At 41.3% G+C, this 288,358-nt stretch overlaps 3 protein-coding genes and 1 pseudogene across 30 annotated transcripts in view; 1 reads left to right on the top strand and 3 right to left on the bottom strand.

The window, feature by feature from the left end:
• The window catches only part of POLA1 (DNA polymerase alpha 1, catalytic subunit), a 286,388-nt gene extending 247,046 nt beyond the window's left edge, over positions 1-39,342 (bottom strand). For 6 of the 18 annotated variants that reach the window (XM_070606245.1, XM_070606260.1, XM_070606254.1 and 3 more), the window contains exons 1-17: positions 39,052-39,251; positions 33,704-33,828; positions 31,156-31,252; positions 30,141-30,221; positions 22,215-22,333; positions 21,678-21,740; positions 20,770-20,862; positions 20,252-20,339; positions 19,748-19,949; positions 19,481-19,659; positions 13,310-13,422; positions 12,445-12,561; positions 10,878-10,952; positions 9,856-9,994; positions 8,485-8,639; positions 4,634-4,718; positions 1,325-1,386 (exon numbers count right to left, since the gene is read on the bottom strand). In XM_070606245.1, coding sequence (XP_070462346.1) covers positions 1,325-1,386; positions 4,634-4,718; positions 8,485-8,639; positions 9,856-9,994; positions 10,878-10,952; positions 12,445-12,561; positions 13,310-13,422; positions 19,481-19,659; positions 19,748-19,949; positions 20,252-20,339; positions 20,770-20,862; positions 21,678-21,740; positions 22,215-22,333; positions 30,141-30,221; positions 31,156-31,252; positions 33,704-33,828; positions 39,052-39,094 — 1,836 coding nt within the window. In that variant the 5' untranslated portion in view covers positions 39,095-39,251. Of the gene's footprint in view, positions 1-1,324; positions 1,387-4,633; positions 4,719-8,484; positions 8,640-9,855; positions 9,995-10,877; positions 10,953-12,444; positions 12,562-13,309; positions 13,423-19,480; positions 19,660-19,747; positions 19,950-20,251; positions 20,340-20,769; positions 20,863-21,677; positions 21,741-22,214; positions 22,334-30,140; positions 30,222-31,155; positions 31,253-33,703; positions 33,829-39,051 lie in introns of all 18 variants that reach the window. The other 12 variants (XM_070606246.1, XM_070606257.1, XM_070606264.1 and 9 more) reach the window with 6 other exon arrangements.
• A 17,370-nt stretch (positions 39,343-56,712) lies between these two features.
• PCYT1B (phosphate cytidylyltransferase 1B, choline) lies at positions 56,713-209,105 on the top strand. Of its 10 annotated transcripts, none has more exons than XM_070604966.1 (8): positions 56,713-57,130; positions 107,328-107,427; positions 118,170-118,286; positions 135,568-135,719; positions 138,255-138,333; positions 147,724-147,866; positions 150,540-150,728; positions 208,222-209,105. In XM_070604966.1, the coding sequence occupies exons 1-8, from the start codon at positions 57,059-57,061 to the stop codon at positions 208,267-208,269; spliced, it is 900 nt and encodes a 299-aa protein (XP_070461067.1). In that variant the 5' UTR covers positions 56,713-57,058; the 3' UTR covers positions 208,270-209,105. The 10 variants fall into 10 exon arrangements, with proteins under 10 accessions (XP_070461067.1, XP_070461065.1, XP_070461062.1 ...); XM_070604961.1 differs by lacking the exon at positions 208,222-209,105 and adding an exon at positions 153,263-153,734 and having other exon boundaries at positions 56,770-57,130; XM_070604957.1 differs by lacking the exon at positions 208,222-209,105 and adding an exon at positions 177,175-181,136 and having other exon boundaries at positions 56,772-57,130.
• Positions 126,858-127,028, bottom strand: LOC139081251 (U2 spliceosomal RNA; annotated as a pseudogene).
• Positions 188,025-259,370, bottom strand: PDK3 (pyruvate dehydrogenase kinase 3). Of its 2 annotated transcripts, none has more exons than XM_070604955.1 (12): positions 258,512-259,364; positions 237,281-237,422; positions 233,585-233,656; positions 229,877-230,061; positions 228,071-228,160; positions 216,682-216,759; positions 209,204-209,280; positions 207,829-207,930; positions 207,310-207,420; positions 204,400-204,513; positions 202,934-203,073; positions 188,025-198,728 (listed from the first exon to the last, which is right to left on the bottom strand). In XM_070604955.1, the coding sequence occupies exons 1-12, from the start codon at positions 258,615-258,617 to the stop codon at positions 198,698-198,700; spliced, it is 1,248 nt and encodes a 415-aa protein (XP_070461056.1). In that variant the 5' UTR covers positions 258,618-259,364; the 3' UTR covers positions 188,025-198,697. The 2 variants fall into 2 exon arrangements, with proteins under 2 accessions (XP_070461056.1, XP_070461057.1); XM_070604956.1 differs by having other exon boundaries at positions 197,569-198,728; positions 202,942-203,073; positions 258,512-259,370.
• Between the last annotated feature and the right edge of the window lie 28,988 nt (positions 259,371-288,358).

The following is a 288,358-nucleotide window of genomic DNA, read 5'->3' as shown; positions in this document are numbered from 1 at the left end:
ATAATTGTACAAAGTCTTTGAGGAGCTCATTCTAGTAATAAGCATGTGAATGAAGCAAAATTTTAAGCACTGAGCACTATCAAGTGCAGAAACGTCCCTTCATAGGGACACGCTTGTAAATCTGGACACATTTTCTAGCAAATGAATCAGAGTACCTATCAAAAACATTACTTACTTTCCTATATAATCCCTGGTAGACTTCATTATTTATGTATCTACCACATAAAGAAATCACAAGGATTTCTAATAAGATATAAACTAATCTCAAATCGTGGTGGAAGAACCTATAAATAAGAAACTAGACTAATAACAAACATATATTAAAGAATTACAAGTGTCTTAAGTATAAATAAAACCTATCTTCACACAAAAGGTTTCCACTTGGATTACTGAATATAAATCAGGTATTCAAAAGATCCACTCTTATTAAGAATCTCTTAAAATGGCAGTTGATGACTATATATTTTCTACAACTAGCTCATTTACAAAATATCACTTTGACTCTAATGGAATTTTCCTAGGTCGTTTTACCTGGATAGGTAATTCAGTGTACTTCACGAATAATAGCCTGGTCCAACAGTACCCCAAGCCTAGTGGGACTTCTTGAGCCAATTTAAAATAACTGAAACTTGACAAGGTTGCTAACTTTTGTCAAATGAGGACATTAAAAAAAAAAAAACCCTAGAAATTTACCAATACAAGCATTTCATAAAAGAAACAACATACTCCCCCAAAAAGAAATTCTTTATGTTGAATATATTTACCTTTGTGAAAAACTCACTACATTACACTACTTTTTCCCTCCATTTTATTAAGGATCCATGAAAACTTCTTCACGGAGTATACTGGGAGTTTAGAAATCACTAATCAATTCCGGCCATCCCACATCAACCTTCCCAATGCATGTCCCCTTTAACATCCACAGTATTCCCAACTTCACCTGGCTGCCTTCAAGCTAGAGGATGGAGCTGAAGGGGTTCTACTCAACATTTTCCCAAAACTATAATCATGAGATCATGCATTCTGGAAAAGCTTTCAATTAAGCTCTCTGAAGGAGGGTTTGAGCCTATTCATCTACTAATATGGTGTAGAATCCCATTATTTTCAGATGGTAAAACATTTGGACATGGTTAAATAATGTTTCTAGTTTTATATTCCTAATACATTTTAATGGGTTAATGCCATTGCTCAATCTAGCAAGAATAAAGACCTAATAAATCAACATAAAAATAGTCTATTTCTACTAATCCACATCATCCTCCCTTTCTCTTTCTAAACAAATAGGTGCTTCATATTTAAAATGAATAAATAATGAATTCTTTACCTTTTCCTTAATGTCTTCTAAGAAAGAATGTGGAAAAATACAGTCCTTTGGTTTAGACACAACTGTAAGAAGGAAAAAAATTAAGATTCCAACACCTATCTTAGTCCAATTTCGAGTATGTATTCACTGCATGTTTCCGAATGGAAACTGTCCTAAATACAAATAAATTCTCCCAATCTCTAAAGAGTTAAAAGGATCAAGTATTTCCATTGGTCATGTTGTTGGGCCTCAAAATTAGCCAAAACAAACAATCTTAAAATCCATATGGAACCACAAAAGACCCCAAGTAGCCAAAGCAACCTTGAGAGGGAAGAACAAAGCAGGAGGCATCACACTCCCTGATTTCAAACTATATTACAAAGCTACAGTAATCAAAACAATATGGTACTAGCATAAAAATGGACATACAGATCAGAATAGAAAGCCCAGAAATAAACTCATGCATATACGAGCAACTAATTTATGACAAAAGAGCCAAGAATATACAATGGAGAAAGGACAGTCTCTTCAATAAATGGTGCTGGGAAAACTGGACAGCCACATGCAAAAGAATGAAACTGGACCACTATCTTACAACATACACAAAAATTAATTCAAAATGGATTAAAGACTTGAACATACGACCTGAAACCATAGAACTCCTAGAAGAAAACATAGGCAATAAGCTACTTGACCTCAGTCTTGGCGATGAATTTTTTGGATTTGACACCAAAAGCAAAAATAAACAAGTGGGACTACATCAAATTAAAAAGCTTCTGCACAGCAAAGGAAACCACCAACAAAGTTGAAAGGCAACCTCCCCAACAGGAGAAAGTATCTGCAAATCATATATCTGATTTGGGGTTAATATCCAAAACATATAAAGAACTCATATAACTCGATAGGAAAAAAACAAACAATCCAATTAAAAAATGGGCAGAAGATCTGAATAGGCATTTTTCCAAAGACACACATATTGCCAACACATATATGAAAAGATGCTTAACATCACTAATTATCAGGGAAATGCAAATCAAAACCATAATGAGGGGCCAGCCTGGTGGTGCACGTTTCGCTTCGGTGCCCCGGGTTCACCGGTTGGGATGCCGGGTGCGGACATGGCACCACCTGGCAAGCCATGCTGTGGTAGGCGTCCCACATATAAAGTAGAGGAAGATGGGCACGGATGTTAGCTCAGGGCCAGTCTTCCTCAGCAAAAAGAGGAGGATTGGCAGCAGATGTTAGCTCCGGGTTAATCTTCCTCAAAAAAAAAAAACAACAAAAACACCATAATGAGATATTACCTCACACCTGTTAGAATGGCTATTATCAAAAAGACAAGTAATAACAAGTGTTGGTGAGGATGTGGATAAAAAGAAACCCTTGTGCACTGTTGGTAGGAATGTAAACTGGTGCAGCCACTATGGAAAACAGTATGCAAGTTCCTCAAAAAATTAAAAACAGAACTACCATATGATCCAGCAATTCCACTTCCGTGTATTTACCTGAAGAAAATGAAAACACTAACTCAAAAAGATGTCTACACCCCCATGTTCACTGCAGCATTATTTATAACACCCAAGACATGGAAGCAACCTAAGTGACCACCGATGGATGTATGGATAAAGAAAATGTGGTATATTATTATACAATGGAATATTAGTCATAAAAAAGGAAATCTTGCCATTTGCAACACCATGAATAGACCATGAGGGCATTACGTCAAGTGAAATAAGTCAGAGAAAGACAAGTATCATATGACCTCACTTATATATGGAATCTAAAAAAAACAAAAACAAAAAAAATGAGTTCATAGATATAGAGAACAGACTGTGGTTGCCAGAGGCTAGAGGTGGGAGGGGATAAAGGGAATGGGTGAAGGGGATCAAAAGGTATAAACTTCCAGTTATAAAATAAACAAGTCATGGGGATGCAATGTATAGTATGGTGACTATAGTTAATTCTATATTGCATATTTGAAAGTTAAGAAAGTAAATCTTAAAAATTCTCACAAGAAAAGAATTTTTTAAACTGGCGACAGACGTTAACTAGACTTAAGGTGGTGATCATTTCACAATATATACAAATATTGAATTATTACGTTGCAGGCCTGAAATTAATATAATCTTATATGTCAATTATATCTGAATAAAAGTTTAAAAGATTTAAGTAAAAAAAAAAAAAAAACGAGAATAGCCAAGCACAGAACCCTAAGTCCCTATAATTGTCAAAACAGCTTTGATGAAATGTTTGCTATCCATCTAAGTCAGAATGGAAGATGCTTAAAAGTCTTCCCAAAGGAAATCCCCCCACTACCAAAGCCTCAACTGGCACACAACGGAGGAATTCAGTCTAACCTTCTCAAAGTTAGAAAAGGAACGATGACCAAAGCTTCACCTACTATACTACAAGTTCCTTGCCATCCACAACAGCTGTTCACACAGTGACATACACAAAGGAGGTAAATAAATGCATGTTGAAATGAGCTAGTGATTGCACTCTTCCACATATTTTCCAGGCTATTCTCACCATCATCTTCTTCCGTGTATTCCATCCACTTAAAGGGTAAAACTTCACAATAATAATACATCATACTCCCTTCTCTGCTTGTTTCCTTAGCTTCACTTTCCTAATACCCAAGAAACCAGACAGGAGATGCTGTCCCAGTTAATAATCTCTGGTTCTGGGATCTGGAAAAGATCCCAAGAAGCATAACAGATCAATAGTGTTATGCCCTCTTTTAACAAAAAAAAACAAAACGGTTACTTAACTGGCCAAGCACTCAACACGGACTATATCAGAATCCTCTTTAGAGACTGACTCATGGTATACAGAATTCTGTGGGAGAGTTTCACCCACTGAATTTTACGCATAGCACAACCCAACTCCAATCTGCTATTACTGTAACTCCTCCCAAATAAGTAAACCATTCATTTATGCCTTGGCATCTTGCCTCATCACAGAGGTAACTTTGGACAGGCTTCTACGATGGTCTTTAGAATGACATCATGAAAAGAAAATAGTCATAGCAAAATTTTGACCCAGGAAACAACTACTCCACCCTAATAGAGCAACCACTGGAACACAAAAAAGATACCAAACTGCCTCACGACTTCTGCTCCTAGAACAAAATAAACCAGCTGAATAGGAGCAACCAATCCAATAAAACTTAGCGTCCACAGCTGACAAAAAAAAACCTTTTTCAACAATATGCACTAACTACTCTTGAAAACACGCACACACAAAAACAAGTTACTGACCTAACAGCTGGAGAAAAAAATAAGAAAAATTAAAATCAAGCCATTAGTAAATGAGCCAAAAAATACATACCACAGAAGTGAGACTGAAAGGGAGGCTGTGGGGGTGCTTTATCTAACGCAAAGCTGTGATGGACCAAAGCTGCCATAGCAATAATCTGCAAAGAAAGGAGAGGAAAAAAATCACTTATCAGACACCTACTGTGTATTCTTCAATCTCACCAAAACCACCAAGAATATTAAAAGATACAGATTTTAGTCCATATAAATATTTTAACTTTTTATTATTAAAGTATTCAAAGAAAAAACAGAATAAAATCAACTCTCATATACCCATCATTCAGCTTCAATTATCAACTCATCAATAGCCTGTCCACTTCCTGCTTCTCCCCAGATTATTTTGAAGCAAAACCCAGAACCATCACCCTATCCAGAAACATTTCAGCAAATATCTCTATAAGAGTTTCTCAACCTCGGCACTATGGACATTTGAGGCCAAAGAATTCTTTGTTGTGGGGGCCGTCTTGTGCATTGTGGGATGTTCAGCAGTGTCCCTGGCTGCCAACACTATCACCCCCGAATCCTCGTCCCCAAGGTGTGACAAGAAAAATGGTCTCCAGACATGGCCAAATGCCCCCCAATCTCACCCTGTTGAGAACCACTATTTTAAAAGATAAGTTTTTAAAATGTAATACAATCATCTCAGCTAATACAATCAATAGTTAATTCCTTAAAATCATTACATATCCAGGCAGGATTCAGATTTACATGTTTACCCAACAATCTCAATTTTATTTACCAAATAAACTTCATACTTTGCAATTGGTTGATATGTCAAAGTATAGGTACAACCCCTCCCCATCTATTATTTCCCTGCAATTTAGTTGTTGAAGAAACAGTCATTTATCCTATAGAGGGCCCCATGGTATGGATTCCATAGCTTGCATCCCAATATCATTTAACACGTTCCTGTTTCTGTACTGCCTGTCAATTCACATTTAGATCTAAAGGCTTGATCAGGGGCCGGGTCCATAGCCGAGTGGTTGAGGTCACGCACTCTGCTTCGGCGGCCCAGGGTTTCACCAGTTCGAATCCTGGGCACGGACATGGCACCACTCATCAAGCCATGCTGAGGCGGCATCCCACATGCCACAACTAGAAGGACCCACAACTAAAAATACACAACTACGTACTGGGGGACTTTGGGAGAAAAAGGAAAAAATAAAATTAAAAAAATACATAAAATTAAATAAAGTTTAAAAAATAAAGGCTTGATCAAAATCAGGTTCAATTTTGGGGCAAGAATACTTTAGAGGTGCTACTGATTACTTCTACCAGAAGGCACAGACACACCATGTCTGGTTATCTGTATTGTAGTGATGTTAGCAGCCATCGGTGATCACTGCCTAGATCCATTATTTCATGAGGAGTTGCAAAGTGGTAATATTCAGTTTTTCCTTCAGCATTTATTGGCTGGAAACCTATGAAGAGAAACTTCCCCTCATCAATTATTTGGTTACCTGAGGTACAATACGTGTCCAAAAAAGTCAAGATAAATGCTTGACCCAATCCCCTTATTTACCAGTTTTCAAAACAATGTTTTGGTTCCCTAGCCTCCTTCACAGGTGACCAAAGCAGTGTTGTTAGTGTTTGCAGTATCATTATGAACTCATGGGTTTCAACCTGGAGTAGTTATTCTTATCCACACTCAAACTGTCCCATCTTTGGCCAGAAGGAAACTCTTCAGTTGACTCCTGAGTCCTTCCAACATATCTTCAGCAGACTTTAATACTGTCCTCACTTTCTGGTATAACAAGATGTTCCAGGCTTATCTCGGACATTTCCTGCCCTGAATCAGCCGTTTCTACAGGGAGCCCTATTTCCCTTATTGGGAAATGGTATTTAGAAACCTCACTCAGTGCCAGGGGATGGATACTTTTAAAAAAAATTTTAACTAAGTAAGCCTCTCCCAAACACTTAACTAGTATCAACTACGGCCATCTACTGCATTAACTATTATTAAAAGATCAAATCACATACTAAAAAAAAAAAAATCACAGTAAAGATACTGCCAAAAGGCTTCTGTTAAAAACAATCCCCACCAATGTCAAAAGGACTTAGAATCAAACATAAAGAAGCTCCCACTGATCAAAGAGAAAAATTTAAGCATCAAAATAACAATAATAATGAATGCAATAGATTGAAATATACTGTATATAAAATCCAGGAGTTTCATAATGATATTCTATAAAAGAGAAAGTAAAAATAAGTAACAAAAACAAAAAATCATTGGTCAATGCTGCATGTAATGTAGATTCCCAACTTCCTACTCAGAAAACTGGCAATTAAGGAGAAAGAAGTATACATTTATCTTGTCTTTTCTGTACAAACTACAGCAGGATAACCTAATGGTTCTGGTTAATGAGCAAAAGTTAATTTAATAGAAAAATTTAACTAATAAACATTCTAATATTTAAGATATTTAACTAATAAACATGGAAAGGATGACAGAATTAGAAAACCACCATTTTACAACTCCTAATGAAATAACTAATTTAGGCAAAAATCACTAACAAATGAAGCCATTAGATCAAGCTGGGAACAATTTTGCCCCCCAACCCCAGGGCACATTTGGCACCCCAGGAGGCATTTTTGGTTGTCACAACTATGGAAGAGGGATGCTACTGGCATCTAGCAGGTCGAGGCCAGGGATACTGCTAAACGTCCCACAACACACAGGACATGCCCCATAACAATGAATTATTCAGCCTAAAATATCACTAGTGTCAAGGTTTAAAAATCCTCCCATTAGATGAAAACATGAACCCACTAATCAATCACAGCACCACTAACAGTGATTCAAACAGACCTTATGTGCCTGCTGATATAATACAATACGAAGTACACTGCACCACCTATAAAGTATTTTGGTCAAAAAAGTCAAATCTGATCTAATCAATTCTTTAGCACTAACTAGAGGAGTTGACACACCAGATAGTAAATATTTTAGGCTTTCAGGTTACATGGTCTCTGCCATAACTCTGCTGCTGTAGTACTCAAGCAGCTGCACATACTATGGAAATGAAGACAGGCTGTTTTCCAATGAAACTTTATTTACAAAAACAAGTCATGGGCTGGACTTGCCCACAGGCCATAGTTTGCCAACCCCCGATATAGAGGAAGAAGTCCAACGACACAACAAAGCAAACAAATACAGGAAATGGGAATTCTACGGGACAACCCACAGTGATTCCTCAATAAGTCAATGTCACTGAAACAAGTGGAGGGGGTGGGAGAGAGCTCCTCCCATTTAAAAGAGAGTCAAGAGACATAAAAATTAAACACCATCTATGAATCTTGTATGACTCCTGATTCAAATAAACTGATTGTTAAAAGACATTTTTGAGAAACAGAGTCATGTGAATATGGACTAGGTATTTTAGATGATATCAAGGAATCACTTTTAATGTTATCAGTGTGATAATAGTACTGTGTAAGAAAGTGTGAACGTTTTGAGAGATGCATACCAAAGTATACAGGGGTAAAATGACACAAAGTCTGAGATTAGCTTTAAAATACTTCAAGAGAAAAAAAGGAGGGGATAAACGACTGTGACAAAATCTTGCTAACTGCTGAATATGAGTGATCGGTATATGGGAGTTCATTATATTATTCTATGTCCATTTAAAGTTCTCCAAAATAAGAAATTTAAAAAACAAGAAATAAAAATAAATCCAGTAATTTAAGTCTTTAAAGAAAAACTGCAACACCAGACAAATTCAATTCATTCTCCAAAATGGAGTGTGGTAGTGAGTTAGTACTCTTTCCCGCCAAAAAGAGTAACTTTCCTTTGCAGAAAAGCTATACAAGTTCAGGTAAGTATTGCATCTAAGGCACAGATACAAAACCTGTCCATTTCTTCACCTCATTTTGATGTGTCTTTGCACTCTGCATTGTCTTCATGCTGAAAGACATGACCACAAGTGGAGGAGGACTGACATCCTTAATTACGTTCACCAGGTCTGGTTTCGAGACCATTGCCTCAACTTTACACCAACTGATGGGCTGATTTAAGAGCTCTGAAATAGAACAGATATAACAGATCACTAGCTATTTACTGAAAAAGAAAAACTACTATAATTAAGAAATCTGTGGGGGCTGGCCCCATGGCCGAGTGGTTAAGTTCACACGCTCCGCTGCAGGCGGCCCAGTGTTTCGTCGGTTCAAATCCTGGGCGCGGACATGGCACTGCTCATCAAACCACGCTGAGGCAGTGTCCCACATGCCACAACTAGAAGGACCCACAACGAAGAATATACAACTATGTACTGGGGGGCTTTGGGGAGAAAAAGGAAAAAATAAAATCTTAAAAAAAAAAAAGAAATCTGTGATTAACTGAGATGGTCTCCAATCCCACCTAATAAGAATACAGTATTATAACATCTAAGTAAAAATAAGCCACATTATTGGACTGTACGCAAATTCTCATGTGTTAGATCTCTATGGCATATTTACTACTTGTTAGAAGTTTGTACCCTTAAGCCATAGAGATCTAACACACAGTATGATGAATATAGTCAATAATATTGCACTATAATGATGTAATGTGATAAATACTGCTTCAATGGCAATCATAACACAATGTATTGAAGTAACACACTGCACACCTTAAATTTACAAATGGTAACATGTAAAATTTATCAAATTAAAAAAATTGAAATAAAAAATCCTCATGTGTGTGTATACATATGTTCATGTTCCTAGGAAAAAGGTCCACAGCTTTCATCTGATTTTCCAGAAACTCCAGGACCCAAAATAGGTTTTTAAAAAACAAAACACTGCCTTAGAGGAATCACAAAACATTTTAAAGAGATTCATGAAGATAAAACAGAGTATCAGAGATGCAAATACTGAAAAAACATCAGGTAAGAGACCGAACAAGCACTATCCACACAGGGCAGTGATGCTTCCTCTCCTTCAGAGGTCAGCAGTTCATCATGCAGAACAGCTGGGCCACATCAGCCAGGTCGCAAGTCCACACCGACAACAGCACAAGGAGGGATGCGCCCAAACAGCTGCCGGGGCTAACGAGGGCCTCCCGCCCACTAAACTGCCAAGCATAACAGCGATCAAGTGATTCCAAACATATTCCCTATACTCATTCAAGGAAAAGCCTGAAGAAACAAACAATAATAAAGGAAGTAGACATACAAATAAATAGACCAATTCCTTAACTCCTAAAAACCATATCTATCAGCAATTTACTTAGCATTCTGAAAGTAAATTTTTCCTTACGTGGATTTTTTACTTCGAGCCAACAAGGTCCTTTGATCTTTCTGTTCATCAAGAACAGTTCCAAGCTGGATGTGTTGGTCCCAAATACATGAGAAAAAGTTTCTCCTTTCAAATCCTGAGGAAGCTGTGGCAATTCAGCCTGAAAAAGGCAAAGAAGAAAAAAGAATCTTTTTTGTTTAAAACTATTACTTCACATTTTCCGAAGTCTATATTTGAAATAAACAAAAGCCTCTCCATGAGCCACCAGAAGAAACCCCTTTCATATATATAAAATGTAATTTGCCACAAATGAAATCCAAAACAATTCACAGTAGGAAACAAAAACAATTCACAATGACAAAATAATGCATCTTGATGACATCCATCAGAAGAAAAATAGGCCAAGAAGCTCCCCCAAAAGAGGATTTCTGTCCAGAGCTGTACACGCCTTACTGATAAATAGCCAGTAACTAAGTACCACTCCATTAGAAGAACGAAAGCAAAAGAGTAGGACTCATGCAAAATGCTTCCATGGTACTTTTCATCACCACTGTCAGAAACACTTAAAAGTTTCCCTTTTCCAACATCATGAGATCAAAACACTAGAACAGAGGTAAAGAGGTTAAGTTCCAGTTAATTAACATTCCACAGCAATGACCCTGCTTGTCACAGGAGCAAAAGCAGCACTGCAGTGACATTATCGACGCTCCTCTCTCACCTTCCCACTGCTCAGAAGGGACACTTCAACAGACTAATGATGTTCAACTCCGTCATGTGGCATTCACTCCACTTGACAAACAGTTGTGCAGTCTCAACTTATGTATTTAAAGATGCACACTTGAAAGCAGAGAAAGGCAGTATAACCTGTAGACTATGTATTTAAATTAATTTTATCCATTTTAACTATCCATTACTGTAAGTCCACCTCAATGAACTGTGGGCTTAAGGAGCCCTGCCAATACTCCTAATTGAAAGCCAGTTGAAAATTGCAAAACAGGAAAATGTCACTCTCAACCAAAACCCAGCAATTTTGTTTGACTTACCGAGTATCTAACTTCCAAGTACTCAGATTTTTCTGGAACATCAGGTATCTCAAAAGCATAGTTCTTTTCCACTATCTGGGTAAGTAGACATTTAAAAATCATTAAGACAAAAGCTCTTCACAAATTAAATTGACAAGTATTGCATACACAATGCATGTCCCTGCTTTTAATCATTAGGAATCTAGCATCCTCACGGAACACAAAGGTAAATAAAGCCAAAAAGCCACTCATTCCCCCTTTTCAACTGAGAGTGAAACACCCAGTGACAAAATGCTAAAGACTTCTCTTAGACACTAGAGAACTCAGAAATATTTGCATTCAAGAGGAGTAATAAAAGATTAAAAAGTTTTACAATGTTAATGCATTACATCATTTGCTACTCTTTGATATTAAGCAACTCCATCTTGCTAGAAAAATTAATAATGAGCATTATAATTATAGTTCATATTTACTGAGTGTTTGCTATGTACCAAGGATTGCTTTTTTTTTTTATTTGAGGAAGATTAGCCCTGAGCTAACATCTGCTGCCAAGCTTTCCCAATTTTGCTGAGGAAGCCCTGAGCTAACATCCGTGCCCATCTTACTCTACTTTATATGTGGGACGCCTACCACAGCATGGCGTGCCAAGTGGTGCCATGTCCACACCCGGGATCTGAACTGGTGAACCCCGGGCCGCCGAAGCACTTAACCGCTGCGCCACCGGGCTGGCCCCTCAAGGATTGTTCTAATCACCCAATAAGAATTAACTGACTTAAGCCTTTCAACAACTCTTCAAATAGGGCCCCATTTCTCGGGTGAAGAAACAGCCCCAGAGAAGTCACTCAGCACTTGTACAAGGAAGGTCACACACTACAAAGTGGAAGGGCTAGGACTTAAAGCACAGGGGATCTGGTCCCAGCACCTATACTCTTCACCATCACACTACATTGCTTCTAGAATCTTAGAGACTTGATCCATCAGCCATAATGCAAAGCTCCAACAGTTAAGATGGTTAGCTTTATCGTCAGTAACTTAATCCTCCCTTTATGGCAATTACTGTGAATAGCCAGTATATTCATGAGCTGCAGCCCCCACAATGATGGCCAAAGATGTCAATATCTCACTAAAATCAAGATGACTGATCAATATGTACCACATGAATAGAAGATTTTTATTCTATCAGAAATAGCAGCATAGTCCCTAATTTTAAAAGATAAAACCTTACTTAACCTCTTACCAGTACAACTTGGCAATGACTAACATAAACAAGATAGAACAGTTTCTTCTCTGTTTCGGAATAAAAGCATAAAATATGCTGCAAGTACTGGAAGCAATTACTTTGCTTTGAGTTATCTTTCAATTCAAATTAACGAATATTATTTTATAAGGAGTTTAAACAGAAAAAATGTTTTTACAAATCTAACATACTGGTTTTATATTGATATCTATGAAATTTCCATTCAATGGATTATAGCCACACAGAAGGCATTTTGCACAAAGAAGATATGCAATAACTATTCGCTAGATCAGGAAATGAACAAAACAAATAATAAAATACAGCTGAAAAAAATTATCATCAAATACAAACCTTGGACTTGAACTTCATAATTTTATATTTTGTTGCTATTTTCTCATCGAATTCATCATAAACATCCTTCATTGTAACTGGAGTTCCTGTTTCTTTCCCTGTATTTAGATCAATTTTCTGCTCTCCCATGGAGAGGGGAAGGGAGGGGAAAAAAAGTATCGGTACATAAGATCTTTTCAACCACCAGAAACCCATGTCTAAATCAATTTTCATCTTCGCCCATTTAAACATTTAATAGAACAGTCTTACAGGTGAGTTCAAAGATAGAAACAGACCCAAAAAATGTACTAAATCCGATACCCAATCCCTCCCAATGGCATTTAAAAAGCAAATCAGAGATAAAGATGATTGCTTCTACAAAATGAGAGAAGTGCTATAAATCCTGACTAAACAGCTTCACATTTCAACTGAGATGGGACAGGGCTGGAGTTGGAAGGGGAGTGTGGATGTTAACTCCCAATAAAAATGGAGGAGCAAATGGAAGTGACCTTGTTAAATGGCTGTGGAAGAAATGGTACTGCTGCCTACACAGCAAAAGTGCGAAAACTGGGCCAAATGCCATGTTACGCTTTACAGCCATGTACTCCCAACCCTGATTATCATGGAAATGAGAGGTGGGGGAAAAGATAGTATCATATACTAAAACTCAGACACTTTTACACCCTTTCTAACAAGTTGAAAAACTGAGTTTCACTTCATTTCTCTACTTTTCCCAATCTCTACTGGAGCTGCTGACAATCAGTGGTCACTAGGCAGGCAGCAAGAAGCACCAAGGTTGTGGATCATTCATAGTCCTGTTGAAGAATCAGGTTGGTGGCAGAACACAGAATGCACCTGGAATTAGAAGCTAATCACTAATATTTACCGTTTCGCAGGGAAGGAAGTAGAGCGTTCGCTCTATGTTTTTCACCATGACACAACAGCTCACATAGGTTTCGGCCAATTCTATCCAAACTTTGCCAAACAGAAATACCACACCTAAAAGAATAAAGGAAAACCATGAGAAAAGAAACATTTCAATTACATTACATTAAAGGGGCAATATAAAGGCCCACTGAATGTGCCCACACATTTATGCCTTCATGAAGTCATTTTTTATAGCAAATTTACATATGCTTCCCACTTCCCAAGACCGCTCCTTTACTCAGTATTTAGGCCATACAACAATACCACACTGGTAAAACCTGTGACCGCTAAGAGGACAGGGCACAGAATGATTCTCTAACTTGGTGTAAACATTTTCCCTAGAATTAGGGGGACATCCCAGGTAAACAGAGACAAACCTCGGTTATTAGGGAGACATCCCAGGCCTGAGTAGACACACTTGGAGAACTACTGAGACACCCCAGGTCAGTGTGGAAACCCCTGGGGAATTAGGGAGATATTCCATGTCAATACAGCCACACCTCAAAAATTAGGGAGACATCCTAGGTCAGTGTAGGAAAAACACACACACAGGCATTTTCCCTAGAACCAAGATTATCCAGATTAAGAGGAACAAAAAAGCTAAATTCTTCTCAACAAATCTCATATTTAAACCTCTTATGAAAACTCTGAGAATATAATACTAAACTTCTTTTTAGCACTTGTGCTTACTGATAAAAATTAACATCCACGTATAAGGATAACTATGTATGGTACATCAGTATTTCTCTATATGTAAAATGGCGTTTGGGAGGGGCCAGCTCCGCAGCATAGTGGTTAAGTTCAGTGTGCTCTGCTTCAGCAGCCCAGGTTCGTGGGTTCAGATCCCTGGCACAGACCTACACCACTCATCAGCCATGCTATGGCAGCAACCCACATACACAACAGAGGAAGATTGGCAACAGATGTTAGCTCAGGGCAAATCTTCCTCAACAACAACAAAATGGTGTTTGGGAAAAACATAATTCATCTCATACATCTACTTCCACACAATAATAAATATCTCATAACAGGGTTCAACTATTATCTCCTATTTTATACCCTTTCTACCTCACAGACTACTTAAGACATCTGGCTAGTTAGTCTTTACAATGTTCCTTTCTTTTCTATTTTGGTTTAACAAATGGTCTAGTAACCAAATCAACAGACACACCCCTTTTGAAATCCCTATGTAACATATACCACAAAGTAAAAACAAGCCTTTCTAGACATCAAGTCATTGTTCATGAAAACCGAACATCAAGAAAAGCCTCCAGAGATTTGATAGTCAACCTAAGACATGGTCACTATGCAAAATCCTGGTCTCCATGAAAAATGAGACAGCAGTAACCAACATAGCCACTCAACACAGCCGCTTGTCTGAAACACTAAGAAAATTCTGGCACATGCAAAGGTTATGGATCATAAGGCCAATTACTCCAGTTTCACAAGATAGCTCATCAGTGCTTCCTTTTGTCACTCATTCTAGTAGAAATAAGACCATTTAAGAATTTTCATTTCTGCAGATGATTAAAATTCTTAACAACTCTAAAAGAGTGTGATTTTCAGCTGGGGGGGAAAAGGGGGAGATAGGGAAGAGGGAAGGGAGGACTGTGGGAATGATTAAAAAAGACAAAATCACAGTAGCTCAGAAAATTAAAAGTCATCCTCACAACAGTTAAGAGACGAAAAAACAAAATTCCATGCAAAGAAAAATAAAGACCCTAATATTGGATTCAAAGATTCAAATAGCTCATTTTACAGTCAAACTAATATCACACTTCATGCAACACATTTGACACTGTTTATGCCTCATTTGCCACAAAAAGATCATGGTAAACAAAGATTACATTCCCCCCAAAGTTACGAGCTGAAACCAGGTGCAGTCAGGATTTATTCAACCTTGAAAAAGTCATAATGAAGACAGGATATCTTCCCATATGCAAAGAGTAAGATTCTTTTCATAATTATGGAGCATTCAGCAACAACTGACTGACTTAGAATCTGTAAGAAAGTGAGAAACAATAACAGGGTCTTTGCGAGTACTTCGTTTTTATTAGCAGCATTGATTTCACCAAGGCTCAGTGATCATTACCTGCTATCACGATGAAACTGTTCAACCCTCTGAGATTAAAGGAGGTTTTTTTAAGGCATCTCATTTAACCCATTGGCATCAAACACAGAGGACACAACTTGAAAAGCACCATGGAACAGGAGTGTGGACAAGGGTGAGAAGCCCAGAACTCTGCCACTGAAGAGCTGATCACTTTATCTTCTGGAGCCTCAGCTTCCTCCTCTGCAAGTAACTAGATCAGATGATCTCTGAGGCCTTCTCCAGCACTAGCAATTTCCTGTCACTTTACCATTTGGAAGACAGACCAATAACAGACTAGGACCTCTTTCAATTGCAAAATATTTCCCAGTAGTGGTTGAAAAGGCCTATCCATAACTATGGTTAGTACCAGGAATGCAACAACAATACATACCATATATTGGTTGCTTTCAAATATAGCTGTGCTTCAATGCCTCAATCTTAACCTCCCACATCTATTACTATAGACCAGCACTAGCCAATAAAAATTTCTGTGATGATGGAATTGTTCCTTGTCTGTGCCATCCATGGATATGACAGCTACTAGCCACATATGGCTATTGAGCACCTGAAATGTGGCTAGTGGCTGAGAAGCTAAATTTTAAATTTTATTTCATTTTAATTAATTCAAATTTAAAGCGATACATATGGCCAGTAGCTACCATAATGGACAATGCAGCTCCAGACCCTTGCACCACAAAATGATACTGTTTTTTAATAAGAGTATCAACCAGTAAACAAAACTTGCAAATAATCAACTTATTTTCACACAGGAAAGAAACAGGGTTGTTGTTTCTTAAGGTTCTAATCCTCGGCAACTGACACTGGCAATCTGATGCTTTATATGTGGATTTACGGAGGGCACCGTCCACTTTGTGTTATCCATTCTTACCCCACACTACTACAAGGTCTCAAGAGGCAAACTCAGTAATAGCAGCGAGTACAATTCTGGTTCTCTGAAACCTTTCCTGCGCATCTACACGACTGTCACTGTGTAGTTTATTTCAAAGAACACCTACTATGCGCTGGCATCATGCTGCACACTGGAAATAAAAAAAAGGTCGCAGCCCTCCAGGAGTTCAAAGGCTTTGGGGGAAAGACAACACAGAATCAGATCTTTTCAAAATAATATGAGAAATGCTACGCTTGGAAAGGGTATGATGGGATCACAGAAAGGGCTCTTAGGCCAGTTTGGAGGATTAGGAAACTTCCAGATGACACCTCGGCTGAGCCAGGTGAGGGCAGTCCGGTCAGACAAACACAATGAATAAAGGAATGTGGTATAAGGAGTAGCAGGTACACAGCTGGAACTATTTCTAGGGCACAAAATCCTACACAGCAGGCAACAGAAGCCTTGCCAAGGAACTTAGGCTTTCTAGTGTAGGCAGTAGCTACTGGGGATTTTCTTTAATGAGGAAGAGAGGTGGTCGGAGTTACCCTTCTGAGCAATTGCTCTGGCTGCAATGTGGGATAATGACAACTGAGGGACCAATTAGGAGGCTTGTTTCAGTAGGCAAGAAGGGCTCAGGCGTTGCAGTTGTGAGGAGAAAGAGAAGATAGTTTGTCTACTTTATACTTTAGGAGGATAAAACTAATAAGACTTGGTGAGGGAAGTGAGGAAAATGGGGACTCAAGGCTGACCCCCAGGTTTCTGGTTTTGATGGAACCATTAACCAAGACAGGGAATCAAATGCAGCATTGAGTGGATATAGCAAAGCACAGGGAGTAGCAATGGGATGGGCAGGCCCACCATGTCACACATCTCCAGCAAGCACCAGTCACACTGCTGTGCTTCAGGGAGATCACATGAAGCATGCATGAAAATGGTGTCCCCAATGGGGCAGCCCTGGGTTTTAAAAATGGACGAGGAGGGCCAGCCCCGGTGGCCTAGTGGTTAAGTGTGGTGGGCTCCGCTTCACCAGTCCAGGTATGGTTCCCGGGCAGGGACCTACACCACTTGTCTGTCAGTGGCCATGCTATGGCAGTGGCTCACATACAAAAAGAGGAAGACTGGCAAGAGACATTAGCTCAGGGTGACTTTTCTTCAACAAATTTTTAAAAATACAAATAAAAATGGATGGGAAGGGGCTGGCCCAGTGGTACAGTGGTTAAGTGTGCTCATTCCGCTTCTCGGCAGCCCAGGGTTTGCCGGTTCGGATCCCAGGTGCGGACATGGCACTGCTTGGCACGCCATGCTGTGGTAGGCGTCCCACATATAAAGTAGAGGAAGATGGGCACGGATGTTAGCTCAGGGCCAGTCTTCCTGAGCAAAGAGAGGAGGATTGACAGTAGTTAGCTCAGGGCTGATCTTCCACAAAAAAAAAAAAAACGGATGGGAATAATTTGCTCAGCCTCATGTAATCATACTTGCCAGCCTACCTTCCAACAGCAAGTAACAAAGTACTAGTCAAAGAGGTGAGAGGCTCTAACCAAATCGTCTTGCCCTAGCTAAAGTAGATAAGATACCATTTCTAAGATTGCTTACGTCTTTACCTAAGAAACTAAGACATGGCAGTTCATTACTCAAGTGGCTCTACAAAAGTTTCAATGTATTTGATAAGCAGAAGCGTATTAATGCTTCTGTCTCCCCTTGGAGAGAGCATTAACAGTTTTGTAGTTAAAGCCAATGCTTGATTATCTTTAAGGTAAACAAGGAAAATCTGGCCCTTAAGTTTGACAGTTAATACTTAGACTCTTGTTACTCATTCACTTGCATTACTGACATCTAGATCCTCCCTTTATTTTCACCAGATGCAGCCTCCAGGAAACCCCTTTGAAAAATACAGTTTGCATCTAACCTCACATCCAGAAACAGATCTGAATAAAGGCAACTCTGTTTAAGGTGTATACTGTATTTTTTATTAATCCAACGCCCCTTGTCATGGTCAGCCCCACAGTGAAGAAGGGCTCCAAGGAGCACAAAAGGACACTGGAGAGCCTCCTGGCTTTTTGTGAGTCAGGATCACACCATCAGCCCATTTAGAGGTGGACCAGGGAATCATCCTTGATTCCTCCTTTCTGTCAACCTCCACATCAATCCATCAAAAAGTTCACATCAAAATACATGTTAAACATATTCAAGTCTCTCCTTCTGCATAGGCACTACTAGTCCAAGTAACTAGCACACCTGCCCTGGACTGACTGACCTCCAGGGCTTCCCCACTTCAGCCCCCACCACACACCTGCGTGTGCTATTCTCCACACAAACCAGAAGGTTCCTGTTAAAATGTAAACGCAACCATGGGACCACTCCACCCCCCTACTCTACCCCCGCACCCAGCACTGAAAATCCTCCACCGCCTCCCCACCGCTCTTAGAATAAGATCTAAACTGCTTAATATGGCTTTCAAGGTCCTTCATTATTATCTGGCCTTTGCCTTTATCGCCAACTTCACTTTCAACCAATCTTGTCACTTGATTACTATGCTACAACCACGCAGGCCTCCTTTCTCTCTCCAAGCCTCGTGCTTACTGGCTCTTCAGGTTGCAATGGTCTTATCCTCAGCTCTGTACATTCCTCGAATCGCAGCCCAGTGGTGGTCTCCTCAGACAGACCTCCCCCAGCCATCTCCTAACTAATTGCCTTTACATCACTTATCAACTTACCTTATTTACTGCCTATTTCTCCCACCCCACTAGAATGTAAGCTCCATTAGGACAGGGAATTTGTCCAGCTTGATCACCCCATTTCAATGTCTGGCACACAACAGGTATTCAATTTGCTGAATAAAGAACACATTAATGACTGATTCTATTTAAAGTAAACTGCATTCCAATAACCTCAGATACATCGATGGTGAACTACAAGCACACATTCCAAAACCACACATAACTCGTTTTTGCAATAAGCACCTTTATGGATTATTCACACCACAGCTGCTCTCCATCCGAGCGGCTCATGCACTTTACAATGAATGAGTGTTGCTCTCTTACTATGCATGTATGTGAGGGCAGAGGCTGTGCCAATTACAATCTCTAAAGCATTTAAGGGAAAGGCGCTATTCCGTATTAAAGACATACAGTTACCATACGTATGATTACCTGGTTGGTTGTACTGATCTTCGTAAGCATCCAGCCAATAAAACTGAAACACTTGTTCCTCATCTGCCCCTTTTACCAGTGGGAGGTGATTGGAATCCACTTGAACTTCCTGGGCTGAGAAACTGCTGTCATCTTCCTGATCAATGTCCCAACAAGAGACATCTGGGAGAAAACTTTCTCTGCAGAAACCACATTTTCAAAAACCTTTCAAAATCCAACAGAATAATTGTAGTGCTACTTGCCAGAAAAGTCATAAAATGCTCTTACAAGTAGGATGTGGTCCCTTTCCCAGGATCTGCCTCATGTTTCACCCCCTCCGCTGGCTCCCTCTCTTGGTCCCAAGTCTTGGCAGCCACAGTCTCCATGTCCACCTCCACAGCATCCATGGGCTCATCAAAGTCGCCATCTTCAAAATCCATTGCCCCTGACTCCTCCTTCTCATCTGTACACAATGCCAGCACAGGCTCTCCTGTAGGCGTCATCACACATTCCCATCATACACATCATACGTCGCTCCCATGGGGCACAAAGGCTTCCCAACACAGCAATAGCAGCCTGCCCTTTTTCCCACAATATATTTGCATTTCTCTTCAATCTCCAAATTGGATATGTTTAACTTTTCCTGCTATGAATTCAAATCTCTCACACTTAAACTTGCTATCACAATACCTTCAAAATCTCCTCCACTTCCTCCTTCACAGGGCCTCCAGTTTTTGACAGCACTTTGCAACTGCTCAACACCCTAGCACTTCTGCCCGACACCAGACTCACCGGCAAATTCAGCACGTTTAAGAGGAACGGGAGTTAATGAAGGCTCCTTCCTTGAGACAGCGGAAGCAGTTTTTCCTGAAGGAACTGCCTGTAAACGTTTTTAAACGTTTAGTCAGCTGGACCTGCATACTAAAAATATGCAACTGTCCTACCCTGACCAGAGATAATGATGGTTCCCATTTATAAAACATTTTTATGTATTATTAATGTAATAGCTCCAATTATTTTACTGTTACCGAGGTTTACAAAAAGATACTTGTTTCCAGGAGGAAAATTATTGCATTTAGCACAGTTGTAATAACTATAATAAACACATACTAGTTACTACAAAATTTACTATGAAAAAAGCAGGCATGTGCTATTTTTGAAATACATGAAACTATGTAATGAAATGGGAGTCCTAATTTAAAACAAAAATTAATACAAATTCAAAGGCATTTCCCTCACATAGAAAAGCAACAAAATAAGTTTTAAGCAATAATATAAATCAAAACTGAAGGTGCTTCCACACACTCTACCTTGGGGGTGTGCACAGAGAAAGGATTCAGTGAAGCTCCAGTGGATCTTTTCTTCTTCAGTATCATCACAGGTGGTGGAGTTATCTGAGGTGGCTAAAAGGAGGGGGAAGACAGACATTCACTGCCATGCTTGATTTACCATAAGACAGAAAAGGACATTTCTTCCCCCATTGAAGCCCAATGAGCAAAGCATTTTTTTCCTTCCCTGCTCCCCCCACAGCTCTGTGTTCAGGCACTGCAGTTACTATAGCAACAATACCACAGACTCACTAGAAAACCAGAATAGATATTGAATCCACCCCTCACCAATTTTCTTCTTTTTAAAACTTAACATACTTTCCCCTTACCCTTCCAGAATATTACATTAAAAACTGTCAAGCTAGAACTACATGGTGTTGGTGTTAGTCATTTTAATCAAGGGTCACTTAGAAAGAAGCACGCCTCTAAATGAGGGTTTAGTCTTTATTTGAAATAGCTAAATTGCAAATCCCTGGTGCAGCTGAGCCTGTCTGAGTTCTAGAAGGGACAGTTCACTGACGCTGCCTTCACCCCCCGCTTAGAATTCAAGATGAAGAACTCACGCCTGATTGTACAGACTGACAGGCTTCATTCTATTTTAGGAACATACACTGCAGCAACTGAGCACACACAGTGTGCATTCTTACTACCTCAAACACACCCCCACACAGCCCCATCTACATAATCGCATAGCTTGTATCAGCTGGGAACTACAACCTAAAATGGTGAGAAGAAACCAATTTGAAGGTTTTTTTTTTCTTTTTTGGTGGGGGTGGTGTCGTTGAATTTTTTGTTTTTAATTCTAGCAATAGTCTGTTTTGTATAATTCCTGAACTGTTTCTTCACCCTAAGTCCCTCACATATTTGGCAACTCCTAGAGAGTCACTTACCTCGCTGTTCAGATCTTGCAGAATGTCACCTAGCAGATCATCCTTGGACAAGTCTACAGCTTTCTGGAAATTATAAAGGAAGGTAGAATGAGAAAGCCCTGCACTTCACGTTTCCACCCAGCTCACGTGTCTGTGAAAGACAGAACCCAACCAGTCAGGCCTTCCTCTTCATTCCTCACTCTGAGAGCTCATCAACTATCCACAGATCTTAACCACCACCTGTGGACACATAACTCCTAAACCGAGAGCTCCTGTCCTCTATCTTCATCCTCATTCCATGATCCTCCTGCTAATCACAGAAATAAACACACTGTTAGTTCAGCTTTTCGGTTCAATCTTCTTTTCTATCTCCAAGATCCAACCACTGAGGTGTCTAAATTCACCTAGAAATCTACATCCAATTTAGTGATTGAAATTAGGAAAATATTACTCAAATATCTGAGCTCAAATGTATTGAGCACCTATTATCTGTATAATCAAATACTAAATTTGCTTCACAAAGGAAAAGGCAAAATATAAGAAAACCATGAAACTCACATCTGCGGTTTTCCTCCCAGCACTAGCCATGAACATGGACTTGATACTGTTTGGTCTTGTCACCACAGCCTTCTTTACATTCCTCTTGTCTTTGTTGCGTGCTTTATCATCTTTTCCTGCTGGAATATACATTATTTAGAAACATGCACTGGCAAAAATCAAAATGGAAAACTAAAAGCCTAGTCACCTGCTCTCTGTATACGAGAATTTGAGAAGAAAACTGTTAAGAATTCAAAATACAAAAATATGAGATTTTATGCATGGTACACAGGGAAGAATCTTTAAAACAAACAATTCAGAAAAACTTGAGCTAAATGTTATTACAAAAACTGATGAAATGCCAGTTAAATATCAGGATGAGTTATTAAGCGTGACTATTTAATTGTTATTGTTAGTGTGAATCAAAAGCTTTTTAAAAGATGGGGACGGGGTTTGTTCTTCCCACAGAAATAGAAAGATCAGCTCATCTGGAACCAGGGGATTAGCCGAGAAGCCTTCGTGAGACCACCTTTTTAGTGCTATACTCGAGCTGACAGGAAAACTGAACTATAAACAAATAGGGTTACCAGTTATACTATTGCAGTGTCCTAATTTCCATTTTATGAAGAACAGCAACTAGACACACGCAACACATCATAACAACACTAAACAGCAGAGACATCTGTTCATTAAAGAACAACTTGTACCATAGGTTTTCTCTTCTGGCCATGTGTAAATCACCTACGAACTCTTCTAAGACCGTCATTTTTACTCTCACTTTCAGATTTCATCCCGGAATGAGGTAAAGGAATCTCTACCTCAAAAAGACCTAGAATGAGGGTCCAGGCCAGCCCAGTGGCCTACTGGTTAAGTTCAGCAAGCTCTGCTTCGGTGGCCCGGGGTTCAGTTCTGGGGCACAGACCTACACCACTTGGTGGCAGCCATGCTGTGATGGCAACCCACATACAAAATAGAGGAAGACTGGCACATATGTTAGCTCAGTGCAAATCTTCTTCAGCAAAAAAAAAAAAAAAAAAAAGACCTAGAATGAATAGTTAACATAGTGCCTACAGCTTTCATATGCTACAGTACTAGCATATGAATACACAGGCCAGATGAAATAGAAAATACAGTCCAGAAAAAGACCCAATTACTTATGGAAATTTAGCATATAATAAAGGTGGTATCTCATATCACTGAGGAAAAAATGGACTTTCTAGTAAGTAGTGTTGCCTACTCATTTGTAAAGAGGTCAACCAGTATAAATAGATCATAGATCAAAACAAAAAAATGAAACTTTGTAAGTATTTTAATTAAAAAGGCAAACTCCTTTGTAACCTGGGTGTGGGGGAAAGTCTAACTATGATTCAAGATCCATTGGAAGGAAAAAAAGATTAATGAATTCAAGGGGCTGGCCTGGTGGCACAGCGGTTAGGTGCACACGTTTTGCTTCTCGGAGGCCCAGGGTTTGCCGGTTTGGATCCCAGGTGCGGACATGGCACAGCTGGGCAAACGCCATGCTGTGGTAGGCATCCCACGTATAAAGTAGAGGAAGATGGCCATGGATGTCAACTCAGGGCCAGTCTTCCTCAGCAAAAAGAGGAGGATTGGCAGTAGTTAGCTCAGGGCTAATCTTCCTCAAAAAAAATAAATAAATAAAAATAAATTCAATCACACCAGAAACAAGTTTAAAGACAAAACAGAAGAAGATTTTTGCATTATGCTTTGCAGATAAAGGAAAAATTTTCCTGATATTAAAAAAAGCCCCAAAACCCAAAAGGAATGTGGGCAATAAACACAAACATACAGTTCACATAAAAATATATATAAACAGGGGCCGGCCCAGTGGTGCAGTGGTTAAGTTCGCACGTTCCACTTCCCAGCGGCCTGGGGTTCGCCAGTTCGGATCCCGGGTGCGGACATGGCACCACTTGGCACGCCATGCTGTGGTAGACGTCCCACATATAAAGTAGAGGAAGAGGGGCACGATGTTAGCTCAGGGCCAGGCTTCCTCAGCAAAAAGAGGAGGACTGGCAGTAGTTAGCTCAGGGCTAATCTTCCTCAAAAAAAAAAAATTAAAAAAGAGGGGTTTTCCAAATAAAGAATATTTGCAATATTGAAAAATGTATATATATATATATATAAACAGCTACTAAGTTTTATGAAAAGATGCCCAAATTCATGTGTAAAAGAAATGCAAATGAAAACCACACTGAGATGTCATTTCTCACATATCAGAGTGGCAAAAATTCAAAAGCTGGACAACATACTCTGTTGGTGAGGTCATGGGGTCTAAACAGACACTCATACACTGTTCATGGGAGCGTAAAATGGGACAACTCCTACGGCACTACCATAAAACTTCATGTGCATTTACTCTGAGCCAGCAATCCCACTTCTCGGGATCTTTCCCAAGGAAAACACCATATGCACAGAGTTATTCACTGCAGTATTATCTGTAACAGCTAATTATTGAAAATCTAATATCCATTCAAGGAAATGATTTGAATAAACCATGGTACATTCATACAATCAAATACTATGAAGCTACAGAGAAATAAGAAAGAAAGATCTCTATGTGCTGACAGGAAGTGATTTTCAGGATATCTTGTTAAGTGAAAAAACACAAAGTGCAAAAGTATAGAAAGTATCTTTTCTGTAAGAAAGAAAAGGAAATAAAACTACATATACATAATTCCATTCCTGGGTATATGCCCAAAAGAATTGAAAACAAGTGTTCCAACAAAAACTTGTACATGAATATTCATAGCAGCACTAGTCACCAATAACCAACAGGTGGAAACAACTCAAATGTCCATCAACTAATAAATGGATAAACGAAATGTGGTATATCCATGCAAAATAGTATTCAGCCCTAAAAATGAAGTACTGACTCATGCTACAATATGAATGAACCTTGAAAACATTATGCTAAGTGAAAGAAGCCAGACACAAATGATCACATATTACATGATTCCATTTATATGAAATACTCAAAATAGGCAAATCCAGAGACAGAAAGCTGATTGGTACCTGCCACAGGCTGAGGGAAGAGAGACTGAGGAATGACTGCTTAAGGAGTATGGGTTTCCATTTGGAGTGATAAAATGTTCTGGAACTAGATAATGATCATGGTTGCAAACACTGTTAATGTATTCAATGTCGCTAATGGTAAATTTTATGTTATGTGTATCTTACCAGAGTTTTTTTTAAAGTTATTTTTCATGTGCCTAAGACAGTGCAAAGGTTTGTAGAACATCTGTGGAAAATGTAAGACAGGAGAACTTAACTTTTTATTGCGATCACTTGGAGCAGATTGAAAACTGAATATAAGTAATGGTCAAAATGTTTAGTATATAAAATTCAAGTCGTACTAAAAAGTATCAAAAGAGAAGGTCAACAGAGGTTTGAATAGCAAGGAAGGCTTCGTGAAGGGGCTTTAATCTCACCATTGTAGGTTAGTAGGATTTAGATGGAAGGACAAAGAGAAACACAGAGAAAGAATAGGTGTCAACATTTGAGGCAGAATTCTCCCACAATTTTAGTGCTTCTGTTTTGATTTGTTTTATTCATTTGCCCACAGATTTCTGTTCATTGGGACTTAGTTGATATTTTTCAGTCTCTGTTTGAAAGCAACAGGCCAGAGATTGGATCTACACCATAAAGAGTTGACCTTTTACTTCTGGGCAAAACTCTTCAACTCCTTCTAAGTCTTTAAAGTGGATTGTAGAATTCTATTTCCCTTCCTAAGATCTTGGGGCCTTTTTGGGCTGCTCGTGAGGGATACTAGAACAGTGGAGTCTTGTGGGTAAATGGTGGCAAAGTGTAGAATAAAGATTTCTAAGATTAGCTCTCCTTCAGAATGTCAAATCATCCTCTTCACTGACGTATGACTAGGAAGAGATGATATGACGATTATGGAAACACAGAGATGGCTCACTTATTCAACAAATAGTTCATAATTTCTTTGTGCCTGCTACTGTGATCGGCACTGAGATGACCAGGACATGAGTCCTTTCCTCAAGAACCTCCCTATAGTTCAACCTCCTAATTTACAGCTGACAAAACTCGTGTCCAGATAGGTGATGGGACTCATTCAAGATACAGACAATTAACAACACAGCCAGGACTCTAATGCAGGCCTCCTCAGTTCAGGGAGATGAAAAAGCACATGGGCTTATTTCATTCTCTTCTTTACGGACTAAGAAAAACTAGGAAAACAAAATTAGCCACTCTGCTACCAAATGGTAGGTACCAGTGTGTAGAGTTCCTACATTACATAGGTTGGTAGAAACCAGGAAGATAGTTTACATATTCTAATTTCACTAGTGAATGAATAAATAAATAACATCCCACATGAAAAGAAAATAGACACAACCTTATTTTTTGTAAAAGGAAACACAGGGAGGATAATTAGAAACTAATAAAAATTATACCTATGGAGATGGGTAGAAATGAAGTAGGAAGCATAGGGATGAGAGTAAGATCCCATCTTACTCTCATGATAACTCCTGATATCGTTTTGATTTTGAATCATAAAAATGTTTTACAATATTCAAAAACTAAAATTAAAACAAAAGAATTTTGTGTGTATGAGGAAGATTGGCCCTGAGCTAACATTTGTGCCAATCTTCCTCTATTTTTGTATGTGGAACGCCGCCACAGCATGACTTGATGAGTGGTGTGTTGGTCCCGTGCCTGGGATCGAACCTGCAAACCCCAGGCTGCCGAAGTGCAACATGCGAATTTAACCACTAGGCCACTGGGCCAGCCTCTCAAAAAGATTTTTTAAAAACCTAAATTTGAATACAAACAAAAACCTGAACAAAAATAGAAAAAAAAGAACCTGTGTAGTAAACTGGTAAGATAGCACACAGAAAAAAATTACTTCACACACCTTCTGAACACAATACTCTCACTATACACCCTTAGCAGCAAATATGCCAAGAACAAATAAAACTGTAAACAAATTGTAAACTTTACTTAGAAAGGTTGTTGGTAGATGTATTGGTTTAGTAATTCTAAAATCTCAAACTATTTTGTAGTATATTTTAGAAGACAAGGGTTTTCACTGGCAATGAAGGTAGATAAAAATACAGAATTGAGGAAGATGAAGAAGAATCCTGTGGTGCTGGATTTGAATCACATGTATCAGTATGCATTCATGACATACATACATATATATATATATATATATATATATATAAAATCTCCTAGTTCACTTTAAGGGCCCAGAAACCATTACACCCCAGGAGCAATGAGTACATCCATCCCCCAGAACTGAATACCATTTTCCACTAAAAGGAACCATGATTCTTGGGAGAAATGGTTGATTCCAGGTCTGGGACAGGAATAATACAAGGAGAACCTGGAACATCTTGTTGGCCCACAAAGCAAGGAAATGCTCAAAGACTCATGGGATCATGTCAAAAGCACACAGGAGCCAGCTCAAAGGGGCTACTGCTGCCAAATCAGGGATAATCTGAACATCAAAAAGAAAAATCCTGATAAAGGATACTGAACTGTAACAGTAATTTTATTTATATCCATGAGTTTGAAGGGATAATTTTAAAAAGGAGAGAAAGTATCGTTGATAAATGCTGAAAGCATTAGGTGAAAGTTGGTAGGGAAAAGGGATATACACAGGGTCTCAAATTATCACCCCATATTTACATTAATTACAAAGGTGGAAAGGTAGCTTTACAAGGAAGAGATCTCACAAACATCATCTTAAGCAAAAGATCAAACTTAGTATCACCAATGACGGGACAGACTGACATTATGTGCCCCTAATATGATCAATGGAAAGGACACAACTTCATCTATACTGTATTTTTGCCAAAATATTTAACCTGACTCTAAGCATGAAGAAGCAATCAAGCAAATCATAGACTGCGGGACATTCAACAAAATAACCAGCCCAGTGCCTTAAAAAATGTCAATGTAATTAAAAACAAAAAGGCCAGAGGAGGCAGAGGAGGGATGGTGCTGTACTACACCAAATAAGACTACAGAGACATAAAAAGTAAAGTGGACTTTGAATTTTAAAAAATAGCTATAAAAGACATTATTGGGCTAACTGGGGAAATCTTAATATGGACACTATATTAGATAATATCATGAGAATGGTGTTGTGGCTAAGTAGACAAGTGTCCTTCTTCTCAGGAGGTCAGTACTGAAGCATGTAGAGGTGAACTAACACGGTGTCTACAACTTATTTCAGTAAGTTCACCAAAAATAAAGTCTTGGTCTGTGGTTGGGTTAAGGGAAGAGGGAGGAAAAAAAACAAATGTTGCAAAATGTTAACAAACTACAAATTAGGGTCCAGACTTTCTGAAAAAGGGTAAGACAGCACAGATTTTAGCTTTGTGGCTACATATGTCTCTCTTGAGTGCCTACATATTCCTCTTTGCATTTTCTTTTTTTTTAAAAAAAAATGCAAAAACCGTTCCTAGCTTGAGGGGTACATAGTAACAGGCCTGATTTCTTTCTAGGATAATGAAAATGTGAAACTGATTGTTGTGATGGCTGCACAATTCCTTAACTATACTAAACACCACTGAAATGTACACTCTAAATAGGTGAATTGTATGGGATGTGAATTATGTCTCAATAAAGCTGTTTAAAGATAAATGGGCTGCCGGGCCGGCTCCCTGGCTGAGTGGTTAAGTTCGCGTGCTCTGCTTTGGCGGCCCAGGGTTTCGCCAGTTCGGATCCTGGGCATGGAAATGGCACCGCTCATCAAGCCATGCTGAGGCAGCATTCCACATGCCACAACTAGAAGGACCCACAACTAAAATTACACAACTATGTACCCAAGGTGCTGTGGGAGGAAAAATTTTTTAAAAATTTGTAAATAAATAAATAAATGGGCTGCATTATTCATAATAGCCAAGATGTGGAAGCAACTCTAGTGCCCATCAACTGATGAACAGATAAAGAAGATGTGGTGTATACAATGGAATACCACTCAGCCATAAAAAAGACAAAATCCTGCCATTTGCGACAACACGGATGGACCTTGAGGGCATTATGCTAAGCAAAATAAGCCAGACAGAGAAAGACAAACACTATATGATTTCACTCATATGTGGAAGATAAACAAACACATGGATAAGAAGAACAGATCAGTGGTTACCAGAGGGGAAGGGGATGGGGGGAAGGAGAAAGGGGTAAGGAGCACGTATGTATGGTGACAGATAAAAACTAGAGTATTTGTAGTGAACACAATGCAGTCTGTACAGAAAGTGTTATAAAATAATGCATACCTGAAATTTACACAATGTTATAAGCCAATATGACCTCAATAAAATGGTTTAAATAGATAAATGAAAGGGCTATAAGTGGGCCAGTTTGCTGACCTGTGATCTGCCACTTGGTGGTAATAACAAACTAAACCAAAAAAACAAATACTAAAGAGAATTTTCCCTTCTCATTTTCCAAGAACTAAATCAGTCTTGTTTACTCAAAAAGACTTTTTGCCAATGATTGTGTAGCTAAGAAAATCTGACACACTCATTCATATCATTTTAAATTTCAATTAAACAGAGTTCTAAACCTTGTTATTGTACTGTACTATCATTAAAGAGCAAAAATTCTATGCACATTATTTCAGTAGGAACTAGAAGATATCACATTGTTGCAGTCCTCAAAATCAGCAAGTCAAAAATGACCACAGGACTGAAAATTCCAAAATAAGTAAAAGACCAAACTCTTTCGATAATAGGGACATGAAACTTCACTTTCTGGTGGTGTTTTTGCTTTTGACATTTAATTTTCTACATTAACTATGCTTCTCTCAATATCAGAACATATTCTATACCTAAAAACAATTGTAGTAGTCCTTTTCCCTTAAAGGAAACTGTGTCAAAATATCAAGTCATCTCAAATTTTAGATAATTCTTTAAATCTCAAAACAGTACTCTCCTGAAAACAAAATGTAGGTACCTTTCTCATGGGAATCAAGAGCATCGTCTTCAAGGTCATCATCAAAAATCTCTCGGCCATCCTCCACATAGCCGATACCATCTGCAGGAATAAAATTTAATATTGGGATCAAGTTTCTAAAAATGGCCAATAATATTTCAGCCATGACCAAAAAAAAAACAAACCTTTTATACCCACTCAGATGTTCTCCTGGCCTGTGCCATTTTTAAGTGCAGAAGAATCCTGTTCAAACAGGTGTCAGATGAAACAGAAAATCCACACAGCAGGTTTGCGGAGCCAAAAACAAAGGATATATATACGCCTATCTAGGTGAGCTAAGGGAAATGATGGGGCCCACAGGATCAAAGTTTGCCACAATAGGATGCTTTACAGTAGTTTTACTCTCTACCAGAAGAATAAACAGTAAAAGAATAAAGAATCACCAGAAGCCCAGAAAAGTACCTCAGTCTACAAGGAAAAACCGGCAATATAGCTGAGTCCAATTACAGAAGTAGAAACAAATCTAGTCGCAGGCACAGTCTACACCCCTCCCCGTGGTCACCACTCACATGCCCAAGAAGTCACACCCTACAAGGAACCAGTGAGCTTTCCACAAGTGGCGTAAGAACACCAGGACCAGCCTTTGCCTGGCGTTTTCCACTACCCAGGTTACTCTTCACACACATAGCTTCAAGTAATCCTCACAGCCATTCTGTGAGATAGCTAGTTTTCTTACCCCCACATCCTGTGGGGGTACTTCACAGGTATGTGGTTCCTCCTAATTCCTACAGTCATTCCCTGGAGGATTTATACTATATCCTGAGGTATGCGCCTGAATTCTCCAAAACGTCCCCAAATAAACTTTCTATTGTTCTGGCTCTGTACTCTCAAATAATGTATTTGAGGAAAATCCAAACCAAAGGTATGATCTTAACAGTGCCTTACATCTGCCCGTGCAAAGCAGCAACTCTACTGCAATGAGAATCTACTAAAAGCAACTAATAGAGTGCCTGGCAGGCAATTTCTTCCCACATACCGTCATCTACGATCCAGTCATCATCCTGGCGTGCCTGAACCAGCTTCGAATACTGTTCTTCATCAACTTCTTCATAAACACTTGTTAAGTCCTCAACCTGCCATCATAAAAGTTTGAGAAAGCTTCAAATGGAGTGAAAGTGTTAAACAATTCTGATGAAAAAATTGTCAAATTGAAAGTGGAATGGCAGCCTGAAGGAGTAGCTGCAACCAAATCGTGAGTTCTGACATTCAACACCACTACAGGGTTTTCCTTAAATAGACATCAATTAACTTAGTATTCTTTTTAGGTGGGTGTTAACATAAGATATTAAATGATTCCATTAGCATAATATACTTGTCACACCATCAATTACTCATCTACTTCATAAAAAACAAACTGAATTATAGCCAATTCTTCATTAGCTGCTTTGGGGATTCTTCACTTGCAATTTCTTGACTGGTTTCTCCTGTACTTAGCAAACCTGTAAGGCATGCCACCTCCCTCTCCACTAGCTGATGTTGCCCTGTGAACAGACGATAATGTTAGTAACTGTTCAATCAACCAAATATAATTTAAAAGGAGAATCTCCTCCATCCATGCCCCTCCACAAGTCAGCAAAACAAACACACTGTACATTCTACAGGTACACTAGAAATGGTTTTGGAGTGATCCCTGTTTGCATTACCACCGATCCCCTACCATTCTCAGGTCTTGAGACTGCAGACTTAAACGCTGACCTATCTGATGGGCAAGTCCAGAGGGAGGGGCAAGTCCTCCAACCACCCAAGCTGCCTGACTGCCAGAGGGCCAGAACACCACAAACTATTAGCAGGAAGAGAGCAGACGAGCTCGCCTCAGTTAAAGCAACAAACGGAACAGAAACACACCACCTTAGCCGCCACGGTGATGGGCCATCGACTTCCCAGATGAGAATTTGGTGGGCTGGTTAGCAAGAACTCATAGATCTCGGTTAAGAATTCCCTCTTCTCTGAGGGTTCTGCCTTTTAAGTGGGGGGTGGAGGAAACGACTAACTCCACCTGAAGAGCTAAGATCCTAAGGAAAAAAACACTTGGAGCAAGGCTCTGAGAGCCCTGTGGACAGAGCTGACTGGATTTCTGCCACACCTACAAGGCTTATATCAATTTGAGGATTAGGCTTCGTTTTTACCTCCTGCTTAATCTATTCTACAGGGATCACTGGCAAACACTGAGTTGGCTTTTCATCATTTGATAACAGAAACTACCTGCCCTACCAAATTAAGTTTTTGACAACCCAAACACAAACTGGTCCAATTAATATTACTACACTGACCAATTTTCTTTGGTGGGGGGGACCGACAAGATTATTTCTGTTGGTTGAAGTCTACCAGGCATACTTTGTCTCTTATTTAAGTAACTCACTTATATACTATCGAAAAGATACGAGAAAACTATTTTTAAAAGTCATTTTGACTCTATCTCCAAAAACACGGCTACTGCTCAGCATGAACTCTTAGAGCCACGCAATTAACATCAGTGATCAAAGGCAAATCAGTCACAGTGTGTCAACATCTGAAATGCCCCAGAGAACTCCTCTATAGAAGTACCTACATTAAAAATGCTTTACTCTTGCTTTGCTGTAATCCTTTTAGCAACCCTTTATGATCTGGCTGACTCACTTGACTTTGAATGAATGGTGCCAAATGACAAAAATCCTCTTCTACTTGCTTAATGGCCCAATATGGTATAGGCCATGGTTAAACATGCATATTTTGAAGCAAGACTGCCTGGGTTCAAATCAAGGCTCTGCCACTGTGACCTCAGACATCTCACCTACAAAATGCTGTCATTCACAGTATCTAATCGATATGGTTATTGGAAGGATTAAATAAATGAACGTATTTTAAAAGCACTTACAACAGTGTTAGCTAAGAAAGTACATTAGTTGCTGTTGTTCTTATTCGTTATTATTTTCTTGTATTAATTAATCGCTTTCTAGCCCTGAGGCAGTTAAGACACTCAGGGAGCACACTGAAGGTGAAGCTAGACAATGTTGTGCAGATGGTGGTTGCTGTCTGTTTGCCTGCAGGCCATGAACAGTGGGGAGAGGGAAATGGCCAAAAGGGCATCACATTCAATCTTACACACAGGACACAGCAAAAGTAAGGTCCCAGTCCCCATCGCCGCTCCCCTTGCAAATGAAATTAGGAAGAACAATTCTCTCCAAGAAGAAGCAGTGCTTAGCTATACAGCTCAATACCTTAAAAGCAAAAGCATCTCTAAGTTTACCCAACAAAGCCATGGAGCTTACCAGAGATGCAGTGTGCTCAATAAGGGAAAAAATATATATATAGCTACTTTCATTTCAAAATTTGAAAAGCATCTGTAAAGTGCCTTACAGGAACTTGGAGAGTTGAGTAATCTCCATAATCTGTAAATAGATCTCATGCCCACGCTTGTTCAACATTAAGAAATTACTATTACAACAAGCTTGAAATATATGCATCTCTCTAAAGTGACATAAGACTACCTACAGGCCATGAATTGGATGAAGCACAGGAGAAAAAAAAGAAAAATGGTTACTTACTTCATATTTATACTTCTCACCAGCTTTAGCCTTTTTCAGCCTTTCTAGAGCTTCCTGGCGCCCTTTCTTGGATTTCTTTTCTCGCCGGGATCGAGAAGCTACAAAACTCCCTGAATCTGACACAGCTGAAAAAAAGCCAAATTTACATGAGATGTTACAAAATTGTCAGCCACCTTCCCCCAAAAACAAAGGGACGTTTCTAGCCAATACTGATACACAATTTTAATATTATGCAAATGGTACTTTTCACAACGTAAATAGTTCACAAAGCTCCTGGGCGAATCTGCAGCTCCGGTGACTCTTCAGAAATGTTCTCTAAGATCCAGCTGAAACAACTGAAGCAACTGTTATCAAAAAGAGGAAAACTCTAAATCCAACTGATACCCCGTGGAGACACCAGAGAAGGGCGATTAGCCATTAATCCATAACTTTCCACTAGAAATGACAGGCCATAAGTAATCCTAAAACAATTCATTTTGTATTCTATTAATCAACATTTGAAAGACTGTAAGGAGCATCTGCTCTTTGCAAAGTACTAGGCGCTCTGAGAGACACAAAGATCAAAAGGACATGGTCCATGTACTCACAGAATTTACAATCTAAAACAGGAAATAAGTAGCAACTAACTCTAAAACAATCTTTAAAAGTAATACATGCCCTAACAGGTTCAGATAAATATCTGAAATTTCAAAGGAAGGCAAAATTGGGGGTAGGGAGAATTTAACAAAGATGGCTCTGAGGAGATTCTGTATTCCTTCACTGATTTCCGGGCCTCGCTTAGTTGGTTATGACAATATAGGATGATAGCAAAAAATTACAAAGATTAAAATGGGTTTTGTCAAAAATTACTGAAATATCAGAAGACCTCAGTGTTCATTCATTCAACTTTTGAATTATTCATGCTTTTGGTCATTATAAACTGACCACCTCACACACTTACTGAAAAGATTTCATCCACAGAATTAAGACTTTCATATACCCACTGATGGATAACCAAGTCAAGCAAAACAGTGCTGCCTGCCAGCCATGAACTTAGGCTCAGCACAATTGCCATCTATGTCTGTGAAAATGAGTATTTTATTGTATTTGGTGCTAATTATTTTATAAAAAGGAATATGCACAGAAAAGGAGAAAGTATTGATAAGAGGCACCCTAAAAGCTCCAACCCTGGAATGTTCATAACAACATTAAGCTGTTTGACTAAGTGTTTGACTGAAATAGAAGATGCAATTTAAAGAACATGTACCAAATGCTGGCAATAAAGTGTTGAAAACTATATCTTAAAGGTGAAGCATAATTAGAGATCTTATTTTTTTTCTAGCTTTCTGGAAATGGAATCTCTTTATAACATCTCAGTCTATTGTCTGACTTTCACATTTGACTTTTAAATCCATTTTCAGAAAGGCATTAAGTAAAAATTAAGGAATGCAGATACTTAATGATGACAGCCACAAAATCTTGGGTGTCACTCAAATGATTTCAAAAAATCATGAAGAGGCCCACATGAAAAGGTTTCAGAGATTACTGAACGTGACCACTGAGAGTGAAAAGTAGGCCTCAGTGGATCTCCTTCAAGACTCCCTTGACCCCCCTAGCAGATTATCCTGACAAAATTTAGAGGGCTTCAAATAGACGTACTCCACAGGCAACAACGTGCCACTCTACAGGGGTTGGGGTACAATTACAAAGACAGAGCTGCCTGTCCTCAAGGGGCTCACAGTCAAGTAAAGCAAAAGGACCCAAGGCTCCCATCATCATTTAAAGATGGTGCCATATAAGAGGTAAAAACACACTACTGAGGAAACAGAAAAGAGAGCTGTTAATTTTGCCTGGGAAATCAGGGAAGGCTTCACAGGGGAGGTTTCCAACACAGAGCCAGAAAGAATAGAATTTTTACATCAGGGTACAGGATAGAAAGTGGCTGGCCCCATGGCCAACTAGTTAAAGTTCTGGGTGCTCCACTTCAGCAGCCCAGGTTCGCAGATCCCAGGTGTGGACCTACTCCACTATAGCCATGCTGTGGAGGCATCCCACATACAAAGTAGAGGAAGACTGGCTCAGAGCTAATCTTCCTCAAGGAAAAAGAGAGAGGAGGATTGGCAACAGATGTTAACTCAGGGTGAATCTTCCTCACACTCACAAAAAATAAAAAAGTGGCACAAGCAGAGGAAAAGGCATGAGCCAAATTACAAAGAGATGAAAATGCAAGGTGCATTCAGAAACCGAGAGAAAGTTAGTGTGGAAGGTAAGTTTGACATGAGAGTGTAGAGTGAGTGGGAGAACAGGAGATTAGGGAGAAGCAGCACAACCTGGCTCTGCCACTTACTGGGTGACATGACACCACTGGTTAACCTCTCTGAGCTACAGAGGCCAGCTGTCTTCTTGTTTTCTAAGCTGCCCAGCATCTGAACCTGCTTGTGAAATTTCCCTCTTATAAGTCTTGATGGGATGCAGAGCACATGTCCCACTACAAAAGCTGAAAGGCAGATGCTCTTTCCCAGACACCCTTGCAGCTAGGGCATGGGCATGGGCATATAAATTGGCTCTACCAATTAAAAACACTTGCTCAGACCTTAAATCAGAAGCTAGTGTCACAAGGAAAGGGGGTGGGCTAAAGGAAGCTTCTAGAAATAGCAACAACTGCAGGAGGATTGAGTACCTGGGGCAGCAGCACCAAAAATGTCCCAAGGAACAAGCTATAACATCAAGTACTTGGCCGTAATTGGCAAGGACCTCCTCACTGGACCAGTTTTTTTTTTTTTTTTAAGATTTTATTTTTCCCTTTTCACCCCAAAGCCCCCCGGTACCTAGTTGTGTATTTTTAGTTGTGGGTCCTTCTAGATGTGGCATGTGGGACGCTGCCTCAGCATTGCTTGATGAGCGGTGCTGTGTCCGCGCCCAGGATCCAAACTGGTGAAACCCTGGGCCGCTGAAGGGGAGTGCGCCAACTTAACCACTCGGCCACGGGGCCAGCCCCCACTGGACCAGTTTTGTAGCACAATTTCAATCACTGCTCCTGGCTGAGCAGGCCCCAGACTGGCTCTTCAGCCCTCCTGGGGTTTCTGTGAACAACACAACATCCTTCTAATAAATTCCTTTTGTTTAGGGGCCCGCCCCGTGGCCGAGTGGTTAAGTTCGCGCACTCCCCTTCAGCGGCCCAGGGTTTCACCAGTTCGGATCCTGGGCATGAACACGGCACTACTCATCAAGCAATGCTGAAGCAGCATCCCACATGCCACATCTAGAAGGACCCACAACTAAAAATACCCAACTATGTACCAGGGGGCTTTGGGGAGAAAAAGGAAAAGTAAAATCTTTAGAAATTCCTTTTGTTTAAATCAGCTAGAGTTGGTTCCTGTAGCTTACACCTAAGGACTCCGAGGAATGCAGAGCCTCAGGGTCCAAATCCATGAAATGGGGAGAATCATGGTGGCTTCATAAAGTCGTTAAGGATTAAATGAAGATGCTTGGTTTACTTAGTACTCAGCAGTATAGGAGAAGCTCATTTAATGTTTGTGTGTAATGTGTATAGATGCCGAGTAGTCACATACACATGCACACATCTAGCAGCACCATGTGTCTAGTTTCCAGAAAGCAAAGCAGTTTTCTCAGGGAAGCCTCAATATAGCACTATATATGATTAGATGTTTACCACTCAACTCCATGAGGACAACAACTATGTCCAGCTTACCTACCACTGTAACACGAGAGTCTGGCAGGATGCCTATGCCAGGGAGGTACATAATAAATATTTGCTGAATGAACAAATAAATGAACCACTATACCTGCCTTTTTTTAAATCATTAAACTCTCCCTGATCCCTTTTCGTATATAATAAACAGCTAGTTACAGCCCTTTCAACTTTTCACTGCCATTCTCAAGGTACCCCACCTTCTAATACTTAAGGGGGGGAAAAAAGCCTCGATTTCCCTTTTTGGAATACGTCTCTAATACTGCATGTAGGTAAGTTAGCAAAAAAAGAATGAGCATAAAAAAATCCAGTTACAAAAGCTTAAATATTTGGTTCAAAATTACCATGTGGAGTACCCCCATTGTCCCCAAAAGCAGACAGACACTAGCCTGCAACAGCCTTTCAGGTAACACTTTCATTCTGCTCTAAAGGAAAAATTCCAGTCATAATTCCCCAGCAACTACTTAATCAACACCATGACTTAAGAGGAGTCTCAAGATTGCACAGTATCCTGCAAAGAGTGATTTCTTGATGTTCACAGATGACATACAGTTTTTAGGGTGAAGAAAGGGCTTGGTGGCAAATCACTGATGGAGGGCTGCAAAGACTGTTCACGTACTCACATCCTACATTCCACTTGTAATCCAGGCTAGTTGACTCTCAGAATAAATTGTCTTAAAAAATGAAAGGCTAGAAGAACAAATTGAAATCTGTGATTCACAACTAGGTGAATGCAAAGGAAGCTGATGAGGAAGCAAGCAAGTGCTCATTAATGGTGATGTATTTGAGTGACAGGAGATGTGATGCTCGAGCTAAGGAAGTGAAGCATCTGATTTTAAGTTAGAAGTTCACTGAAGTCACACTTTAGTTGAACACTGTTCAAAAATCAGAAATCAGACAAAGCCATTTACATTTTGGGGTTTTTTTGGAAATAAAAGATTACCACTGAAACCAGAATGAATGATATACAGGGCATTCGAAATGCTGCTGAACTGATGCATTTTTTCCAGAGACTTCACCAGAGATGACTAGATTGTGAACATTTTTTTTACTGCAGCACTTGACGAACTTTCCATAGAATTTGAAAGAAAAACTGTTAATGCATAAAGTAGAAACCCATTACCTAAAAAGACAAAACGCATTTCTATCTTCTGGCGACAGCACTTAGAGCTTTCTTTCCTGCTTAGTTACAATTTTCCCAGGAGTTTCTATCAAGCGGAGGGCGCACATCCGTTCTGTCCTAGCCCTCAAGTGGATACTTGGCGGGGCCAAGACTGTGTCCCACCGGGCCAGTCTCGATAAAGGTGTGCCCAGCACGTGGGACGCGACAAACCAAAAGAAATAAAAAGAAAAGCACGCTAGTGCGGAGCCCTGCAATGACAGAGGTGAGGCAGCCTCCCAAACAAAAAGCCCCGCCGGGGGGGTTGCTCGGGTTTGCCCGGTGCAAATGGCCCCGCCAGGAAGCCCAGTCCAACGCAGATGGATCCCAGCCTGCGACGACAGAGGTCCGCGCCCAAACAGCCCCGCGGGGCGACCCGAGCGCGCGGCTACCGAAGAAAAAATAAACAGAGACCCCCTCAGAGTCCCCACCACTCGCAGTCTGTCCACGGTCCCCGCATTCCCAACCCGGGACCCCGCGCGCGGGGTCATCCCTCACCGCTCGCCGCCAGCTCGCAGTCCTCGCCGTGTACGGGCGCCATGGTCCCGGAGTCTCCCAATTCCGCGCCAACCAGCCCGAAACTGGCGCGGGGGCCGAGACAGGCGCCAGGCTGAAAGCCAATCAGCGGCTCCGGAGGCTGCGGACTTCCGCCCGGAAGGCCACTGACGTGCCGCGCCGCGCCTCGCCCCGCCCCCAGCCTTCCCGCGGGCGCGCGTTTGGCGCCCTGTGATGACCCCTTAGGGAAAAGCTCCAGTGGAGGGGAGGCCTAAGAGAGCAGGAAAAAAAAGCGGTCGGGCGCTGGAAAAGTGCTGCCTGGAGACTCGCTGCGCAGGCGCATGCATGCCGATGGGAAAAGATTTGGGAGCTTTGGAGTAGGGGCTCTCTGGTTCTCAGAGATGATTTTCCGGGAAAAGAGACGCGGGCGGGCAGTAGGATGGGCGTGGTTGGACCGGTTTCCCCGGAGCCTGGGAAAGCGACTGCCTCCTGCTGCGCGCTTGCCTGATACTTTGCTTCTTAGAGTGTGAACACAGTCGCTGTGTGACTTATTTATATGTATGTATATATATATGTATATATGCCACCATTTAAAAGTACATGCCCCGTCTTAAGGAAATGACCAGAAGTAGGTGGGGCCGGCCCCGTGGCAGGGGTTAAGTTCGCGGGCTCTGCTTTGGCAGCCCAGGGTTTTGCCAGTTCGGATCCTAGGCGCGGACCTAGCCGTTCATCAAGCCGTACTGAGGCGGCGTCCCACATGCCACAACTAGTAGGACCCGCAACTAAAATACACAACTATGTACTGGGGTGCTTTGGGGAGAAGGAAAGATAAAAAAATAAATAAAATTCAAGTGACCAAAAGTAGCATCACCAATAAGGGGCAACCATATGCCTCCTGTTGTGATGCACTTGGGGAAAGGAACAACATCACTTATATAGTCTTCTTGCAAAAAAGGTTTAACCTGAATCTAACCATGAAGAAACAGTCAGTATTCAAAACGTAGGACAATCTATAAAACATCTGGCCTGGATTCCTGCAAAATGTCAATGTTGTGAAAAACAAAAAGGGCATTAGAGTCTTGTGTACAGTACAATGTGTGCAATGTATGCGTCTCATTTTATCTTTTTGCAAATAGGTGTAACATTTTTATTAAGTAATACCTGCCACACATTTGTAATACTTTTTCCTATGTTTTTGCCCACATACTTGATCCCTTCCTCATGTGACAACAATTTTGCAATATTATTTTCTCGAACAAGGATATAAAGATAATTCAGTCTATCCTCTCGCATGGTTCATCAATACTTGTGTCTTTTTTTTTTTAAGATTGGCACCTGAGCTAACAACTGTTGCCAATCTTCTTTTTTTTTCTTTGTGCTTTTTCTCCCCAAATCCCCCCAGTACATAGTTGTATATTTTAGTTGTGGGTCCTTCTAGTTGTGGCACGTGGGACACCGCCTGAGCGTGGCCTGACAAGTGGTACCATGTCCACGCCCAGGATCCGAACCAGCAAAACCCTGGGCCGCCGAAGCAGAGCACATGAACTTAACCACTCAGCCCGGGGGCCAGCCCCAATGTTTGTTTCCTAATTTCTGTTTAGAAAACTTTCTTTCAGCTTCATAACTCATTATTTAATGTCATGTTAAGATACAATGCATATGTTGTGATACACAACACATAGTAATTCACACTTAGATACATCTGCTGTTTAAAGTACTAGTAGAGATTTATGTCTATACTTCCCTTTAAAGAAATTGTTGGAACTTTTATAGTCATATTATCAAGTTTATTCCTAATAGGAGAGAACCATTTTGGTTAGGCATCAATAAGAACCAAATCCTTCCCTTAAAGTTTCATGTGTCTGATCATTTTCCACATGCCAGCTTAGACCTGTAAGCACAAATTTTGTTTCTCTTTCACTACCCACATACTTCGGAAGCCAGGACCTGTAGGACACTTTGATATCATGATACGACTTCTGGCCTTGCACATTCAGGTCACAATTCCAAGTAAGTCAGCACAGTGGGGTAGAAATATTTATGGAAGCTATTTCTACACCAAGAGGTCCATAAATAACTTAAGTATATATGAAAGCACCTTCAGCCGACATAAATGGATGCCACTAAGTCTAAACTCAATGCAATACCTACTAAACTTTCCCATAGTAGAATCCCAAGATGACCATGCCCACGCTATCAGCACTACCAGGCAGGAATGGAAGTGTATCAGAGGGAGGGATGGTGGTTCTCAAGAGCAGATTGTCACATATTTAGGAATTTTATAATCTGCTTGTTAAACTATTGGTAGCTTGAGATCAGCCATGGATGAAGTATTTACACCATTTTACACCATGGAAATTGGCAAATGCTACAAATTAGAAATCAGACTTAAACCACCAAGTGGAAAGTAGTCAGAACAGAGTGTAGTTTAAAATATCTTACTTTTGCAAATTTTCACAAAAACATAAGACCATTGCTAGAGCATCTCCCAGGGCCTTGGAAGTGGCCCATATGCAAGCGAGAGGCTCTGAAGCTTAAGTTTCGCTAACTTCACTGTAAAATTGCCTCTGTTATCTACTCATGCAAAAAAGTTACAATTTGTCTTAAACTTGCTCTCTCCAGTCCAACAAAGGACCAGTTTTGCTCTGGTCTTGAAAACCGAAGATTTTTTTTACTTATCATTACTATAAACAAAGAAAAGAAAATTGAGGCTAACTTGAGATACTATTTTCCACCATTTTCTGTCTTTTTATCCCTCTCTCTATATATAGACTCTATCCATTGCTGGTAAGCTTGTAGTGTTGAGGAACGACTCATTTTTTTGCCAGTGGCAGTGTAAATTAGTACAACCTTTTGGAAATTAATATTGCAATATGTGACAAGTACCATAAGCATGCCTTTATCTTTCAAGCCATTATTTCCACAGGCAGAAGTTAATAGGAAATAAAAGAAATGAAAAAAATGCAAAGACGTTAATGGCCGCCACTTTCCATTAGCAAAAAGTTGGGACTTAAATGTCTACATCAGAGAAGAGGTTTAATGATGTGACATCAAAAAGATAAAATAATTGAGAAAACTCAAAACATGGAAAGTGATTATGATATTTCATCAAGTGAAAACAGCAGAGGTCAAAGTGATATATGCACACTTGGTTGCGACTATGTATCAAATCACTATGTACATACAAGCAATATGTAAAATGGAGTATATTTTCTCTGGGTGATAGCATTATAGATTCTTTTTGCTTACATTTTGTTCTCTTGAATATTACATTGGGAGGCATTACAACATCAGGTAGAGTCAAATTTAGGGTTTGATTCTTAGACTACTAGTTTTATATGACCTTCGACTAGTTACTGAAACCTCAGTTTCTTCCTCTATAAAACTGAGGTGCTTATACTTACCTAAAGAGCAATTGTGAAATTTAATTGAAATAATACATGTACAGCGCCATAAAGAAACCAACACCTAAAAGGCATTCAACAAATAGCTATTATTCATGTTGTATTTTTAGTTATTACATGAGGGTGTTGGTATCAATGTAACTGAAGGAATATGATAGTCAAACATAAACAAAATTAAGTGTATCAACTGGTAGAAACTTTTGTCAGTCAATACACTTGATTATGGTCAATTTTTTGGAAGATGTCAGTGCTTTACCTATTATACTGATCTTCCTAATAACCATCCGAGGTAGGTATGTCAAGAAATTGCTAGTTGCTTACTGCTACATCCATTGTCCCCTTTCTTCTTAGTAACGGAATGTGGAGTTTTAGCCGGGCTCATTGACAGATGGAAGAAAGGCTATATTTCTCAGCCTTCTTTGCAACACGATTTAGCCAGATGACTGATTTCTGGCCCACAAGATGTAAGCGGTAGTGTTGTGGGAGACTTAGAGGAAGGCTGCTTAGTGAACTCTGATACATCTGAAAGGGGACTCTTTTTTGCAAAATTTTCTCTCTTTCTTCCTGCAACACAGATGTGATGGCTGAAGCTCCAGCAGCCATCTTAGATCATGAGATAACTGTGACGATGAAAGCCACACACGGAGATGGTGGAACAGAACAATAAGAGCCTTGGTCCCTAACATCCATGGAGACACCATACCAGCCCAAGCTATTTGTCTACTCCCCAAGCAACTTTTCTTTCATAAACTAGACTTTTTTCTTTCCCTAAAAGGGGAGACAACCAGCCAACCGAATTCTACCCTGGCATTCCTGCCAGGTATATTTCTCATTGCAATCAATAAATTAGGACTCTGGTTCCAATATCAGTGTGAGTTTCTTAGCACATGCCTGGTTATCTTCGGGTATATTGACAAAATCAGCTTGTGGCCATGCAAAAATTCTGAGCCCGACTAGGTAATGTTGTTTATGTGCAGCTGTGGAGAGAGGATTGTCTACTAGCTGAAAATAAGCAAGCAATGAGAGGGGCTGCGTATGCTCTCAACGTCCCACAAAGATTCCAGGAGATAGAAGTAGATGTGCAGTGACTCGGGGCAGCTGCTGGTGCCCAAGCTCAAATCATTGCCTCATGCTGCTAAGTTGCAAAGCCCCTCTCTTGATGTACTTGCCTACAGAAAGGTATAGCAGTGGTGGGGCAGGGCCCCTCTCCTGGAGCACAACCCATGATGTGTCCCGTTGCTCCTGGACAAAGCACACCTCTCTGGGATGGCATCTGCTGACCCTGTGCCTGTGAGGTGCACCTGTGCTGTGGGAGGCTCCTGGTGTTTGTTGAGTCCTTTGCTTGACAGCAATGATTCTGGGGTTTAGACTAATTGAATCAACACACAATGGGAGAGATATTTTGGCTTAATTATGAATTCTACATCACTCCTAAAGCAAGAATGGATGACACTCAGAAAATCAGGGATCCGAGAGATAAAACTAAATGGATCTAACATTGCCCAAGGGAGAGAGACACTGGGGAGAAAAGCAAACTACTCACTACTTGGATATGGTCCCTAAATAGATCCAGGTACATACAGACATACATGCATTAGGTTTTCCTGCTGTTGAGGACAAACAACCCCTTAGATAATTCGTAGTGGACATTTGACATTATTTTGGCTGCCCAATATCTGACCTGTTCAGGGAATTTCTCACATTCTGAGTTTGGGGGGAGGCAGACCCATATACCACTTTAGAAGCTGAAAGTGCTTTGTCCCAGCAATTCTGCCAGCTACCACACGAACACGTCTTAGGCTTTGTCATTTCCACGAGGGACTTTGAATTTGGAACTAGTGTCACAAAAAATGGGGACATTCTTTGTGTCAGTCATAGCAGTTTCCCACTTCCTGCTGGGCAGCAATGGCTTCAGAGCCACTGCAAAGGCCAGTGTCCTGGCCACCTACAGTGGCAGAAATGGCCACGATGCCTTTTACCAAATTTGTCAGCATTTTGATTTTTTTATATTTATTTATTTATTTTTGCTGAGGAAGATTTGCCCTGAGCTAATATTTATGCCAATCTTCCTCTATTTTGTATGTGGGATGCTGCCACAGCATGGTTTGATGAACGGTATGTAGGTCCACACTGGGGATCCGAACCTGCAAACCCCAGGCCACGGAAGTGGAGTGTGCAAACTTAACCACTACACCACCAGCCTGGCCCCAGAGATGTGATTTTTACCCATGATTTTGGCTTCAGAGTCCCCCTCTGTGCCGACCCACTCACTTCAGCTGGCTTCTCCTGGCTTCCGTAGTGATTCTGTGAGCTACCTGATATCCTCTCAGAATCTTCTCCTTCTCCTTCTCTTTTCCCTCCTCTTCCCCCGCCCTTTCTCCTTCTCCTCCTCCTGTTTTTTCTTAAATCAGCCAAAGTCTGTTTCTGTTGCTTGCAACTAATATCCCTGGCTGACACAGCATGTCTGCTTCTCTGGTTTTAACGGAGCATTTTACATATATGATTACATTTTATGTCCTCTCTTGACATATCATTTAGACTTTTTAAAAACCTTCTTAGTAGTTTACAGTTTACAATATACATTTAAAAATAATCTAAGTCCACCTCCAAATAACATTGTACTGCTTCACACGTAGTGCAGTTAACCTTATAAATGAGGATTTCCAATTCCTCCCTCCCATCCCTTGTGACATTGCTGTCATTCATTTCACTTATCTATACACTAGAATCACCCAATATATTGTTACCACTTTGCTTCAAAGTCATCTTTTAGATCAATTAAGAAAAATAAAAATGAAAATTTTATTTCACCTTCATTTATTCCTTCTCTGATGCTCTTCTTTACTTTATGTAGATTCCAGTTTCTGACCTGTGTCATTTTTCTTCTGCCTGAAGAACTTCTTTTAACATTTCTTGCAGGGCTAATCTGCGGACAATGACTTCTCTCAGTCTTTGTTTAGCTAAGAAAGTCTTTATTTCTCCTTCACATTCTTTTTGTACTTCAGCATCTTTACTTTTAAAAGACCATATCATGAGAAGTTATTTCAAAGCTGCATTTTAAAAGAAAAAGTGTGAGGCCACCCCCGTGGCCAAGTAGTTAAGTTTGCATGCTTTGCTTCAGCAGCCTGGGGCTCACCGGTTCGGATCCTGGGCACATACATGGCACCGCTCATCAAGCCATGCTGAGGCGGCGTCCCACATAGCAGAACCAGAAGGACCTCCAACTAGAATATACAACTGTGTACTCGGGGGCTTTGGAGAGAAGAAGAAAATAGAAAGGGAAGATTGACAACAGATGTTAGCTCAGGTGCCAAAAATAAATAAATAAATAAATAAAAATAAGTAAAAGAAAAATGTGAATGTATCGTAAACAGCATTTCATCTCCTACAGCAGAACAATCTCTCAAAAATGGTAATTATCTAAAACATTGAAAAAAATTAGCAATCATTAAAGCAGGCCTTGCTCTTTTGATATTAAATAGATGGACAAGATCTAAATAGTGTTAGAGATAATGAAAAAGTTCCAAAGTTGGCATAACATTTTTGTTGTATCAATATTTCAAAATTCCACAAAAGGTTACAAAAATCAAAATAACAAATTATGAGGGGTTGGCCCAGTGGCATAGTGCTTAAGTTTGCACACTCTACTTCAGTAGCCTGGGGTTCACAGGTTCAGATCCCAAGCATGGACCTACACACCACTCATCAAGCCATGCTGTGGTGGCGTCCCACATACAAAATAGAGGAAAATTGGCACAGATGTTAGCTCAGTGACAATCTTCCTCAAGCAAACAGAGGAAGATTAGCAACAGATGTTAGCTCAGGGCCATTCTTCCTCACCAAAAAAAAAACAAAACCAAAAAACAAAAAACAAAAACCCAGAGACAAATTATGAACAAATAAGATTGAAAAAGATAAACAGAATTATTACATATCCACAATAATGGGAATTAAAATGAGAGTCAGTCTATATATTTTTTATGCAACATTCTGTGTTCTCTGGGCTTTATACATCATCAAAATCAGAATAAATGAAGTCAAGAATATTTCCGATCATTGCTAAGAATTGTTTTAGGATTTCCAAATATCTTGTTGCTATTATTTTAAGCAAGTAAAAAGAATTCATTCTATTTCTTAGATTTTACAAGTTATTCTCAACCACATCTTCCCCCTTCACTTTTGATTCTTTTTTTCTTTTTTGCTAAGGAAGATTCACCCTGAGCTAACATCCATGCCAATCGTCCTCTATTTTGTGTGTGGGTTGCCACCACAGCATGGCCACTGATGAGTGGTATAGGTCCACGCCCAGGAACCAAACCCAGGCCACTAAAGTGGAGTGTGCCAAACGTAACTGATAAGGATCAAGGCTGCCCCAGGGGGAGAAGCCCAAGGCGTCCTGCCCTACATACCAATCTATATCATCCTCCAGGAAGCATAGGATATCCTGACCTGATTAGACCTGATTCATATCCAAAGTTATAGGACCACCCAATAATCAGACCCCACCTGCACTGATACCATTTTAATGAATTTTTTATATGATCTTTCCTTTGTCTTGTAAAGCGATAACTCACATACCTATGCCTCATAAATTTAGCCCTACCCTCAACCCATTGCAGCTCTTCACTGCCCATGGATCCTGTCCCCCATCCTGGCAGCACTTCACTGCCCATGGGTCCTGTCCCCATGCTATTCTCTGAATAAAGGATCACTACTACCAGACCTTGAGAGTCCAAGAAATCTTTCTTTCAACTCCTGGGCTCGCTGAGCCTGCATCATTAACCACTAGGCCATGGGGCCGGCCCCTCTCTTCACTTTTGAAGGATAATTTTGCTGGATATAGAATTCTAAGTCAGCAGGTGGTTTTTCTCCAACACTTTAATGATTTCACTGCACTCTCCACTTGCTTGTATGGTGTGATATTGTGATTTATAATAAGAAATACATATTTAGTCTTCACTGCTGTTTCTGGCACAGAGCTCCTAAAACTCTTGGCATTTCCTAAATGATGAGAGCTATAATGATGTCTTTTGTTATGTTAATTAGGTGACTTTTGGACCAGCACCTAAGGATGGGGGCTGGTTGCCAGTGGAGCCAATCCTGTCATTAGAGAGTTGGAACTTCCAGTCTCACCCCTGACGTCTGGGGAGGGGAAAGGGACTGGAGATTAAGTTCAATGGCCAATGAGTTAATCAATCACGCCTATGTAGTGAAGCCTCTATAAAAGCTCAAAAGGATGGCGTGTGGAGAGCTTCCAGGGTGGTGAACCTGTGGGGATTTGGGGAGAGTGGCATACCTGGAGAGGGCATGGAACCTCTGTGCCCTTTCCCCATACCCTGCCCTGTGCGTCTCTCCCATCTGGCTGTTCCTGAGTTTTATCCTTTCATAGTAAACTGTTAATCTAGTAAGTAAAACGTTTCTCTGAGTTCTGTGAACCACTCTAGCAAATTAATCAAACCTCAGGATGGGGTCATGGGACCCTTCAACCTATAGCGGGTATCCGAGAATTACTTGCTGGTGTGGGGAAATGCCTCCACCCACACATTAGAAATTGGGTCTCAGAACACTTATTATATGGTTTCTGATGAGAAGCGCACTGTAATTCTTATCGTTCTTCTTCTGAAGTAAATTCACATCCTCCCCACCCCGTCTGGCTTCCTTCAAGATCTTCACCTTGTCCTTTGTTTTTTGCAGTTCGAATATGATATTCTTAGATGAGGTTTCTTTTGTTTGTTTTGATATTTATCCTGCTTGGTGTTGTCTGAGCTTCCTGGGTCTGTAGTTTTGTGCCTGTCATATTAATGATACATTATTTGGAAAGCTCTTGGCCATTATTACTTCAAATATTTCCTCTGCCCTGTTTTCTCTTTCTTTCCTACTGATTTTGATATTGTTCCCCTACTCCTTTCCCTGACTGCAGCAGTTCCAATCTATTCCCTCAAAATCTTGTCCCTGTTGACTATGGTTGTTTTTATTTTTCCTTAGATGAGACAGGAAGCCTGGAGAGGGCTGAAATTCCCTTCTCCAAGATGGGATAATATTAAAGTATTGCCCATTGACAAAGTCTTGCCCTCTTACAAAGTCATTCCCCCTGGAGAGTAGGCCTTTGTGATAGAGAAGATTCTGGAAGTGTTTCCTGATGGTTACTCTTCCTCTTCTCCTGCCAGGGCCTCCAGGGGATCTTTCTCAGGTGAGAATTTGGTGGGGTCCCTGAAGAAAAAGCCCACAAAAATGTAGGGTGCTCCCTATGATTGCAGGCCCCAAGAATTTCTTAATTTCATGCTAGTCCATACTCAGCCTCTAGCAATTCATCAAAATTACCATTTAAGTGTTCCCACTAGATTATGGTTCCGGTAGCTTCTGTTCCAGGTTAGCAGATCTCAGCTGTGATTCTCTGTATGTGCCTATCTCTTCAGATTTTGGGATGGTGATTTGCCCTGTTATCTCAATTCTCTGATGGATCATCGATTTGCAGTTTATCTGTATTTTTCTTGATGTAAGGATGGTAGCAACAACTTCCAAGCACTTTACATGTAGGAGCTGAAACCAGAAGTCGCTTGGCCATCTCTTGTACATATTCTTTGATGAAGTATTTGTTCAAATCTTTTGCCCATTTTTTAAAAATTGAGTTATTTGTCCAACTATTAAATTATAAGAATTTTTTATATCCTAAATAAAAGTATTTTATAAAATATGTGCTTTGCAAATATTTTCTCCCACTCTGTGGCTTACCTTTTCATTTTCTTAACCTTTTTTATTATTATTTTTCACATCTTTTTTTTTTCCTGCTTTTTCTCCCCAAATCCCCCCCAGTACATAGTTGCATTTCTAGTTGTGGGTCCCTCTAGTTGTGGTATGTGGGACGCCACCTCAGCGTGGCCTGAAGAGCGGTGCCATGTCCCCGCCCAGAATCCAAACCAGCGATACCCTGGGCCACCGAAGCAGAGCGTACGAACTTAACCACTCAGCCACGGGGCCATCCCCTAACTTTCTTTCAAAGACCAAAATTTTTTATTTTTGATGTAATTCAATTTATCCACTTTTTTCCTTTATGGTTCATGCTTTTTCTGTCCTATCTAAGAAAGCTCTGCCCAACCCAAGGTCACAGAGATTTTCTCCTGTTTTATTCTAGAGATTTTATGGCTTTTACATTTAGGTCTATGATGATTTCATGTTAATTTTTTTTTAAGATTTTATTTGTTTCCTTTTTCTCCCCAAAGCCCCCCAGTACATAGTTGTATATTCTTTGTTGTGGGTCCTTCCAGTTGTGGCATGTGGGACGCCGCCTCAGCGTGGTTTGGTGAGCAGTGCCATGTCCGCGCCCAGGATTCGAACCAACGAAACACTGGGCCGCCTGCAGCAGAGCACACGAACTTAACCACTAGGCCACGGGGCCAGCCCCATCATGCTAATTTTTGTATATGGTGTGAGATAAGAATCAAGGTTCATATTTTTGCTTATAGATATCCAATTGTTCTAGCATCACTTTTAATTTTAATTTAAAATTGTGGTAAAAGACACAAAGTGTAAAATTTACTATCTTAGCCATTTTTTTAAAGGTTTTATTTTTTTCCTTTTTCTCTCAAAGCCCCCCAGTACATAGTTGTTTATTTTTTAGTTGTGACTCCTTCTAGTTGTGGCATGTGGGATGCTGCCTCAGCATGGCTTGATGAGCTGTGCCATGTCTGCACCCAGGATTCGAACTGGTGAAACCCTGGGCCTCCGAAGCAGAGTGCGCAAACTTAACCACTCGCACCAGGCCGGCCCTATCTTAGCCATTTTTAAGTGAACAGTTCTGTAGTGTTAAGTACATTCACATTGTTGTGCAACCAATCTTCAAAATTTTTCATCATCTGAAACTCTATACCCATTAAACAATAACTCCCCATTTCCCCCTCCCTTCAGCCCCTGGCAACCACCATCCTACTCTGTGTCTCTATTAATTTGACTACTCTAGGTACCTCACACAAGTGGACTCATACTGCATGGCTTGATGAGCAGTGCGTAGGTCTGTACCCAGGATCCGAACCCGCGAACCCCAGGCTGCCAAAGTGGAGCACACCAACTTACCCACTACACCACTGGGCCAGCCCCAGCATGGATTTTTTTAAAAGGTAATTTTTTTACCATTGAATTATCTTGACACTTTTATCAAAAATCAATCTATCACATATATGTGGGCCTACTTCTGGGTTTTTTATTTTGTTCCATTTGTCTATATGTCTGTACTAATGTCAGTACCACACTGTCTTGACTACTGTAGCTTTATAGTAAGTCTTAAAATCAGGGAATCTGAGTTCTCTAACACTATTCTTCTTTTTCAGAATTATTTTGGCTAATCTAGGTCTTTTGCATTTCCATATAATTTTTAGAATCAGGTAGTCAATTTCTACCAAAAAGCTTGCTGGGATTTTGACTGAGATTGTTTTGAATCTATAGATTAATTTGGAGGAAATAAATATTTTAAAAATTTTGAGTTTCAATCTATGAACATGATACATTTCTCTCGTTTTGTAGATTTTCTTTAATTTTTCTCAGCAATCTTTTATAGTTTTCAATGCATATAACTTCCATGTTTTGTTACATTTACGCTTAAGTATTTCATGTTTTTTGATGCTGTTTTAAATTAGCATTGTTTTTTAAATTTCGATTTGCAATTGTTTGTTGCCATCTGAGATTTTAATGCCAACCCAGAACAGATGACCGTCTTTCCCTTCATTCAACTAGGGCAGGTGACAGGACAGTGGGAACAGCGTTGTCTTTCTTTGGCGTTTCTGCTCGATTGTCATTTGTGCAGAGAGGAGTTTGGAACGCTGCTACTGAGCCTCTCAACATTTTGGCTTCCTTTGGAGCCCGATGTGGAGAGAAGCAAAGCCATTTCTAAATTAGCATCTTAGTTTCGATTCCAAGACCCTGGCAAAGTCTCTTAACTACTTAGATTTATTTCAAGACATTAGAGTTCATTTTCTTGACTCAAAATTTTGGAAACGTTATACGTTGTTCTCTTTCTCTGTAGATTTTCACAGGACATCTATGTGTGTCTCACCAATTGGTGCAGTTGCATTGTTCACAGTCGGGAACATTTGGAGGTAGAGTCCTTAGAAATCCTTTAACTTGTGGCCTCGCCCACAAAATAACTTCTTCAAGATTCCTAGTTGAAGATAAAGACTCCCTTTTGCCTTGATAGGTGAAAGGATGGAGGCGAGGAAGAGGAAAAGGAGAAAGACACAGTAAGCCATGTTCTCTGGTCAAGCACAGAAATTTTGCATCATGAAAGGGCTGCTGGCAAACAGCAAAAAGCCATGGGAAAGATGTCAAGGCAATTGCAAAATACATCATGTTCAGTTTTTCTTTACGTCAGTTCTACACCAGGCAGAAAGTCACTTTTTCTGTTAGGGAGAAAAATGTCTGCAAAACCCCAGCAATCCATTAAAAGAATTGCTATGAGGTGAGGGAATGAAAACAATTTGTGAGTTACTTGGTTTGTTACTCTAACATCTTAGACAAGTTTCATTAATGGCCCAATGGATCAACAAACATATTTCTTTTCTTAGAGCATGGTTGTTTCAGCAAGTAATTGCAAATTAAAACTACTGTGTGCCCGAAAAGAAAGCTAATAAATTCTAAAGCTCCTTGCTTCCTACAATTTCTCGATGCATCTATTTTTCTTTAACACCAGCTGTTCTCCAGATCCAGACTCCATCCTTGGCATTATTTATCTGCCTCCAGTCCTTTCAGGAGTACCTCCAACTGTCAAATCAGATTGCTTTTTTTGGTACCAGTCTCCTATCTACTCAAAGCCAAATTGAACAAGAAGAAAATACTGCAGTTTTGATGTCAAATTAATTTGTTCATCAACAAAATGTCTATTGAGCGTTTAATATAGCCCAGGTACTCTTCTAAGCACTGGGGATATCAGTAGTAAACCAAAGTCCCTGCCCTTTTGCTCTGCGTGGAGAGAGAGATAATAAACCAATAAACATAGTACGTCCCTTGGCGATAGGTATTATGAAGTAAGACAAAGCAGGGTAAGGAGGAATAGAGAATGATGAGTTGGGGGTGGTAAAATAGATTATTTTAGTCAGGGAAATATTCAATTTAACAGCACCTCACATACTGATTTGTAATTCCATGAAGGCTGGTAACTGCTGTAATTGCCTTCATTTTTTCACCTTGTTGAAGGCTTGATACAAAGTAGATGCTCAATAAACCCAATGGAAACAGTAATATGCAAAATACCTAAATTCTACACTTGAACTTGGACATGTTCTGATATCATATAAGTGAATCATGTTTTCAGTCCATACTTTGCAAATGCAAAGTATGTAATTTGCATTCCTTATTCGGAACTGTTGCTAACTAATTCCAGGGGATCAGGAAAAACAAAAAGGCAGGGGGTCCCAGGTAGTCACTTTCCTCCAGGACCAAAGAGGCTGCCATCTCCTCATCTGTTCCCTAGCTTCATCTCAGGACTAAGACCCCCCAAAACAGCCTTGGGTGAACTCATCAGTCAAAGAGTTTCTAAGCCTAGTTATCCGGCATTCACACAGCGAATGATGAGGGACAGTTACAGAATGCTTCAGGGATTCCTTTAATCATTTAACATTTTCAAAGCAACTGCTTTATACCAATAACTTTGCTAGAGGTGGAGCAAATTATTTCACCTCAGTCAAGAATCTAGCCCTCAGCCACTTAGAATTAGAAAATCATATTGTTCCTGTACTCAGAGATGATCAAACTTTTGATGACAAACTACCTGTAATTAACTGTAATTAAAATAACCAGAAAATGCTAATTAATTCATTAATTTCTACAGTGATTTAAAATACCTCTAGCTGGGCCTGTTCCTGATATTTGCAGGGTCAGGGCAAGGATATAAATATGTTTGAAATCATACTAACAGACTATATATATATAGGCAGATCCCCTCATCTGTGCCACACCACAGGGTGGGGCCAGCCCAGATATCCAGATTCTGTTCACATTTTCCTGCTAAAAGCCCCTGCTCGACCACCCCTCGTGCCCAGGGATATGCAACTCTACAGTGAGGTTACCCCTAGGAGGGTGGCCCTAAGGAAGAGGCCAGGTAGGCCCTGGAAGCAGGCTAAGGCCATTTGGGCAGAGAACTCCAGAGTGTTCTTGAAGAGGTGTAAGGGTCTCCAAGCACGCACCCTGTCCCCATAGTCCCAGGGACTCCTCAAAGGAGGTGAGCCAAAGCAGGGCCCTCTTAAACCCGGGAGCCAAGGCCATGATCCAGGGCACCCCTTGCCCACTAGAGATAGTAGGAAGGCAGACAGAATGCCAGCGGGGAATTTGTGCAGAAGGAGGGTGGTTTCCCCAGCTCTAGAGCTGAGGCCGCGTTGACCATCCACGCCTCTTGGTGTAGAACAACTCTTGGGCCACGAGGATACTTGTCCCCCAAATTCAGGTGTGTATTGCCTGTGACGGGGCTGACACAGTTTGCCTCACCAACAACTCCATTTTCTCTGAGGGTCAGGAGCTGCAAAGGTTCCCCATAGACTGGAAGAATAGTGCTGAAATCCAGCTCTCCCTCTGCTCACCACGTGGGGCTGCTTTGGCCCAGAGGGGGCACCTTTTTCTAATTCACAAAAGTGCCATATAGGGTAGCTAAGATCTGTAGCCAACCCATTTCCAACTCTCTGGGCCTGGGCAACGAGGCTCCACTCACTGATACAACTCTCAGAGCTCTGGAGCGCCCCTTGTGGTAGACCACTGGGAATTGTTAATAGGGATCCCCAGACCATTTTAGTCTTTGAGACTCTCAAAAGTAGAGAAGACCCCAGAAAGCCACAATAAGTGTTCAGATAACAGATACCTTCATAGTCCAAGGGTAAACAGCTTAATTTACGGACCTGACTAGGTCTGTGACAAGAATACAGTATGTAGTTGTGTCAGTAGCCCTATCTCCGTTCTATTTGCTTTACAGTCAGAATTAATCAAAACCTATCCTCTCAACTTGCTCGTGCTCATGACAAATAATCGCCTACTCTAAGCAGGAATTAACTGAGGGAATGGATTGGCAGTGACTCTTCTTTTGGATGTGAGACAAGAAGCTTGGAAATATAATCAAATGCACTGTTATTCTAAGAGATGACAATAAGAGGCAATTTCAAAACAAGCCTCTCTTGTGAACTGTTGGGCCTCAATGACACGAGAGTGATTTTTCCATTACTGAGAAGAGCAAACCAGTGCAAACAGAGGTAGATGATGCTTTCCTGACAGCCGAACCAGGCTCCGGTTTAGTTTCAGAGAAATCTTCTGTTCAAGTTGATCTGCGCTGTGTCGAGTTGGACCATCATTTCAATGGATCCGGTGAATCACTCTGGAAGAAATAATGTGCCCAGGACTTGGGTTGTTTTTTTTCTTTTAGTTTACTACCTGGAACCCACCCCTGGAGTCTGGCTTACCTCTCATGGCCAACCCCAGCCTCTTTGGGAAGGATGATCCATGGGAGATAAGAACGAAGAGGAGAGGACACCATAGGCATAAAGAAGGAAGAGATATTTGCAAAAATGTTTGGAAAAGAAGCATTGCAGGGTGAGAGCCATAGGGAACTGTGGGGAGAGTTCTGATACAAACATAACATCTGTTTCCTTGGATTCTTCAGTCACTTCTAGATGCAAGTTCCATGGGGTTTTCTCCCTATTGCCTTCTGAACTACTACCTCCGTCCTGAGGATTCTCTCCTAACAGGCTTAATATTCTTTGGAAAAATAAGCGTATCAGTCCTAGTTGGGTCAGAGAAGCAAAACCACTATAAGCTATAGAGGAAGGGATTTATTATAGGAAATAGACCTGGCCTGTCATGGGAGGGGCTGGGGGAGTGGAGGTCCAAGGGAGAGTTTGAGGATGGGAGAAACCACCCATCTGGCAGTTGGGATCCCAGAACATCCAGCTGCCAAAGTGGAGGAGGAAGCCTAGGGGAAGCTATGGGAAGCTGCTCCTGCCTCTGTGGGGCTGCACAAACGTCAGATGGTGGGCCCCAGGCTGCTGTTGGTTGACAGGGACAGCAGTTTGGAAGATCTGGACAGAGGGGCCGGCCCTGTGGCCGAGTGGTTAAGTTTGCACGCTCTGCTTTGGCGGCCCAGGGTTTCGCCAGTTCGAATCCTGGGCGTGGACATGGCACCGCTCATCAAGCCGTGCTGAGGCAGCATCCCACATGCCACAACTAGAAGGACTCACAACTAAAAATGCACAACTATGTACCAGAGGGCTTTGGGAGAAAAAGGAAAAATAAAATCTTTAAAAAAAAAAGATCTGGATATAGAGTGAAGGAGAATGAGGACAAGCTGGGACCTGCTGTCACCTCCACCTCTGTTTGTCACCATGCCCACCACGACAACCTTTGGAAAGTAATGACCGATTGCTTCACTCTGGCCTTCCAAATTTTTCGCAAATTCCTTGTTTGGCCAATTCTACCCCAGAGCCATGAGGGAAGGGGATCCTTGGTAATGTGACTCCAGTTCACCAAGTTGGCACTCTACACACTATCGTGCTGGGAAACCAGCCACAAATTCACCGACAGAGCTGCCCTGCACTGGCATGGCACCAGTCAGAGAAAGTGCGGGATGGATGGATGGATGGATGGATGGATGGATGGAAAGGCTGAAAGGATCTTTGACTGATCAGAGCAAGTTTAACCATCCTGGAGATTGGAATATGTGAGAAAGCGCCTAAGGGTTTTCCTGCTAGCATGGGACCTAGGAAATCTTTACGCGGCTAAGGTGAATTTAGAGGGACAGCAGTCTCCATTCTGAACTGAGATATGATACTTACATTAACAGTCTGCAGCCAACGTTCCCATAGCACTTTGCTGCAGCCAGATTTAAAAAGAACGTTTTTCTCAGAAAGGCCTAAGCACATGCATATTTAAAGAATTCTTTTCACACACAGTGTTATCTGAGGGGAAATTATCTTAACACAAATTGTGAAGACTGCATTGTTAAAATGCGCAAATTCATTATCAATGGTGCTTAAAATAGCTCCTTGGAAGAGAGAAAATGTTTATTAGAATCAAAGTATGTTTGAGAGATTTGTCTTCTCTATCATTATTCTCCTATTTAAAGAAAGTGCTAAGTTGTATATTAACACTTGAAGGTCTTGGCCACTTTTTATCTTGAAAAAAAGAGAGAAAATGTTTGTCATTCCAAGAGCATAATCACTTGAGCTGGCACACAATGACATAGTTAATTCACCAACGGAATTTGTTGCCATAGCTCCAGTGAGGGACAGGGTTGGTTAAACAATGGCCTTTTTCACAAGTGCAGCCTTCACCACAACCTGCCTGTCCCTGCGGTACAGGCCATCACAGCACCAGTCCAGAGCACAGCAATTGTCAATGAACGACAGCCCAGAGGGGACAAGAGGAGGCTTCTGGCAAATAAAGCAAGAGCGCCCAGCAACGTGGATCTCTGCTTATTCAATCATTGGGACACAACTAGCTCCTCTGAGCTTCTCTTTAAGTTTAACCTTGGGTCAAGCACTCCAGGAAGTCTCGAGAAAGAAAAATTTCACCCTGTGACTCAAAAGAACTCCAAAGGGAAGAGAAAACTCTAGGAAAAGAGGGAAAGCAGATCAGGAGCAGACATGGTGGGCCACCAGGAATGCACCATGGAAGAGGACACCAGGGACAATTACACTCCCAAATTCTGGCGCAAGGTAACTGTACATGCTTTCTTATTGATTTCTGCCTCTTTGAATATCAAAGTGGGTTCAAACAGTAAAGTCCTACGTATCTGCGAGGGTAATGGACCTGTGCTGATTCACAGAGTCACACTCAAAATGGAAATATCACCCTCTCCTTCTTAAGGTGACAAAAAAGAAAAATTGCAGCCAATATTTCTTTATCCCCTTGGTGAGAATGCAAGCTCCCTGGATAGAGTTAGATGACAGGAACAAATTCTCTTTCCAAAAAAGAGTCAAATCATTACGAGGAAATATATGTAGTCCAAGGCAAAGAATGATGCCATGGGAGCCTGAGAACATTGGAGAAATGTTTTAACAAAATGTTCATTATCCTATAAAATGAGAAATTCTCCTAGTAGAAAAGTCATAAAATCTTGATTAGAACACCCATTTCTGAATTCCTTGCAATACGCCTATCATATAAGTGAGACTGCATTATACGGTCTTTTATTTGGTGGGGAGGTGGGGGGGTGCCTGGGGAATGTGCATTTTAGTGGAGCCTGGTTAAACCAAATAAGTTCTAGATGGAAAAAGTTTAGGAGGTGGGACAAAATAGTAAGAAGGATTCCAGATGATGTGAAGAAGAGATTAGGCCCAGGAGAAGCTTCCTAGTGATGATGTAATCTCTCTGCTTCACGGTAAAGCTGGTTTCACACCACTCCCTTGAGTGTGCTTTCTCAGGCCCCAGGACACCTGCCCTGCTCATCCTGTCCCAGCACTCCTTCAGAACCTTCTCCTGCCTCTTGGGATGGCTGTGGATGGCTGGTTAAAGGACCATATTCCTCAGAAGAGTAGTCTGGGCCTATATCCACCGGGCACTTGAGTTACACGACTGGTAGACCACTTCCCCCAATAGGTCCCTTCCCCGTTTGCCTCCGTGTTATCTCAGATTTGGAGAAATTTGTATATTGAAGACTCATGAGTTTTATCAGCTCATTTTATTGAGTTAATGGGGGAATCAGGAGGCATTTTAGTCATTCATTCATTTATTCATGCCTCATTCCAAAAATAGATTTGAAGTGGTATCAAAACAACTAGATCAGTTCTTGACTGATGCAGATATGGAAAATAGAGATGATCTTCCTACGTTCCAGTCCTGTGGAATTAAATATGTGCCACTATCACTCTGTATTCCCATGCCTTTTGTTAAATGGAAAATAACCGAAGGCCTCAATCTCATGGAGCTCCCAGTAGTGTCACTTATTATCGTAATAACGGCTGACGTTTTTAGTCTTTAGTAGGTGGCATGCCCTGTGCTAAGTACTTTACATGCCTTATTTCAAGTGATCACATTCAAAGAAAGGGTTTACGATCCTAATCGCTTGCCTATTCTGTTAATTTGTGCCTCAGTTTCTCCCAGTTAAATGGAATGGGTTTATTTAACCTTCCTGAGCAATCAAGATGAATTACGTTATTAATTGTAAAAATAATAAAGAAGTGATTGCATTAACATTTTAATCACACTTTTCAGTTCTCAATATACTTTTCATACACGAGTTGACCTCAGCTGTGTAAGTTTAACTTTCTGGCTGCCAGCCCTTTTGTGCACCATACATTGATACCCCCAAGCTGACACATGACCATGACCATTTCTGGCTATTGCTAATGGTGCTGTTTACCAGCACATAGTTACAAGCATGTTGTTAAATATTGTATCTGAACAGTGAGGACAATTATAAATTTAATAATATTTTTGAGCTCTCTAGGAATGGAAACTCCCTTGAAACGAGAGAGTTGGTTATTCATTTTCCACATATTTAACTTTGCTACTTGATTGGCGCTTATTTGGAAATAGAAGAATGCCTGAATATTATCTCAATTCTTCTTATTGCAAACCTTGTGAGGTAGATATTATTGATGTTCTCATTTTCAAGTAATAAAATTAAAGCTCACAGAGGTTAAGTAAATTGTCCAAGGTAGTGTGGGTAGGGCTGGAATTCAGGTTCTTGGAATCCAATTTCACTTTTTCTTTAAACCCACGCTGTCAAATAAGGTAGCCACTAACCACATATGGTGTTTAAATTTAAATTTTGATTAAAATTAAACAAAATTTAAAATTTAGTTCCTCAGTTGCACTAGCCACACTTTAAGTGCCCAATAGCCACATGTGGCAAGTAGCTGCCTTATTTGGACAGTGCAGATATAGACTATTCCATTATTGTGGAAAGTTCTATTGGGTACCACTGCTGTAAGCTGTAATGTCTCTTTTAGATATGTTGACACATGTCTCCAAGATATATTGCAATTCTGTTACAAGTAATACGGATTTAAAATTTTACAGTAAAATCTCCTTCATTTGAAATCTCCTCATTTGCATAGCACCAAGTTAACTTTGATCTGCAAATTAATAATATAGATAAGAGTCAAGGAGACGTTAAACGCACTTCAGAGACCAAAGATTTTTAAGCACCATCAAATAACTCCAGAAGCACTCACTTAGATGCAAGCAATTGATATGATAATTACACATCATCTTTATTTATTCATTAAAACAGGGATCCCCTAAGGCGCCCTGGTAGGAAATAATGTGGTTAGCCTCGTTCTTTCTAGCAACACTTCTGCTATTTCTAAATTCTATGGAAAGTCATTTTATGCTACTATTTACCTTCCTCTCTTCCTTTGAATGATAAAGTAAATTGATAGCATAAAATACTTTCACACTGAAATTTTTACTAGCTCCAGATCGAATTCCGAAGCCCTTGCTTCTCCCACTATATCCTGGGATTCCCTGGGAGGAGTACACCTAAGGGCTCCGTGTAGATGCTGGCATGGTGTAAATATCTGTTGATTGACTGATAGAGACAGTTCTTTCAAGATGTCACCCACTGAAGTGGACTCCGATTTTCTACAGAGAATACACGAATCAAATGGGAAACTGCCTACCGTTTCTTCTTTTCCCTTTGTCAGTCTTTGCTGCAAAATATTCGTGGTGAGAGAAAGACTTCCTGTTTGTGAGAAAGAGGTGATTTTGGGGCACTCAGGTGAGGGAGTGGGAGTAGGGGTGGGAAATTCGATCCAGCCTGAGGATTTGCAAACTAAACCTACCAGCTCCTTCAGAAGAGAGAGCTGCCTTCGGGGCACTGGTTATTGGTTAGGTCCGTCAGTCCTTAAATACTATGTTGAGCACATTTGTCAGGTACTGTGCTGGTTCTAAGTAATAGGATAGAAGAGAATTTGGAGTTATTGAGAAAAGAATAGCACTTGCATTTCTAAATCCTTAGCTGAGGTGGTTTCTTACACTTTGCTTGGACTGGTCATACCAGACATTAATGCCTTTTTAGCAAAAGCAAAACTCAATTCCTCAGTTTAACAGTAAGCTTCAAAGAATATGATTTGTCACTTCCTTGTCTTCCTTAAGGAAAATTTCTAGCGTATAGGCCATAAGCAAAGACAGAAAAATTAATAGAAACAATGTAAATGTGCGTTGAATATTTAGTCTTTATTTGGAGGGAATTAAATAATTTAGAACCCTCTAAACTGATAAAGTTTAGATATCTGAGCATTTTTGAAAACCACCCAAAGGGAAAATAGATATTACATTTTTACTTTTTGTTCCAAAACACAATTAGGCCTTCTTCCGCTCTTCCCTCTGTAGTTCCTGCCCGTGAATCCTAATATTACAGCATCAGGCATGTATTTGCACAAACTGCAGCTAACTCAGCAGTCTTTGTCTCCTTTGGAAACTATGTGGTAGACTGACCCAAGGGCCACTCTCCTCTTAACCCGATTAGCAGCTGTGTAATCACTGCCATAGGCTGCTCTGCTGACAGTACTCACTCTGAAAATTGACAGGCGGAGCACGTGCTCCATCCCTGCTACAACTGACCCTGGGTTTCTAGAGGACACTAATCTCTCTCCTTAAACTATAGGTCCTACGCACTGAAATGGCTCAATTAGCGTGCAAAGAGTTGTGGGGTGAGAGGCTAGACTTGGCAGTGTCTGGTGAGACCTGGGGTTCCCCTGGTCTTCCCAGTGCTGGGAAGTATGGAGAGAAAAGGAAACTTGCTGGTTTCTCTTATTTTTGTCCTGTCTTCTCAGGGGACTTGGAGCCAGCTCTCAAATATCACAGAGTAAAGAATATACAAGTACTGGCATAAATTAATCTTGCCCCATTCGCACAATGAGACTTCATAATGCGGAAAACATACTCTTTATTTCAGTCTTGCCCCAGGTATTAGAGCATTTTAAAGTTCTCTTTGTCTTTCAATGAGCTACAAATTCTCTCTCTCTTTCTCTCTCTCTCTCTCTCTCTCACACACACACACACACACACACACACACAGAGAAGGAGAAAAGGAATTAAAAAATTGGAAAGTATGGCCTAGGACAAAAAGAAAAATAACATCTGTTTCAGATCTGTCTTCCTCAGTTCCATGGAGTCATGAACAAAAGTGCAGAAGAACTTAAATAATTCTTTTGAAAGCAAAGACGAGTATGATTAGAAACTTTAACACTATAGTACCATCATATTTACTAAAAAAAAAATCAGTCTCTAAGAGTTTGCCCTACGTATATATTCTTGCTGTATATACTCTTTGAGAGTGAAAACTATCACATTCATCTTGAGACACATGGCTCCTGATGTACTGTAGATACTTAGTAAATGTTTGTTGACTGAGTGAAAGGAATTTATTTATTTATTTAATCTATTTATAGTTTTCAATGATTATAAAATGAGTGAAAGAAATTTAAATCACTGTTTGTTGTATATCCTTCTTGACCAGAGAGAGTGCTGAGTTTGTCCATCTAAGGTCATCTCAAGGTCGTCCAGGAGAACGAATGAGTTTCAGCCCAGCCTTTGAGGCACAGATCAATGTTGGGTGGACCAGCTTCAACTTGACTCCATCCAGCCTCTAAATTGATTGACGTTATCATTAACATCAGCAACAAAGTTGTTGTGATCACTGTTTACAAGTCTCTCCACCCCGATTCCCACCAAACTCCTAGGGTTGCTATAGGTTTGTGATATCTGAAAGCCAGGTGGAACCTGCTTAGAGATGCCAGAGATGGCAGCCCCCCTCTACAACTCTTCCTCGGCTTCCCCAGAGATGGGCAGAGCTGGATCAGCTTCCAAGAGAGATGGGTAAGACTTGTACGCAAATCTGTCCCATAAATTCTTTTCCATGTGGCTATTACACCTTTCCTTAGGATGACAATGAAGGACTTTATTAAATATCACACAAAGAATTCAAGACAAACATGGAGAATTAATAAAAGAGCTGTGTAGGGTTTTCTCCATTATACAAGGTAGGAGAGAGTTATAATCACCAGGAAGCCCAGCAAAATTCGTCTTACCCTACACAATGAGGAAAATTAGGTCAGTTAATCGAAAAATAAAATGACTATAACGGAGACTTGTCTTTAAAAATGATAAATACATACATTAAACATTTTATTTAAATTTAACATAAATATATTAATTCGCCAATCCTTTAATTGGGTCAGTGATTAGAGCTCGGTGTTGTCTTTTTTTCATTAGGCATACACATATTCAATGTCTATGATTTCCATTTTTGGTTTATTCTAAATGAAGTGAAAACTTGAGATATTTTCAAAGCACTCTGAGTCTAGAATCTTACATTTTCAGGGACTTTGTCTCCTATCTATTACAGTTGTCTTGGGGCTGGCCTGGTGGTGCAGCGGTTAAGTGTGCATGTTCCGCTTCTCAGTGGCCCGGGGTTCGCTGGTTTGGATCCCGGGTGTGGACATGGCACCGCCTGGCAAAAGCCATGCTGTGGTAGGCATCCCACACATAAAGCAGAGGAAGATGGGCATGGATGTTAGCTCAGGGCCGGTCTTCCTCAGCAAAAAGAGGAGGATTGGCAGTAGTTAGCTCAGGGCTAATCTTCCTCAAAAAAAAAAAATACAGTTGTCTTGTCCTCACCCAACTCAACAGCAATTTTTAAAAGTCATATAACTGTATCTTGTTTTCCAAAACTATTTAGTTGCTTAAAAACAACACTTTTTTGCATCTTTCTTATCAGTTTACATAACATTTAATTAAATTATATCATTATAATCACAAGTACAAATGGCCTAAACAGGTTTGGGACTCTTGGAAAACGTACAACTCAACTAGTGAGAGCAAAAGTATCAGGCATTCTCAAGAGTAGCTGACCTACCAGCCAGAAGCATTCCCAGTGCTCTCAGGACTCTTAGGGGAAATGGAGAGCATTGGTTAATGCGTTGGTTAACTTGGAGGTTGTTTAAGGGAGTCACTACTGTTCCTCTTTGGACATAAAGTGTTAACATAACAGTAATCAGAGTAGGAAGGAAATTGTTTTGTGTTTGTCTTCCACGCCTCAGGTATACTGCATTATTTAATGAGCATCTACTTTGTGGTAGACTCTCAAGAGATTCAGAGACATTCTTTTAAAGATATAATTCATATTTTAAAATGTATAATTCAATGTTTTTTAGTGTATTCATACGGTTATGCAACCATCAACACGATATAATTTTACAACACTTTCATCATCCCCTAAAAGAAACTCCGTACTCATTAGCAGTCACTCATCATTCCCCCCAACACCTCCAGCACCAGGCAACCGCTAATCTACTTGCTGTTACATGGATTTGCCTATTCTGGACATTTCATATAAATGGAATCATACAGTATGTGGTCTTTTGTGTCTGGCTTCTTTCACCAGCATATGTTTTCAAGTTTCATTCATGTTGTAGCATGTATCAGTACTTCATTCCTTTTTATGGCCAAATAATATTCCATTGTATGAATATACCACAATTTCTTTCTCCATTCACCAGTGAATGGACATTTGGGTTGTTTCTACTTCTTGGTTATTGTGAATTATGCTGCTATGATGTTCTTGTAAAAGGTTTTTGGAGATATATGTTTTCAATTACAAATAGAATTATTAGGTCAAATGGCAACTCTATTTTTAACTTTTTTGAGGAATTGCCAAACTGTTTGCCAACGAGGCTGCACCATTTTACATTCCCACCAGTAATGTGTGAGGGTTCCAATTTCTCCATATCCTCTCCAACGCTTATTTTCCATTTTTTAAATTACAGCCATCTTAGTGGGTGTGAAGTGGTATCTCATTGTAGTTTTGATTTGCATTTCCCTAATGGCTAATGACATTGGGCATCTTGTCATGTGATTATTGGTCATTTGTATATCTTCTTTGGAGAAATGTCTATTCAAATCCTTTGCCTATTTTGAATTGTGTTATTTGTCTAAAGACCCATCTTTGCCCTAAAGCAAAGTTTCTCAACCTTGGCATTATTAGCTTTTTGGGCCAGATAATTCTTTGTTGTGGGGTCTTTCCTGTGCATTGTAGGATATTTAGCAGCATCCCTGATCTCTACTCACCAGATGCCAGTAGCTCCCCCTAAGCTGTGGCAATCAAAACTGTATCCAGACACTGGAGAATCACCCTCGAGGGGCGCAAAATCCCCCCTAGTCAAGAGCCACTGCTCTAAAAGATCTTCCCGTGCAGCTCAGAAACACTTACATGGAAACAGAATTCGGTTTTAGTGGAGTGGTGGAGGCAGAAGCGGGTCTGAGTGGGTGGTTGAGGATGCTGTAAGAAAGCGGATGGACCTGGGGGTGTGAACTGGCCTTCCCAAGTCCAGTTGGTGAGTTAATTAACAATATGAGAGATAAATATCAAGGTTACAAATGAGAATTAGGTAACATGAGATAAACAATAATTCAATACAACAACACAAAAGAGATGTAAGACTGTATATGAAAGTATCAAACTTGTGGTATATTTAGAACTATAGGATTTCTGAGAAGAATTTACTGTGAGCTGGTCTCCAGGGCGCAGTATAATCCCTTGGCCCTCCTAGGCATGAATGCAGCCTTTCCCTGTTAGACAGCTCTCAGCTTCATTTCTCATGTTAGTCTTGTCTCTTGGTGGGGATGTGGACACATCTGTCTCAGACATAGATTGTGGGGTGGCAAGAAACAGTACCCACTAAGCTGGCTTTTTCAGTAGAGGGGAATGCAAGGACTGTCGGATAGAATCCCCAGAAAGCTGAAACGCAGGCCTCAGCAAGAAGAGGAACCAGAGCATCTTGAGAAGCCCTCAGAGGGATCGTTTGTGGACATATTTACTCTAACACTCTGCCCACAGCTCAGCTCCTGACCCACTCAGTCTCCATTTCTTAGTTCTAATTCCTCAAAGAGGGAATCTGAGGATCTGAGAAACCACACAACACGCCATGGCTTGGCTCTCTGAATCAGGTGTCCCAACCCAATTGCTTGGGCTGTGGGGTGGATGAGGCAGTTTTCATAGAAGGGGTGGGGTGGAGTGAGGGAGAAATAAAGAAATAGGAACCATATCACAGATCCTTAAGCCCTTCCACCACCTGTACAGATTTTACCCCCACTTTTTATCTTCCCAAACATTTTTACCCCACTGCTCCCCAAAACATACAACACATCTCACAGAAATGGCCTTACTGTTGTTTGCCAGTTGAATACGCTGTTACCACCATTTACCTAAATCTTTGCTTCAATGCTGATGACACCGTGGTCTTTACAAAGGGGATGGGAGGGCAAAATATTAGTATAAACATTTCTATTTAATAATGACATGGTCAGCAGGTATCATCTAAACTGAGACGGCTGTTTTTTTTTTTTTAAGATTTTATTTTTCATTTTTCTCCCCAAAGCCCCCCAGTACATAGTTGTGTATTTTTAGTTGTGGGTCCTTCTAGTTGTGGCATGTGGGATGCCGCCTCAGCATAGCTTGATGAACTGTGCCATGTCTGCACCCAGGATCTGAACTGGGGAAACCCTGGGCTGCCAAAGCAGGGCACATGAACTTAACCACTCGGCCACAGGGCCGGCCCCTAAGGTGGCTATTTTAACAAAAGAAATATATCTGTTTGGAGAACAGTGTCTGAATAGCCTTCATCCCAGTCCTCCCCCATTGACATAACAGTTGGGAATAAAGACTACCGAGCTGTGGGAGATGGTACATCCTTCCCACTAGTTAATAAAGTGATGCCCTGCCTTCACAGTCTATTAATTAAGAAGGTAATCAGTGCATGCTTCGAGTTTGCTATTTGAAACTCAAAGGCAATAAAATCAGAACACCACTCAGATTTTTTTTTCTCCTAAAGAAATGAATAACAAATTAGGGCCACAGAGCTAGAGTAATCACATTTTGAATGATTTCTCCTGAGCATGCCTTTAATAACCTGTATGTGTTGGGTAAGATGAACAAAGAAAGGCAAAGTTAATTATCTAGGAAAAGCTTCATCAAGGAGTTTTGGTCACATGAGCCCAAGGGTTCTCACCCCCAGTACTACTGACATTTTGGGCCAGATAATTCTTTGTGTGGGGGGCAATCCTGTGCATATAGTAGGATGTTTAGCAGCATCTCTGGTCTCTAACCAGTAGATGCCAGTAGCACCTCCTCCACCCAAGTTGTGACAACCAAAAATGTCCCCTGACATTGTTAAATGTCCCCTGTGGGGAAAAATCACCCTGGATTGAGAACTACTGAATTAACCACATACATTCCTTCTCACTCCCCATCCCCCAGGTGCCTCCAGGGTTCTCTGTTTTAAACCCTTAGAACCAAACATTTCGTACCAGGGCCATCTACATTTTCCAGGGAATTGTTTGAAAAGAAATTGACTGGATCAAAATTACTAGTCCAGATAACAAGAAGGGCTCTTTGCATCTCTGTATGGAAAAGTAGCAGACAAAAAGAACAAAGGAAGAAGGTTGAATAAAGGTATTTACTTAAGGCACTCAGCTAAACACTTGACATATTAAACCCTACAGAACCCTCAGGGGCATCATTAGCCTTATTTTAGTGGTGAGGAAACTGAGGCTTAAAAAGGTTAAGTAATTTGCTTAAGAACACACAGTCTGTAATTTAGTAGTGGGGCTAGAAGTCTGATGGCAAAGTTTGTGCATTTCTGCTATTGCCTCAGTATATGCACTTAAAGTGCCAGACATCTAATAGAGCAAGGTGACCAATTTTTATCTTTTTAAAAGATATGACTTTCATTATGGAGAGTTTCAAATGTGTGCAAAATTAGACTAAACAGTATCTTCCCATGTGTGCCGTTCCTGTACTCCTCACCCAGCTTCAACAACCACCAACTCATGACCAATATTGTTTCACCTAGAGCTTCTCAACCTTGGCATTCTTGACATTCTGGGCTGGATAATTGGTTATGTATGTCCAATACACACACAAGACAAGGCAAGACCAAAGCCAAGGGCTGACTGATTGGACTGGTAAAAGTACACTGAGTCGCTTTTGGATTCAGACAGTTTATTACTTACACAGACAGTGAAAGAAAGGTAGCCGACAGTGCAATCATTCTGTTTGTCCCACACAACAAAAAGGACAACATGGAAACAGGGTCATGACCTCGACTCATGTTGCTGAGGAGCCCATTGGAGATCACAACTAGCTGGTTTCCTATTGCGCAGCTCTATACTGAGGGGGTAGGGCAGGAAGCCCCACACCGCAACAGAATCAAGGATGTCATTAGAAACTGCCTCCTGACAGCCTTTCAGGAGAGATAGGGAGGCCAGCGGGAGATGGCCTCGGAGCAGCTCCTACCAGGCCTCCCACCACTCACATTCCAGGAAGATCACAAGGCGTTCTGCCAACACTCAGATGAAATGCCCTTCAAGTCTTTGCCGGTGTGATCTATGTGGACACACTGAAGGTCATCAGATTGCCGGGGCCGAGCCATTCCCCCACAGTGGAGGGCTGTCCTGTGCATTGTAGGACGTTGAGCAGCATCCATGGCCTCTGCCCACTAGATGCCTGGAGCGCCATCCCCTAAGATGTGACAACTAAAAATGCCTCCAGACATCTCTAAATGTACCTTGGGGGGCAAAATTGCACCCAGTTGAGAACTACTCATCTAGAACCCTATCCACTCTCCATACCCACACAATATATTTATCTGCAAATACTTCAGTGTATATTTCTAAAATAAAGTTTTTAAAAATGTAAACACAATATCATTAACATACCTAAAACAAATTAATAAAAATTCTTTTGTAGCATCCAGAAATTGTTCAATTTCTAATTGTTTCATAAATGTAATTTTTTTTTTTTGGTGAGGAAGATTTGCTCTGAGCTATCTGTTGCTAATCTTCCTCTTTTTTTGCTTGAAGAAGATCAGCCCTGAGCTAACATCTGTGCCAATCTTCCTCTATTTTGTATGTAGGTTGCTGCCACAGAATGGCTGACAAGTGGTGTAGGTCCCTGCCCAGGATCCACACCCAGGAATCCAGGCAGCTGAAGTAGAGTGCACCAGACTCAACCACTATGCCATAGAGCTGGCCCCATAAAAGCAATTTTTTCTACAGTGTTTTCAAATTGGACCCTAAAAATATGGTCTATACATTGCAATTGATTGCTGTCTTTTAGATCTCATCTAATCCTTAGGTTTCTTGCAATTTTTTGGTCACAGAAACTAGGTTTGTCTTATAGAGCTTCCCACGATGTAGATTTTGCTGATTGTATCCTATGGTGTTAACATACTCCTTTATCCTTTTCATATTTCCCATAAATTGGTCTCGGATCCAGAGGTGTGATCAAGGCCAGGTTCTATTTACTTGGCAAACTACTATACAGGCGGTGCACATACCTCTGATGTTAGGGGTGGTCTTTTTGTCACGTTAGCAGTTGTCAATGCTCAATGCCTAGATCTAGTCATTCATTAGGGGTTATAAAATAGGGATAGTCTAATTCGTTACTTTCTTCATTACCTTCCTACCTTCTTGATTACTCATTCTAAGATGAGACACATCTTTCTTACTATTTGGTCACCCAAAGTGACCCAAAGGAAAGGTAAGATAAATGCTTGGTTTCTTCCCTCTAGTTTCCAGTTTTCAAAATAATGCATTTGTTCCCTTGTATCCTCCAATACAGACAACTGAGGGTTTTGGTTTGTTTTGGATTTTTTTGTAGTAGTATGAACTCATGGATTTAAACATATTTGATGGATTTCAATCCTTTGCAGTTCTTTTTATTTTTTATTTTATTTTTTATTTTTTTTGAGGAAGATTAGTCCTGAGCTAACATCTGCTGCCAATCCTCCTGTTTTTGCTGAGGAAGACTGGCCCTGAACTAATATCCATGCCCATCTTCCTCTACTTTATATGTGGGACGCCTACCACAGCATGGCGTGCCAAGCAGTGCCATGTCCACACCCGGGATCCGAACAGGCGAACCCCAGGCCTCCAAAGTGGAACGTGTGCACTTAACTGCTGAGCCACTGGGCCGGCCCCTATTGCAGTTCTTATCCCTTACTGATGCTTAAACTTTTCATCTTTGGCTGGCAGGAGTCTCTCCAAGTTGGCTCCTGAGTCCTTTTGACAATTTCTATCCTTTTTTTAAAAAAAGGATAATAGAACTTAAATATTCACGAGTATTTTTTTTCCTTCTTCTCCCCAAAGTCCCCCAGTACATAGTTGTATATTCTAGTTGTAGGTCCTTCTGGCTCTGCTATGTGGGACACTGCCTCAGCATGGCCTGATGAACGGTGCTAGGTCTGTGCCCAGGATCCAAACTGGTAAAACCCTGGGCCACTGAAGGGGAGCACACGAACTTAACCACTCGGCCACGGGGCAGGCCTCTCACATGAGTATTTTTATCTTCACAATTTGGCTCTACAACAGTGCTACTCAAAGTGTGGGCCTCAGGCAATACCTGTGAGCTTGATGGAACATCAAACTGATGGGCGCCTCCCTGGCCCATTGAATTAGAATCTCTGAGAATGGGGCCCAGGAAACTGTAGTTTAATAAGTTCTCAAGGTGATTTTTGCTGTTAAAGTTTGAGAATCTCTGCTCTACAAGAATTGACTTTAGAGCCTAGCTTCGGGTCACCTTCCTCACTTAAGATCTCAAGCCATTCAGGAATTTCTCACCAGAGTAGGCCACTCCTCTCTTCTTATTGGACATCATCAGAGGGCACAGTCATCACTGAGGGTTTTTTCTGATGTTCTTTGAAACAACCAGAAGTCAAATGATAGTTTGATAGGTGAATGATAAATTTGGTTAATACTTCTTTGGATCAAAAAATTCCGATTTGATTATTTAATAATTGATTTTCATAAGTGGCCTTACAAAGTTGCCATGATGAAAATTTCAAAAGAATTGTTCCAAAAATGTTTTGAGCAATGGTAGCATTATGTGTGCTAGGGACTGCCATGGTTTATTGCTAATAGTTTTGCTTCCTTTGAGTTCCTATGGTTGAATGGTGTGGTGAGGTTATCCAGACTATCTTGCAGAAATAAAGGATTATTTTTCTTTGAAAGTGTGCTTATCTCATGCTTGCTTACTTGCTTACTCAAGAGAATTTCTCCTTGTGTCAAGGACGGGCTTCTGGGAAGCACATTGACTGTGTATAGTTATTCTCAAGCACCTTTGGTGAATCATTCAACAAAGCCCCTCACCTGGCACTTAAGCAGACTAGGTGTTTAAAATGATTGGTTTCAGGAGCTGGCCCCGTGGCCAAGTGGTTAAGTTCATGCGCTCTGCTGTAGGTGGCCCAGTGTTTCGTTGGTTTGAATCCTGGGCGCGGACATGGCACTGCTCATCAAACCACGCTGAGGCAGCGTCCCACATGCCACAACTAGAAGGACCCACAACGAAGAATATACAACTATGTACCGGGGGGCTTTGGGGAGAAAAAGGAAAAAAATAAAATCTTTAAAATGATTGGTTTATGGATGATGAGAGACTTTATGAAGACATGAACTTAGATCCCTAAAGTGTTAGGCTCTCTTTTTTTAAGAATAAGATATTTGATATACTTGTGGGCCTTGGGAAAGATCGTTTCTCACTGGCACCACCTGATATCATTCAGAGATTTGCATTTCACTCACAGAGAAGATAACCTGGTGAGTCCACTTCTGCTTGTATTATTGAGCAAGAGCCCACCTGATGCTACTTTTCGAAAGATTTATTAGAGGATGTGGAGACATCATCTTGAATGAGTATTTCATGATGACATCCTCCACTGGCACCTACTGAATGAGTCAAATATAAGATTTATAGGGGCTTAATAAAAAGTTTATCGAGCTAGGTTGTATCATTAAATGTCAAACTAAATGAAAAGCTTTCGACATGAAGGCTTTCCAAAGAGGGCAAACCGAGCAGAGCATGGGAAATGTTGAGCTACAGAGGCAGCATACAATGCACAGGGGCTTTAAAGTCCAACAGACCTGAGTTTGAAACTCGGCTCTGCCCTTGACTAGCTCTGTGACCCTGGGAAAATTACTTAACCTCTAAGCACTGATTCTTATCTGCAAACCTGGTACAGCGCCTGAGCCTGACACAGAGTATGGTTTCATAAACTACTAAGTATTAAAATTACAATGTATTGTTTGAATATCCGGAGATGAGATACCAGGTCCAGCTCATGCTAAGGAAGGTGTGGTAGGCAGAATAACGGGCCCCCCCCCAAAGATGTCTACATCCTAATTCCCAGAACCTAGGAATATGTTACTTTACATGGCAAAACGGATTTTACAGATGTGAGTAAATTAAAGATCTTGAGACGATGGGAGAGATCATCCTGGGTTATCCGGGTGGATCCAATGTAATCACAAGGGTCCTTTCAAGTGAAAGGGTTAGGCAGGAAAGTTAGAGAAGATGTGACTACTGAGGCAGAGGCTGGAGTGATGCCATTGCTGGCTTTGAACATGGAAGAAAGAGGGCCATGAGCCAAGTAATGTGGGCAGCTCTAGAAGCTGGAAAAGGCAAGGAAATGGATTTTCCCCTGGAGCCTCCAGAAAGAGTGCAGTCTTGCTGACAGCTTGCTTTTAGCTCACTGACACCTATTTCAGACTTCTGACCCCCAGAACTTTACGATAATAAATTTGTATTTTTTAAGCTACTACGTCGGTGGTAAATTGTTACAGCAGCAATAGAAAACTAATACAGAAAATTAAACCAAATCTTTTTGAATATTCAAAGATTCTGAGTGCAGATTTTGCAAGGTGAAGATTTCACTTTGGAGTCCACGCCATTCAAAATCAATTAGTACAAAGTCCAAGGATGGCAGTAGTTTACTCGTGAAGGAGTTTATCCATCCTGGCTTCAGATGCTCTTGATTACTCACTTGCCAGTCAAGCACCTTTGCATCCCATTCAGAGGGCCCCAGGCACAATCCTCAGGACCCTGCAGTATTTGCTGCTCTACTCGGAAACTGGTGGGAAAGCCAGAAGGAAGAAAACTGGTTATGGCAGATCAGTAGTCAAGAAAGACAACTCTTTAGGAGTATGAGAAGTGTAAATTTGGTCAACCATTCTGAAGGACAATTCGATAATAGTGTGAAAAAACATGTATATGAAGCCTTAAAAATGCAAGTACTCTGACTCAGCAATTCTACTTGTAGGGAAATTTATCCTAAGGGGAAAAACACTGGATCAGTATGCATATCATTCACCCGCTTAAAATATCCTTTCATGATTCCCATAATTGCTTATAGAATAACCCTTGAGGAGACTGAAGGGAGATAGCAGGATATCCGCTTGTGCTGGGTAATGAAGACTGGCAGGTATTTGTACTGGCCACAGCTTCATCGAGACTTGAACCTGGCTAGATTAACCCTGAAGCTCCCGGAGCCATTTTAGCTACATTTGATCTTTTTCGTGAAAGTCACTGAAACGGTGACTGTGACTAACAGTTCCAATGTTAAGTTGATGCCTGCCCTTGAATATTTATTATAGACTATCATCCAATTTTGTGGTTTAAACAAATTAAAAATTTTATATGTCTGTGTAATTGAGCCATTAAGTGTTGAAAATTACCTATATGACATTCAAATAATACATTTGGCACGCAAAGGTAAATCCAAATTATGCTCAAATCCAAGTGAGGAATCTTTATTCATTTTTTTCTGTTGTATTATCTGTTCCAGCTGTATGTCTGGACCCAAACCCCATCAAGGAGGGACCAAAATTTATACAACATTCTTGAGTATGATGGTGGCTGCATTTGGAGTTTTGATTAAAGTGCGCTACGTGTGATTATTACTTGTAAACAGATGATTAGATATTAATTAGACAATAAGTGATTGTAAAGTACTTAGAAAATAAAAGTGTTTATAAATACCACCAAGTAACAGCAACAATAATTCTTTACTGACTACACAGCTGCTAATGTCATAAGAATGATTTATTCTAGCTAAGGGCAATTTTAATTTATGCAAAAAAGCTGCTATCATATCTGTTTTGCTAGAGCAAAACAAAATATATCATATTTACAACTGATTTTATCATCAGCATTTAGATAAATACATCTCATTTTGACAAAAACAACTTCTCCCTTTTAGGACCTTCTCAAATATGGGCACAACCTTTATGGTACGGTGCCTTCGAGTGCCAAGAACTGGAGCTCCTTACTGCTCGTCTCTCTGACTAACGCCAAATATTTCTTTCTTTTAAATATAAGATGTACGATGACATTTCGTTAGCGGCATTTTCATTCATGCAGTAGGTTTGTCACGTCGGGTCTGTGCAGTTGCTCCCCAGCACCTTAAAACTGAGCTTAGACTCAATAAATTTTGGCCAAATAAATGAGTGAAAGTCAATTCTTTTTCGGTTATTATAGAAGCTGGAAAAAGAACAAAATCCACGTTAAGAATAAAAATAAAGCACTTTCATGCTATCTTCTTGATTTTGTTTTACAAAAAATAAGTTTTGAAGTTCTGACTACTTTTTATGTCTGACCATTTTTTCCCCCTAATGGTCTTTATAGGTCATGGACCTGTATTGGCCTCGCTCTTGACCTTCTAGTGAAGCTGGCAACGCATCTGTGTTTATTTTTTTGTCATAAGTAAATTCAAGCACTTACAATGAGTCCAGGCCCATGGTTTCAGAGATATAAAATGAACTGAACGAATATAAGTTAAGAGTGCTTCGTGTTACAGGAGTTCAATAGAAAAGCGGGGAAGGGGTTATTTTGGACAAGCGTGAGTTAGCCTAGCAATCTTGTTTACAAAGCAAATCTAACTAAATCAAAGAGTAAGGCAGGGTAGTTTGGTGGAAAATAGAGTTGAACTTTGATTCAAGAGACCTGGGTTCAAGTGATACTTCTGCCACTTACTGTGTGACCTTGCTCAAGTCCCCTAGCCTCTCAATCTGTTTACTTATTTGAAACTTTTTAGTATTACAATCTGTCAATCTCCGAGTGCTGTTATGATATAATCCAATGCGTAAAAGCACCAAGTGAGGGGTGAAACGCTTTACACTGAAAAAAGTTTGATTATGTTAATTTTCCTGGAGTGAGTGACAAGGATTTGTGCATGGCTTTCATTACTTAGTACGGTGGAATTTTTTCTGGACTATGTCAGGTTTTAGGCCCAAACCGTAAGCCACACGTGGAAAACTGGGGAAGTGGCTCAAAATAGAGCATAAAAGTAATGAAATTCCATAGAAAGTAATAATGGTTTCTGGGAAACCTTAAATTTTTCTGTCAACTTTATTTTGTTTTTTCCATCTCCTTTCCGTCTTTGTAATAAATTCCTTATTTGGTAAATCTGAGGCAGTGAGAAAAAAATGAATAAAAAAGAAAAAGGGAAAGTGGAAGAAACAGTGGGGTGAGGAGGGGTGGTAAGGGGGAAGGATTCGGGATGAAGGAGGTTTTACATATGGCCTTCCTGATAATTAAGAGCACTATAAATATGTACGGGCATACAAACTGTAGCTAAATAATTGAAAATTTTCAGTATGATTGACCTAACATTTTTATACAATGAATATAAAGTTTCTAGCAGCATGACTACATCAAAGACTAAAAAATAAAAGGGAAGCGAAAGGTATTTTTAAAGAAAAAAACTTAGATATAATGCCTATTTAAAAAAAGGCTAATAGATATTTATATATGATGTTATGACTCATTTTTATTAACATGTGATGAGGATATGAAAGGTATTTTGCCATAAGAAACAGGTTATACTAGAACTTTATGATGGGGCCCTGGAATAGTGTCTTAGTTGGAGATCCCCGAGAAGCAGACCCTGAGACAAGTAGTTTATTTGGGAGGTGAGCCCAGGAGACACCCACAGGAGTGTGGGCAAGTAAGACAAGGAAAGGAAGGCAGCCAATACAGAGTGCACTGTCAAACTAGCTACCACACTGGCAATTGGACCTTAACCCCGCTGGGGAAGTCTGGGAGTCAGTGTAGAACACGAGTTTCAGAGTTATCCCACTTGAGGGCTGAGAGCACTGGGGCATTTATACATTCACTCCTCTCAGTCATTGGTTGAGAGCTCTTGGGGATGTGGGCTGTTAATTTCTGGCCCTTCAGCCCTGCCTCTGCGGTGGTGTTGGGGGCAGGGGGCAGGGGTTTCTGATGGCCAGAGAAAGCCCTCAGGCAGAGAGACACAGGTGCTGGCAGCTGGCAGCTTCTGCTCCCAAGACATTATTTTAGTTCTTCCCTGCAGATCTTTGGGAATGGTATTTTCAACAATTTGATGTGGTTAGGACCTAGCAGAGTGCCAAGCACGTAAGAGGTACAGGCTAAATGGTACGACTCAAGGTGGTGGCGCTTGTGATGGGCAGTGCTGATCTAACACATTCTCACCGAAGCCACGCCCTTCTTGCAGAGGTGACAAGACTCAGGAGCCCTGTCCCCAAAACATTCCTTGCGGATTTTTTGAACAGCCAGCCTCCAACACGTTTCCTCCGCTTCTGCTAACTGGCCATAGGATCCCCGCCCCCCAGCTTTGTCCCTTAGTTCCAGGGTTCTTGTTTCCTCTCACTGAGTCCCTGCACCTTTCTATTCACTCACGTGCTAACCTCTTGCTGCCTTGGGGGAAGAGGAGTAATGTTCATTTTTTTTTCTGACTATAAGGGTAATATATGCTCATTTTTAAATACTTGTTATAGACAGGAAAATATAAAAAAGGAAACAAAAATCCCCCAAAATCCCAGAGCTCTAAGATGTCACTGTTAACATCTTGGCGCATTTCCCTCCAGTACTTTTTTCTAGGCATGCACATATCCCATAATTTGGATCATTTCTTTGAATTGTATTTTGTGGCCTGCTTTTCTCACCTGACCTATGTTAACATGTCCCCATAGCATTAGAATGTCTTAAAAAACGTGACTCTTTAATGCATGTATAATACGAATGAATATGAATATATTTTATTTTTATTTTAACCATTCTTCCTATTGCTTTAAATTGTATTTTTTTTGCCTTTTATAAATCTGTATTATGCATCTTTGTACATAATTATTTGTGTGCTTCTTTATTTCTTTAGGGATAAATTCCCAAGGGGAATCCCTGGGTCAAAGGGTATCAACATTCTAAAAGCTGTTAGCATGTTCTGACAAATGTCCTCCATGGAGTTTTTAACAATGTTAACATGTGTATAGATTTGTGTAACTATTACAATAATCAGGATAAGAACAATTCTATCACTCCAGTAACCTGCCTTCTGCTATCCCTTTATAGTCCACCCCCCCCCCCCCCCCCCGTTCCCCCATAATCCCTAGAGGGTGATGGAAAGTTAATTCCATAGTGTGGAATTAACTGGTCATTCTCAGCTAATCATCTCAACGGCATGACGAAGCCCCCAAGTTGAAAGAACCCATTTAGGTATCAAGAAGTTCCCGAATCAGGTGGCAATAGCAGCCAAGACTCTGGTCCTCGGTGTGGGTGGAGCTGGTAAGGACTCCTTTCAGAGTGGTGCCTGAAAGAATCTATTTCTGCCCATTAGGACTGTGAGACACACTGAGATGCAAGCATGGGGCTGTGGGGGAAGGGGCATGAGGAAACCAAGACAAGGCTGGAGTGGGATTAGTGGGAATGGAATTGTGGAGCTGATCCTCAAGGCAGTTAGAAGTCTAAATGGTGAGATTCAAGGACTTGGGCTGGATATGTGTCAGGTGTGACTTGGATTTAGCACAAAGTGGCACTGATAGCTAAGGGGCTGACGGGTGACGCAATGAAGATATTCATGCTAGGTAGAGGCAGCATCTTGGTTCAATGGGACGGGGAGGACGAGGAGGGGAGGAAGGGGGCATCTGTCCACTTTGAGACATAAAAGGCTGGCTGGGGTGGGGTATAAGGGCATGGTCTAGGTTCTTGGGCAAGAGGGGTTCACAAGAACCCCTCTAGACATCAGGACTCTGCTAAATAGGCAGGTGAATGGGCGAGCCTCCCATTCTGGAGAGAGAATTGGAGGACCAATTAGAAACCAAGCTGGCAGCTCAGTGGCCCAGAACACAGTGGGGGTTAGGGAGTTAGGTGCTTTCCAGTGGGATCATGTGGCTCTAGGCAGTGTTCTCAAACTTTAGCATGTGGCAGAATGCCTCCAAAACCTGGAGGTTTCATTAAAACACAGATTCCTGGTCTCCACAGCCTGAGTTTATGATTTAGTAGGTCTGGAGTTGGGAGTGAGAATTTCTGACAAGTTCCCAGGGCTGCTGCTGCTGCTCCTTTGGGGACTACATTTTGAGAATCACCACTGTAAGGCAAAAAAATATTGAGATTAGATGAACAATCTCACTCCCACATCACCCAGCACAAGGTAGGGGGTGGGGTGGGGGAAGGGGCTCCTAAATGTATTGCAAGTCTTGGCTTTTCCAGCTTGAGGTGTTTTGTGCTTCCAGGAGGACAGATAGGGTATGAAGGAAAGGGTAGGAAGTGGGTAGGAAGGCCCTTTTGCAGATGAGCAAAGTGTCACTGGAATTCTTGCATCTCTGGAGTTCTCTCAAGCATAAGTAATAACTGCGATGTCAAGTGATGTCATTCTGATTTAAAGTGGCAGGATCTATATCTGTCAAATAGTAAATCTGCTGTGGAATCCATTTTCTTCTTTTAAGGCTAGCCCTCTTTGCTTGAGAATAAAAATAATACCCCCTTATATTAGTATAGCACATTCTAATTTGCAAAGTGCTTTCACGTGATATCTTATTTGATCTCCCAATTTCTGTAAGGGAGGCGGGCAGGTAATTTTATCTCATCCTTTGGACTACTGGTTCTCAAATTATGGTCCCCTGATCTGCATCATCAGCAACACCTAGGAACTTGTTAGAAATGCAAATGTTGGCTCCACCCCAGACCTACTGAATCAGGTCTTGAGGGACTAATTTGCATTTCTAACAAATTCCCAGGTGACGCTCATGTTGGGTACTGCTGGTCCTGGACCACACTTGGATGAAAACCACTGCTATAGATTTGTCGATGAAAATAATTCATAACCAATCTATAAATGAAAATTTGGGTGAGTTTATTCTGAGCTAAAATCTGAGGACCATGGCCAGGGGCCTTTCTTCCCTAAGGAAGAAAAGGCACCAAAGAAGTGGGGTGTTCAGAGTACATACCCCCAAAGAGGATGTTTCACATATGATTGAAATGTCCCTTTTACAATAGTCATGAGACTTCTCTGTTGGATACAGCAGGTAGGTCTGCTGTCTCGATGGACACAGCAGGGTGGCAGGTCTGTTGTCTTGAGCTGGGTGGTCACAGGTGAGCACAGCAGCAGTTCCTAGCCTAAGGAAAGATGCTTATCCTTAAGAAAATACCAATGTGGGGGGGGAAGTTGCACCTTTATCTTAGGGCCATTGTTCTTGCCATAGGAAATGCTTAAAGCGGATATACAATGCATGCTCAACAGCCAGTCAGGCCCTTTTGGAAAAACAAAGTCAGGCGATTAGGTTTACACCAAACAAATGGCCTCCTCATTTACTCCAATACATCCTATTGCTTGCCATTTCTATTTGTCACATTAAAGTGAAAGATTTAGAAGCCCAGGGACTTAAGAGGATGCCTACCTTGGTGCTTTTTCTACTACTACAGCTGCTGCATTCCTGCCCTCCCCACATCCCTTCCAATCCCAGCTCCCCTGCTTATGAGTATGAGGCCCTGAGTAATTACTCTAAATTGCAATTTCCTCACCTGTAAAATAGGGATAATAATAGGATCAACCTCTTTGGATTCTTATGAAGATTAAACAAGATCTAGTACCCAGCACTGTGCCTGTGCTTAATAAATGCTAGCAATCACCATGATTTTTATTAATGTTATTAAAAGTGTGATATTTCACTAGAACAAATAGCTTTGTAAGTTCTTTTCCTTGAGTGTGAATCTTCAGAACGCCCCTCTTAAAATGGGGAATATTCCTGGACAATTTAGATATTAAGGCAGGTCCCATCCAGGATGTTCCTGTGATTGCCATGAGCATGTGGCTGAAAGCAGGGTGCTTGGGAAATGGGAGAAGAGGAATAATAGACCAGCATATGGAACAGTGTATTGAAGGGCAGACAACGGCAAGACTTGATTGAAGAAACTCTGAATAGCTGAGGAGAGAGAGGAGCGGCTGAGGGAGGAGCAATTGGGGAGGGCAGTCCGAGGTGGGAGGCAGGTTGTCAAAGACAATCTACTTCCTTCAAAGTTCCACCCAGCGGAGCCCCAGGGGTAGGCTCCAGGGCTACACTAGGCCTCCGGGGATCTGCCAGTGCTCTTGTTGCAGTCAAGGGGGTGAACACTCAGGCGCCCACAATAAATGCCCTTAGAGGCCCTCCGAGGCCAGCTGGCAACTGTGGGCACAGGGAGTTTTGGCTCAAAAGTGGCTTTATCTTCAGGGTGACTCCTACTTGGCAAAATTCTGACTACAGCACATCACACACTCACGCCAGGGACACGGTCCTTTTTTAGTGGAGGTCGGCTATGTTTTTTTCTCGGGGCGTCCTGGGCCCCTCAGGAAGCGGCTTTATCTTATCTGGGTAGTGCAGCCCGGCAGAATGGGCTGAGACCTTTGCAGCTGAATTAAACGGAAGAAACAAAAGCAGCAAGTTCGGACCCCGTGGGCACGGCCCGCCAGCCAATGGGGTCCGGCCGCTCCCCGGCGGAGTGGTACTATGATGACAGTAGCCAACCAGCGCGCTCCATGCAAATGAGGTACTGTATCCCGCACCCGCCGCACCAGTGCCGTCTGGTTGTTATAGTGATAAACTGAGGCCTTGCCTCTTGGCTTCTCTGGGAAGAAAAGGGACGGGGGGCGGGGGGTGGGGGGTAACCTCTTTACTTCCCCCAGGGAAGAGAGAAAGAAGGGACGGAGAGGGGGGATGGGTAAGGAAGAGAAAAATACGTGACAAAGAAAACATTCTCTGCCTGGGAGGAGACTCCGAGGGTGTAGAGCTGGAGGGAGCATTCACTGGCCATGCCAGTACTTACCACTGATGCTGAGTCAGAAACAGGTATCCCAAAATCCCTTTCCAATGAGCCTCCCTCAGAAACCATGGAGGAAATAGAGCACACATGCCCACAGCCTCGACTGGTAAGTAAAGACAAAGGATGCAAATGAATGCATGGCTATGGCACAAAAGAGTTCCTTATGCGCCCGCAGCCAGCGAGGAAAACGATGCTTAGAGGATTTTCATGTAAATGAGAAAGGAGCTGCCGCCTAATCCTCCTCAGCTGTTTATACTTAGCTTCTATACTGGGCGCTGCTCTCAGCTTACAAAGCATTATTGTATTGGCTGGGTAGGAAACGGGCTTCTCGGGCTATGCTGTGTTTTTGTGCCTTGGGAGGAGGGGATGGCCTTTTTCCTTTTAGGTGAATTCTCATCTGAAAATGAAAATCCTACGGTGCGATTTTAAAATGGTATTCTCTTCGCAAAGCTTGGGACGGGTGCGTTAAGTTCTAAATTCTAGCTAAGGAATGATTCGGTCCTCAACTAATTTTGGTGCTTAATGCCAATTTTGGAAAAAATGAAAACGACCGTGGGAGCAAAACTTCCCCATTCGTATGAAAATTTCAAAATAAGTAAAAGAGTCCCTTAGTGATGTATTTAAAAATAATGTGTATCTTAGATGAATTATAAACATTTCCGGAGTGTGCTGTAAGGATGTCTCTTCAGGTAGTGGGAACCTGGGGAAGCTACATTTCCTTAAAAAGGGGCCGCATGCCTTTAATAATGAAAGTGTGGAGACGGGACGCTCAGAGCTTCCTTCAGTCTCAGTAAGTAGTATCCCAAATTTGATCCGTTTCTCTGCTACTGGTTATGATTCCTTAAGTAAATGAGGAAGATGGTTGTCAACCACCACAGCGTGTATCCTTAAGGAATCAAAAACACCGAACGGGTGGTGGGTTTCCCGCAGCCTGAAATCTTGTGGAACTTGGGGAGACCTCTTTTTGAACCCTCAAATCCAAGCACTGCACTAGTTAGAGCTATCCTCTCTCTAGCAATTTCCCCAAGTTAAAAGGTGCAATATGTTGATTGGCTGTGGAGTTTGACCCTGGGAAAAGGTTTTTTTAAAAAAAGGGTTTTGTAATGTAGCATTTTCTGTGAACTCCCGAAATGAGGGTTCAGGGATTCCAAGGCCAGCCCATCATGGAACTGTCACTTCTTCATAAGTGTTATTAAGAGTTCAAAGTCAGGCTTAGAACAACTTCCTAAAACATGAAAACAAAGGGAGTTATATTAGAGCGCTGTGGGCTTTTGTTCACTGTGTTCTTACTTTTTAAAATATATTTTCTTAGGGCAATTTAGAATTAACTGCTTCCCGGTATTTAAGTCACTTACTGAATGATCTACACAATATAGTAACTATCTTCTCATGGGATACAAACCATCCCAATAAGTTTGCTACCGAGGGATTCCTTTGAGCCACTAAATGACTCATGGTCTAGCACTGAGAAAAAAATTGACCACTAAAAGCTTGTTACAAGATCACCCAAAATATATTTTTTAAAGTTAAACCCAATGTTCCAAATTTTCATTACGCACCTTCCTGACAGGTAAAGGGCAGGGGAGAGGCGGCATCCGGTTCTAGTTTGTGTATCATTTCAGTCTCTCGTGCCCACTTCTTTTCCTTTCCACCTTTTAGCTCTTCTGCTCCTTGGTTGCTTCTGCCTGAGAGGGTGGGCAGAGGAAATCAAGGGAAGGAAGAAAGTTCAAGTGCTTTCCACTTTCACTCGTGACAGCTAATCCTGAAGATAACTCACAAGAACCATGCACAGCTGACAATGTTACACCTCCACTTCCCTGCCGTTTTAGAAATGAGGAAACTGAGGTTCAGAGAGGGTAAGCGACTTCTCCAAAGTCACATCGCTTCCAAGGGGTAGAGCTGGGATTTGAACCGAGAGCTCTCCACCCGCAAAGTGGAAGATCTTTCCTCTACAACACACTCTTAAATGAGATACATTCCCTTCCCACCTTTTTGGCAGTTCTGGCTTAAATGTGTGTGGGTGCGTGTATGAGAAAGAGAGAGACATAAGGCTGTACAGAAGTTGAACTTTTAAAGTTATTGCTTTCCGTTACCTTTGATAAAAATTTTCCATGTTGTGCATCATTATCATGGTCTACTGAAAACTGGCCCTGTTTAAATAGGTGCTGCAACCAATTTGTAAACTACTGCTAAATTTTTTGAAGCACCTTCTCTTTTATCAGCAAACTTTGATCACTGTAGGGGCATACTCTGCATTTTGATTTACACTTCAGAACCCAACTTTCCTTTGCTAATGGTTTTACTTTAGTAACTAAGGCGCGTGTTGATTACTTAATAGCAAAGTTTGTTGATGAAGAGTAAGTGGCAAGTGAAAATATTAGCATTTGTTTTTATGGTTTTTTAGTAGTTTCTGTTGATCTTTAGCTTTGCTAATATCTTCATATTTCAAATTATATAAATTCTGTGTCTCTCCCAGCACCCAAACATATGGCCCCAAATCACATGTGGGTCACTGGCACCACAGCTGTTAGCAGGGTGTGGCTGCTGAGTTGCTTAACTTTGGAAAGCGCAGGCAGAGCTGAGAGATTCCCCTTCAGAGGACAGGCTCCTCCTGCTTGTTATCAGACTGGAATTCATACAACTGAGAGGAAATTGGAGCCAGCTCGGTGGTCTAGTGGTTAAGATTCGGCGCTCTCAGGAACCACACCACCCATCTGTCGGTTGTCAGACTGTGGTGGCTGTGTGTTGGTCTGACACGGAAAGCTATGCCACTGGTATTTGACATACCAGCAGGGTCACCCATGGTGGACAGGTTTCAGTGGAGCTTCCAGATTAAGACAGACTAGGAGGAAGGACCTGGCCACCCACTTCCGAAAAAATGGCCATGAAAACCTTGTGAATAGGGGACGGCCCCGTGGCGGAGTGGTTAAGTTCACACGCTCCGCTTCGGCAGCCCGGGGTTCCCTGGTTCGGATCCTAGGCGCAGACATGGCACCGCTCATCAAGACCTGCTGAGGCGGCGTCCCACATAGCACAACTAGAAGGACCCACAACCAAAAATACACAACTATGTGCCGGGGGCCTTTGGGGAGAAAAAAGAAAAATAAAATCTTTTTTTTTTTTTTTTTTCAAAAAACCTTTTGAGTAGCAGCAGAGCGTTGTCTGATATAGCGGCAGAAGGGGAGAGGATGGCATTAAAAGACTGGGCAGGGTTCTTCTCTGCTGTGCACAGGGGCGCTAGGAGTCAGAATTGGCTCAATGGCACAAACAACAAAGAGGAAGCAGGACTCAATAACAAAACATCGTCTTTGTAGGGCCGTCCCCTATTCACAAGGTTTTCATGGCCATTTTTTCGGAAGTGGGTGGCCAGGTCCTTCCTCCTAGTCTGTCTTAATCTGGACTGGAACTGAGTGGTTCTCATTGTATTAGCTAAGGCACACATTGGCTCCCCAAACTCGCTCTAACTTTACTTAGGAATATGGAAAAGGACATTTCTGGGTTTGTAAAGGGCCATAAAGTTTTACTGCAAGTCCTGGAATGTGAACTTATGTCACTGAATGTCATAGTCTGCAAATATAAATTTTATTTAAATCTCAGCAATTGTGTAAAATGCCCTTTTTGTAATGAACTGTGTTCTCTATGTAGCGTGGCACTCGAGAAGCTGTGTACAGTGTTCCTGTGTCTACTATGCGTGTCTATATACTATTTACAGTGAAAGGTGTCTACTGTGATCCGCTTTAACTCAGCCCACATTGATTGAGTAGCTACTACGTCCTACTGCTGAGTTCTGAGCCCTCAAGTAGTCTGTGACCGAGAGATTCTAGAAGAGACAGAGAAAAAGATCGTTTCCATACGGGATGATAAGAGCACAGTGTGCGAAGAGGTGTGTTACCAGTTGCAGTGGGGGCAGAAAGGAGACGTTCATAAATGCCATGAGAGTGAGTCAAAGTTTGCCAGGGGGATGTTGAGTAGAAACCTGTCTTGTCCTCACTGTATCTCTGGCCTCTAATACAGAGCTTGGCATAGTCCTTTAAGGAAATGAAGCGGGAAGCTGGCATATGTAAATAAATAGGACTTTAAAGCAATCTGTCTTTCAGATTCTTCTAGGTAGCAAATTGATACAGATATTGAGGATCCAATGGAATCATGTTCAAGGGGGAATTTTTCTGAAAGGTAAACATGTAGTTTTTCCACCTGCCTTATTTTTTGTTGGAAGAAAATATAAGAAAGGAAGGGAATAAATAGAATTAAATAACACTGATAAATTAGAAAAGAAATAACAGAAAATTACCTAGGTTTTATGATAGAGCTTTTATTTTAGGAATGTAATCCTGTATTACCCTTTCTACTTTACCATGGTGCTGGGGTTTGAGATGTTTTGGAGAACTCTTCTTTCTATTGTTACAATGTTTATTCTTGATCCTTGACTTGTTTTCCATTCTTTGCTATTTTCTTGCTTAAACATGATGCAAAGTGACTTATAAGCTTGACTGTCAAGAAAAAAACTGAGTGGCCTTGGGCAATATGGTGTAACAGCCTTCCTTGGAGTCCTAACACCTGAGGGATGAGGACTCTTTGTGGGCAAGGACTGTGTCCTCATATCTCCCCGACCCTCAGATTATGCCTAAAATCCTCTGGGCCCAGCAGGTGCTCCATAAATCCTTTCTAACAAGGCCCAGCCACCCTGAAAGCTGTCTGCTTACGGATTTAGTTAATGACCTTGGTCAAGTTCTTCTAGGAGTGCATTCTGCTGTCAGAAGGAAGTTGTAATTCTAGCCTGCCGTAGTCACTACTATGAAGATAGATGTACCATGGATCAACTGAGAAGGCCTTGGAAATAAAAAAGGGCTGGTTTGATATGCCACGTTAGCAGGAGTTCATTTCAGGCTTTACTTCAAAGGGGAACAGTGCCAAGAGACTGCTGTCTTGCAGAAGGTGCATTATGTCAGTTGGGAGGTAGGACACTCACCCGCTAGTGCTCAGAAAGGTGACTGGATTTCCAGAGACATCAATGGCTTCCTTTACTAGTATCACTATCCATTTAGCCATTCAGAGCAGCATATATTTTAAATGTGAGCCACTTAATGAGCTGCGTTGGTAAAAATAAGCAAACATGAGCTTCCTTGGGCATTTACTGTGGTCAACTGGAATTTTGCCCAAGGTTATTATTAGACATCTTCCTGCTGGTTCTGGTCCAAATGCAACATCCATTTCTTGCAGATTGATAATAGTCAGGCATATTGAGCATGGAATCAATGGATTAGGTTCTTCCATTCTTTTAAGTCTGTACTTTTACTACCCCTCCAACTCCTCATTTGCCTAATACTAAACTGCTTATGCAAGAAATAAATCTAAATCAAATATAAGAAGAACGATAGGTTCTTTGTTTTATTTTGGTGTTTGAGCGTATAGAAATGAAAAGAGTGTGTGTGTCCTCATTCAGGCAGAGAGGAGGATTTAAAGTATTCAGTGATGCAGGGCTTTAGAAGGTGACTAGAGAAAACAGTCACCTACCAACAAGATCCACAGTTAGCCAGCTGGTTAGCAACTTCCACGTACAGCAATGCACCAGGTGCCGTGGAGAGAAATAAAAGAAGTAATCCACAGCCCCTGCCCTTGCGGATCATTTCTGTTTAACAGGAGGCAGTAGTTTGGTATGTGGAAGCATGCCAGGATGCTGAAATCCCTTAAGAGAGCTTTTTTTGTAAGTTTGACTTTAATATAGTGGACTTTGTGCAGCTTTTAAGCTAAATTTTATCCATTGAGCAATAGTACTTCTCAGCAGGGAGAACTCCATTAACCTGATCCCTGAGTTAAGACAAGTCCCTGCATTTGAAGAAAAGATACAACTTGCTGATCCCAAACCATTTTTGGTCATAGAAAGGGTCAGCCTAATTTTGAGGGGATCTTCAGCCCCCATTGCGAGTGGCACCCACCAGCCTCTAGAGCAGTGCTGTCCAGTAGAAATACAATGTAATTTCAAGTTTTCTAGTAGCCACAGTTTAAAAAGTTTTAAAAAAGTGAAATTAATTTTAATAGTACATTTCATTTAATCTGATATATCCAAAATATTATTTCAACATGTAATCAATATAAAGATGATAAATGAGGTATTTTATATTCTTTTTTTCATACTAAGTCTGAAATCTGGTGTGTATATTATACTTGCAATACATTTTAATTCAGACTAGCCAATTTCAAGTGCTCAGTAGCCACTTGTGGCTTCAGAAGGAGCCCAGACGCCTGTCCAGGCCTGTGGAAGATGAGCTCTGAGAAGCTGCAACGATAAATACTTTTTGTGTTGCATGGCACGCACATACATGTATTTACTCACAGCTTTACAAAAATCACTTTCCTTTACTTCATATTTGGACTCTATGCTATCCTATTCTGTTTCGGTTAGGAGACTGGTGCAGTACTCTAGGTGGGAATTAACAAGTTTGGAGTTTTGGATGGGGCGGTGGAGAAAGAGAGAACTGGGTGGATGTAGGAGACATTAAGAAGGTAAATGCCCCAGGATTTGATAACTGAGTCTGAGGGTGGGGCAGTACCAAGGAAGACTCAGTTTTCTGGCTCCAGTGAGTGGGTGCCATCACTGAGATGGGAGCATCAGGGGACACGAGTTTGTGAGAGTTATGTTGGGGATACCATAGGGACTTCCATTCTGAGGTGTCTAGTTATTGTTTGGTTTTGGAACTCAGGAGAGAGTTTTGAGCTGGAGATGTGGATCTGGGAGACATCAGCATGGAGGAGATGGACGTGAAATTGAGGGAGTGAAATTGATGGGAGCAAAATTGAGTCAGACAATTTTTTTTTTATTTTTTATTGAGTTAATGATAGGTTACAATCTTGTGAAATTTCAGTTGTACGTTGTTGACTGTCAGTCGTGTTGTAGGTGCACCCCTTCACCCTTTGTGCCCACCCCCCACCCCACCTTTCCCCTGGTAGCCACTAATCTGTTCTCTTTGTCCACATGTTTAAATTCCTCATATGAGTGGAGTCATACAGAGATTGTCCTTCTCTATCTGGCTTATTTCACTTAACATAATTTCCTCAAGGTCCATCCATGTTGTTGCAAATGGGACGATTTTGTTCTTTTTTATGGCTGAGTAGTATTCCATTGTATATGTATACCACATCTTCTTTATCCATTCATCTGTTGATGGGCACTTAGGTTGCTTCCATGTCTTGGCTATTGTAAATAATGCTCCAATGAACATAGAGGTGCATGGGACTTTTGGAATTGCTGATTTCAGGTTCTTTGGATAGATACCCAGTAGTGGGATAGCTGGATCGTATGGTAGTTCTATTTTTAATTTTTTGAGGAATCTCCATACTGTTTTCCATAGTGGCTGCACCAGTTTGCATTCCCACCAGCAGTGTATGAGGGTTCCTTTTTCTCCACAACCTCTCCAACATTTGTTACTATTTGTTTTAGTTATTTTTGTTATTCTAATGGGTGTAAGGTGATATCTTAGTGTAGTTTTGATTTGCATTTCCCTGATGCACAGCGATGATGAGCATCTTTTCATGTGCCTATTGGCCATCTGTATATCTTCTTTGGAGAAATGTCTGTTCATGTCTCCTGCCCAGTTTTTGATCGGGTTGTTTGATTTTTTGTTGTTGAGTTGTGTGGGTTCATTATATTTTATGGATATTAAGCCTTTGTCAGATGTATTACTTGCAAATATTTTTTCCCAGTTAGTAGGTTCCTTTTTTGTTTCAATCCTGTTTTCCTTTGCCTTGAAGAAGCTCTTTAGTCTGATGAAGTCCCATTTGTTTATTCTTTCTATTGTTTCCCTGTCTGAGAAGACATGGTGTCTGAAAAGATCCTTTTAATACTGATGTCAAAGAGTGTAGTGCCTACATTTTCTTCTAGAAGCCTTATGGTTTCAGGTCTCAGCTTTAGGTCTTTGATCCATTTTGAGTGTATTTTGGTGAATGGTGAAAAAGAATGGTCAATTTTCATTCTTTTACATGTGGCTTTCCAGTTTCCCCAGCACCATTTGTTGAAAAGACTTTCTTTTCTCCATTGTATGCCCTCAGCTCCTTTGTCAAAGATAAGCTGTCCATAGATGTGTGGTTTTATTTCTGGGCTTTCAATTCTGTTCCGTTGATCTGTGCACCTGTTTTTGTGCCAGTACCAAGCTTTGTTGATTACTGTAGATTTGTAGTATGTTTTGAAGTCAGAGATTGTGATGCCTCCAGGTTTGTTCTTTTTTCTCGGGATTGCTTTAGCAATTCAGGGTCTTTTGTTGCCCCATATGAATTTTAGGATTCTTTGTTCTATTTCTGTAAAGAATGTCATTGGGATTCTGATTGGGATGGCATTGAATCTGTAGATTGCTTTAGGTAGAATGGACATTTTAACTATGTTTGTTCTTCCAATCCATGTACATGGGATGTCTTTCCATCTCTTTATGTCATCATCCATTGAGTCAGACAGTTTCTGAGCTGAGAAGGAACTAGATGGAAATGGTTAAGTAGCAGGAGTGCCTCAGGGTAATCCTACTATAGGGTAATTCTGGAAAGTAACTGACCCTAAGCCATCCTCTCAGGTTCTTAGAAGGGGGAAAATAGAAGAGCTGTAATTAAAGCTATTAGAAAGCTCCTTATATCTATCTGCCTGTCTCTACATGAAATATGGTTTAATTAATCTACTTTACCCCAGAATCTTTCCAGGATGGAACCCCGAGGAACACCATTTAAAGAGCCAATAGAGGAAGGATCATAAAAATAAGACAGACAGGTATTTCTCAAGTACCTGGGAGATCGAGTGGCCAAGGGCAGGGTAAGTTCTGTGGAAGGAATGTCCAATTCAGCCAAATGTGGCAGAGAGATCAAATGAGGTAATAAGCAAAAGTCTCCTTTGGATTTGGAAAGAAGAGGTCAATGGTGATGTTTCAGCGAAGTGGTGGGGACAGAGACTAGATGACAATAGGTTGAGGAGCCTTTAAAAGGGTGAGGAAGTAGAAGCTTGACTGAGAGGGGAAGTGGATAGAATGTATAGGACTCAAAAGGGGATAAATCAGAGTCTAGGGTTGAGAGAGGGTAGCTTTTCTCCTTTCTTCTTTCTTTCCTTCCATTCTTCCGTTCATCCATGCAATTTGTCAAAGCTTTTGGTTGGCTCATTCTTTTAAGATGGTAGCAACTTGCACTTAAATATAAATGGGAAACAGCCAGTGGGAGAGAGTGAAAGTGATGGGGAAATTGAGAAGGGAATGACCCTTAAGCTGGAGAAGTTGGGCTCCAGTGCACAAGTAGAAGAATTGGCTCCAGGTAGGAAAAGAGACTCCTCTCTCACAGTGGTGGTGAGGAAGGTGGCAAGGATGTTTTGGGTAAGAATAAGTTGTAAGGGGAAGGGTATTGAAAGTCGAAAGCCTCTCTTATCTGATAGCCTCTGTTTTCTCTGTGAAGGTGGAGGCAAATTCATGGTGGCTTGGTTCTGGCAGGTGCAGAAGTGTAATTATGGGATAGCCTGCATCCAGCTGCAAGGTATTTTCTCTCCAGAGGCCTCCAGGCTGGGGAGTAGCGAAAGGTGGAAAGGCTGAGTGGTTCCTGATCTGCTGTGGTAGTGATGAGAGGAAATGAACCTGTTCCCTTCTAGCCTCTGGGCTCCACACCAACCCCCAAGATCAAGGCAGATCCAGATTTGGAGCTCCAGGGGTACATGGACTGGCTCGCAGTGAAAGGGCTGGGGTGCTGGCAAGACAAGTATGCTGCAGCTTGGTCTCTGCTGGCTGGAGCCCACAGTGTCATTTCAACCTCAGTTTTGCTCTTGAATCATTATGTGGGCTTAAGCAAATCACTTGTCCTCTCTGGACCTCAATTCTGTTACCCACGATGGGTTCGATAGATGATCTCTTCCAGTTCCAAGACCGTGATTCTAGCTTCTGTAGCCGTGGAACATGGTCCACCACAGTGTGCTCTCTTTGACCTAATGCTTCTATTGAAAATCAGGGCTACCTTGCTCTTCACTTGCTTTTGGTTTTATCCATTTGAGGTAAAAACAGGTTGAATGATCTGATGGTAAGACACATTGGCTATGAACAACAAATGTAAATAAAATACTTGGGAACTTTACATTAATGTTATACAAACCACTTCTGTTGTCTTCTGCTTTATTCTTCAGAAAGATTTGAATGTGTTCTGAATCATATGTTGAATGTTCTAGTCGTCGTTCAAAGAAACCTATGTTGAATCTCTTTTTAATGTAATAGCCTCTTTATTTGTCTGTTTCATAATGCTGAAGTTTGAAATATTGGATTTTCTTTGAGGTGTGGCAGTGTGGCATTGAATACAGGGGCCTTCTCTAACTGATGCTATCCATCTAAGCTTAATACTCAGGGTTAAAGTCCAACAGTGGGTCAGGCCACAGTCCTGAAATTCTTGTGTCTTTCGCTGATGCCCACACAAAGCTTCTTGGTGCCCCTTTGTGAAATATATGTAGAAAAAGATTTATTCCATCTGATCACTGAGGGCAGAATGAAAAGGAGAAAGCAACGAAGGTAGGAACAAACTAAGTCATTGCAAGCTAGGCCTATTTTCTTCCAATGATCTCCCAGGTAACAGCCTCTACCTTGCTAGGATCTGATTACCCGTTGCTGGCCTCAGACCATAGCATTATTGTTTTAACATTCCTAGCTTCCTCTTTATCCCAGCATGAACCAGGTTGTCTGGGAGGCTAGGAAAGCTGACCCTGCTTGGGGATAAAGAGACAGTTGAGCACTCCACAATCTTGAAGGCATACTTGAAAACACAGTGATTAGAAAATAAAGTGGCAAGCCCTGGTAGTGTGCACCTGTGTAATAATGTGCAGGGCCACACAGGGCCAGCCCATTGAGCAGGATTCATTTTCATATAATCTCCCCCCTCCTGCCAAAGTCTTTGACTTGGCGTTTTTGTTTTCCACTTAGTAGTTCGTGCATGTTGAACCTGACCTCAGTGTAAAAGGATGCTGAGGGCTATTTAAACTGGCACTTAAGAAAAATAACAACAACAACAAAAATAATAGGTTAATAGAAGCATCAGGAATGGTATGTACAACCTATTGCCAACCAAATGACGTCAAAAGCCTGTTCCTGGTACCCTCAGGCTTCTGTGCTTCATCTCTAGTGTGCCCAATATTGACTGTAGGCACACTCACATAATAATAAGTTCTATTGAACCTCCAAATTGTTTAGTTATAAGGTAATTGTTCTATACTGGGTTCAAGGCGAGAGGTCTCACACACTCATTTTTCTTCATGGGCGAGTGGGGAATGCAACAACTACTTACAGTGCACACTGTGTTAGGCGCCATGCTGAATGCTTTATGTGTGTTATCTCGTTTAACCAGGCTGCAGACCTGTGAAATAAGAATTACTATTCCCCATGTTATAAACAAGGAAACCAAGAACTAAGTAATTCCCCAAAGATCAAATATTAACTGGTAAAGCTGGGATTTTACAATTACAAATTAGGTTTGTCTGACTTCTAAAGCCCTCTGTTTCCACTACACACAGTTCTACGACCTCACTGAGCAGAGGATCACCTGCTCAAGCTCCCAGGTGATTCGGAAGCAAGATGTGTTTGGTGGCACTTTGAGAAATGCTGTATTTAGCTCTCCCATGTCACTTTTCCTCAGGACTAGGAGGGGAAACGAATCAGATGTCTAGGCTCTTTGTAGTAAATTTAGAAATTCAAAGGAAATATTTTTGACCCAGCACTTCTACACCTAGGAAATTTGTGCACATGGCCACCAAAAACTAGCGTTAGCGTGTTCTTAGCAGCATTATTTGTAATAGCCCCAAACTGGAAACTATTCAAATGCCCAGCAGAAGTAGAATGGATAAATAAATCATAGTATATTCACACAATGTAGTGCTACACAGCAGTGAGAACGGAGAATCTACAACCACCTGCAAAAATATGGATGAAGCTCACATATGTAATATTGAATGAAAGAAGCCACACACAAAAGAATATATATAATATATTATATATAAATATATAATGTACTATATGATTCCATTTCTATTAAATATTTTTAAAGTAGACAAACTAATCTCTGATGTTAGAAGTCTGGATAGTGGAGGGGGCCGGGCCAGTGGTGTAGTGGTTAAGTTCACATGCTCCACTTTGGTGGCCCGGGGTTTGTGGGTTTGGATCTTGGGCGTGGACCTGCACACCACTCGTGAAAGCCATGCTGTGGTGGCATCCCACATAAAATAGAGGAAGATTGGCACAGATGTTAGCTCAGGGCTAATCTTCCTCAAGCAAAAAGGAAGACCGGCAACAGATGTTAGCTCAGGGCCAATCTTCCTCCCACACACACACACACACACACACCCCGAGTCAGGATAATGGAAGGAGCACAGGATGGGTGCTGGCAGTGGTTGGTTACTTGGTCTGGATGCTATGTGTGCTTGGTTTGTTAAAGTTCACTGAGTCGCACACTTAGGAATGTGTACGTTTCTGTGTGTATATTATGCTTTAATGCAAAGTTGAAAGATATTCTAACCACAGTAATGGAGAGAGAGTACACTCTACAACAGACTTCCCATTTCCAAACAATTCTGGTGATCTAATAGATAAAACACTCTAAAGGATGGTATCAGATCCCACCTACAATTACAGCTCTTGGCTGCTCACAGAGCTTCAATGTGCTCAGCCCTTTCAGGCATCAGTATACCCAGGCCCAGAGAGAGTGTAGATAAGCCCTTGAACTAAACTTGCCTTATTTCTAGGACCAGTCCAGCCCTAGTCGGGTAACCTGTGAATTAAAATCCATGGTGCCCAGTCCATATTTGTTTTCTATCAGTGGCCTGCCCTCACAAATTTCTAGACTCAGAAGGGAGTGGATAGACTTGGTTAGCTGGCAAGAGTATCTCAGGATAATCCTGCTACAGGGCAAATTCTAGAAAATAACTGATCCCAAGTTATCCAAGGAAGTTTTTAAAGGGAAGAAAAATAGAAGAGCTGTAATTAAAACTGTTAGAATCCTCTCTGTATCTGCCTATCTGTCTCTGAGATCGGGTTAAATGAATCTACTTACTCCACAATCTTCCAGGATGGACCCCGAGAAAAAACATTTAGAGAGTCCATAGAGGAAAGGTGGTGGAAAGAAGACAGATATTTCTCAAATAGGTAGGAGATCGGGGTCCAAGAGCAAAGCAATCAGTTCATTGGTTCTTACACACTTTTTCCGTAAAATATTGTTTTTCTTAAAGAAGTTATCCACTTTGCAGGATCCGTCTTCTTTGGAACATCTTTCTTTGGAAAATCGTTCTTCTTTGGAACATCTTTCCTTTGGGCTGAGAAAAAAAGGGTTTTATTATTGAAATAGAATCTAGCAAATACCTCAAGCTGAGACATGTTAGAAATATCTGTACTTCCATCCAACTGTATAGCAAACCTCCCACACTGCATAATTTGTTCTAATGCTTGTTTCTTCCAACCTTCAGCAATGTTTTCTATATGTCTTCTAAATATATTTGCTGACAAAGGAATGCATTTTAGTTTGACATGACTTTTTTTCTACACATTAGAGCAGCCACTTTTACTGTGGTCTGAGAGCAGGTGTTTCTGCAACGGTATGAGATTTTTGTTTTTTCTTTATTGAATTATGGAAACTCAAAAAAGTCTTCTAAATATTTATCATCGCGTGTAGCCATGTTTTGTGAAGTGCTGGATTGAGTATCATATGACTTGAAATATTGCTCAGAAATCATAGAGGTTTGTCTTCATCTTCTGGATGCTTCCTTTTCAAGTATCACGGTAATTACAATAGCTTCATACCATCATTAACTGTTATCTCAAGGTACAATATATGCTCCAGGTGAGGTTTAATGCTAATAGCAGCAGATATTTCCATAGTCCTCTCTGTGATGATTTTCCATTCAGCTTTCTTCTTGTCACATTTGATTAGGTCATCGTTGTTCACACCTGATAATGAGGCTGATGCAGAACTCGTACAAGGAGTAGGGGGGTCAGCTCTGGCACTTTCTTGTTCACTTGTGCTTGTATTATCTTTGCTTTCCTATTTCATTGCAGGAAAAGTTTTAACCATCTGCTGATCTCGTGAGCATCAGTTTAGTTAAAACTAGAAAATAGAATCCACAAATGCACATATCCAGGCCTGGTGAACTGCAGCAGTTTGCAATAAGCTGAAAGCAAATGAAAATGTCAGGGAAGCCAGGCCTCTCCTTTCTATTGCACAACTTGCATTCTTCCTTGAGGACACCTTGTCGATTTTACGTTGACAGAGATGGGGCGCCAGCATAAATCCATATTTTAGAATTCGATATTCATCATGCTTCCTTTCTTGTTACTTAACATGAAAAATAAATCTATGCACAAGTGTTGCTCTCTGGTGGATTGTCTTGCTCATCCCACGTTAGAAAACCCTGGTCGCGATATTCTAAATCTTGTCCTTGGATCCAGCCATGAGGGAGAGAACTGCATTTTCAGATTGCGTGTTTGGTCCTTGGTAGAAATGCTTTTCTGAACTGCCTTTTAGTTCTGGCACTTTGCCTTGCATGGAGGATGCTACACAGACAAATATAAAAAAACAGGATTGTCTTTATCAGGGGGCTGTTGTTGAGTACGTTAGTGTCGCTATGGCATCACCCAGCATGCCCCTTCTGGAGGCCCCTGGAAGGAATTTCTATAAGAGTCGGCATCTGGAAATGCTGTGCTTCTCCTCAATAGCTACTTTGTGCTTTTGCTTAAGGGCCATATTAACTTTGTCCTCTTCTCTGCTTTGACTGCAGAGAGCTTAAAGCCGTTTTTGTGGCTCCCCTCTCTGAAACGTAGAGGACCATGATAGGCATTCCTGTGTGCTCTTTTTCTCCCTGGCCTATTTTTGAAACCCATATTTCGCCCCTCACCCCAGGGCTCACAATTATTATTTTAAACTTTCAATTTTTTTCAAGTCACTCAGGTCCTTTGGGGAAGGAGATGAGATGTGAATAAGATGTAAGATTGATGCTCATTATAAACTCCTTAAGCTCAATTGCCTAAGAAAAAATTGATCTAGGGTATGGAATTTTATCATCTCTAGGTAAAGATGATTATTTCCTATTGTTAATAGCATCTATGCAATTCATGAATCTAAGATGCCACTAATTATAAGATGCACTTCCATTTCAGAGGTGTTACAGTGTCAGAAAATGGCCAACTCTGATTTTGTTCTTTAATTATTTTATTGAGGTCATATTGGTTTATACCTGTGTAATTTCAGGTGTACGTTATTATATATCAGTTTCTGTACAGACTGCATCGTGCTTACCCTTAATAGTCTAGTTTTTATCCGTCACCATACATACGTGCCCCTTTACCCCTTTTGCCCTCCCCCCATCCCCTTCCCCTCTGGTAACCACTGATCTGTTCTCCTTATCCATGTGTTTGTTTATCTTCCACATATGAGTGAAATCATATGGTGTTTGTCTTTCTCTATCTGGCTTATTTCACTTAACATAATACCCTCAAGGTCCATTCACACTGTTGCAAATGGCATGATTTTGTCTTTTTTTATGGCTGAGTAGTGTTCCGTTGTATATATATACCACATCTTTATCCATTCATTAGTTGCTGGGCACTTGAGTTGCTTCCATGTCTTGGCTATTGTGAATAATGCTGCAATGAACATAGGGGTGCATAAGTCTCTTTGAATTGTTGATTTCATGTTCTTTGGATAAATACTCAGTAGCTGGATAGCTGGATTGTATGGTACTTCTATTTTTAATTTTTTGAGAAATCTCCATACTATTTTCCATAGTGGTCGCACGAGTTTGCATTCCCACCAGCAGTGTATGAGGGTTCCCTTTTCTCCACACCCTCTCCATTTTTTGCCTTGTTAATTATAGCCATTCTGACAGATGTAAGGTGATATCTCACTGTAGTTTTGATTTGCATTTCCCTAATAATCATACAACCTCCCAAAACTGAATCAAGAAGAAATACAGAATCAATAGGACGCTTCCTAACTCATTCTATAAGGCCACCATTACCTTGATGCCAACACTGATTTTAAGACAACATTTATTGTAAGACCCCTCCTAATCTCAGACATGTTAAAATGTGGGGGGAAATGTACATTTTAGAATCAAAGAAGTGTGGTGTTGTAGTACTAAGAGTCTTCCAGTTATGTGAAATCCACTGCTGTGGGGTTTGGAAGGCGGGCACGTGGAGGGGAGTTATGGCTTATGGGTGGTCAGTGTTTTAAGGAGGCCTGTATCCGTATAGCATAATTAAAATTCTGATCCCTGCTTGCTAAAAGGGCAGTGATTACTAGGCTGACCTAGAGGTGGGTGTTCACACTTTGCTTTAAAAAATGGACTTCTGCGGGGCTGGCCCCGTGGCCGAGTGGTTAAGTTCGCGCACTCCGTAGCAGGCGGCCCAGTGTTTCGTTAGTTCGAATCCTGGGCGCGGACATGGCACTGCTTGTCAGACCACGCTGAGGCAGCGTCCCACATGCCACAACTAGAAGAACCCACAACGAAGAACACACAACTGTGTACCGGGGGGGCTTTGGGGAGAAAAAGGAAAAAATAAAATCTTTAAAAAAAAAAAAAAAAATGGACTTCTGGGGACCGGCCCCATGGCCAAGTAGTTAAGTTCTGGTGCTCCGCTTCAGCGGCCCAGGGTTTCACCAGTTCAGATGCTGGGCACGGACATGGCACCGCTCATCAGTCCATGCTGAAGCGGCGTCCCACATGCTGCAGCTAGAAGGACCCACAACTAAAAATATGCAACTATGTACTGGAGGGCTTTGGGGAGAAAACGGAAAAATAAAATCTTTAAAAAAATGGACTTCTTATGAAGGGACTCTAGATAAAGTTAGAAAATGCATTTTAAAAGACATTTAAGATAATTTTAAAACTGTGCTGTTGTTTTGCTTTTAACTAACTTTAAAATACTTATTCTCAACAATAGAAAAATGAGCAAAGTACAGATTATTCTCAGAAGAAAATACAAATGGCTAATAAACATTTGAAAAATGTTCCATCTTTCTTGTAATCAAAATAATGTAAATTGAAACAGCATGATGCCATTTTTTGGTCTATAAAATTGACAAAGATAATACTCAATGCCAGTGAGATGGCAGCAAGCTAGGTGTTTTCATACATTGTAATGTGAGTATAAATGATCCAGCTTTTGTAGAAGGTAATTTACCAGTATATATTACACTGTTCTTCAAATATTTATCTTTTAAAATGTTCTTATCCCTGATCTAAGTAATTCTATCCTCAGGAAATAATGAGAGGTTCAGAATTATGTTTAGAATATTATTTATATTAGTAAACTATAAACACCTTAATATTCAGTAACAAATATTTAAATAAACTATGCTTTTTTAATTCAGTGGAATGTTTTCTAGCTATCAAAATTAGTGAGAGTTATATGGGAAGTCTCTGTATCTTCTGCTCATTTTGCTGTGAACCTAAGCTGGTTTTAAAAAGTAAGGTCTATTAATACAAAGATCAGTGAGGTCGAAGACTATTTAAATGACATGATAAAATAATCGTGATATATTGAGTGAAAAAAACTGTCGGTGCAGTCAGATTCCAAAGTTGTTAATGTATGTAAATAACATATCAGAAAGCCTGAAAAGAAATGTAGAAAATGGTAACAAAGGTTGTATTTGGGAAGTAGAATTCTCTTTTTAAAATTTTTATTATTTATTATTTTTTATTGCGTTCATGATTGTTTACGTCATTTTGAGATTTCAGTTGTACATTATTTCTTGACTGTCACCACGTAAGTGCTCCCCTTCACCCCCTGTGCCCACCCCCCCCTTCTCCTGGTAACCACTGAACTGTTTTCTTTGTCCATGTGTTTGTTTATATTCCACATATGAGTGAAATCATGGTATTTGTCTTTCTCAGTCTGGCTTATTTCGCTTAACATAATTCCCTCAAGGTCCTTCCATGTTGTTGCAAATGGGATGATTTTGTCCCTTTTTCTGGCTGAGTAGTATTCCATTGTACATATATACCACATCTTCATCCAATCATCAGTCGATGGACACTTAGGTTGCTTCCATGTCTTGGCTATTGTGAATAGTGCTGCAGTGAACATAGGGGTGCATAAGTCCCTTTGAATTGTTGATTTCAAGCTGTTTGAGTAGATACCCAGTAGTGAGATAGCTAGATTGTATGGTATTTCTATTTTTAGTTTTTTGAGGAATCTCCATACTGTTTTCCATAGTGGCTGCACCAGTTTGCATTCCCAGTGCAATGTGTGTGAGGGTTCCCTTTTCTCCACACCCTCTCCAACATTTGTTATTTTTAGTCTTAGTGATTATAGCCATTTTAACAGGCATAAGGTGGTATCTTAGTGTAGTTTTGATTTGCATTTGGGAAGTAGGATTCTTTTTTTTTAAAGATTTTATTTTTTTCCTTTTTCTCCCTAAAGCCCTCTGGTACATAGTTGTATATTTTTTTAGTTGTGGGTCCTTCTAGTTGTGGCATATGGGATGCTGCCTCAGCATGGCTTGATGAGCCGTGCCATGTCCACGCCCAGGATCGGAACTGGCGAAACCCTGGGCTGCCACAAAGTTTGTGCGGAGCGCGCAAACTTAACCACTCAGCCACGGGGCCGGGTCCTGAAGTAGAATTCTTGATGAGTTGCTTTCCTCTCTTTATTTTCCCAAGTTTTCTATAGTATATATTATGATGATGATAAGAGAAAGTTATGAAACATTGATAAGTATATTTATTTTCTTATTGAGTTTAATCTTTATCAATAATCATTCTCTCTCCAGTGACTTTAAATTCCCCCATACAACAAATATTTATTGAGAACCTTCTATATGCCAGGAACTTCAGGCCAGTAACTTTGGAATTATCCTGACTCCTCTCATTCTTTCATGCTCTGCATCCAATCAATTCCAATTTTTTTTTTCCTGAGGAAGATTAGCCCTGAGGTAACATCTGTGCCACTCTTCCTCCACTTTACATGTGGGTCACTGCCTCAGCATGGCTGACAAGTGGTGTAGGCTCTGTGCCTGGGATCCAAACCTGCGAACCTGGGCTGCCAAAGCAGAGCACACCAAACTTAACCATTATGCCACAGGGCTGGCCTCATCCAAATTTTATTTATTCAAAATCTATCCAGAATCTGCTACTTCTCACCACGTCTACTGCTATCACTTCGGCCCCAGCCTCCATCTATCTACTCAAGGCTGATTATTACACCAGATACCTCAGTGGTTTTCTTGCTTCTACCTTTGACCTCTTACAGTTTATCCTCAACATAGCAGCCAAGCGGTCCTGTTAAAACTGCGTTAGGTCATATCACTTCCTGTTCAAAACTCTTTTTTGTTTTTTCAAAACTCTTTGATGGCTCCTGTCTCCTCAGAGTGAAAGCCAGTCTGTACAGCATCCTAAAAACTCCACACCACTGGGTGCCTCCTCCCTTTCCTTCTGCCTCACCTCTGTGGCTATATCTCCTACTACTATTCTTTTTTGCTCACTTCTTCCAGGCATACTAGCCTCCTTGTTATTCCTGGAAGAAGCCAGGCATGCTCCTGCCTCAGGGCCTTTGCACTTGATGTTTTCTCTACCTGGAGTATTCTTTCTCCACATGGTTCAATTGATCCTTTAGATACTTAGATATGTACACATATATCAACTTCACTGACTATCCTATTTACAGTTATACCCCCTACAGTCCCTATCCCCTTCCTTGCCTTCTTTTTTCCTATCACACTTATCACCTTTTAACATACTACACATTTTCCATTCTTTTTTGTTGTTTATTATCTTTAAGGATCACAAGGGCAGGATTTTTTGGTCTGTTTTGTTCCCTAAAGTATCCTAGAACCTAAAACAGCGCTTGGAACACAGCACTCGAATGGTGTTTGTTGGAAAAATGAATAGTGGGTAGATACTATGAAGACAATTTAAATTGTTTTTAAAAGCTCAAATGAGTTTTAAGTGTTCCGTATACCTGTGGATAATATCATTTAACAGTTTATAGATAATAGTTGTTATTTTTCAAGCCACTCCTCTTTTCCTGTTAGACACCTTTCCCCCCACCTTTGGGACATACCTAGTCCTTGATTAAATTTCCTCCATCTCTGAATTCACAGGAGAGGAAATATTTCTTTCTATTTATTTTTAAATTAGATACATTACGTGAATGTGTTCTCATTGTAAAACTAAAATAACAGACATATATGGAGTAAACAATGAAAGCATCCCTTCCTCTCTCCTCCCAATGCCTCTTCCCAAGAGATAATCCCAGTTAACAATTTGTTAGGTCCCCTTCTAGGCCAGTGCTGTCCGATAGAACTTTCTGTGGTGACAGGAATGTTCTATATCTGCGCTGATACAGCAGCCATTAGCCACATGTAGTTATTGAGCATTTGAAATGTGGCTAGTGTGACTGAGAAACTGAGTTTTTACTTCTATTTAATTCTAATTAATTATAATTGGAATTTAAATAGCCACATGTGGCTAATGGCTACCATATTAGACAGTACAGTTCTAAACTATTTCTACACAATTACCTATTTTTCTCTAACTATAAATGATATCATACTATGTAACAGATATACATGTTATACATATAGTTTTGTGACTTTTTGCATTCAACAAAATGTCTTAGAAATCGTTCTCTGTCAGTACATATGCATCTGTCTTACTGTTTTTAATGGTGCCTATTACTTTATAATATGTGCATAACATACTTAGCTAAAACGAAAAATGGATATTTCTTGGTGCTGAGCCGTGTGCTAGGCTTCCTTTTCCGCCCTCCACTGGCGTCTGCCGAGGCTTTGCAGCAGCTGCCTGATCTGAGCTTCTACGTAATCGATGACACAGTCCAAGAAGCCAGTGATTCACGTGTGCTGGGCCTATGGTCCACTATAAAATCGACTTTTTCTTTTCTCTCTATCTTCAAAAGACTAAAATATTTTGATCCCAAATGAAATCAGGCCTTGAAAAATATGTTCGGTGATAGATAAATACAGACCTAACAGCATGAGACTGAGGAATGAGATTTTGTGATGTCTTTTTGTAATTCTGAATTTGTGGTCCTAAAGCTGTTGAGTCCTGAGGCCAAAGGCCTACATGGGAGAAGTAGATTCTTTCTGAAGTCCTGCCCTTGTCTCTTTTTTTTTTTTCCCATAAAGCCTTAACAGTTTCTTTTTTTTTTTTTAAAGATTGGTACCTGAGCTAACAACTGTTGCCAATCTTCTTCTCTTTTTTTTCCTGCTTTTTCTCCCCAAATCCCCCCAATACATAGTTGTATATTTTAGTTGTGGCATGTGGGACGCTGCCTCAACATGGCCTGAGAGCGGTGCCATGTCCGTGCCCAGGATCCAAACCAGCGAAACCCTGGGCTGCTGAAGCAGAGCACACGAACTTAACCACTTGGCCATGGGGCTGGCCCCTCTTGTTTCTTTTGCCTATCCTGATTAAAATGCTCTATCGTTGTAAAATTTTTTCCTACTGGAAGACGTTCTTGAGATAGTTATGACTTTATTAACTATGGGTAATTCACTTTTCGATTGATCTCTGTGCCTCTAACAGGCCTCATCAACATTTGCTAGCTAACATCTATTGAGCCTGGCATCGTGCTGATATATATCTGTATCAGTCAAGGCCCTGTCCAGACACAGGCAGCTCACTCTAAAGGGGAAATATGAAGAAAGGTTAATAAAGGGGCTGTTTACAAAGGCGTGGGCAGGGTTTAAGGAATCCTCCAGGGATAGTATGCACCCTAGGCTAGAAACGTTGGGCATAAAAGGACAGGGGGAGAGTGGTTACCAGGACTTCACAGAGCGCTCTATAAAGAGAGCCCCTTGACAGGAGCTGTGGATTGTGGTAAAAGGACAGACCCAACATACTGCTTCCTAGCAGAGAGGAAGCCAGGGAGACAAATACCCTGAGCTCACTCTTGTCCTGCCCTCCGGTGTTGTGCATGCTTCCCGTGGACCCAACCCAACTGGAAGCAGGAAGGCAACGGAGCCCACTGGTGCAGTCCATACAGGAAGCCATGCAGAGAAGAGTAGAGAAGGGTAGGAAGACAGTGGATTCTGGAGAGGCAAAAGAAAGATATTAATCACATATGCATCATTTCGTTTACTCCTCACAACAGCTTCATGAGGTAGGTCACTTTATTATTCTCTTTTTATAGATGAGGATACTGAAGGTTAGAGAGGTTAAGAAGTAAAAACCAAATTTAAAGAATCAAATGGATGTTAAATAACGGAGCTAGGATTTGAACTCAGGCCTATCTGACTGAACCGCCCTATTGTTGTTAAGAATGGCTTAGCTTAAACAAGCAATTCTGTGGCTGACTGTCGCCATCAGCAGGACTGTGATAAGTTCTGATTGATTGATTAGCTTGCCGTCTGGTCCAGTTGCCATTCATTGATGCTCATTGCGTAAGTTCAGGTTCTACCGACCATGTTTTGCACTGAAGTAATGTTTGCATTGTATATTTTATCTAGTGCCTAATAGCTTTTTTTTAAAAAAAGTAAATATTTGACAAAGACCAATTGAATATATTCTGCAAATGAAATGCCCAAATATCTAACGTCTTGCCCTTTAGAAAGCCTGATGAGTACAACTTTGGTATGGTACTACAGTACAGTTTCCATAACCAGAACTTGTATGGCAAATAGGCAACATATTCTCATGCTATGACTGGGGATTCTGAAATCTTAAATTAGGTGGAAGGAAGTTTTATTGCATTCTTTCTCCAAGTCTGTGGTCTGGCAAGGCCCCTGCACATGTGAGGTCCAGGGCTCTGGGCCAGCACTTCTTGACCCTTTAAAATCCTCTCTCTTCTACTAAACATAAAAATTTAATATGCCTCCCCAGCCATGAATTTGGAATGTATCTTACTTGGGGGGCAGAATCTATTCTCTGATGATCTCTCCAGTCCAGAGGCTTATTTTCTATGATTTGTATGTTGAAAAGGTAGGGTTTTTTTTCCCCAGATATGAAGTTATTGAAAACTGAATATGCTTTTTCAAACTAATACCTCCACCGAGTCTAACAGGGCCACCCTTCACCTTTGAGGATTGCTGCCCCAGAGCCAATTATGTTCCTTTCTTCCTTATTTCTCTCCTCCATTTATACACCCTCCAGACATCTAGCATCATATGAAACACATAGCATGTGCTATAAACATTCAGCAATGCGATCTGGGTGGTGTGGAGTCTAAGCTGAGGCTTGCCAGTAACCATATGTAAGTCATCTGACCTACTACACTAAGTCTGGGTAAAAATATGGTCACAAAGTGCTTTTGTTTTTTCAATTAATTGTTTGCCCCCCCTTCTCTAATTATCAGGAAGTCCAGTGTCTCCTTTTTGAGGCCCTTCTATCCTAATCATCTAAGAATCCTGAGAGTTTCCTCAGTTCAAAGGGAGCCAAAAAGGTAACTGAGTCTGAAGGATCCACCACTGCTGTTGCTTCTTGCTACCACTTGGTGTCACTGTTGAGGACAGATCCTGTACAGTTCAGTGGAGACGGTAACTACCTCACAGAGTTGTGGACAAATTAAATAAGCTAATACATTTAAAGTGCTTAGTGTATAGATGGATACATGACACTATGTAGGCACTCAAAGATTTAGCTATTATGTTATGTTATTGGGCCTCAGTTTTATGTCTTATGTAGGGCATAGATTAGAGGATCTCTAGAACCATCCTAGCTCTGGCCAATGGTAAGGAATAGATGAGGGCTTGGGTCCCCTGCAGGCCAGTGTAGAGCCTAAAGGCCAGGTTGGCTCAGTCCCTGCCCCTAACTGCAGCCTCTGGCTATCTTGCTCCCATTGTCCTCAAGTTGGTCTGCCCCTTATAGGTGGCGAAGACAAAACCTGAGTAGCATAGAATTCCTTGTAAATCAAATGATTTGTTCTGGCTCAGAGAAGAAGGAGTTCTGGGGTGTTGGACTGAAAAAATATTGCCTCAAGTCACAGGGCTGATTGGTGGTAGGCAGGCCTTAACCAAGGTCTTCCTGAATGCAGAGCTTGACTCTCAACCCCGGGGGTATTCTGCCTCACTTTGGAAGGCAGTGTTCTTGCAATGTTCACAGCAAGGCTATGGCTCATTTATTTTTGAGTTCTCCCCATTCCAAGCACAGTGCCTTGTACATAACAAGAAATACCCCTTCTCCATGTCAACTGCTGTTAAAGATGCTTATATGCTCACAAGCACACAAATGTACACATGTGCACACATGCACATACAAGCTCACTTATGAACTCCCTCTGCCTTTCATCTCTTCGTTTCTCCCTTTTTCTTCTAGGCCACAATAATTAAGAACAAAATGCACAATGCATATAAACCTTTTCTTCACCTTTGAGTAACTATCAATGCTTTATGACTTTCTCTGTTTCTGCTTTAATTACCAGATTTCACACCCTCTAGAATACACCTTTCTTGGAAAACAGCACCACCTTATCTCTTTAATAAATTTCTTGGCGAGCACATGAAAGATCCCCAAATAGTAATTTATTTAGATCATGTAAAAAAGATTCACTGTCCACATATATTAAAGCTTACTGAATCCTTACTATAAGCCAATCCCATTTGCCAATCCATATACTTTTTTGGATTATGTCCTGAAAATTCACTGATGAGTCAATTTGCTTGTTTCTATGGGGAACTACATTATCTATTATTATATCATAATATATAGTATATAGTATTATATATTATGATATATAACAATGAATACTAATAGCAGTAATAATAATTGCCACAATTTATTGAGTACCAGGTACTTTATATACATTATCTCTATTTTTTTACAACCCTGCAAGATAGGTACCCACTTTACAGATGAAACTGAGATTCAACTAAATTAAGGAACTCCCTTTTAAGAGCACACAAGGTCAAATACATTTTTTGCCCCAGTGACAGCTCCTACTAACGGTGCAATGACAGGCCACTTGTGACCTCCCTTGCCACTCCACTTCCCCTCACCAGCCACATCTGGTGGGCCCCAGGTGGGCTCCTGATTCAATGCAAGCCAATCCAATTCAATAGTTGTGGCCTAGTTTGAAAAGATGAGCTTGGCCAATCTGATTCTCCCTTAGGAATTTGAATTGGAAACATGGAAAGAAGCAGTAAGCTGGTAGGAGCAGGAGCTAGGGCTGAAAGGCTCAATCAAAAGTTGTTGAATGAGTGTTGGGAAGGGAGGCCGAGGAGGCCATGATAGGCCGTATTCAAGCCGAAGTTTATGGGGGAGTAGCAAGCAAAGACTTTAATGTAGTGGAAGGATATAGGGTAAAGGGGGGTGGGACAGAAACAGTCACATGCAGAGAGCAGCCAGTTGGTGCAGGGCGCTCCGGGGTCAGGTGCTGCCCCTTTCTTCCTTTTGTCCTCACAGATTCTGTGCCAGGGTAGCCTTCGAATAATCTTTCGTCTCTTGAGCTAACTTTAGTGAGTATCAGTTCCTTTCAACCAGGAGAGTCAAATTAGAATACACAGCCTGTAAGTGCTGGAAAGGGGATTTGAACCCCAGTTTTGTGGCTGCAGAGCCTCTGCTCTTGTCACTGCACCCTTTGCCATATTGCAAATGCTGCTCCTGCCCACCATGGCCCACAAGGTCACCTTAATGTATCTGAAAAAGAACCAACAAAGGACTCAAGTTTCCCGGATCCATGTCCCAAGTCTTGGTCTGCTTTCCAAGCCCTGAATGGGAAGGTAGGAGTTAAGAAAGTCTCAGGCAACTGGGAGGTCTCCAAACAATGCTGGGGCAGGACTCCAGCTTCCAGAGTGGGAGGTGCTACAATGGGCCGAGGCGTGGGGGTGGGCTAAGGATTGCTTCTTGGAAGTGCAGAAGAGATGGGGGCTCTTCCAGGACGGGGACTGGTCTTATCCCTACTTCTATCCCCACTTCGAAGATAGTGTATGACATATATTCATATCAGTGAGGGAATGAATAAATGAATGGCAGAACTGAGTCATAGGCCCTCCTCGAATGTATGGATCATTCTTCGGTTGGGTCTTCCCAAGTTAAGGAACACCTGTGTCTGTCTCTAAGAAACAATTCCTGTAACAATATGAGTAACATTTACAGTGACTCGTCAACTTCAGCTTTAAAAATACCAAAGATGATATAGTGATGACCATGGTAATGACATAGTTCAAAGACTACAAATGGACGACTCTCGATTGCATTTGCCCTGTTTACAAAAATACCGCTTGCTTTTTTCTTCCTCTGTCTGGAGAGAGTGAGGTTTTCATTTTAAGAGGCTGACTAAAAAATGCAGAGCCACTTCCTGGGCAGCCTTCCAAGTGACTACATCTCTCTCATAGCGCTCCCCAGAGCCCCAGCCCAAGCTGCCTGGGGCGGGGCCTCCAGCCGTTGGTGGCTGTTGGAGCTGCCATAGAGCAGTTATCTGCAGCCCGCCAGAAATGCTGTGCTTTTAGGCCCTCCCAGGGCACAGAGAAGGGCTTTGGCCTTTGTACTGGAGAGACATCAGAGTTTGTGATTGGCCAGGCTGGCGTGTGTGAAATACAGGAGATGTCTGCCACACTTCTGAGTATGGCATTCCTTCCAGCCGAGTACCCCGGGGTGTGGGTAAGTCTAAATGATTGAAGTCTGCCCTCGTTGGTTGTGAAATGTTCAAAGCTGAGCATTGTGACTTTCTAGGGCATGACTTAGCATGTTTCTTAATCCTGCTAAGCCTCAGTTTCCTTTTCTGTGAAATAGAGATGGTATTATCCTGTACTATAGAAGGATAGAATGGCTCTAGAAGGATAGAAGTATCTAGCGATCATAGGGTGTTGTGGGGCCTAAAAGAGATAACATATTCAAAGTACCTCACCTGGTACCTGGCATATAGTAGACACTGCAGAGCTCTGATTATTTCTGAAGCATCAGTCAAAAAAAGGTTTCAGTGACAATGTCCCTGCTTTTATTTCTAACAGTACAATATTTCTCTGAAAGACTCAGCGGATATATTCTACTTCTTAATCATACCTGTGTAGCCAACAGAAATAAAACTTCAGGGGAAGTTAGTGCCAAAGGCAAGTTTGTCAGACTATATTCCCTTTCTCTTTTTCCCTTCTAGACCCTGACTGCACCTGCCCCATTTGCAGATGAAACCAGCTGCCAGTGCCAAGCACCCCATGAAAAACTCACCATTGCTCAGGCCCGCTTAGGAACACCAGGTGAGGCTGTGCTTCTTGTTCTCCGAATGGGCCCTGTCCTGACAGCTACAGTAGCAGAAAGGCCCATCGTTACTTGAGCAGCACTCACTTTCAATGAGAGAGTTGAATTTAGAGATTATAGCACAGAGGAAGAAGGATAAATACCAACAGTGATAAACTAGATCAACCAAAGTTGCCCAGCAAAAGTAGCGGGATACGAGTCGGAGGCCCAGCTCTGCCATTTACTAGTTCTACAGCCTTGGGCAAGTCGTGAAAATGATCTGAATGTCTTTCCTCATATGCAAAACAGGGATGTCAATACCTGCTTCATGAGGTTTTTGTGACAACTAGATTCTGTTAGAAATACCAAAGCATTTTTTAAACTGTGAAGGCTTATACAAACCTAAGCTGCTATAATTATTACCATTCTTAGAAGTCTGTGTTTTTAAGTTTCTCTAATTGTGCCTTCTATTAAAGAGCCTGGGCTTGGGGCTGGCCCAGTGGCACAGCAGTTAAGTGTGCATGTTCTGCTTTGGCGGCCTGGGGTTCACCAGTTCAGATCCCAGGTGCGGACATGGCACTGCTTGGCATGCCATGCTGTGGTAGGCGTCCCACATAGAAAGTAGAGGAAGATGGGCACGAATGTCAGCTCAGGGCCAGTCTTCCTCAGCAAAAAGAGGAGGATTGGCAGCAGATGTTAGCTCAGGGCTAATCTTCCTCCAAAAAGAAAGAAAAAGATCCTGGGCTCTGCTCTAGGAGTGTGTTCCTTCATTCACTCCTTTAATGTATACCAGAGGATGGATAGGGAAGAGAGTTGAAAAGAACCATAAGGTACCATTTCTGTTTCTCAAGAGCTCTCCTTGAAATTAAAGAGATAAGACAACTAGATATGAAATAAAACCCACCAGTAGTAGGCACGCATGTGCTTAGGGGTTAAATCCTGCCACATAGATGATAACTGACAATTCTGAGAAAGGCAGATTCATTTGGCCTGGAGCAGTCAGGAAAGATCTGGTAGCAGACCTGGGCTGATCCTTCTGGGAGAAGTAAGATTTGGACTATGTAGGCAGAAAATGGAAGGGTATTCTGAACAATGGAACGAGAATAGTGAAGGCACAGAGAGAGACAGTTAATGAGTGGTGTTTCAGTTGATTGGGCTGGAGTCAAAAATAAGACTAGTTGAGCTGGTAAGCTTTGAGCCATTTAAGATGGCATAACTCAATGGTTTCCACTCACCATTGCAAAAAACACATCCCCGATTTAATACAATCCATGGGACAAAGGACAATTTGCTTAATAATAATAACAATGGATATTTATCAGGTGCTTACTATGTACTAAGTTCTTTATATGTATCATGTCATTTCACTGTCACAACTCCGTGTGGTTAGCACTTTTGGTATTTCATAGATGAGGAAATGAAGGTTTCTGAGAAGCTGTGACTCTGCACAAGGTCATTCAGCTCGGAAGGGCCAGTGGTTCTCATCCTAGAGCCGGCATCAGAATCCCCTGGAGGGCTGGGAAAACACAGACGGCTGGGGTGCCCCCCAGAGTTTCTGATTCGGTCCAACTGGGGCGGGGCTCACAAATTTGCATCTCTAAACATCACCTGGGAGTGATGCTGCTGCTGAGGGACCACAGTTTGAGAACCATTGGTAAGTGGTAAAGCTGGGATTTGATCCCAAGCCTGTTGCCGTTTGAGCTTGATCTCTCAACCATAACACTCGACTTCCTCTTCAAGAATAGCTTTCGAGAGACTGAAGTGAGGAGGAGAGTGGGCAAAGTTAGTAAGCTTTTTAGTGAGCTGCTTTTGAGAAAGGCAAGAAGAGGCTTGGGGAGGTAGTTGAGAGCAGCTCAACCAGTCGTCTCCAGACTGTGGTGTGCAAAGAATCACTTGGTAAGTTTGTTAAAGAAGGAGATTTCCTGCTCTCTCCCTTGCACCCGTAAATCCATGGTGGGGCCCAGGCGTTTGCATTTTTAACAAACAGTCCAGATAATTCTGAAGTTGGTGGTCTACAGTCCACACACTGAGAAATACTGCCCAGCAGTAAATCCAAATGATACAGTGAAAGTCCAGAGACAGATTGGACCTGAACTGAAGGGATGAGCTGCAGGCCCAAGCAGAAAAGGATGCTACTTTTCTTGGGAAGTAGAACTTACTCTCCATCTGCTAGGTGCTACGCCCCGTACTCCATCGTGTTTAGTCTTTGCAAAAACTGTGGGAGAGGGGTATTATTGTCATTTCTACAGATAAGGCAAGTGAGACTTGGAGAGCTGAAAAGTAACTTTTCAAGTGTCCTAGCTGACTGAGTAGAGCTAGGATTCGACCCCAAGTCCCTTTTCCCTCAAACTCCTGCTTGGTCCACCACAGCGGGCTGCCCTGTGGAGCACGGGCCACAACAGACCGTGGAGTTAAGTGGAAACCTGCTCAGGCTTTGAACTGGAGGGTGGAAGGTATGTGAACAAGACAGACAGACAGTAGCTGTGATCTTCTGTAGTGGCAGAACTGTCTGCCATCTTCACTGCTGTTTCACCAGCGCCTAGAGAAGTACTCGTCAAGTATTGTATGCTCAGTAAATGTTTCATGAATGAATGAATGAATGGTTGAATTAACGAATGACTGAAAGTTTGGGACAAGAGAAGGAGCTTGTCCTCTGGAAATAGAATCAGAGAGAGTTTGGTCTGATGCTTTGAGCTGGCGTCAAGCTAATTGGGTGAGATTGGGCACCTGTACATTGTCTGACCACCAAGCAGTTTAAACCCCGAAAGTCAAGCTAGAATAAGATGGTGGTGCATTTTGAAATAGCTGTGTGGTGGGCTCTGTGGAACATGGGTTACTGCGGGAGTGAGATAGAACAAAGGTGAACTCCTGGACTTAGAGGAGAAATGCTCCCCTCTCGTCTCAGGTGATGACACTGGGAAGTTATCCAAGAGCATTTGTGATGTTCATGGGCACCTGGCCTGGGGAACTTCTGTTAGAAATTCCTTTATTTAGAACTTCTAACATCAGTATTAAAATATGACAAGAAGTTAGTTCTTTGCTTACCCAGAAGGCACATTTAGTCTTAGAGCATGCTCTGATAACCATTATTTTATTAGAGCGGTGGTCCTCAAACCTCAGTGTGCTTAGAATCTCCTGAAGGTTGTTAAAATAGACTGCTGGGCTCCACCCCCAGAGTTTCTGCTTCTGTGGGTCTGAGGTGGGGCTCGAGAATTTGCATCTCTAACAAGTTCCTAGGTGATGCTGATGCTGTTGCTGCTTGTCCTGGGACCACACTGCAAGAACCACTGCTTAAGGGTAACCCTCGGCAGTGGTTGCAGGGAGTGACGGGGAGATTATTCAAATATGGTTGTCGGAGCATTGTACTGTTAGAAAAGCTCAGAGAATTTTTTAATATCTTGCTATTTGACTACTGTTTAAGAAAACAAAAGCATCATTAATTTTTTGAAGTGTTTGGTAACTTCCAAGTGTAGTAAGCAGTTCATTTTTGTGGCACTGTCTTCAGCACTCCATCAAAAAGACAAAACAGACTCGTATCTGGGGTTTATAATGCGCTTCAAGATTATAGTTATAACTGAAGTCTTTTACTGTCTCCTTCACTAGCCCTGTTTTATGACTTAATACAATTGCCTACACTAGGTTTCACAGTCTTAGGTCTGCCCAAACAAGGCCTGGGGTATAAATTCTAAAACAGGTCATGACAAACTCTGCTCATAGCTCTTAGCTCCTGGACCTCGTCTGTGAAGTCACAAGGGTGATGAAACCTCAAGAGAAAGAATACAGTAGAGCAATCAGGATCAGCATCTTTGATCTTAACTCAACTAGTCCAGCTATGGAGCTATGAGCCTACAAGGTTTAGTATGTATCCTGAGGCAAAGAGAATCATTCCTCTATCTGGAGATAAAGAAAAGTCCAAGTGACAGTTTCATAGGTTCTTTTTCATTAAAGCTGATTTTTTTCTTAAAGAGAAACTCACTTCTGATTTCTTATTTTCCTCAAAAAGGGATTTGTATTATTTTGTTTCCACAGTGGATAGAGTTTTCCAAATTCGTTTTTCAAGAGCCACCTTGATGAATTTTGTTTTGTTTTGTTTTTTGAGGAAGATTAGGCCTGAGCTAACATCTGCTGCCAATCCTCCTCTTTTTTGCTGAGGAAGACTGGCCCTGAGCTAACATCCATGCCCATCTTCCTCTACTTTATATGTGGGACGCCTACCACAGTATGGCATGCCAAGTGGTGCCATGTCTGCGCCTGGGATCTGAACTGGCAAACAACAGGCCACCGAAGCAGAATGTGTGAACTTAACCGCTGCACCTCCGGGCTGGCCCCCAAATTTTGTTTTATTTGTGTGCCATCTGTACTAAAATTTACTTAATTTTTCTTTAAATGCACTCTCTTTTTTTTAAAAAAAACAGTTTTTTATTGTGGTAAAATACACTTAACATAAAGTTTACCATCTTAACCATTTTTAAGTGTACAATTCAGCAGTTTAAAATACATTCACACTGTTGTGCAACTGTCACCACCATCCATCCCCATAACTCTTTTCATCTTGTGGAATTGAAACTCCGTCCCCCTTAAACAGTAACTGCCCATTCTCCCCTCCCCCAGCCCCTGGCAACCTCCATTCTACTTTCTGGCTCTATGATTTTGACTGCTCTACATACCTCATGTAAGTGGAACCACACAGTATTTGTCTTTTTGTGACTGCCTTATTTCACTTAGCATCATGTCCTCAAGGTTCATCCATGTTGTAGCACGTGTCAGAATTTCCTTCCTTCTTAAGGCTGAATAATATTCCATTGTAGGTATGATACTGGCCCTGGTATCGGTTTCCCTACATTAAACCCCGCATATATGGGGTAAAACAAAGCACTCTTTCCCTGCTTACTCCCTGGCTCCCGAATCCACTATCTGCCATGGAGACAAATGGCCAAGGACAACCACCTGGATTCGTTCTCCTCCCCCTCCTTTCTGCAAGTAGTCTCAAGGCCAAACACAGGCTGGTGGAAAAATTGACCAGCAAGGCCATATGCTCCCCCTCCCCTACCTAAAACCTCAAATAAAAACCCTTCCTTTTATCTTTTCAGGGAGTTTGGGATTTCAGCATTTAGCTGCCCTCTCTCCTTGCTCAGCGCTGTACAATAATAAAATTTCTGCTTTCTTCCACTACACTTGGTGTCAGCGATTGGCTAAATGTACTCTTTTTTTAACCTAAATTTAATGTATTTAAAAAGCAAACATCAATCATCATTTATTGAAAATACTACTGCTGGTTAGAAGAAGAAGGAAATTATAAAGTTTGTATAAAGCTATGTGAACTTTATAGAATATGTAACTGTTAGATTCTAAAAGGTTAATTTTTATGCCACAATTTTTGCAAATCAATTGTACACAAAAACAATACTAGTTACTATAATTACTGGGCATTTAGTACTAGTCTCTCTCTCTCTCTCTTTTTAAAAAATCCATATTGGCATGTAGTTTTCTAGAGGGCACCACGAGTTAGAAGAAGGGGCAATGATTTGCACTAGAATTTCATCATGGGTTGGTTGTATGACATTGGGTAATCTGCTTAACTTTGCTGAGCTTCCATTTGCCCCTCTATGAAATGAGGATAGTAAGTCCGCTCTCCCATACCTACCTCGCAGAGTTGATACAAAGATTAAGTGAAATATACGTGCTTTGCAAATTGTATGTACTTTTAAGGCATTGTTTAAATGTAGGTTTTTAATAACCATAATCAAAAAGGAATAATCACCGTTTGGTTGTTGCCTGAATCTGAAGCAATACCCAGAAACGCCATAACACACCCCGCAAAAAAATGAATTCAGATGTGATACAATTGGTGATTGCCTCCTGTCTGGCCATATGGAAGGTGTATGTTTAACTTTTTAACCAACTACCAAAGTGCTTTCCAAAGAGATTGTACCATTTTATTTATTATTATTATTATTATTTTTTTGCAGGGAAAGATTCGCCCTGAACTGACATCTGTTACCAGTCTTCCTCTTTTTTTTTCCCTCTCCAACGCCCCAGTGCATGGTTTTACATCCTAGTTGTAAGTTCTTCTATGTGAGCTACCGCCAAAGCGTGGCAACTGACAGGTGGTGTGATTCCATGACCGGGAAACGAACCCGGGCCGCTGAAGCAGTGAGCGCACCAAACATTAAGCACTAGGCCATCAGGGCTGGCTCCAGATTGTACCATTTTACATTTCCACTGGCAGTGTATGAGTGTTCCAGTTGCTCTCTGTCCTCACCAACAGTTGGTATGGTCAGTATATTTTTAAAAATTTTTAGCCATTCTAATGGGTGTGAAGTGATTTCTCCTTGCTTTAATTTGTATTTCCCTAAAGACTAATGATATTGAGGATCTTTTCATGTGCTCATTTGCCATCCATATATTTATTTTCTTTGGTGAAGTGTCTGTTCAATTTTTTTGCCCTTTTTAAAAATGAGTTGTTTGTCTTATTCAGTTTTGAGTGTTCTTTATATATTCTAGATATAAGTCTTACATCAGATATATATATTTTACAAATATTTTCTCCTTGTCTATGACTTGACTTTCATTTTTGTGAAAATGTCCTTTGAAGAGAGAAAGTTTTTATTTATTAAAAAAAATCTTTTTTCAAAAGTTGTAAATAAGGTCCAGTTTATCGAGTTTTTGGTTTTCTTGGGGCTGGCCCAGTGGCGCAGTAGTTAAGTTTGTGTGCTTGGCTTTGGTGGCCCAGGGTTCACCAGTTTGAGTCCTGGGCATGGACCTATGCACCACTTATCAAGCCATGCTGTGGTAGGTGTCCGCATATACAGTAGAGGAAGATGGGCACAGATGTTAGCCCAGGGCCAATCTTCCTCAGCAAAAAGAGGAGGATTGGTGGCGGATGTTATCTCAGGGCTAATCATCCTCAAAAAAAAAGAAGAAAAAAAAGGTTTTGGTTTTCTAGTGTGTCCTTTTTGGGTCTTGTTAAAGAAATTTTTGCCAAACCCAAAGTCACTAAGATTTTTCCCTGTTTTTGTCTAGAAGTTGTATATTTTTAGCTCTTACATTTAGGTCTATGATCCATTTTGAGTTAATTTGTGTATATGGCGTGAGATGTGAGGTAAGCATAGCACCCTTCACCGTTTCATTTACTTATAAGTGCTGAATAACTTATAAAAATTTGATGCAAGATCCAGGAAGTTAAAATAATCAAATTTTCCCCACAGTACTGTACCGTGGTCATTATTTGTATCCATGATCCTCAAGCAAATATTGAATATCATTTTGGTGTTATGTGTAGTTTGTTATATTTAAATTGTTTGAAACATGGCAATCAACGTATGGCATACGGACATGCATTTTATCAGAACCTCACATTTATCTGATATACCTTACTCTGGCTATTCAGGATAAACAGGAATTTACTTTGAAATACTTAAAAAATTTATAATAATCTATGGGCAGAAAGGCTTAATGCCATTGTATTAGTTTTCTCTGCTGCATAACATATTGCCACAGACCTAGTGGCTTAAAACAATGTATATTTATTATATCATAATTTCTACAGGTCAAAAGTCCGAGCCTGGCTTAGCTGAGTCCTCTGCTCAGTGTCTCACAAGGCTGCATTCAAGGGGTCATGCAGGGCTCCGTTCTCATCTGGAGGCTTGATTGGTGATAGATCTGCTTCCAAGCTCACTCAGGTTGTTGGCAGAATTTGTTTCCTTGCAATTGTAAGACCAGTGATATAGCTTTTTGCTGATTGTCAGCCAGAGGCCATCCATCCTCAGCTCCTAGAGGCCACCTGCAGTTCCTTGCTTTGTGGCCCTCTCTATAGGCTCTCTCACAACATGGCAGCTTACTTCTTCAAAGCCACCAAGGGAGAAAGACTGACTCTGCTAGCAATATGGAGTGTTATGTAATGTAACACAATCATGGGAATGACATCTGTCATCTTTGCCATATTCTACTGGTTAGAAGCAAGTCACAGGTCCCACTCACGCTTCAAAGGGAGGGTTCTCACAAAGGTATGAACACCAGGAGGGAGGGATCATTAGGAGCCACCAAGGTCTCTCTTCCATGCCATGCAATAGTTGTGTTCTCACTTGTGATCATTGCCAAACCTCCAGCTTCACAGACCAGTGGTTCCCAACGTGGACACTTTGGAGAGTCCCCAGATGACTAAACGGGTGCCCAGAAAAACCTCAAAAAAAAAAGATTAAAACAAATAAACATACAAACTAACTAAAAAAGCCACACTCTAATAAAAATTTTGTTATAGAGAATTTCAAACATACACAGAAGCGGACCGACATAATGGCCCTTCCTGTGTCCGCGGCTAGTGTTGCCTCACCACACCCCCGTCTACTCTCCCCTCTTGAGTTATTTGAAATGAAATCCCAGGCTTCCTGTCATTTCATCCATAAATGTTTCTTTATATATGTCTAAAAAAAAGAAGAACTCTGTTTATAAAAACATAACCACTATATCATTATCTCACCTAAAAAATTAACAGTTCTTTAATGTCATCAAATATCTAGTGTTCCACTTCCCAATTGTCTTATGTCATCATTTATTTATAGTTATTTGAACCCAAATCCAAGTAATGTCCATACATTATAACATGTTGAGATGTCTGTTAAATTTCTTAATCTCCAAGTCCCCTCTCCATCTCTTTCTGTTCTTTTTTTCCTTGAAGTTTATAAGCTTATTGAAGAGACTTGGTTTATTTTTTTGGTCCTGCAGTTTCCCAGTCTGGAAATTGCTGACACATGACGATTTTTAAAAATGGGCTTATTGCAAAATCAGCTCCACAAATACTCTTCAAAGATTTACTAAATGGCCTTTTTCTCAGTAATTATGTCATCTTTCTCTCCTTTCCTCCTTGCTTCCTGAATTCATCTGTCTTGATCACCTCTGAATCAGTAACAAAAAGTTGTGCAAAACTGCCATCTGTTTTCCCTTGGGCTTTATATCTTAAAACAAATTTTCCTCAATTGAATTCAAATTGAATAAGAGCATTGAAATCAAGGATCCCTCATTAGATGGTTTGTTATTTCAAAGCATTTTCTATTTACTGTGCCTTATTTAGAATACGGTATAATCCTGTGAAGGCAATTCTGTTTGTTCAAAATGGTGTATAATTGGGAATAATTGCAATTCCCGATCTAACATAAAGTCTCTCGAGTTTTTTTTATTAGAGAAATTTAATTTATTAGAAACATTGTATCATCTGAATCTATTAATGTAACACTCCTTTTAATTTATGTTCCAAATTAACGAGGTTGTACTACGTCAAGAAATAATCACAATTTCAAATCTAACTCTTAAAGATCATTCAACAAAAGTTTGCATTGATTTCTTTTTTAAAATTTATTTTTATAACATCAATATAATACAAGCATGTAGTTTAAAACGTCGGTAGGACTCTTAGTCTTATTAAAAATAACAACAAACCAGCAATCCCTTTGTCTACCTGCCCCCCAACCCCAGACTCTTGTTCCCTGTAGGGACTCAGCACTTAACAATCAACTTTCCAAAATGTTTTGACATCTCTCACCCACTGTCGTTGCCTTTCTTGTTTTCTCTGCCTTTACAGGATTATACCTCTGTAATTATTTCTCTGTAATTCTTATGGTGTTTGGGAGGAAGTGGAGATAAGCGTGTGTGTGTTCAGTTTGCCATATTTAGCTTGTCATTCACCATATTTTCACTTTTTAGTTCCTTTGTTGAGAGTCCAGAATGGTGGAAAAGTTGACACCCAACCCCTCGATGTCCCCCTCTTATTTGAGGGGATGGGTCTTTGGGCTGGCTCAGCAGAAGTGTCATCCTACAGTTTCTAGCACAGCCTCCTGGCTCCCAGGGCGCTGGGGTGAAGTGTTTCCCTCTTCCTCATGGAATGGCACTTCCCAGAGCACCATATGCCACTGAGCGTGTCTGTTGTGGCCTCCTCCCTCTTGACCTTTCTCCCTAGGAAAGACTGTAGTGTTGGTCCCTTGCCTCCAGTCCTGAGCACCACGCCTACATGTAACTGTTACATCCTGACTCTCCTCCTTTGGGGCATGTGTCGTCCCCCACCCCATCTCTTATGATACTGAAGAGGTTACAGAGTGACCTTTGTGCAGTGGTATGCTGGTAAATGTTTAACAGTTGGTCCCCCAGAGGGAAATAAGCCCTAATTTGTAGCACTTGCCAATTTTTGTGGTGTAAACACTCCTACCAAGGCTGATTTCAGACTACCGGTGTGACTTGGAGTTGGGAAAAAAGGTGTGTAGCTGTCTCTCTGAGCAGTACGAGCAGACTCCAGCACAACACTGCCTTTAGGAACAGGATCTGGGTGTCTTCATTCAGGACTGCCAGACTCAAGGATGAAGTCGTTTGTCGTTTTCCTTGAGTTCCTCAGTTACTCCTGCCTTGGTATTCCACTAGGCTGACTCTGCCAACCGTTTGGCTATGCCCACTCTGCCTGAATCTGCCCGCTCAGTCGGCTGAGACTCCACTTGGGATCAAGAGAACTCCCCAGTGCTCTGTGCTTGTCTTTCTTGTTGGCTAAAAATGTGTGTTCTGGGTTGCTCTTAATTTTGTTATGTTTTTACTCTGCTGTGATGTCCTTAGAAGAACTTCTTTGTAAAATTAGTTTCATGCACTCATTTGAAACCAATGGTACGCAGACATCGTGTTTTATCCAGGTAAACTTTCTTACAGTGCTATCCTGAGGGAAGAATCAGGTAACTGGGATTCCTTATTCTACAGTTCTATTGATGATGTTTTTTTCCTTCCACAGTTGACAGGCCTGTCAGAGTCTATGCAGATGGAATATTTGACCTCTTCCACTCGGGTCACGCAAGGGCACTTATGCAAGCCAAAACATTGTTTCCCAACAGCTACTTGCTGGTAGGAGGTAAGAAGTACATTTTTTCTTTATCTAGAAAACTCCTTTATAATGTGCTTCCTGAAAAGGACACCTTTCAAAGTTCATCATTAAAATCTCACATTGTTAATGCTCCTGATTCAGCCCATACTGGCACACTTGTTCACTGCCTGAAATTTAAAATAACGGGTGAAAAACCATAGGAGAAATTATATCATAGGATTATACACCACTGATCCCAGGAGAGAGACAGACTAATAATACCACCAAGGGTATCTACTTCATGTTTTCCATTAATGCTTTTCTTCTTGTGTTTGAGGCATGATCCAATTTACGTTTCTAAAATTTTCTAGAGGGTTAGGAGAAAAGCAGTATCATTCTGATTTCAAGTCTCAGAGAGCTGACAGCGTTCAGGGTGATTAAGGGTAAACGAGGTCATGGTCTGTTTCCTTTGTGTGACCCACAGCACTTAGGACGATGTCATGCTAACAGTTGTGGCTTATGACAGCCCTAATTAGTTGAATTTATGCACAGTGTCTTAAAGAAATGGAGATTTATATACTCAAGTAATCTTGGTTCACAATGAAAGAACTGACTAACTTTATAAGCTTGTGGAGAGAGAAGGGTGGTTAGATGTGGGTTGAAATTTTCCTCTTCCAGAAGGCCCACAGATTTCAATTTGGGTAAAAGGGATAGTATCTCACTAGGGAGACCTGCATCTCACCTCCGTAGCTTCTAGAAGCAGCATATCCTTTTACCATGGTCAGTTTTTGTGGCATTACATGAACTAGGCACCATCAACCCTTAGACCTCTACTGTGAGAAAAAAGGTGCTGGTAAGAGACTGTGTACCTGCTTTTTATGGTATTTTGTTATCTTCTGCAAGCTTAAAACTAGTTTTTGGATATTTAAGTGGAACCCTTCTACAGTTTTTGCCGAGGATAGTGACCACGTGGTTAGTGAATGGAGTTCTTTCCAGAAGGAAGAGATGATAAAAGGCAATGGTTACTGAACAAGTCGTGCAGAGGGAACCCAAGGCAGGCAGGGAACCCATCCCTTGTTCACTTTCCTTTATCTTGAGTGGAAAACCATCTCTTGAGTGAGCATGACCACCTGGAGTCTGGTCCCAAGCTGCTGGGGCCCTGGAGAGACCTCTGCAGTGTGTGAGCTTTGGTCATTTTGGCGACCCAAGTTTGGAGGTGGTTAGGTGTGGGTCACACTTAACGGGAACACTAGCCATGGCCCTGGGTTGTCACATCCAAAGTAAGATCAAAGGAAATATGCAGCTTTCAGTACATTCTTGTAAATTGGAGAAAGCGGTAAATTAATTTCAGAGGCTCTCTAGGTCATTAGGCACCAATGGTTGCACTGATTCCCTGAATGAGTCCTTCATTGAACAACTACTTATTGAGTTCCTACTATGTGCCAGGCATTCTTCTGTACACTGAGGATGCAGCCGTGAGCAAAGCAGACTATGTCCTCAGAGAACTGAGAGTCTGAGGAGGAGGCAGACACTGCCCAGTAAACAAATAGTAGTGGTACCATGAAGAAATATAGGGTAAGAGAAAAGAGTGACTGGTTGGGGGACGGAGGGCTGTTTTAGGTAGGGAGGCCAGAGGAGGCCCCTCTGAAGTGTTGACGTTTGTGCAGAGACCTGAATGAAGTAAGGACACATAACAGCCAGGACATAGAACCTTCCCTGTGCAGCATTCTCCTCACCAGTCGAGACAATTGTGTTGAGACAAGTGGAGAAGACATGGCAGCTACAGCGACACCTTGTTTCATTGATTTGTATATCTTAAGGCAGCTTTCCATAAAAGCACAGATGATTTAATACTCGGAGAAATTAATATGGACTGGAATTCAGAGCCAAGAATTAAAGCAGAAGAGAAGGAGAAAACCCCCAAAAAGATATCCTGAACTTTTTAGCAGCCACGGCAAAGGAGCCACACAATCATTCCCTAACTCTCAGCTGCTAGACCTGATACTGCTCCATTAGGATGAACTAGCTTTTCCTGCCCTGAGTTCTGCAGTAAGTTTTTCAGAGGGTTGCTGCATAAAGAGCATTGAATAATCCAATGAATGTTGTCCCCTGTAGCAGATTTACAAAGAAATGCAATGCCTATTACGTGGGTTCTCCATGGAAGCCAAGAGCATGTTACACTACTAAGATCACCTTGAAGACCGTATCTTTTGGTAGGTGACAGGTACTAGAGTACGAATGGGAAATGAAGCAGTACTACACGAAGGTATGAAGAAGTGGTGTGTAGACTTCTGGGTATAGGACAGAGTAAGAGTGAAAAACCATGAGCAACATAGACAATAAATAATAAATAATTTCAATATGTTATTTTCTCCACTGGTTTTTTTTTTTTTCTACTTTTCCTCCCCAAATCCCCCCAGTACATAGTTGCATATTTTTAGTTGTGGGTCCTTTTAGTTGTGGCATGTGGGGCGCCGCCTCAGTGTTTGTTGCCTAATGAGCGGTACCACGTCCGTGCCCGGGATCTGAACTGGCCAAACCCTGGGCCGCAGAAGTGGAGTGCGCGAACTTAACCACTTGGCCACGGGGCCAGCCCCCTCCACTGATTTCTTGTTCTTATTATCCCATTTAAAATAACTGGATGACAATACTATGAAATATTTTTAACCACTCTATTAATAAAATTCAGTGTGATCTCGTATTTCGTGTGTCTCCACTAATTTAATTATATTTGATTCTGAGTGAGTCTGTTAACTGGAGTCTCCAACCTCCTGTGTGTAGGCAGACTTCTACAGGAGCATGGTGTTGGAGCTCACATCCCATCAGTAGCACTGCTATGGCAAACAGATTTTGGTAAAATTGTAGACAAGGCAAAGTTCAGTCTTCCTTTGATGTATACAGTAGTTGCCTTCCTCTGAAATCCAGCATCTATCGCAGCTATTCCAGAAATACTTTGTGATTATATGTAAAACAAAGTTAGGTTCTAGACCCAGATAATTTTAAATAATTATTCAGGGACATTTAGAAATCTTGTGGGATGTGGGAAAATTCTCATGTAGGGCTGCCCCACACATTGCAAGATATTTAGCATCGTTGGCACCCTGCCCACCGAATGCCAATGGCTTCCTCCAATCATTGTGAGAACTAAAGATGCCCCACAAATTTCCAAAAATGCTTCCTGGGGGTGGTAAAGACCCTATTGAAAACCACTGTCTTAGACTAAGAGTGTTCAAACTTTGTTTCCCACAATCCCTAAAAGAATTTTGAAAAGCTATATACCTTCTTGAAAATTTTTAAGTTGACATCTAAAATTTTCCATCCTAAATTTAAATAGTTATAAAAGATGTAATTTCTGGAATATTTTGTAAATATTGACATTTTCAAAAATTAATAAACTTTATTTTTTAGGGAAGTTTTACATTCAGAGAAAAATCGGGCAGAAAGTACAGAGGATTCCCATATACTCACACATGCATAGCTTCCCCATTATCAACATCCCCCGCCAGAGTGGTGCACTTGTTACGGTCCCTGAACCTATACTGACACATCATTATCACCCAAAGTCCACAGTTTACATTCAAATTTACTCTTGGGTAAATGTATGTGGTAACCTGTGTACATTCTATGGGTTTTTACAAATACATAGTGACGCGTATCTACCACTGTAATATCATACAGAATAGTTTCACTGCCCTAAAAATCCTCTGCACTCTGCCTATTCATCCCTCCCTCCGCCCAACCCCTGGCAACCACTGATCTTTTTACTGTCTCCATAGTTTTGCCTTTTCTAGAATGTCATAAGACTGGAATCATATAGGATATACCTTTTTCAGATTGGCTTCTTTCACTTAGTAATATGCATTTAAGGTTCTTCCATGTCTTTTCATAGTTTGCTAGCTCATTTCTTTTTAGTGCTGAATAATACTCCATTGTCTGGATGTAACACAGTTTATTTATCCATTCACCTCCTGAAGGACATCTTGATTACTTCCAAGTTTTGGTAGTTATGAATAAAGCTGCTATAAACATCTGTGTGCAGGTTTTTGTATGGACATAAGTTTTCAATTCATTTGGGTAAATACCAATGTGCGGGATTGCTGGATTGTATGTTGAGTATGTTTAGTTTTGTGAGAAACTGCCAAAGTATCTTCCAAAATGACTGTACCATTTTGCATCCCCACCGGCAATGAATGAGAGTTCTTTTTTTTTTTTTTAAAGATTTTATTTTTCCTTTTTCTCCCCAAAGCCCCAGGGTACATAGTTGTATATTTTTAGTTGTGGGTCCTTCTAGTTGTGGCATGTGGGACGCTGCCTCAGCATGGCTTGATAAGCGGTGCTATGTCTGCTCCCAGGATCCGAACTGGCGAAACCCTGGGCAGCTGAAGCAGAGCATGTGACTTAACCACTCGGCCACGGAGCCTGCCCCCTGAATGAGAGTTCTTATTGCTCTGTTTCCTCATCAGCACTTGGTGGTGTCAGTTTTTTAGGTTTTGACCATTCTAATAGGCATATAGTGGTATCTCATTGTTGCTTCATTTTGCAATTCCTTGGTGACATGTGATGTTGAACGTCTTTTCATATGCTTACTTGCAATCTGGATATCTTCTTTGGTGAGGTGTCTGTTTATATCTTTTGCCAATTTTTTAATCAGGTTGTTCATTTTCTTACTGTTGAGTTTTAAGAGTTCTTTCTATAGTTTGGACAACAGTCCTTTATCAGATACGTCTTTTTCAAGTATTTTCTGTGTAAGTCTGTGGTTTGTCTTCTCAGTCCCTTGACATTGTCTTTCACAGAGAAGTTTTTAATTTTAATGAAGTCCAGCTTATCAGGTGTGTCTTTGATGGTTTGTGCCTTTGATGTTGTATCTAAAAAGTCATTGTCATACCCAAGGTCTCCTAGGTTTTCTCCTATGTTATCTTCTAGGAGTTTTATACTTTTGTGTTTTACATTTAGATTTATGATACATTTTGAGTTAATTTTTGTGAAGGGTATAAGGTCTGTATCTAGATTCATTTTTTTGCACGTGGATGTCCAGTGTTCCAGCACCATTTGTTGAAAAGACTATCTTTGCTCCATTGTATTGCATTTTCTCCCTTGTCAAAGATCAGTTGACTATATTTATGTGGGTCTATGCCTGGGCTGTGTATTCTGTTCCATTGATCTATTTGTCCATTCTTTCACCAATACCACACTTTCTTGATCACTGTAGCTTTATAGTAAGTTTTGAAGTTGGGTAGTGCTAGTCCTTCAACTTTGTTCTTCTCTTCCAATATTGATTTGGATATTCTGGGTCTTTTGCTTCTCCATGTAAACTTTAGAATCAGTTTATCGATAGCCACAAAATAACTTGCTGTTATTTTGATTGGCATGGCATTGAATCTATAGATCAAGTTGGGAAGAACTGACATCTTGACAATATTGAGTCTTCCTATCCATAAACATGGACTATCTCTCCATTTATTTTGTTCTTCTTTGATAGCTTTCATCAGAGTTTTGTAGTTTTCCTCGTATAGATCTTGTACATATTTTGTTAGATTTAAACCTAAATGTTTCACTTTTGGGGGATATTAATGTAAATGGTAATGTGTTTTTAATTTTAAAGTCCACTTACTCATTGCTGGTACAGGCATACCTCAGAGATATTGCGAGTTCAGTTCCAGACCACCACAATAAAGCAAATAGCACAATAAAGTGAGTCACTTGAATTTTTTGGTTTCCCAGTGCATATAAAAGTTATGTTTACAATATACTATAGTCTATTAAGTGTGCAATACCATTATGTCTAAAAAAATGTACATACTTTAATTAAAAAATACTTTATTGCTAAAAAATGCTAACCATTATCTGAGCCTTCAGTGAGTCGTAATCTTTTTGCTGATGAAGTGTCTTATAAAAAACACACTATAGTGAAGTGCAATAAAACTAGGTATGCCTGTATATAGGAAAGTGATTGACTTTTGTATATTAACCTGGTATTCTGCAACCTTGCTGTAATTGCTTATTGTTTCTAGGAGTTTCTTTGTCTATTCTTTCAAATTTTCTATGTAGACAATCATGTCATCGGTGAACAAGAACAGTTTTACTTCTTCGCTTCCCAATCTGTATAGCTTTTCTTTCCCTTTCTTGTCTTGTTGTACTAGCTAGGACTTCCAGTACAAGTTGAAAAGCAGTGGTGAGAGGGGACATCCTTGCCTTGTTCCTGGTCTTAGTGGGAAACTTTTGAGTTTCTCACCATTAAGTATGATGTTAGCTGTTGGTTTTTTGTAGATGCTCTCTATCCAGTTGACGAAGTTCCCCTCTAGTCATAGTTGCTAAGAGTTCTTATCATTAATGAGTATTGGGTTTTATCAAATGCTTTGCTATATCTATAGATATGATCATGTGATTTTTCTTCTTTAGCCTGTTAGTGTGATGGATTACATTGATTTTCAAATGTTAAACTAGCCTTGCATATCTGGGATAAATCCCAATTTGTTGAGGTGTATAATTCTTTTTCTACATTATTGGATTTGATTTGTTAATATTTTGTTGAAGAGTTTTGCATCAATGTTCATGAGAGATATTGGTCTGTTGTTTTCTTTTCTTGTACTGTCCTTGGTTTAGGTATTAGGGTAATGCTAGCCTCATAGAATGAGTTAGAATGTATTCCCTCTGCTTCTGTCTTCTGGAAGAGATTGTAGAGAATTGGTATGGTTTCTTCCTTAAAAGTTTGGTAGAATTCACCAGTGAACCCATCTGGGCCTGGTGCTTTCTCTTTTGAAAGGTTATTTATTATTGATTGCATTTCTTTAAGAGATATAGGCCTATTCAGATTGTCTGTTTCTTCTTGTGTGAGTTTTGGCGGCTTCTATCTTTCAAGGAATTGGTCCATTTCATCTATGTTATCAAATTTGTGGGTGTAGCATTGTTCATAATATTCCTTTATTATCCCTTAATGCTCCTGAGATCTGTAGTAATGTCCCCTCTTTCATTTCTGATATTAGTAATTTGTGTCTTTTCTCTTTTTTCCTTAGTTAGCTTGGCTAGAGGCTTACCAATTTTATTAATCTTTTCAGAAAACCAGCTTTTGGTCTCATTGATTTTCTCTATTGATTCCTGTTTTCAGTTTCATTGATTTCTGCTCTGAGTTTTATTATTTCTTTCCTTCTGCTTACTTGGGATTTAATTTGCTCTTTTTCTAGCTTCCTAAAGTGGAAACTTAGATTATACATTTTAGATCTTTTCTCTTTTCCAATATATATATTCAATGCTATAAATTTCCCTCTAAGCACTATTTTCACTGAATCCTACAAATCCTGATAAGTTATGTTTTCATTTTCATTAAGTTCAAAATATTAAAAAATTTCTCTTGAGGTTTATTCTTTGACCCATGTGCTATATAGGAGTGTGTTGTTTAATTTCCAAGTATTTGGGGATTTTCCAGCTGTCTTTCTGTTGTTTCCTAGTTTAATTCCATTGTGGTCTGAGAGCAGATGTGGTATTATTTCTATTCTTTTAAATTTGCTAAGGTATGTTTCATAGCCCAGAATGTAGTCTATCTTGGTGAATGTTCCATGTGAGCTTGAGAAGGGTGTATATTCTGCTGTGGTTAGATGAAGCAGTCTGTAGATGTCAATTACATGCAGTTGATTGATGGTGCTTTTGAGTTTAACTGTGTCCTTATTCATTTTCTGTCTGCTAGATCTGTCCATTTCTGATAGAGGGGTGTTAAAGTCTTCAACTATAATAGTGGATTTATCTATTTCTCCTTGCAGTTCTATCAGTTTCTGCTTTAACTTATTTTGACTCTGTTGTTAGGCACATACACATTAAGGACTGTTATGTTTTCTTAGAATATTTGCCCCTTTATCATTGTGTAATGCCCCTTTTTATCTTGGATAACTTTCCTTGCTCTGAAGTCTGCTCTGTCTGAAATTATTGTAGCTATTCCCACTTCCTTTTGATTAGTGTTAGCATAGTGTATCTCCGTCCCTTTACTTTTAATGTAGATGTGTCTTTATGTTTAAAGTGGGTTTCTTGTAGACAACATATAGTTGGGTTTTGTTTTTTGATCCACTCTGACAATCTCTTTTAATTGGTGAATTTAGATCATTGACGTTCAAAGTGATTATTGATATAGTTGGTTTACTATCTACCACGTTGTCTCTGTTTTCTATTTGTTGTCTTAGTTCTTTGTTCCTACTTTTGTCTTCCATGCTTTTTCTCCCTTTTGTGGTTTTAATTGAGCATTTCGTATAATTCCATTTTCTCTCCTTTCTTGGCATATCAATTATACTTCTTTTTTTACCTTTTAGTGGTTGCCCTAGAGTGCAATATACATTCTAAACTAATCCAAGTCCACTTTCAAATAACACTATACCAGTAGTGCAAGTACCTTACAAAAACAAAATGTTTCTAATTCTTCCCTCCCATCCCTCATATCATTGCTGTCATTCATTTCATATGTACATAAAATTGAACACATTGTTGCTGTTATTATTTTGAACAAATTATCTGTTAGATGAATTAAGAATAAGAAAAATAAAAGTTTTGTTTAACTTCATTTATTCATTCTCTACTGCTCTTCCTTCCTTTATGTAGATCTGAATTTCTGACCCATATCATTTTTCTTCACTCTGAAAAACTTTTTTTTCTCTGAAGAACTTTTAAAAACATTTCTTGCAAAGCAAGTCTACTGGAAACAAATTCCCTCAATTTTGTTTGTCTGAGGAAGTCTTTATTTCTCCTTCTCTTTTAAACTGATAAGAACAGATAGTACACTTGATCTTAGCCAAAAGGCCAAGAAGTGATCGCTCCTCGTTTAAAAAATAATTTTGCCAGGTACAGAATTCTAGGTTGGTGGGGTTTTTTCTCTCAACACTGTAAATATTTCACTCTATTCTCTTCTTGCTTGCATTGTTTCTGTGGAGAAGTCCAATGTAATTTTTATCCTTACTCCTCTATAGGTAAGATGTTTTTCATTTTCCCCTCTGGCTTCTTTCTAGATTTCTTCTTTGGCATTTATTCTGTTTGGTGTTCTCTAACATTTAAATGAGATGAGGGGGATCTCATTATTTGTGGATGAATATATTATTGCTAGAATGAGACAGGGTTTAACATTGATGTTATACCTATTTTTCCTTGTTATAGATGTAAGTGCTGAAATATTTTGTTCACACAAATATTTAGACAGGAATGGAAGAAGTTTGTTATAGCAATGCCACTCAAACTTTGAAATCGTGAATTATTTGCCAAATATCACAAAAATAATTTATTATTATTGTCATCAAAATGATTGTAATGTTCTATCAAGTGACAATTTGTTAAGATCCTCTTTCAAATTTGTTGCAAGGAATGGATTAGAAATGACCTGACCTGAAAAAAAGATTTGTTTCCAAAGTATTAGAATAATTTGCTTTCTCCTTCTCTGGGAAGTATAATAAAAAGGCTTTACCAAAACTTATCAAATGACTTTTAAAGGTTTTTTTTCCTTTTTCTCCCAAAGCCCCCTGGTACATAGTTGCGTATTTTCAGTTGTGGGTCCTTCTAGTTGTGGCATGTGGGACGCTGCTTCAGCATGGCTTGATGAGCGGTGCCACATCCGTGCCCAGGATTCGAACCAGTGAAACCCTGGGCTGCCCAAGCAGAGTGCGCGAACTTAACCACTCGGCCATGGTGCTTGCCCCTCAAATGACTTTTAATTATAACCCTTACACTTTTACTTGAAAGCAACTTATTCAACCAGATATACTCAGAAAGGGTTGGGGAAATGGAAATATTGGTAATTTTATTATACCGTTGCCGCTCCAATAATTTTTGATAAAATGCTCTTATCATTTGCTTAAAACTTTTTTCTTTTTAAAAAAACGAAACCTTGGGGCTGCAGTTTTAACTTACTAAATTTGTGGAAAACATCATCTAGCCTAATTGGCAAACCTACTAAAAACCTAGAAACCAAGGAAAAGTCTTTTGTTTTTTTAAATTATTTTATTGAGGTCATATTGGTTTATAACATTGTGTAATTTCAGGTGTACATTATTATCTGTCGGTTTCTGTGTAGACTGCACCTTGCTCACCCCCAGTAGTCTACATTTTATCCGTCACCATATGCACATGCCCTTTTACCCCGTCACCCTCCTCCCACATGGTAACCACTGATCTGTTCTCTTTATCCTTGTGTTTGTTTATCCTCCACATATGAGTGAAATCATATGGTGTTTGTCCTTCTCTATCTGGCTTATTTTGCTTAACATAATACCCTCAAGGTCCATCCATGTTGTTGCAAATGGCACGATTTTGTCTGTTTTTATGGCTGACTAGTATTCCATTGTATGTATATACCACATCTTCTTTATCCATTCATCTGTTGATGGGCACTTAGGTTGCTTCCACGTCTTGGCTATTGTGAATAATGCTGCAATGAACGTTGGGGTGCATAAATCTCTTTGTATTGTTCATTTCATGTTCTTTGAATAAATACCCAGTAGTGTGATAGCTGGATCACATAGTATTTCTATTTTTAATTTTTTGAGAGGAAAAGTCTTTTCAATTCAAATGTATTTCAAGAAGCTTTATAAAAATTACTGAGAAATAAATTATAGAATGCATTGTATGAGATAGAATCAGTCAAGATTAAAATGAGGGGCCGGCCCGGTGGCGCAGTGGTTAAGTTTGCACGTTCCGCTTCTTGGCGGCCTGGGGTTCGCTGGTCAGATCCTGGGTGCAGACATGGCACTGCTTGGCACGCCATGCTGTGGTAGGGATCCCACATATAAAGTAGAGGAAGATGGGCACAGATGTTAGTTCAGGGCCAGGCTTCCTCAGCAAAAAAAGAGAAGGACTGGCAGTAGTTAGCTCAGGGCTAATCTTCCTCAAAAAAAAAAAAAAAAGATTAAAATGAGGTAATTATAATAAGTTATAAACGAGACAATCAGTGTGCTTAATTTATAGTAATGCAATGTAACTGATAAAGTTATATGATATTTATAAAGAGAGGAGTTGATAAAAAAAGTCATTTTATTCCTTCTCTAAATATTGGTGTGTGTGTATCAAACTCTGATTTGACTTTTGAGTATAATAAAATAAAATATAAAATCAGAAATGACTTAATTATCTTTATTAGACACCATGGTTATACTTTTCCTATGTATTCAAGGATAGAAAACGGAATATACTACTAAAAAAAATTTGTCAGTAGATATTTTATTTTTTGTTATGAGGAGACAGAAAATAATAAACATTTTGGAAGATGAAATGGGATAAGGATTATCTGTAAATGGAATAAGTCTTTTATGATGTGAGTTGATCAAATAGATTTTCAGCTTCCTTTTTAAATATAGGCATACCTTGTTTTATTGTGCTTCACTTTATTGTGCTTTGCAGATATTGCATTTTTTATAACACGCTCTGCCAGCAAAAAGATCATGACTTACTGAGGGCTCAGATGACGGTTAGCATTTTTTAGCAATAAACTATTTTTGAATTAAGGTATGTACATTGTTTTTAGACCTATGCTATTGCACATTTAATAGACTATACTATAGTGTAAACATAACTTTTATATGCACTGGGAAACCAAAAAATTTGTGTGACTCACTTTATTGCAATATTTGTTTTATTTTAGTGGTCTAGAACTTAACCTGCAATATCTCCAAGGTATGCCTGTAATGCATATGAAATCTGAAATAAAGTCATGTAAATGTTTTATCCATTTGTTTGTTCCAATGTATTTTGAAAAATTTGATAATTCCAGAAGATATTCCAGTTACATTTCTAAGAAGCAGTGGTACCAGCCTACACAGCTTTGGCTTATTGAAGTGATTTTGAAGTGAATAGCTGGGAAAAATGCTTACTCTTAACTAAAAGAGAAAAGGCATTTTTAGGATTCAATATGAGTATTGAGACTAGCTGGAAAAATGCTTACCCTTGACTACACGAAAAAGCCATTTTTAGCATTTGCTATTTCTTTCCAACACTCCTTTTGCTTTGAATTCCTGGGCCTTATTCCTCAAGATCCTTGTGTCCTTTGATGACAATTGGGAGAAGGAAGAGGCAAAGTTGTTCGGCAAAAATTTGCATTATTCTCCACTCTACCATATGTAGTTTCTAACACCCGGCTTCACCTATAATGGAAATGCGTGTCAGACAGGGAAAGGCAGGAAGCCTTTACAGGTTCGTGGTGCTTTGAATAGTCCTTAAACGAGGTTTCCATTTGGTTTGACCTGAAGTCTCGCCTCCTACCTCTTGCAGTGCAACACAGGAAGGTTTGAATAATGGTGTCTTTCTTTTCTAAAGTGGAGCAAAGGTGCTTTTGGACACAGAGGCTTTCTCGGGTGCATTAATTTTAGGAAAGGGTACCGTGGAAGTTGAGGATCTGGAAACTGATTCCTTTAAAGCTTTCTGCGCGTGTATACCTCTTGAAAAGTCTTAGTGTATCCCCAGAGGTATGTGTGCCCCAGTTTGAAGACCATTGCCTAGACTATCTTGCTTGAGTATCACAAACCAACTTAATGGCAGACATTTCTATAGTGAGGCAAGTCAGAGAGCCCTTTATGAATAGGTATTCTGTCTTGTTGGTTGAAAGACTTGCTCTTGATATTGTGTGTGTAGTTAGCAAATACAACGCTTATGGTGAGTTGAAGGAAGCTGCTATATTAATTGTGGGCCCTCTTACACCTGCAGGTAGGTTTGTTGTAGGAATTCCCCCTGGTTAGAGCAAGGACTTTGCTCATGAAACCACTGTGATCGGAGCAAGGGTACAGACAGGTACTTGCTTGAAATACTTGGTATTTGGCAGAAATCATTGCTCCAAAAACCAGAAACTGTGATAACTGGAGGTCCTACAGTCTACTTCTCAACCTTAGGCAGTAACAGGCGCCACAAACTGCCATGATTTTGCACTATGATTGTAATACCTGTGTTTCTAATGTTTAAGCATGTAGCCAGTAATAATTTGGAAATTCTTTTATGCAAGCTCATCCTGTTGGTGTTGTTTTAGTGAATTGAAACTACCTAGTTGTAAAATCCTTTTTTTCCTCCATTTTAATTTAAAAGTTCATTTAAAAAACAAGTCAAGAAATTAAAATTTATATCAGAGAGTTTTTTCCCTAAAAAATGTTTTATAAGGATGTGAGTCACCAGATACCCACCTCTGCCCCACAAGATGGGAATAAAAAAATAACAGTAATAAATTAATACTACTCCTACTATAACAGATATAGATATTACCTCATAAACATGAGTTTATGCTCTATTGTATTTTAACTGAAATTAAATATTTCTCTAAGAGGCCATTTTGCCTGACTCGTGGGAAATTCAGTCTCAGTCCTTGTTGGGCTCTCTGTACCTCCCTAGAGTCGAACAAGATTCCAAAATGTTGGTAGAAACAGGGAAGGGGCTTCCAGTCTTCAGCCTAGTGCTGTTTTTGCACTACCCTTATCATCTGAGTCCATAGATTTTCTAGAAGGAAGCAGATCCACTGCGCCTATGGAAGGGGAGGCACCTGCAGTCCGTGCCCAGGTGGAACCCCAGTGCTTAGGGCACCATGTCCTCATCCCTCTTGAGACTCTGCTGCTGGCTCCCGCTGCCTGTGGGATCCTCAGACCTTTGGCCTCTTTTTTTGTTTGGAGGAATCTTCTCTCTCTTGATCTTCTTCCTTACAGAATTCTCCCACGGAGCTCTGGCTTGGGGAAAACAGTATTCAGGAAGGCAGGCTGTCTACCAACAACTTGCACTTCACAGCTTCTGAGGGGGGAGTTTGTATCAAGAGGCTGGGCACCTTCTTGGAGTGGGGGCCGGGAAAAGACAGAACCCAAAACACAAATGAAGATCGCCACAAATGGCCCTAAATTTCTACTACTATTAATAATTAGCAAACGTCACTAAGCATTACTGTTTGCTCATATATGTGATCACATGTAATTCTCAAAACTTCACCATGTTTTAAAAGCAGACAACTGAGGCTTAGAGAGTTTGAGTCACTCTCCCAGTGATAAGTAGCAGAGCTGGGATTAGAATCCACGTCTGTTGGGCTCTAAAGTTCAACCCCTATGTTGTATTTTCTCTCCTGCGGGATACTGGTAATATTTTATTTTGAGCATAGAGAGCTGCCAGGATGGGTTAGCTGCAGCATGGGCTCCTGGATAGCTCAGTGAATTCATCCATGGAACACCACTGCTCAGAATTCTCCATCTGCTTGTCAGAGTGCATTTGCCAAGACTCAAGAACAACGGTGCTGCTTTGGGCGTAATTAATGTTGAGACAGTAACTGGTCAGCGTGTTCAGCTGCTTCTTGAGGTCACTCCTGGGATATGAAAACAGGACCCCGTCTCGGCATAAACAGGATGTTTGTTTTCTGTGTGCTCTGTTGGGAGGCCATCATCTCAGTTATCTAGAAGTTATATCAAATTGCTGGGGTGCAGGTTCAGAAGGGGGTAGAATATGGTCTGGCTTGGTTTTGTGTTGTTTAAAATAGAAAATTGATGGATCCGAAATCCATTTCTGCTTAATATGCTTCTTGAGGTAGTATTTTAATAAAGTCCTAAAAGAACATTTAAAGTCTTGGATCAATTTTTAGATTGTATAGCTTGGACCAGAAATAATTCCTAGTTATGGAGTCAAAAGCCAACACAGTCAGTGAATCAATACATAACATAGTCATTATGGCCCAACTACCTGCCCCCTCCCATCCCCCACAGCTGGGCATGATGGGTGATGTAAAAACAGGCTGGGCTCTTTACTCAAGATGTTCGTAATATGCTTCAGGGGCTTTCAAATATTGTATGCATCAGAATTGTCCCTGAAGCTTGTCAAAAATAGAGCCGCCTGGGCCCCACTCCAGATCCACTGTCTTGGTCTGTTCGGGCTGCTACAACAAGACACCACAGACTGGGTGGCTTAAAAACAACAGAAGTTTATTTCTCACAGTTCTGGAGGCTGGGAAGTCCAAGATCAAGGCGCTAACATGGTCTCCTTCTGGTGAGGGCCCTCTTCCTGACTCACAGCTGGCACCTTCTCATTGTTTTCTTACACGGTGGAAGGTGCTAGGCATCTCTCTGGAGCCTCTTTTATCAGGCACTAGCCCCATGAGGTGGAACCCTCATGACCTAAGCACCTCCCAAAGGCCCACCTCCTAATATCATTACCTTTGGGAATTAAGATTTCAACACATGAATTTTGGGGGGACACATTCAGGCCACAGCACCCACTGAATCGAAATCTTGGGGAGTGGGGCCTGGGCATCTTTATTTTAACAAGCTCCTTAGGTGATTGTGATCCTCCTCAAGGTTTTCGAGCCAACCACGTGGTTGATGGTGTTTGGATAATGTAAACAGCTACAACGTTTTCTATGTTGTATTGTATTCTATATATGTCTATACAACATCCCAAGAAATATGTATAGGAGATATATAGGCATACACATGTGCATCTAGAGACACGTTAATCTCTTATTTGCATATATACTATTGAAAAGTGCCTGCATATAAATGTACATCTATTATTTTAAATCATAGTAAACATTTATTGAGGATCTATATGTATCAGGCACTGCTAATTCGTTCAACAAGTATTTGTTAAGAGCCCACTATGGGCCATCAGAAAATAAAACAGACAAAAGTTCCCATCCTGAAGGAGCTTATCTTTTAGGAGAAGAACACCAACAATAAGCAACATTAAATATGACAATTATATGGTGACCAGTGCCATGGCAAGAAGTAAAGTGGGGAGGGGATGGGGACTGCCAGTGGTGGGGGCGGGATCACAATTTAAATAGGGTGGTCGGGGAAGACTTGAGAGGGGACAGGGACTGAGCTCTGTGGCTCTTTGGAACTCAAGGGTTTCAGGTTTGGGGAACAGGAAGTGCAAAGCCCAGATCTGAGGAGAAGCATTCCTGGTGGCTTCAGGAAACAGCAAGGAGGCCAGGGGTTGGGACGCAATAGGAGATACAGTCAGAGAGGCAAGGAGTGGCGGGGGTGTGGATCTTGTAGAGGCCTGTAGCCGCTGGAGGAGTTTGGCTTACCCTGAGGGAGATGGGAAGGGTTCCGAGCCTGGGAATGACACAATCTGGCAGGTTTTAATAAGATCATGCTGGCTGATGAGAACAGGCTGCTGCGGGTGGGCAAGGCCGGACTCAGGAGACTAGTTAGGAGGCCACTGCAATAATTCGTGGGAGAGGTGGTGAATGGGCCAGGGAAGGAGTGGTGAAGGAGGCGGGAAGAACATGGCTTCCTGGCACACTGTGAAGGCAGAGCCAGAAGTTTTGCTGCTGGTTTGGATGCCGAGTGTGTGAGGACTTGCTATAGGAGGTTTTCCAAGGACGCTGGATGTGGCCATTGGCTGCACTTACTCTGTGGCCAGATTTGGTTCTGGATGTGGGTCATGATTTGGTTCCAAGAAAACGATCATATTTTTGTTTTAGAACACATCTTGTATACTTAAAATTTGTAAATTTATTGTGTGTACATAATACCTTAAAGCGAAAAACTCATCTTAAGGAGCAATCAGGGTAGTCTGGCTGTAGCAAGACCCTCACCAGGATATTGGGAACTGTACCCATAGGGACTGTACTGCAATTTCTTCCTGACACGTAGGAGAGTTCAGGAAAGCTGCCTTTGCCAACAAAAATATATTCGGATAGGATAATGAATAATATTTATTGTTCAGTTTATTTCAAAGCACTTTTATGTAAATCCTTTCCAAGGCTGATAATGGAGATAATACTATCCCCATTTGAGGATTCAGGAACCTGAGATCTGGAAAGGATAAGAGATGTGGGAAGGATGAACTCTGCTAGATCAGATCTTCTATTTTATGACTTTCTCCTCTTGATTGTGTGGCCTGATGTGTAGTGACCGGACATCAGACCAGGGAACAGAAGTGTGTGTGTGTGCACACGGGTATGCATGCACATGTACTTAGTAAAGTACAATGATCTAGTAAAGGAATTGGAACTGATTGTTCAAACCTCCTATAATTCAGGCTTCTTGGTTCCTCTCCTTCTCTCTCTTCTCTGTTCATTTGGTCATTTTATTTCTGGAAAGTAATTTTCACTGAAGGGTGGGATAGGGAAATAAAAAGATGTGAAAGTCACATTAGGTAGTGTGGAGAATAATTTTAATAAAAGCCACAGTGAAGAATGCAGTTGTAATTAGCACTAAAATGAAATTCTGAATTTCTGGTGGATTTCACCTTGCTTCACTTTCCTGATCCTTTGTTCCTGTAAAAAACTGAGTTTGATTATGCCGTGCACCTAGCGAGGCTCAGCTCCTTTTGTCTTGCTGAGGAAGCCATGTCTGGAGCGGGGTGGCTGTGAGCTGCCTGGGCCAGCCATTTAATGCATTGCCTGTTTCAGTTTGCAGTGATGACCTCACCCACAAATTCAAAGGTTTCACTGTGATGAACGAAGCAGAGAGATATGAAGCTCTCAGACACTGTCGTTATGTGGATGAAGTCATCAGAGATGCTCCGTGGACGCTCACACCGGAGTTTCTGGAAAAACACAAGGTACTTGTTCTTCCACGTTCTCTAAGTAGCAGAATTAGGGAGTCTGGTTCTGTAGCCTACACCCAGAAAGCCCAAAGTCTTCCAATTGCTAAAAGAGGTGACTTCAGGAACTGTCATGTGGTGTCATTTGATGTAGCACCTCTCTTCTGCCCAAGCCTGGGGACTGATAATCCTCTCACTTCCTCACTGTGGGCTCTGGAGCTAGACCACCCAGGTCCAAGTGCGTCTGTCCCTTCCTAACGTGGGACTTTGAGCAAGATGTTGAACTCACTTACCTAAACTGTGAAAGGGGTGATGTTGGCCCTTTCCCCAGGGGGCTGTTCTGAGGATCTAATGAGATCATCTAAGTAGAACCCTTGGAACACTGGCTGGCCCACAGCAAGAGCTCCAAAAATGTCATTGTCATCATCATCATCACCATCCTCATTATTGGTGCTGATAGATTCACAGGCATCATTTTTCATGGAACAAATGAACACACGTCTTATCCAGAAGGGCAGAGGTCAGCCTCTAAGGAATGAACTTTATATCAATGATTTTGTGACCCTGAGACTCCTACTGATATAAGATTTTTATTAGCTGAAAACACAAGAAATTCTTTTGATCTGCATCAAATTATGTGCTTTGTATCTCCCTACCAGCCCCACATTAGGAGCTATTCTTTCCTTTTATAAGCAGTACAAAAAAAATAAGATTAAGCTGTTCTAAGAGTTTTCTATTCTATTTTTAAATTCACGATGCAGAAGAGAATAGAGAACACTGATAAATGTGCATGGGTAATAGCAGAGGAGACAATTTCCCAGCGAGAATAAAAAGAAAAAGGAAAAACTACAATATGATTTACTTCCAGCAATCACTAACACATTTTTACTAAGCATCTATTGTATATTCCACTTGTGCTGGGCATTATGGGGATACGAATGATGCTAATGATGGCTGCCATTCATTGGGTATTTACCATGCGCCCAGCACTGTGCTCAGTGCCTTGCTCTTGTATGAATCGCATTCAATCTCATGATTACCCTGAGAAATTGTTGTTGTTATGCATTAGAGAGGAGGAGGAACTAAGTTTGAGTCCTAAGAATAGAATTAATAATACATAATAATAATTAACATTTATCGAGTACTTACTGTGTACCAGTTATTATTTTTAAGCACTTTTACATGTAATTATATCATTGAATCCAGTGATTCTCAAGTGGGGGTGAGTTTGCCCCCAAGGGACATTTGGCAATGTCTGGAAATACGTTTGGCTGTCACAACTAAAGGGGTGCTGCTGGCATCTGGTGGGTAAAGGCCAGGGGTGCTAGGCCTCCTGCAGCACACAAGACAGACCCCACCACCACCGAAGAATTATCCAGCTCCAAATGTCACTGGTATTGAGGTTGAGCAATCCTGATTGAATCCTTACCACCAACTTATGAGTTATGTAGCTGGTAAGCGGTGGGGCAGGAATCATACCCGGGAAAATTAAACTGCTACTCTAACTCTTGAGGTGGAGTGAAGCCTTGTGATAAAGGGCTTTGAGAGCTAGGCAAGGAGTTTTTACTTGATGTAGTAGGAAAGAGAAAACTAGTGAAGATCAGCAGGCATAAGGGTAATAAGAAGAAAACTCTGTTTAAGGAGGACACTCCCCCGCCCCCCCACCAAATGTGACAGAGGGATGGCTTGGAGAGGAGCGAGCCTATAGTGAGGAAGGTCAGGTACAAGTTCGTATTAATAATCCAGGTGACAGGGCCAAGGATTTGGTGTAGAAGAGATGGAGAGGAAGTGATGGGTGCGCGCGCACACACCCACACACACACCCCGATGGAACTTGTGACCTATGTGCTATGGAGAGTGAAGGAAGTAGGAAAGAAGGGCGAGTCCAAGGTGTTTGGGGCCTAGGTAAACTGGAAAAATAGAGGTGCCATTGGAAGGGGGTACCAGTTTTCAGGATGAGTTAAATTCCAGACAGGTTGATTTTAAAATGACAGTAGTGGGTAATGAAAGAGAAAAGGGTGACTTTGGGCAAATCTGAGAAGCTTTCTAGTTTCAGGAACCTTATGTCCCAATTGAAATAGTAATATGTGCCCTACCTGCGGTCACAAGGTGGTTGTGAGAATCAAATGAGGAAAGAGATATGAATTCATCTCTACAATATAAAACATGATTTAAGTGTGAGGGCCTGTTGCCATCAGTGGGACAGGAAATAGAGATTTGGGTTCCTCATCATAGCAGGGGTGATTAAAATCTGAAGAATGAATGAGTTCTCTGAAGGGGGAAAGTTTAGAGGCAGAAGAACGGAAGGCCAAGAAAACCTACTGTCAGAGGTAGGAGAAGAAAGAGGGACCAGCGAAGGAGAGAAACCTGTCTAGTTATCTCGTGGAAATGGAGACAGTTGGAAATACCTTTCAGTCAAGGATTCAAATCCACATTATAAACTGCGTATTTCAACTGCTTTATTACAACTGCTTTATTTCAAAAAGGCATTTTCAAATCACAGACATGCACATCCAACCCAGTGGTGACATCACTCTTCTGTCTCTCCAACAGATTGATTTTGTGGCCCATGATGACATCCCCTACTCTTCCGCTGGCTCTGATGATGTTTACAAGCATATAAAGGAAGCAGGTGAGGAGTTCTCCTGTGCTCGCCTGTCCACCGCAGCATGACCATCAGGTTTCCTAAGAGACACCTGCCCTAGGCTTGTAGTGTATACATACAGGGCATGGGAACTTCAGATGTCTCCCAAGTAGTCTCCACGAGCCTCTGTTGACATGTGCTAAGGCTCAGGGATGGCACAGTCACCATTTAGGTATTTATATAGGAATCAACCTGAGCACCAAAGTACCCAACTTCTGGTTTGAGGCTCGATTTTAAGACTCATCCGACTGAAATCACAGGACCTTATTGTTTAAAGGGCACTCGTTTTCCTCATTCACAATTAAGTCTTCACAGTGAAATTATTTTCTACTTCCAAGAAAGTTACTTGCAGAAGAAGACAGACAGCTGGCTAATTAATGGTCTTGACTCCTAGTCTCCAAAGTCAGTCATGCCATATGTCATCCCATCACATGATAGTAATATCCTCAGGTAGCACGTCAGAAGCAAAAAAAACAGGATAAATATTTGTGGAATCAGGTACAATATTTCTTCCCCAAACTGTTAACTGATGTCGTGGAGGGCAGACATGGTGCCGGACCTTTGGAAGTTGTCCCATTTGTTACTAAGCATTTCTGTTAAGGTCAGAGACTCTGCTCAGCCCCAGGGAGGTATTGGGGGGCTGGAAAGAGGCGGGTTTCCTTCCACTGCAGGCTCCCTGGAGTTAATTCCTTCATCAAATTCTCTATTCCTACTCCTGTGCCGCTGACGACTCCAGGGAAGTCATGTCGGGGCATCGTAACAGATCTGTGGTTCCTAGCCTCAGCGGGATTCTTGGTGTTCTTGGTAGCATTTACCTTCTCGTCTTGCCCTTCCCACCCTAATTTACCCACAACTCCTTGCATCTTTGCCTCCTCTCCTGCATCCTGAGGAAGAGGGGTATGTTTTCTGTCCCAGGCTAATTGCTTTATCTGAACCTACCTTCTCCCTTCCCCGGAGCCTGTTTTCTTTCTCTTCCTCTCCTTGTTATCCAAGGTTCTCACTCTCCAGTAGTTTCTCCTCAGCTTACAAGCATGTGGAAGACTACAAAAACAAAACAAACCCAGATCCTTCCTTCTGCCCTCCTTCCTGCCTCCTTCTTCAGTCACGTCCTGGCTCGGTCCTCCCCTTCCCAGCAACCTGCAGGCACACCTCCCTGTCATTCTTCGGCCACCTACACTCTGACTTCTGTCCCATCCTTCCTCAGTTCTGTGATGGCCTTCGAACCACCAAATCCAGCAGCGTCATTTCAGTCTTCCTCCAGACATAACAACCCTGCTGACCAAGCTCCTGTCTTAGACGCTCTTGTCCTCCACTTCTAATTTCCCTTCAGTCTCTCTGACCACTCCTGGGTTTTGTCACTGGCTTCCTCTCCCTTGGCCCTGCCCAGCCTCTATCTCGCCAGCCTGGACTCTGTGCACTCCCTTCCACAGGCCCTACACTCCAGGCACACCAAGTCCACCCTGGTTCCCAGACATGCCCCCGCTTAGTGCCTTTGCTCGAGCTCTTCTCTGGGGCTGGATCGCCCTTCCTCTGAGCGTCTATGTCTATTCCAGGCCCAGCTGAGGAGCTAGCCAGATGTGCCCGCTCTCCCTGGGGCATAATTCAGCACTGCTCCCCCCACCTCGGACCCTCTTTTCCCCTGGGCCTCCTTTCCAGCTCCCTTCTCATGGCATCCTCATTGTTTGTGTGTGTGTGTGTGTATCCCTAGCTAGAATGAAGGGCCACAGGCCATGGCTGTATCTCACCCATCTTGGCAACCCCAGCACAGTCCCTGGTACGTTTGTCATGCTCGTTAAATGCTGGCTGAACATGAGTGTGCTTTCATGGAGGACGATGGGAAGTTAGCTTAAGATGGGAGCCTGTTATCTGCAAAGGCTCTTGCCAGTGCACCAGGAATGGAGCCATTTACCTAGATAGTTTGCACACACACTGTGTCTTGTGGAATTTTTCAAATTATTTAGATATCCGATTTGTTTGCTTTCCATTGGTATCTTGGCTCTGAGTCCTTCACACGCCCCTTTATTGAAAGAGATGCGGACCACATGTACTAAATTACTCCAAACCATCACAGCCTCACAGCCCGAGAAAATCTCAGTGAAATATGTAAGGGCTTGCCATTTGACTTGCTTCAAAAATGGCTATGGTCCGAATGAAAGATCTTTAAAATTATATCTGTGAATTTGCATTTTCTCGCTCTATCTTATAACAGGCAAGAGAATATAAATCACAAATTATAGGTGCTCTTTTGGGCAAATGTATAATGGAAAAATAGTTTCTGCTCTACACTTACCACCCAACACTTGTCATTTTCCTGAGCTGAGGTCTTCAGTCAATGTCACAGGGTTTCAAATAATCACCTAAGAATGAAAATAGTCATTGCCTGGATTTTTTAAGTACCCAGCCTCCCCAGATTATATCCATTTGGATTACTTAAAATGATAGGTGGGGCAAAGGTAATTACTTCTATCCTCTTATAGGGTCACATGGTTTTTCTTACCCTAAAAATGGAGGTGTCCAAGATGGAGGGGGGCAATATAGTAACCCGAATTACTTAGCTTCTCCATCCACGTTCCTTCATCAGACTACCTTCCATAAACCTCCCAGAAGCCTAATGCTGCCTGAGAATCTTGGAGCAAGGAAGAGTTTGAGGAAGGGATGGGCTGGAATTGGTGTTTTAGCTAAAGGTAGGTGCAGAAGTAGGTTTTTAATGGCTTGGTTTATTTTCTGCTATTTTACTTTCTCCCACACATCTCATCTATAGGCACTGTAGGTACATCCAGGCATACCTTCCTACATACGTTAAACCATTATCTGGCATGGCACAATACTCTGGTTTAGTGAGTTACCATATGCTTTGCTTAGGGATTTCAAGAAGTCTAAGGCACCCCACATTATACTCGAGCTGCCCCCATTGCTGACATCTGCCATCAAAGCCATCTTCCCCCATTCCTGGGGGGCACTAGGAACTCCTATGTTGGTCCCACTATCCCTCACTCTCAGCCTACTGCTGCTACAGCCTTTCCCTGGTACTCACGGACCTTCAGACTTTTGAGGCAGAACAAGCTCCCAAGGGTCACTAACCCAGTCTCCTATCTCCTCTTTGGCATCACTGCCAGCTCCTGGTAGAACTGATGCTTGTACATCTTTCCGTCTTTGGATGGTTTTGACTCTTATTGCTTAACCCATGAATCCCCTGAGTGCATCCACAAGCCAGGAATTGTTGGAGGGAAAATGGGATGCAAATATGAATGAGACATAGCCCTCACCCTTGAGAGAGAGCAGAGACAGACATAAATAATTACACCAAAATATAAGTCTGTGATGGGGTATATACAGCAGGCTGGGGAGGGCGTCCAGCGGTGGGAATATATGAAGAAGTGTAGCATATTTGCAGAAAATCAACAATGTTCATGCAGTATAGCGTGTGTTGAGGTGAGCAGAGAGTGACACTGGCGGGATGGGGTGGGTTTAGACTTAATTCTGTAAGTCACATGGAGCCATACGCCACTCCGAGGCAGGGGAGTGCAGTGAGCAGATCTCTTGTGGGGAGGGGGGCAAGAGTAATTTCTGTAGCAGAACTAACTTAGGAGCCCCCATTTCCACAGATGACAGGAAAAGACACGCTTGGCATTTGAAGTAATTCCGACTCTTCTAGGTTTGCACTTAGACTGTATGGAGTCAGCTTTTGGCCTTTTTCTCCTGGGGTGATCTAAGTATTGGCCTGGCATGGGGTGGGGGTCTGGTTCTTGCTGATCTTTCGTTGTAGGGTATCAAGACCTGCTCGGCCATCATCCCTGGCTCCCAGACCCCCATCACAGCCCTCTGGCACTCAGCCACCACCCCCTCTGCTGCAGGACTCCCTTCCCTGAACTGCACATGTGCCACCCAGCAGTCACGCTCATCTTCAGTGTTCCTCCAGAGGGTCCCCGGGAACTTTAAAAATGTCCTCCTTAATCTACTGGAGGGCAGTGGGAGGGAGCCATGGCAGGCCCTGTCTGACCTGCTTGCCATAGGAACGCTCTATGGAGGCCTCCCCATGTTGGCAAGAGGCTTCTGTGAGACCATGTCCTCCCAAAGCTCCTGGAGGTAAACAGGGTGCCACCCTCTCTGCTCTGGGCTTTCTAAGGGGGTCTCTTCCCTACCCTTGTCCCTGGGGTTTGAACCTGAGTATGGGCAAGAGACATGCCCTGCTCACATTCTCTCGCTTCCGTTTCTCCCCTCCTGATCCCTCTCTGCCTCTTTCCCTCAAGCCCAGGAGGGGCTTTTCTTCTTCCTGGAGGGCAGGAGACGCCCCGTTGTTAATTTCATGTCTTCCCCACTCCCGGCTTACAGTAAAACCTTCTGTACCCTGAGTCCACTCAGCCTCTGCTTTTTAATAATTAAACGGACGCCTCTGGGATTTAGAAACTCCTTTTGTACTCCTCAAAGCCTGGCTCTTTCACGTGAAAGCCTTACCTTTCCTCACTGTTCTTTTTGAAATGAGCCTGCAAAAGAGCCTGTTTTAGAAGTCGAAAGCTGAACATAATCTCCTGTATTCTCAGCTACATCTCCTTTCCCCCACTGTGATGGGGTCTCAGCATAGGTGGAAACAGGGCCTCAGGACAGACATCATCCCCACAAATGAAAATGACATTGGATAGTATTTCAGAGGATTATTCTGCTACGTACAATGTACTTAGTCTCCCCGATGGTTCACACCCTTTTGGGGCTTGCTGGGGAAGCTCCATGCCACCCCGCCGCAGGCCTGGTGGTCAGGTCTGTACCATCCTCTTAGAAGGGGCTTCCTCGGTGGTCAGGAGCATTGGGTAAGAACAGGAAGTGTGATATTCTCAAACCCCAGTCTTGTTTGTAAGGAGTTCTAAGAAAGGAAACCCCATACACTTAAGACTTGGAAGGCTGCTGAGGAACATGGTGGGGGTGGGGGTGGGAGGGGAGGGAGGAGTGGGAGAGAAACTGGTTGATGCATCATTCACATGATGATGGGTTATGGCATGGGGTAATTATTACCTTTTTAAGTCCTCTAAGATCTGAGCTGTGAGCCAGCTGCTCTTTCCCTAAAATGACCGTGAAGGACTTGGTATAGACCAGTGCTTGTTAAGCGTAAATGTGCCTACAGATCCCTACAGGATCTTTTTGAAATGCAGATTTGGGTTCGGTAGGTCTGGTGGGCCCTGAGACCACCATTTCTAATGAGCTCCCGGGTTGTTAGATACTGCAAGTCCACAGACCTCACTTAGAGTAGCAAGAATCTAGACCCAGGGTTCTGGTTCACTCAGAAGTACCCCCTGGGTTAACGGAATCAGTGTTTCCTGGGGGATATTCTGCAGCTACCTTGTAGAGGAGGAACAAGCATTTGGTGGTGGTTTTATTTCTGGGTGAGTGGCCTCTACCGAGCTAAGAGAAATTTGCCTTCCTGACTGTAGGGAGTAAAACCTCAAGTTCCAGTTATTTAGGTGTAGAAACAGGTCCAGCATTTTTCGAACTCTAAGCAATTCAGCACCCTATTGTTGCATAACAAATTATTCCCTCCATTACTGACTTAAAAGGGCCACTTTATTTCGCTCAGGATTTGGTGGGGCAGGATTTCAGCAAGGGCTCGGCTGCATGCTTCTTGCTTGGGGTCTCCCAAACGGTCATAGTCAGATGGTGGCCAGGGCTGCAGTGCTCTGAGGCCCAGCTAGGCTGGAGGTCCTGGACGGTGCACTTATGTGGCTGGCAGTGGATGCTCTTTGTCAACACGGAGCTCAGTTGGGGTTGACACTGAAGCACCTACATGTGGCCTCTCCATGTCGTGTAGGCTTCTCACAGCATGGCAACTGGATTTCAAGAGTGTGTGTTCTAAGAGGCACCCAGAGAGCTAGCAATCTTGACAGGAGCCACAAGCTTCTTCTGACTTAGCCTTGGAAGTCACCTATTGTCACTTATACCACATTCTATTTGTTACAAGCAAGTCACTAAGGCCAGCCCAGGTTCCAGGGGATGGGAATTGTGCCCATCTTTAATTCATCACAATTCCCATCTCCAAATTAAATACCCAAGTGGAGTTTTACTTGCCCTGGGAGCACAGACGTAAGACTGTGTGTGACTTGTCACATGCACAAGGACTCTTCCTTGTGGTCCGTTGATCTGCTCTGTTGATTCCTCCCCAAGGGAGCGCCACGGTAGAGATCTGTTCGGGGCTCAGGTAGAGGAGGCCAGAATTTTCTTTGTGGGAGAAAGATGCTCAGAAATGACCTAAGCATCCACATTTGGCTTTTATACTCTAATCAAGGTTTATTTTGAAAGTCAAAAATCACTTTAAATGAAGCCAGAGATATGAAGGGCATGAATTAAACTTTACAGCACTCTGCTCTGCCTGTCAGAACCACATGTCAAAATCCTCCCGCAAAGCTGGATGAAAAGATGGAACTTAAACGAAGTAGACTGTAAGGTCCACATTACTCATCATCATTCTAATATTGCCTACTACTGTTGAAAGTTTCCTTCATTAACATATGCTTTGCTGCTTCTTAAAATAGCTCCATAACCAAACGCTGCAATTCTGAAAAGCATAATAAAAAAGGTTCTCTGATCATGCTCATTACTGAATATTTTTAGCAGAGCAATAATTAGGACTTGGAGGAAGCCGAGTGCCTCATTATGTCAGCAGAGGGCTTGGCTTCTTTCAGAGACCTACCTCCCAACCAGCCAAAGCAAATCTCTCCCCAACCCCAGCCTTCAGTTACTCAGCCACAGAGACCTCACCCTGTGGCTTCAAAGAAAGGGTGAGCTCATGTCACCAGTGTCGAAGTGACTTGCTAAACTCCGTTAGTAGCTAGAGAATCTTCTTAACATTTCAGCAGGCAGGGGCATGGGCGAAATATCTGCCTGCTGAAAGATGGAACATACCCCTCACCAGAAAGTTCCCTGCTGCTTCCACCAAGGTGAGGATGTTTTCTCAGGCTCTCCACCTTGGGACCACCCCGGCTTCCGCGCCCACCAGAGCCCCCTGCACAGCTGGGTCATTTGGGTGCTATTTACATCCATGTGTTTAGATGCTGGCATCCTCTACCTTCCATTTGGTTTTCTATGTTTGAGTCCACCTTCTTATAAGGTGATACAAGAAGTTTTTGGCTTAGTGGCAAACCCCAACTCTGCTCTCTAAGCCACAGAATATTAGAATATTAGAAACTGGGTGCTTTGTCTCTAACATCAGTAGCACCACCCTGCTGCTGACACTGAGAATGTGCAGGTGATATCAAAAGAAAGCTCCAAAGGGACACCCTAATAGGGGCCAGAAGACTGAAAATTTCACCAGTGTCAATAGAATCAGAGAGAACTGGATTTGGAGATAAATATTCATTGAGTCAGTCATTCAGCAAATATTCCTCTGGTGCTTGCTTGTCAGCCTTGCTGAGAATATGGAAGAGAATAAGAAGGGAACAGTTCTTCCCTCATGTAGGTTATAGTCAAGTGGGGAAGGCAGTTATTGAACAAATTGTTTTATAAAGACCTTGGAATATTTGATGAAAAAGAGCAGTAGACCATGGGAGAGAATAACAAGCAGGAAGACCCAGTCTGGGGATTGAGAGATTTCCTTGAGAATGTGACACTAAAGGTGAAACCCAGTGGATGACTAGGAGTTAACCAAGTGGAGAGTATGTTGTGGCAGAGTAAGGGGAGGGGGCCAGCCGTTTCAGGACACTGTGGCTGGGCTGAGGCAGGGTCAGTCTGTTGCCCAGCTCCATAGAATACAAGGAGAACAGTGCCCCCTGCAGCTATGCAGCACAGGGGCCTTGGCTCAGGGAGTGAAGGGAGGCAGGGAGAGGATCTGAGATGCAACTGGAGAGAAGCACAGGGAAGAGATAATGCAAGCTGCTGCAGAGCCAAAGCAAGGCTTTGAATCTAAATACAGAGGACAGTAGAAAGCCAGTGAAGGACGTTGAGCAGGCATCTAACTTGCCTTTTGAAAGACTGCTCTGTGGATGTTGCTATGTGGAGAGTAGATTGAGGGGACAAAAAATGACATCACTGGGGACTGGTTTTGAAGCTCTTGCTGTAATCTTTGAACAAGATGGTGTTAGATTGGTTTATATGGAGGATGGAGAAAAGTGGGTGAATTGGGGAGACATTTAGGAAGTAGATGGGTGAGTGGAAGGAAATTGATTGGACGTAGAGAGTGTGGGAGAAGGAAGTGGCATGGGTGAGCCCAAGGTCATCTTGTCCAGCCACCTCATTTCTCAGCTTTGGAGACTGAGGTTAAGTAACTTGCCTTTTGAGGCTTGAGTGACTTGCCCAAGTCTGCAAACCGAGAACCCATCACCTTTGTCCTAGGCTCTGTCCATCATGTCATCCATGCCTGATGTCTCTGACTGAGTGGCCATAATCATATTGGGTAGAGAGATCTCAACTGCCAACACGTCATTTCGGTTGACAGCAGAAATGTAAGCATAAACCAGATTCTTGTCATTGATAACATTTGTGACCTCTTTATAGCTGTATTGGTACACCCAAATATATCTCTGAAGACTTAGGAAGTTCTATTACAACTTGGCATCCTCTGTGCTTGTTTATTTTTTACTCAGTCCCACGTATTCTAGATAAAAGGGCCTTCAAGTGGTGAAACAACCATCCAGAGTAGACTGTTCTTAGGGTGATAAAATCATCTAGCACCCCACAGGCATGTCTTCAGATCAGAGACAACAAAAATAGTACACTTTTTCCTCCTTTCCTTTGGTATAATGTGACACAGACTTCCTCGGGAAAGAAGGGGAGTTGCCATAATCTGACTAATTCATTGACTCAGTTGTTATTCTCCATTCACTTATTCATTTAGTTTGCAATTATTGAGCACCTTCCATGTGCTAGACACAGGGGCACTGAGCTGGGGTGCTGGGGATGCAAAGACGAGGCATAATCTGTGCTTTCAGAGTGTTCCCTTTCTACGAGGAGACAAATATTTAAAATACTTTTGTTAATGGAAGACAAGTTTATGTCCTAAGTGTTAAGGATTCTGCCTGGTGATGTTGGGAAAGACTTCCCAGAGGAATAACCTTGAAGTGGACCCTGCAGAATGAGGAGGAACTCTGTAGCTAATGTGGGCAAGGAAGGGGGAGCCAGGGCAGAAAAGGAGAGCTTGGCAGGAGCAAATGCCAGGAGCCGGGCGAGTGTGTGGTACATCCAGGAACCAGATCCAGGATGACGAACACACAGTCTTCACGGCAGGGAGGGAGTGTATGGAACTGAACCTGGAAGAGACCGCTGGGGCCAGATGTGAAAGCCTCACTGACACCCCCAGGAGCTGCAACTTTGTCCTGGAAAGGAGGGCCATTAAAGAAAATGGGTCAGCCAAGGCCATCTTCGTTTTTTCTCTTTATCTCCTCTTTCCTATTTGAACAGGAATGTTTGTTCCAACGCAGAGAACGGAAGGCATCTCAACATCAGATATCATCACCAGAATTGTCCGTGACTATGATGTTTATGCCCGACGTAACCTCCAGAGAGGGTACACAGCCAAGGAACTGAATGTCAGCTTTATAAATGTAAGTGTGCCACTTGGTGCCCTCTGAGGACCACCACATCACACCACTACTACCACCATTTATTGAGTGCTTACTATATGCCACGCAGTGTTCTTGATGTTTTACATTTATTGTCTTTTTCAAATCACGTAACAACTCAATGATGTATTATATCCCCATTTTACAGACGGAGAAACCAATGTCCAAAGGGGTTACCTAAGTTAACCAAGGCACATAGGTCGTGAGCTTTGCATTTTACAAAGGAGCTGCCTTGCTTCCCTTGCCTCGCCCCATCTCCCTCTGTAGAGCTCTCAGACTTGAGTGAAGCCTTTCTGGGAGGTCTGCCTTCATGACAGGCAAGAGTTGTCTTCTGCTCAAGGGGAAGGAAGGAGGGCAGAGGCCATGAAAGCTAAAGCCAGAGAGAGTGCTTTCCTGTTTTAACATTTTTAAATGTTCATTTTAGTAAGGCCTTACAGATGCTCATTAGAAACTTTAACAGCCATTTTTTACTGTGCAGAGAAATTACAGCTGCTTAAATAAAAGCTAAAGTCTTTGGCTTCCTTTTGTATTTCTGCCGTATTGTTCCCACAGAGCTGCTGTTAGTTTAATAATAGAGCAACTGTTAAAACAATCTTTAAAACAAGCAAAACAAGCTGTTAAGAAGCAAAGAGGGGAGCCCAGTTGCTGGAGGTGATGTTAGCGAGTCTGGACTCCCAGGAGCTGAGATAGTTGATTGAAACAAGAACTCTCCATACATACAGACTTTCAGCCCCTAAAAACAGATACGGTATTTGCAAAGAGTGATTTTTCTACAAAACTAGAGGCTTATAATTATGTGCAGCCATAATTATCGAGCAGCTTACACAAATCGGTCATTGGTACCTTCAAAATGAGGAGGGGTTCATTCGCTGTTAATCAGCAATGATTAGTTGTCCTCACTAATAGGCAGGGATGTTGGGGTCCAGGCTCTGTGGCTTTGTACAAGCCCGGCAACAAAACGGAAGATGTCGGGTTCAAGTGGCACCAGAACAAGTGGCTGAAAAGAATTCAGTCAAAGTGATTATTTGGTATCCTATAGAGAAAAAGCCCTGGTTATTTCAATAAATTAAACTGTCTGTTCTTTTAAATTGAATTCAGTCACCCATCCAAGCATGTTAAGCCATTTCCAAAAGTTATTGCTCACTCTCTTTAAACAGCCTTTAGATAAGCCACTTAGCTCAAGGAACCGTGTAGTCAGTGTGGATGCGCTCGTTGTCTTTCTGTGATAACAAACCTGGCCGCAGCCCAGAGATGAAATCAAATGCGTGAGATGGGCATGTAGATGAATCACAGAACCTCAGAGGTGGCAGGGACCTGACCAGGGTCAGTCACCCAGTCCAAGTCCCTCCATTTAGAAATGAGGAAAGCTGAGCTCAGAGAGGGGACCTGGCCAAGGTCCCTCAAGCAAAGTAGAGGTGGTGGCAACAGCAGCCTCCCAGCCTCATGACTCCCAGTCCAGTGCTCATTCTACTATTCCATGCTGCCCCTGAGAGCTGTGCATAATAACCATATACTATATATAGCCGAGGGGCAGCACGTATAGCTCACAGCCTACCCTGAGGCTGTAGTAAGGTTTGGAAGGCCTAATTCAGGGAATCCTCACCCAGTTTTGCAATATTCCAGGTGTCTCAAAAAATTCTGAAATATGAAATAAAATTCAGTCCCATATAGTGAAGAAAAATGAAAAACCTTACTACCCCTTTAGGAGAAAACGTATCATGATTTTACGGAGGGGAAGACCCTTTATTTCATGTTATTTTCATGGTTTTGATACCGCTGTCATCAAGTAACACGATTAAATGCCTATACCACTTAATAGTAATGAAACAGCCAACATACACTGAGCTTTTACTAAATGCTAGGCTTTGTGCCAAGCATTTTATGTGCATTATCTTATCTAGTTGTTACAGCAACCTTGTAGTGTAGGGATCATAATTATCCTCATTTTACAGATGAGGAAACTGAAGTTTAGAGGTGATATGTGACTTGGCCAACATACAGTGCCTTCCTGGCACACAGGTATAGCCTTGCTGCATAAAGACTATAAGAAGGACAGAATTCCAGTCCAGAGAAGTTACCAGAACAAAAGCTTTCTTCATCACCAAGGAAATCGATGCAGTTCAATTAGCTTAATAGAAAATATTGTTACAATGAAAATTTTAGTCTAACACGTGGGTCCTAAGACCCAGCCAATGGCCCACTTATTTCAATCAATATTGGTTTTAACAATGTCCCAGTAAAACAGAGAACTCAGGCAGCCTCTGAGTGGCCATTCTATGTACAATTCATACTTTTGTCTAAGTCCCAGCAGAACTGAAGGGGTATAGTTGCCCACTATTGGCATATAATAAAGAGCAACTATATTTTTTTGGTTCTTCTCTTACATAAGTGAATCCAACTCAGATGTTTACAAAGAAAGAGAATATTAAAAACACTTGTTCTTCACCTTACTGTCCAAGTGGACTAATGACAAATGACGTTTCTTACAAGAGATGTGCCTTGTTGTCAATCTAGCTCTTGGGAAATAGCAGCATCCTGACTCTTCGGGTTAAGAAAAAACACAGTTGAAAACAATCTGACCATTAGTGTGAATAATTGATCTCTCCCTTGCCCTCTCGGATAAATCCATTTCTTTCTCCTTTAATTTTTGACCAGGAGAAGAAGTACCGCTTCCAAAACCAGGTGGACAAAATGAAGGAAAAGGTCAAGAACGTGGAGGAAAGATCAAAGGAATTTGTTAACAGAGTAGAAGAAAAGAGTCATGATCTCATTCAAAAATGGGAAGAGAAGTCGAGGGAATTCATTGGCAACTTCCTAGAACTTTTTGGGCCTGATGGAGCATGGGTATGTAATTATTTCACTCGGCCCCACAATGACAGGTGTTTTCAGTTTATCCTGCTTTTCATGGAACCACTCAAGGGTGTCCCTTATCTCAGTCCAATATGTGGCCTCCGCTTTGGGCATCAACCCAAGTGATTTCAAGTCCATGTCACTTCCTTATTCAGTTTCTGCTTTATCCCTCAGTATGGCACCCAGTAGCACCCAAAGCCAGCTCTGGTCTCTGTTTTTATTTCTTGTCCAGAGCTTGATGCCATTTGGTAATTGTTGAATGTCTATTACTGCAGAGGTTGGTTTCATAGCTCATCCCAGTCTCCCATTTGGAGATGATGCAAAACTTGGGGGTAAGGGTGAAGTGGGTCAGTGGCATCATGGGACTTGTAAGGCTCTTGGATCAGCCAGGGGAGGAGGATGCAAAAGAAATGTGGTTGCCTTGGTCAGCTTTTGTTGTCAGGAACCCTCCTCTTTCATTGGTTGGAAGAGAGAGAGAAGGGATAGGATTCTGCCTTGAATCTGCCCACATGCCCTGATTTTCCCCTGTTTTTCTGTGGCATGTATGTGTTGGAATAAGGTACAAAAGTCTTAGGGGAGTTAGGCCATGATCTGCATCTTAAAGCTGAGAGAGAAAAATGGAGAGGATCGCTTGCCTAAATTCCACAGACAATTCTGGGTGAAAACTATGGAAAGGAGAAAGAAAATTCTGGAAACCACCTTGTACTCCATTGGTATTTCTATTGTGCATGCACTTCCAGAGTAAATAACCAGTATTGTCAGCAGAGTTAATGAGGGTTCTATGAAAGATTTTTTTAAAGGTAACTTTCCTTTTAAAACAAAAAGAAATGATTGTTTGATTCCCCTGATTTTAAGTAGCCTAGATTTCCTATTATGACATGAGAAGTCTCTAACAAAATCCACTTTGGCTTAATTATTTTATTGATGGGTTGTCACTGCTGCGTCTCTGCTCATTTGAGCTGGTTCATTATAGGATTATCTAAAAGTAAAACACTCAATTAGTAACAGAAAAAGAATAATGTTTGAGAAGTTGGAAGAGATGCCTTGGTTAAAGTCTAGAGGCCTCTAAGTAATTATAGTGGTCGGTGTTGTAGGCCAACCATGTCCTATTGGCTGAGTCTGAGAGGAATGGAGGGTTTGCAAAGGGCTGCTTGAGCCCTCGATGACTTCTAGAAAGAGCTAGCAAGAGCGGAGGAGCCAAGGGCTTGGTCCCTTTTCATTTTCCCTGGGCCTCTTAAAATTTTCAGCTCAGATCAATTTAATTCACGGGACATTTATTAATGTCCTTGTATATGCGCAGTACTAAGGAAGAACGTGAAGATAAAGTGCAGACCTGTTCTCTGGGGTTCCGTGGCCTCTATAACAAAATCTGAAGTTTCCCATTAATCTAGTGTGTACTTTAATAGTTCACATTTTCACAACTAATTTTTGGGCTCTGAAGCAGCAGCTAGCGGCTTTTGAATGAAACCATGTAGGAATTCATTTGCTTACAGGGATTCAGAAATGTCTCTGTTGAGAAGCCCTGGTGCTGTAACTCAAGGGAGCGGATGTTGTCTCCACCTGGGGTGAGCAAAGGCGGGGAAGGAATGTAATTTCATAGAAAAGCGGTGCACCCCAGTCGTTTCAGGCTCCCAATGAAGGTGAAATTGTTCTAGGGGGAGTCTGGTGACAGCGAGCTGAGGTGATTTTTAAGAAACGAAACCTAGCTTAGAGACTGGAGGTTTTTCTTTTCAAAACTTGCTATTAGTGTCAAAACTGTTATTAACATTAATTTACCATATCAGCCAGACTTAGACATTGCTTTTTTTCTGTTGACATTAAAAGTACAGGAATAGTTACAAGGATGTTAAACGCCAAGATAAGTAATTTGCTTTTCATGAATATGCTGTTATTATAATAATTCTTTATTTGTGAATTTGGGACTGGAACTCATTTCTTAAAATAGAGGCTCTGCATTGCCTGCAAATACAGTGCTGATACAAATAACCCAAACTTGGAAAGGCGCAAAATAGAGGGTTTAAGGTACGAAATTTGGTACAACAGGATTGATATTTTATATCTACTGTACCCACTTTAACCACACAAGAAGGTAGTAAGGTAGTATTATAGCTGTGTTATAAAGAAGCAAAGGCCTAGAACAATTAGAGGAGTTTGGAGGTACTGGGATGGATGTGGAACCTGGGGCGAAGCCTCTTTCTCCCGGCGATCACTGCATCCTTCATGATAGGAACGTCCACGGGATGCAGTCACTTTGCTCCCTCTTCTTTGGCATTGTGGAGAAACTGAGGTCTACCAAAACCCCTCTAAAGCTTTGTGACAAAGCTGGTTGCCAAAATGGTACTTTAAACCAGGTCATCTAGATTCAGGAGAGGTACTGTCAGCCTTCTTACTAAGCAAGCAGAAATCATGGTGTCCATGGCTGTATTATCTGTGTAACTGTATTTGATGTATTTGATGACTGTATTTCATGTGTAACAAATTACTCCAAAACATAGTGACTTAAAAACAACAAACATTATCTCACACAGTTTCCCAGGGTCAGGAACCAGGAAGCAGCTCAGCTGGATGGTTATGACTCGGGGTCTCTCATGAAGTTGCAGTCAAGATGTCAGCTGGAGGATCCTCTTCCACGTTCACTCACGTGACTGTTAACTGGCTACCTCAGTTCCTCACTATGTGGGCCTTTCCACAAGGCTGCCCAAGTGTCCTTACGACATGGCAGCTGGCTTCCCCCAGAGTGAGTGAGAGAAAGGATAAGCCAAAAACTATAGTCTTTTATGACCTAACATTAGAAGTGACAAACCATCACTTCTGCCATATTCCATTGGTCACATAGACTAACCCTGGTGTATTTTAGGAGGACACTACACAAGGATGTGAATAACACGTGGTGGGGCCACTGGGGGCCATTGTGGCAGCTGGCTACCACACTTGCTTTTGAGAATTTGAAACAAGCAATCTACTTCTTGATCGTTATAATAGATTATTTGTTCCCATTTATTCAGTCTGATTGGTGGATTATCAGAGCCCAAGATGTTATTTTTCAATCTCATTACCTACAACTCTACTTATTTAACTACTTGTTTGATTCTTGTAACTCGTCTTGACTTATACTCAGAAGATAGCCTGTAACCCCAACAGAGACTTGATAGTACCTCTCTTTGGAGGGTGTCTCTCTGAAAGGGAGGGACTTTAAATTTTGAAGCTTTGTTGCCATGTTGGAGGTGACACTATTCATTTCCAAGGTCTTGAGGGTCAAGGAGCCAGGATTGGGGGATGCTGAATGAGCTTTCAGAGTTTTGTTTTGCGGTAGGGTCTTCCTAGTGAAACTTTGTTATTTTTGTTTAAAGGGCCTGAATTCCCAGAGCAGACACATGTTTTTAAAGAATAGCATAAGTGGGGTTGGGGTACTAATGTTTAAATAGAATGTATCATTTTGAATCATCTGCCACTATATTCCTTCACTGACTCTGAAAGCAGGGAGTTATTTCCTGTTTGAAATGAAAGTGGGTCTATTCTATTTTACCATGTGGACATAGACCCTTTCCTGGAGTACCAGGAGAGAATGGCCTTAGGTCAGGTACAAGTTCTTAGTTCATCCTGGACCGTGAACCCCCTCTGCTCCAATCCAAATAGGCATTTGCCATCTGATATGAGATTATCTTTTTTAAAAAAACCTTAAAGATGAATACATTTTTTAGAAAGAACAGATTTATGTGATGTGATGTGAGGACCATTGCTAATTTTTTCAAACTGTGGTGAAATATCATAACATAAAAATGGTTAAAATGGTAAATTTTAAGTGTACAGTTCAGTGGCATTAAATAACATTCACATTCTTGTGCAACCATCACCACTATGCATCTCCAGAACTTTTTCATCATCTCATATTCAAACTCTGTACCCATTAAATAATAACTTTGCATTTCCCCCTCTCCCACCAGTCCCTGGGAACCACCCTTCTACTTTCTGTCTCTATGAATTTGACTACTAAGGTTCCTCATGTAAGTGGAATCATAGTCTTTGTCCCTTTGTGTCTGGCTTATTTCAGTTACCATAATGTCCTCAAAGTTCAACCAATGTTGTAGCATGTGTCAGAATGTCATTCCTTTGTAAAGCTGAGTGACATCCCGTTGTGAAAGACTTTAAGATAAGCAAATAAGCCTCTTTCACATAAAGCATTGGCCCAAGGGGCAGCCATCTAATTTAACACACATCTAGGGGCCTGCTGGGTTATTCTCTGGGTTGGAGGCTGGTGGGCATCATCTTTGGGCTCTCCTTCTGCCTTGCTCCAGCTCACTGGTGTCTCCCAGAAAGAAGCTTGTACTCTTCCTCTGGCATCCCGATTTTTGTGGCTGCCACCTAGGGGACACCTCTGGATTGGACCTGGTGGCCAGTGGGGCTTATGCTCCAGGGTCCAATGGAGAAAGAGTTCTCAACCAGCTACCACCCCCCAGGCACAGCAAGAGGCAACAGACTCAGGAGCCCAGTCTTTCTGTGAAAGAAGCCTATTAGTTTATCTTCAAGCTGAGGGGCAGACTTCTAATTAAACATCTAAGGGCTGACTGTAATCCTCTCCAGAGACCTCTGAGGGCAGGTGCTATCTTCACACTCTCCCTCTGCCATGCTTCAGAGCACCAGTATCTCCCAGAGAGGAGCTTGTACACATGTCTGGTGCCCTGGTTTTTTGGCTGCCACCCAGAGGATGCCCCTTGATTGCCTAGCTCTGGTGGCCAGCAGGGCTCATGTTCCAGGGTCCCATAGGACTGTAACAAATGGAGAGACAGTTCTTGGCTGGCTGCCACCCCCAGGGCACTGTGTAGACAAAAAGACTAGGGTGTGTCTCAATGAAAGTGAGCTATTTGCTTGTCCTGGAGCTTTGACCTGAGGGGCAGGCATCTGGTTTTTCACACATGTTGGGACCTACTGAGGTGGGCTCTGAGGACAGAGGCCAGTGGATGCCATCTTTGTGCTCTCCCCTCTGCCTTGGTCCAGGTCATCAGTATCTATAGGAAAAGAACTTGTACACTGGTCTGGCACTCTGAGTTTTGCAACTGCCACCCAGGGGACACCTCTAGATCACCTGGCTCTGGTGGCCAATAGGACTTATACTTGCAGTCCCATAGGACTGTATATATTTGCATTCTTTAAAAGCTGCTGGCTGAAGGTCTGGCTTCCAATCAGCTTGAATCTAAGTGCTGACTGAGATCCTACCCTTTGGGACACTGACAGGTCTTGGAATACCCTCAACTACTGGGAGCCACTAAATATAGAATAGGCTGCTTGGACAAACACAAAGGTCTGAGAGACAACCAAGAGCTAGGGCAGGGTTGAACGATAAGGTTGATTTCCTACATAAGGCCACTCCTTCAAGACTGGGAGAGGTGGCTGTTTATCTAATGCACAGAAATAAACAGGGAATCAAGAAAAATAAAGAAACTGAGGAATATGTTCCAAAAGAAAGAACAAGATAAAACCTCAGAAAAAGACCCTAATGAAATGGGGATAAGCAATTTACCTGATAAAGAGTTCAAAATAATGGTCATAAAGATGCTCACCAAACTTGGGAGAAGAATGAATCAACACAGTGAGAACTTCAAAGAGAAAATATAAGAAAGTATCACATAGAAGTCACAGAGCTGAAGAATACAATAACTGAACTGAAAAATACAGAGGGGTTCAACAGAAGACTAGATAAAGCAGAAGAAAGGATCAGTGAACTCAGACAGGGCAATGGAACCCACCCAATAAGAGCAACAAAAAGAAAAATGAAAAAAGTGAAGATAGCATAAGGGACTTATGGGACATCAAGTGGACCAACATTTGAATTACGGGGGTCTCAGAAGAAGAGAGAGAAAAAGGGGTAGAAAACTTATTGGAAGAAATAATGACTGAAAACTTCTTAAACCTGGGGAAGGAAAGAGATCTAGATCCAGGAAGCCAAGAGAGTTCCAAACAAGATGAACACAAAAAGACCCACACCAATCACATCATAATTAAAATGTCAAAAGTTAAAGACAAAAATAATCTTAAAAGCAGCAAGAGAAAAACAACTTGTTATATACAAGGGACCTCCATAAGACTATCAGCAGATTTTTCAGCAGAAACTTTGCAGGCCAGAAGGGAGTGGCATGATATATTCAAAGTGTTGAAAGAAAAAACTTGCAACCAAGAATACTCTACTAGGTGAACTTGTCATTCAGAATTGGAGGAGAGAGAGAGTTTTTCAGACAAGCAAAAGCTACAGGAGTTCACCACCACTAAACCAGCCTTAGAAGAAATGTTAGAGGGACTTCTTCAAGCTGAAAAGAAAAAGTGCTAATTAGTAACAGGAAAACATGAAAGTATAAATCTCCCTGGTAAAGGTAAATATATAGTAAAATTTAGAATAATCTAATGTAGTTTTTTTTTGAGGAAGATTAGCCCTGAGCTAATTGTTGCCAATCCTCCTCTTTTCGCTGAGGAAGACTGGTCCTGAGCTAACATCCATGCCTATCTTCCTCTACTTTCTATGTGGGACGCCTGCCACAGCATGGTGTGCCAAGTGGTGCCATGTCTGCACCCAGGATCCAAACCAGCGAACCCCGGGCTGCCGAAGTGGAACTTGCACACTTAACCGCTGCACCACTGGGCCGGCCCCTAATCTAATGTTTTAAAGGTGGTGAATTAATCACTTATAAAGCTAAAATGAAGGGTAAAAGGCAAAAATAGTAAAAATAACTATAACTATAATAATTAGTTAAGGGATATACAAGATACAAAGATATAAAAGGTGGCATCAAAAACAAAACATTGGGGTGGAGGGAAGAGTAAAAATGTAGAGCTTTAGAATGTGTTGAAACTTAAGTTGTTATCAACTTAAAACAGACTGTTATAAATATACATTGTTACATGTAAGCCTCATGGTAACCACAAAGCAAAAACCTATAATAGATACACAAAACATAAAGAGAAAGGAATCTAAGTATACCACTAAAGAAAATCGTCAAATCACAAAGGAAGAGAGCTAGAGAAGAAAGGAACCAGAGGAACTACAAAACAGCCTGAAAACATTGCTATTTTGTTAATTAAGTACATACCTATCAATAACTACTTTAAATGTAAATGGATTAAATTCTCCAATCAAAAGACACAATGGCTGAGTGGATAAAAAGAAATAACAAGACCAATCTATATGCTGCTTACAAGAAACTCACTTCAGATGTAAGGCCACACAGAGACTGAAAGTGAAGGGATGGGAAAAGATATTCCATGCAAATGGAAACCAAAATAAAGCTGAGGTAGCTATACTTATATTGGACAAAAAAGACTTTAAAATAAAGACTGGGGGCTGGCCTGGTGGCACAGTGGTTAAGTTCATACATTCCTCTTCAGCCCAGGGTTCACCGGTTCGGATCCCAGGTGTGGACATGGCACCACTTGGCAGGCCATGCTGTGGCAGGCATCCCACATATAAAGCAGAGGAAGATGGGCATGGATGTTAGCTCAGGGCCAGTTTTCCTCAGCAAAAAGAGGATGATTGGCAGCAGATCTTAGCTCAGGGCTAATCTTCCTCAAAAAAAAAAAAAAGAATAAAGACTGTAATAAGGGACAAAGGCATTACATAATGATGAAGGGATCAATCCAACAAGCAAATGTAACATTTGTAAATATTTATGCACCTAACATAGGAGCACATAAATATATAAAGCAATCATTAACAGACCTAAAGGGAGAAATAGACAGCAATACAATAATAGTAGTGGACTTTCATACCCACCCTCCTTCATCAATGGATAGGTCATCCAGACAGAAAATCAATAAGAAAACTTTGGCCTTAAATGACACATTAGACCAGATGGACTTAACAGATATATGCAAAACATTCCATCCAAAAGCAACAGAATACACATTCTTCTCAAGTGCACATGGAACACTCTCCAGGATAGATCATACGTTAGGCCACAAAACAAGTATTAATAACTTTAAGAAGACTGAAATCATATCAAGCATCTTTTCCGACCACATTGGTATGAAACTAGAAATCAATTACAAGAAGAAAATTGGAAAATTCACAAATATGTGGAGATTAATCAATATTCTACTGAACAACCAATAGGTCCAAGAAGAAATCAAAAGAAGTATAAAAATACCTTGAGAAATGAAAATGGAATTACAACATATCAAAACTTATGGGATGCAGCAAAAACAGTTCTAAGCAGGAAATTCATAGCAATAAATGCCTATATGAAGAAACAAGAAAAATCTCAAATCATCTAACTTTACACTTTAAGGAACTAGAAAAAGAAGAACAAATGAAGCCCAAAGTTAGTAGAAGGAAGAAAATAACAAAGATCAGAGCAGAAATAAATGAAATAACAACTAAAAAGACAATAGAAAAGAAAGAGCTTGTTCTTTGAAAAGATAAACATAATTGATCACCAAGAAAAGAGAGAGGACTCAAAATCAGAAATGAAAAAGGAGATGTTACAACTGATACTACAGAAATACAAAGGATCATAAGAGACTACTATGAGCAATTTTATGCCAACAAATCTGACAATCTAGAAGAAATGGCTCAATTACTAGAAACATATAACCTACCCAGACTGAATAATGAAGAAATGGAAAATCTGAACAGACCAATTACTAGTAAGGAGATTAAATCAGTAACCAAAAACCTCCCAACAAACAAAAGTCCAGGACCAAATGGTTTTATTGGTGAATTCTACCAAATACTTAAAGAAGAATTAATACCAATTCTTCTCAAACTCTTCCAAAAATAATAGAAGAGGAGGGAACACTTTCAAATTCATTTTACAAGGCCAGCATTACCCTGATATCAAAACCAGACAAGGACACCACAAGAAAAGAAAATTACAGGCCAAGATCCCTGATGAACATAGATGCAAAAATTCTCAACAGAATATTAGCAAACCAAATTCAACAATACATTAAAAGGATCATAAACTATGGTCACGTGGGATTTATTCCAGGAATACAAGGATGGTTCAACACTCACAAACCAAGGTGATAGACCACATTAACAAAATGAAGGGTATAAGTCATATGCTTATCTCAATAGATGGAGAAAAAGCATTTGACAAAATTCAACATCTATTTATGATAAAAACTCTCAAAGTGGGTAGAGAGCAGAACATGCCTCAACATAATATAAGGCCGTATATGACAAGCCCACAGCTAACATTATACTCAATAGTGAAAAGCTGAAATCTTTTCCTCTAAGATTGGGAACAAGACAAGATACCCACTCTTGCCACTTTTATTCAACATAGTATTGGAAGTCCTAGCCAGAGCAAGTAGGCAAGAAAAAGAAATAAAAGGCATCCAAATTGGAAAGGAAGGAGTAAAGCTGTCACTGTTCATAGATAACATGATATTACATGTAGGAACCTAAAGACTCCACCAAAAAACTGTTAGAACTAAAACAACATCAGTAAAGTTGCAGGATACAAAAATCAATATAAAAAATCTGTTGTTTCTATACACTAATAAAAATTACCAAAAAGAGAAATTAAGAAAACAATCCTATTTACAACTGCATCAAAAAGAATAAAATACTTAGGAATAAATTTAACCAAGGAGGTGAAAGATTTGTACACTGAAAACTGTATGAAGAAGCCACGAATAAATGGAAAGATATTTTATGCTCAAGGATTTGAAGAATTACTATTGTTAAAATGTCCATACTACCCAAAGCAGTTTTTAGATTCAATGCAACCCTATTGAAATGTGAATGGCATTTTTCACAAAAATAGAACACTCTTGAGATTTGTATGGGACTACAGAAGACCCCAAATAGCCAAAGCAATCTTGAGAAACAACTACAAAGCTGGAGGCATTACGCTCCTTGATTTCGAACTATATTACAAAGTTATAGTAATCAAAACAATGTGGTATTGTCATAAAAGCAGACACATGGATCAATGGAACAGAACAAGAGAGCCCAGAAATGAACCCACACATATATGGTGAATTAATTTATGACATAGGAGCCAAGAATATACAAGGGGGAAAAGATAGTCTCTTCAATAAATGGTGCTGGGAAAACTTGATAGCCCCATGCAAAAGAATGAAACAGGACCACTATCTTACACCATACACAAAAATTATCTCAAAATGGATTAAATACTTGAATGTAAGACTCCTAGAATAAAACATTAAACTCCTAGAAGAAAACATAGGCAGTAAGCTCCTTGACATTGGTCTTGGTGATGATTTTTTGGATTTGACTCTAAAAGCAAAGGCAACAAAATAAAAAACAAACAAGTGGGACCACGTCCAACTAAAAAGCTTCTGCTCAGCAAAGGAAACCATCAACAAAAGAAAATCTGATAAGGGATTAATTTCCAAAATAAAGAACTCATCCAACCCAATAGAAAAAAACCCAATCTAATTAAAAAATGGGCAGAGATCTGAATAGACATTTTTCCAAAGATGACATACAGATGGCCAACAGTACATGAAAAGATGCTCAACATAAGTAATCATCAGGGCAATGCAAATCAAAACCACAATGAGATACCACCTCACACTTGTTAGAATGGCTAGTATCAAAAAGACAAGAAACAAGTGTTGGCAAGGATATGGAGAAAAGGGAACCCTTGTGCACTGTTGGTGGGAATGTAAATTGGTGCAGCCACTATGGAGAAGAGTATGGAGGTTCCTCAAAAAATTTAAAATAGAACTACCATATGATCCAGCAATTCCACTTCTGGGTATTTGTCTGAAAAAAATGAAAACACTAACTCAAAAAGATGTCTACACCTCCATGTTCACTGAAGCATTATTTACAATAGCCACAATATGGAAATGACCTAAGTGTCCATCGATGGATGAATGGATAAAGAAGATGTGGTATATATATATAATGGAATATTATTCAGCCATAAAAAGAGGAAATCTTGTCATTTGTCACAACATGGATGGACCTTGAGGGCATTATGCCAATTAAATAAGTCAGATAGGGGAAGACAAATACTGTATGATCTCAGTTATATGTGGAATCTAAAAAAAAAAAAAAGAAGAAGAAGAAGAAAACCACAACAGAGCTCATAGATACAGAGAACAGATTGGTGGTTGCTAGAGGCAGGGCGTGGCGGGTGGGCAAAATGGGTAAAGGGGGTCAAAAGTAACAAACTACCAGTTATAAAATAAATAAGTCATAGGGATGTAGTGTACAGCATGGTGACTATAATAATACTGTATTACATATTTGAAACATGCTAAGAGAGTAAATCTTAAAAGTTCTCATCACACAAAAAAATTGTAGCTATGTGTGATGACGGATGTTAACTAGACTTATTTATTGTGGTGATCATTTCCCAATATATACAAATATTGAATCATTATGGTGTACACCTGAAACTAACATGTCAATTATACCTCAAAAAAATAAACGTGAGTGTAGACTTTTTTTTCTCTATTGTTTACTGCTGTATCCTCAGGGCTTAAATTAATGCCTGAACCCTACTTAGTGTGCTGTCAGTAAATGTTTGTTGAAGGAGTGAATCATTGGTCAACTTTCAGATTCTCCATGCCCGGAAAACCCTCCGATACTTTGTAATAGACAAAATGTTTCTTCTCAACATCCATAATGGAAATACTCTAGCCCCTGCTACCAAACCCCCCCCATTGTGTGTGTATATACATACACATATACATATATAGACACACACATATACATACAGATACAATGTGATATTTACACATACCACATTTTGTTTATCCATCCATCCATCCATTAATGGACATTTGGATTGTTTCCACCTTTTGCCTATTGTGAATAATGCTGCTTTGAACATTGCTATACAAATATCTGTTTGTCTGCTTTCAGTTCTTTTGGGTGTATACCCAGAAGTGAAATTGCTAAATCATACGGTAATTCTATTTTTAATTTTTTTGAGGAACTGCCATACTGCTTTCCACAGCAGCTGTACCATTTTACGTTCCCGCCGCAGCACACAAGGGTTCTAATTTCTCCACATCCTCTCCAGCACTTCTTGTTTTCTGTCTGCCTTTTTTATAATAGCCATCCTAATGGCACTGCTAATTTTTAAGACTGTTTTGATTTTAAGAAATACAAAATTCAGTCTGTGGATCTGAATTAGATTTCCCATTTGAGTCTTTCTGACAGTTGGTTTCAAAAATTTGTCTTCCAACAAATGCACAAGTAAAACATAAGTAAACATGAGAAGCTTCTGACTGTGGAAGTGGCTAATTACAGAGAGTTGGCCATGAGCAGGGGCTCACTGCCTCGCTGGGTGGCCTTGGGCAAGTGCCTTTGCCTCTCAGCTGCCTCCTAGGGTTGCTGGGAGCGTTAAATCATTTCACACTTTCAAGTCCTTTAACAGCACCTGGCACCCAGGCGAGGGGCAGGCACTGTGTAAGGGTGGTTGTTGTTTCTTGATTTAGCCAGAACTGAAACACTCTCCTTGAGTTCCTTCTTGCTTACCAGAGGCCCAAGCCAGATCTAACTAGGATATTTCTGTCCCTTTTTTGGCAGATATGCCAGAATGTATCTGAAATGCTGAAACCTTTCAAGGCATTTCTCAAGACATTTACTGCCTCACTAGTTGTTAGAACTTCTTAAAAGGGCAAACTTTGTAGGAGGGAAAAATAGAAAATTACCTTCATGTGGACAGGACTATAAATGGGATTATTTTCTCAGAAGAAAAGTTTATACATGGAAACCTCTTAATACAGTGAAAGACTGAATTTAAATACCTTTTCTTTTTGAAAATGCCATGCCATGGTCTTCATTATTTGTTATATTTCTAAAGTGCTTTTCTTCCCAGGAAGCTCATTACAAACTGTCTTCTGACCTGATTCAATTCAGCTCCTTTGCCAGGGAACCATCCTTCAAAATGCAGCAGGAATAGATCAGAGAGTTGCAAATCAAGACCCAGAGGTGTTTTGCATGGATATTGCATTTTATGAAGTGCGACACCATGGTTTGTCATTAAGGATTCAAATTATTTCACCCCCTTAGGCAGAATATTCTCCGTCATGAGCTTGAGGCAGACTCCAGTAGACATGTTGTAGATTCCTTAGAAAGTGGGCTTCTAATGGAAATGCTGACAATCCATTAACAGCAGGAGGGCTAATGGCTGCCACTAAAAATATACTTAAAGATTACAGTAATAAAAACACATATTTTAAAGTGCCTGCTAGAAGTTCAAGGATTTTTTTTAATGTTGCTGTTAATAATAGGCCACCCTATCCTTTTGGCATTTGATTTTGTCTCATAAATGGGCTTAATCTAAGGTAATGCTCTTGTACTACAGCATTTTTTTCTGTTTGATTGAGTGGAATTGGATGTCTTTTGGCAGAGTTGTCAATGCCTTTAATGGAAGGTCAATAATTGGTGTATTTGTAGAATTGTGGAATTTTGAATCTGGAAAGGATCTGAGCGATCAGCAAGTCTTCTGTGTTATATCTGCTAGAGGACAATTGAGATTCTAAAAAGTAATGGGCTAGAACTTATAAAGGAGAAATTAGTACCAGGGGAGAAATGATGGTGTCTGAGGCCTTAATGTTTTCTCACCTATGTCATTATTGCACTTCAGCCTAAACTCCTTGCCTCGGTTATCTTTCTCTCCATGATATTACTTTTTTATGGTGATAAAAGTAATATATGTTCATTACAGAATTATTAGAATTATTAGAAAGTAAGGAAAAAAATTTTAAAAAGACTAAAAATCACCTACAGTCTCATCTCCCAGAGTAGTCACTGTTAATATTTTGGGGGTATTGCCCCAATTTTTTTCCATCTACATGTATTTCCTTTTACAAAATTGAGATTATGCAGAACATACTGTTCTAAAATCTAAAATTATGCAGAACATACTGTTGAAATAGCTACATGCTAACCACATTGCCCCTCCCCCAGGCTGGCACAGCACCACACTGCCAAGAGGTCTCTCCCCAGCCTACAGTTCCTCTAATGGGACAAGAGAACCCTGGGTGGACATCCAGCTCCACCAGCATTGTAGGTCACTTTTTGGAGGAGGGGGGAGGGGCTTGAAACACCCAGCACTCGGATCTTGGCAGACGAATTTGCTACCCGCAACACCCAAGTAGTAGTCCCAACCAGCAGCTTTGCTCCTTTGCAGAACCAAGTCATGGTGCAGTCTGACCAGGGAACTTAGCAGGGTGCAGGTCTGCCTGATTCAGGTCCTGAAACAAAGAGATTTTCTAGCCTTGGAGCCTGGTATGCCTCTGCCCTGGCAGGGGAGCTGAGTCATAGCCCCATCCACTGCTGAGTGAAGTTCCCAGCCCCACCTGACCAAAAAGGCTGGCAAGTACACCTGGAAGCTGCATAACCCAGCAACACTCAATCAAAGAGTACAGCAGGCAGAGCTCATTGCCTGCAATGCCAGTGCCAAGTGTGGAGGGTTCCCCAGATCTGCCCAGGCAGGGGAGCTAATTCATAGGCTACCCACTGCTGAGTATAGTTCCTGGTCCCTCCTGACCATAGAAAAACTGGAAGGCTGCTTGGAGCTGGCCCTCCTGCCCTGCCCAGGCAAGGGAGCTGAGTTATGGCCCTATCCACTGCTGAGGGAAGCTCCCAGTGCCACCCAACCAGAAAGGCTGGCCATAAAACCTAGAAAGCTGCATAGCCAGCAGCACTAGAGCAGAGTCTGGCAGAGTCTGCAGAGCAAAGCCAGTGGCTGTGTTCAGGCAGGGAGTTTGGGGCATGGGTAGGCTTGAGTCAAGACTGTAAACAAAGAGCCTTTCCAGCCTTGGATCTAGTTCTTCCACTGTGCTCGGGCATGGAAACTAATTCATAGCCCCACCCATTGCTGAACACAGCTTTCAGCCTGTCTGATCAGGGAACCTAACCAGAGCACACAGGAAGCTGCATAGCCCATCCAACAGTCCTGCTACAGTAGCACTTGAACAGAGAGCACAGCCCATGGCTCTCCCCATCTGCAGAGCAAAACCAGTGGCCCCATCTGGCTGGGGAATTGAGTACACAGTCTTGCCTGATTTAGATCCCCAAATAATGAGGACCAGTCCTGACCATCTAGTAAGTCTGACCAGAGGACCCAGGCAACCACAGAGCCTGTTTTATAGCTGGCTGATGAAGAACTCTCTCTGTCCAAGTGAACCTGTAAAGTCTGGAAGAGAAGATCACTTACTCAAATGCACAGATACCAATTTAAGGAATCAAGGATCATGAAAAATCTGGTAAACATGACACCACCAAAGGAAACTAATAAAGCTCTAATAACTGACCCTAAAGAAATGGACACCGATGAACTGTCAAAGAATTCACAATAATCCTCTTAAAGAAGTTCAGTGAACTACAAGAACACACAGATGACTGAACACAATTAGGAAAACAATTCACGAATGAAATGAGAAGTTCAACAAAGAAATAGAAACCATAAAAAAAAAAAAACAAATTCTAGAACTGAAAAATATGATGACTGGACTAAAGAATTCAACAGAGCTTCAAAAGCAAACTCAACCTTGTAGAAGAAAGAATAAGTGACTGGAGAAGACAGGATATTTGAAATTATCCAGTCAGAGGAGCAAAATGAAAAATGAATGAAAAAGAGTGAAGAAAGCCTAAAGACTTATAGGATACAATCAAAAGAAACAATGTCTGCATTATGGGAATTCCAGAAGGAGAAGAGAAAGAGAAAGGGATAGAAAGTATATTGAAAGCAATAATGGCTGAAAACATCCCAAACCTGGGGAGAGAAATAGACATCCAGATCCATGAGGCACAAAGGACCTCAAATAGATTGAACCTAAAGACAAAAGCTGAGGAAGTTCATCACCACTAGACTTGCCTTACAAGAAATGCTAAAGGGAGTTCTTTGAGTACAAGGACACTAATTAACGTTGTGAAAACATAAGAAGGTAGTATAAAATTCACTGGTAATGATAAATATATAGTCAAAGTTAGCTTCTGTAATGTGGTGCTTAATTTACTTACAACTCTAGTTTAAAAGTTAGAAAACAAGGGTAGTAAAAATAACCATAGCTACAATAATCTGTGGATTGGTTACACAATATAAAAAATATATTAACTTGTAACATCAGTAACTTAAAACGTGAAGGGGAGGAGAAGTAAAAGTGTAAGGTTTAGAAATTCTATTGAAGTTATCAGTTTAAAATAGGGTTTTATAATTTTAAGATATTCTATGTAAGCCTCACAGTAACCACAAGGGAAAAACCTGTAGTAATTAGACAAAAGAACATGATAAGAAGTCAAAGTATAATGATTCCAAAAGACATCAAAACACAAAAGAAGATAGCAAGATACAAAACAAGGAATAATGGACAAACAAAACAGGCAGAAAACAATTGACAAAATGGCAATAGTTAAGTCCTTACCTATTAATAGTTACTTTAAATGTAAATGGATTAAATTCTACAATCAAAAGACAAAATGGCTGAATGGATAAAAAAACAAGATCCAATTATATGCTGCCCACAAGAGATTCACTTCAGCCTTAAAGACATACGTAGACTGAGAGTGAAGGGATGGAAAACGATATTTCAAGCAAATGGCATCCAAAGAAAAGCAGAGGTAGCTATACTTGTATCAGACAAAATAGACTTTAAAACAGTAAAAAGAAAGAAAGGTATTATATAATGATAACAAGGTCAATCCATTGAGAAGATATAATAATTGTAAATATTTATGCACCCAGTACTGGAGCACCCAAATATATAAAGCAAAAACTAACAGCTAAAAAAGAATAAACAGCAATACAATAATAGTTGGGGACTTTAATAGTCATGCACTGCATAATGATGTTTCATTCAACAATGGACCGCATATACAATGATGATCCCAAAAAATTATAATGGAGCTGAAAAATTCCTATTGCCTAGTGATGTCATAGCTGTTGTAACATCCTAGCACAATGCATTACTCATGTGTCTGTGATGATGCTCTTGTAAACAAACCTACTGCGCTGCCAGTTGTATAAAAGTATAGCAATACAATTATGTACAATACATACTTGATAATGATAATAAACAACTACATTACTGGTTTATGTATTTACTATACTCTTATTATTTTAGAGTGTACTCTACTTATAAAAAAATGTTTACTGTGAAACATTATGTCATGTTACACTGGCAGCAGCCTCATATATCTTGTGTTTACTGCAGCTCTTGATTGCATCAGTTTCTCTTGTGTTTGATTTAATCTTGTGTTGTCTTGTTCATCATGGCCCCTAAGTATACAAAATCCACTGCTAATGTCACCAATAAGAAGCAATGTTAAATGATTGACCTGGAAACAAAATTAAAAGTGATTAAGGATTACAAAGGTGGAAAATCAGTGACAGCGATTGCTCACCAGTCAGGCATGTCCCATTCTACCATAGCTAAAATCTTGAAGAAGAATGAAGTGATGGAAGCTGTTAGAAAGGATCTGCTTCATTAAAAAGCAACAAGACTAACAAAAATTTGAGAAGGACCTATGTCAGGCATGGAGAAACTTCTAATGACCTGGATTGAAGACCAGACACAGAAGCATATCCTTCTCAGCACCATGATGATCATGGCCAAAGCAAAATGTTTGCAATGTTGAAGGAAAAGGCTGGACCTGACTACAATGTTGACTTTACTACTAGCTCTGGGTGTTGTAAACAATTCAAGAATCGTTATTCATTACATAACGTGAAAGTGAGTGGTGAGTCTGCAAGTGCTGACATGAAGGCAGCTGAAGAATTTTTGGAAACTCTAGATAAAGCTGATTGTTGAGAAAAATTACTTGCCAGAGCAAATATTCAATATGGATGAATACTCCTTATTCTGGAAACAGATCCCTGAAAAGACTTTCATCCATAAGGAGGCCATGTCAGTGCCAGGTTTCAAGGCCTTTAAGGACAGGATAACAGTCTTGCAGGCTACAGGCAATGTTGCAGGCTACAAATCGAAACCCTTTGTGATCTGGCACAGTGAGAACCCCAGGGCCTTCAAGCATAGCAATAAGCATACTCTGCCAGCGCACTACAGGAGCAATAAGAAGTCATGGATGATGCAGCCCCTTTTCCAAGATACCCTCCTGAATTGCTGTGCCAGCAAAATGGAGAACTACTATTTGGAGAATAACATGCCTTTCAAGATTTTGCTTATTGTTGATAATGCTCCTGGACATCCTCTTTTTAATTTGTGATCTTCATCCCAATATCAAAACAGCATTTCTTCCTCCAAACACCACCTCTTTGATCCAACCAACGGACCAAGGAGTTATAGCAGATTTTAAGGCCTACTGCCTGAGGAGGACTTTTGCCCAGGCTATACCCGAAACTGAGGATAACACTAAGAAGACACTGCTGCAATTCTGGAAGGATTACAACATCTATGACTGCATCAAAACCTTGCTTGGGCTTGGGGTGATGTCACCAAGAAATGTATGAATGGCATCTGGAAGAAGATACTCCAGAGGTCTGTCCATGACTTCAAAGGATTTACCAAGGATGAGGAGCTTGCAAAAATCAACAAGTTGTGGCTGGAGCTGGCAAACAACTTTAACCTGGGTATGCATGAAGGTGACATTGAGTTGCTCCTAGAGGTGGTTCCTGAGGAAGTGACTAATGAGGAGTTGTTGGAACTGGAACAGGAACCCACAGCTGAAGAAGAGGCAAGAGAAAAGAAAACTGCAGGAGAATAAAAAGAACCCCCAAGAAAATTCACAGTGAAGGGTTTAGCAGAAGCTGTTTCAGACCTCAGTAAGCTCCTTAAAAAGTTTGAAAACATGGACCTCAACACCAGAAGGTTTTCATTAATAGAGAGGAATGTTCATGGTGCATTATCTGCTTGCAAGCAAGTCTACGATGAAAAGAAGAAACAAACTAAGCAAATCACCATGGACATATTTCTGAAAAGAGTGACACCTCCTCAGGAAGAGCCTCAGGCAGGTCCTTCAGGAGGTATTCCAGAAGAAAGCATTGTTATCATAGGAGATGACAGCTCCATGCATGTTATTGCCCCTGAAGACTTTCCAGCGGGACAAGATGTGGAAGTGGAAGACAGTGATATTGATGATCCCAACTCTGTGTAGGCCTAGGTTAATGTGTGTGTGTCTTAGTTTTTTGTTTTTTTTTTTTAAAGATTGGTACCTGAGCTAACTACTGTTGCCAATCTTCCTTATTTTTTTTTGTTCCTTCTTCTTCTCCCCAAAGCCCCCCAGTACATAGTTGTATACAGTAGTTGTGAGTGCCTCTGGTTGTGCTATGTGGGACACCGCCTGAGCATGGCCTGATGAGCGGTGCCATGTCCACACCCAGGATCTGAGCCGGCGAAACCATGGGCTGCCGAAGCGGAGTGTGTGAACTTAACCACTTGGCCACGGGGCTGGCCCCTGTGTCTTAGTTTTTAACGAAAAAGTTTAAAAAGTTGAAAAATTTTTCAAAAATAGAAAAAAGCTTATAGACTAAGGATATACAAAAGATATTTTTGTACAGCTATACAATATGTTTTAAGCTAAGTGTTATTACAGGAGTCAAAAAAATTTTAAAAATTTATAAAGTAAAAGATTTACAGTAAGTTGGGGGTAATTTATTATTGAAGAAAATTTTTTATGAATTTAGTGTAGCCTAAGTGGACAGTGTTTGTAAAGTCTACAGTAGTGTACAGTAATGTCCTAGGCCTTCACATCCACTCACACTCACTCACTCACCCAGAGAAACTTCCAGTCCTGCAAGTTCCATTCATGGTAAGTGCCTTATACAAGTGTACCATTTTTAAAATCTTTTATGCCATATTTTTACTGTACCTTTTCTATGTTTAGGTATGTTTGGATACACAAATACTTACCATTGTGTTACAATTGCGTACAGTAACATGCTCTAGAGGTTTGTAGCCTGGGAGCAATAAGCCATAGTATATAGCCTAGGTGTGTAGTAGGCTATACCATGTAGGTTTGTGTAGGTACACTGTATGATGTTCGCACAATGAGGAAATCACCTAATGATACATTTCTCAGAACATATCCCCATTATTAGGTGATGCATGACTGTACTCCTCTCAACAATGGATAGGTCATCCAGACAGAGAATCAATAAGGAAATAGCACATTTGAACAATACTATAGGCCAAATGGACCTAACAGACATATACAGAACATTCTGTCTGACAACAGAATACACATTCTTCTCAAGCGCACATGTAACATTTTCTAAGATAGACCATATGTTAGCCACATAACAAGTCTTAGGAAATTCAAGAAGATTTAAATCATACCAAGTATCTTCTCTGACCACAATGGTATGAAACTAGAAATCAATAACAGGAGGTAAACTGGAAAATTCATGAATACCTGGAAATTAAACATTCTCTTGAACAACCAATGGATCAAAGAAGAAAGTAAAGGAAAAATTAAAAAGTATCTTGAGACAAACACAAATGGAAACATAACATACCAAAACTTATGGGTTGTAGCAAAAGCAGTTAAAGGAGGAATTTCATTGCAATAAATGCCTACATTAATAAACAAGAGGGACCGACCCAGTGGCGCAGCGGTTAAGTTCACACATTCCACTTCTCGGTGGCCCGGGGTTCGCTGGTTCAGATCCCGGGTGCGGACATGGCACTGCTTGGCACACCATGCTGTGGTAGGTGTCCCACATATAAAGTAGAGGAAGATGGGCACAGATGTTAGCTCAGGGCCAGGCTTCCTCAGCAAAAAGAGCAGGATTGGCAGTAGTTAGCTCAGGGCTAGCTAATCTCCCTCAAAAATAAATAAATAAATAAAATAAACAAGAAAGGTCTCAAACAACATTATGCCTTAATAAACCAGAAAAAGAACAAACTGAGCCCAAAGTTAGCAGAAGGAAGGAGATAATAAAATTAGAGCAGAAATAAATGAAATAGAGAACAGGAAAACAATAGAAAAGATTTTAAAAAGTAAGAGTGATTCTTCGAAAAGATAAAAAATTGACAAAACTTTAGCTAGACTAACCAAGGAAAAAAGAGAGAAGATCCAAATCAACAAAATTACAAATAAAAAAGGAGACATTACAACTGATACCACAGAAATACAAAGCATCATAAGAGGCTTCTATGAACAACTATATGCCAACAAACTGAACAACCTAGAAGGAATGGAAAAATTCTTAGAAACCTACAACCTACTAAGAATGAATCAGGAAGAAATAGAAAGTCTGAATAGACTAATTACTAGTGAGGAGATTGAATCAGTAATCAAAAATCTCCCAGTGAATAAAAGCCCAGGACCAGATGGCTTCAGTGGTGAATTTTACCAAACATTTAAAGAAGAATTGATGCCAATCCTTCTCAAACTCTTCTGAAAAAATTGAGGAGGAGGGAACACTCTCAGACTCATTTTATGAAGCAAGCATTACCCTGATCCCAAAGCCAGAAAAGGACACTATCAGAAAAGAAAACTACAGGCCAATATCCCTGATGAATATAGACACAAAAATTCTCAATAAAATACTAGTAAACGAAATTCAGAAGCACATTAAAAAGATCATTCACCATGATCAATGGGATTTATCCCTGGGATGCAAGGATGTGTCAACATATACAAATCAATCAATGTGATACGTCACATTAATAGAATGAAAGAAAAAACTCATAGGGTCATCTCAATAGACACAGAAAAAGTATTTGACGAAATTCAACATCCATTTATGATAAAACTCTTAACAAGCAGGTATAGAGGGAACATACTTCAGCATAATAAAGGCCATATATTGCAAGCCCACAGCTAACATACTCAATGGTGAAAGGTTGAAAGCTTTTCCTCTAAGATCAAGATCAAGAACAAGATAAGGGTGCCCACTCTCTCCACTCCTATTCAAATTCTATTTGAAGTATTACTATTGAATTCTATTACTAGAAGTCCTAGCCTAGAGCAACCAGGCAAGACTAAATAAAAGGCATCAGAATTGGAAAGTAAGAAGTAAAATTGTATCTGTTTGCAGATGACATGATTTTATATATAGAAAATTCTAAAAACTCTGCCAAAAAAACTGTTAGATCTAATCTATGAATTCAGAAAAGTTGAAGGATACAAAATTAACATACAAAATCAGTAGCATTTCTATGTACTAATAATAAATTATCTGAAAAGGAAATAAAATGATCCAATTTATGATAGCATCAAAAATAATAAAATATCTAAGAATAAATTTAACCAAGGAAGTGAAAGATCTCTACACTGCAAACTACAAGACATTGAAGAAAGAAATTGAAGAAGACACAAATAACTGGAAAGATATCCTGTGTTCATGGATTAGAAGAATTAATATTGTTAAAATGTCCATACTACCCAAAGCCATCTATAAAGTCAATGCAATCCCTATCAAGATTCCAATGGCATTTTTTTTTACAGATATACCAAAAACAATCCTAAAATTTACATGGAACCACAAAAGACCCCAAATAGCCAAAGCAATCCTGAGAAAGAACAAAGCGGGAGGCATCACATTTCCTGATTTTAAGCTGTATTATAAAGCTATAGTAATCAAAACAGTATGGTACTGGCATAAAAACAGACACATAGACCAACGGAACGGAATTAAGAGCCCAGAAATAAACCCACACAAGGGAACCAAGAATACTCAATGGAGAAAAGATCTTTTCAATAAATGATGCTGGGAAAATTGGATATTCACATGTAAAGGAATGAAACTAGACCACTATCTTACACCACTCACAAAAATTAACTCAAAATGGATTAAAGACTTCAATCTAAGACCAGAAACCATAAAACTCCCAGAAGAAAACATAGGAGAAAAGCTCCTTGACATAGGTCTTGGCAATGAGTTTTTGGATATGACACTAAAAGCACAAGCAACAAGAGCAAAAACAAGTGGGACTGTGTCAAACTAAAACCTGCTGCATAGCAAAAGAAACTATCCACAAAATGAAAAGACAACCTACAGAATGGGAAAAATATTTGCAAAACACATATCTGATAAGGGGCAATATCCACAATATACAGAGAACTCATACAATTCAATAGCAAAAAGACAATCCAATTTAAAAATGGGCAAAGGACCCAAATAGACATTTTTCCAAAGAAGATACACAAACGGCCAACAGGTATATGAAAAAATGCTCAACGTCACTAATCAATAGGGAAATACCAATCAAAACCACAATGAGCTATCCCCTCATGCCTGTTAGAATGGCTAGCATCAAAAATATGAGAAATAATAACTGCTGGTGAGGATGTGGAGAAAAGGGAACCCTTGTGCGTTATTGGTGGGATTGTAAATTGGTACAGCCATATGGAAAACAGTATGGAGAGTCCTCAAAAAATTAAAAATAGTACTACCATATGATCCAGCAATTTCACTTCTGGAAATACATCCAAAGGAAATGAAAACTCACAGAGATATCTGCACCCCCATGTTCACAGCAGCATTATTTAAATAGGTAAGACATAGAAACAACCTAAGTGTCCATCAATGGATGAAGAGATAAAGAAAATGTGGTCTATACATACAACTGAATATTATTCAGCCATAAAAAAGGAGGAAATCCTGCCATTTGCAACAACATAGATGGATCTTGAGAGCATGATGCTAAGTGAAGTAAGTCAGACACAGAAGACAAATACTGTATGATCTCACATGTGGAATCTTAAAGGAAAAAAACAACTCATGGAAAAAGAGATCAGATTTGTGGTTACCAGAGGCAGGGGGTTTGGGGGGATTGGGTGAAGGTGATCAAAAGGTACAAATTTCCAGTTACAAGATAAGTAAGTATAGGGATGTGATGAACAGCATGGTGACTATAGCTAACACTGCGGCGTGGTATATATGAGAGTTGTTAAGACAGTAGATCCTAAGAGTTCCCATCACAAGGAAAGGAAAATTTTATATCTATATGAGATCATGACGTTAAATTATTGTGGTAATTATTTCATGATATGTAAGTCAAATTATTATGCTGTACACCTTAAACTTACACAGTACTGTATGTCAATTATATGTCAATAAAACTGGAAAAAAATTTTTAAAGTTGGGAAGAAAAAATCTTTAGCAATCTGATATATAAAAAGGTATCTCACTTTATCATTTTGCATTTGTTTGATTTCTAGTGATGCTGAACATTTTTTATAGTCTTCTATAAGTCTGTGAATTGCCAGTACATGCCATATGCTCATTTTTCTATGAAGGTTTTTACCTTCCTTTTGATTTGTAAGCTCTGTTTATGTACTAAGATCCATAATTTGTAGTTAAATGTTGCAAAGATTTCCCCCTATTTTTCCTTTGCTTTTTACCTTATTTCATGGTGGGTTTTTTTGAGATACAGAAGTTTAAAATTTTTATGTAGCCAAACATCCTCTCTTCCTTTATGGTTTCTCTCTTTGCTTTTATGCTCACAGCCAAAGATATTTCTAAAACACAAATCTGATCATACTCATCCCTTAAAATCTTCCAGGGGCTCTTGGGGAAAAAATCTGGCCTCCTTCTGGTGCTTAGCCCCAGGCTCCTGTCACCCAATAGGCACTCAGGCTTCTAGTTCCGCCAAGGGATTGTACCGAATATCCTCTACTTGGAAAGAGAGCCCTCCACCAGCCCCACAGCCTCACTCTCCACCTCGACCCCTCTTCCCATGCATCACTGAAGCCCCAGCTTGGACATGACCACCTCCTGTACAGCAGCTGGTCCCCAGGGGGCTCAGTAGTTGTCTGTAAAATGAACTCAAACGACAAGCAAAGTCCAAAATGGCTAAGAGGAGAATTGGCTCTCAGGGCCGGTTTAGGATCAAAAGATTGGACCAAACTGCTAGGGTCTGAGGCTCAGCGATGAGCAATGGAGAGAAACAAGGGTAGAGAGCCCAGGCGGCATGGGCAGGGTGCTCAGAAGTGGGTGGAACTGAGTGTGTGGGGGCCGAACTGCAGGCAAAGAGCAGAAGGTCAAATCGTTGGCCGCACCAGGATGCCTGGGGCGCAGGGGCTCGGGGCCAGGACTGGGCTTTCCAGAAGGCTGAAGAACAGCATCAGGGAAGGGCTCAATTCTGAAAGCACTGGGCAACAGTCACCTGAGGTCCCAAACTGGGAAACCCATGTTACCACTCAAACCTTCTCCACCCCCATAGTCCCTCACACCAGCAAGTGGCATCACCAGCTTTCCAGTTTCACAGGCCAGAAACTGGAGTCACTAGATTCCTCTTCCTCTCACACCCCACATCCCATCTGTCAGCAAGTCCTGTTAGCGCTACCCTCAAAATGTAGCCAGACCCCACACTGCATGGTTCCGTTCAGATGACATTCTGGAAGAGGCAAAACTGTAGGGACAGAAAACGGATCTGTTGCCAGAGGCTGGGGGAGTGGGTGACTACAAAGGGTCCCGAGGGAATTGGGTGGGTGCTGGAACTCTCCTATACTTTGATCATGAGCAGACGGGTCGGTGGGGGAAGGGTCACACGACTAGGCATTTAGCCAAACTCACAGAACTGTGCACTCAAAGGGTGAGTTTTAAGTAAATTATACCTTAATAAAAACTATGGGAAAAATATACTGCGATTCCAACCAGTTCTCACCATCCTCACGGCCACCACCCTGGCCCAGAGCACCATCATCCTCTTGGATTCTTATCACAGTTGGCTCTTACCTGTTCACCTGGCTCCTGTTCCGCTGTAGTCTGTTCCCAGCACAGCGGCCAGAGTCGTCCTTTTAAAACAAAAGTCAGTTCGTCACTCTTGTGCTCAGAACTCCAGAGGTAAAGGAACTCTCCAGAGGTTTCTCTTCTCAGAGTAAAGCCCAAAGTTCTCACATGGCCACCAAGAGCCTACTCTGTCACTCCTCTGGTGACCTCCTCCTAATTGCCACCCCCAGGTGACTCTGCTCCAGCCACCACGGCCTCCTCACTCCTCCTCAGACGCACCGTGTGCTCCCTTCTTGGGGTTCTCTGTCTGGAATGCGCTTCCCCCTGATTTCCATTCACATGGTCCTTCCCTCGTCTCTTTCGGGGCTTCTCCATGAGGCCTTCCCTGGGCACCCTATTTACAACTGCAGCCCGGCTGCCCCCACACCCTTTGCTATCCTCTCTAGTTTTATTTTTCTCACAGACCATAGTTCCACATATTTTGTTCATTTTGTTCCTTGTGTGATTCCTCCTCACATCCATGAGGATAGGGCTTTTGGTTTTATTTCCTGCTACCCTTCCGGTACCTAGGACATTACCGTTTGCCTGGCAAATCACAGACAGGTAAATTTGTAGGTGGAGGGAAAGAAGGCAGGAAGGAAAGCGCCCTGAGAACCAGCAGCGATGGGAATCTTATGTGTCAGCATCTCACCGCCCTCGAATTTCACTCAGCTCCTCCCCAGAGACAGTCTTGGACAACGCGGACTGTGGTACGAGTCTGTGTCTGTGGGCACAGGTGTTTCAGGGTAGCGGCTCTCCTTCCTGCCTTTCCCCTTTGTTTTGCCGCCCCTCAGACGGCTCCCTTAACCGACGCCTTCTCTCAACTTTCTCTCTAGAAACAGATGTTCCAGGAGAGGAGTAGCCGGATGCTGCAGGCCTTGTCCCCGAAGCAGAGCCCCGTGAGCAGCCCTACCCGGAGCCGGTCCCCTTCCCGTTCCCCGTCGCCCACCTTCTCATGGCTCCCGATCAAAACCTCACCCCCCTCCTCACCCAAAGCAGCCTCAGCCTCCATCAGCAGCATGAGCGAGGGGGATGAGGATGAGAAGTAAAGGCTGCTGGCAGACGACAAGAGCTACACCACGCAGGCTAGGGAGGAGGGCGGGGACACTGGGGATGCCTGGGTGGTGTTTGCAGGGTAATAGTCACAGGAGCTGTAGCTCGGCAGGGAGACCCTGAGCTCTGCTAAGGGAAGGCCTTGGGACCAGCTCTCCCTCAGTCTCCACTCAGCCCAAGACTTGGGCTCTGCATGGAGGTTTCCAGCCGGACAACCTATACACACCTTAGCATCATCTAGAATCACTCTACTTTAACCTTGCTAAGGAAAGACGCAGAGCACCCCTGGGAGACTTGCACCAAGTGGGGTGTCTTCTGCCTTGGTCCTTACACCCACCCTTACCAAGTACACCACCTGTGGAAGCGGCTGTTCCTTCAACCTGCTACTTCTGGCTCGTAAGGGCCCTGCACGTCGCCTCCTGCCATCCCAGCTCTGCCAGAATAAAGTTGTTTCCAATAGAGGTGGCAAAGTGCTTCTGAAATAGTCGAGTTAAAGACAAATTTCAACTTTCTCAGTTTAGCCACTGAGACCTGATGTTGCAACGCATCAATTCTTTCCGGCTCCAGGAATGTGGCACCTAGATGAAGCCTTGCTTTAGGCCACATATACAAAAGGTCATCTAGTGTGAACCTTAACTTCTTCTTCAAAGGGCAATTTTGTCAAGGAGAACTCCACATAAGGCCTAATGTGCTCCTGGTTGTACTTTTTCATCATTGGTTTGACTTCATTGTTTTCTAGAAATTACCTTAATCTGTGGGAAATGCAACAAAGAAAAACATCCTATATATATATATATATATATATATATAAAAAAGAGGAGCCGCTTTGCTTTGGCTCCAAGTTTAGTAGATGGTAAATGTCTCTTGAAGCTTCTCCTTAAAGGATGCTTTTATGGAATGGCTTTTCCCATTTCTGACCAGTTAACAGTTTCATAGACCTCAAGTAACAGTTTGATGTACCAAACCACATAGTATACCAATAGGGGGTGCTACCTGCACGTGTCTGTTCTATGTATGCTCCAACGATGCCATCCAGGGTGTATACCATATGCAATATGAATATATATGGTGATGGCATTTTACGATCTCCTCCTCTCCCCTGCCCTCGCCCTAATACCCTGCTGAAATCCTTGGTCTACAGAACTACCTGGTTCCTTGCGACTTGGGCACTTTGTCAAAAGCTCATCCTGGATTCTTGTGGAAATGTCTCGTCCCAACCAGGAAATTGGCATGTTGTTCTCGTGGCCTCACAATAGTTTCGGGTGGAGGGAGGCTCTGGAGAGTTTCACAGAGCACTGTGGGAACCTCAGTCTGATCTCAGCATCTGAATGGTCTAGGCAGTATTGTAGTTATCCTCCGCCCTTGGTTTGATGAATGGGATGAAGACTCTAAGCATTCCTGCTGAGTTGTTTGAAGTTACTTCCCCTAATCGCAGGTCGGGAGAGAGCAGGTGATCAAGGTGCACAGCCACACTCTTGAGTAGGAGGCTTTGCCTGCTGTCCCAGTAAAGCCAGAGACAGAGCTGGGCCTGACTGAGCAGAGGTCCAAACCAGCAACTGTGGGCAGAGCTCAGCATCTTTTGTGACAGAAACACCCCTTTTCAGAGGCCTTGGGACCAGCCTTCTGGGTGACCAGTGGGGCAGCCAATGAAGGAAGGTGGCATGTCTTTCCCCTTTGTATTGGGGTTGAACTACCTCCCTGCCCACCTGGAGATGAGTAGTGTTTGTTGGGAAGCAAAACCATGAGGCTAAGCTGGCTTAGAACCCCGGTTGTTGCTGGCATTTTCTCCAGAACTCTGTCAGGCCCTCATGCGGGATAGAGAGCTGGTGGGAACATGGCATATGAGAGGAAAACTCCTTTTTATAGTCAAGGCCCAGAGCATTGCTCTGCAGAGAGAGGCAAAGGCCCCATTCTTCCATGGTATCCATTTGGTCTCTCTCTTTCATCACGCACCTAGGGCAAACTAGGCACATATACCTACCATTTCAGTTAGTGACATTTACAGCAGCAAAAGGAGGAGGAGACCAGTGGGCAAGGCAAGGTGGTGAGAACAAGGGAAGAGAAAAGGAAAAGAGAGGTGCCTGGAGAGAGGAAAGGAGGTTAACAAAAACCTGTGCTCTCAACCATTTCAAGACTCACTTTGCAGGGGAAACTCTTGGGAAGGCCTTTTATGCACTTACTCCATGGCCCAGGGCAGATAGATCCACTTTTACCTGAATCCTGCTCTGAGGCAAACAGCGTGGGGTTGATGTATCAGGCTGATTATAAGTTTGCAGGCCTTACACACCATACTGACAGGTGCCACTTATGTGACTCATCAGATTCAGTGCCATCATAGCTGCCAATTATGGGAAGTGACCAATGCCTGGGATATTCCAAGGATGGGCCAAAACAACCCACAAGTGGGTTCTAAACCCAGCCTACTTCCCCCTCCTGACCTCTAACAATACCCCCCACCCACCTAAGGCTACAAAACTACTGAGAGGAGTGGGGAGCATTCTACCACACAACCTTCTCGATGCTTCCTGGCTATCGATTTCTCCCAGCCCCTCCTCCCTCCTAGGAAGAGATGGTGACTCTTTGTGAGGGCCAGCCAGTCAACAGTAATGACCAAGGGTGAGGTAGGATCGGAGAGATGTAGAAAGTATGATGCAAGCTTGGAGAGGTAAGCAGAAATGACAGAAAGCCAGGAAAGACTTCTTTCTGCCCTAGAAAGAGACAGCCAGTAGGGTTGTGGAAGGGGGCAGGTTATGGAGATAGGCAAAACTAGGGCTGAAGGAGGGTGGGAGTGGGAGAGAAATTACTTTCCACTCCCTTTCAAAGTGTCCCTCACCCGCTAACAGGTGAAGAAGGCAGGCTGCCTTTCACAGACACCGGGGCTAGCAGGTCCCCATGCGGGATGTGGCTTCCCTGCCCCCAAGCTTCCCCATTTCAGCACTTCTCCATTAGCTGCCACATCCTCCTTCCGGGAGAACCTGAAATCACACATTCACCCTTCCACCAGCTAAAAGCACGGGGGAATTGTAACGTCATAGTCACATTGAATGGCCCGTTTCTGGCAAGCCAGCTCCCGTGTGCCAGGACCTTACAAAGGTAAAGGAAACTATCCTTAAGAGGAAGGATCCTGAGACTGAACTCTGCCTTCTGCCCTGCTCCCGGGGGAAGAGCCACAGCTGTGGGATTGCAAGCTCGCTCCACGCCTTAGGCTGCCGTTACTGTGAGTCCATCCTTTGAGGGAGGGCTAGGAAGAGTATCGATTTGTTTTCTCGCCATCTTCAGGACTGACTAGCACCCAGGCATACCCCGGGGAGACATGTGAGATGGCCTGACAGACTCAGCTGAATCAGATGAGCCTGCACGGAGCAGAGCTGTTCCTGTTCCACAGGCATCCATTCAGCACTGGTGTTGGCCATCAGGTTTTTTAAAAAAGAATAAGCTCATGAGGCATTTGCAACTTCTACTTCTCTCTAGACCTGAGTTTTTTTGTTGTGTCCCTGCAATGTGTCCCGGGACAAAGCCATAAGAAGAGCATACATACTTAAGACGATGCTGTATATACACAACAACAACTTGTCTGGGTTAAAGCACGACCCTGCGCCCAAGCATTTGCTCTGGTGCTGAATACCGCGAACCACCGGAATCAGCCCCCACCTATCCCGCCCCTTCCTGCTCCATACCCACTCCTGCTCCCAAACGGAATACGGCATTCTCAATTTGTTTATAAATAAAGGGATGCAGAGTTGCACTTTTGCTGGTTGTGTTTCTTAAAAGTGAGTTGCTGTGTGTTCTATTTATGAGCTCTAGCCCAATGTGGAAAAATAGAGGTGTAGCAGCTGTCCTCTCTCTGCCCAGCTGTGGCCCCAGCACTTCAGAAAGATGGAACTCTGTGCAGTGCAGCATGAGGCAAAATCTTGCCATTGCCAACGGGCCCGCGCTTGACTTAAAAGCTGGTTAGGAATAGACTCACCTGGAGGGGAGGTCACATACCGAGCCCAGTCAGGACCCTGAGTTGTAGGCTCCACCACTAACTTGCTTTGAGACCTTGGCCAAACCACTTCACTTCTCTGGCCTCAGTGTCTGCTTTTGTAAAATGCGGGGTTGGGGGTGGGGAGGTTGAAGGAAATGGTTTCTGAGGTCTCGGTTGCCTGTAAAGGTCTCTGAATTTATGAGGCAACTTGCATTGTCCCTAAGCTTCTCCAGCTAGGATGCTGTCACTGAGCGGCCATGAGAAAGGACTTACCTCTCACTGAGTTGCAAGCTGGAGAAGTACCCTCAGGCCCCTGGGGCCCCCCCGCAATGGACAGCATCGGTGGCCAGTTTCCCACCACAGCCTCTACAGGCTCTCGGCTTCCACCCACCTTTCTCATCTTGCCACCTGACTGGAATGCTTTTCACCTGCACCTAAACACTGGGGCGTGGCCATTTCGACCACTTTTCCCTCTTTGGGTAAAAGCTCCTTTGATCAGCTGGAAGCAGATAGATGGGGGTGGAGGCGCTAAATCAGGATCCCAAATGTCAACAATTAAGGCAGATGTCGATGTTCTGAGAATTTTGCTCGTGCCCTCCACTAGCCAAATTTAGGAGCCTCTATTAACTCCATCTGGCAAGGTTTAGCTCTTTGAAATGACAACAGTTCTAACATTAGCTTAGACTCTAGAAGAAATAAAGCCAGGCCTACAGTCAGCAAGGGAATTCATTTGAAAGCAGAATACCTATGATTCATAGACCATATTACTTGGTTTTGCCACCCAGATCAAACACATTCTTGACAGGTTGTATTTACAGTAATAGTTACAGGTTTTTTCTTGACTCCCATGATACCTCAGAAATGTTCTCAAGGGAAAAATAATCCATTCTAAGGCATAATAAAATTCATGTTTGAGAACGCTGATATTTGCCCCAAAGAGAATTAGCCTTTGTTAAGAAATAGAACCCTTGGGATAAAAAGGTACACTATAAAAATGTTTACACAGACACACACACACACAGTCCTCTTGGATTGAGAGTCCTCATTGGCTGTTGGAGTTGAATGTTTAAGTGACTTCTCCAGGTACTCAGCAGATGTTAGACAAAAAGACTCCCACAGAGATGCTTTTCAGACAAAGCATGACAGTTCATGAGCACCAAAATATACCCAGTGATCAAATTCTTTAAGAAACCATCAAGTAAAAACCAATGCGTAACCAGTAAAATCTGAAGATATCATTGACAGCGTAAATATCTGTAGGTGCTAACTGATTTTTATGTTAAGCCCTTCTGCACTGCCATGACTTATATTGTAGAAAAAACACCATATGAACTGAATCTCAGCTGCAGGTCACCTAACGTGAGAAACTTGAGTGGAAATGTTCAGAGTAGGGTTGACTTGTCTCCTATAAGCAATTTTTATTCTCCTTACCTTCATTGTCTTTCTCGGGGGTTGGAGAAACGAATTGATCTGCAAGATTACTGTATTCATAAAAGCACTTCTGATGCAGGGGTTAGACAACTAAAATGTTTGCTATGCAACCTTCCATTTTAAAAGAATTAATGAATCCATACCTGAAAGAGTTGGGTCCTTTACCCTCTCCGCAGGGACCTTTTCAACTTATTCTACTTGCAAATGAACTTGTCACTCTGAAATTTCCAAGTTCAAAGAAAACTTGTCATCTTCTGCCATGCATGTGGCAGGACCTGACTCATTACATAGCTTGAGGAGATAACCAGTCTTTCTTGTCTGGTAATCATTCCACTGGACAGATATTGACAAGATGCCATTTACTAGCCTGACCACAGATTGACATTAACACAACTGAGTCATTGATTCTTTTCCCATTTGTTTCTGTATCTGGTACCCAGGGATTAATGACAGATGAAAAAAGTTGAAGAGGTGTGTATTGGTTTCCTATTGCTGTAACAAACTTAGTGACTTACAACAACACAGGTTTATCATTTTAAGTTCAGAAGTCCAAAATGGGTCTTTCTGGGCTAAAATTAAGGTGCTGGCAGGGCTGCGTTCCTGTCTGGAGGCTCTAGAGGAGAATTCATTTTCTGGCGTTTTCCAGCTTCTAGAAGCTGCCTGCATTCCTTGGCTTATGGCCCCCTTCCATCTTTAAGGCCATCAATGGCCGGTCCAGTCTTTCTCACGTCACATCACTCCGACACGCCTTCTGCCTCTCTCCTCTACTTATAAGGACCCTTGTGATTTCTTTGGACCCACCTAGATAATCCTGGAAAACTCCTTATTTTGAGGTCATTAGCAACCTGAATTCCTTCTTACCATGTAATAGAACATATTCCCAGCTTCTGAGGATTAGGATGTGGACATTTTGGGGGGCAGGGCATTATTCTGTCTACCACGAGGTGACTGAAGACAGTGGTCATAAACCCTTGAACCTTTTTCCAGGTCCTGACAGAGTTGAGGAACAGTAACCCTCATGCAGATAGAGAGATTCACGTTCCTCTTTTTAACATTCCTACGTCTACTTTGATGAACCTGCTTAAATGTTTCTCTTGAGTCCTGACATCTGGAATAGGTATAATGGGAGATGTCTGACCCAAATGAACATGCTAATTGGTCCATGAGGAGAGGAAGTGTTGAGCCTCAACTCACAAGCATGCAGCCATGACTGGTAGAGAAGGAGGTTTAAGAGCTCCCTTCCCCTTGTTCTCCGTACATATCTTCCAATTCGTGCTTGGCTATACCAAGAAGACAAGAAGTGAAAGGGTAGCTAACCAAAGTCTTTGCTCATTGGACATGTTCCTGCTGAAACAAGCCCAGGAATAGTTTCTGGCTATCAGGCAGAATCTCGCTGTTTCCTGCCTAGTCTCCCCATTTTTTTTCTTTTTGTTTTTCTGGTCCTTGGATGTTGACCACAGCCAGTTTAAGCTGGGATTCACTTCCAGCCATCAGGTACTCCATAGTCCTTTCTAGAGTAACAGTTTCCTCTTGTGGCCTTTGATCTGCATTTTAACTTAAGGTCTACAGTACATTCCTGTCTGAAGCATTCAATAAACATTCAATAAACATCCCCAGTAAAACCAGGGATAAAAGATTAAAGAGGACACAATCCCTACCCCTCCCCACCAAGCCCCCAATTTCAGTTTGGTAGCTTGACTCTCAACTCTGGCCTCTCCTGACTAGCCCTACCTTTGACTTTACTGAGCTCTTGAGGAATAGTCCATGGTTCTGATTCTGCCAAATAAAATTTTACAAACTTACTACTTTCACATTATTTGACTAATCTCTTTGGGTTAGGGTGCTCTAACTTTCCCAGAGTTACTCAGAGTGGGAGAAAATAGGAAAAGTAGATTTGGAAAGTAGATTTTCTATTTGTTAGAAACCACTCTGAGACTGCTGAGTAGACGAGACTTGACGAGGTCACCCCTTCGCTGGGCCCGGGAACGGCAAGGCTCCGGGTGAGTTCACAAAGCCATGCGGTGTCAGCACACACTCTTTCCAGAAGGCCTCAAACAGGCACAAGGCCTTGCCTGGGATGGTTTCGACTCCGCTATATTGGACGGAGCTGTTTTATGGATGAGACGGTCGTTCAAGGTCTCACTCTAGATTCTTCGATTGCAGGTGGCTGACAGGCTCCCCTCACCTGAATAATGGGGCATTATTTGCCCTCAGAAATTGCTATTGTGTTACTAGTCGGAGCCCTAGGAAAAGAGCAGTTTTCATATAGGAAGCTCCGTTCCAATTATTGTGCTAAGGTGACAATGATTATCTCTAACTTTAGAAATAATTACACTATTATATGAAGCTGTTCCTAAGGAACTGTCAAAAGCTTCCGCATCCATCACTGTTGTTGAAATCATTAACATGTTTATTTTGTTTGAGGACTGGCAAATTCTGTTTGGACAAGAATGCCAGAGAACAATGGAGCATTAGCTTAGCTTAGAGTTTCTTGCACAGAAGGAAACAACAAGGCTGCTTAGTTGCTCCAAATCCAAACCGACAAGGCCTTTTCTCTCTTTTAAGTATTTGCCAATTACCCGTTAAACAGAACATCGATAAAATTGCAAGGGCCCCAGGCCTGCTCTGCGCCAGGGAGACAGGACTCGCTGCTGCCAGAATTCTAGCTGCTCTCAAAGGCTGGTCTGTAGTTCGGACTTTACTGGTGGTTTTCAACCCTGTCACACGTTAGAATCTCCTAGGGAACTCTTAAAAAAATACTTCTCAGAGACCGTCTGATGAAATGGATCTGAAGTGGGGCCCAGGACTCAGAGTTTCTGACGTTGCCAGGTAGAGAGACCCTCTGGGCCATAGTTAATACTTCAACTCAGAGAACAAAGTGAGTCTCTGAGAGAATTGGATTCAAAGAGGTTGATGATCAATGCCTTTAACAGCAAAGATGAGAATTAATCTGCCATGCAGCTATGACAGGAAAGGGTCTAAATATCATTTTGTTATTTTCTTATTCAAAGAGAAACTATTATGTTGATGAAAGTGTCATCAATGGGCAGAGGGCAAAGGATCCATTTTAAGACCAACATTTAGAAATGACAAGGGTACTGTTAAGCACCCAGCCCAATGACTGGTGAAACGGGTGCTCAATGTTAATAAAAAAAAATTTAGGGGCTGGCCCGGTGGCATAGTGGTTAAGTTCATATGCTCCACTTCAGCAGCCCGGGGTTCATGGGTTCAGATCCCAGGCGCAGACCTACACATTGCTCATCAAGCTGTGCTGTGGCAGCGTCCCACATACAAAATAGAGGAAGACTGGCAAGATGTTAGTTCAGCAACAATCTTCCTCAAGCAAAAAAAGGAAGATTGGCAACACATGTTAGCTCAGGGCCAAACTTCCTCACCAAAAAAAAAAAAAAAAAAAAAAATTCAACAGTGTGTAATGCCTGTATATAGCTGCACTGTCCAGTATGGTAGCCACTAGCTATAGGTGGCTATTTAAATTTAAACTAATACAAATTAAAAATTCAGTTCCTCACTTGAGCTGGCCACATTTTAAGTGTTCAGGTGGCTGCTGGCAACCATATCAGACAGCACAGACAGAGAACATTCCCATCATCAGAGTTCTAGCAGTGAGCGGTGATCCACAGAAACCCGTCCCAGAGGCAAGCCCTCCTACGTGCGGCCTTATGAATTATTCATGTGATCAAAGAGTACATCTATGTGATATTAGGAAGTGAACATCTGCAAATATCAGCAGATAATCATTTGCAAGCATGCATTGTTAAGTCATTGGAAAGAATTTTGAAATGAAGGGCAAGGAAGTAAAAACATACACTAAAGCGCAATGCTCTGCAGCAGCTGCACGAAACCACAGACTCTTGAGTTGGAGGGTCTCTTTGTGAGTCTAAACCATACTTTATGGATTTCAAAACAGGGCAGGAGTGGCTGCTACAAGGATGTTATTCCCCAGTCATGAATGGTGTGTTAGCACAGTGGCTGACTTTTGATAAAATACAGACGGATAATTTTAAAATTCTAACTAAAGCCACTGTCACTTTCAAGAGTCACTGGTTTTGTGTTCTTGGCACAAAATGTATCACAACATGAAAGCAGTTGATCAGCAATTGCTTCCCATTTTAGGTTTTAAAGAGTGCCAGAAAACACCAGACCTGGAAAGAACCTTGGAACCATGCAGTCCAGCTCCGTAATCTAGAGACGACGAAACTAAGGCGCAGTGAACAGCTAGCTGGTAGCAGACCCAAGGCAAACGCGCTGACTTCCTGACATTAACACTCCTCAAGAATCATTCAAACCCATGTTTCTTGCCTCAACATTTCAAGTTTTGCTTTTTAGGGATAAATACACAAGACAGCAGTTATGTGGCTCTCAAATTAAAAAATGACACCCGTTCCCTATTGAATGTTTAGTAAAAGGAGGACACATTGGTAAATAACATGAAGGCTACACCTCCTAGTTATCCAGGAAGTACATAATTGCAGCCAAATGTCTTTGGAGGCCCTGGATTCTGGTGTCGGCCTGCTTCAGTTCCTCAGAAGAGACCATGGACCCAATAGCCCTTTCAATGAAAATGTCAACTTGTTTATCGTCTGCATATTCCAGATGGCAGCAGTTCACAACTTACACTTTTTAAAGAATTCCCCTGGGGTATTTGTTAAGATATAGATTCCTAGGCCTCCACCCCAGAGAATCTCAATCACCAGAACCGAAGCAGAGCCCAGGAATCTGCACTTAACCAGCATTTCAGGTAATTCCGGTGTAGGTGGTCCATGACCAGGCAAGCCCAATTCGCCCAGGACAGTCCTGGCTTACACATGTTCATATGGTTTACAGCATAATTATTAAGTTCTCTTTCTCACTGTCAAAAGTGTCCTGGCTTGGACAATATATGGTCCGCTTTCCGTGATTCATAGATTATATTTTGAAAAATACTGCTATAATAGTTTACTATTAAGCAGCTCCTTTATTTTGCCAATAGGACGCCCCCCCAAAAAGGTGAGCTCAATGTTTCCTGCTATAGAGAATCCAAATAACCTATTTTTCCTTCAACCGATGATAAGAATTTAAGTAAATATCGCGGTCCATTCTCAGCATCTTGCAAAGACGCTTGGTGCTGCTCACATATTGAATTTCAGAAACCAAGTGAGTAGAAGGCGAAGCTTACAGGTGGGAGGGCTGAGCCTACAGACCAGAGCTCAGGAAAAGACCACACTGACGCACAGCGAAATCACCACGACCATTTTATTGTTCGATGATTGTGGTACAGAATTGTCTGCGTGACCCAGGGCTAGTTTGGCTATGACGAGCACAGATGGCTCCGCAACTTATGAGGAACATTATCTGAGCCACACACTTCTCTGGTCATGTTTTTCCAACAATCACAAGAACTACTTTTTCCCACAGAACATGGAGTGATAAATTACCTTAAACCAAAGTCATCCTTCATTCATGACAGCATGTACCAGCCAGGCCACAGAACACGCAGGGGCTGGCTTCATTCTATGAACCACAAGGCAGCTCGTGAACACTGAACACGTGTGTACATTTATCGCTGTAACTAAGCTGACAGATGCATAAAGTGAGGCAGGTAAGATTTGGACTTATAGGTACAAACACTGTAACGAACTTTTATTTCATATATAAGTCAATATTCTTCTCTTGTCAATTCGGCTACAGTTCCCAGTTTAGACACTGCTTTTATGAGTTAAGGAGTTATGATGAAAAATCAGCCAAGCAAGTCACTTTACATTTAAACACAGTATTAGATCTGTTCACAATGGTCTATTTCACTCTGCATTGACTTTTCTCATTTGGTTCAAGCATTTCTTCAGCATCCACAACTTGTCTTCTAAAACTGGGGAGTATTTAAGTTGCAAGCACTTGTGTACTTTTGTGAGGATGAGAACTTAAAGCAACAGATGGTGTGACGTGTACATACACCTGAAGCAGCAATTACAACCCCAAATGACTTGAACACCAGGGACCGCTGCCGAGATTAGGTTAGCCAGAACGCTAAACGGTATGTTCCAGTCCTTGAAAGCGCGCGTCATGGCGCCCAGGACAGACTCAAGCACAAACCAGGTTTTTAATCCGAGTGTGGCATTCAGTTCTAGTGCAGTGTAGCATAAGAAGAGAGAAGAATTGTAATGATGAATGTAACAGAAACAAAAGAGGCAATATAACTCCATTCCTCCAACATTGAATAAAGTCAACTTAAATTTTTTAAATACTCAATAATTTCTATTTTCTGGGTAACCTTGCCTTGGCCGTCCACTCAGAGTCAAGATACATTTAGTTTGGTCTAGTGTAAAAGAGAACTTTAAGTATATGAGCAATTTATTGGTCAAATTCACAAGCTGGCTCTAACAGGAATTTTTTAAGTGAAAAGCAAGATACCAAAGGACTTGATGTGATGCTTTCCCGGGAAGAGTTACACAGGCAGCTAGAGAACAAGGGAGCAGCTACGGGACCTCGGCCATCCCCTGCTGGTTTACGCTTTATGCTGGTTCTGCCAGCAGGTGAGCACTGCCGCCTGACAGCGCTCGGCAAGCGAGGCTGCGAAGCCTGGGAATCAGCCCGGCCCCTCTCCACCGGCAGGTGGTCTCCAGCGCTCTGATCCCCGCAGTCGCAGGGTGAGCTGTAATGATTCTCAAACGTTTGTTCAAATTAAGCATGTGGGACAGAACCTCAGCAGTCTCTTAGATAAGGCACAAGCCAGCTCTTAATGTAAATACAGTGCCTTTTAAAATACTGACCGAGGTTTCCCGTGGTTATAAAGGAATGCAATTTATAAGAAAGGGGTGCCATATTATAAACAACATGACATTTTATACTCATCCTGTTTTCGCAAACTCCTCTTGCCACACTACATTTCGCATGGCTAAATGGCGAATGCCTTTGACTTCCAATCAGATTTAACTTTTGTAAGTGCCTTTTTAATGCCTACTATCTATGAAGAGCCAAGACAGAGTTAGAACTGAGTGTGAAGATGTTTTATTTTCTCTCAAAAAGAATCTCAAGGTAAGAATATTTTAAAACATTAAGCAGTTCTGTTAGTAATATGCATTCCGTTCTAAGTTTGCCATTTTCAACCAATTTGGAAGGCAAAGATGAACTAAAGGGCCAGTCCTAAGTGCCAGAGTGAGGCATTACTTTTTTAAGATTGGCCCTGAGCTAACATCTGTTGCCAATCACTTTTTTCCTCCTCCTTCTTCTTTTCCCCAAAGCCTCCCAGTACATGGTTGTATACTCTAGTTGTGGGTCCTTCTGGTTGTGTTATGTGGGACACCGCCTCAGCATGGCCTGATGAGTGGTGCCAAACTGACGAAATCCTGGGTCACCAAAGCAGAGAGCTCGAACTTAACCACTCGGCGATGGGGTCAGCCCCATTTCTTTCCTTTCTAACTGTAGGACAAACATATTGCTTTGAGTACATAGGATGTTTGACATTTGTGCTGTTTTGGCCCATGTGCAAAAGTTATGCACATAATTCAAATTAGCAGGCCACTTTGAGGTTGACAAAAGTAAGAAGTATTTACGAGAATGTTCTTTTAAGTGAAATTTTATTATCCCCAAAGGATTCAATTCCAATGAAAACAGAATCCTCACTGAAAAACCAAGAAGTAAAATTATCAAACAAAATCAAATTGCAGGGTTTTTCTATGAAAATCTCAGATCAGCGTGATAAAAAGATCTTTGTAGATCTACTGAAAAAAAAGGACATTTGAGTGTCATTTATCATGAAAAGGCCTAAAGCACATAGAATCTGAGTGGTGATAAGGCGAGGTTCAAGCTTCCTGGGTAATCTCGTGTTCCTGAGATGACAATACTTTTGAAACTGTAGCTCTAGGAATATAGACAAGAACTGCCAAATCTGAACACACCATGACACAGTTCCAGAGATTTCCATGGAGATTCTTATCAAAGGCTATTCCCTGAGACATGCAAGGGCAGTGAAATGGAATTCTCTGAGTACAAAAAAAAAAAATCACACATAAAATCAATTTGATCTCTTTACTTCTCCCTTTAAAGAAACTTCTAAACTAAAAAGATTTATCATTATAGTCTAAACTCTCATATTTTACCTTCCGAAAAAAATTTCGTTTATTGAGAGGCCAGGCACGGTGGGATGCTTTCACATACGGTCACTCTCCCTCATGTACATTCTCTCTCCTAATACTTCTCTTAAAAAGATCACCTTTTTAAAGTTACAGAAACAAAAATATAGTTTTTATGCTTGAAACAAACTTAGTGGAATCCTAAAATAATTAGTCACACTTTAAAGAACGCACATGTAATTCTTTACTTTTTGAAACTACCACATGAAAAAGTTACGCAAACTTAATGGAATCCTAAAGTGATTAGAACTTTTAAAGAATACAATTGCAACTCAGTACTTCTGGAAAATATAATGTGAAAAGCAAATCCAAAATATCTATGTAAATTAAAGCTCAAGCCACGGTATTCAAAATTAAAATGATTTACACAATCCACTATACTTTGTGTTTTTTAGTAATTAACCTTCCTGAGGCTGATTTCGTTCTCCTTAGTGTTTGCTTAACTAAAGTGCTTAATAAAATTTCTACAGAATATATTACCCTCTCCATAGATGAGTATTATTTTGAACTACTATCTGACAAAAATCTAACTACACTTAATTATGCTTGATTAATCCAAATGTCACTGAGAGATTTATAGAACAGAGGAATATTTTTCAGGTTAAGTTCACACTCCTCACTGTAAGCTTCCTGGATCCGGTATTACCACAAATCTACTCCCCGGCTCTCCAACATTTAAAAAATCCCACAAAAAATAGTCCCGATAATCCAAACTGAACCATAGGACTCCAGACATCATCTCTGTTCCTTATCATTTTCAAGAGACATGCAGATTCCATCCAAGACTGAAGTCACCACTTCAAATTGGGAGGCGTGCTGCACTGCAGAGTCGACGACACAGGAGGGAGAAGGATGCAGGGACGGGAAGTCAAACGCTGGTACAGATTTATCAAACACCGCGAGGATATCCACATGAGATAAGGGGTGGGCTTGCTTGTCATGCAGGCCTGTAACTGAACCAGATGTTCGTTTGGAGACTTTCAGGAGTGAGGTCCTAAGGTGCGACCAGCCAAGTGGGTGTCAAGAACTGAAGTGTCCACTGTGGCTCCGCTGTCGAACGGGGCTGCTGCAGAGTCACCCGTGTTACAACACAAGTAGCAGCCCGGGTGCCAGGCGCACTGACCCTATCTCTGGGATTATGGGCAATTCATGTCCCTGTTTTAGAGACAGACAGCAAGGCAGAAACAGCTAACACCAACCCACAGACTTGAGAGGGGAGCCTTCTCAGGCAATCCTTTCCTCTAGTCCAAAACCAGTTTGGAAATGTTAAAGAGGGTGTCTCCTCCTGACAAGCAGCTATCTGACTCCAGCAGCATCATTCCAGATGCTCTAAGCAGGAAGCTTTTATTTAAATAATGATTTCTGAATCCTAAAAAGACCTATCTGGAACCTGCTGCAATTGCACTTTCGTTAGGAGGAAACAGCAGCTCACACCATCCAATGAAATGTGAGTGCAACAGCTGCACCCTCCCACCTGACCATGGTCCCCTGTTGCTCAGCAAGGCGATGAAATACAACAGGTTCAGTCCACTCTGTCTACCCAAAGCCACAGGCTGAGGCCCTCGGCAGGGTCCCTGCAGAGCCACGCGCAGAGCCAGGCACGGAAGACGGACTCTCTAAATTCAGATGAGTAGATACAAAGGTGAAGAGAACTCAGGAATCACCCACCCTTCCTCATGTAAGGAACAGATCTGTCCACGATGAAAACCACATTTACAGGGTCTGGTGCCACCCATAAAGCACTCCCTGCATCCCCCTGCCTGGCTTTATTTTTCTCCATACAACTTACCTCCCAACTGTACTAGAAACTTTCCTTGTTCTGTGTCTCATCTATCTCCCCTTCTAGAACGTGAGCTTCGTGAGGCAGGGACTTCCACCTGCTTTGATCACGGCCACGTGCCCAGCACTTGGTCGAGTTTCTAGCACACCGTAGACACTAGCAGTTGCTTAAATGGAGGAATGAACATGACCTTCCTTCACATGACTCCTCTGTCTACCACTTTCACTTCATTCGTCCCTTACATGTGCGCACGTATTCAATTCTCCATTTCACACGAGGACAGAACCAGGTCAAAGACCGTTAGGGGAAGGCACTGCATGGGGGAGAGTTTGGTACATCACGCAAGGCTGTCCCTCATGCTCCTGATCATTCTGCTGGGCTCTGAGGGTGAGGAAAGCTTGCCTAGTGGAATCTGCTGGCCCCCGAGGAAAGGAGGCTTCAGTCTTACAAAGAGGCCAAATAAAGCCCACGACCCATGATCCACCTAGAAATGCACTTTCAAAACACTAACTCTTGTGCTTCTATACTAGGCACCAGACCTACAAACTATCTCAATGCAGGTTCATGCATAACAAGAGGAATCCTGATGAGGACCTAACTCCTTTCTATTGCTTAATGAACCAAAGTTTAAAATGGGTTGAATTGAAGAGACAGGTAAGAAAACCTGTGTCACAGTAAAGCTCTCCTGAGGGTCACCATCCTCAGTGGGGCAGCTCGACTAGCAACCTGTTAATAAAAAATAGTTTATACTTCACTTGATAACTGATTATGCTAGTTTGAAATATTCTATCATATTTAATTAAGTAATAAGTAATTGTCAACGGCTGATAACTTCTTAAGTTCGTTAAAATATCATGCGTGCCCTATTTTCAAACCAGAAGGTACGGATGTCTCTAATCAATGGCGTAGGAACCTGAGTTAAAAGTTACCTTTCCACAAAGAACAATAAACAAGAATCCTGTATTGATTAAGTTATTAGTGGTTCTTTCCTGCTAGCGATATTGGTTCCTTCTGTTTACTAACATATAGATTATGATTATGAAGGACATTATCTTCAAAGTCAATGTTTAAGCATCTGGACCACTGAGAAAGATGGCAGAATAAATGCATGTTTAAATAAGTGCTCCTGCCCCTTCAGTACACACATCCCCAAAACTGAACAGTAGCTGTCATAATGACTAATAAAAGCCACCACCCATACCAAGGACTCCAGGGAAGGTGTCTGACAGATACGACAAAGCTGAGGACTAATCAACAGAGGATTCTCGCATTTGCCAAGAAGGCCACAGTTGCTAGGCAGTTCACAAGAAGGTTCCAAAGGACTCTAGCAGTCATTTCTTAACTTGGAGAAACAAGGACTGGCGGCAGTCAGGAGAAGCTGAGGGCACAGTGCGTGCGCACGTTTCCAGAAACAAACCCAGGAGGGGAGGTTGAGATCTCAGGTGCACCATTTGTGTGCAGAGGAGAAAAAGAGTAACTTAGGAACCAATCACACAGACGCTGATGACATATAACCCAGCACAGCGGAAGTAGGAACCCACCACACTCCTGCTAGGGCGCTGCCTTGTAGAAATGGGGAAACTCAAGGGGAATCCCTCCCCCTCAGTGGGACCCAGCCACCCCAGGGCAGAGGATTCAATAGTGTCCATGGAAGACGCTCAGAGACAACATGTCCCAAGGAGGCTTTGCTTCACTCCTTATTCCCCCGTCTCCAGATAGCAGAATGGAAAACAAAAACAGCCTCCACCTTTACAACCCATCCATGTCTAGCCTTACAGTTCAAGTACTAAGGTCATCAATCAAATGCTTCTCATTTGAAAAAGGAGTCGTCAAGGGGGATTTATCCACACTCTTCTTGGGCAGAGAGAACGGGTCCCATGCAAAGGCAAATAAGAAGCAGAAACAGCCATCACGGTACTTGTGCAATAAAAAAGCAAAACGACGTAGAAGAAAAAGAATGGAAGAAACAAAAGACAGATAAATACACTCTGGAAACAGAACAATTTCAGGAACCAGGAAAATCATAGACAACACAGTTCAGCCTTCCAAGAAACAAAATAAGGAACCAAAGAGGACAACACGACGAGAGAAAAAGCTGGCAGAGCTGAGGAAAGAAAGAGATAGAAAAGAAACTATAACATAAGTGAAAGCCACATTGCCAGCATCCAGGCCTAAAATCAACACGACAGAACACCAAGTCAGTGAAATGGGAGGATAAGCCCTGAGAGAGAAATCACACAGCAGGAAGACAGACAAGGAGACCACAGTGATCGAAGGAAAGATAAATGTGAAGGACAGATTAGAGAGAGCTGTACAGGGACAAACTGTCGAAGAAGAGAACAAATAAAGCAATAAGAAATGCAGCAAGGTCCGAATGTCAACACCTAATGTCACTGTATACCAGAAAAAGCCAACAGACAACTGTCAACTCAGATATACTCGAATGAAGCTCTTTATCAAGGATCAGCAGGAAATCACAAGTACCCAGGGCAAACAAGCAGGTCATCTACAAGAGGGGAAGAAAAATCTGTCTGGACGCAGCCCTCAGCTTCACCAGACACTAGAAAACAATGAAGTGATGTCTCCAAAGAATCAAGGGAAAAAGGATGTGATCCAAGAATCTGATAGCCAGCCAAGTTACCGTTTATAAGGAATGGCAATAGAAATACATCTGTAAATATGCATGAAAATCCAACTGAAGCTGTAATCCAGTCCACCAAAAGATAAAAGCATCAACTCTCACAAGTGGAGTCTTTGTATGAAAGGGCTGGCAGTGAGCGCCGAGTTCATTCAAACACAGAATTAAGTCTAAATAACTCTAGTAATTATCCCAGCTTTACACTTTAAGTTGCCTGTCTTTCTAGGTAAAAGCTGCCAAATCCATTCGATTGTCTCCTCTAACTATGCCAAAATGAAAACACACAAAAGAAAACCTCTCCTGAATGGAATTCTCCTGCAGTGTAGAAAAATTTTGGTTTACCCTTGAGGGTTAATATACCCAAGAAATTCCTCAAAAGAGATAATGCTAATTACCTGGCGCATCGTTGAGAGCACAGGCCTAGAAACAAAAACTACTCACTTTGGTTCTTCCATTCACTTACCATGCCACCTTGGCAAACCACTCAACTGCTTTGGAACTCATATGAAAACCCAAGATAATGCGTGCATGGTCCACCTCATGACACTGTAAGGATCGAATGGGATGCTGTATGTGAAAGTTCTCTGGAATCTATAAGCAAGGCTGTAAAACCATGTCACTTGATTGGATGGAAAGAACCCACTATGTGAAGGAGCCAAAATCAGATATTCGGAGACAAAGAAAGGATCAGACGGCTCCTGTGGATCCATCTCTACTTCCTTCCTTTCATTTCTCTACATTTTAAAGTCATCTCTTAGCCCTATAAAAAGGAAATTCAGTACTTCAACAGCTCCTGACCTGAATTATTTTTAATTTGGAAAGCAAGAAAGTTTAAGCACTTAGAAAGATTTTGCCCACCACCCAAGGTAAATGTCTGTCAATTTCCATTCATTGATTCAACTAGTATGTATTACATATTAGTTGTATTCACCTACTATGTGCCAAGCACTATTTCAAATAGTAGATACTGTTCCCAAATACTTGAAATCAAGTAAATGAGAGAGAAAGAGAGGAATTGGGTGAACTAAACGGATTTAGCTGAAAAAGGGCCAGTGTCTATTTATATTACAACTTATATGTAGAAATTTGACCATTTGCTTAGAGAGAAAACCCAGCAAACAGCCAGAGGGATATACCTAAGTTCAGAGAATCATGGAGAGGTGACAAAAAGGATAAATGAATCCCTGGGGCCACTAAACTACGAGAATGCAAGATGTTCCTGAAACTCTTCTGATGGCTGCTTTGGGAGCAAAGTTAAATTCTTAATGTAGAAAACAAACACAGGAGAGATGAGACTGTACTGGAGTCAGGTGGATATGAGTAAGCCAGAAAGCATATTAGTAGAGGACTACCAATTAAGTCATTGAAACACTGAAAGAAATCTTTACTTTTGAAAAAGACCTGTAAAGGAAGGAATACGATAGATTTTTCCAAGCCATCTTTTCCATCTTTAATCTTTATATGGAGCTTATTGTGAAGGCATAACCATCAATGGGCGTTGCTCAACCACACAGTAAAACAATGCCAGAACAAGGCAGGAGAGAACACTCCTGAATCTGTTGCCTCCTTCCCCCTACAGTGTATCACCTTGGAAAGTGCAAAGGGCTGTGGTTGGAAATGGAGGCCTAGTAAGATACCAAGGTACTATCTAACGTTTATAAGGAAGCTGGGGTCTTTAAATGTAAAGGGCTGTTATTTTTACATCTTTCACACCACAAGGAAATAACCATATGGAATAGCCCCATCCCCAAGACACAGACTCAGTCCTCAAAAACCAGGCCTCCAAATGGACCATCTTGTCACCCGTATCTTGGAAGTACATCGGTCTTTCTTTCACCTGACTGATTATATGAGTTCCCTGATGAGATCCTTCTAAGGGTGGAAGAGATGAGATCTTCCTAAAGATGAAGGGAACGACCATGAGCTGGTTACGTAATAAAATGAAAGAATGAGATTGAGTGGAACTAAGAAAACAAAGCTGCCATCAACTCACGTGTAGCTGGTCAGAGCACCACTCCTCCCAGGGAAAAATCCCCACTGTGACAGCAGTGGGGACAACTTCATTAATACTGTTGTATGACTAATGGAGGACTACTTTACAAGTCTCAAGTCACAACTTTTAAATCAGCGGACTCTATACTTGAAAATTGGATGGAAACATTTATACAGACGTTGAAAGGGGCTGAAGTCAAAGTATATATGAAAAATTATAGTGAAGAGAAACACACCCTGTAGAGCTGTAAAAATGCGGGTTTTAATCTGGACTCTCAGATAGCTTCCATTTCTAAGGGTAAATATAACACGGTTCCTCTTTCCTCACCCCAAGTCCTCTGCCAATTCCAACTTTGAGCAAAAAAGAAAAGGACTGTGAAAATCAGATCAACAATTCCAAAACTGGCTAAAATTCATGAAAATGAAAATTATGAAGACCTAGGCATTTATCAAAATAAACTAGAAAGAATTTTTCCCTTTAATATTCTATTTTACAACTAGTAAAGTGCATCACACAGGGATTTCCAATTCTTTAGAAAACTACAAAGAAACATAACAACAAAGGTACAGTAACATTTTTACATAAGCATAAAAACTCCATTTCCCACTCTTTACAAACCTGATAATGACCAGAAGGTAGTTTTTCACTTAAGATCTTTGAAACCAAGCAGTTAAGTGAAAAATTCCAAGACAACTTTTGGAACGCTTTAATCGGCAGAATGAAAGTGTACAAACTAATTTTAAAATAAAATCAATGCATCAAAGAGTAAGATCTAACGCGAAAGCACCCACACCTCACAATGAGAGTACGATCGGATGGAAGAAGGCAAAAGTCTAAATCAGAGAGTAAAGAGGGATGCATATGGGACAGGAAGGGCCCTGGGACTGAATTATCAACATACGCTGAGCTGATGTCTTCAACTTCCCGATTCCCCAGGCCTTAGTCGGTGGTTTAGGACAAACATGGTATTTGGTCACAAAGAGCAACAGTAGAGATCTGCTGTGTCTGGAATGAGGAGGGAGCTTAGAATCCTGGGGAGGTTGTAGACACTCGATTCTATGATGATGAGGAGAGAGGTATGAGTACACGAGAGCGCTAACGAGGCTCTGTGCTCTCTCACAACAGGCGCCAACCAAATCACAGCAACATACTATGAAAAATGACTCAAGTTACTACTTTAGTGGAAGATCTCGAGTAGCTACAGGAAGGTTTCTGTGGAAGAGGTCCAGTTTGTGTGGAGAAAATGCACTTTCAAGCACTGGAATGACTATGGTGCCACGCTCAGAGTTGGTGGAGGAAAGGAGTTCTCTTTTGTTGACTTGTGGAAGACAATCTTTCTTCAGAGAGAGGATTGAAGCATTCAGTTCTCTAGAAAGTTCTATTAGTCTTGATCTTGTCCCTACAAAGAAAATAACGGGAATATCCAGAATGAGTTTATGAGTACAACCTTCTCTATTTTAACCAAGACTAACTCAGAGCATTTAGTTATAGTGATAATTCAAAAACTCTTGCTTTATTTCTCAATTATTTTCTATGGTTACCTCAGAAAAAGACTTACCATTTAATTACTTATATCTACTTTAAAATAGTTCTTTACTCTCAGTTAAAAATCTGATTAGAAATGAGGAATGACTGCTAATGGGCGCGAGGTTTCTTTTTGGGGTGGTGAAAATGTTCTAAAATTAAATAGTAGTGAGGGTCACACAACTCTGTGAATATTATAAAAACCACTGAATTGTATACTTTCAAAGGGTGAATTTTATGGTATGTGAATTATCTCTCAATAAAGCTTATTAAAAACCTGATGCGAGAATAAATTTTCTTAGAATTTCTCATTCACCTAATGAATTTGCCATACCTACTAAATACTTCCCCAAGATCACCACCCATTAGTCTATTTGTATAATTTAACAATTTCAATCATCAGGCTAACCACTTTAGGATTTTAAAGAGTGCTTTCAGCTAAAATGTGTTTGTCTAATAATAATATTACAAATTAAGACATACTTTAATTAGTATACAACCTGCTAAACTATTTGGAGTTTTAAAATTGCCTTTAAAATAATATTCAATTAAAGCCATCTTTTTATAATCTGAATGGACTTTATTATTTACAAAGACCGCTTCTGTACTACCTAAATAATTCCTCCTGTCAAAGCAACAGTTTGAATTAATTGGTCACATTGATGCCCAACATGCTACTTACATACAGGCTGAAAATGCAATCAAGGGAAATTGATCCAGGTGTTTCAAGCTGATTCAGCTTAATCTTGGCTAAGGATGGCTGTGTGCGAGTGCACGTGTGCACACATGCATGCACGCACACCCATGTATACATTTGCACTCACATGCACACACCAAACTCCTGTAAATTTCATTGTTTGAGATGACTGACCAGTCCAGCAATATTGCACAGAGGTCCATCACAACATTTCCATAGAAAAAAATAAACATCAGTATAGCTACCCTTTATACCATTCATCAGAAAAGAACAATGCCCCTATAATGGTACCAAGTTTCAAAGCTATATAAACTATATTGCATAGCAATAGCTTTCTGTTATATTATGTTAAGAATCAAGGTTTTCAGGGTAAGGAGAAATACACACAATTAAAATATATTAGGGAGAAACATTGCAATGTTAAAATTGAATAAAAAATATCAATATGAACTTACGATTTAAAGAAAAAGATATATATATTTTATAGCTGTGTCCAGAAAAGGGACCTAGAAAAAGTACGATGTGCACTCTCAACTCCTAGATTAGGGTCTCTAATACCCATTAAAAGTAGACAGGACTCCTTGAGGAAAATGGCTGATTCTAGGATGGAGGCAGGGAAGTTATAAGATGAACCTAGGACATCATCTTGGGCCAGAAAGCAAGGAAGCTTTCAAAGATTAATGGGATTTTATCAATGGAACACAGAGGATCCAGCCTGAAATAGCTCCCATTGGCCAAAGGCATGCCAATTTAAGCATCAAAAAGATGGCAGCTACATGCAGTAACATGGATGAACCTGACAGAAAGCCAGACACAAAAAGAGAACACACTATACATTCCTTTTAAGTTCAAGAAGTGATAGAGGGGCTGGCCCGGTGGCATAGTGGTCAAGTTCGCACGCTCCGCTTCAGCGGCTCAGGGTTTGCCAGTTCAGATCCTGGGCATGGACCTAGCACTGCTCATCAGGCCATGCTGTGGTGGTGTCCCACATAGAAGAACTAGAATGACCTACAACTAGGATATATAACTATGTACTGGGGCTTGGGGGAGAAAAAAAAAGGAGAGGAAGATTGGCAACAGATGTTAGCTCAGGGCCAATCTTAAAAAAAGAAAGATAGAGTCAGATATATTGATATATATTGATAGAGTCAGAATAATGGTTCCATGGTGGAAACTGGGAAGGGAGAAGAGTTTGACTGGAAAGAGGCCTTTTCGGGTACTAGAAGTATAGATATAAAAATTCCTCAAGCTATAAAACTTAAGATTTGTGTACTTTATATATACGCATACGCATATGTATATATGTGTGCGTGCATATATATAAGTACTGATTGAAACATATCAAAGCAATAAAAATCTATAATATCTATAATAATACTCAAAAAAGAGAAAGCCAGAAACTCAATTGTCATCATTTAAGGTGGCTTTTAACTCAACCTCTTAACTTGACAATTGGTAATTAAAGGGAAAGATTCAAACACTTATCCTGCCTAGCCAGGAGGAACTGTACTTCTAAAGGTACCTAAATGGCCTTAGTTGATGAGGAAGAACTTTATAGGAGAATGTCAGCTAACAATTGTCAAAGGAATGATATTTTTAAAAAAAACATCATTTTATAAACGTTAATGAAACTACTGATTCAGGCCAAAATTATCAATTGGCGTTAAAAACCATTAGGTGATGGTTGCATAGTGCCAAAATAACACCACAGAGAATACTTTCCAGCAGAGAAGGGGAAAATAACTGTATCATGGAGGAATCAGACAGCCATCATTGATTGAACTATGGTCAATCTTAACATCACTAACGGTGGGCCAACCAAATATTATGGGCCTCACAGTGCAATTCCGCAATAGCCCTTACGAAGTATTCTAGCGAAAGATGCTCCATTGAGCCTTTAGATGAACTTCCAGTTTACAGGAAACACAGGAAATGGGAGACAAGCTAAATGACATTTCAAAGAAAAAACCAAACAAATCAAGGTGGGACATTTTTGCAGGATAACTGGCATGGTCTCTCAATAACAAAAAACTGTTCTAGATGAAAAACAACTTGAGATCTACTCAGATGTGCTATGTGGTCCTAGCATCGATCCAGGTTTGGACAAATCAGGGGAATTTTCATGATGAAAACTTATTGACATGGAAAGGTGGAGATGGTTAAATGAAATAAAACAAGGTTGTAAAATAGTATGAATAGTACGATCTCATTCTGGGAAAAATACATATATATATATACAGATAGCAAAACAGCTGAAAGAACATACACAAAGCTCTAAGACTGATCAGCTCTGGGTTGTGGAAATACAGTGGTTTCTCTTTTCTTTTTTTGCTTATTTACATCTTTAAATTTTTTTACAATGTGCATATCCTCTTTTTCTATTAATAAAAAGTTACTTTAAATTAAACAAATAAATAGAACCCTTACTGTTGCTAGTAGAGTTGGAGCTTAAGGGTAGTCAGAAGAAAAAAAAACCGTAAGCCAAAAATTGGATTATTGTTCTTATTACCATAAAAGAGTGAAACTCATTATTCCATGGTTGATCATTTTTCTCTTTCATTTTTTTATTGTGGTAAACTACACATAAAATTTACCAGCTGGTTAAGATGATAAAAAACGGTTATTTTTAAGTGTACATTTCAGTGGCATTAAGTACATTCACAGTGTTTTGCAAACATCATCATCATCCATCTTCAGGACCTTTTCATCTTCCCCAACTGAAACTCTGTCCCCATAAACACTAACTCCCCATTGCCCCTACCCCCCAGCCTCCGGCAACCATCATTCTACTTTCTGTCTTTCCGAGTTTGACTTTTCTAGGTATCACATATAAGTGGAATCATGCAGTATTTGTCCTTTCGGCTCTGGTTTGTTTCACTCAGCACAATGATTTCAAGGTTCATCCATGTTGCAGCATGTGTCAAACTTTATTCCTTTTAAAGGCTGAATAATATTCTGTTGTATGGATAAACCATATTTTGTTTATCTTGATTGATAATTATAACTTTGTTATAACCCACCCACAGCCTTCCTCTAAATATTCTTCTGCCAATCTCTATGGATGATGACAAATTGCAAACTTAATTACCTTTTAAATAATATTCATGGCAGGATTAGCCTTGCTCACTGCTGTTAATACTCCGCAGGGCAAGGACTCCTAGAATATCAGGGCCTCTATTGGAATGGCGACTCTGGCTACCCAGTTTTTGCTCTCCTTCCTGTCTGGGGTGAAAAAGCTGCGCCAACCTTTTTCTTTAGGGATCACTTCACTTTTCCAGTGAAAAACCCACAAAGAAGATTTGGCTGAAAGTACCAATCGTCTGGCTGGTACATTCTGGGGAAAAATCAGACACTTTATAATAGAAAGCAAAGTGGTAAATTACTGTTTCGCCTTATATTTTGAAGCATCTCTGGGTTCTCTGCTGGGATTGCTCCAATCGTCGGCTTCAGGTGTGGTCTTGTAATGGCGCCATGCGGACTTATTAAAAACCGGAAGTCTCTCAAATGATTCACTTGAAAGAGCCTAATGAAAAAACAAAAATATGCACCAAAGGTCCACAGTGTCATTTTTCTCACGTGAAATATGAACCCAAATATTACTATTTAAAATATTAGAAACTTTAATACATATTTTTGGAGTTATATTAAAATTACATTTTAGTAGTTTATTTAGACTGGCCAGGATGAAATTAAAGCTTCTTTAAAGGAATAAAAACATTCACTCATTCAAAACCAGTTGTGAAATACATATGACCAGAACGAAAAGCATTTTAATTCAGTTAATACTGCTCTGAGATACTTGATTATCTTGGCCAGATAGTCTTAGACCAAGCACCACTGTTCACCAGGCAATCGCTCTCCCAGAGGGCCCGGAAAGAAAGAAACTTTCATACATACTTGATTTATAAACATAAGCCCATAAAGTGATCTCAAACATCACATCATTAGATGCACTGGCATGTAAGATAAACACTCCAAATAACTGGTTAAATTATGGTATAACACATTACACGTATGTGTTATAACATGTAACACATTATGCAGCTATTAAAAAGAATGAGCCAGTTCTATATGATATGGAAATCATATTTTTCCTGATATGGAAAGGTCTCCAGGATATATTAGAAAGTAAAAAAAAAAAAAGTAAAGTGCTGAAATAATTATTTGGGTGAAAAAAATTTAGATTTTTCCCCCCTCTATGTTTATTAACACAGAATCAACTCTAGGAGGATTCACAAAGAAGTGGTACCCATGGCTACCTCTGGGAAAGAGCACCAGGTGGCTCAGGGCCACTGGTGGGAGAGATTTAGTGTTCCCTTTTGCAGCTTTTAAATTTTATACTCTTGCCTATATTACCTATTCAAAATATACTCCAAATATTCTAGAGTTTAGAAACACATAAGTCTGACAACATCAATGAATGAGAAAACCTGTGTAACAGAGAATTTTGTTATTAGATCAGCCTCTTATATAACCATATGATGATTACTGAATTCTTATAACTTTGGGAAAGCCAGTAAGTTTTTAAAGAAAAAGACTAAAAGACTTCAGTTTATGAAAATCTGTCTCCTTTTAGACTAGTCCTTTCAATGGATATGCAATTTTTAAAAAATCACAATTTAGAATTATGGTTTTAAAATCAGTATTTTAATTTTTACATCTCCATGTTTCATATTTTGCTATATCTGAGCATAAAACCAAGAGTAGGACATAATTGGTTTTCATGTAAAATTGAAGTAAATCTGAGCTGAATATAAGAGATGATACAGTGCTCTTCTCCATTAGTTATTAGAACTTATAGCTTTAAAAAGTAAAGATGCCTTCATTTAATAGAAATAAAATGTAGTACCTTCAAATAAATAACAGCATCAGTACCCACTCCTTCCATGGAATAGAGTTTTAGATCTCCTTGAAAATATCTAGCATACAGACGAGAAATTGGCAAACCATAACCAAATCCAGCCTATTGAGAAAAGAAAATTAATACACTGAGACAGGCACAAACGCTAACATGATTGGTATGAGGACTATTCGGAAGATTAAAATAAATTCTTGGTTCAGATTTGAAGTAAATAAATTATCAATCCAACCTTTAAATGATGTATATGCTCATCTATGGCAAACAATCTATTTTAACCTTCAAAACCACTTTTCATATGTTTGGAAAATAACAGCAAAATTCCAATTTTTGACTAATGTTTTTTTAGTATTTTAAGCAAACTTTTAGCAGTTTTAAAGCAAATCCTAAATCAAGTGGAATTTGACCTGGTAACAAAATTAAACCACATCATTCCAAAGTTTCATTATCAGATTTCCTTGCTCTTTGAAGTGAAAATTGAATTGACAGGGCAGGAGTTCAAATCTACCAGGCCCATGGCTAACACACTGGAAAAAAAACTCCTGAAAGGCTACTCCCTACGATTCTGAGAATGCCACAGTATTTTGATACATGGTAGTCCACATATTTTAAGAGACAAGAAAACAATTCCAGTACCCTCCTGTATCTCTGTGTCATAGAACCCTGTCAGTAACAGGTTGTTGGGGAAAAAAAGACAGATATTGACAAGAACAGTAAGAACAATAGAGACTAATTTCAATAACTCTGGGGTGACAGGGAAGATGCTGGACTGCAAGCTTGGGCCTCTCTGATTAAATCCACTGACAAGGTTAACAAAGGTGGCAGTGGGGAAATGCTCTCACAGACTAGAGGCTGCACAGGCTTTAGGCTCAGATAGATGAGTTGAAATCCACATTTTGCACAACTCTGAGCAGTTTACTGAACCTCTCCGAGACTGTTTTCTCATCGGAAAATGTAATAAAAAGCTGACCTCAGAGCGGCTATAAAGATTAAACGACATAATAGTACATGTAAAGCCTTGGCACAGAGCCTAAAACACAGGAAAATGAAATAAATGGAAGCTGTAATTATGGCTACTACAGAGTAGCAATTTTACCAAGTTACATGGATTTCTACCATTGTCTAACACCTTTCCTAGAGTCCTTCCTCAGGGTAGGGCCTAACTCACAGGGCTGGGTGTGACAGAGCGCACTGTCATTTAAGTGCTTTATAATTGGCGGAATATGGCCGGTAGTGAAGACAAGATATCCACAACGGTGACTGAGGTCACCACAGCAAGGAAACCAGCATACTCCAGGAAGAGGCCCAGGGAATCTGCTTCCTACATTCCAGCAAGGCCCAGAGCCTGCCCTCAGGCACACCAGGAACAACCGAGAAGGCCTGAGCCCAATGTAGTCATGAGTGTGAGGAGACAGGGGAGCTGAGAGTCCTGCTGAACACAGAGGAGGGGCCTGTAACTCGGATGCGATGAGGTTCAGCAGTTTTCCCAGGGTGTCAAGGGATCAATAGGAGAACTGGAGAACACTTCCGGAGAAGAAATGCATGTGTCAGGCACGGAGCTGTAACGTAGTAAGTAAGGTGTTTGGTGAAGAAACTGTTTTCTAGGACAGTTTACTAACTGGGAGAGATGCTAGTGGAAGCATTTCTTCAAAAGGTGAGGCCACATGGTACACTGCAGGGAGTACAGACACAGCCAGTGCCAACTGCGTCATAATGAGGTCAGTGACCTTGGACAAGGTACTAACCTATTTTCTCATCTATAAAATGGGAGGTTGGACAATTTCTTAAGGTCTCTTACTCTAATTGATCAGTTTCATTAAAAAGAACTAAGACATAACAGCTACCCTCAAGATGCTATTTTGAGACCTGGAAGAGATGATTCGTGTTCCTTTTAAACAACTGAGGAAGGCTCTACATTTGCTTGGAGTGTTTTTTTTCCCTTCTGACATTTATTTAAGTAGATCTCACAGCCTGGTCAAGGCAATGCTTTTCAAAATTGATCTTTCACGAATTTTCTTCAATCCTATACAAATGACTTCCTCTCTGTTTTCAACATGCTGCGTTAACAAACTCTGTCTTGAATAAATGATGCAAAGGGCTGAATTTTATTCATACAAATAAAATATAATCTTACATGCTTATCAGTCAGGTAGGACTTGAAAATGAAACTTAATTTATACCCTGAACCATTCTGCAGACTGATAGGTGTGTTGCTGTGTTTAATGACAAAGGGTTCGATTGTTGTTTGTCAATTAGAAACACTCAGCAGGGGAAGAAAGTGTGGCCCTCCCAGGATCTAAACGCTGCCATGGTAACCAGAGGCTTTTTCTCATTGCCTTAAAAGGGCTGAAGGTTATTTCCAGAGTGAGTCAGAAAGGACTCTGAAAATGCATGCGCCACCTATATGTTTCCTGCTTATGTTATTTAATATAAAATGTTTAATGTGTTCGTAATTTGACATTTTAATTATATAAACAACTTTGGCAGGGGAAGTTCAAAGGCCCTGGGGGATTCGGGCCTCTATGGTATGCAGCGCTGAAGAGCCCAGGACCACACTGCAGCTGTTCACGCTGCGCTGTTCCTGCGCGCACGCTCCAAGGGTAGGGCCAGGCAGTAAAGGGTGCTCTGGGAGCAGTCTAACCACAGGCAAATGCTGCTTCTCTGTATTTGGGAGTGAGGCACTCAGCTCTGAGTGTTCCTTGGACACAAATTAGAGAAGAAATCTAAGTCCAAAGGATTCACAAAGAAACTAGCAGCGGCATAAAACTCCCCCTCCTCCAAAGCACGCGGAAACGTTGGACTTCAAGGAGGCTGGTCAACAAGCCGGGGAGGCAGCCAGCTCTGTCGGAGGCCCTTCTCGGGTTAACAGTCTTTCCTTAAGCAGCAGGTTAAGATGCTTACCAAAGGGGCAGCTCTCGTAGGCTCCAGGCTAGGTCTAGGGGCAGTCGAATACATGTAGTTAAAAAGACGATCTATTTTTCGAAGTGGGACCCCACCACCTAAGTCACTTATCTGTAAGGTACAAATGTCAAAAAAAAAAAAAAGAGAGAGAAAGAAGAAGTAGTCACTCTATCCTTATAAGAGGCAACAAGTTCCTTAAATAAAGTATACACCAGATTACAACATACAAGGGCTCTGAAGCCCCAATGAAACATGGTTCCCTGTGAACAGTGTACAACAGAGAAGGCAGGGAAGTGTGGTGGGACCCAACAGGCTTGGCTTTGCGATCCTGTTCGGCTCCCCGAAACACGGAGTTCTGATGAAGTATAATGAGGTAACTTCAGCCAAGGATCTGACGTAGTACTTACAAATAAGACACGCAATAAATGTCCCTTTTCTTCCCTTCCCTCTGATTCCTCAATGTCTAGATACTATTAAAGTAACTGATAATTAAAGGCTACATGCAAATAAAGCAGTTACCTTAATGGACAAGTCTTCTTTACCCAGAGTAACAAGGGTTTTAACGGACGGGTAGCCCTCTTTTCGATCTTCATATAGTTCGACTGTTGCTCTCATTGAATTCTGAAATAATCAGACGTTTTTTAGTATACTGCTGACTCAATTTAAAAAATTTAAAATTTCAAAAAAGAAATTAGCACAAGATTACTTATACACAACAATTCTCTTGTGGGGCAAAAATAATAGTTGCATTTATATGGCATGTTTTTTTCCTCTAAAGAACTTAGCTAAATGTGTGTTCAGATCAAGGCAAAATTTCCTGATGCTTTATTTTGCTTTTCACCTACTTTTAGTTCCATCTGCCATACTAAATGCTTTTTTTCCTTCTTTTTTTTCTTTTTGTTTTTGCTTTAGGGTATTTATTCAGCTCTTAACCAAGAGGAATGTTTTTCTCACGTGTAACACGGCCGCAGAGGCTCAGTGATGCACTTTCCATGCTACTTATCAGTCTGCATTTACAGAGCACCTTTCCTCTAAAGGAGGAAGAAAACCTGAGAGGATTCATGCTTCCCACAAAAATTAATCATGTGGCTGAAAAAAACAGTGAAGAAATGTCAGTTAAGAAGAAATTCTGCAACAGCCACAGCTGTGGAGGAGAAGGTTCGCAACTGAATGCCCATCTCAACCTCCAATGTTACAGCAGTAACGTTATAATTTTTGGAAACAAACCAGCATAACTGGTTTTTCTGGTGCTCAATTTCAGCTTTTAAACACTGGAAGAAAGGAAATTTTAGCTCGAGTGCCTTGTGCCTGTAACACTGTTACTGTGGCCATTAGCTATTGGTTAACAAAAGCAACAGCTCATGCTGTACAGTCTAAAGAGTCTTTTTTTTTGGTCCTTTTTGGGCCAGCTCTTCCCCCTGCCTCTGTCAGATCTTCTGGATTGACTGAAACATGTAAAAGGGTTACAGCGTCTCCCAGGACTGCAACAGCTACTCAAGCATCAACACGGTTAATGTTCAGAGGCACAAATAGGCACAAACACGCTTTTATTTTGATCCAGCTACCACTAATAAAGCCTCTGCCAGGTTGGGAAACTAAAAAGCATCTCTAATCTCATAACTGAAGAAAAAACAGTATGGATTTTACATCAAATCACTAAAGTACAATTAAGCTTCAAAATCAATATGTACTAATATTCACAAAAACTATCCTGTACACAGCAATTTTTCACCTCACAGTGTACAAATTATAAAACCCACAGGATATCAGAAATAGAATTTTAAAAATGGTTATGCAAAACCTTTTCCTTATGCTAATCTAATGAATCCATTATGCCCTGAATCACAGTAATTTAAAATGAAGACTCCTTTCCGTGTTTTTAAATTCCACTTACCTTGAACAACTCAAACAGCATGTGAAACAGATGGGAGGGCACATACACGACCTGGATAGGCTTGTCTGGAGCTTTGGCTGAAAACGGAGACAAAACCGTCAATGAATAAGGACCAAAACTAGGAAAAAGTCAAGAATGTTGTTTGTATCCTATTTTCCAAGTACATAAAAGAGAGTCTACAAAAGGTTAATTTAGGTTTCCACCTTTAAAGGCCAGGCTGAGCAAAAGCATAAGGTTTGAAGTCCAGCAAACTTGGGGTGAAATCTAGTTTCTTCACTTACCAGCTATGTGACCTTGGGCAAATTACTCAATTTCTTTGAAACTTAGTCGAGTTAAATCAGAGTATTACCACTTATGTCAGGATGTTCTGAGCATTACGTAAGGTCATCCAAATATCGCTCCATGTTTTTCAAACTGGGGGACACCCACCCCCGCCAGTGGTCAGCAGGGGGAATGTGAAGCCACAGAGGAAAAGGGCACATCTTTTTGGTGAATTTGACTAAACAGCAATGTTAAATTCTGTTAAATTTTGACTAACAAGGCATATTATAGAGAATAATAAGGGTCACAGAACTCTTTTCTACTAGCAGCTAGCAGACAACACCCCCTCAAGACCTACAGTCCTTTCTCCTGGCATTAGGGATGTTCTGAGGAAAATATAAGAAACACTGATTCCACGTCAGGCACTAAGAACAACAGAGTGGGCTATAGAGTAGATGCTGGAAAATTGAGTCCCTCCTCCTCCTCGTGACCCAAAATCACTTAAGAGACTGAAACTATATGAACATACTGAACTATGTGAACACAGACATACTCACTCATGTTCTAATTTCAACCTAACTACTTCTTCTAATCAAGCAAGTAATTCACAGTAATATAAAGGAGAGCGAACATTCGTTTGGTTCTCAGCAGTTTACAAAGAGCTTACACATACATTATCCAATGAAATCCTCACGACAATACTGTGTGGCTCATGGGATGGGAGGCATTATTGTGGGTGACGACACAGGCTTTGCAGAGGCTATGTGACTTGCCCACCAAAACAGAAGAGGCCTGAAAATGGAAGCCTGAACCCAGAGCTTTTGATTCGAAATCCCGAAGCCTTTGATGTTATTTTTAAAGTAGTATATACAAATGACTTAAAATTTTTTTCACAAAGAAGTAAAGGTTCCTCCACCCTCTCCTATCTCGCTCCCCAGTTGGTATGCAGAGGCAGCCACTCCTTAAATACTTCTGATTTAGTCTTTCGGTTGATAATATTTACGTTCTGTTCTGTAACCCTAATTAACTCTTCTGTGCTTCGCCTATCGGTTCTTCTTTAAAACACTGAAAATCGATAGTGTTGGTAACATCCTAACTTGGTAAATATTGATCATTGTGGAGCGGCCACAACAGTGTGCCAGGACAACGTTTCCTTCCCTATGAGTCCAAAGACACGATTCATGTGCCACTTGAAGGAAAATGTTCTCAGTCTTAAGGTAAAATGGATTCTCTTTATCCTTCTCCAATGGCTCAAAATCATGCTTCCCCTTTTAGGTCACCAGGTATGTGGACTGTATCTTTCTTATACAGTTTCATATACTTCCTGGAGCTTCTAACTACTCTTCCTCTTGGGTAATGGGACCAAAAACACATGCTTTCCTCACCACATCACTAAGATCTTCCAGTTTCTTATTCTGTTGCATGGTATCCATTCTATTCTTTAAGATTTTGTCAAATTAGAATCGACTGCTTTCCAAATGTGCTGCATAACCATCATCCTCAAAGTGTTTTTGATTGAAGTTCTAGAATGTTCTTCACTATTTCTTATATCTTTATTATACACACCATCAAGTCAGTCAGGTAACCTCTGCAGAAAGGTATGCATGGGAGATACATTTCTCGATCCATATACCTCTGATTCACTTGACTGAAGGTTTGGCCAGGTACAGAGTTCTGGGTTCAAAATTATTTCCTCTCAGAATTTAGAAAGGGGGAGTGAGCGGTCTTCTGGCCACGACAGTGCAGTTGATAAGTTTAATGTGAGTCAGGTTTTCGTTCACGCTGCTGGTTTTTACCCGAGGTCTGACACACCTTGGCTGTCATATTCTTCTTGAAGAATGAGGAACCGAATTAATCACTTGTGGTAGTTGGTGTTCATTTCCCCATGGGGCTCTGCCTTGAGTGAGAAGGCTGACTTGGAGGTCTGTGGACCTGGTAGGACCTTTCAACTGGCTTTAGGATGAGCAGATAGTAAGCTGGCCTCTGACCACGAAGAGCTTTACTTTGGGCTATCAACACTCACATGAATGGCCCTAGTTTTTCCCAGGTGGTAGTGGTTGTTTTTTAAAGATTCACCCTGAGGGGCTGGCCTGGTAGTGTAGTGGTTTAGCGCTCTGCTTCAGCAGCCTAGGGTTCACAAGTCCAGATCCCAGGTGCAGACCTAGCACCACTTGTCAAGCCATGCTGTGGTTGCATCCCACATAAAATAGAGGAAGACAGGCACAGATGTTAGCTCAGTGACAATCTTCCTCAAGCAAAAAGAGGAAAACTGGCAACAGATGTTAGCTTAGGGCCAGTCTCTCTCTCTCTCTCTCTCACACACACACACAAAATGATTTACCCTGAGCTAACATCTGTTGCCATTCTCCCTCTTTTTTTTTCTCCTCTCCAAAGCCCCAGTACATGGCTGTATATCCTAGTTGTAAGTCCTTCTAGTTCTTCATTGTGAGCTGCCACCACAGCAGGGCAACGGACAGGTGGTTGGTTCTGCGACTGGTGACTGGGAAGTGAACCTGGGGCTGCCAAAGCGGTAGGCGCCAAACTTTAACCACTGGGCCATCAGGGCTGGCTCTCCTAGGTTGTTCTTGAAGAAAGTATTCTGATTTTGATTTTTGCCCAGGGGAAAACGCTTGTGGCTATCTGTAGGCAGAGCACAGCCAGAGTCAAGCTCCTCCCCATCACCCATCCACGCTCTACCTTAAACCAGCTTTCAATCAACCTCTACCTTTTGGCTTCCCATTCCAGTCCTTTGTACCTCCCGGCTCTGCTTCCAGAGTCCCTCCAGGATAACCTCTGGCAAAACGGGGGCCATCTCTGCTGCAGCCTCCTCTTTTGTGGCTTCTTCCTCTCTGTCCCATTAACCAGCATACTTCCATCTGGTTACCCTCTGGCAGGAGGTGGGACCAGTGGTCCACTGAGGAGCCCTAGTTTCTTTGCAGTTTTTCTTTGTATTCCTTTATTGTCATTTTAATGGAGCCCAGGAGCACACTGAATGCTTAGTTTATCTTGTACCAAAAGGCATGATAAGTTATATAAACAGCCTTGTGAACTTAACATTTCACTCCAAATCTCAGGGAAGTTAAAATCCCTTGGATAGTTTATTTTGTTTTTTCAGTTTAACCAACATTCTCTAGGAGCCATCTGAAGGGTTGCTCAATTACTTGTACTTTTCTTTGGGAACCTTATAGTTTAGGTGTTTTTCTTTCCTTTAAACACCATGTCAAGTGTTTTTGTCCGCGACTCTTCCCTAATCCTGAGTCCAGTGGCTTTTATGTAGTCGACCCTTAATAGAGATGTGTGTTGACTTTCTAAAATAAGACGCAAATGGAATACGCATTTTCTATCTAATGGCACATCTTTAAAAGGCAATGGAAAAAACAGTCCAGGTTTTTTATGTTCAAGACTCAAGAAATAATAAAGTCTCTATTTTGCACAGTCGTTGCTCCAAATACCATTAGTTGACATGACATTTAAGAAATACCAACAGAATTCTACATAGAATATAAAGCATTTTATTTTCAGATAGTTCTCCTATAAGAATGAAAAAGAAACTGGAAGCTAAGCAGAAAAAATGCATTTAAGAGAAAAAGTAGCTAGGCACTTAGAGATGGTTAACTAATTCCCAAAGTCAATGTACAAAGCTATTAAAAACAGTATGTAGTGTGGTTCAAAGTCAGACGGGGCTCAATTCCTGACTCGTATTTAATAGATACAGTAATAGGTATTTAACCCACCTGGGCCTTGGTGTTCCATTTCTGAAATGGACACAGTACATATCTCACGGGGTTAATATAAGGATTAAATGAGATAATAGTGATAAACTAGTTTACACAGAGCCTGCCACATAGTAAGCAGTCAATAAATGTTGGCTATTATCATTACTAAAAAATTAATTTCTACACTGTTAACAGAGCTACCAGTAATGGCTTTTTGACTGATGTATAGAACCACTTGACTGAAAATATCCACAACAGTATCCAATGTGGGAAAACCAGAGGTCAAAGATCCCAGGATAGACATGCGCCTTTTCTATGAACCCTCTTATAACAAAATATACATTGAATGAATTGAAAATTTTATGTTTCCCACCAAACCCAAAGTTATGAATCAACCTCTTCACAGGAAAGACTAATCTAGAAATATGAGAACATGCAAGTGGTGACCATAAGTCTAATCTTTCCCAAGTCGACCCTGACTTCCAGTAGCCATCCTTTATTAAATATCTAGTATATGCCCAGGGCTATATTTGAAGCCCTAGAAACATCCCTTTTATCGCCCCAGTAGATGAGCTTACAGATGAGGAAGCAGAGCGTCAGAGGAGAAGTGACTTGTCTAAGGCCCACGTCTCCTAAGTGTCAGAATCTGGATTTCCACCGCCTGGCGAGCTACAAAGCTCACATCTTTTCCCTAAGCCATGCTGCCTTACTATGGATGTAAAAAAGGTAAAGTAAAAATGTTTATTTACTTAATGTTTTGGCAACTGATTTCTCAAGAGAATGAGAATGCTGAAATGAGAACAAGAATGATGATGTGGCGACTTGTCTTTGGAGAAACCCACATGGGTTGCCACAGGGCGCTAGTCAGAAATATTTGAAACCAGACATAAGGAAGATAAAATTCTGTTATTTCTAATGTCTCTCTTAAATGCGTTACAGAAAGGATAATAAAGAAGGTTGACTATAGCTGGCCCCCAATATTCAGAATTCTGGTGATGACCGGTAAATACTGATGGTGTTCACACAGCATGTTCTACACAATCCCATTTATTACTTTCTTAGGGGTCTACATTAGGAAAGAAAAAAATCAAAAATTCAGAAAAAAAGATGGCACCTGGGAGTCAGCAAGAACAGGCTCACTGCTCTGGCCTCCAGAGTAAGTGACGCTGCCACTCAAGCAAAAGAGCAAGTGGTTACTACCTGTGCATTCAAGTTCCATGTCTGACAAAAGAAACCTGGACAGTGAGGTCAGGCCCCGCCTAGCCAGTAGGAAAAAACAGAGAGAATATTAAGATGCTTCTACTCAGGAATACTCAAGCAAAGTCCTACAGGCACTGGTAGCGTATTTATTCAATAGGGGTACAACTCTTCCTAGAGAACCCAGTAGACTTTGAAAGCAGCTTTGATTCCATACCTTTCAGTAGAACGTAGGGTCATTGTCCTACAACAGCAGCCTGAAGTCTTTCCACACTTTGATCTTATTATAAGAGAAATACATTTTTGGAATACTTTTGAGAGGCAATTTGGTTTATCTTTAATGTAAATGCCCATAATCTAAGGTCCACTCATTCCACTTCTAGGAATCTAACCTACAGAAATACTTCCACACCTTCACAATTTCCCACCCTCCAAACACACAAACACACAAACATACACACACACACAAACCCCGCTTCACTGCTCATTACATGGAATATGGAAAATCATAAATGCTAAATGTCCACCGAATGGGAAATGATTAATAAAAATTAATAACCTAAGTACGGAATAAATATAATATAAATTAATATATGGTAAAAATATAATAAATATGGAATAATATAAAAATAAATTATGGTAATCTACACTGTGGATAATCTCTAAATGACATTACTACATGCAAAGATCTTCAAGGTGAGGTGAAAAACACAAGTTATAGATCATGTTTAGTTTCAACCTCATTTACATAAAAACAGCTCCATGTGGGCCTGAGAGAGCAGTGGGGCCTTTCACTTTTTACTCTATATTTCTGCACTTTTACAGTGAGCATGTCTCTTTTGCATCTTACAAATTAAAAAAAAGTAACAAATATAGAATCATATGAATAATATAAAAATCAGCTGTAACCCCAATATCCAGAGAGCTGTTATTTCTATTTTGGTGGTATAAATGCTTCAACATACTTTCCAATGAACTTGCACTATGACAAACATTTTTGGGGGGCGCAGGGGTTGAAGAAGATTGGCCCTGAGCCAACACGTGTCACCAATCTTCCTCTTTTTGCTTGAGGAAGATTGCCGCTGAGCTAACATCTGTGCTAATCTTCCTCCATTCTATGTGGGACGCCGCCAAAGCGGGGCCCGACAAACGGCGCCAGGTCCACACTGGGGACCCAAACCTGCAAACCCTGGGCCGCCGAAGCAGAGCACAGGAACCCAATCACTACGCCACCGGGCCGGCCCCCACATTATTACAAAATTTTATAGCCTGTGTTAAAAAAACTCAACTTTTCCCCCACATTAAATATTCTTTTAAAGCATTAGTGTGAATGGCTGCATAGTATTCTATCTTATGGGTATACCACAATTTAACAAATCCTCTATTAGGGAAAACTTGGGTTGTTTTCTAATTTTTCTCTATAAGAAAACCACTGTGCTCATCATTCTTATACATACATCTGTGCACGTCTCTATTTTCTTATTTCCTGAAGTTTAATTTACTAAACCAAAGAATATGACCACTATTAATTTAATTTACTGGGCCAAAGAGAAAGAACATTGTTAGCACTTTTTTGGAAAGGCTGCATCAATTTAAACCTACATCAGAAATGTGTAAGTGTTGGAGGCTGGCCCCGTGGCCCAGTGGTAAAGTTCACGCACTCCGCTGCAGGCGGCCCAGTGTTTTGTTTTGTTGGTTCGGATCCTGGGCGCAGACATGGCACTGCTCATCAAACCACGCTGAGGCAGCGTCCCACATGCCACAACTAGAAGGACCCACAACGAAGAATATACAACTATGTACTGGGGGGCTTTGCGGAGAAAAAGGAAAAAAAATCTTTAAATTAAAAAAAAAAAGAAATGTATAAGTGTTGGGGAGAGAGTATTTTCCTGGGCACCAATTCAAAGAATTAAAATATTTTAATGGTTGCCATTTTCAAAGACAAAAACGGCATTTTTCTGTGTTTTTGTCTGTACTCCTTTTGAGTAGTACAGTTAAACACTTTTCCACATTTTTATTGACTGTGTTTGTTATTTTGAGAACTGTCTATTTATATCTTTGTGCGTTTTCTACCTTGATGACTTCTGTTCCAAGAACTCTGATTTCTAATATATTCCACATTCCTGTAAAAAAAGCTCCTTACAATAATATACCTAGCTCACCAAAGATTTAGAAAAGGCTTGAAAAAGACGTAAAAGATGAAAAAGCAGCATAATTTTAGGATCTCAGTGAAATACAGCTCAGGTATAAGCCGAATTTTAGTTTACTTCTTTGCATGTAAGGTTAACATTACTTTTCTTTTACCGTTAAATTCCTCAACTTCCAGCTCTGGAGCCACCAGGTAGTACTGCTCGCACAGCATCTTGGCGGTCTCATACGCATCTGCAAAGACAGACAAACCTTCAGCTGGGACAGGCATAACGCAGGCGCAGAGAGATGGACCGACTTAACAGAGGAAACAAACACAGACAATTTCTAACCTGATGGATTCCGAATTAATCCACTACTGCCTTTTAAAAAAAAATAGCCTTTTTAGGCTACAAGAGAATTACTATAACTGAACCAAAATTTCTCTTTAAGTTTTAATGACCACGATGACATCAAGAGTGCACTAATGACAATATGGCCAGCTGTACACTAAGTACACATTTGTTTAACTTTTAAATATTCCTAAATGCATTTTTCATGAAAATCTATAAGCTGAAGACTATACTTCCAAACACCATGCCACCTGACTAAACTGTACCAAAAAGATATCGTCGTTAATTAAAAAAGATAATAATGCCAACAGTCTTAAGATTTGCCAATGATTTGTAAATGAAACATCAATAAGTATTTGCTGAATGAATAGGTTCCCATGAGCCATACAATTAAGGTATTGGAGATGTTACTATTGATTTAAAAAGTCCTTTAAGTTAGTTGAAGGTAACAGGTTGGGCCTGATATTTATTAGCGTCTGAGGAGCAACAGTTTGCTTTGGAAAGGAAAAAAGAAAGACACAGGGTAAGAAGGTCAGGGCCATTACAGAGACAGCTGGCAGAGGGAATTCAGGAGGTTACATCCCAAAAGGTGGGGAACACAGTCAGAAAGCAAACTGTGTTATTATGTACTGCACGCGTGCCTTTGCTCCTGAACTGTAAGCAATCTGAGGAAGGGTTTGTCTTACATTTGTCTTGTAACTCGCACAGAACTTAGTACTGGCCCATGTAGATGGTCAATAAATATAAATATTCCTTGGTTTGACAAAGTTTAAATCTTTTGATAATTTACTTTTTAAAAGACAGCTTTACTGAGATATAATTCTCATACCATACAATTTAGCCGTTTAAAGGGTACATACAATTCTCTGATTTTTAGTGTAGTTGCAGAATTGTGCTTCCATCACCACATCAACTTTATATTTCATCACCCCAAAAAGAAACTCTGGAACCATTAGCAGTCATTCCCCGCACTACCCAGCCCTGGACCACCAGAGATCTACTTTGTCTTTATAGATTTGTTCTTCTGGACATTTCATATAAATGCAATCATACAATATGTGGCCTTTTGTGACCAGCTTCTTTCACTTAGCATGTTTTCCAAGGTCATCCATGTTGAAGCATGCATCAGTACCTCACTTCTCTTCATTGCTGAATAATATTGCATTGTATAAATAGACCACATTTTCTTTGTCCATTCATCTGTTGACGGACAGTTGGATTGTTTCCACTTTTTGGCTATTACAAATGCTGCTGCTATGAACATTCACTGTCTAAGTTTTTTTGTGAACCTGTGCTTTCCTTTCTCTTGGGTATATATCTGGGCAAGGAAAATTGCTTGATCATATGGTAGCTCTATGTCTAAACATTTGAGGAACAGCCAGACTGTTTTCCAAAGTGAGATTTATTTTTTTAAAGTTTCACCTGTACAATTTCTAAAGATCAGATATTCCAATTACTTTAAAATGCTTCATGGGTGTATTTGCAATGTTCTCAACTGGGTATCAGCTCTTCGGAGACAGGCTCATACTTCTTTTATATTCCTCACATCAATACCGTGCTGAGGGTAGATGCTTGTTTAAGATTCAAGAGGGAAGAGAAAGAGGGAAGGAAGGAAAAGAAGATGAGCCTGACAGATTTTAAATTTAAATATTAAAATTTGACACTGTCAACCTAAAATAACACAAAGATAAGATTAAGGTATGTTCACACTATGAGTTTTGGTTCATTTACTTCATATTGACACCAAATTAAAATTTTACATAATATTTGACCTCAGAATAAAAATTCTGATAATTTTGTTGAACTTTCAGAATTAAACTGCTGTAAAGAATCACAGATAGAGACATTAGAATAACTCTGACAAGATGAAATAATAAGGGATAGCCCAAGGAAGCGTTAGTAAGAGGAGAAAAATATAAAAAAAGAGTTAATCAGTGTGAAAATAGCCATTAAAGTAGGATCGGATTTAAACCCTAAAAAAAGAAAATTAAAATTTAGAATTATATTAAATTTATAAGTTTTCCTAGGGTATAATAAACCTCATCAAATATCTGTCAAGTAGATTTGTAAAAAGAAAAGAAATCAAGACTCCCTCTTTTTGCTCTGGCTACACCACCAAACAATGCTACATCTCCACCTAGTGACACAACAGCACAGAGCTGACCAAGAACTTCTAAGGCCACTTTACTTAAACCAACAAATACTGAAATCTAAAATGATGCTTCATTATCGTTATCCATATACAAGGCCAATGCATCTCCAGAAAACAACTTCTCCAAGTATGTAACACCTTCAAAGATGTTTAAACATCGCTCTTCCATTTACTATAAAACAGAAAAAGAACCCAAACCCACTAAATGTGCTAGTTCCTCACAGTATTAGCTTGCCCAATAGCATGAGATTCTAATAGCACTATTAAAAACAAGTATTACAAAAATGTAACATGTGGAGGATGATGGAGCCCAGACAGAAGCAGCCAACTTGAAACTCAAAGACCCAGTGTGGTTCCTAAAATCACATGTGAATAAGAATTTTTTAAATATCAGTACAAATTATAGTGTATCAATGTTGTAATTAAGAATTACATTATGATCCTTGAAAAACTCAAGATATCACGAGACTCACATACACCAGCCTGCCAAAAGTATTCTGGGGCGGTAATGGTAAGATCTATATTCACACGCATCTTTATAAATTCCCCTAGCACATTATAACACCTTGGACACAATGCACACCTAGTAAGCATTTGTTAAATGGAACAATCCTCCTGCCCATGAGAAAGTTCTCGAGGTGTAGTCAATTGTCCTGATGAGAGATGTTCTTTTTGGTCAGACTGGGAACTAGAGGCGTAGAGTGTGGTTCCCAAACCTGGCTGTATGTAGAATTCATTACCAAGTTTAAAGAACCATACAAATTATAAAATGAACCCCTGGAGATTCTGACGCAGTAGCTCTGTGTTGAGGCCTAGGACTCCGTATTTTTAAAACCTTAGCGAGTAATTCTGAAAAGAGGCTAGATTTGGGGACCACTTGCCTGGAAAGTCAAGGCTGGGTCATGCTAATTCTGTCACTGTCTCTCCCAGGACATGACTAATCATGGGGTATTAGGGTGTATAACAGTACATATATACTCAAACAGGACACTTCTGTTTAAGTAAAATAACATAAAAATGAAAAGCTTTAAAATATCACCACCAAAATTCAACTACTGGCTTATAAATCCACTTTCTTTATCCTAGAGTAAAATGCAACTTCTACTTGTAATAAGCTAATAAGACGTTTCTATTTTTTAATTAGAGGCCAAAAATTCAAAATACAGTAATTTACCAAAACACTTTCTTAAGATTAAAAAAATTTTTTTTCCTTTTTCTCCCCAAAGCCCCCCAGTACATAGTCGTGTATTTTTAGTTGTGGGTCCTTCTAGTTGTGGCACGCGGGATGCCGCTTCAGCAAGGCTTGATGAGCGGTGCCATGTCCGCGCCCAGGATCCCAACCGGTAAAACTCTGGGCCCCCGAAGCAGAGTGCGCGAACTTAACCACTCGGCCACGGGGCTGGCCCCTACCAAAATACTTTTATGTGCAATATATTGGAGCCAGTATTTACCACCAATCTTTAAAAGGAAATATTAGGAAATGATTATTATTACCACTGAATATAAGTGATTTTCATTACATTAAGAATCTGTTTTCGGGGTGGCCTGGTGGTATAGTGGTTAAGTTCACGCACTCTGCTTCGGCGACATGGGGTTTGCAGGTTCGGATCCCAGGTGTGGACGTAGCACTGCTCATCAAGTCACGCTGTGGCAGCATCCCACATAAAACAGAGGAAGATTGGCATAGATGTTAGCTCAGTGACAATCTTCCTCACAAAGAACAAAAAAAGAATCTGTTTTCAAGGAAACTGAGGTATTGATCATAAAGTAACTAACAAAACTGTGGGTGTGGCACACATATACTTCCCCAGGCTAGAATACCCAAACTGTAAACACATAAGACTAAAAATAAAAAAGGCCAAACCAGAAAGAGTAGGGTGAAGGTTCACATAGTAACCAGCCCAACAGATCCAACCTGGCCACGAATCAGTTTTAAGAAAAAGCACACAGGAAAATGTAATAGATTACAGGGATTATTTCATTAGATTTTTTTATTAGAAGATTTCTCTATTCAAAATTCACCATAGAACTCTGCAATCAAATATTAGCCTCTATTGCAAACACATGCAATCAATTGTTTACAAATATCCTAAGAGGCTGGACTAGGATGAATTTCAGTGAGCGGCAGACAAAAATGAAGCTCCCTAACTGGTCCAAGGTCCCTAACTGTGTCTAACAGGATGCAGAAAACCACCAAGCTCAAGTTTAAGAAGCACGGCCAGAACAAGGTAAGCATAAATGACCACAAAGCATTACAAAGCCACAGATACGCTGCTTTTTAGAAACCCTTTTAAGTTACAAAGCAATTCCAATAAGGTGTGCCTATCATTCTTCTGTCCAAAACTCACCCCAAGTGGGAACCACCAGGGTTTTTTAAGCACTGGATCCTCTCCCACCCCCCAAACTACAGCAAACTGGAGAAGTCAGGGGCAGAACATCTAATGTAAGGGCAGCCAACCTATTGGCTGACCAGAATCCTGAAACCTGCGGTTGTGGGCAAAAAGATGGGCTGAGCCAATCAAATCCACCTTTTGGGAATTGAGGATTGAGACACTCAGGCAGGACAGAAGCCAACAGGATACACTGAGAGTTGTCATGATCTAGAAGGCCTGGAGTGCCCGTCATTGCCCTAAACAAGTCGATCAGTCCACAGACAAGAGAGAAAAGTGCAGGGGCTACGAATACAACCCCAGTTGCAAAGATACACAGAAAACCACCTTGTTTTCTGCTTTTCCCACTTCCAATTTTTTTTTTTTTTTGAGGAAGATTAGCCCTGAGCTAACATCTGTGCCAATTCTCCTCTTTTTGCTGAGGAAGACTGGCCCTGAGCTAATATCCATGCTCATCTTCCTCAACTTTATATGTGGGAAGCCTGCCACAGCATGGCTTGCCAAGCGGTGCCATGTCTGCACCAGGATCTGAACCGGCAAACCACGGGCTGCCGAAGCAGAACGTACAAACTTCACCACTGCGCCACTGGGCCGGCCCCCCCAGTTCCAATTTCTATAGGTGCAACTGTAAAGTGTTTCCTGCCTTTGGACTACCATGGGACCTAGCAGGTTCTTGTCATAAATCTGTTTCTTGAGCTAACGTGAGTGGGTCTCTGTTACTTATAACCTGAAGAGCCCAAAGTGAGAGCACAAGACATTATTTCTGAACCAGAATAATGACACGCTTTCAGGATACCATTTTTAGGCTATTATGCCACACAATAATAGCGTAGAGGAACAACACACGCAAGCTAACGTCGCCGTGAGAGCTGACTTTTGTACCAAGTATTTAAGTCTGTACCTTTAAAATGATCTTACCACAGGATTTTCCATTTTATTTCCTGGTTTCTTACAAAGAAAGGAGGAAAAAGGGCCACAATGGAAGGCACCTCCCAGAGGATAACAGGAACTGCTTTACAACACTAATTCTAGCATTTGCTACCATGAGTCTATAATTTGCAGGTGTGTAAAGGTAGATATTAAGGTGCTAAATAAGCAGTGAGGAGGCATGCTTCAGTGTTCTGCACATTCAACTAACATTATACAAGATGCACCCCACATTCACACATTTATACAACTGTCTAGTCAAAAATAAAAATATTGTCCCTACCCTGCTACATAAGTTTTCCATAGTCTGTCTCGAGAGATCTAAGTATGGAATCACTGTTAGCTCATTAAGGCTTCCTAAGGCTATAAAACACACACGTGCATATGCATAGGTGTGCACACGGGCATGCACACACACATACACACGGGGTCATTTGGGCTGGATATCTGACTACCCTTCCACCATGCAGGATCTTCACAGCTGAGAAAATCAAAGTAGAGCTATAATTAAAATGCAGAACCCTGACTCCCTCTAGACCAAGCTTCCTAAAACAAAAGGAAGGGAAAAATATTAGAGATAGAGATGCCACGTTAGAAGATTAACTGAGAAATCTCAGAGGATATGAGGAGAAGGTAAAAAGGCAGTGAAAAAATACCAACTACTCTAAAAAGAGGAAGGGAGCAGGAAGACCTCACTAAGAGTCAAGGGAAACCGACAGGGGTTTCTTCCTCTCCTTGACAGCACTTGGGTATGGCAAGAAGAGCTAACTGGTGAGGCCTGGGCCCTTTGAGACCTTCTGATTGTCATTCCTGGGACACTTAGGGGTGTCTTTTTGCTAGAAGACACGGAAGGATTTCTGGGGCTTCTTGACCGTTGGCGTTCTCTGCCATGCCTGCTCTCTCTCAGTCTTATTTTGAGCCAGAAAGAGTGTCTGTTTGGCTATTCTGGCACTCAGAGAATTAAGAGTAGGGCCTGCAGGCAATGAAACGGAAAACTGTTAAAATTTGCTTTAGTCTACAGGGACAAGAGAGACCTTCAGGTTTCCACCTAGGCTGCCCGGCCCATTTTGCCACGGCAGGAAAGGTAACTGATTTAAGGCTAATACCCCACCGAGGAATAAAGATTATAGACACCTAGCTGGAAAAACCATTTGAATACAGAGATTATGAGTATAGCAGATCAGACACAGGAAGGACTCCAACAACACTGAAACTGAGGGCAGAATAGAGGCTATTCCTGTCAGGTACTGAATTCATCCAAGAAGGTCATGCATGATGGGCATTAGTGCTGCAGATGGGGAAATACGTAAATACTATGGTTTGTAGAGACAAAGATTACTCTCATTATTCATGGTTGCACACCGATCTGGAAATTTGGTATGAATTCAAATGTATAAAAGTTCTCACTGGGTTATAAAAACAGGTAATTTTTATTCTCTTTTCTCACATTTTCTAACTTTTCTTCAATGAGCACTTTTTAAAAATAATTTTTTGAGGTCATAATAGTTTATAACATTGTGAGATTTTAGTTGTACATTATTATTTGTCAGTCACCATATCTATATGCCCTTTACCCCTTTTGCCCACCCCCCCCAACCCCCTTCCCCTCTGGTAACCACTAAACTGTTCTCTTTGTCTGTGTGTTTGTTTATCTTCCACATACGAGTGAAATCCCACGGTGTTTGTCTTTCTCCGTCTGGCTTATTTCACTTAACATGATATCCTCAAGGTCCATCCATGTTGTTGTGAATAGGACAATTCTGTCTTTTTCATGGCTGAGTGGTATTCCCAATGAGCACTTTTTATTATTTTGGTAGTATGGTTATTAGTCCCCTTAACTGACCCAAGTGGAAACAGGAGTTGGATGACTGACAAAAATGTTGGATAAAATGGGAAACCATAAAATATGACTACTATTGTAAACATTAACTTAAAATGCACACTTGAATATACCATTAATTCCTCTGCCAATCTTTTCATATAAGGCCAAAGCCTCTTCTTTGAATATGGATCGGTTTGGGGTTCCAAGCCATCTTTCTTAGTAAACAATACCACATACACCTATGAACTCCAATTCCTATTTCTTTAAAGTGTAAGATACTTGTGAAGCGATCAGTGAAGATTCCTTCCAAGATTTTTACTTTGCCCTGTAACCTAAAAGTTATCTTATTCACAGTCATTTCATTACATTTTTAAGAGACTTCTTTATCAAGTCTTTCCAAAGAATTCAACTCAATTTAATGGAAATAAGTCTCTTTTCTGTACTCAAATTTCTTTAGTTTATATAACATTTAAATAATGTAGTCACAACAGGTGGCATAACCTATACCAATGGTTTGAGAACAACCAAGTGACCCTTAGTAAGCATACACTTCAGGAGGTGGGAGCAGCACAGCAGCATTCTAGAAAGTATGTACAAGCCAAGCGTGCTTAATGTGTTGTGGGTATCAGTAGGTGTGATTTATGATGGGAATGAGGGGTGGCAGAAGACTTGATCATGTGGATGTTGCTTTCCATGTTTATACACTTTCAGAATCTAAAACCACCCTCCACTGCTGTTTTCCATAAAGGGAGAGGCTGTTGAGAAATGAAAAACATGGTTCAAAAGATACGGTGGGGAGCAGGCAGCACGCCAGTCCTTCCTCCTTACCCCATGAGCGTGGGTGGGGGGGGGGTAGGAGTGTGCGTGCATGCATGCATCTTGGGGGAAGTGGCATTCCAAGTGGCAGAGGGGCATGAGGGGTGATTCTGACTGGATACAGCTTCACCAGGATTCCAGGCTTTAAGTTATGCCAAGCAAGAGGTAGGAATGCTTAAATGAGAGGATGGAGCAAACTTTGTTCAAGGTACAATAGTGGTCTCACTGGGTAAAAAGTAAAAAAGGGCAGGAGAAAGAACAAAGATAAAGCTGTGAGTGAGCACAGGAGGAGGGCGGAAAGAGGAGGAGATCTGGCCTGTGGTCAAAAGCGTGACTAAAAAGAACAAAGAAAGCAGGAAGCCACGAGGCAGACTGTAAGCATAAACTTCCAGTTTCTTTCCTTTAAATATCGGCTGAATTGTTTTGCACATAATCTTCAGCTTGTTTTTGGTACAAAACCTCAGTCCCTGAGAGGGGTGATGCAAAAGGGAGTAAGAGTCATTCCGCACCTTTAGAAATTTACACCCTGTTGGAGAGATGAACAGAAGCAGAAACAGCACCAAGACCAGGTAGGGGGCAATAAGGCCAGTAAGAGCAGTACAGTGAAGGCTGCCAAACGAGTTCTTTTCGCCTTCAGCGTCAAGTCGCAGCAGGTTCCTCCTCATCCTCTCCCACGAGGCCTCCGACTCCCTCCAGCTCGGCTTCACCTCTCTGCTCCACAGCAGTGCTAACAGCGGCCCAGAATCCCCTTACTTATCTAGCTGTCCTGATTCGTGGTTAAAAACTCGAAAAACTAATGAATGACTTTGTGAAGAAACAATGAGATGATGAAAATGAGTCTGCTTTTACAACTTTACTATGAAGAACTGCGAACATATGCAAAAGTACGGCGTACAGTGTAACGAATCCTCACGAAGCCATCACCAGCCTCAGCAGGGTTCAACACACGTCCGATCTTTTTCACCCCCCTCCCTGTGCATCATTTTGAAGCAAATCACATATGTCATTTTATATCATGCATAATATTTCAAAATACCTCTCTTCAAGCTAGGACTCCTTTAAAAAAACATAACCACAATACCAATATCACATCTGAAAACTTAACAATATTTCCTGAATGTCAAATATCCAATTGTCTTATAAACGTCCTGACTTTTAAAGATACTTTATAATTTATGCCACAAACAAAAGTAAAGGCAGCAGTCTATTATATAAGTAACAGTAAAAATAAGAAGCCAAACGACTTGTATGATGCCCAAGGATGACTGCCTGTGGACTTGTCCACAGCCCTCACTGGGGGCTAGCACTGCTTTAGGGGCTCTATAAAGTTTAACTCATTTAACCTCATGATATAGGTGAATTCCCAATAGCACCATTTTATAGATGAAGAAACTGAGGCCCAAAGAGGTTACATAACATGTCCAAGGTTGTCCAGCTAACCCAAATGTCCATCAGCTGATGCAGAAACAAAACGTCGTAATCCATACTGGAGTATTATCCAGCTACAAAAAGGAATGAAGCACTGATGCATGTGACAATGTGGACGACCCTCAAAAACATTAGGCTAAGTGAAAGAAGGCACACACAAAAGACCACATATTGTATGATTCCATTTATATTAAATGCCCAGAAGAGGAAAATCTATAGAGACAGAAAGTAGATTAGTGGTTGCCTGGTGCTGGGGAGAGGGGTAGTGGGGAGCGACTGCTAACGGGTATGGGGGTTTCTTTTCGAGGTGATAAAAATGTTCTAAAACTGGATTGTGGCAATGGCTATACAACTCTGTGAATATTCTAAAAACCACCGAATTGTACACTTTAAATGGGTGAATTGTATAGTACGTATATGAATTATATCTCAAGCAGTTTTTTAAAAAAGTAAGTTATCAAAAGGTTTAAAATTTATCAAACCAAGGAATATTCATTGACCATCTACACAGGCATGTACTAAGTTTTATGTGAGTTACAAAACAAGTGTAAGACATAAACCTTGACCTCAAATTGCTTACAATGCAAGAGAAAATGTACACGTGCAGTATATAATAATGCAATTTGCTTTCTGAATGTGTGCCTTTTTCCCTAAGGTCAGTCAACCATCTGAACCAGGTTTTCTGATTCATAAAAGCCATCGGGCCTGGGGCTAATGAACACATAAGCTATGACAAGACCAATCCTGCTTCCCTTCCCCTCTGGGGGCCTGCAGAGGTCATGATCAACCACAGGGTCATCTGTGAGAGAGCAACCCACAGGGTTCTTAGGGAGCTGAGGCGGGGCCTAGTCACCTTAGAACTGAAATAATTTGAGTAAATGTTTCCTAATTAAACAGAGGCCAGAACAGCTCGACAATCTTAGGCTGAGCAAAGGCCCATGCCTGGGGACTCATCCCCGGATTTAGGAATTCCCTGGATAAACAAATAGCACAGGTTTTGCTTAACTATGGCTGCTAAAGGTCTGGTCTGTTCCCCTACTGGGGAGGCTGCACACACTGGGCCACCTCCCTTGGCCCTCTAAGCTCCAACAGCAGGGGTCACTCTGCTTGGGCAACAAGCACTTATCCTAAACGAATAACAAGGAAACTGCTGTTCAAAACCAAAGTGCCTGGGTCCTAGGGACTTATGGCTCAAGGGCTCTGTTCTACCCTAAGGCTACTGAAACAGTGTCTAGCCCCATGTCCAGTGAACCCCTGAAGCCCATATGTCATGTACATTCTAAAACCTGGAGTGCACATCAGAAGGATGTTTAAATTTTACAAGCATGTGAATTCAGTCATATTTTATAATAAGGATTTGCATTCTCTGAAATTTTCAGATAATGGTGGCAACGAAAACTTAGAATCTTAAGCTAACAAGTGCTTACTCTTTAAGATAGAACTACAAGTAAAACCCTAGTCAACGTAGGAGAAACTCCCATTTTGAGCATTAACTAATTATGCATCTTTCCTGAACTGCCTAGAAAGAACATTTCATATTTGGATCAAGTGGCTTGACCCTAGAATCAGTAAACAACTTAGCAACATAACCTGATGAATAACCCGATAGTCAAGCTGCCTCAGTTAAGCCACAATCTTATTTGAACTACAATAACTAACATTACGATGGTCTCCTTACCTTTCACCACGTCAGCCACATTGCAGGTGGGATCAATACTTCCTATGTGCTTCGGATGAGCAGGGTTAGTGTCGCCACCAAAGAGCAGTGCTAAACAAATACAAAAGGGAAGGGAGAGATTAAACACAAAGCAGGCCGGGATGGTCAAGCAGAGAAGCATAGAGGTTTCTAAGTTCTGAAAGATTCTTTTATTTGTAAGAATCATTTTAGCAGCCACAGTGACTTAAAGCAATAGAATGCGTACAATGATGGGTGATCGACTCTACTGGACAATGAAGGAGGCAGGACATGCTTTAAGACCTGCCAGTTCCAGTTAGCAGGTCCTAAAGCAATGACATGCGCCAGGTGTCCAACCCTTTTTCCCCGACCCAATGTGACCTGGATGAAAAAACTTACTTTCAGCCTTAGCCAAGTTTACCAACCTTCTCAGTACTACGCCACATATTTATTCCAACATCCACTAAATATTTAGAAAATGTAGTCTGCACCATTAGCCCAGGCTTGCAAAGTGTCTTCACTGTCAACATTTCAAATGCCTCCATCATGGAGATTATTTTTCAACGTAGTATACACAAACAATATTTGTTCAAGTATTTTTAAAAGTACATTCAAATACTTGCACAAACACACAAGATTTGCAAAACTTTACTTCTGAGTAAAAGCCAAAAGGAGCCCCAAAGAAAAAAGTCATCTGAATCCATATATGTATAGGTGTACTTATTTTTAAGTCAAACAAAAATTGAAAATAACTTAGGTTCCACAAAAGAAGAATGCATAAATAGGGCATATTTTAAACTACGAAAAATGACAAATATGGGCATTAGGCCAATACATAAAATTGCAACTAAGTGAAAGAAAAACAGAGGTGTACAAGCTTAACCGCTCATCTAAAAACATGTACATATATATGGAAACACACATGTTTAAGTCAGAAAGAAATTGTAGTTATCTAAGTAGTTTAGTTGAATAGTATCTAGGTTTTTTTTCCTTTAAAATTTCCTGTAAATTGTCATACATTTCTATTTTTAAAAGATATACATTTAGGACCAACCCACATTTAATAGCTGTATAACATTCGTTTATCCAAACAAATTAAATTTATACAATAAAATGCTCTGTTCATTTTCTGATTCAGCAAAGAGGATGATTTAGATTCTAGACATGTGGATGCTTCTTCATAAGAATTATGAAATCAGGCAAAGACATAACGCTGCAAATGAGCCAAAAAGTTTTTTGTGAAGAGAATTTGAGGTGTTTTTCTCTTATCTGCGTATCAGCCTGGAGAGTAAACTAAAACTCTCAATACGAGATTATGGTTTGACATTCACTTAACTTTACTGATCACTGTGAAATAAAAGATCGATTGCTCTTATTGTCAACATGCCAACTCAATATTCCCAGTATCAATGTTTTTAAAACCAAAAAGGAAGACATGTAACATCCTGGATAAAGACTAGAACATGCTCTCAGAGCCACGTGAAAGTATTCAGAGATGAACGCCCGGCTGCCCTTAAAGCCGGTCGGTCCCCGCCTCCACCAGGAATGTAACGGTAGAGGCTTCAAAAGCAGGCAGTGGTCCTGTCTCTAACAGGAGCATCATCAAGGTCTTTCAAGGATTTCTTTCAACAAAGAATACTAATGAATAGCTTTTTAATAGATAAGCTCTACGAAGGAAAAACAGAACTGGAAATGACATTTCTAAAGACAAAAATGCAGATCAGTAAATTAAAAGTGAAGCAACAGGAAAACATGTAGGAGAAATCACTCCAGTTACCATTTCAAAACTGGACCAAAACCCCAACTTACTGTGCTGGTTAATAAGCATGCGGAAAGAGATGCGGTTGGTATAAAATCGATCTAGAAAATACTGGATGTTACTGCTAATGAACGGATCAAACCCAAACTTCTCCTTGTATTCAATCACTCCTTGAGCCATTGTAGGAACCACATCATTGTGTCTATTTCTGACTTTAATCAGAACTTGCAGAAAGCTGTGTGGGAGAGAAACAAAAAGTGGTCAGTCTTTACATCTCATGGGCTAAGACATAAACTTCCCAGCTCCATGTCCGGACTATTTCTCTGCCGGTATTTTTATAGGTAGAGACATCATTATCACTACAGACTACAAGGAAGTACTCACAAGAAGCCAAAGTATTAGCGAAGTTTTTGCTTGGAACTTTCTACAGAAATTCTTTCAGAGACACAAAAAGTAAAAGGTTCTAGTAAAGAAAAAAATGCTCAAATACCTTTTTAGAAATTGACTGACTTTGGATAAGTGATTACATATAAGTTTTATAAATGTTTGCTGAATAATTGCAGAACATATTAATACTTCTTCTGACAACATAAGGACAACCCAAAAAAACCTTCAAGGATTTATTAGAGGCTCAAAGCAATAGCTTCCATGAATAAATAATTCTTCAACTTCAAATATTTTAAGACTAAGATTTTGAAATAAATTTCTCACAGCAGTAAAATATAATGATAAAGTGTAGACAGAACTAAGGCAATTTCTAGTATATTACTGTAAAGATGCAAAGGGGAAAATACATTAAAAATGGCAACGAAGAATAGAAAGACAAGTCAATGGAACCAAATAAAAAGCTCGGAGCCAGGCCCAAGGGTGAGTATGTGTGTATGAAAATTTAGCATATTGATAAAGTGACACTGCAGGTCAGCAGAGAAACAAGCAAATTAGTTGGGACAGCTGGCTAACTATTTAAGTCACCTCTCAATTTCAAGCCTTCAGCCAAAAAAAATGGGTTAAAAGATTTAAATGTAAAAGAATGAAATCACACAAAAGATAAGAGAAAATCAAGTGAATAAGTATATAACCTCAGGGTAAGGAAGGCTGTTCCAGACTTAATATCGAAGGCAGAAACCATGAAGAATTCAATGATACAACTATGTGGAATTTCAGCAATTCTATAAGGACATACATTATAAAGCCAAAAAAACAAAGTGAAAACCGGGAAAAATATATTTGCACCAGACAAAAGAAAAGATGAGTAGCCTAACAGAAAACCAGGCGAGAGAGCTGGCATCAGTGGAAAATGTACCACAGAGGAAACACAAGTGCCAGTAACTTCACTTTCAAGATAATAAAAGAAAAGCAAATTAAAACAACGTAATGCTAGTTTCCACATATCAGACTGGCAAAGAATAACCAGCGCCAGCTGGAGTACGGGAGCCTCACTGACACATTTGTAGGGACAATTTAGCAACATATATCAAAAGCCAAAGAAAGTCATTCCACTCCCAGGAACTGATCCTAGGAAACTTCCAGGACAAGGCCAACAGCTACATTTAGAGCTGTTCTTTAGAGCGCTGCTTATACTAGCCAGAAAGCTACAAACTATTCTAAAAGCCTATGATCAGAGGTCAAATCACATGACTTATCTTTAGATGGAGCATTATGAAGCTCTTAACAATGGTGCAGATCTGTCTACATTGTTATTTTTGAAAAAATATTTTGCACATATAGAAATATGCATGCCTAGGAAAAAGTATGGATGGAAGAAAAATGTTAACAATGATTGTCCCCTGGCAGTGGAAATTTCGACTTTCTTTTTACTTATCTGAATAGTCTTATTCTAAATGATGAAATATTTCTGTAACAAACACAAATGTACAAAGACAGTAAAGATGAATAAATCAACTCTGAAATTAGGTCATAATTATTCACAAGAAATTTCATAATGGACAATTTGTCATTTACGTAATGCTCTTTCCAACATGTTTACAAATATTACTAAAATGAAACATTTCATCATCGTGGAGAAGTGCCTCAATTTATCTCAAGGGAGGGGACTTGCCCCAATGGTTCAATTCTCAGAACACTTCACCAGTCTTCTGGGGCTCTTCTAAACTTTATCATTACGATAAACAGGCTTGTCCTCTAAGCGACTTTTACTTTGCTAAGATGACTTCCCTGCCTGTGACTCCTGTACAACCGCTCACGGAACAGAAAAGGCTGTTACTCTGATAAAACGACTCCCTCACTTCCCACTCCTTCCTTCACCATGAGCGCCAGGCTTCTCAACTCCCAACTCTTTTAACAAGCTGCATGAACCTAGGCAGGTTACCGAAATTAACAGAGTGAGAGCTATTACCATTATGACCTCGCACACACTGGATCCAGCACTCGGCAGCTGACAAAGCAGGCTCACGTCCATAAATCGCATCTGACTGATAACCTGTTCCAGAAACTGAGACTGGCCTCTGGGAAACACACAGCAAAAATCTGATATTGGATACCACCCCAAATCTACAGCCTAAGATTTGGAGCCAGAGAGGTCAGTCCTTCAGTCTTAATTTTTAGGATATCAGCCAAACTATTAGTAGCTAATGACCTGAGAAAACAAAGCTTCTGACTTCGATTCATTTAGTTTCAATACCTTAACTGACAGCAAGGGGTGACAGCAAGGAAAACACTGCCTTTGGGGCTCTAACCCAAAGCCTCCTTTCCACAGTTCACAGCTCCATGCAACAAACGCCTAGCAAAGTATAAAACGGGTCAAGAGTTTTTTCCCTTTGTATTTTCATTTACAACTAAACTTGAGCTAGTGACTCATGGCTCAAATCAGCAGTTCTGGCAGTCCAGCACATTGTAAAGAACAATGTGCTAAGGAAAAGAAAACCTGATTTACAGATCCAGCTCTGCTACTAACTGATGTCACAATCTTAGGCAAGACACTTCACATCCGTGACCTCAGAAACCTTATCTATGAATTGAGAGGGCTGGGTTAAACGCCCTGAGCTAACGTCTTGTATCATGGGGTGTTTCTCTAGTTCTTTTTATGGAACACCTAGATGTGAGGTGTTCAGTCTCACAGTTGTGTGGACCAGGTTTCTACTTAGAAAGAAATTCCTTAGCACAACAGGTCTGCCATCGGCATCGCCCATGTGTACATGCAACAGGAGGAAAGTAATGTGAAGGGGCTACTTAATTTCTCTTGGGGGAACAAACCACACTAAGAGCTAGGGTTAGTGTTTTCCAGTTAAAAGAAAACGAAAAACAAACATTTTCCATCAGCATGAGAATTTAGCAGTTTTTGTGCATAATAGCAATAGAATTCAGTATGTTACGTATCTTTTATGCGGCTCCAAAATAAAAGCCTTACAGTTTTCCTGTAATGTAATATCACATTGAAAATTTTTAAAAAAAATTGTAAAGGATTGAGTAGATAAACTCACGCATATGCAGAGACCACTGCATTCTTAAAACTGCCACTAGGTGGAACATCTACTGCAATATTCACAGTGAGTGCCCCGCACCAGTTCACTACGAGTAAAAGGTATTAGGAAATGGATCATGAAGCATAATTTGAAGTGTCACTATTCCTCTTGTACTATGTTAAATTCTTAGCTCAAATCTTTAAAAACTGCAATGTTGAGTCATTACCCATTAAGAAACCTAACGCTTTCTTGGTTCTTAATGACCTGAGTTCCATTTACCAAAACACTTTTTGCCTAGATATTTTCACTTTCAGGTAAATTTGGCGCCATACTTACTTATCCAAGACCTGTGGATCCTCAGGGCTTTTGTTTTCATATTCTAAAAGCTCAAGAAAGCTCTGCATGTACCTGAAAAAGAAGAGTTATTGTGTTAGTTACCTACCTGACATCCATTCCTCCTTTCCCTCTTCCTAAGAGTACCCCAAACTTTCACTCAAGTATCCATCCTATTTCCTTCCCCTCATGTAGCCCAAGTGCTTCAGGGAAAGCTGACACCACGCAATCTCCTGGGTGGCCCGATGTTTCTCTGGGTAATCCTATTTCTCTTGTCACTAATTCCTAATTAGTCCGATAGTCCAGGTCTAAGCCTGTCACTGTGTCGCATTCCCCTGAAGACAGAGATTGGCTCAGGAATGAGCATACTGCCTCAATTCAGGCCCGTAAAATAAGAGAGAAGACTTTGTGAAGGTCTTTGAGAGAGAAATCAACCTGCTCTGCTTCTGTACAGTGAGCTATGTGGATGTGAAGCCTGGAAATGCTGCAGCTATTCTGTCACCAGGAGGAAATCCAGCCTGAAAATGAAGCTGACACCACGGAAAGCAGGACCCTGATAATTGCATGAATCTCTGAATCAAACCAACACCAAAAGCTCATCCTATGGCTGGATCTTATAGGTACATGAGCCAATTTATTGTTTTAAGCCAGGTTGAGTTGGATTTCCTGCTATTTACAAACAAACATATCCTAACTGATACACTGTCTATAGTTTGATTACCCAAAAAAAGTGCATATAAATTGTAAGCAGCACATGGGTGGCACTGAAGTGCATGCTAAGAACTTAGAAACAAAGGTTCCTTCTCAGAGTTAGACTAATTTCATCAACATGTAATGGAGGAGAAGGAATGCCTCTTAGGCTCTCAGAAACAGTTTCTGCATTAAGAATAGCTACACATCTCAGTCAGGGTCAGTACAAGAAATGTGTCCCATAGAAAGATCTGGAGAACAGAGAAAAATGGGCTTCAGAGAGGCACATTACTGTGGCAGCTACGTCCAGATCTAGTGAGGATTCAGAAACTCCAGTCACTCAGAGGCGTGTGATCTCCGCTTTGGGTCTTAAGATGCCCTGAAAGAATTACCCTTATTCTAATGACTTCTAACAATTAATCAGCACTAGTCCTACTATCCAGCTCTGGATAGAGGATGAGGGCACTCCAGTAACTAGAAATGCCTGTTAAGCATATAAATACATAAACAGGAATGATGTTTTATTAATCAGCCTCACTTGAACTTTGTGACAACGCATGATACTAAAGTAGGTTCACCCCTGTGGATATTTCTTTAAAAGCCTCTGGGCATACAAGGCTATGGATTAGATCTTGTTGAAATCATCGGGTCAAACCTCCCTGAGAGGCCAAAGTCAGCCATCGGGAGTGATGCCCTTTGTCCTGTCACACACCAGCAGAACCTTAGGGAGGCATCCCATCCTTTCGGAAGGGGAGAGTTCACTTAAAGAACAAAATCATAAATGGAGAGGAGTCAAAGATCATGCTGAGCTTCCCAGCCTCAAAGTCAAGAGAGCAAGGAGAACACACGCTGACTGAGCCGGCATTCACGGCCCGTTGTACAGAAGAAATACCCCTTTTAAGAGGAAAAGGAAATGACAACGAAGCACAGTGCATGATCCTGAACTGGATTCCTAAATCGAGGGAGGCAGGATTGCTTAAAAAAAGACAGCATTATTAGGACAATTAACGAAATGAGAACAAGTTCTACATATTAGAAAATATTACTGGATCAATGTTAAATTCCCAAGTTTGATAATCATACTGTGGTTTTCTAAGAGCTGTTTTAAGGAGATGCATACTAAAGTATTTAGGGGTAAAGGGGACTGATGTCTACCGTTAATCTAAAGGGTTCAGAAAAAAAATAACGTGTATGTATCATATATGTGTGTGTGCCGTATATACATGTATGGTCCATACGTATAGACAGATATATACACACACACACACACACATATATTTATGGAAAAAGAGAGAGAGAATATGAATGAGAATGATAGAACAAATGTTGCCAAATGTTAACAACTAATGAAGCCGGGTGAAGGTATATGGGAATTCTTGCTACTAGCCTTGGAATCCTTCTGTTAAGCAGGAAATTATTTCAAAATTGAATGTTTAAAAAAGAAAGGAAGAAATGACATGCATGTGTTTGGAACAGCTAAGGAAGAGGAATGGTGAGGAGAGAAAAAGTTGACCCAGTAATTTGTTTGAATCTATACTTGTCAGCAATTCACTCGGAAGCCCCTGAAGTAACTTTTATATAAGCAATAGCAGGTGTCTGTCACTGCCACCAGGACCAGGGACTTGAAAGTCATCTAGTCTACCTAGAATCCCCACCAAGGTGACCTCTAAGAGTTAATGTATTTTCTGCTGAAAAGTTTCTAATGATGGTCTTGAAGCAATAAAGAGGTCTCATGCAAACAAGTACTTTCTGCTCCTTCGGAAACAAGCTACGAATTTAGGGTAGAACGCAAGTGACTGAGATCAAAGCCACCGTCCTCATCTCTCTGACCTCTCCTGGGTTCTAGGGTCCCTGCACCTGCCACAGCGAGCAGCTGCTGCCTGTCTGGGCCAGGGACTGGACACTGTATCTCTAAGACCACCCAACACAGTGTTTCTCAGACAACCCATTCTCAGCCCTAAGAATTTATGAGAATTAATGTAATTGACAAATGACTGTTGAATGTCCATTCTGTTTCAGTAGCCTGGCCTCCATTAACCCTTTAAATGCAAACTAATTTATAGTTCCATTCTCCTTATATGTGTCCACTTCATTCCCTTCCCCTAAAAGCTTCTCCCTGCCCCTGCCAATCCCACCCTCCCACCAAGGGGCAGTGCAAAGCCACAGCCGGCACTCCCCCTCCTCGCTCCCACAGCACTTCCTCTGTACTGGCTTGAGAGCACTTTTTGCGTCTGGCCTCCCAAACTCCTCCAGCTTTCTCCACAGTGACGTCTACCTTGCTTTTATAATACAGAGGAGACATGCAAGTGTTTCTCCAATCTATGCAAATCCCTTTATAAAAATACACTGCCTGCTCTTACATCCTACGCCACTCACCAACCTCACCCTGCTTACCTAGTGAGTAGTCACAAATACAACTTCCTCAATTAAATAACACACGCTTTAAGCAAGAGAGCCATACCCGATTGAGCTTTAAGTTAGACCGTTAAGAGTTTTCATACTTTCCCAGGGCAACTGAAGCGCAGCAGGCACTGATATTCTTCCAATCTGAGGTTCCCCTTTAAATGACTTAATTTGTTCTAACAGAAGTACTGCCTCCAAGGAACTTCTTTCCAAGGAAAACGAAAGGAACATGGCTGGGACTTGATCAAAGCGACAACATCCCCCTAACCAAAGGACTGCAGACCTGCTCGTGCCGGTCACTGCATTGCTATTCCTGTATATTGTTCTGCACTTTCCAATTTTTTTGATAAGCAATCACATTTATAACCAGAAAAAAACCTCTGAAAAGTCAAGAAAGTGTCTAGTAGAGTTTAGAAGTATTTTCAGTATGACAATTCAAATTGCCAGTTAAAAAAAACCAAACAAACTTAATTGTCTGGAAAGCCCGGCTTCCCGAATTACTCATTCCCACACAGGCAGGATGTGTACTTTTAGGGAGAATGGTCCCAGTGCCAGAAGTTCAGAGCATTATGGGAAACCCCACCTGAAGCCACATTATTTACTTACCAACTCTGAACCAATCCTACTGAAGGGCGGTTAAGCAAATTATCCGGCAGAAGATTAACTTCTCTCATTGTGTTAGCCAGTCGTACAGGAAGCTCCTTTCGTAGAAACATATACGAAGTTTTCTCGCACGCATTATCTCTCCCTATTAAGAGATGAAAAACGTTCCCTGATTTTACAGTCTAACAGATGGAATAATAAAGTGCTCTCGTGGTAGCACAGTTACGGGTTAGGAAGAGAAAATTAAATAATCCTACAGTCTCTAAATTTTTATCCTTTGAAATAGCAAGTTTAAGAAAATAATTTAATTAGAATAGAAAAAGAACATTTATTACAAAAGGCAACCTTGAAAGCAGTTTTTTTTTTCCTTAACACAAATACGTTCCTAGTGCTACCAGAAGCAATATAAAAGTGACCTGGGATCTCATCTGAATTTGTTTTCAAATAAACACCATTGTAAAACTGCCAAGGACAAAAGTAGGAGAGCATGTAAATCCACTCCTGTTCATAGGGGTTTCCAGAAGGCAACAGATCCACTCATTCCACAAATATTCACCGATTGTGTGCCAACTGTTTCCTAAGATTTTCTTCAAATGTGTTTCTTCAGGGACCAGAGCTCTGTCACGCTGGGAAGCAGCCACAGACCCCAGCTCTGACCCAGACACGGGACTCGGGAGGCGCCAGAGAAACCAGCTCCTGGGGGTGCTCAAAAGTGGAGTGATCTACTATGGCACGTCCAAGAGGAAAAGACCCAGTGTTGTCAGGGAGTCTTCTGTCGATTGCCCTGAGCTGGTTGTGCATAAAATTTACATAACTAGGACACAGTGAGAGAAAAGGCACCTGGACACCTGAAAGAGGAACCCCCAGCCACTTCCCTGGCTGCCATGTGACCAGAGTAGTTCCATGACTGGTCTTGCCCCCAATCCCCAGCCCTGCTGTAAACTCAATGACGGCTGGGGGATGGAGGACATGATAGAAAGGACATGAGCTTTGGGACAGAAATGTGCTTCGGTCCCAACTCCTCCATTTTGGGTGTGGGAAACCTCTGGTAAGCTTCTTAACCTCTCTGAGTCCCAGCTGCCTTAATCTGTAAAATGGGGATGAAACCAGGTTTTGTGGAGATTAAATATGATAATGTGTACTGGAGCCTGACACAGAGCAAGTGTTCAATAAACATTAGTCCCCCTTCTGTCCTCTGTGATACTTATGGGTCCATCCCAACTCCCTCACACTCAATAGGCCTTCCCGTGGCTCCACAGTCCCTGGAGGCTGTTGGGAGAGGGCAAGCTTGGGCCCAGGCCCAGAGAGAGAAGCAGAGCTCATCTAACAATTTTCCCCTCCAAACTCTCCTCATTCTTCCAAATGTGATAAAGGCAGCAAATTACGAGTTTCAGAAGTAAATCTGATTTTCTAACACTTCCAGCCAAGTTCTGGTTTATTCCTTTCCTCGCTCCACCTAATAAGACTGGAAATAATCCACTTTTGAAAATCATTGGCAGAACCTTTCTCCCCCACCACTGACCCCCCTTCTCCATTTTTCAAAATAGCCAGAATAAAAGATTAGTCTTAAACAATCCATTCCTTACTTCCCTCATTCTGAGTGAGCATACCGAAGGCCTTCATTAAATCTTTCACTAACTGATAATTCTTTCACTTTTCCCCAAAGGGAAATACTCACTACAAGTAAGGGGTGTAACATCCCAGCAAAGACCTTCCGACATCTATTCTGCGCACAATTATTTGGTCTTAGACAATTAACATTTAAAATGACTCTGGTTGTTTTGTTTCAGATTACATATATCATTCCTAAAATGTTCTGTATAAATGTAATTTTTAAAATGAATCATTTTAAGTGCACTAAAAATGCTGATATTTAAAACAAATCATAGTGAATCTCATTATAAAATGAAGGATTTATTATCCAAGTTTAAACGTACATCTACAGTTTCACATACCAGGAGAAATACTTTGCATCCTGGTTAAATAGAAAGGAATTTTTTTACAGCACAAAGGAAATGTTGACGTTCTCCCTGAAGGAGAAGGGAGTCAGGGAACGGAGGAAGAACCCTGGGGTACTGAGCTGGAACGGGGAGTATCGGTATGAACTCGAGATTTTAAAAAATCATCTGAGTTTTCTGGGTAGTGAAAGTTTACATGCTTAAACTTCCATGTCCACAGCACAGTAGGAGCAGCAAATTAGAAATGGGGGGCAGGGTGAAGAGGGAGGGCCGGGAGAAGGGAGATTGGGCTGGCAGGCGCAGGAGGCAAGGGGCGGGCGGGTTCACATCTGTTCTCAAGACCCACGGGGCTAGATGGTTTCAAAATTCAAAGGTTTTCAGATTTTAGCAAGGTAAAAAGGAGTACGTACATCTATTGCATAATATGGTCTATTATACAGACACAATATAGCTGCAATGAAATCTGTGAACGTTTACACCGAGCAGGATAAGGACCATGGCCTCAGGTCAGGTTTTGTCACAGAATGAATTCTGGCACCAAAAGTATAAAAAAGGAACTTCAATTTTTAGAGCTTTTTGGACTTCAGAATTCAGATAAAAGACTAAAGTCCTGCAGAACAGTAATGCCACAATCAGGTGCCAGAGTTAGACTTGGGTCTGAATCCTGACTCGAGTAGCCAAAAGCTTCACGAACGTGGGCAAGAGTCATTACACTTCTAAGCCTCAGTGTCTATAAAACAGTACCTATTTCGTAGAGACTGTGGTGAGGGTCAAAAAGTGCTTAACATTAAGAAGTTCTTAAAATTGAGAAAAGGGGCTCATTAAACAGCAGTCACTAACGATGCTCATGATGACCAAGCGGAACAGCCTGAGACCATGGGGTGCAGACGAAACAGTCTGATACTTGCTAAGCCCCGAGAGCGTGACTGCACTCTGGCTCAGTGTGGTCGCCTGTGCTCGTTTGATGATTCTACATAATTAAAAAAGGATTAAAGAAGATTAAAGTAGGTTCCGTGTCCCTACCATCCACTTTTATTTATTTTAAAATAAAGGGCCTTGCTGCTTACATTGGCCAACTCTGCCCTAACCAGAAAACTTAGGCACTAGGCATGGTCTAAGATAACCAAATTTCAGGAAGCATTTATTCTAGCCTTCTCAGATTACCAGCCTTTTATAAACTGGTGTAGAAAGAAACTTTATTTTATCTCTACAGCCCCCATGGCACCGATGAGAGTGCATCGCCTACGACAGCTTCTCAATGATTTATTAGAAGAACAGACAATCCTTTCAGAAGTTTGTATTTTTAAAAAAGAGTACCTGAAAAGTCTCAGATTTTGCCTCCTACATTCTAATTTAGCTTTAGGGATAAATTCTTTGTACTCAGATACCTTAATTATACAGCAGCTTAAACAGGGGGTAAGTCTTCTTTAGTTAATTAGCGAACCTAAAAATAAATACGAGATGCCTGATTTTTTTAACCTTTCTGCAGTTTTCCTCATATAAGTTGAAAGTATTTTATTCTACGTGTTAATGCTGGATACTCAGTTTCAATCAAAGAATTTCAACAATCGTTTTTTTTAGTAAACTTACCAGAAAGAAACTTTTGGTTTAATTGAATGTCCTCTCAAAAGAGTTCTGTTCTTAGAAGTCTTCTGGCATATCGAGTATTTTCCAGTTCTTCTTCCCAGTTATTTGGTTTCATTTTTTCCCCTACTCACGTGGCTTCTCTACATTCCTTAATGTTGATTTTCTATTTTTATTCTGCATTGTCTATATACATCATATCAAATTTATTAATTAAATTTTTCCCTAGTATCAGTTTAGAAGATGACAAGGAGTGGGTGAGGGGCATGGGAAATTCTGACTGAACGCAAATAAGTCATTAGCTGAAATGCACTCGTGTGTATTTCTTCAGTTTTTCTTCCTCATTTGATGGCCCTGTCATTCTCTTCTGTTTTCTGTTTGTTTTTCATACTTCGCCCTTTCATTCAGAAGTTGGAGACAATCACTACATTTGCAAAAGGTCTGATTTGCTTTGCGCAGAAGGTTCCAAATAGCATTCCATTCACCAAAATATAGGATGGATAGACACAGAAACACAAACGACTTTCGATTAGTGCAGGGAGCTCTCTCAGTGATAGGTCACCGATAGGAAAGGAGCATTGGACTAGCCTTTTGAGAGCAAGAAATTCAGACCCACTCTTCTTTACACTTGGTTTCTGTAGTGGCCTGTATTTCTGGTGAATCTTTAATCCTCTTTTCAACTAATTTATGGGAAGCAGAAAAAATAATTATTTCTTCGGTGAATCAATTGACTTGATAATATATCTTATAATTAAAGCAGAGGGCTAAGGACACGCCCCTCTAAAATGTAGGGTCTCCTGTCCGGATTACTTGCAGGCTATCTTTGCACACATCTTTCAGCTTTAGCACTTGGTAGGGAATTGTCTGGAGCAGTAGTAATGGAATCAGGGAGTGGAAAAGGAGAGCAACATATGGAAAAATTACTAGCAAGACACCAAAAACCAACAGAATGATCAGCTCATTCTAATAATGCTGCTTTTTCTAAATACTGTCAATTAAATGCTTGAGTTTGCAATGTATTTTTACCATTAAGCATGTTAAAGTGGGTAAAATATAACTGAGAAAATAATATTTTAGGGGCAGCTCTTTGATTTTTCTCCAGTTACATTTATAAGATTTCAATCTTTTGAAAATACTGAATTTTAGAAACATACACAATTAATTCTTGGACTTGCCAGGTTAAACAATGATTAATTGAATAGTCCTTCAAAAATAACCTGAAGCGTAAATGGAGGGCTACCAAATGATTGTGAATATCCTTCAAAACAATCCCTTATTTTTTCCTAGCTTCATTTATACTTCTAAAATGTTTGTTTTACTCCATGTCCAGAAGTACAATTATTTCACTGCCTGAGAAGTTTAACAGTTTTCCTTTGTTTGGGAAAACTTATTCCTGAATTTTAAAAGAGATCAAAATAAGTAGTGGATTTGGGGTCTACCGAGCTGGAGGCTGCCTCTGCTCTAGGCCAGACCATGTTTTGGTTATTATTACTAACAGTGAGTCAGAAACTTCAGAGCCAAAGAGCCACAGAGCCAGAGACTGCGGATTTCACACACACCTAATTCCCTACCAAATTCAATCCCCAATGACATCCAGATTTTACACTACTTCTTTCAGCCCAATGTCTATTATATTACACTCACAGGTGCTGTGGGTCAGGAATTCAGACCGGACACAGGAGGGACGGCTTGTGGGACCTCAGCTGGGAAAACTCAAAGGCTGGGGGAGTGACTAGACCGTGGGGGGCTGGAAGTATCTGAAGGCTTCCCATTCATAAGTCTGACCCTTGGGCCCACTGCTTGCTGACTGCTAAGTAACTGGCCGCCAAGTGCCCCTCCCTGGGCTTCCTCACAGGGTGGTGGCCTTCGGCTAGTTGGACTCTTACATGTGTTCAGTAAACAATGTGGAAGCTGCATGCCCTTTAGGACCCAGCCTCGGAAGTCACACAGCTAGGCCTCTTCTGCCATACTAAATTGGTCTAAGCAGCCAGAGCCTTTCCAGACTCCAGGGGAGGGGACCAGACACCCCTGCTTGATGGAGGGCTGGCAAGGGCACACTGCAGAAAAGCATCATCATGGCCATCTTTGGAAAACACAATCTGCATTCATATATTCGTGAGTAGGTACAGAAGATGATTTATTTCTCAAATTATATTTTAAAGTACTCTTCCACTGCCTCAATCTGTTTCCTCTGTGGTCACTTTTTTGGCCATTTATTTACCTTGGTTGCTCTCTTTCTCACTGTGGGCTTCCCTCAGATGTCTGGTGATCCTTGTCCAGCAATGACTGAAAGTAAAGCAGCCTAAAGACCAACTAAGTGAGGACCCCAAATACCTGATTACATAGGGCTTTTTGGTGGAGTCCTATCACCACACCAGCTTCCCTAATTCTCCTTAAACAGTCATTCAGCATCTTTGGAGAAGAACTCCCTTTTTGCCCTTTACTTTGGCCTGGGGGTAACTGTCTGCCCACTAACGTTCTGAAGGTCAGGGTGGAGGGTGACCCTACTGTTTGCAGACTTCCAGTTCTTTCTCTAATTCTCACCCAGCCAGCGCTACCTGTGACTCCTGCCCTCTATCCGTGGTACCACCTTACTGAGGGGGGAGCCCCTCATGGGCTCCGCTGCGCCTAGTTCAGCAGCCCCCTTGGCCACAGCGCCTTCCGAGTATGTTCTAGACCTGAGCTGTCTAACACAGGAACCATCAGCCATTAGGGGAAATTTGGATATTCAATTTTATTGTATCATTGATAAATTCCCCAAGTGTCATAACTGTATCATGGTTATTAGGAGAACACTCTGATGCTTAGGACATACATACTTAAGTATCTAGGGGTAGTTACGAAGTCTGCAACTTAATCTCAAATGGTTCAGCCAAAAAAGCACGTGCAGAGAGAGGGGAGAGAAGGAGACACGGATAGGAATGGATGGAGGGGAGAGAGAGAACAAGCAAGTATGGCACAGCAGTTGGTGAATCTAGGTGCCAGACATGGGTGTTAACTGTATTTTTCTTACAACTTTTCCTCAGGTCTGAAATTTTTCCAAATAAAAGGATTGGGAGGGACATTGTAAAGAACCTAAACATCCAACAATAAAGGAACAGTGTAATAAATTACAAAATTGTATAATTACATGAGGAGATATGCAGTTACTAAAAAGAGTGTTTTTAAAGAAAAAACAGTCTTCTAGAAAAGGTCTTCCTATAACTAGAGCCATTCTATTTAAAAAAAAAACCTTACTAGACCCATTCTATTCTTAAAAAACATATAAAAATCTCACACAGAACATGCGACAATATGCAGATCTTCCTCATGGGGTCTGAAGCCCACGGTACCTTCATGTAATGATTTTTGTTGTTGTTATAGGAAAAGAGGGTACAAGGTGATGGTGACAGAGTTCTTAATTAAGGCAGGTGAGGGTCACCGGATCCTTCCCCGGAGCTCATCTGCGTCTGCACTGAGGGAAACTGAGTAACATCCAGCAGCAGCTTGATCCTCTCTCTTTAGAAATCCTCTTTGTTCACTCTTTTGAAATACTATCTATGGCCATAAACACATTAGCAGGAAACCTGCCCCTCTGTATGCCAGACAGAGCCAAAGCAAATTGTAAATGAATTTCACTGTGGGCCCACAATTTGTGCCCTCCGCCTGGGCAACCCCTCTGCCATTGCCCCCAGTCACTGAGTTCTATGTCCTGTGGGTCCCAGGATTCCTCAGAAAACCGAAGAATCTATTAGCACAATACCCGGCACACTGTAGGTGTTTAATAAATATCTCCTGATTAGAACTGAAAATTAAAATACCTAGTAAGTTTCCAAATAAACTTAGTATAGCAAATAAATTCAGGGGTACAAGATAACATTTGCTGGTAATGGTAAATTCCTCTTACAGTTAGATCACTTCGTTTTATATATTTGGTTAGGGGTATTCAAATCCCTAAAGCTAGGGGGAAGAGGAGCCAAAAGATAGGTAGGAAGGGGATAATAAAGTGGCAGTAACTGTCAATGTGGTGTGTCGGGCCAGAGAGTGGGGAGAAGGGCACGGATGTGTTTGGAATTGATATCACAAATAGAGCTTTGACTGGCTAGAGCATGTGACTAACGATGGCAGCCAAGCCACCACACAGATCCATATCAACCTGATTCCAGAAGGGGGTTTAGGATCTAGTCCTAGCCATGGGTTGGTGAGTTACAGGATGCCTTGTTGTCAAGGAAGCAGGAATAGTTAAGTAAAGGTCACACTGCACTCACCTTTGAGGTTAACTGAGGCAAAATGTTAACCATTACAGTGAATGAAGAGGATCCAAAGCCAATCACGCTCAAAGCACAAAAGAACTGAAAGTGCTATGTTTCTTGGAAAATGATCAGTTTATAGAGCTGAGACCTTTAGCCAACAAACTTTAAGATAATTAATATTCAAAGTTAAGAACTCCCTATGCAGCTTTTATTCTCAGCAGGAAGCTGATTTCATCCAGGAAGTGCTGTGTCACTAACTTCCCATAATAAAGGCATAGCCAACGTCTACTAAGCACCTACCGCCAGGCATTGTGCTGTATGTTGTCACTTTCACCAATGCCACCAGCCTAGGATGAGATGCCATCATCTCTATTTTACAAATAAAGACACTGAAGCGTAGTGGGATTAAGTGATTTGCCCAAGCTTGCACTACTGGTAAGCACCAGAAATTAAGGCTTGAGTACAAGTCTACATAGACTGCTTCTCATATTCCCAGAGAGGCAGGCTAACACGTAGTGGTGGTCCTCAGAATATGAAGAACTGTTTCAGTGTAAGTAAATGAAGTCGGTATCAATCTGATAGTTTGGAAATTATAAGACTAGGGAAGCATGAGATTATGCAATTTTCTGATTGTCTAACAGAATGAATTCAGACAAAACCTCAGCACTACTAATAGACACTCTGTTTGGTAGAAAGAATTGCTTTGGGGCAATGGTATATTATGTTGAATGAAATGGGATACTATGTTAAATTGAAAAAAAGCGTAGGTTTAAAAGCTCAGCCTACCTGAATTTTAACAGTGGTTTTGCCCCTGACTTTGTTTAGACAAGATACTTACTTAAATCATCTAAGCTTTATCATCTTCAAGCAAGAAATGGAAACATGTACTTCACATGGACATTGTGAGAATTATAGCTACAGCTGCCTACTATTGTGTCTGGCAGAGAGTGGTACCTAAATGCAAGTTCCCTTTGCCTCCTAGAAAGAATAATTTCTGGTTCACTTTGAAAGAGGTGGCCAAGATGTGATGTCAACAACTAGCTGATGGTTTGGGCAGTCTCTCTGTCACTCAGGGCTTCCACTTTCCCATGTGTAAAATCAGAGAGGTTGCAAAGATGATCTCTAAGCACAAGCTCCCACTGAATGAATCCAAGAGGATAGTATTTGTATCTCTACACTTTACAGTTATTTATCCTACCCCAACCGTGCCTAATAATGTAAATTCTGGGACAACTCTGGAGAAAGCACTGCTAGGAGTAAGCAGTCAAGGAAGGAAAGGAGCGAGAAATCAAGGAAAAGAGTACCCACATTCACATTTGTTCTTCTATTTGTGTTCTCCATCAAAAAAGCCTCCAAGGATACTTCGGATAAAGGACAATTGGGTTGACACCTCATATATTCCCAGAAACCACCCCTATTATACAAACCTTCAAGGGAGAGATAGGGACAGCAGGAAAACTCATAGGATTCATAAATTTTGGCTGCGACATAAAAATTTCTGTATTTGTCCCAACATTTATCTATAAGCTCCTCAAAGGCAGTGACTCTGCCTTGACAATTTCCCAACAATTCTCAGTGTTTCCACTTCATTCCAAATCCAGGATGTTCAACTGATGCTGCTGCACTCCTAAACTACTTAAGTGTTAACCTTCAGCATCTCACCGATTCTGCCCCTAAAGCGGTTCACAGCTCTTAGGCTTAGGCAAAAATTGTACTGGATCTAACACAGTGGTTCTTAACTCTGGAAGCACAGTACAACCACCTGGGTACCTCAGAAATACTAGCGCCTAGCCCCAACCTCCAGAGACTGATTTAACTGGCTTCTAGGAGGGGCAGGTACCACTAGTTTTAGGAGCTCCCCAGATGATTCTCATGAGCAGCCAGGACTGAGAACCACTGACCAGCATCTAATCACAAAAAGTTCAAGGAGGGAAAACAAATCACAGAACTCCTCAGGCTCAGACAGAGGCTATGAAACATCCCAAACTTGTCTATTTACCCATCTATTTTTAGTCTCTATTTTCATGTTTGAGTTTTGTTTCAGCCTAAATGGGGAAGATAAAAACTGCTGAACACACTCACGAAGGAAATGGCTGTACTCCAGGATGTGGTGACTCTTGACAAGCGGCACTAGCGCACTTGTCGATCCTTTCCTCCAGTGTGTTTTGTTCCCAAAGGAGTCCCACACCCAACCCTTACTGACCTTCTCAGCTACAGCGGGGCAGTAAGACGAGCAGGTGTTAGCACCCCTGGCTCTACCAGCTACTGTGTGTGCAACTTTCTCACCTGCCCTGAACCTCAGTTTCCCAATTTGTAAAATGGACATGACTGTTGTAGAATTCCATAATACCGTATTTCATGCCAAGTGTTGGTAAGCACTCGGTAAATGCTGGTTCAATCCATTGAGTCTTTTTCAGTTTCCAGACAGTCCATTTGAGTCTCCTCCTCAAACAGCTTTAGTGAAGCCAAGCTCAGGTTAAAGAAGCAGGAATATGAGTACACAGACCAGAGATGACATGGTGGAGAACGTGTAAAGAACACTAACCAAAGAAGCAGCCCCCCTGTGTACAAAGGGCGGTTTGGAGAGATGGGGAGATCGCTGTGAGCAATCAGCTTAAGGGTTTATCAGAAATAAAGTGCTCACTTGAGCACGTTATGTGACCAGCATACGAGCGTAATCTAGCAATTATCACTTTGCTTTCTATTTAATCTCAGAAACAGGAGGAGAAATTAACCAAATTTATACAAAGTCCACAGTCGCATATTAAGGACTAACTGCTACCAAGCTTAAGGAAACACTGTACCCTACTAGAACAGATCAAAGAGAAGGTTCTGATAAAAGTACTGAGTATGCTCTGGTCTATGAAAATGTAACAATTTGTTGAGAAAAGATTTATATGTTACAAATTTCAATTTGCTGTAATTTTTGTGCCATTCCTTATGGCAGAAAGTATAATCTCAGTAAAGATGAGACACTGACCAGGAATGGGGTTCTACTTGACGGATACGAAGGACACCACCCTGGGTCACACTCAAACCCAGCTCTGCCACGAGGGGAAGCACGGAGGTACATGGGCCCTCTCTGCCATAAAAGCAAAATGGGCTAACTGAAGACGCTTCCAGGCTAGTTTCAATGAACGCCAATTAACCCATCCACAGTCCCCTTAGCACATGTTCTTAAGTTAAATTTATCAGGAAGAATAAGTGGGCAAGAACAGCAAGAATTTCTAAAAACCTAAGGTAATAAACAAGGAACTGCTCTCACCAAATTTCAGCACACATTACAAGGCAAAAGTCAGCATATGATATTTAGTTAAAATCAGAAAAGTTGTCCTACTGAATAGAACCCACATAGTCTGTGAACTTAGCATGTGATTAAACAGAAACAACAACAGAGAGATTTGAGGTCTTAACAATTGTTGCTGTACAACCAGACAGCAGAACAGAGCAAAAGTGAGTGAGCTACAAAAGTCTCATCAGAAATGGCAATAACGGGGCTGGCCCAGTGGCACAGTGGTTAAGTTCACATGCTCCACTTTGGCAGCCTGGGGTTCACCGGTTCGGATCCCAGGTGCCAACCTACACACTGTTCATCAAGCCACACTGTGGTGGCATCTCACATACATAACAGAGGAAGATTAGTTAGCTCAGGGACAATCTTCCTCACCAAGAAAAGAAAAGAAATGGCAATAAATTCCAGAGAGATTTAGTAACAATTTACAAAATGCTATGGTGATAAACCTGACCACGAGAAAAGCACTGTGAATGACCCAGTGTAAAAAAACTCAGCCTGTAAGGAAGGAAACCGGACACCCAGTGTCAACGTATGTAAATACATGGGCAAAAGCTGGAAGGCTGTCACAAAAACTGTATGGAAGAATGAGAGGTGATATTCCTTCCAAATGCCTTTAATTGTATATTTTGACAATTACTTTGCCAAAGAAGGGAACACAGTGGGAAACGTTTATACAGCACAATAGCTTACTATGCCAAATAGACACAAGGAATTCATGCAAACGATTAAAACTCCAGATTTCCAGTTACTAAATGGTCAAGGGCACTTTACACACAACAATATGCAGAGAACAAACCCACATCGGGGGGGAAAAAAGAAAACTTTCAGCTTCTATGTTACCGATCATACAATTAAAATCATCAAACCTCATTTTGGCAGGGCTGTGGAGAAAGTGGCATACTTAAACTTTGCCGACAGCCCTGCAGATTAAAGCCGTAAAACCACGTATAGCCTTTCCCATGGTAATTCCACTCAGGGGCACACCCCCCCAGGCAAACCACCAATTACCGGCAAAGTTCCCCTCCAGATAGCCAATGTTTACTGTTTATTACCAGCAAACAGGAGAAACCGAGCTTTACCATTTAAACGCAAATTAACAGCAATCACCGCAGGCTTCTTTAACTGGGAGCCAAGTTGTCTTAGAGAAGAATTCTCTTAGACTAGAGGTCACAAACTTTGTGTAAGGGGCCAGATGGTAAACATTTTTGGCTTTGTGGCTCACATAGTCTCTGTGGCAACTACTCAACTCCACTGTGGTAGAGGGACAGAAGCCACAGACAATGTGTAATCAACGGGCATGGCTGTGTTCCAGTAAAACTTTATTCACAAAAACAAGTGTTGTCAAAACCCTAGAGTATGCAACACAAAGAGTGACCCCTAATGTAAACTATGGACTTTGGGTGATAGTGATGGTCAACGCTGCTTCATCAACTGTAACAAATGTCGCACAGGGTAAAGGATGTAGATGGTAGGGGAGGCTGTATTTGTGGAGAGGTGCGCATGTGGGAGCTCCCTGTACTTTCTGCTCAATTTTGCTGTGAACCGAAAACTACTCTTAAAAATAAAGTCTATTAATTAAAAAACAAAACAAAACAGGTGGCTGGCCCTCTGACTGTAGTTCAACAACCTATTTTAGACTACGATATTCCTAAAACAAAAGGATTTGCCCAACTCTGAAATCAGATTATTACAGAAGTCAAATAACTGAATGCCCATACAATATAAAGGAAAAGTGGTGCTATTTTCTGATTCCATCCAGTAACAATAAATCCAAGGTATCTCAAATCTTGCCAAAAGTCTGATCAATTTCCCAAAGCTTAATGGGAGGAAAACACCCAACCATCAACATGCCAGGCAGCGTGGCCACGTCTCCCCTTCAAAAAGCACACAAAACTGCAACATCAATGAAGCTTGAGCTACACTTTTGGTGCCCAGAGCCTGATAAACCAGGTTATGCTGAAAGCCAGCCCTACCAGATCAGTAAGGCCCCAAAGGCCAATTTGTCCTTTAAATTTAAATATTGATCAAGATGCATTAAGCCAAGTTAGAGATCATTCCCCTAAATGAAACTGTTCTCTTCTCCCTTAATTCTGAGTAGTTGGCTTCTGTCTCCCAACAGGTTAGTCCAATTCTTGGCAACTCCTCACAGTAGAAAACCTTCCTGCCTACAGAAAGGTGTGTCATATATATATATGTAAAGGCACAAAATAAACACTCGGAAACAGAATGCAATTGTTTTCCCCTTTTCCTAACACAATTAAACACCCAAACAAAACCTTTTTATCTCCTCCAGAAACAAAATCACTGTTCTCTCCAGTGGTAATCAGGCTTCAAGGAGCCAAACAACTTAAAAAACTAAGACTTTCTGAAGATCAGCCATTTGGAACCAAAGTCAACTTCTCACTGGGTGTAGGAGTCTTAAAATACTTTTTTTTCCTTTTCAGTGAGGAAGATTGTCCCTGAGCTAACATCTGTGCCAATTTTCCTCTATTTTGTATGTGGGACACCACCACAGCATGGCTTTTTGAGCAGTGTGTAGGTCTGCGACCAGGATAAGAACCCCCAAGCCCCAGACCACCAAAGTGGAGCTTGTGAACTTAACCACTACGCCACCAGCCCGCCTCCTTAAAGTACTTTCTAAAGGAACACAGAAGGCGGCTGGGCTCTTAAACCTCAAGAACTGTAGGAACAGGGAAACTGGCTGCTGCCTTCTAAGAGCTAAAGGCTCTGAGGTTCACAGAACCAGTGTGATTACGGGAGAAATCTTTTCTGTGAAAAGAAGGCAGAGTTGTCAGACAACCTGCTTTCTGGTGGTTTTCTTTGGGAGATGCTATATTTAAATGTGGGGACATTATAAAAGTCGAAACGTATATAACAACCGCTAAATTAAGTGACAATAATGTTTCCTAACCTTTATGTAGTCAGTAATCACCATTTATGGAATGCCCACTCTGTACAGAGCAAAAAGCTGAGGCAGCTGTGAGAGGTTACAAAGAAGAGGCGAGTGCCCACCCTCTGCAAAGAGACTGTTTAGAATCAAATAAAATACCAGGAGCCAGGAGCGAGACCTTTAATACATGTGCAGCTGTGCAGAAGAGCAGTGCAAAAGAACTGGGAAATAAAACAAATGGGAAGTCAGTCTGCGGGAGGGCACAAAAGTGATTAACGAAGGAACCAGAGTGGACGGGGTGAGGCTGAAAGATGAAAAGGACATCCAAAAGAAAATGTGAATCATTTCCTAAGGGCTCATTCAAGATTCAGAATGTTCTATCTTTATGTAATAAGTCCAAGTTCTCCTTTTCTTATAGCACTAAGAGAACTTTGAATTCATAACAACTACTTAATAGAAAGACAGCCCTCAAACTTTGGCAAATATAACAAAGAACCACCATAGCATGAACTGCCACTCAAAGACAATAAATCGGCCCCCAAATCCTGAGAGTAACAGTTTTACAGGGAAAAAAATGTAAAAGTTATATCGAGAAATAAAACCAACAAATTTTATTCTGAACATTAAAATAGGATGTTTCTATTACTAATAGGAAATTAATATATACTCTCTGAAGCCTCACTGTCCAATAGAAATAAATGTGTGCCACATACATAATTTAAAATTTCCTAGCAGCCACGTTAACATAAAAACAGGTGAAATTTTTGATATTTAATCCAACATACCCAAAATATTATCATTTCAACACAGAATCAATACAAAAATGTATTGACACGTTTTGCTATTTTTTATACAGTCTTTGAAATCCAGTGTGTATCTTACAGCACATCTTGATTCAAAACCTAAATTTCTATCAGAAATAATTGACCTATAATTACATTTCATCAAATTTACAGTTAAAGTAGAGTCACATATCCAAATTGTTCTAAATATACTTAGAAGTTTTCCAATTAACTGAATCAAGCGTCAAGGTTTTTTCGGTTTTTTTCTTTTAATACTTTTTGGTGAGGCAGATTGGCCCTGAGCTAACATCTACCACCAATCCTCCTCCTTTTTTTTTTCTCCCCAAAGCCCCAGTACACAGCTGTATATCCTAGCTGTAAGTCCTTCTAGTTCTTCTATGGGATGCCACCATAGCATGGCTTGATGAGCGGTGTGTAGGTGTGAGCCCAGGATCTGAACTGGTGAACCCTGGGCTGCCGAAGCGGAGTGCACGAACTTAACCTGTATGCCACCAGGCTCGCCCCTCAAGTATCGGTTTTAAATTTAAATTAAACCAATTCAGTTTCTCAGTCACACGTTTCAACTGCTCCAGAGGCTCATGTGGCTAGTGGTAACTGTACTGGACAAAGAAGGTCTAAAGAAATAAAGAAATAATTAGAAAGACAATCACTGGAGCCAAAAATTCAAACCTAATTATTAAAAGAAATATAATAAAACAAAGCTAGATAGATAACATGGTCAAAAAAATTAAGGTATTAAAATAGAAAGCAAAAGAAAATGACAGATGTTTATCATTACAGATGACAGATCTGTCACATCAATAAACATAAATTGGTTATACTTAACCACATAAAAGAAAAAGTTTGATTCTCAAAGCAAAACCCAACTTTATACTACATTTCAAGACAATATTTAAAGCAAAGTAATTCAGGAAGACTGAAAACAAAAGGATGACAATGCTCTACCAGAAATGTAAGCAAGAGGAAAACAGAGATCTGAATCTCAGTGTCAACTAAGGTTGGGGCCAGGCCAAACAGCATTAAACTAGTAAGATGGCAGCACTCTATCGCTAAAGGGTACATCTCAGAATGACGACATGACAGTTAAGAATAAGCAGCAAACATAACATTAACAGGCACAAAGAAAAACTACAGGAGAAATATAGAGAAATAGAATCATATTATAAGGAGATCTGAACTTCTTTTGGGCCATGATAGATCAAGTAGATAAAAAAGAAGTAAAGTATAGAAAACTTAACATAATACGGTATATCTAATATTTCAAATTCTGTAACCTGAAAAGAGCATAACCTTTTTGCTGCCCAAGGAACGTTCACAGGAAATAACCACGTATTGGGCTACAAAGTAAACATCAATAAATCAGAGAAATAATGACTCAGCTAACATTCTCTGATCACAACGCAACAAAACCAAACATAAAGAAAATTAAAATACAGGATGCACTTACACTGGAAATTTAAAAACTCAAACAACTCTTAGCTCATAGAAGAATAAAAATCTGAAGATGCAGAGGAGCTGGGAGGAAGGATGAAATACAATACACATCAGCTGCTAAAGTAGCACTCGGAGGAGTTAACTATAGCCTTAAATACTGAAATCAACAACAAAACAGAAAAGAAACGAAGTATCCAATCAAAAAGAAAAAAGTATAACAAAATAAACCCAGGGAGATGATCTGAGGGAATTAAAAAAGTCAAAGTAGACATTAACGAACTAGAAAACAAAAGTCATAAAACTAATAGAGGAGTCCTACCAAATAAACCACCACACCATCTGATCTAATCAAGAAAGGGGGGAGGGGAGAACAAATATACAAGAAATAATAGAGGAATAGCCACAGGGAAAATTAAGGCTGATAAGAGACTACCTTCTCAGCTATGCAAATTGACTTAACCTCAATGACTAGGATAATTTTCTAGGGAAACAGATCAAAATGAACTCTAGAAGAAACAGAAAATCTATACTGATCATTACCACAGAGCAGAGAAAGTTGTCAGAGGGCAATGGTCCCCCAAACACATTAGATTTAAAAGTTTCATAGGAAGATTCTACCAAGTCTTTAAAGAACAGACAATTCGAAAGATAAATTGGTCTTAGTATAGAAAAAGAAAAAATTTGTTTTCTGAAACAAGCATGCCATTGATAGGAAACTAACAGACTACGCATACACACATCTACAAACAGTACTTGGATATCAATATAAAGGAGTTCATCATACTATTCTCAACTTCTGTATATGCTTAAAATTCTCCATAACAAAAAGTTAAAATAGGGGGCCGGCCCCATGGCCGAGTGGTTAAGTTCTCGCGCTCCGCTTCCGTGGCCTGGGGTTTCGCCAGTTTGGATCCTGGGCGTGGACATGGCACCACTCGTCAGGCCACACTGAGGCAGCGTCCCACATGCCACAACTGGAAGGACCCAAAACTAAAAAATGTATAACTATGTACTGGGGGGATTTGGGGAGAAAAAGCAGGAAAAAAAAAAAAAAAGATCGACAACAGTTGTTAGCTCAGGCGCCAATCTTAAAAAAAAAAAAGTTAAAAAAATGTTTACTGGGGGAGAAAAAGATTCTATTTAGATACCATTTTTCACTTATCAAAAGTTTGATAATGTGGTGAAAGCGTAGGAACATAGGTACTCTCAAACTTCTAGTGAGAGAATAAACAGACATCCTCTGACAATGCTTATCAAAATTTCAAATACACATCTCCTTTGATGTACTAATCCCATGTTTAGGAATTTGTCCTATATACACACTCGTTCATGCACGAAATGACGCATGCAGTAACTCACTGTAGCACCGGCTGTCACAGAAAAGACTGGAAACGATCTACTAGCCATCAACAGAGAGTTGGCTAATGAATTATAGTATGCTCATATAAACAAAATCTCAGGAGCCATATAAAAGGGAAATTCTGCAGATATGGATATGGAAAGTTAAGGCATTAAGTTGAAAAAACAAGGTATAGACAAAAATATAACAAGCTGCCACGTGTGCAACAAGAGGGAGGCTAGTGGACAGAAGTAGGAAGCTGACTTTTCTACGTCCTTTTGCACGTCTGAATTTGGAACCACGTGACCATAATCTCAGATCAAAAAGAAAATCTCATTTTTAAAAATCTCACTCTTTAGAAGGCACTCTTGCCATTACAAATTCATAATCCACTTAGAACACTTGCTATTCTTCCTACAGTTGCTATTCTTGCTACACTTGCTAACTATGTGGAAGGCCAAATTTCAAATAAAGACTGAATTCAAGAAACTTTTATTATTTTAAAGGGCAAAGAGAAATACGATGCACAGATGAAAGGGAGACAGTAGTCTAGATCCAGAAGCTCATCTAATTAGTGGCTCTCAACCCTGGTTACGCTTTAGAATAACCTGGGAATCTTCTAAAAATACCAACGCCTGCACACCACCCCAGTTCTTTTACATTAGAAGTCTGGGGGATGGGCCCAGGCACGAAAACCACTGATCTAAGTGCTTTATGGCTGAGGTCCTCAACAGAGGGGCAGCGGAGGATTTTGCTCCCCCAGGGGCCATGGTGATGTCTGGAGACATGTTTGGTTGTCCCAATTGGGGGGAGAGGGTGCTACGGTCATCCAGTGGGTAGAGGCCAGGGAGGCTGCTTTAGTACACCTCCCACAATGCCCAGGACAGCCCCCCCGACACAATGACCTGTCCCAAAATGTCAAGAGCGCTGAGACTGAGAAATCCTCCTTTAAAATAAAATCACTGCTTCCGAAGTAACAACCAATTCTAGTCCCCACTCTTAAGGAAGATCATCTCCTTGTTTACTAGTGTGGATATATTAGTATAATGAAGCTATTTCAGTAGCCATAGAAACTGCAATTTATTTGTTGGCATGGTTATAACAAATACTGTAAACATAAAATTCCTTGTATATCCTTTCTCTGGTCCCTCTTATGTCCCATTTATACAGCAGCCAGGGAGAAAGTCAAAGTTCACAAAGTGGCAGCCTGTGGGCCAACATGGGCCATGCATCTATTTTGTTTGAGCCCCGGGTCTTTTAAAATATACTGAATTGGTGGCAACCAGCTGCCCCTTCTGGAGCGAGCATATCCCCAGGAGCTTGCCACAGTCCCCATCTGGCTAGCTTCATGGAGTCATCTGCAGCTCCCCACCTGGTGATTTACGCATTTGAGGTGGCCCTCCCCTGCAGTTTTCTCCAATCATACAGGACCATAAAGCTTCTTTCTCCTTCTTCCTCCTCACCTTAAAAACATCCCCACACCCATTCTAAATTCTCAAACTCCCACATCACTTGCCAAAAGAGAACTTCTATCAAGAGCTAGAAGAACTAAGAGAAAGGTAGCAGTCGAGATGGCCTTTGTGTGACAACACTCTTTTTCTAGTTGTTGTCATTAACGATAGGCTGCCTGTCACCTGATTCATCTCTGGATATTACAACCTAGGCTTGTAGTTTCTAGCATATTCCACTACAATTATATATAGCTCTTTCGTGAGCTTCCTTATAAGGAAAAGACTTCAATTATTAGGTTTCTTCCATTATCCCAGATTAGTGTATCCCTCCGCCCCTCCTAAAATAGGTCAGAAGCCTTTTATGGGAAATATCTATCAAAAGATTTGGGGATTTTCTTTCAAAAAGTTCATCCCTTTTCCTTTGAAATTATAATCACAAAGTTTTGGAGCCGTGCTTTACAGATGACCTGATACAATCCACACATTTAATTAACGAGGCAAATGAACCCCAGTGAGGTTCAGTCACTTAGCCAAGGCCACATTCTTCAGTTGGTGGCAGAGCAAGAATTAGAACATTTGTTCCAAGATACTAGTGCCGTGGATTTTCCATGATAACACTATCCCTCACTGTGGTTTTCCTACTCAAATGACATCCTTGCCAAGACATCTATGAATACGGGTAGCTACTAGCTGCCACAGAAATAAATCAACTGAAATTTCAACAAGCTATTAGGGCTATTACTTCAACCTCGAGGGTGGAAGGAAGGAACTGGGGGCTTCTGGATTCCTTTTGTTCCTTTTATTGTGAATTAACCTAGCTCGGTTTATCCCAATGAAAGGCTAATACCTCCACAATCTTCTCTAAACCATAAATTAGAGATGGAAAACATACTATTCATAGCAACAGTGACATTTTCTTTCTAAACTCTGAAATTAAGAGCTGCCTCAAACCTCTAAAATTCTCACAAGTGGCCAGAGATGATAGAGTAAAACTACTGAAACGCTTGGGGAGTGAAGTTTAAGATGCAACACAGATCAACATCTCATTGAACTTTGACATTCCTCAGCATTCTCTGGCAAATTGGTTGTTCAAAATTTAATTTGGTCTCAACTTTAACCTATTCCTCTCTTCCTATCCCAACTTTTTTTAAGTATGGACAACATCACATTTTGCATATCAGGTCTTCCCTGAATGTTCCAGCTACTCTGCATAGTTTTTATGCCCACCTGATACTATCCCTTGATATTTACATAAAGTTCATTAAACGAACAGACGCCTCATTATTTTCCCTTGAGAGCTTAGAACATATCTGCTGTTCCATTTTATTTTCCCCCAAGGACGCTGAGTTCCGTTCTGATACCTGGGTGCGCACTTTTTTACTTTCAGGTGTTTCACAACCAGCTCCCTCGCATTCAGCAATTGCGAGTCATTCGCTCCGCAGCTGAAACTGCACCACTCTGGGGAAACACGATCCAGTTAACATAAGGCGGTGCAATCTATTCCCCTCTCAGTTAGGCCTCAGGCAGGTTGGGGGCCAGGTCTCCTGCGCTGCCATCTCAACTGGGGCAAGTTGCCTACCAGCCCACTCGAGAGGGGAGAAGGGGGGTGGGACACAAAAAGAGAGAAGCGACGAAAGGTGCTGACACCGCGGCCAGGGTTATGTCACACCCTGCTCTGACGCTAGGAGCCCACACATCCGCTCCTCCCCAGCATCTAAAGCACTTGCAGTCCAGGCCTCTAACTGCTTTAACATAATACGAAGAAAACAACAGTTCGAGTCCTGCCGCCCCGGCCACACGGGATCACCTTAGAGCAGAAAAGGAACAAAATGCCATTGCATAATTTATTCGACCTCAAGGTGTTTCTAAACAGCTCTTACCCAGGCAAAAAAAAAGAATCTAAAAATAAAAACGTTAAAAAGCCACCCACATTCCGCTCCGAAGTTTTAAGGGCGGTGAGGTCTGTGTCAAGTAGATTTGAAGCTAACGACACAGGCTTGGGGAGTCCCGCCAGGGGTGAGGGTCCTCGCACGCCGTTTCTGTGTCTCCGGATAAGTCCCCGGCCCGTGTCTGGATGCCAGGCCCTGCCCTCCGAGCCCCCGGGACAGGCTCCGGACATCCCGGAACCCCGCCTGTGGTTCCCACGGACTTTGCCCCGAGGCTGCGGAGCCCTGCGGCGGAGATGGTGGGCCCAGAAGGCAGGAGCCCCACGCCCCGGCGCCTTGGGGGCCCGTGGCCCTGCACTCACCGAAGTCCAGGAACTGCTTGATGGAGAGCGGCGACGGCGAGAAGCGCGAGTAGCGCTCGATCTGCTTGGGCACCGGCTGCTTCAGCAGCCACCGGAACAGCCGCATCCTCGCCGGGGCAGCGCACAGATCAGCCGAGACGCTCAGGCAGCCGCAAGGACCGGTGCAGCCGAGCCGCGCGGATCCGGCACGTTCGCCAAGCGCGCACCTCGGCCTCCGCCTCGGCCTCGGCACCGCGGGTGCAGCCGCCGCAGCAGCAGCAGCAGCTCCCGGGCCGCAGCCGGCCGCCCGCGGCTTGCCCAGGCCCCGCCCACGGGGGCGGAGCCGGCCGCCGCACGTACGCGGCGCGCGAGGTGCGCGGGGGGCACGAGGGGCGCGCGGCTGCACGCGCCGGCCGCTGATTGGCCGCCGTCGCCTTCGCTTTCTTTTGCGGGCGGGCGGCGGGCGGTGGCGCCTGCCTCCCTGGCTCCTCGGACCCTGCAGGCTGGCAAGTGCCGCCGGCTAGGTCCTACGCTGCCGAAAGGTGACGGAGATGCCAGGGCACTGGGTGCAGGCCCGGAGCCCACCCCCAAGAGATCCGATCTTAGGCGCCGCTCAAAGCCCTTCTTCCGGGAGGCCTTTCCTGGATGGGCTGAAGGTTGCACTTGAGGGTGTTCCTTACATCTTCGTACTTTGATTTTCCTGTTCTGTTTACCGCTTAATTATAGTGGCTGTTCCGTGCCCTCCACCACTACCACCACATTTGGGCAAAATTAAATGTAAACTCACTGGCTCTGTGTCATGCCAGCCCCTGATCTTGGGAGAGGATTAATTGTAACGCCACCGGCTCTGTGTTTCGTGGGTCACCCCCCCCCCGCCCCCACCTCTCCACCCTCCCACCTCCTCTCTTTTGAACACCCTTGGGCAGGATTGTTAGGTCACTGACTGTTTCATGGCCCGCCGCCCCTCGTTCCCCACTCGGACCAACACCTTTGGACAACATTAGTTAAATCACTGTTTCATACCACTACCACCACCATCGGAAAGGATCAAATTGAAGGTCACTGGCACTTTCATAACCCGTTACCTCCAGCGCCACCGTAGGACAGCTCCCTGACTGTTCATGCTTTGCCAACACCAGCACCGCTATTTTTGGACAGGAGTCTAGGCTTACGCTATGTGTTGGCTATTTTGTCTGCATAAGAGTGAATTTGAACTGAAGGCTCGGTATATGAAATCACTATTTCCTAATGTGAGGTATGAAGTACTACTTGCTTAACCATTTCCACCAAACCTTGCTTTATTTTGGCAATGTGGAAACATCAACTAAAATGAAAGGTAGAATGTTCTCTAAGGAAAGGTAAAAATGTAGCTGGAAACCACTCCTTTGGGCTGATTGACCTGGGTTTCTCACTAAATAGAATTATTGGTGTGTAGCTATTTAGCTTTTGTGCCTTCATTAGGTGTTTATGCACCCAACTCTTTGCTTAATAGCTGCATCTCTACTCTGAAGTTAAAAGTAATACATACACTCAAAGGCATCCAGTGGTCTTCCCACACTTCTAGATTTTCAAGTACATTTTGAACATCTTGGTGGTGGTATGGTATGTAGACTACCGTGTCTTTTCCATTCAAACCAAAGCCTAAAAGAGACATACTAACAACCTCTGTAACCGGGAGCTTTGCCGGCAGAGCTAAGCAGTCCTGTTGGTGTGCATGGGCAGACAAAGGAAGACCTGTGGCCTGTGGTTCCTCCAGTGACTGTCTCAGGTGCTACCTGCACGCAGAGTGTACTTGGTGGCAGTTGTGGTAGTCAGTGAGCAAGAAGTTGAATATCAGTGGAGAGGGAGGTTTCCCCAGCATAAACTGCAAATCACTGCTGATCTTTCTGAGTTGGCAAATCACCTGTTTCACTCCTCTTCCACTGAACAAAATGCTGCTTTAAATCCATGTATTCTGTTGATTTGATTACTTGAACTGTCATGTGCCTAGTTTTATTACTGCTTCTCCAAAAGGTAGCAAAGTCTTAGAAGTTGGGAACAATAAGAAAGAGCCTGGTTTAATACAAACTGTGCTGGTCCAGGGCTCAAACGACCTAGCTCCAAGCTTGGTTCTATCATTAACTAGCTGTATGACCTTAGACAAATCACTTAACTTTTATGTGTTTCAGTTACTTCTTATGTCAGATGGAGATGCCTGATTTCTCCCCCTGGTATTTGTGACAATCAAATGAAACAAATCATATTTAATATAAGCACAAGATGTTGTTGTACCTATTTATACAGCAATACACATATTTTTAGCTAATAGTTTCATATTAACTGGCAAAATCCAGAAGCTAAACCAGTGGGTTGATTTCAGTGCTAGTTGTAGTTATAAGATAAGTAAATAGATCTTAAGATAAATAAATAGATCTTGATGAACTTTTTTCATTTCTTTGTACACACCAAGATCTTGCGGAGGCCCTGCTCCCTGTGGCTCTCAAAGTAAGATCGGTGGACTGCAGCAGGAGTGTCACCTGGGAACTTGTTAGAAATGCGAACTCTTGGACCCCACCCCAGAGCTACTGAATCAGAAACTCTGGAGGTGGGGTCCGGCCATGTGTATTGTAACAAGCTCTGGGGGTCTTAAAGATATGGCCACAAATTCTTTGATATTCCTCCCCTCGAGAGATGGAGTTTAATTCTCCTCCCCTGGAGTGTGGGCTAGATTTAGTATTCGCTTCTAACAAATAGAGGATGCCAGGAGAGATGAGATCTCACTTCAAAGATTAGCTTATAAAACAACTTCAATCCTACAAATACCCTCCCAGTACTCCTCAAAGCTATCAAGGTCGTTAAAAACAAGGAAAACCAGAGAAACTATCACAGCCAAGAGAAGCCTAAGGAGACATGACAACTAAACATAATGTCATATCCCACTTGGGATTCTGGAACACATGAAAGGACATTAGGTAAAAACAAAGGAAAGCAAAGTAAAAGATGGACTTTGGACCAAATTTGTATAGTAATAATGTATCAATATTTGTTCGTGAATTGTAATAAATGTACCATACTAATGCAAGATGTTAACAGTAGGGGAAACTGGGTATGGGGTGCATGGGAATTCTATGTACTATCTTCTCAATTTTGCTGTAAATCTGAAACTGTTCTAAAAAACAGTCAATTATACAATACAGTATTGTTAACTATACTCATCAAGTTATATGTTACAGCCCCAGAACTTATTTGTCTTATAACTGGGAGTTTTGAAAGTGGCTAAGAGAGCAGATCTTAAAAGTTCTCATCACTAGGAAAACAAAATTTGTAACTGTGTGAGTTGATGATGTTAACTAAATTTATTGTGGCAATCATTTCGCAATATATCCCTACATCAAATCATTATGTTGTACACCTGAAATTTATACAATATGGCAATTATATCTCAACAAAACTGGAAAAGAGCAGTACAAAATGTAAAATAAAATATGTTTCCGGGCCGGCCCCGTGGCCGAGTCGTTAAATTCACACACTCCTCTTCGGCAGCCCAGGGTTTCACCGGTTTGGATCCTGGGTGCGGACATGGCACTGCTCATCAGGCAACGCTGAGGCGGCATCCCACATGCCACAACTAGAAGGACCCACAACTAAAATATGCAACTATGTACGGGGGGGATTTGTGGAGAAAAAGAGAAGAGGCAACAGTTCTTAGCTCAGGTGCCAATCTTTAAATATGTATATATATATATATATATGTTTCAAAGTGTAAAATAAAATATATTCTAATAATATAAAGAAAATATGTAAGATATTAATAAAAATATTTTTTAACCATAGAACTACTGAACATTTAAAGGACATGTATTACAAATAAAATAATAAGTCAACATTTGGATTCTATCTTGGCGTTTTCCCTCTCTTGCTCCCTGTCTGTCTCTCCGTCTCTGTCTCTGTCTCTCTCTCAGCAGCCACCAGCCGTGCTGTGAGGCAGCTCTGTGGAGAAGCCCGCAAGAGTGAGCTTGGAAGCAGAACCCTTAGGAAGCAGAGCCTTGCCCCGTCCGGCACCTTGATTGGAACTTCATGAGAGACCCTGAGCCACAGCCGCTCAGCTAAGCGGCTCCTGGACTCCTGACCCCATAGAAACTCTCATAGTTTGTTGTGATAAATGTTTGTTGTTTGCAGCTGCTAAGTGTTGGGATCGTTTGTTATACAGTAATAGTTAACTAATCTCCAAGCCCTCCAGGTGATCCTGCCACGTGCTCAAGGGTGAAATCACTGTCCTACCCTGTGCTGTCTAATTCCCCCCCCGCCCCCCCCCCCCCCCCCCCCCCCCCGCTCCGTTCCTCCTGGCTGCTGCCTCAGGCCTCAGCAAAGTCATCCCGTAGACGTCCGGGGGGCCTTCCCTGACCACAAAGGCGATTCGTGCTTCATCCCCAGGGTCCAGCGTAAGTACCAGTTCCTCTTTAGGTTCACGACAAATATTTATTAAATAAATGAAAACCAACTACAATAACAATTAAACCTACCCCAAATCGCATTCCTTCCTATCAGCTCTCAATGGAGAACAAAGGCAAGGGTAGTGTTCCGAGTAATGCAAGCATTAATGGACACTTTATTAAATCATATTTTGATAGTCAAAAGCCAAAATCCAAAGGGGGGTGGAACAGGTGAGGGGGAAAAAAACAAGCCCCTCATTATCTGCTCATCTGCCACTAGTTGGTGCATCTTGTTATAAAGTGCCTCCATTGTCACTTGACTTTATGAAATCCTGCTCTCCCTGTCTTTTCCTCCTTCTCTCCTCACTCTCAACTGACAATTTTTGAGCACCTGCTGTGTGAGAAGTGAGGTACTCTGTGAGAGTACCTACGTTGTCTCTTCACAGTAAATCTGATAGATGAATAGCATCCTCATTTTACAGGTGAGTGAACTAAGACACAGAAAGGTTAAAGTAATTTAAGATTACGCAGCTTATAAATAACAGTCTGGATTTGAATCCAGGTCTCCTGACTCTTGCTTCTATGTTCTTTCATAATACCAGCCTGCATTTTTTAAAGTAGACTTTAGGGGGCCAGCCCAGTGGTGCAGCGGTTAAGTTTGTACATTCCGCTTCAGCGGCCTGAGGTTCACCGGTTGTGATCCCGGGTGGGGACATGGCACCACTTGGCAAGCCATGCTGTGGTAGGTGTCCCACATATAAAGTGGAGGAAAACGGGCACGGATGTTAGCTCAGGGCCAGTCTTCCTCAGCAAAAAGGGGAGGATCGGTGGCAGATGTTAGCTCAGGGCTAATCTTCCTCAAAAAAAAAAAAAGCAGACTTTAGTTTTTTTTTAAAGCATTTTTAGGTTCACAGCAGAATTGAGTGGAAAGGACAGGGAGCTCCCACATACTGCCTCCTCCACAGCCTCCCCTACCATCAACGTCCCCTACCAGACTGGTACATTTGCTACAATCAGTGAACCTATATTGACATGTTATTATCACCCACAGTCCATAGTTTACATTACTGTTTTCTTGGGTTTTTTGTTTTTGTTTTTGTTTTTGTTTTTGTTTTTTTTTGGTGAGGAAGATTGACCCTGAGCTAACATCTGTTGCCAATCTTCCTCTTTTCGTTTGAGGAACATTTTCGCTGAGCAAACATCTGTGCCAATCTTCCTCTATTTCTATGTCAGACGCTGCCACAGCATGGCTTGATGAGCAGTGTGTAGGTCCACGCTGAGGATCCAAATCCGTGAACCCTGGGCCACCAAAGCAGAGCATGCGAACTCAACCACTACGCCACCAGGCCAGCCCCTACATTACTATTCACTCTTGGTGTTGGACATTCTTTGGGTTTGGACATATGTATAATGACATGTATCCACCATTATAGTATCATACAGGATAGTTGCCTTGCCCTAAAAATCCTCTGTGCTCTGCCTATTCCTTCCTTCTCCTCCCAACCCCTGGCAACCACTGGTCTTTTTATTGACTCCATAGTTTTGCCTTTTCCAGAATGCCATATATTTGGAATCATACAGTATACAGCCTTTTCAAATTGGCTTCTTTCACTTCACAATGTGCATTTAAGGTTTCTCCATGTCTTTTTGTGGCTCGATAGCTCATTTCTTTTTAGGTCTGAATACTATTCCATTGTCTGGATGCACCACAGTTTATTTATCCATTTACCCAGTGAAGGAAATTTCAGTTATGTCCAAGATTCACCAGCCCTCCTTTTGATTTTAAAAATGGGAAGTGAGAGTGTGAAGATAAGTGAACTAGAGGAGTAAGGATTACTTAATAAAGTTTTACTAAATTTATAACTTTAATCAAATATGTGTGTGATTTGAAGCAGTGGCTCTACTCTCCCAAGTGCCCGGATTCTTGATTTTTGAGACAAACTATTTCAGATGGTGTGAATCCTCTTGAAGTCCATTTATCCTGGTCCTTTCATTTCTAATTAAGGAGGGTTTTCAATCTTAGTAGTCTTTCTCTTTCCCTAAAAGAGGTCAGAAAATATTTTAAGTACAGGAATGGTGTGGCAGGATAATTTATTGAGAAACTAAATCTGTGTTTTGTTTTTGCTGCTCTTGCAGGGGTCAAAGAAAGGGCTGGCTGATCTTCCCTGACCCAAAAGACAACGGAGCCTTTGGGGCTGGGCTTTGCACTGCTATGCCTTGACGAATTTGTTAGCTGCTTTTCTATAGTAGGGTGCTTTGGTTTCTAGGGCTGAAAATGGAAGTTGGAAAATATAAGAGACATTTTGGTGGTTTCTGTAAATTCATTCCCTCTTCTATTGGTATCTACCCCCACTCTTATTTATTTCATCATGTGGTGCATTGTGCTTAAGGGGGGAAGTAGCCCACTTTGGTTGTAGTAATGGGATATATGGCTCAATCTAAAAACTGATGAGGAGCCAGCCCTCATGGCCTAGCAGTTAAAGTTTGGCACACTCTGCTTCGGCGGCCCAGGTTTGGTTCCCAGGCGTGGAACCACACCACTCATCTGTCAGTAGCCATGCTGTGGTGGCGGTTCATACAAAAGAACCAGAAGAATTTACAACTATACACAATTATGTACTGGGGCTTTGCGGGGTGGGAAGGAAGAAAAAGGAGGAAGATTGGCAACAGATGTTAGCTTAGGGAGAATCTCCCCCTGCAAAAAAACAAACCAAATGAAAAACTGATGAACTTAATTCTGACCACTGGACATGGCTCTTGGTTCAGGGATGGGCACATCACCCAATTAAGGCCAATGAGAAAGGAGGGGACATTTCCTGGTGGCGTCTGTGAAAGAAACTAGTTTGCTATTCAGAGGAAACTTCTGGAAGAATCTCTCCTCTTTCTCTGTTTCCACCTCCTCTGAGCCCACACGAGGAAGCATGTAGCATCAATTGACAATAATCTTGTGACCAGGATGAAGCTGACTTTGTAGAAAGCGGAACAGAAAGAGGAAGAAACTAGGTCTTCAATGATGTTGTCAGATAACTAAATCAAACGAACCCTGAAGTTTCCTCTGGACTTCCACTTACACAGGCTAGTACATTTCCTCTACGGTTGAGGCCAGCTTGGGTAGATTTTCATTGCTTGGAGTCAAAAGTGTCCTAACTTTCACACTAAGCATTCTCCATATATCCTGCATATACACTGTGTATCCTGCATATATACTCAGGAACAAGTCCCGTATATACATATGTATATGAGTGTACATATACATGTATATGTATATGAGTGTATATGCAGGAACACATCCTACATATGTTCCTGCATATACACTCAGGAAAAAGTCCCCCACTGATGGCTGCTGTTGGATGTCTTGCCAGCTCTGCATATGGGAATTCAAATCCACATTCAATTTGATTTAAAAAAAATAAAGGTAATGTTTCACATGCCCAAGTATTATAAGACAAAATTACATCCTATAATATTCAGAATAAAAGAAACAATAAGGGAGAATGGTTAAGTAAATCATGACATATGCACTCAATGGACCATTACACTGTCATTAAAAATTTATTGTATGAAGTTTAGATGAGAACATGGAAAATGCAAACATTGTAAGTGGGTAAAAGCAAGATACAAAATTATGTATTAAATTTGAGCTCAGCTATGAAGAGATCACAAAAACTTCATTAAAAATGTCTGGAAGGAAACAGCAAAATGTCAACAATACAAGACCACTAAAGAGCGTTTTGAGTGATACCATTGTTAGATTGACATTTAGGAAATCCTGTGGAGTCCCTGGGTGGGACTGTGATCCAGAATTATGAACCAGGGATAGTTCATGTGAATGGCCTTGTTCAGTTCTCCTTCACCCCAAAAGATGAAGGTTAATTATACAGAGACTTGTCAGAGTCCACTGCTCTTCTGTTTTTATCTAAAACATGATTTTATCAGCTTCTATTAATATGTACTCAGTGCCCGTAATTAGCTGAGCATGAGCCATTATTTGCAGTGGACTCTGACATCTAAGGTGCCACCTGTTATCTGGACAACTTGGCGGTCCTTACATCAGCAAGTCTGGTACAGCCTTCATCCATCCGAGCTGCATGCCAAGGTGCAGCCTCCCCCACCCCTAATCATCACGACCATGGACAGTGAACTCGACAGCAAACTTGAGGCAGTCCCCAAGTTGCTCAGATTTCCATCAGGGAGGGCTGTGTAGCTACTAGGAGGGCTTCTTCCTCAGGCCACTGGAGTCTTTTAACAACCCCAGTTGTTTTCACCTTCCCCCTCCCTCCACTTAGCGTAATTTTCTGGAAGTTCAAAAGCTTTGAGGTAAAGAAAAACAGCCATTCCTCACAAGGAGACTGGGGGTTGCTGCTCCAGGATAATCTGTCAGATGTACCATCTGATGTATGAGAAACTATTATTAGTGATATTAAAGGAACAGGATTGGGACCAAGCACCTCCCACAGTTTGAAACGGTCAATAAGATAAAATATAAAAGGCCAGATTTTGAAATTTAAAGAGAGTCAACCTCATTAGAAGTGCTAAGGCTGCCGACCCAATACAGCACCACCGGCCACATGGGGCTCTTGAGCATCTAAAATGTGCTGGTCCAAATTGAGACATGTTATAAGTGTAAAATTCACACCAGCTTTTGAAGACTTAGTATGAAAAAAAAGAATACAAACTATCTCATTAATAATTTTTATATGGATTACATATTGAAATGATAACATTTTGATATATTGGTTAAATTGATTAAATCAAGTATATTATTAAAATTTATTTCATCTGTTTCTTTTACCCTTTTATGTGTGGCTTCTAGAAAATGTAAAATTACATCTGTGGCTTGCATTTGGGGCTCATGTTGGATTTCTATTGGACAGTGCTGTGCTTGATATATTGCAGGGTGTCCCTTATACTCCTGTTTGTATAGAAAGGTAGCTAACATTTGCTGCTGGGCATCTTTGTGCCAGAGCTGTGTTAGGTGTGGTTACCTCTTTTAACCTCATGTCAACCTTACAAGGCACACATGAGTATACCCATTTACAGATGAGAAAACTGAGGCTCAAGTAAGTTAAATAACTTGCCCAAGGTCAGCCCTGAAGTATGGTAGGGCCAGTAAACTCAACACCAGATAATTGTTCAGGCTGTTATTCAATTGCCAAGGCTCTTCTCTCTGCCACGACTTGAAGACCTATATAAGCAGAAGAAGTAATGCCAAAGAAATGGGAGGAGATATGTTCTCTAAAATCGCAATTGCTTCCCACAGACAAGCCTCATTAAAAAAATAAAACTACACCTCCCTAGTCCTTGATGCCAAGTTGACAAACACATGACTGGTGTTTTCATCTAACCATAACTTGGAAAGAGGTTTTGAGCAGGTGCTGTTGAAGAGCTAGACTTTCCCCATTCAAAAGAGAAATAGTCCCCTAAGTATTTGTCTATAGTTTTAGACGTAGCAGGAAGAAACATTTGCTAGTTAGCCCTACCATTTCCTTTTTCTTGCAGAGCATCTTGATGGCTTTGATATACTAGTTTGGGGTTGCAGCTGTGGAGAGAAGTATTTGGACGCCCCCACCTCCACCCCAGCGCTATCTTGGAAGGGAGAGGGAGAGGTAGACTGGAGGAAAAATCAGAGCGGGGGCTTTAAGAAGGGCTGAGGTTGTATGGCCTCTGTCCTCTCCCTCCCCACCAATTGCATAACAGGTACTTCATTCACAGATGCTTGGTTGGGGGTGATTTTTTTCTGGCACAGTCTAGTGAAGGAATTGTGCAGTTCAGCACAGCTATGCAGAAGAGCCAAGAAGCAGAGGTGTCTAGGAGGACGTAGTATGAGCAGAAATCCTAGGGAGGGCTGAGGATTTTGATGAGCTGTGTGTTCTGAGGGTAAGGTGGGGAAGCGCAAAGGAGCAAATGGGAGCAGGGCGGGGCACTTTCACCTCAGTCCCTTGGGACATGAAGACCCCTAGCTCACATCTGGATGACCTATAATACTGGATTATTGGTGAAAGCACCTAGATGAGCTCCTACTTTCAACGCTTCAAACTGGCTCTTCCATTACTATTTCCAGAGTTTTGTATTCAAGCTAAAAGCGTCACCATTAGGATCTTACGTATGAGATAAGTTTGGGGTTTTCCCCAAAATAGATCATGTGCAAGTCACTTATTTGAGAGATAATGCCAGAAACACCACCAGGGGAGCAAGGAAGCCAGCCAATAGATGGTTTGCAACCCAGCAAGTTACGGCACGTAACAGGAGCTCCTTCTGCCTGGAGAGCTCCTGGAAAAGGCAGGTACATATCTGAGTTCTCCTAGTGGAGAGGAGAGGCGACGGAGATGGGATATCTGTCCACCCATTCCTGTGGGTCTGTGGCTGAGAGTTGCTCCTGGGGAGAGCGAGGCATTTCCCTAGCACTTCTGGCCTGCTCTGTGGACTGCCTGGAATTTTATCGTTCTCTGGCTTTTATGAAAAATCTTTTTATGACACATAGTATATGTATGCTTATATTATTTCATTTCAGTTGTTTGGAACTTCATAAAAAAGTACCGTGCTATAAGAAATTTCTGGAACTAACCTTCTGCACTCAGTATTATATAACAAAGATTCGTTTTATGTTATGTGTGTTGCCATGGGGCATTTAGGTTGTTTCTAGTTTTTCTTTTTTCCTTCTTTCCATTTATTTATTTATTTATACAAATAGTAAACAGTGCTTCTGTGAATGTTAATTTTGGACAGGTTTATAGATTCCATAAGAATGTTTAACACTACAAGGGAATGCAAATTGATTAAACCAATTTATACTCCCAGGGATGAATAAGAGATTTTGTTAATCCATACGCTCTTCTTCAAAACTTGGCATTGTAAGACAGCTTCATCAAATGCTCTAGTCTTCGGTTTGGGTGTTGGAGTCACAGATGTTCATATTTACTTATGTATGTATTTTAAAAGACAGCCATGCGTGGACCTGTGTATCTTGAGCCCAGGATTATTATTAATTCGATTTTATGTAATTACTGACCCCCTTCAAAAATCGTACAGTCACAGCATACCAGTCAAGTTCTATAAATGCATGCTGTCAAGTTCCATAAACACCTCAGCCCAATCAGGGGCTCAAAGATCCAGCCTCACTCTAGATTCCCTCCTGAGCTGGGCAATATCTCCTTCTTTTCCCAGGGACCTCTTCCGTCTACGCTGCCCCCACTTCACAAGTATCATCCTACTGGGCCTGAAAAGTTCTTGCTTCTCATAGTTCCCTTTCCCAACAAAATGTAATTGTCAGCGTCCCATTCCCTCAAGACTGCTCTTTCCTAGCAGTGGCTCAAAGTACAAGCTTTAGGCAACATAGCCAAAGAGTGGGTTGACAATTTTGGTTACGTGGCACTTTGGGCATCCCTTGTGACACCAGGCAGGTCATCACCTGTCCCCACTGAGGCGTAGGATCAGCCCTAGATACTGGTAATCCCTACTTGGGCATGCCACTAGATTAGGCAGTTTTACTATTTACCGACGGTGTGGTTTTAGGCAAGTTATCTAACTCTCTGAGCTTTGGTTTTCTCACCTGGAAAATGGGAGTGGTAAGGCCTCCTAGCCTAGCAGACACCTGACCTCGAAGTTCCAGGCCTAGATCTGCCACTAACCAGCTCTGTGGGTTTGGAAAAATTGCTTCATCTTTCCAGGCCCTGTTCCTCATGTGCAAAGTGAGAGAGCTGGACTTCAGCTGATCTCTGAAAAGGAGATCATGAGTCCATGAGAACTCTGACTACAATACTCAATTATTTATCATGCTACTGTCATCAGCCACGGCTATCATGCCTCAAGCACTAACCTATTCAACAGATCCTGAGGGAAGAGTTAGGACAAGCGCTTTCCGAGAAAATGAGAGAAAATAATTTGGTTTTACTTGAGGGAATAATTTCCAAATCTGAAGGATGAAGGAAATAGTGAAGAGAGGGGAGAAAATAACTACCCCCACATTTACAAATAAAAGCTATGCTTGTGTTCAAAACCGAGTTCAGGACTCTGATACTATTCTCTGATTACTCCAATTATTTTTTCACCACTCAAGCTTATTGCATGAGTCAGAGCTGTATTTTGTTTCTCCTTGTGTAAGTCCTTGTATAACCCTTTTCTTCTTTTATTCCTTTCCCTCAGAATGGCTTCATTCTCTCACTGTGTTTCTTTTTTTCTTCTCAGCATTCCTGTTGTCACTCTGGTATCACTGACAAAGTCACTTTGGTCTTGGGTAAGTTTCACTTGGCAGCAAAACCTGAGGAACACCTGTTCCCATTCTTCTGCTGTGTTGCCTCATAGGGTGGAGAAGGTCGGACTTCTATATATACCTCATAGTCATGGTTGAGGAATTCCATCTGAATTAGACGAAAGCTGAATTTCAGTAGACAATAAAAAATAGAGGAGGGGATGGCCCGGTGGCGCACCGGTTAAGTTCGCACATTTTGCTCCAGTGGCACAGGGATCGCCGGTTCAGACCCCAGGTGCAGACATGGAACCACTTGGCAAGCCATGCTGTGGCAGGTGTCCCACATATAAAGTAGAGGAAGATGGGCACAGATGTTAGCTCAGGGCCAGTCTTCCTCAGCAAAAAAGAGGAGGATTGGCAGCAGATGTTAGCTCAGGGCTAATCTTCCTCAAGAAAAAAAAAGAATAGACGAACATTTTCTCTTCCCATTATTTAAACCTTCAACCTGGAGCAACTCTTTCGGCTTTTCCAATAGCCTTCCTGGCTTCTCACAAAGTAGGAGACGTACCTATATCCTCCCCTTATACTTCTCCATGAACTCACCTACCTACCTAATATCCTATTATTCTTTGTCTGTTTGGAGGACTGGCTGTGTTCCTAATGAAGAGCCACTGTATACACACTGGATAAGTTACAGTTGCAATGAAATGTTGATTAACTTAGACTCCCTGGAGACACAAAATCTCTCCAACATCACCAGGAGAATTAAAGGAAGAAAGAGAAGGGGAGGGTGAGTTCGTGGTTCGACTCTCAGAATAACCAAGACTGGAGGTAGAGATGGCAGCAAGTGAGGACTAGAGAGCTAAGAGGAAGAGTGGGTGATGGAGTGATCTTGGCCAAAGGGGACAAGAAAATAAGGAGGTGTGGTTAAGGCTCCAGAGGCCTGGAGTCCTGCCCACCACCTTTGTTTGTCTCTGGGAGGGCAAAGTATGTGTGTGCATGCGCTTTGGTGGTAGTAGTAGTGGTGCACATATTTCGGCCCCTCCCCAACAGCAGTTTCCCATTGGACTTCTCACCGCCATGTAGCTTTTCCTGAAGACTCTGTTCTCATTAATGTCTGCCAGAAACACTCAAAGGAGATGACAGTTCTCAGTTCTGTCCCCATTCCCCTGCCACACCAAATTCATGCTAGGGTCACCAATGATCTTCATGTCCAAGGGATATTTTTTAGTCCTTATTTTTCTTGACCTCATGGTCACTCCCTCCTTGTTGAAAAACTCTTTTCCTTTGAATTCAGTGGCTCCACACCCTCCTTGTTTTTCTCCCTGCTTTCTAGTCACTTCCGGGCCTCTTTTTCTGACATCTGCTCCTCTGCCTCACCTTGGGGTTCCTTAGAGCTCTTTCCTAGGCCCTCCTCTTACCTGCTTCTTTCTTCCTAGGCAATCTCCACTAGCCCGATGGCTTCACTTACCATTAAAATTCTGACTCCCAAATTTAAATGTCCTGCCCCTGTATATGCAAATGCCTATTTGCCATTTCCACTTGAATGTCTCAGTGACCCCCGTCAAGCTATACATGTCCAAAATTATACTCATGATCTTCCCACCAAAATTCTTTTCCAGCATTGTTCCCTTCATTAGAAAATCATAGTTCTGCTGACCAGGTTGCTTAAGCTAAGAATCTAGGTGTCATCCTTGACACCTCCCTCTCTGTCACCTCTCACATCCCATCAGTCATCAAGTCTTTTGATTCTCTGCCCTATATATCTCTGGAATCTTTTTGCTTCTCTCCATCCCAACTGCCACCATCCTGGCCAGGATTACCATTACTTCTCACCTGGACTATTCCAATGTCCTTATAACTGATCTCCTGGCATCTTCTCTTTCCCCTCACTCCATTCTTTCATCTACTGTGGCCTAAGTGATCTTTAAAAATGTACATATGATCATGCCTTTCTCCTTCAGTGGCCTAGAAGGCCCTGCCTAGTCTAGCCCCTTTTTATTCCTCCATCTCTTCTTGTACAGCTCCAGCTCTTACTCTGTCTGCTCCAGCAATCCTGGATTTATTTTAACTTCTTACATGTAATGTTTTGCCTGCCTACAGCTTATGGATATGCTCTTCCTTCTGTCTGAAAGGCTCTTTCCACCCCCACTCACCTGAGACAGCTGACTCCTGCTCATCCTTAGAGTCTGCCTTAGACATCATGTCCTCAGGAAAACCTTTCCTGACCATCCAGATGTACTAGTTTCCTTTTAATCACTCTCATAACACCATGCAGTACTCCCGCAGAGCACATTGCAACACTTGTTCATTAATAGCAAGTTTTGGCTTAATGCCAGTCTTTCTCTTGTGGCTATAAGTTCCATATTGGCAGAGCCCATGTCTGTTTGTCCACCACTGAGGTCTCAGCTTCTAGCTGATAGCAAGCTCTCAAGAAAAATCTGTACATTAACTAACTCTCTGAACATTCTCACCAGCCATTGCCCCAACACTCTCAGCAAACCATGCTTGTTGAACCGAAAACACCTGTTGAGTCCTCCTGTGTTAGTTTCCTATCACTGCTGTAACAGATTGCCACAAACTTAGTGGCTTAAAATAACACAAACTTGTTTTCTTACAGTTCTGGAGGCCAAAAGTCCTAAAATCAAGGAGTCAGCAAAGCTGTGTTCCTTCAGGAAGCTCTAGAGGAGATTCCATTTCCTTGCCTTTTCTGGCTTCTAGAGGCTGCCTGAATTCTTTGGCTCACAGCCCTGTATCCCTCCAACCTCTGCTTCCATCGTCCCATCTCCTTGTCTCATTCTCCTTCTCTCACTCTGACTCTCCTGCCTCCCTCGTATGAGAACCTTTGTGATTACATTGAGCCCATCTGGATAATCCAGGATCATCTCCCCATCTTGAGATCCTTAACTTAATCATATCTGCAAAGTCCCTTTTGCCACAAGAGGTAACATATTCACAGGCTCTGGGGATAAGGACGTTGACCTCTTTGTGGAGGGGCATTATCCAGCCTACCACACCTCTCATGCCCCAGAGGGTAAAATTTTTGCAAAGTTTTCTTGAACAAATTCTGAACTTTGCTACCAAATATCACACTCCATACACATCATGGTACTGACCACATTCTAACACTTTCTCCTAGATTCCCTTGTATATTATTTTCGATTACTCTGTCCTCTAGTGGGCACATATACTCCATGGCGTCCACATACACACAGTCCTCAGTGTGCTTAGAATATCCTTCCAGATTCCTGTCCTTTTGGTGAGGAAGGTGGAGCCACAGAGCAGGAAGGGAACAAGGGCCAGCAAAGTGGTCGATGCCAGAGTCTACCCTCCCAACTCCAAGTCCCCCTTGCGAGCTGTCACTTTCTAAAGAAACCGGCTGAGGGGATGGTCACAAAGTGTCTCAGGAGGAAGAGTCTCAGCAAGAAGCTGTGGTTGAACATCTTTAGATACTTTTATAATGTGTAAAACAACGTTTAGAAAGTGCAAAAATATTGGCAATGAGTGTGGAAGCAAAAAGGGCTTTCTGATGCAAACAGTTTGCATCTTAAACACTTGACTTAATTAGTATCAATATTCTTAAGACTGAGAAAACCTGATCCTCGAAGTGCTACCTACTGACCATTCACCTCAGAGTTGGGGTGGGTGGAAACACTCAGCCCCAGGCACGGTCTGGTCCTGCGTTACAGCTGCCATTACGTGCTTTTTCCGACAGTTACAGAAATCAAACAGAAGATATTGTTTCTGGCAGCACTGAATGTACTATCTGGGAGCGAATCTCTTGTTCCCAATAAGCACAATCTAGATTTCTGCGGAAGCGAAGACAAGCGTGTTTTTCTCTCATGGCATCTACTCCCTTTAGAGTAACCAACTCTCAGTTCTTTAATTCTTGTTCCCATCTAGAGGTTATTGCTTTATAAATAGTCTGTTTTTTTCCTAAGTCCATGAAAGATTTCCAATGGGACAAGAAGGAATTGAAAACGCTTTTTCTACACTCTTCTTACCTTTATTTGTTAAAATAAAAACATCGCTACCAAGAACAGCTCTAGGTAAGTTGTTCTAAATCATCTATCTCTGAGATGGACACACCCTTAGTATAATCTAATCCTGAGGTTAGAATTCGGAAGGTAGAGATCAGCTGGTCCACCCCCTCATTTTGTAGATAAGGAAGCTGAGGGGTAGACACCTAAGGAAATTGCCCAAGGACATACAGGTCAGGCCTGTTGACAGTTTCATAAGTCCATAAAAAGTATAAACCAAGATTCTACATATCCAGTTGATAATAGTCATAGATACAGTTTCCATATAATAAATTCAGCCTTCACTATTTTAAGGTTTTGTGATAATTTGACCTGAGCTGGGCCAAAGTTTCCTGCAAACACTCCATGAAAGAAAAGCTTACTAAGCAGTTAATGGTGTAAAAAGATCACAGAACATTCAGCTTACCTAGTTCTAGGGTCAAACTCCTTAAAGGACACTTGCCTTTAACTATATGCAACTATACTTCTGATTTTAAAATAAATCATTAAAATAGGCCTTGCAAAACCTCGCTTTACAGTCATTTTGTTAATTATTTAATGCTCACTATATACTTGCAATTTTTAAAATTATTTCTTTTAAACAATGAGCCTCAGAACTTCCATTGATCCAGCCGGATTGTCCCTTCTATTGACTTAGAATTAGAGGATTTAACTGCAGGGCTTCAGAGAGAATCAGAAATTGTGTGGCAAGGCTGACTCTTCCAGAGCAACTGCCCTCATTCACCTTGAGTGAATCTTGGCTGCTTTTGCTTTGATAAATAGGGAGGGCAGAGTGTTAGGAATTTGTTTCCCCCCACCAGTACTAATGTAGTACTTTTAACACCGACTCCTATTTATACACAGCAAGGATTTCTTCAGATGAAAATGACAACAAGACAAGCCACTACCAGGCACTAGACCTTTCAGAAGAAGTCTTTTGCCCTTCCTGCCTGCAGCCCACACATCCTAGGAAGTTTCTGTCGCCCAGCTCTCTGGGAAACAATGAATGTGACAGATTTGGTTTAAACTCTGAACCCTCAGCAAGACATTCAAGAAAAGTCCCCAGTTTTTTGTCAATTGCAAAATCAGACTTATTCCTAGCAGAAAGTTGTTTGCCTCATTTAGGGCAGGGACTGTTATCCAGTACTAGGCACTTGTCAGAGAATCTGGCTTCGGAGTGGTTCCCTGTCTTAAAAGACATTTTTCATGTTCCCTATGATCCTAGCTCTTTCCTCCTTCCCTTCCATCTAGGGTTGCCAGGGAAATTTGAATTTCAGATAAACAACAAATATATTTTTAGTGCAAGTATGTCCCACACACTATTTGGAACATACTTATACTTTAAAAACTTATTTATTGTTTATCTGAAATTCAAATTTCACAGATGTCCTGTATTGATTCATTGACTTTTTTTTTTTTTTTTTTTTTTGCTAAATCTGGCAACCCTACGTGGTTCTCTTCTTCCAACTTTGTTTTGTTCTTTCTCCTAAAATTTTATTTCAATGGGCTCTCTCGCCAATTTCATTCTCTTTAAGGACAATTCTTTCTTCACCTTCTGCTTTTATTTGGGAGGTATTAATTTTTAGTGATTTTGGATTGTGATAGGCAACACGAGACTTCTGTATAAAGGGGCTCAGAGCCGCGCATACAGTGAGATTTGAAAACGGCCTGTCTGAAGCCATCTCTTCCGAAGTTCTACCCTCAGCAAGTACTCCTTTGAGTTAAGCACTGCCTTCTCTACCTGGTACCTCTAAAACATCCCAGGGAAACATTAACACAACAAGCTACGAATACCTTAGTAGAAATAGTAGTAATGATTTGAAATTTTTATTTCCATCTACTTTTTTTAAGTAAACTCTTCTTTGGAAGTATAATATACGTACAGAAGTGTGCCCAATTAATAAGAGCACAGCTGGATGAAGTTCCCCAAAGTGAACATACCTAGGTAACCAACAGCCAGACCAAGAAATACAACATTAGGACGGAAATCCTGTCACATGCTACAATATGGATGAATATTGAGGATATTATGCTAAGTGAAATAAGCCAGCAACAAAAGGATAAATACTGTATGATTTCACTCATATGAGGTATTTAAAGTAGTAAATTCATAGAAATAGGAGTACAATGGTAGTTACCAGGAGCTGAGGGCAGGGGAACGGGGAATTGCTGTTTAATGGGTACAGAGTTCAAGTTTTGCAAGATAAAAAAGTTCCGGAGATCTATTTCACCACAACGTGAATATACTCAACGCTACTGAACAGTACACTTAGAAACGGTTAAGGTGGTAAATTTTATGATATGTGTTTTTTTGCCACAATAAAAAAAAAGAATTACATTACCAGCTCCCTGGAAGCCCTCACGGCCCTTCCCAGTCACTCCCCCTTGTCTAAGATAACCACTATTTTGATCTCTAGAAAGAGTCCATCTGCTTTAAAAAGATTCTAGAGTTAGTAAGAAAGATCCCTTTCCTTCTGACAGGGAGATTCCTTCAAATCAGAAAAGGATTTGATCGTGCCTACCATGGCGCCTGGCATAGAGTAAAAGTAGTTCAAAAATGCTTGCTGATTCCACCTTGACTGAGAGCTTTAGGCTTGCGCTTGTGGGAGGTGCTGAGGGAGAAAAGGGCACCCAAGAAAGAAGATGGAAGTTCTGTAAACAAACCAGCTACTTTGCAATCTTGCCAAAGTTTAGCCGCCCAGATTTATTAGAGGTTTGTTCACTGATGATGCATTTTTTTCTCTTTCACTATATTGACAACATGATCTGTTGGTTCATATTTGAATCCAGCTCAAAGTCCATATTTATTTTTTATTACTTTGTTCATAGCACTAGCTGCTTATTTTCTTACCAGGGTGTTTATTGCCAATATACATGGCATGTGACGAAATAGACGTGCTTGTTAATGCTTGCCTCTGAATTCCTCAGGGGAAAATTCTGAACCAAAGGAAATTTAGGTTCACTTCATTTTACAACTGCCTTAAAGGTTTGATCCACTGGATTTTTGGATTATGTCCTTTTCCAAGAGGGCACCAAATGTTCTGAAGAACAAATGAAAAACCTTTAAGCACTGATCAAGAAAATTGTTATTTTAGACCACAAATGGTAGTGACTGTGTTAGCGCTGCCTGAAAGCTAAGATAAATACAGCCCATGGTTAACATAGGTTAGCATAAGGGAAGCCATCTGATAGAGGGGAACCATATTAGGACTACAAATGACCCCAGCCCACAAGACAACCCCCCTCCTTGTCAGCAATACTCTAGTTTGCACATGGCCTAGATAAGTACGCATTTGCTTGTAAGAAATATTCATGCTCTGCCATTTTTGTAGTCTTGGCTTATACTTAGACCTCCCTATTTCAATAAGACAATAATTTTGTTCTCTAAGTTTTCCCAGGGATGACACAACCTCCAGGAGAAAGCCTTCTGCTGGTAGCTGTCACTGGTGACAAGAGGAAGGGATGATCTGGACTACATCTGGACTACAAGGAGTCTCAAGGACTACAACACCAGATGGTTGACATCCCAAGACACGCCTCCTCCGACTTCAGCCCATTTGCTCTATATAACTGCTTCAAAATCTTGTAGTTTTAAGATGGTTCTTTAGGACACTAGTCTACCATCTTCCCCCTTGCTGGCAAGCTGTAATAAAAAGACCCTTTCTCTCCTACCGCCCTGCCTCTGGACTGGTGGCTTATCTTTGCAGAGAAGAGGCCTCTTTTGGCAGTTACAAATTTGGTGACCCAGATGGGACTATAAGTCCTGCTTGCGGCTAGTTGACCTCAGACAGGCAGCCTGATGGGTAAGTCTCTAGCAGCTGCTGAGGTCCTTTTGTCTCGGGGGTTTGCCTTTTCTGCTTTCCCATACTGACAATGGCTGCCTCCTTATGCTGACTGTGCTAAAGAGAGAAAAGGCTACACCTGGTGAGTCCACAGGGTCAATCAGGAACAGGGTAAGTCGCCTCGGGGACACCCGAGAACTCCCTTCCCCTCCATCTGGGGTCTTGCCATTTATGGTAGGGCCATCTGGGTGCGCAGTCGGAGTGGGAATAGTTGTAGGACTTTACCTGAAATCTGGGAACTAGTTCACTGGTGTCTGGTTTTACCTGGCGCTTGTTTGTGTTTCTGTGTCTGTGTGTACATGTGGGATGCATCCACTTTGTGTAATAACAATGGGAAGTTCACCATCACTTCCCTGAAAAAGCCCCTTGGGGCAAATTTCGAAATTGGTCTGATTATAGCTATGAGCCAATGACTAAGAAAAAGATGATTTTTTAATTGCAGCACTGCACAGCTAGAATTGTTCTGTAAGCGAGCTGGTAAAGATCATGAGATCCCATATGTCCAGGTCTTTATGCTGTAATATCAGGATAAGAAAAGGGAGGGAAAAGATTTCCTTATGGTACAAAGAACAAAAGGAGAAAAGGGACCAGTTTTACTTAGGAGGAGTAACCCAGGAGGAGGAAGAAGATATGACAATCATTCAAACCCTCAACCCTCCCCTGGCAGCACAAGCATAAGCAGCTGCCACGGACCCTCCTGTACCTCAGCCCCCAGAGGCACCTTTGGCCATGGGTGCTGAGGCTCCAACATATTATGAGGGAAATGCTGAAAAGGACACAGGGCCAGCTGGCTGGGTTTCACGCTCCCGGACTAGACAGGGAACACAATTCGGCCAGGGGGCTACCCCTGGAGCTGGGCAATTTCCTTTAAGGCAATATCCAATGCGAGTTAATGCTGAAGGACAACCTGCCGGTTTCATATGGATGCATAACCCCTTCTCCACCTCTCATCTGTTTAACTGGAAAAATAACAACCCTCTTACTGGGAGGAACCCCAGCAGATGACTGACTTGTTCTCTTCCATTTTTGCCACCTATCATCCATCATGGGCAGACATTCATATCCTGGTAAACATGCTGTTAACCAGGGATGAAAGGAGATTGGTATTAGATAAAGCTAGAGAAGAGGCCACTAGACTCCATGTGGAAGACCTCAATAACACCTTTGAATCTAATGTGGCTGTTCCATTAGCAGAAACAGATTGGCTCCCCAGTGAAGCTGGGGGCCAAGCCCGGTGGGTACATTATAGGTGGTGTATTCTGGTGGGCCTCAAAAATGGGTTCCCAGACAAAAGAGTCTAAATAAGATTCAGGGACTCCAAGAGAAACGATCAGGACCCCTCTGAATTTCTGGAGAGAGTTTACCAGGCCTACAGATGTCACACCAACGCCGATCCTGAGGCCCCTGAAAACCTTAGGATGGTCAATATGACTGTCATAGGGCAAAGTACCCCAGACATTAAGAAAAAACTGCAAAAATTGGAGGGGGTTTTAGGAATGAACACTTCTCATCTTGTAGATATTGCTTTCAAGGTCTATAATAGCCAAGAACGCCGAATTAAAGGAGAGGATGCCAGACGAAGTGCCACTCTCCGGTCGCTGCCGTAAGCAGCAAGAATATAAACTACTCGAAGAAGAAGCCCAGACAACAGGAGGACGGCAAGCGCCCCCTCAGGAGAAACCAATGTGCCCACTCTAAGGAGGAGTGGACAGCGGAAAAGAGTGTTCTAAGAAAAACAAAACCTCCCCCCCAGGTGAGAAAACTAAAGGAAAAGCCCCCTTGATGGTGAGAAGGGATTTTTGTTCTGATGATGACTGAAGGGGCCATGGGGCTCCTTTGAACCGGAAACAACCTATTCATATTTCCCCACAGGAGCCCAGGGTAAAATTGTCAGTGGGGGACAAACTGGTTGATTTTCTAGTAGACACTGGTGCTACCTATTCTGTTTCAAATACAAAACTCACAAAACAATCAACCAGGTCAACTCCAGTAACTGGAGTTTCTGGCAAAGTCCACGATCGGTCGTTTTTACAACCATTAGCATGCCAAGTGGGAGACAGAATTCCAAAACATAGTTTCTTGTACATGCCAGAATGCCCCATGCCACTTTTGGGCCGAGATCTTCTTTGCAAACTAAAGGCACAGGTAATTTTTGTTCCGGGACAGCTAGATATACAAGTCCCTCCCAAACAATCTCTAAGATTATAGACGACCTTGCTGGGAATTTCAGAACCAGAGCCAGAACTACTACCGTCTGAAATCTACCAGGAGGTAAGGCCCAATGTATGGGCAAACGGGACCCGGGGTAAAGCAAAGACTGCCCAGCCAATACAAATGCCGTTAAAGGAAAACACAGCCAAGGCTAATTTAAAACAGTATCTGCTCAAACAAGAAGCCCAAAGAGGCATACAACCCATTTTTAAGAAACTCCTGGAGGCTGAGCTGATTAGGCTCTGTCAATCTCCATATAATACACCTGTTCTCCCAGTGGAAAAAACCTAACGCCAATGAATACCACTTTGTCTAGCACCTATGTGCCATAAATGAAGTGGTTCAGGACCTACACCCTGTGGTACCTAGCCCCTATACTATATTACAAATACACCGGGACAATATGGCTGGTTTTCAGTTTTAGACTTAAGGGATGCATTCTTCTGCGTACCATTGGCTGAGGAAGCCCAACAGCGGTTTGCTTTTGAATGGCATGATCCAGACACTAAGACAACACAACAATGTTGCTGGACTGTCCTTCCCAGGATTTCAAAAACTCCCCCACTGTATTCGGGGAAACCCTGGCTAAAGATTTAAGTCATTTAAAACTGGAGGATGGACCACTGTTACAATATGTGGATGACCTGCTAGTAGCGAGCCCCTCTTATGAACTATGTTTAACAAATACCATCAAAACTCTAAATCACATGGCCGAATGTGGACAGACAGTCTCTCAAAAGAAAACTCAAATCTGCAAACGAAAAGTCACTTATCTGGGGTTCATTATTTCTAAAGGGCAAAGGGAATTATTACCCGACTGGAAAAGGCAATCGCCTGCCTGGGCTCTCCCAAAACTCGCCGACAGTTGCCAGGGTTTCTGGGAATGGCTGGCTTCTGTCAGATGTGGGTCCCTAATTATGGACTTAGAGTGAAACTTTTATATGAGTCCTTAAAAGGCTTAGACTCAGAACCTCTGGACTGGACTAAAGAATGTCAATTGGCATTTGACACCATCCAAACTAAACTGATAACAGCCCCGGCTTTAGGTCTGCCAGACTTGGAAAAACCTTTTAATCTTTACGTGCATGAGAGGCTGGGCATAAGCCTAGGGGTGCTAACCCAACAGCTAGGGACCCTTCTGAGACCTGTGGCCTATTTTGCCAAACAATTAGATCAAACGGTAAAAGGCTGGGCTCCCTGTCTCAGAGCCGTGGCCGATACTTGTGACATCCTGCAAGGGCTGAGAAATTCACTCTAGGCCAACCCACCAGTGTCTATGTACCCCACCCTGTCCTCACATTACTGGAACAGAAGGGAGGATACTGGCTCATATCAGGCAGAATGGGCAAGTATCAGACCATTCTGCCAGAAAATCCAAATGTCAGGTTGCAAGTCTCCTCAACTCTGAATCTGGCCACCTTGCTCCCCAACGAAACCTCACAAGCAACAGACTCTAACTGTTTACAGGTTATAGAAATGTTTTATTCCAGCCCACCAGACCTAAAAGATCAACCGTTTGAGGACCCTGAACTGGAATTGTTCACAGATGGCAGCAGCTTCATGGATCAAGGTAAGAGATGCGCCAGATATGCAGTCACGACGTTACATGAGACTGTGGAAGCTGAAGCCCTACCTCCGGGAGCCTCAGCTCAAAAGGCAGAAACCATAGCCCTAAGCCGAGCCTTACACCTGTCTTGGGGAAGACAGGTGAACATTTTTACGGATTCCCGGTATGCATTTTCAGTGATCCACGCCCACGGGGTGATATGGAAAGAAAGGGGACTCAGCTGCTGACAAAAAAGAAATTAAACATGTTATAGAAATATTACAGTTATTAGAGACAATTAATGAGCCCTCACAAGCGGCCATAATACACTGCCCTGGTCACCAAAAGGATGAAGCCCCTATCGCTAAAGGAAACCGGCTGGCTGATCAAGCAGCCAAGAAAGCAGCGAGAGCGCAAGGCTCTGCCCTAATTGGCCATTTGCTTCCTCAAATAAACTTGTCTGAATATCAGCCAACTTACTCAGAAAGGGACTTAGAGCGTGCAAAAGACTGGGCTTTTATCTCAGACCCGCAGACAGGCTAGAAGATTAACAACCAAGGAAGAATTCTTGTGCCTGAGGCTCTCCTCTACCCGCTCCTAAAACGGGTGCATGAGAGCACCCATTATGGGAGAGACAATACTTTACACTGGGTTCAAAAATATATCGTGGGACCTAACTTTTAAAAGACTGTGTAACAAGTAACTAAGAGTTGCGTGATTTGTGCGAAAAATAACCCCCAAACTGCTCCAGGGAGCCCAACACACAGGGGAATGGCCGACGGAAGACTGGCAGATGGACTTCGCCCAAATGCTCTGCACTGCTGGAAATTACCAAGACTTACTGGTATTGGCGGATACATTTTCTGGGTGGGTAGAGGCTTTCCCCACCCGGTCGGAAGTTGTCAGGGTTCTGTTAAAGGAGATCATTCCCAGATTTGGCCTACCTAATACCTTACAGAGTGACAATGGACCTGCTTTCGTGTCTCAAGTCACTCAGCAGGTTTCCAAGGCGTTAAATATTAAATGGACACTACATTCACCCTGGAGACCTCAGGCCATCGGGAAAACGGAAAAGATGAATCATACTCTAAAAAAGAACATTGCTAAAATCTGGCAAGAAACTCAGCCCACCTGGGACAAAGCATTGCCTAGTTCCCTGCTGCGGGTTAGGGTGGCTCCCCAAAGTGGGCTTCTATTCATGAGTTTGCCTCCAACAGGTCAGCTTACCCATCCGATGTGCCCCTCCATCCTTTTCATCCGGGTGACCAAGCGCTGCTGAAGACTTGGAGGGAACGAGAACCTGAAAATCAACTAGCTGCCAGATGGATGGGTCCTTTTGACATACTGCTGGCCACACAGTCATCTGTCAAGCTTGCCGGAATAAAACCATGGGTACGTCACTCTCGGATAAAGGCAGCTCTCACCTCACAGGAAAGTACACCTTGTAATAAAAGGGATACTTGGCAAATTGAGCCCCTTAAAGAGTTAAAATATGTATTCAAGAAAAAACCTTAGCTTTTTATATCTATTTTCTCTCCTTACTATTACCGTAGGCTGGAAAAACAATGCTTTAGTATGTATCACTCAGACTATTGCCTCCTCTACTAATGTCACTAACTGTTGGATTTGCCATCTCAAGCTCCCTTCCATTTTTGAAAATGGGGACCCACTGGTCCACCCCATGTATAATTTTTCCCAGGTTGCTCCAGGATGGACCATAAGGCCCATAACCAAAAGAGTGATATCCTGGGTTAGAATAGCCCAGTTCTCCACTGAAAGACAAGGCACTCTTCCCTGCCTCACTATACCCTCAAAAAGAAAACAACACAAATCTGTTACGTCTTCTCCAGAAAGCAATACATTGCCCACACATGCAACTACCCCAACTGAAACCCCGCATATGGAGTTGGCCAGCGAGAATTTAAAAATTCCTTGCTGTTATTTTCAAACAAGAGCTCTCACCCATGGACTCAAATATCAGACTCTAAATCCCCCCAGAGAACTCAACAGGAAAGGGTGCTGGATGTGATACCTGGTAACAATGTTACCCATCATTGTGCCTTAATTTCTACTTCCCCGTGGGCCCTGTTATCTGGTCTAGAGAAATTGAAGTGAGCCGAGAATTGTTTTTCCGTTTTAACGGGCACCCTTTCCCTCGGGTCACAGCTGTTGCAGATACCACTAAAAGAAATAATTTGGACTTTTCAATCCGTATTAGCAATGTCACTTCCCTGGATGTGGGATTTTATTTCTGTACAAAGTTTCAAAATGGCAACCCAGATATTATAATTGAATCTGGCATAGGTACACAACTTATTATAAACACCAAACCATCCTGGTCTGTAATCCAAATCGCCCCTGGAGAACCTAGAGACTCAAATTTCCCAGGTCACAATTAGGTGGAAAAGGCTGCACTGGCTATCAGCATAGACATGGATCCTCTGTATTGTCACCCTGAAGGATATATATTCATGTGCAGTCGTAATGGAATAGCCTGGGCACATAACTGTCTGTGAAGTCCAGCGGACTCAGGCCAATGTCTGCTGAGCATCCTAATAATACCTTTTAACTTATATTCTAACGAAGAAACTAACCATTGGACACATTCCCTAACACTGCTCACTAGAGTCAGCCGAGATCTTCCCGGTGGAATTCCTGATGGGGACGCTTATTTCTTTGGATATACTCTGCTACCTTAGTGGGGAGTTGCAGCTCACCAACATGTTCTTTGAAATTTATCTCCTACCCTTCAAATTATAGCTAATGAAACTGCTAACTCGCTCGCTAACTTACAGACCTCTCTTGACTCTCTAGCCAAAGTAGTCTTGGAGAACAGAATAGCTCTGGATGGCCTCCTTGCAGAACAAGGCGGCGTGTGCGTGGTGGCTGACTCCTCCTGCTGTGCTGGTATTAGTACTTCTTGCCAAGTAGAAACCAGTGTTAGTAAAATAAGAGAACAAGCTGCCTGGATACAGACAACTTTAAGTCATCAAACCCCTTTCCTGTCAGGAACAGGTGATTGGTTTACTAACCTTTTCTCCTGGATACCAGCGGGAATTCAATCCATTCTTGTGGATATCACAAAAAGTGGCCCAACATTAATATTAATAGGCTCACTAATAAATTTAGCCATTAAAATTGGAATAATATGTATATCCACCTTAACCACCAAGGCTTCCAAGTTAATAGCGCAACAGTTCCCCTTAGGCACGTGCCAGCTCATTTTAAAAAGGAGAGTAAGTCTCTTCCATGCCATGATCCCCTCACGCCGCCTGACTGCAGCAAGAAGTAGCCAGACTGGACACAACAGCTCTATTCCCTGCACCAGCATATGATATGTGGGGGGTACAACTGACGGGGGGAAACTGTTAGCATTGCCTGAAAGCTAAGATAAGTACAGCCCATGGTTAACATAGGTTAGCATGAGGGAAGCCATCTGATAGAGGGGAACCATATTAGGACTACAAATGACCCCAACCCACAAGACATCCCCCTCCTTGTCAGCAATACTTTAGTTTGCACGTGGCCTAGATAAGTACACACCTGCTTATAAGAAATATTCATGCTCTGCCATTTTTGTAGTCTTGACTTATACTTAGACCTCCCTATTTCAATAAGGCAATAACTGTTTCTAAGTTTTCCCAGGGATGAAACAACCTCCAGGAGAAAGCCTTCTGCTGGTAGCTGTCACTGGTGACAAGAGGAAGGGATGATCTGGACTACATCTGGACTACAAGGAGTCTCAAGGACTACAACACCAGATGGTTGACATCCCAAGACACGCCTCCTCCGACTTCAGCCCATTTGCTCTATATAACTGCTTCAAAATCTTGTAGTTTTAAGATGGTTCTCTAGGACATTAGTCAGCCATCTTCCCCCTTGCTGGCAAGCTGTAATAAAAAGACCCTTTCTCTCCTACCACCCTGCCTCTGGACTGTTGACTTGTTTTTGCAGAGAATAGAAGGCTCCTTTTGGCAGTTACAACTGGGGCAGAGCTGAACAATCTTTTTACGGTCTTGAAGCCAAGGGAATACGATACACCACTCTGATGTCAGATGGTAGGCAGATATGCTGGGGCCTTGGAAACAGAAATGGTACTGTCATATTATGCTAAAGATTAGTTATTTAGATCAGTGGTCTCAGACCCAATGATCCCTTTTATAACATATATTTAGTAGTCCTCCTGTACTAACCTGAAAAGAAATTCATAGGCGATACTACATACCCCTACACATCATTGTAAAAAATCAACATAAGTGAACTAGTAGAAAGGAGAAATAAAAGGAAAGTAATTTATAATAAAATAACATGCACCTCAAAATGTAAATCCTCAGGTATGGCAACCTTAGAAGACAAAATAAGGTGGCCAGATGCTTATACTAATCATAGCATCACTGTGAGGACAGCTCGAGACACAGACTGACATGGGGGTGCTCTAGCGGCAACTCAAGTTACCAAAGCAGTACTGCCCGTGTTGCTATGATTTCCCCACATGGTGAACAACTGTTGGAAAGTTCTAAGCAAAACTAAATGCAAGCATCCTTCAATTTATACTGTGCTTGCATTCTTGGAAAATTAGGTGCTTATTTTCACCTACGGGAAGGTTCAGCAGGACAACTGAAGGTCATTCAGAACAAGGGACAATTTCCAATTCTAGCATCACTGGGCACCACTCTTCAAATGTCAATAGTGCCCCCCAATCATCATGACAACCAAAAAAATGCCACCATTGATATCTAAAATCCACCCCTCCTGACAATACCACCTCCTACTTAACAGCCCTAATTTAGAATAAAAACTTTTATTTTCAGAAGCAGTTTTCAACTTTTAAGACACATCATTGATGAAAGGATCCATATCCTCAGCAATTCTCCCATTTGTGATTCACATGCCTTCACATTTAAAAAAAATTTCATCTTTGATTTTATAATCCCACCAAAAAGGAGTTTCCGAAGATCTGAGTCAGTAAGATCATCGAGAAAGTCAATAAATAAAATTACGTAGTACTTTTTTCTTACGAATACTTACTGAATATTTTAGTCATGAAAATAATAGGTTGACAAAAGGAAAAAAGAAGAGCAAAACCCTGCAGGTTGTCTCATCAAGAAAGCAATTTAATGAGAAGATGTCATACAGATCTAGGATAGGGATAAATATTATAATTATTGTTTTGTTCTATCTTTGCAGTTATTCTGTTTAGTTGCGTTTTTCAAAAATGTTCAGTAATTGTGAAAATTCTTTATTAGCAGCATAAATATAAACCAAATATCCTGCAAATGCTATCAGTTCCAGTCTACAGAGCACTGCCCTTAGGCGGGTATCATGTGTCTTGGGGCCAGTGGCACGCTGCAGCCAGCTGGTTCTAGCTCAGAAGAGTTCGCTGCGCTCATCTCTTCCCAGTTCTGCATTCGCTGATGTCAGGTTGGTAGCCTGAAATCAGCAGCGAAGGAAGTATTTACACCACGGAAATTGGCAAATGCTACAAATCCGGTCCACCTCCACCCACACATCCTCACTGCCAGAAAGCCTACTGTTAAATGTCCACCAGACACCACTGCATGGGGCTGGCTCCCAGGAAAAAATAACCTGTCATAGAAGGACAAAAGAAGACTTTGTTACAAACTCTTTAGGAAAAGACCAGTCCAAATTG

The sequence above is a fragment of the Equus przewalskii genome, chromosome X, assembly GCF_037783145.1.
Source record: "Equus przewalskii isolate Varuska chromosome X, EquPr2, whole genome shotgun sequence".
Classification (NCBI taxonomy): Eukaryota; Metazoa; Chordata; class Mammalia; order Perissodactyla; family Equidae; genus Equus; species Equus przewalskii.
Note: the sequence above shows the minus strand (reverse complement) of the source record. Positions and strands in the feature narration are given on the sequence as shown.

Excerpts from the sequence above, each read along its gene's own strand:
- PDK3 (XM_070604955.1), bottom strand. The coding sequence starts at position 258,617 with ATGCGGCTGTTCCGGTGGCTGCTGAAGCAGCCGGTGCCCAAGCAGATC. Across the intron at positions 207,931-209,203 it reads TGCTGTTTGAGTTGTTCAAG|AATTCAATGAGAGCAACAGT; the intron begins GTAAGTGGAATT and ends TGATTATTTCAG. Across the intron at positions 198,729-202,933 it reads TCAAAATATAAGGCGAAACA|GGACAAGATCAAGACTAATA; the intron begins GTAATTTACCAC and ends TTTTCTTTGTAG.
- PCYT1B (XM_070604959.1), top strand. The coding sequence starts at position 80,294 with ATGCCAGTACTTACCACTGATGCTGAGTCAGAAACAGGTATCCCAAAA. Across the intron at positions 138,334-147,723 it reads CAAGCATATAAAGGAAGCAG|GAATGTTTGTTCCAACGCAG; the intron begins GTGAGGAGTTCT and ends CTATTTGAACAG. Across the intron at positions 147,867-150,539 it reads TGAATGTCAGCTTTATAAAT|GAGAAGAAGTACCGCTTCCA; the intron begins GTAAGTGTGCCA and ends ATTTTTGACCAG.